The following is a 288,358-nucleotide window of genomic DNA, read 5'->3' as shown; positions in this document are numbered from 1 at the left end:
TGTCCGGTGTCCATTTCTTCCTCCACGAAGAGTTGCAAGACTGAATCGTCCGGTACCTCCTTGTCCTCTACATCCATTGATTCTGTTAATTTTCGTTGCTCTTTTTTACCACTTGGTTTTGTTAGTGGTGGAGCACTAGGAGGTACGGATATTGGAGTAGCAGCTGATTGTGTTTTTGTGGTGGGCTTTTGTGAACTCAATAAATAGCGTGCAATCGGCGTGAATGACTCTCTTGGTGGTATAGTCATATCTGTTTGTGTACCGATAGTGCACTTCGCAGAAACCTTCTGAGCATATGAAGGCTTTCCGCTATTTATTGGTTGTATGCGTTTTCTGGCCTCTGGGTAGGAGATGTTTAGCTCCGTTTTTAACTTTTGTATCTCCTTTTCGTCCTTCCACCGCTGGCATGCTCGAGAGTATGCAGGGTGCTCTCCTTGGCAGTTAATACAGTTAGGCTTAGGAGCTATACATTCCTTGCTCTCGTGATCTTTAGCACCACATCGAGCACAGGCAGGGTTACCACGACAAGCTGTTTGTGAGTGGCCGTACTTTTGACATTTAAAACACCTCAGTGGGTTTGGAACGTAAATCCTCACTGGGCAGTTTAAGTACCCTGCCTTGATGGAACTTGGAGGCCTTGGGGTGTTGTTGTTGTTGTTGTTGATATGGAGGTTTGATGGCGCATAAGCTACTTTGGCTATAATGCGCCTATTCATTTATAATAAAAAGAAATGATAAAGTTCCATAAATTCAGAATTGATTAAAAAGTCCAGTTTGCTTTAAGAAGTTGAAAAATTGGGAAATATCTGCGTCATCTCCAATGAGATTCTCTAAAGTTATTGGTCTACGAAGATTAATCAGTGATAGTAGGGTTGAAGTTCTGTCTTGTTCATAGTAAGGGCAGTCAATCAGAATGTGTTTAATACTCACATTTATATTACAAAGTGGACACTGTGGCGGGTCATTCCCTGTGAGTAAATACAGGTGGGTCAGGTAAGTATGTCCTATTCTTACCCTTGAAAGGACTACCTCTTCTCGTCTTGATGTGCGGACACTAGAGCGCCAAATTTTTGGATCATGTTTAAATTGAAATAGTTTATTATTAATTTGAGAGTGCCATATTGCTGTCCATTTTGACAGGCATGCAGCCTGAATGGTTAATGCAAAATCTGATGGCGGAACAGGGATATCAGTTAAGTCGAAGCTAGTTGGATTTTTTGCAGCTTTATCAGCCAGTTCATTGCCCAAAATGCCAGAATGAGCTGGAATCCAGCAGAAGGTGACCAGTTGATGGCGTTCTTCAATTTTCAGTAATATGCTTTTTATTTCGTCTAGAACAGGGTGTACTTTATTTAAGGAGTTACATAAAGCCAAGATTGAGCTGAGTGAATCAGTGTAAATAACATATTTTAAAGCACAGTCAGAAGAGAGATTCTGTAAAGCTAGTTTGATAGCATATAATTCAGCTGAGAAGATACTGAATTCGGATGGCAAGGATGCTGAAATAACGGTATTTGGAAACACTGCAGCTGCTCCAACGTTTGAATTAGATTTAGAGCCGTCTGTATAAATTGGAGAGAAGTCAAAGTATCTTTGAATGTGAGCTTCGTGAAGTTGTTTGATATTTGATGTTTGTAAAATGTTCTTACCCCATTGAGAGAGGTAGGTGTCACAGGTCGGTATAGGTGGTGGAACCCATGGTGGTTGAGGACAAGTTGTTGTCTGTTGCACAGAAAGGATGGGAACATTCCAAATTTGCATCAGTTCGAGAAGGCGAAGACCAGCTGGCTTTACTACGCTTGGTTTATTTCTGAAAAGGTTTTCTAATTGTGGATTGAACAGGTATGACTGGGTCGGATGCATGGCACAGCTCTGTATCTTGACAGCATAGTTCAATAACAGTGTTTTCCTACGTAAAGTTAGTGGGGGTTCATGGGCATCAATGTAGAGACTATGTGCTGGTGATGTTCTGAAAGCACCGAGTGAAAGTCTCAAGGCACTGTGTTGAATTGGATCAAGCCAACGCAATGCACTCAATCTGGCTGAATCATAGATGGGAGCTCCATAATCAAGACGGGATCTGATTAATGCACGGTACAGCCGAAGCAGAGATGTACGATCTGCGCCCCATGTTTGGGAGGATAAAGCTCTGAGTATATTTAACTTTTTTAGACAGGAAGTACGTACATTTTTAATGTGGTCTATAAAATTTAACTTATTATCAAATGTTAATCCTAGAAATCTGATGCTATTAGTGACCGGGATGGAGACATTATAAATTTGAAGTTCAGGATCCAGATGAAGTTTGCGCTGTCTACAAAAATGGATGGCAACTGTTTTCTGCTGCGAGAGTCGATATCCGTTGAGGCTGGCCCACTGTTGAATTTTATTAAGTGATATCTGGAGCTGCCGTTCAATAGACCTCATATTTTGGGAATGGCAGGAGATAGAAAGATCATCTGCATAAAGGTAGGTCTCAACTGTATTTGGAAGCTGATTGGTGATGGAATCTATTCTAAGAGCAAACAAAGTGGCACTCAGTACTGATCCCTGTGGCACTCCTTCTTCCTGTATAAACGTTTTGGAGAGGGCATCTTGGTACTGAACTTGAAACGATCTAGTACGTAGGAAGTTCTGAACAAAAATAGGAAGGTTGCCTCGCAAACCAAGAGAGTAAAGATCACTAAGTATGCCATGCCGCCAGGTAGTGTCAAAAGCCTTCTCGATATCTATTGAAACCATTACAAGATGTTCACGTTTAACAAAGGCATTTCGAATGGCGAATTCAGCTTTGACCATAAGATCTAAGCATGACCTATTTTTACGAAAGCCATATTGGCTATGGCTCATTAGATGTTGTGACTCAATGATCCATACGAGTCTTCTGTGGACAATTTTTTCAAGGATTTTGCTCAGACAGCTTGACAGAGAGATCGGTCTATAGCTATAGGGGTTAGTTGGATCTTTCCCAGGTTTTAGGAATGCCAAAACAGTAGAGTGGTGCCAAGAATTTGGAAAAACGTTTTCTAAAAATATACGATTGTAAAAAACCAGAAGCAGTCTTAAAGCTTTGACATCGAGATGTTGAAGCATGACATAATAAATCCCATCTGGCCCGGCTGCACCATTGTGGGCTGTTCTAATGGCATGCAGAAGTTCAAAGTATTGCAGAGGTTTGTTATATGGAAGAGTACATGCGGTTTGAAATTTTATGGCATGCTTTTCTCTAGTGTTTTTAATTCGTTGGAATGATGTAGGATATGCTGATGCCGCTGATATTTCAGCAAAAGTATTGCCCAAAGCATTAGCAATATCTAAGGAATTGGATAGATCTTGCCCTTTCCAGGAGAGGATTGGAGATGGTATAGTAGGAAACTTACCAGATAACTGTCTAATTTTTTTCCATATAGTTTTCGGATCAGTGTTTCTGTTAAAGGTCGATGCAAAACGGGTCCAGGATTCTTTCTTAGCTTGCTTTTGTACAAATCGTGCTTTTGCTCTTAGCTTCTTATAATTAATGAGATTGGTTGTGGTTGGACATCGCCGAAATAAATTCCAGGCTTTGATTTTTGCTTTCTTTGCTTTTGTGCACTCATCATTCCACCAATAATTATAATGCTTGCGATCAGGGGGGTTTGATAATGGTATTGTGTCCTTGGCCACTTTTAGGAGATGTGATGTGATGTAGTCTGTTACATTATCAATATTTTGGAGCTGGATTTTTTCCTCGTCAAGAGAGATTGATGATCGAAATTTTGCCCAGTTTGCGCGAACGAATTTCCATTTCCTGCGGAGCTTGTTTGATGGAGTCTGTGACATTAAAACATTGCATATGATTGGAAGGTGGTCACTGCCCATTGGATCATTTAAAACGTCCCACTCTATGGTTGGAAAGAGTATTGGAGAACAAATTGAGAGATCTATTGCTGAGGTGTGTCCAGTTGGGAGTTGTATGTGAGTGTGCGTACCAGTATTGAGTAAGGTGAGGTTTTGTGACTCTAGAAAGCTTTCAACGAGTCGACCACGTGTGTCTAGTTTAGGATCGCCCCATAAGGGGTGGTGCCCATTAAAATCCCCTAATATACAGAGAGGTATCTGTATGAATAGATCTTCAAGATCTTTTAAACAATAAGTATGGTTTGGTGGTAGGTATATTGAAACAACTGTTATTGAAATATTCAGAGTTATATGAACAGCAACAGCTTCTATTTCAGTTTGAAGTGGAATATGTTTAGTTGGGATCTTTGAGTTTATCAGGATTGCTACACCACCATGGGCAGCATTTGCTGTGTTACGATCTCTTCGATAAAGACAATAGTTTTTTATTGAAGGAGAAATTTGCGAGGTTAGGTAAGTTTCCTGAAGACAAAGGGCAACTGGAGAATATCGGCTAATTAGATCACGGATATCATCTGTGTTGCAACGAAAGCCTCTGCAGTTCCATTGTAAAATACAAGGCATTATTTGTGTTTTATTGAAGGAGCTGTATCTGACTGTTTTTTGAAGGTTACTGGCTTATGACGCTCTAATTTAGTTTTATCTTTTTTAGAGAAAACTGGTCGACCTGTGTCCATTTCTTCTTCTGCATGGATTTCTAGAGGGGGATCATCCTGTATGGATGTGCCATCTGTGTCCATGGTTGTGTCCTGAAAATTTTTTACTACATTTGCGTTTGAACTATGAGATGTGGTATCTATGACCGGAGTAGGTGATGCCGCTGGTATTGTCAGAGGAGTATTATTGGCTTGGTCAGAGAACTTGGATTGTTGCTTAGAAAGAACATTTCTAGCCCAATCAGAAATTGATTTGTTAGTGGGAACTGTTACATCAGTTTGAGTGGAGACGGTCTGATATTTTTTCACAGCATTGGCATAGGTCATATTTTTGGTTATAGTTGGAGCAACTAATTTTCTCGCTTCTGGGTAACTTACTTTGTTCTCAACCTTGTATTTTACTATTTTTTTCTCGGTTTTCCACTTTTCGCATGTCTTGGAATATGCAGGATGGTCACCTTTGCAGTTAGCGCACGTCATTTTTGTAGCTGTACAGTTACTTTGTATGTGATCTGCAGATCCACAATAGGGCAGACAGGAACTCCTCTGCATACAGTTTGTGAGTGGCCATACTTCTGACATTTGTAACACCTTAAAGGGTTTGGAATGTAAGGCCGGATTCGGCAAAGTAAATAACCTGCTTTTACAGAGGAGGGTAAGTTGGGTGTATTGAAGGTGAGAATAATGTTTCTTGTAGGTGTAAGTACATTATCTTTTTTGATCATTATTCGTCTTGCTTCAATTACGTGTTGTCCCTGCAGCTCTTGGGTTATTTCTTCCTCAGTAACGTTTAATAAGTCCCAACTGGATATCACACCTTTAGATGAATTTAAGGTTGTGTGCGGGGATATTTTAGCTGGAATTCCAGCAAAACTTGTCAGTTGTAACAGCTTCTCAGAATGTCTGTGGTTGGTGGTTTCTACTAGTAAGTCTCCTGATTGCAGTCTCTTCACCATCTTGGGAGATCCTGCAATACCCTCCAGATGTTTTTGTATGACAAACGGAGACAATTTATTAATGGGCTGACTAGTAAGAGAGTGGATAATTAAGAACGATGGGCAAGGTTGCTCCATCCGATCAGTCTTTTGTCTCTTTGGATTTTCGTTCTCAATATCCTGCTGATGGTCTGTGTTTGCCATGTTTGCTCCTTTTAGCCCTTGGCAAGTGGACTTGCTTGCCAAGATTTCCGGCCCCGCCACGGGGAGGCAGGAGCAGTGCCGCTAGGAGGCCAAGCGGTTAAAGTGTTAGTTCGTTAGTGGAAATAGAAATATATGGATAAATAAAGAAAGGTGAGTTTCCTTTCTCTGTTCTAACTTGTGGCTTTTAAGTGTAGAACGATATAGAAATAAAGCTGCTAATAGAAACGTAGGAAATTAGAAAAAACTTTAATCGCTTTTGATGAGCACTCTGTTTTCGCAGAAAAATCGCTTGACCTCGAATTCGCTTGGCACCCGGGGCCGCCTTGGGGTGTTGAATGTTAGGATGAGAACTCGGGTAGGGACAAGATTCCCATCCTTACGCATGGATATTCGCTTGACAGCTGTTACTCCTTGTTCTTTTAATTCAGAGCAGATCTCTTCTTCAGAAACGTGAAGAAGATCCCACTCTGATATCACACCTCTTGAAGAGTTCAAAGTTTTGTGAGGGGTTGTGATGATGGGTATTCCCCCTATAGATGTGGCTTTCAAAAACTTTTCAGCTTGATTTACATTTGATGCTTCTATTAGAATATCTCCAGAACGCAGCCGTTTTACGGATTTGGGTGAACCTGCCATCCCTTCTAATCCTTTCTGGATGAAGAAGGGTGACATTTTCCCAAGTGACTGCTCTCCGGTGGAATGGAGAATGAGGAAAAGAGGTGTCACAGATGTTGTTTTCTCCTCAGTTCTGGCTCTTTTAGCTGAATTACTTTCACTCTCATCTAACGATCGATTAGGTAGGGGCCTTGTTGGGGCCCCAGAAGAAGGATTTAAATTACTCATGAGAGTAAAGAAAAAATGTCTGATGCCTAAGTACCTCACCCACCACGGAGCCCTACGAGGGGGCGCCCACCCGTGAACTAGCAGGTACTGCGTACACGAATGGGACGCCGAGTTCGCTTAGAACACCATACCCACGTTACCAATAAGTCTTTATCCCGTCCCAGGACCAAAGGGAGGGAGACTTATTGGAACGCAGTTGACCCTAGCAGTATAGAACCACCCGCCGATTGATCCCAGTCGAGCCGGTCAGGGACCGCCCGTCTTGTCGAAGCAGGGGCCAAAGTGGTGTATTAAGGCTGGGCCCCTCAACCACCAGGATCCCCCTTTCCGCTTCCACGGGTCGCGGCGCACGGCTGCACACGCCGGATTCCAAAGATGTAACCCTGGAACCAAGGTATGGGCGTTAGATCCCAGTGATGCTAATCTGGAAACCCAGCAGCATCACTGGGAGGTCCCCTCACCACGTACAGGTGCCCACGTTGAGGGGAGAGTAGATAGGAGTGGGTAACATTGGTGTGTCCTATTCTTAATCTGCTCAGTATAACTTCTTCTTGTCTGTTGGTTCTTCTACTGGTTTTCCATTGTTGTAACAGCGGTTTTATCTGTAATAATTTGTTACCAGCCTGTTCCTGCCATTTTTGTTGCCACTGCTTTTCGCCACTATTTCGAATTGTAGTTTTATAGTCCAGGTATGGTATTTTTATGCTATTGTTGATTGGGCCTTCTGCTTGTTTTGCTGCTTGGTCTGCCTGTTCATTGCCATCTATTCCTACATGTCCGGGAACCCAGCAGAATCTTATGTTCTGCTTTCGCTTTGCTAGTTTTGAAAGCGTGTTATGTATTTTACATACGGTCGGATGGGTATTGGTGGTGCTATCCTTTAAGGCTTGCAATATTTCAAGCAATTTCTTCGTCAGTGGCTGTATCATCGTAATCAATCATCTGTGTTGAGAAGAGCTTTTTATTTTAAAAGAATTAATTTCTTTCTGTTTCTGCGCATTTTGAGTTACTGTAAGAGCAGAAGAAGATGGAAATGGATTTGAGATATTGCTAGCCTGATCTGACATTCTATTTTGAAAATCAATATAGATCTTGCTCAATCAACAAGTGAAATTTTCGGAGGAACAGTTATCTATGTCTGTATTGCTATTGTTTCATGTTTTTGGATAACTGCTGCACAACTACGTTTGGAGTGTTACGCAAAAGGAGTTGTTTTCTTGCTTTCTGGTCCCGTGACTTCATGTTCTATCCTTTACTGTTGAATTCTTTTACCTGATTTCCGCAACTCGAAGGCTCTGAAGTATGCTGAATGGGATCCTTTGCAGTTTGCACAGCAAGGAAATTCTGCATTACAGTCCTCCTGTGTATGGTCCTTAGACTCCAACAGGTAGAGCAAATGGCGTCTCCCTGGCATGTTTTTTCTGAATGGGCAAATTTTTAGCACTTGTAGGGTTTGGTGTATATATGGACGAATGCGATGGAATAGGTAACCTGCTCTTATTGTTATTGGTTAGATCGAGATATTGAATCTAAGAATAATGTTGGGAGTAAGCACAAGTTCTCCATATTTTTTCTCATTATTCTTTCGCATGTCTGTCTTCTTGTTCATATAATTCTGGTATTATTTCTTCTTCCGATACATGCAGAAAATCTCACTCTGCTACGACTCCCTTTGAAGGTTTTAGTGTGACATGAGGGGTTTGTTACCTTGATGGGAATTCCATTAAAAGATGAAAGTTTAAACAGACCTTCAGTATGCTTTCGATTCGGGCAAACTTCTCACAGAGTTTCGCCTGATTGAAGCCTTTTAATTGCTTCAGGTGGACAACCTGAATATTCAATTTCTTATTTCTGAATAAGAAATGGAGAAAGTTGACTAATAGGTTGATCTGTCAGGGAATGAAATGGTGCGCGATCTTGTTTACGCATTTCTCTTCTAATTCTTTTTGAATTTAAAGCGCCAGGTTCGGTGTCAAAATTCCGATATGCTGAACATGTGGGCTCCACTGCTTGAAAAGATTGCACATCCCTTTGATTCCTTTTTAGCTCCGTGAGTTGAATCTTCCGCTGCCCTCCACGGGGAGGCAGGAATAGTACCCGATGTAACCAAGCGAAGGTTGGTTAGTATTTAAAGAAGAAAATATAAAGTCACGAAAATGCGTTGCGTTTATCTAAGGAAATTAATAGTCTTAAATACCAAATTTGGCTATTGGCCTCTTCAGTGCATTATGGGTAGCGTTCGACTAATTTTTAATAAAGCTGATGGTATTTTGCTTTACTCCTTGTAGGAGTAAATTTTAGGTCAGAGTAAAACCAACTTCATTTTAGGTCAGAGTAAAACCAAGGTGATTTTACTGTGACCTAAAATGAACATGGATAGGCGTAGTCGAAATGCTGCGTTACGAATGCCTCGTAGGATTCCGTACCTGTGATGTGTCTAGAGTTATTCGATATCAAAATATAAGGACACCATGTGTTTCGAGCTCAAAAATCCACCTCTAATGTTCGCTTCTATTCGTACAAGCAATATACTGTGAATCTGTTGAATCTAAACTTTGCAGACTGGTGAACTAGCTGTTTATTTGAAAGTACTAGCTCATATTGAACGTTTTCTGTTATTTTTTACTTCAACAGCTAATGATGCTATGGGCAGCTGTTCCATTTGTTTGTATCTCCCTGGTTTTAGGAAAAGTAACTATTGAACGATGCCACATTTTTAGATATTGACTTTCTATTAGAATGCCGTTTACCAGTTCGAGGTTTCCTACTTCTCTTTGACTTTGGTGTTTAAATATATCATTGTGTGTATGTGCTGGTTCAATTCTGATGGGACTAGTTTGTGTCAATGGTTTCTGCAGTTCATAACTTAAGTTTATTTTTCTCTAAATTGTGTTGGAAACCTAATACAGTGGTATATAATTCTCTTCCTGATACATTAGCAAAGGTTTCTCCCAACACATCGGTTAATTTGGTTTTTAGTAGTATAATATGCTTGTTTCCACCAATACTTAGTATGCCTACTTAAGCCCACAGAGATTTGGGTATAACACCAGTTATCGCTGTTAGAATCTTTGTAACATCATCAATTTGTTGTAATTTGATGATCTGATTGTTAAAAGGAGATAAAGGCGATAAACATGTTCCAGTTTGCGTTGGAGAATTTCCATATCATGTGGATTTCTGTCCCTTGTATACTAATTGTTTGAAGTTTGCAAATGATTGAGTAGTGATCAATACGGAGCAGGTTATCTAAAGCTGGGAAGTGGATATAAATAAGTTAACATTAGTGTTAAGTAATATGAAATCTGTTTTGAAATGAGATATTCAATATATTTTTCGTATGCATGTACTTGTGGAGATCTCCACAGAGGATGTTGCCCATTAAAATCGCCCAATAAACGATAAGGAGTAGGAAGCTCTGTAATCAGGTAGTTTAAATCTTTCAAAATATATTCCTTGTTTCGAGAAAGATAAACAGAATCAAAAAACTATTCCTAAAACAACACGTACAACTGCAGTTTCTAATGAAGTCTACAGTAAGTTATGTTTGTTAGGGACTCTGGAATTCATAACAATGACCACACCACCAGGAGCAGTAGTCATGCTATGTCTTGTTGATGAATTATATAAGTTTTAATCGTTGGAGGTAACTAAAGGGGTAAAATTAAACAGGTGCTTACTGGACTGTACCGTTTAATTAGATCATGTGTTGTCAATATTGGTATTTAAGCCAATATTATAAGTAGCATGTATGTAAGCCTACAATTCCAGTGAAAGATGAGCTCCATTATTTGGTTTTAGAGAGAGTGTATGAGTCTCTCTCTGGATGCAGTCTGTTTATGGCGGTCTAGTTGGAAGTCCAGTGCCCTCCGTGCAGAAGGTGGTATGTCCATATAGCTTTCTGCATTGCTGTCTAAGGTTAGTTCATCCTGGTTTGTGTCATAATTGCTCAAGTTTGGACTTTGTGAGTTTTGATGTTGGTACTCAAACCATAATTTTAGCTCTTTACTGGTGGGGGTCCCCATGGTGGCGCTGCATTTTTTTAATTTTTTTTTTTAAATTATGCTTCAAAGTATAGCAATATTTCTTCTTTTTCTTACTGCACTGAGTTCTAGTGGGCGGCATTGTGCTGATAATCACCGTCCTCCTAACAGCGAGTAGAAAAATCTGGGTTCGAATCCCGTCAAGAACGCAAGTAATTTTTATGAGGTTTTTCACTCCCTGGCTGGTTTAGTCGGTCTCAGGCGATCACAGCAAGGTTTTTCTCCTGTCATCTTGAGTTTTTCATCTAGCAAAACAAGAAAACTGTCTTTCTAAAACGCTCACCAGTTCCCATTCTGTCAAGATCCCTTTTGTGAGGTGGTGTTGCATGTAGGGTAAGTTTTCCGGGTATACCGCCAAGACTGAGATCTAAAGCGGATCCTCGGGATGCTTATGACTCTTGGTTTTAATAAGTAACTCTCCAGATTTAACTCTTCTCACCGTTTGAGGTGAATCCGCTGTATATTTTAAACATTTTTGGATTAGAAACGGGGGAAAAGTACGCAGATTTATTTGATAAGGAGTGAAAAATAAAGAATAATGGGTATTCCTGCTGAGCTATGACTGTGCCTCTATGTAATCTTTTTGATAAATAAACAAAAGAAATAAATAAAGAAATATCAGTTTATTAAAAAGGGAAGATACAAAGGCAAATTCAAACTTATATACCCTGGATTGCCTAAGTCTTACACAGAGAGGCTTACATGACAGAAATAAAACACAATTACAATAAATGTACACATTGACTCAGTCATACATTAAAAAAAAAAAAAAAACCCTGACAGGCAACACTAAATAACAAATTTTGAGACAAAATAAAAGGAGAGACCTATTGCATCATATTAACATAGAAAATTTTTAAAAAAAGTAGCAATATAACTAAGGTGACACACATAAACCCATAAGGGGTTAGGAACCAGAGTATGATGAGCGTCTCAGTGGAGAGGAGGGGTCTTGCTCTGCGTTTACTCTTTTTAGTCCCGAGATAAGTTTCTTTCGGCCCCTTTCACGCGGAGGCAGGATTGATGCCAACCAGTGACCAAGCAATCAGAAAAGTAGGATAGCTGTTCGTTGCTAGCGAGTAGCAAAGAAGTTATGAAGGTTAGTAGCTAAGAAGGCACTAGTTATATCGCATTAGAGCTCGGCACTTAACGGGAATTGGGACATAAGGCGCTTAATGTGTGGCAAAAATAAACAATCGATTTTCAGTAAAGTTTTGACTTGAATTTAAAGTGCATTATAGCATCGAATCCGTGTGAGACAGGTAAATATTTTGGCTACATCCGGTGTATCTGCTAACAGTCGGGCTAACGTGAGAGGCGTACTTATGGTAGAAAACGAGCCAAAGGTCACCTGTCGGTCCCTATTGTGTATGTTTAATTATAGCAAAATCCTGAGGGGGCGCGGTAACTGGTGGCATTTGATACAAAATCAAGTTCCAGTCCTGAAGAAAAGTTGAGAATTGCATTCTGCAGAGTTACTCGATATTCATTGTATGATGGACAAGAGTACAACACGTGCTGCGAATCTTCCACACCGCCGCAATGACAGAGTTCCATAACACACAAGCGAAATTTAAACAGTTTCTGATTTAATGATCCATGTCCTGATAAAAAAATAGGAAGTAAAAAAAAGTCAAGACTAAACCAGACTGTAGCTTTTTTTATCCATAAAAGCGTCAACTTCAGGATAAAACTTACGCGTACACTGCCCAGTATTGTGCCATCCCACCTACTCTGCCACAAATTGATCAACTCTTGCCAAATTCTTTGTCGTTAAGTTTTAACATCGATTTGAGTGTTAATAGAAATTCCAAGAATCTGAGTGGGAATCTGGCGTTTCAGGCGATAACATAAGCCGATGAAAATTACAAAGAGATCAAGTGGTAACGTCCCAGCTAAAACATACAAAGCATGTGTGTTGAAACCGTTCGAGAAATGTTCAAAATGCAAAGTAACGTTGTAAGATGGATGGACATCAAATTTGATTGAAATTTTACAGTCTGCACCCTATGGAACCAAGCGCCAGCAGTATAAGGAGAAACAGAGTTATAGTAAATTCTTAAAGATCTTCTAGAAAGACCCACTCAGTTCTAGAAACTCTGACAAAAGTGTCGGTGAAATTTCTAATCTTAATTCACAGATTGGATAAATGAGAGAGAAAATTTAACCTGCCGTCAATAGTTATTCCCAAAAGTTCAATTTCCGTTACTAGAGGTATTTGTTTATTATTTATTTTAACTCTTGGTGGTCAACGAACGTCCAATTTAGAACCAAGGACCATAATTTTGTCTTGGTAGGACTAATTTTTAACTTACTTTCAACTGTTCATTGCTGAAAATCAGATAAAACTTTCTCAGCAGATATTTCCATTAAAGATCTTGAATTGCCACTAACAGGGACCATCAATTCATCCGCATATGTGATGATCTTCACGTGGTCAAACGTTCGGGTAATCCAACTTTACAAAACAGAGTTCCAGAAAAGTGGTCCCAAAATGGAGCCTTGAGGACACCCTCGAAAGACCTGATGCAAAATATGTCTGTACTTAAATCTGACGGTGATAAATCAGTTAATTAGAAGATAAAGTTTCTGGGAACATTCGGCATGACGTAAACGTTCGAGGGCACTTTCCCACCAAAGGGAATCAAAAAGCACCCTCGAAGTCAATAAAGGTAGCAAGATAATACATGAAACTGGAGTGTTCAACAGAAGAAATGACATCAGTAAGGGCGTCCTCGCAGGATCTTCCAGGAGTGAATCCGTATTGATTAGGTGAAATTAGTCCCTGTTCCAATAACAAGTTATTTAATCGCAGGGCAATTAAACGTTCTAATTGCTTACCAACGTTGACCAATAAGGCTACAGGCCAATACGACCTTGGTTTCTGAGGGGGCTTGTCTGGTTTCCTAATCAACTTGATAAGGGCAGTCTTCCACAGATCCGGAAAGTTCCAGCATCTAAACGTTTATCGAAAAGATGTAAAAGTATACTGGGCTTAATCTTGGGGAGACGCATAATAAAGGTGCTCTCCAACATGTCCGTCCCTGGGAATTTCTTAACTTTCACTTGTTTGACCACTGTGTCCAACTCGATGGCACTAAAAGGCTCAGTCTTAATTGAAGAAACATACAGAGTACTGGCAGAACGAATATTAGTGTGAAAATCAGAATCACAGCACACATTGTCCTGTAGAAAAAGATTATCTAGAATAATATTTACAGAATCCGTCCAGTTAGTGGTCTCCAAACCATTCTGTCCATGTTTCCTTATTTCTGGTAGCAATCGCCTTCGCATAACGTTTCTTGAGACCAATGCAACAATTATAAAAATGTGCGATTTTCATTTGTCTGTGCAATCGTCATTTGTCTGAGACAAATGACGATTACGCTATGTGAGTAGTGCGTGGTGGACCTGTTTCCGAAGTGACGACAATTCTGACAACCACCAGGAACAAGTACTGGAATTGACACGTTTTTCCTTGATGATTTATATGATGCATTCATCAGAATTTTTTGAATCTGTGTCACAGCTTCAGTCGCAGACATAGCGTCAAAATGAGAGTCAGTCAGTCTGGAGGAATCAGCATTTACAGAGTATTCAAATATGTCTCAATTAATAATATTAATTGAGAAGCGAACAAAATCAGGCACACAGATACTCGAAACTGATGGACGAGAAGGTATGGAGACCAAGGAAGAAATTGCCCGATGGTCCAGTTTGGCTGTACAGTCCAATCGTTGATAACTAGATTACAGAAGGAATTTGAGAAAGTAATATCAATGTTTGATTCGCCGGAGAACGTAGTAAAACTGTTGAGGTTTGTTAAAAATCTCCATGTTATTAATAATAATAAATTCTTCCAGTAATTGTCCTCGAGCATCAGAGCGTCCACTAAACCAAAACTCAGACTTGGCGTTTACATCCGATGAAATAAGGGCATTATGAGGACCCAGAAAATTCGATGTCGATTCTAGATAATTTAAGTCTTCAGATGGAGGGCAGTATATTGAGATATTAGTGAAGAGCAGATGGAGAAATTTTACCAGGACATACAGTCAAGAGGTGTGCATGGGTGACTACATATTTGGTTCGGGATGATCACACTGATCGCAAAAGAAAAACATGTTCAAAAGTACATTTTTCAGAGAATAATTTTGATTAACCTGAGGAGAGTTTCGACATATTAAGTTCCGATTTTTTTTTTGCTTTTTGTTTACTTGTAGTAAAAATGAATACTCTGTTCTGTATAAACTTGATACTCTTATTCCACATTCACGTTTCGTTCATTTCTAGGCAACCCATTGACTCCAGCATTAGAAATATTGACTGAAACGACTGCAAGACGTCTCAAAAAAAAAAAAAAAAGAGCAGATTGACTGCTCATTTCCCGAAAGTGATATTTGATTGTAATGTTCTGATAAATCAGACTGATGTTGTATATTGTTTGGTATATGAGAGAAAAGTATTATTTAATCAGAAATCTTAAAATAAATTTAGCTTACTGGTATTAATTTTCAATAGATTATACTTTAGCAATAGTACTTAACATTTTATCAGTTAGAGCTAACCTTTCTTTGCACCACGTAGCCTAAGACTAGATGAAACGAGTTGTCAAGTTACGTTTAAAGCAAGAATTTCTCCCCATTCAGAAGTATGAGAGAACTAAGTTGTTTTTCAAAAAAGCGATCATTTTTCCCTATCAGAAGAAGCGTATCCGACTGTTTTCTAAGGTGAATGAAATTTTATTTCCCCAAGTTGAGCAATAGCTCGCAGTGTATATATATTCCTAGAGAATTGAAAGAGGCATCATTTTATCGGAAAATGTAATTAGGAAACAAAGCAGCGAAAATTCCGTTTAAAAAAAGCAACTGTTTTCACAGTCTTCTCTTTGCAGTGCTGAAAAGAAAGAAGTTTTCGCTTTAAAACAATGAACAAAAGCAAACGATTTGCCATAAAATCAAAAACGACACCGTAATGTCTTCGCTTTAATTATAGTAAGCAAGAGATAATTCTAAAAAGAAATTAATTCTATATTTATCCAGTATTTTACACGCATATCTTTGAAGTACACAGTTTTTACTGCATGTGCCGATCAAGATGGCATCATTTCTATATAAATGCATTAACTGGACCTGTACTTCTAAATTGATCTTAATATCCACCGGAATAATATCTGTTCCTTCACACTTCCGCTAGTATTATGACGTGCGTCTGATGAAGAGTTTTCATATTTGAATGAAAGACTGCAGCCCTGAGGTCATTACTTATTACAAGCGCTCTACGGTAAATAACATGTCAAAAACATACGATACTTGATGCGCTAATAGCTAAAGGAAGCTTCTGTCTGTGTGTGTGTGTGTGTGTGTGTGTGTGTTTTTTTTTTTTTTTAGGGAAGGGGGAACGTACAGGGAAGAAACGCTGAATCGAGGACCACAGGCAGGAAATGCAACACCCTTCCACGTGGTGTTCCTCTTTGTTTTTTTTTTTTTTTTTAACTTTAATCCATGGCCGGTAATGGCGCAGACATTTGACCTTTACGACCAACAGTTGTAACCCTGTAGTGGTGATGCTTCTTCCGTCTTGAATGTCTCAAGTTCTTCAGGCCAGCCGCAGGGAACAACTGACGGAAAGCCCCCCCACCCCAAGTCGGGAAAATATCAAGTTTCTCCCGCTTTCTGCTCGCACTAACCATTCCGTTATCCAATCCTGTGACGCTTCCAGACGTGTGGTGAAAGTCAGTGACAGCGAGCTGCAGGAGGCGGTATCTGTCGCTTTGAGGAGCAACGGAGGCTGCAACCCAGGACTACCAAGTGACTGCTGTGAATGGAAAGGAAAGGGGGGGGGGATTGGGGTGACATCCAACCTGCTGACAGGTTTATCGCGGTTTCTTCTGATTCATATTATAAGCAATTCATTCCTTCTCTTCTTTGGCTCTCGATGTTAGCCCAAGTGAGTTAGTAGGGATTTTGGTTAGAGAGGACAGCGGTTACTTGCACGTGAATCACACACATCATGTCATGGAGGGATTCGGACAGCATTCGTGTGATGATGTACTCGACAGTCAAGGGGAAGGAAAGTTTCATTGCTTTTTACGAGAATCTCTCTCTCTCTCTCTCTCTCTCTCTCTCTCTCTCTCTCTCTCTCTCTCTCTCTCTCTCTCTCTCTCTCTCTCTCTCTCTCTCTCTCTCTCATGTAAAGGGGAAAAAGAGAAACATGCTTGGATAAATGATAAAGTTAAAAATCACCTCATCCCTGCTGCCCTCAAAAACCTGAAGTTATTTTTAAATTAGTCAATCTACTTAGAGATGTTTCAATGTCCATTATCAGCCAACCAGCCACGAAACTTTCTAAATGCGAATAAGAGCAAAGAATTTGATAGGCTAGGGAAGATTTTCCATGACTGAACGCATCGCTTAATAGAGAAATACAGAATACTCTCGAGAAAATGATTAATGATTCTCTTTGGCATAATCCTATATTATATTCATTCTTAAGCAGGAAAAGGGATTAAACACAAAATAAAGAATGAAACGATAATGAATTAAAAATCTCTAAGTGGCATGTCGAAGGAAGAACTAGAAATAAAATAATCAAGTGGTGGGTAATGCGACGGACTGTAAAAATACTTAGTAGCAGACTAATAAAGTACGAAGCCTGACGGCAATACACACTCTACTGACCCTGAAAGCGGTTGGGGGTCTTAACTCCTAGTTTGTTTTGTCTGATTCTAAATTGGACGCGGTTTTGTGGCACATGCTGTGAGTCTTAACACATCTACCCCATGTTACAACACGCATTACATTGGATCTGTGACTGCTGCCCATAAACCTTATCAGAGTGATTTTCCAGATGACGATATTGATTCGGCACCATCCAATCAATGGTCTCTTCATTGGTGTTCAGGCAGGCAGATGGCGTAATTGTCTATCGAACCTCCTCCATACGGCTTCTGAGGAATCTGCTGGAGAGAATCTCGTCAGACATAATGGCAGCACAAAGTCCTAACCAGGGGCGTAGGGTTCGAAGGTATGCGAGGTGTCATTCGAATGTATAAAGCAATCAGATAATTGGTTCCAGCTAAACGGAAGGTGGTGACGCAACAAGAAAGCAATTAAAGACGGTTGTTCATTTGACTTCAAGTGAAATTAGTACCGGTTGGGTTCCACTTCCTCGTAAAAATAAATTCCAAGACGAAGGAAAACAATGTGGGAAGCAGCCATATGCCAATCAAATGGAAACTTAAGTGACGAGAGTTACGAAGAGCAGATGTACAGATGATTAATTAGCTGCCTGTTTAGGGAAGGGTTCACGCAGAGAGGAGCAGCGAGCCTCCTTCTGAGACAAAGAAATGGCAAAAAGGTGATGGTATAGAAGTGCGGACCCATAAGTTATGCGGAAAAAATTATAACAATCAAACTACCGCAAATAAAAATCTTACAGTGATAAGAACCATCAGAAATCAAAATCATCATTTGATTGCAAACAAATATCCGAACAAAGTGCTATACATCTCGTTAAATCCTTAATGTAGTACCCCAATTATCGCTTCGTCTATGTGGCTTGAATGAGAAATTGTCACTAGTTTCTCAGTACATAAGATAATAAAGAGCGCTCTCTGCAGGGAGGAGAAATCTGGCTCCAGAAGTCCTTACAAATGCAGTTACTGCAGTCTGTGAGTGTTTGCTATTCTGGCATCGTATAAAGTGATTCAAAAGAGTGGAAATGGTATTGTTTGAAGGCTAGTAGGATAGCTATTTCCGAGCAACTCTGCCTATTTTTCACATTTGTGGGTAAGAGGGCTCATGTAAATAAATAAGCAAAATAGTAACTAGTATAAGTTCAGGACCATTAACTATTTTCTTTTTTTTTTTTTTGAATACGTACTTTCTGATCTCTTAAAATATCAGTTGCAGAAGAGCTCAAATTTCGTATGCTCTAGTGACACCTGAGGATACCAAATAAAGAACTTTGAATCTTCATATCGAGGATGACATGGGGGAGTCAATCAGATAAATGCGCAAACTGCTGGAATGAATCTGAAGTTCATATAATTCCAGGTTCATACAGAGTTATGTATTTTATAATATCACACGTATGTGCAGTTAATTTTTTTGTGATTTACGATTTTGTGCACGCGAATTCATATCGAAAAGTTAGTCAGCTTTTTATGACTATTATAAATATCTGGTGAAACAATTCTAAAATGGAATTGGGAGCATTTGATTTTAATTTGCCTGCAATTACGAGGGAGTATCAAATTTCAAAGGAGATTACCAAAATAATCTGAAACACTGATTAAAAATTTATATTCAGATTCGATGCCTGCTGTTCTCCCTGTACTACTGACCACTGTCCATTCGCTTGGTCATAATTTCTTTTAATGGCTTATTTGATCCGTTCCACATCCCTTCTATATCGATAAGAATGTATCAAAAAATGTCGATCAGTTAGGATGATTAAGTATTATGACTGTCTTTTTTTTATTTTTTTTTATGTTTAAACTTATTTCTGCATCACCAGAATGTATCCGACAATATCTGTTCGATTGGAATATGCACTAACTGATTTCCCGATTAGTTTAACTCATGAACCCCCTTGTTTCTAACAAGTCTGCCAATCAAAGTCAATTTATTTTCGTTTAGCTGAGACCTCGCCAAACTTAAAATGTTCTGGATTCAAATCCCATTGAGACAGCATTTTTATGGGACTTTTTCATACCCTAGTCGAGTTGGGCTGTCTCGGGAGATGGCACCATGAATTTTAACTCGAAGAAACAAGGGTTTTTCATCCATTAAGCAGGCAAAAAAACAGTATACGTAATTCAGACAGTACACTAACAACTCACGGCCTTAACTGCCTCGGCACTTAAAACATACACACACCTCTTAACTGTTTCACAGCACCATTTCGTTTCGGAATGTTTACTTTTGACCTATCACATTTTTTCTCGCATCAATCATGTTTCCCTTGAATTTCTCTGAGTAGTAACCTGAACCCCCCTGACTCTCACGTAGGTAAATACTTGTAAACTGAGTCCGAAGCACCGAATTCTTCTTTGAATCAGGAAAAACAAGAAAATTCCAGTATTTAACGAAAGAATGCTGGTTGTTAAATATTCGAAAGCTTATTCGAAGATCAGAAATACTAATGCCGTTTTCCGTGATTTCATCGAGTTTTCTAATCTATAAGCCTGGGTAATACTGGCCATTTATCTTCAAAGAAAATGACACAAATAGCAACATAAAATGGGCAAATCATTGGAAATGATTGACATTTTACGATGCACTAATGGATATATCACATTATTTAAGTGAAACTTTGAAATTAAAATCCAAATGCGACACCCGATATCTTATTTAATTAACACAAGCAACTTAATCAAATATTTTATTTAAATATAACCAACATTTGTTTTCTAATTCCTTAGACAATTCTGATTTTTCTTGGTCATCTCGTTGCTGTTAAATAAAAAAAAAAATAAAAAATTAGGAAAAATCTGTACATCAATTAGAAGGGGAGGGGAATAGAATGGTGTATCATTTGTATCATTTTAACATCAGTTATCGAGAGGTAAAAATGCGGAGGGGTTTTCTCCTCGAAAAGTTTTTTTTTTCTCGTGGTTCATTAAGTGCCCCATACATTTTCAGTTAAAATGCGCAGTTAAACTGTTCTAAATGAATGCATAAATTAACTTAATTGAGCAATGAATCTCTCTTACCTTTCTTAAATAAAAACTATATTCTTCAGTCGTAGTTTTCATGTGATATCAGTGGTGTGTGGGCACTTATATGATGCTTCCTTTAGCTGTGCTGAAATCGAGTTCATTTTTAGAATCACTGCTTTTCTCCTAGCATTTAGCTCCACTTGCCACTTGCTTAAAACTTGAGAAATTCATTATACGCTGCACTCTTATTTTGCCGAATTACTATAATTCACATAGTGGGTATCCCACAAAAAAGGCAAGCATCGATAACATTCAGGGAATGTCCAGCTAAGCTTTACTTTTGTTCGTACCACAAGCATCCATGCTTCCATACCAAAGTGTAGACTTTAGAGCCGCTGTCGCCAACCTTTCGGACCTCACGGACCACTAAACTCAAAATTTTGAATCCCGCGGACCACTACCATGATTTTTTCCATAAAAGTAACATTCTAAATATTAAATGGTACTTACACTTGTTTTTGCACTCCAAGTTATTTGCAAAAAAATTCGATATCATTAATGTTATTATAATTAATAATATAATGGCCTTATAATGATAAAAAAAAGCATTATAAATAAACGCAGATATATTCATTATGAAAATTGCAAAAAAAAAAACATTTTAAATTTCATTTTATTAAAAAATAATTAACAGAAACAATTGATATTAACAATTATCAAATATCGAGTGCACCTCGACATAGAGGTTTATAAAGGATTAATTATAGCAAAATAATCAGTGTGATATTTGTTGCTGCTTGTTTGAAATAAGCCGTTGGATTCTTGGCTCCAATGACGTTACTGCAACACGGTGAGCCGTTTGTATTTCTAGCCGACAGCGGTACTTGTTTTTAATTGCCCTAACTGATGAAAATGTCTTTTCACACATATGTAGTTGCGAATGGAATTAAAATTTTGGTGGCCTTTTCACTCAGCACTCCGTATTCACTTTTTACGGAAAGCCAAAAATGAGATCTTGTTAGGGACGAGTGGAATTTACCTTTGAGACTGTCGTCGGATGATAGATCGATTAGGCTTTCTTTTTCTTTCATGTTCAAATTACTATCCTCGATTTTCGCCGAAATATCCTCGTATTTCCGTGTCTGGGGTCCTCTTCCTTTGGGTAATAACGACCAAAACAGTCAGTGAGCGACTATAAGTGTAATCGAACAGGAGTTATTACCTGACATCCTCCTGTTTCATATAATCATAAAAATCTGGGAACATTTGCAGATCTTCTTCAGCCAACTGCGTTTGCCACAGCAATATCTTCCTTTGAAATGCATCCATTTTGCCTCGCAGTGTGAACACGTCCGTAAGCTGTCCTTGCAAGGACGTGTTCAGCTGGTTTAACAGAAAAAAAAATATATCTGCCAGGTATGCAAGCTTGGCTAGCCAATCATTGTCGGACAAGAGATCATGGAACCTCGAATTATTTTGCTGCTGGAAGAATAACTTGACTTCTTGGTGCAGGTCGAACAATCAGGTTAGTACTTTGCCCCTCGACAGCCATCTCACCTCAGCGTGAAGAAGAACATGAGTTATGCTGAGAGCCCATTTCTTCACAAAGTGCCTCAAATATTCGAGAATTGAGCGCTTTGTGGCGAATTTCGTTTACAATTTTAATTACATCAGAGAGTACTTCGTACAGTTCTGGAGATAATCTTTTCGCCACAAGTTGCTCACGATGTATAATACAATGAGTAAACAAGATGTCTGGGTGTCCAACGTCTTTCACTTTTGCAACAACTCCTGAATGATGTCCAGTCATGCTTGCAGCACCGTCTGTGCATATCCCAACGCATTTCTTCCATTCAATACTGTGTTTCAGGAAATAACCATTAAGTGCATTGAAAATTTCAGAGCCGGTTGTTCTACCCGACAAGTTAGCGAACAGAGGAGTTCTTCCTTTAATTCTCTTTGGCAATCAAACCTCACAAAACAAAGAACTGCCTTGTTAGTTATGTCTCTTGATTCGTCAAGTTGAATTGAATAAAACGTAGAATTTTTCAGAAGTGCAATCACTTGATTTTCAATATCTTCGGCCATGTCTTCAATTCTGCGCTTCACAGTGTTAGTGGCCATAAGAATTCCTTTCAGTTTCTGGACAGCCTGTTTCCCCAAAACCTCTTCACAGGCTTGTAAAAATCAAGGCTTAATTAATTCTTCTCCAATCGTATACGGCTTTTTACATCTCGCGATTTGAAGTGCTAGAAAATAAGATTTTACTAAGGACTTATCTTCAACAATCATTGTTGCTAATGAACTTTTTTGCTTTTGCAAATTTTCACGCGTCCCTTGGAAGTATTCAACTGGCTTTTTAGCTAAATCTGGGTAGTTTTGACTGCAAGTGCCTGCCGAGTTTCGAAGGTTTCATGGCATCATTGGATAAACTCTCAGAACATATAATACAAAGCGGCCGTGGATCCAGTTCACCTCCAGGTTCTTAAATAAATCCAAACTTCAAGTAATCCGCATCACATTTTCTTGAAACTTTGAACTTTTTCTTCTCTCCGCCTCCAGTTCTAATGTCCTTCCTGATGATGCCTTGTGGTGACTGCGGAGGCTCTGATTCATTAACCAACTCATGACAACGCGATGTATTACCTAAGAAGCGCAAAATGCTTGCTTTCTTTTTCTCACTCATTGGGGTTATTTTATTTGAATCTAAAACCAAACAGGAAATAAGATAGTTATCAAACTCAAGCTCTTTGATGCCATTAAATATCACACTGTGCACAGTTAAAATAAAAATATCACTGGTCACTTACCTAAGAACTGCGAACCGCGTCGTGCCCAGGCTAGGCCATCGATAAGAAATAGAAATAGCTTTCTATATTTTTTTACAATAAAAGCATCGCTAATACCGGATATTGCACTGGGCCTTTTATAAACATGCAACGTAATAAGGCGAAAATTGCAAAAAAAAGTAGAATCAGAATATAATGAAACATTTCAATAAACACGAAAATTGCAAATATATTCAAATTACTCTGCGGACCACCGGTGGTCCGCGCACCACTGGTTGCCGACCACTGCTCTAGAGGATAATCGAAGGAATACGCAGTTAACTGTTTCCCTGCTTCACGGTCATGAGAATTTACAAGTAATTTCACGACAATTTTATTCATTTAAAATAGTAGACCTTACAACTGCATGAAATTCGTAGACTACCTTACTAAAGGGTCGGGTAGTTACGCTCCCGGTATATCCCAAGTATCTTTATTAGAAGCTATTTTCTTTTCTTTTCTTTTCACTTTTTTCTTTCTGACTCTAAATTTTTATACCTAAAGATCTATTGGAGTAATTCGAGGGAAATTGAGGTACTATTACTTTACTTATTCTTGTCCCCTTTCTCCTTACGTCAGCATAAGCTTTCTATTGCACACGTATAAAGTGATATTCATGGTTGGCTTTCATTTTCGGCATTATTTGTTTCGAAGCTATCTGTCGAGCTAGTGTTATGTTGGCTGTTTGCTGTTAAATTTAAGTATATTTTGCCTTAATGTTCATAATTTGGACCTAGATAAACAGGCAGATAACAAACAGAAACAGATAGTCTTGCTAATTATTGATTGGATATATTTAATGGTGCTAGCTCTCGAAAAAGTGCCATTCAAGGTACCCTATTATCAATAATTAGCCTCATAATCATTATTTTGTTTTATTTTTTAGCGCATTACATGTTTATTTATGGGATATAACGAAGTAAACCAGCACAGGCTATCTTAGTCTCTATAGGTTATTCGGCTCGCTAGGTACTCTTTTTACTTTTATGCTAAATTTTTTAATACACCTGCTCTTTTGGGTCTTTAGACTCACTTTGAGCACTTATATAGTACAAATTACACTCTTACAATAGTAATTGTGTTTTTAATGCCAATTTCGAATGTGTAGAGTTTTTATCGAGCAACCCATTTCGCATTGATATTTCATATTTTAATTTTGCACGCTTAGATTTTGGTCTATCTATTCATGTCAGTTAGACTGCTAACTGAAAAATTTTAGAGTCAAGCATTTTATAGACCTTGAAGGCCGACCGGGCTAGCCGAGTGGGTAAAGTACCTGCCCGGCAACCCAAAGGTCGCGGGTTCGATTCCCGCCTCGGGCTTGGATCAAAGTACTGCAAAAACCTTGGGAGGTGCAATATGGCCACAGAAGCCGATGCGCCAATAACTACCAAATCAAAAAAAAAAAAAAAAAAAAAAATAGACCTTGATGCAGTGGTCAGTTTACAGCAGTTTCTGCGCCCACTTGCCCCTGCATGTTAATCAGATCACAGAGTCCAATAAAACCCCAAAAAGCTCCTCAAGCTGCTTCTTGGATATAATCACTATTGTAGCTCAATGAGCTGCCATTAGGTTTCCACTCTATGACACAATAAAACTCAGCAAACACCGTCATTACATTGCAGCATACTATAAACAAATTATGAACGCAATCTTTGTCATGAACAGCGTTTGTAAATATTCATAACGTGAACCACGATTCATTGTGAAAGCACCATGCCTTGCAGCACAATGAGCTGCTAGTAAAGTCCGACGAAGTGGTATAGGAGAGCACTGCCGGAAGATTAATAAAACCTATGTTGGGCAGCATCGCGAAGTTGCAAAGATGAACAGATCAGCATCTTAAACTGCATATGTAAAGCCATACCATGGACACTCCCATACAATAAGAACTTCTGTCCGGTTCTGGGCATCCCATCTTCCGTTCATAGAGTTGTAATTCTCTTTCAGGTCAAATCTTAGTCAATTCCAGTCAGGCCAAACTGAGCCAATGAACTTCCCAATTCTGTATTATAGCCCAAGGAAGTTTACGATTACATAACTACAGAGCACAAAGAATTGGACAAAAATTCGCGACAGTGTACTAACCACCATGGGAGACTTCCAGTTTCCTCAAGAACAAATCAGTCCTGGAATGCGTACAACATGGCTAAGACATGCAAACCATCCTCAGCCCGGACTTTTAATAAACAATGAATCTTACAACCTTTAATAAACAGTGAAACCATAATGCGCCAAGTCAGATATGGCCTTAGATATTATTATACTGTATAAATAACAGCAACAGCTTTATTCATTTTACTATTCCCGATGAGAATAGTCTTTTCATTTAATTGACAATACAGCGGGAGTAAGGAAGAAGGTTAGCTTACGACTGCTCTGATGAAGCTTCAAGATTGGACACGTAAACCACCCTTCCCCTGATATGATGATTTGAGGAACAACCCAGTTTTCCAAAAAATGATATTTAGGGATCAAATAAAGTAGGCATGCGTTATTACTTTACATGTTCGATCACTGGGATCATTCTTCTCCCTCTGAAGATCAACGCCAAATACTTGACCCCAAGGTTTGGGCTTATGTCCGATGTAGAGACAAATACCGTTTTCCACGGTTCAGGCTAAGTTGATAACACCTTTTCTTTTAAATTGTACAACACCATTAAATATTATTCAATATTTTAAATTGTATAGCACCACTAAATAAGGTCGAATACCTTGGGGCTTGGGTTATGTTGGGCAAACCATGGCAGATATATTCACAATGTGCAGATAAAATAATAATAATAAAATTTAAACTGTAACAGTTGCTTCACACTGGAACCAATACTGACCACCGATAGCGAGATTTTTTTCAAGATTAAGTCTTAAAGGTATAAATAAATAAATAAAAAAAAGTAATAAAATCAAACAAACAAATGCGATTAAATTCGTCTCGTGTGTTGCAGATTCTTTATCTGCGACTTAGAAGATAATGACTTATTTATTTTCGACTATGTAGGCAGGTGCTAAGTACACGACACAAGTGACGGATAGTAAGACGCCGACAGATAATGGCGAGTAATTATAATGATTATCTATTAGAAATCTTGCTTTTTTAGATAATAGGTGTCGTAAACTGAATGGTGGATCTAAAACAAGATTATCTTGAAACCCAACTCTTCATAACTGCATTCCTCACAGGACAGCATCTCTTTCCTCAGCGTGCTGCTTCTTATCATTGCTCTCAGCTGCCTTCTCGATAGCTGTCTTGTAACACAAGTTCGCTTCTCTGAAAGTACCGACGATGGAATCGATTGACTTCAGTTACAAGGCTATCATGAGAACCACACCACTAACATCTTTTGTTCTCGCCTCCGCAATGTGTACCGAAAATCACGTGAAATGGGTGTTGCGGAGATAAAAATTTATATTCTAGTTGAGTGCACTTCACCTTACATTATTCAGATTTTACGACTTAACATTGGTAACGCGACTGTTGAAAAGTTTTACAAAGATGTAAGTTAATGCTTGAGGGACACGCACGAGGAATTTTAACTCTGGAAAACTCCAGAGTATCTTAACTTATGTGTTGCAGTTTAAAGTCATTTTATCGCTTTTCCGACTAGAAATCACATTAATCACGTGTTAATTGTATACGTATATACGATTCAGTTAATTAGAACAATCTTGAAATCAATCACATCCTAATTTTCTGCCATTTAGAGCATTCCAGAGGATATACAAAGCTTTTGAAATACCTCTGAGAATCTATCAGCTGGAGAAATACTGGTTTTATATGCACCAAATCGACTGGCAAATACAGGAATAGATCTAAAAATGTATACTTGTATAAAGCGACATTTTTGACATTGATTGCAGATCGTTGCTGTATTGCCTCAATGGAATTTTACGTTCATTATAACACTTGAAAGAATAAATATTGCAAATATCATTTTTACTGTACTAATCTACAAGTAAATGTCCATCCTCCGAATACAACCTTCACATTCAAACTGATCTCGGAATTCAATTGTACATAGGCATTCTGTAAGTAAATACATTATACGTTCCAAAAACTGTTCTTGAATACTGTATATGTTAATATTGGCCTGCAGTTGCGCATCTACAAGGATAAATCGCATATCATGCGTAAATTTTGTCCAGGAATCGAGTTTATGAAATTAATGAATGAATTTTAAATACGAAATGAAGTGATTGATAGATCTGCGCAAGTGACTGACATTGAAGATGAAAATATTATAAGCATCCCGCTAACTGTTCAATCAATGATGTAATGGATGAAAGCATAACATATACTTTTTATTAATCCAGCTATACTGAATAGCAACAGTGTTTCGGGCCAGCGGATCCCTCGTTGTAATGTCCATTATTTGATTGGGGGCCCTCTAACTTCAAAAAATATTTCTACATTTATCTTTACGGGAAGCACATCCTCAGGCCCGCAGATTCCTATGCCAGCTGCAACCACCGTGATGGTCGATTCTAAAGACTTGGTGATTTTCTGTACGACAGCTTTTGTGTGATGGCGACATCCCAGCTTTCCCTGTCCACTTTCAGTCGATATCAGACAAGAGCATGGATGTCTCACGATGAAGATTCATCCTAAATGGTTTCAGTTACTGTTCAGACCTCATACTGCTTGGTCAGGTATTACAGATCCACTCAGTTCGACCTCGAAGAAATCTAGATCTCTATGTTGAGCTTTCGTTGGCTGTCCCTTCGTTTCTTCTAAACGTATCCTTTATCTTCGTGAATCTTCTTGCTACCCATTATGAATCTAAACCTATCGTTTTGTTAACCCTACTTTTTTTAATATTCCTTGTTAACTCTTGTTATAATGCCCTTGTTATTTCAGAATAATCCCTATTTGTAAACTCCTCACTATGGGCATTGCATATTAATAAGAGGGACTCGGGAATTTCAATTCACTATTTTGAGACCGAATGTGATTTCAGATACGCTTTTGAATGAAATGAAAACATTGTGACTCCATCATTAAATGTTTTCGTGCAAAATTAGTTCAGAAATGCCTCGCGCTAATTGCACTTCGCTTGCACTTTTGAAAATGATGATAAAACACGAAATAACAAATTCCAGATGGTGCCCAGGCAAGTAAGAAGGCAAGCAGTCAAGAAAGTCAAGAAATTTCTTCCAGATGTACACATATGTTCAACACATCTTTCATATGCTCTTCGTACTGACCTTTCCCTCAGCTTTTGGATGCCATCTGAGAACATCGCATGTTAAATTTGGCCACCAGGTGGACGGACTTTTTTCTTGACATTGAGTAACGTTTATTTTTTAATTTAGGTCACTGCACGCAAGGTTACCGGCACTATATTAGTTTTGGTTTTCGGTTTTTTTTAGGCAAATAATTTATAAAGACAAATTCTTGTTTCCTGATAACTGTTTGAACCAATTAATGAAAGTGGAAACCTCAATTCTTGATAGCTAACCTCCAAAAACGACATTTAATTCCATCGGTGGCATTTCAGATATTTATATTGAGTAATAAAACAGCGTTTACGTCACTACTACAATAACAATAGTCATTCAATATGGCGCTTCGTTATTCGCTACTGCATAATGTGGGATTAATTATCGTTTGATCTAATTAAAAATCGATATTTGGTGACGATTCCAAACGAGAAGTTGCGCAAAATTTATTCATATTTTCCTTAACATAAACCTGAACCGCCTCGAAAGGGGCATCGTATTTTTCAGTCAAAAACCCATTCTCCAAAACCATTTAAATCTGATATTGTAAGAAGTTTCTTTATTTATTCATTTCTACGAAATTCGAGTTGTACGACTGCCTTCCGTGCATCGTAATAAGCCGATAGAGATACTCGTAAAGCAGAAGGTCGGACTCACCTCTTTCTGTTCTGCAACAGTTATCCGTTGACGAGTTTATTCTTTTCGCCACCAATATGTAACGGTAGGGGGACAATAGAAACTGATATCACGCCTTTCGCAGCACGTGTCTATTCATCGTGCCACCTTTCATCCGTTTCTCTTCGGCCCTCTACATTAATACCACCCCCATTCCGCTATTATTCCCTCGGAAGTTTTGCAGCATTCGATTATCGGCGCTGTCTAGCCGTATGGTTCGGAAAAGGAGAGGGGCGTGTCCCGCCGCCTTGATTGGCAGGGTTGTTATGGCAACGCTGCCTTCATGGCAGGAGTCGGCGTTGAATTAGAGGCGATAGTCGCGAGGAACCAGCCAATGGCGTGGCCCAAATGGGCCATTACTGACGCTTACGAAATGGCAATGTCACAATGAATCACGGCTTGCTGCGGTGTTGTGTGTGTGTTCTGGGTACACGGTGCACGGACAACTGAATCCGATCCCTTTCCATTCCCCTACAGATTGCCCGGTTGACAGTAATGGTGTAAGCGAGACGCCAAGAGAGCCTCTCGGATTCCGAAAAGTAGACTTGCCGGCGCCGATATCCAGTGTCGGGAGGGTGATATTCGGGGCCAAGTTTTGAAAGTTACCCTCGTCTCTCTCCCTCTCTCTCTCTCTCTTCCCACGTGCTCCCTTAGGCCTTCCTCTAAAGTTTAAACCGGAGAGAAGGAAAGTGCTCACATATATTAGGTTGCCTGTGCCGAGCCCCAATGATCGTAGGCCATATGACGGAAACAACGGCCGTGAACGTGCCTCCTACAACTTGCCCCAGTGTCAACCCTGCCTCTCCGACCCACATGCTTCCGTCATTTGGTTTCACCCAGGAGCAAGTCGCGTGCGTGTGTGAGGTGCTGCAGCAATCGGGAAATATCGAGAGGTTAGGACGGTTTTTGTGGTCGCTACCCGCGTGCGAACACCTCCAAAAGAACGAAAGCGTGCTGAAGGCCAAGGCCCTAGTCGCCTTCCATCGCGGGAACTTCAAGGAACTCTATCGTATCTTGGAGAGTCACAACTTCTCCCCCGCCTCCCACCCGAAACTGCAGACCTTGTGGCTGAAGGCCCACTACATCGAAGCCGAGAGGCTCCGCGGTCGACCTCTCGGCGCCGTAGGCAAGTATCGCATTAGGCGGAAGTTTCCGCTACCCCGGACAATCTGGGATGGCGAGGAGACGAGTTACTGCTTCAAAGAGAAGTCGAGGAACATTCTGAGGGAATGGTACGCACACAATCCTTATCCGTCACCGCGAGAAAAGCGGGAGTTGGCAGAGACCACGGGACTAACGACGACCCAGGTTAGCAACTGGTTCAAGAACCGTCGACAGCGGGACAGAGCGGCGGAGGCGAAAGACAGGTAAGTTCAGAGGCCAAGGCGTATTTGTTTGCATTCTTTAGGAAAAGAATCGTTTTGCAGTGGTTGTGTATAAAAAAACGCGCTTCCATTTCTACCACAGTGGGAACGAATAGTATTTTGTGTCAAGAAGTCAGTCCAATTCGATGACAAAGTGATCGTTAAACTTAGTTGTCGTAACTCATTTTAATCTGTTTAGTGTCAAGAGGTCGTTATAGAAATCAATGTTATCATATAACCATTGCCAACGTATAGGCTTAATTCTAGTCATTCGACAATAATTCCAAGATGTTTGTTTCATGTAAGAACACTTGCAATTCGAATATCTGTGTGTACATCTACTCTGCGATTTAAGTCTTAACATGTCTGATCAGTGCTCAATTGAAAAACGTACCGAAGTATTCTCATAAGAGCATTATCACCAATTAAACAGTCTTTGTATTCGATGGCGTTTCGAAGAAGGGATGTGGAACCCACTTAAACCTCTGTTCCAGTGATGCCAAGAAAATAAACACTTTGGTAAGCCAATTTAAACCAATTACCTTCGGAACTTATATCGCTAAGTTATATTGTGTTATTAACACTTTAATTGCTACTTCAGTTAGACCTAATAGAAGCATATATAAATTCTTGAAAAATAACGTGCTACACAATCGAATGCAAACTTTAAAGATATTATGTAGTCTTCCGTGATGGTATAGCGATTTCTCTACTCGTCACTCGTTTGGAAATGTGTGAGTTCTAGTCCTGTCGATGATTGGATGAATTTCTGAAGTTCTGTTCAGTCAACGCTGCAGTTAACCGATCTCGAGCAGAGGGAGAAGGATTCGCCCAGAATTATTCCGGGTTTTTCAGCCCGCACAACATGCAAATCGGCTCGTGAATACACACTTGTTCAGACATAAGAACCTAAAACCATGCGCCCGGTATATAGAGCTACCATCAACTTTATATCTAGAAGTAAAATATTGTAATTGACATCAGTTGATAATAACTAATGTCTTACAGCCATGTTTACCATTCACTTACTGGTAAAATCAGAGTATTGTAATCATGTACGTCCCAGCACTAAACGCCTATTTATTTTCCGCTTTGTCTTTTATTTTTGAAGACCATACAAACAAATTTAATTAAAATATGCTAGGCATTACAATTCTCAGAAACTTATTTAATTCCACAGTTCATATTTTTAAGATTAAATTACTGTTAATTATACTTTTAAAACTTCAGACTCACTTTCAAGCACCCTAAACTCGAGTGACATAAAAATACCTTCCATTATAAGGGATAAAAGCTATTGTGCTTCTCTCTAATGTCTGTTTAACCAGGAAAATTTACCCCCATAAAAATTCTGAAGCCAGTGGTTCTCGAAACATACACTGCCATCATTCCAGCGCAACCGAGTATGTTTATCTAACTGATGCAACAAAGGAAATACATCCTACACATGAAGAATGTTATTTTAATACCCACATCGTATATCATTTTTTCATAATAATGAGAACAAAAGCAGGAATTTTAATGATGCTTATCTGTGGTTGAACATACAGATGAAATATCGCATGCGAATGGACGCCATTTATTGTTGTTATCGAAACTTAGACATAAGTGCACACAAGGCCAAAATGTACGCGTATCATCTAGCCAAAATCTTACAATACTAAGAAAACGTGTCTTATATTTACGATAAAACAAGTTTTGGATCAATTTATTTCATGAATGATCTAAAGAAGGGAATGTTATCATACTAAGTTTATATTTCATATAAAACACAGAAAGAGAGAGAGAGAGAGAGAGAGAGAAGCAATTAATACGACAGCTAATGAGAATAATATATGATGATGTATGTTCTAAGATATAAAATACGAAACTGCTGTTTCTAGCCCTAACACATCTAACGTTCTTCTTATTTAATAATCATATTAGATATGGTTTGTAAACAGCAGTCTGTATTTATGTTTCCACATAATACAACTGGCAATTGCAATTTCACTGAAAATGATATCGCAAAATAATAATTCCCTCTGTGTTCCACACCATTACCCTAAAAGACGTTATACAGCTGAATGATAAATTTTCTGCATGGTACAACGAGTCATTCTTAATACATCAATGAATTTCAGTTTAAAATTTGTCACTCTCATGGATTTCCATAATTTTTGATTCGAGTGGTTGTTTAATACTGTCAACCTCTTGATTTAATTTCTCACAAGACAGAAATTTTTGTTTGTGACTATTTAAAGGGTAACAGGACTGAAAGATAATTGGTGTACAAATCTCTTTTTGGAAGTTATAAAAAAAAAAAAATACCAGGTTTTAATTCAATCATTTATGAAATTTAATACGTCTGATGATATTTCAGTAAATAGTATTTAGGGTTTGTGTTCCTATAAAAAAATAATTAGCAGAAATTTTAGATATTAGACAGAGTTGTGCTTAACTGTAGCCCAGACGAAAACCAATAAAATATCACATCATGGAGTTGTGTCCAATAACTCCCCTCCTCTTGGCACTTATTACTACTGCTACAATACATACCGAAAGTTAATAAGATCGAGCATTACGTAAATATTTATATATTTATTTTGAAAATACTGAGAAAATGCATAGCACTTTAACAACATGTAATTTTGTGCAGAAAGTACCCACGCTTCATTTGCACAATAGCAAATCAATGTTGCATTAAGACTAACACAAGGATTCATTATTGTTAAAAATAATATAATGAAAGATCGAGCGAAATTAGCCTTGAGTTACTCATCACAATAAGAAATATCCAACAAAAGACATTTTGTTGTTATTGACACATGTTTAATTTTAGCAAAGACTCATTTGTTGTTGTCGTAGTAGGGTTTTAGGCATTAGCGACTAAGTTCATATAGTCTGATGTCGGTTTTCTGTTTGCTGGACGAAAAACTGCAGTTTCTGGGATAAAAAACCACGCTACCTCCTCCTGAGACTAACTAACTCAGCCATGTTGTGAAAAAGACAAAAATTCCTCCCGTCATCGGGACTCGAACTCGGGTCTTTTTCCATCCGGTGTGGGAAGGACGACGATTCTACCAACTGTGCTACACACGAGGGAACGTATTTTGAGATATTGTCTCAATAAAATATGAGCTGGTTTTCTGTGTAATGTAGTAGGTGAAATTATTCCTCAGAAAAGTAATTATTTAAGATAAAATTGGAGAAATGCAACTGAAACTAGAAACTTACATCGAGAAAAAAATGCGAGAGGAAATGATAAAGTTTGATGCATTTAAGGGAATTTGACATGTGACTTACCGCTTACGAATCAACGTGTTACAGGGGTGGTTTGTAAGTTACTTTTATAATACCAGCAGTGCATCTTTCATTTTCTAATTCCTTAAAAAATTACAAACATTACGAAGTTATTAAAACTCAAAGTTCAATTCTCATCTATTAAACACAAAACAAAAATAATAATAATAAATAAAAAAATCTTAGTAATTCACGTGTTGTGTTCTTACTGGAAGATAGGATCATGCCGCCTATTTTGTTAATCAGCTCTCCTGTCATAATGAAGTGATTTAATATCAGTCTGCAGGATGATCACAGCATTTCTGAACCATAGCATTATTACCACTTCACTTAATATCGTATAAAGTGCAAAACGTTACGGTACTACAGTTTGAAAGAACACTGTACATTGGAAACCTTTTTATAATCGAAAGAAAGTTGAATATCTGATGATTTGATACTAAAGTATGTTGCTCGTTTTAAAAAAAATAAATAAAGATAAAATATGTCGCCTTATGATCACTTTTAATGTCTTTCAATAAAATCGAGTCCATTTTTTGCCTAGCTTGTATGTCCATGTCTGTTTGGCCTGTTAAAAAAAAAAAAGAAAAGAAAAAAAAAGTGTACATAAAGCTAGAAACCATGGAAACCAAAAACTTCCCATGAAAGCATATTTGCAGAAAACTTCCAGCGTTTAAAATATGTCGTATTCTCGTGAACTGCTTCATTTTCACGTGGCACGTTTGTTATTAAAAATCATTATCTCAACGAGAGCAAGATAAAATTTATTCCCAGAGTGATTAACCAATGAAAAATGAGGTTCGCAGACAGACATCCGTTACAAGTTATAGAAATACTTCCTATTTGTTTGTTAATTAACTACTAGTCAATTCTAGCATTCTTTCATCACTAAAAATCAAGTTAAAGGCTTGTTTTGCAGGTAGTATACAATGTCGTATAATTAATATATTTTACTTATCAGTTGCTGAGATCGTATGGAAAGATACAACATGTATGTACACCTCTCATTATGGAAGTATGACATAGTAAAGATTTTTGAAATCTATACCAAAGCTCTTATCAATACCAGTGATCATACGTCACTTGAAACCTTGTTACCTTAAGCTTCTTTTTTTTTAGAAGTCACTTGATAGTCATCTTAAAGTTTATTTTCTAAGGAATTAATCTTGATATTTTAATGATTATCTTGAAAATAGTATCATTTAAATTTGAAACTTTTTTAAAAAATCCTATTCTTAAAATAAAATATTTTAAAGATATTTGCGAATATAATGAATTTACCCATCTTTAAAAATGATAATTTCTGGAAATTTTTATATAATTTTCATACATTTGATACAAACTGGTGTGACAACTGCTTCGATCAATAAAAAACATGAAATAGTGTTTCAATAAAAATATGAACCATCACAAAAAAAATTGCCAATAACGAAATTAATACAAGCAGGAATAGTCAAAAAGGCCCTAAGAATCGAGTTAAACAAACCTGAATAGCTGCTAACTACATAATATAAATTAATAACTGTAAAACAGCACTGACAAGCATTTCATAACGGGTGTGTAGATGAAAGTGCTAACTACGTTATGGAACTGACTCCACTGACCCACGTATTTCAGCCAGGCTGTTCTCGTTATTCCAGTTTGATTATCGATTACAGCCTGCTGGACATCCTGCCACAACAGCGTTTCTAGACACAAGGTGTAGGTTATTAACTGTTGATAGAAAACTTATGTTACTATGATAATCTATATTATCTATTTATTTATTTATTTATTTTAATCCTACAAACAGACAAACTGACCATGGGGTACTCGCCCAAAAGACATAATACAGGGATGCTTCGTGGAATTAGCTGCCTTTAAGTAAAATATAAAATTATCAAATAATAAATACATTATTAATTCTATAAAGAAAAGTTTCGATATAATTGTCCTGATTTCAATATTTCGGAATATGTTCTTCCCGCCAAATCCCAGAGATTAGGATATTCCTGTGGTCCTTTAGCAATATTTCACCAAGAATTTTTTTTTAAAGCACTTCACAGTGTGACTGCAACATAGCACTGTTGGTTCCCATATTGAATGACATTTCTGTTCCAACAAATTAAGAATTCGGAAGCATTTTGGAGAGAGTAACGCTTCTGATCCTCTTCCCGCTTTAAACGACCTAAAAATAAGCGAACAAAAAGATCCACTTTGACAACGCTTAATCATGTAACTTTGTATTCCAAGTTTTAAATTCAAGTGTGACAACTTATTTATTTTATTTCGAGACATGCCGGAGTCTTGGTATACACCTTGGGGTCAACGGAATTTAGATATTTGGATTTCTTCCAGATATTTCCTACATCTACCTTGAGTCAGCGCTCCAGCGTCTCCAAATTGCCTCTGTATATAGGTCTCGATGTACAACAGTGTACTGTTTAGCTTATGGCAGTTGTTTATCCTAACCTGTTTAATTGGGATATCTAAGGAAGTCTCAGCAGAAGCTACTAAAAATACAAGGATTATTTAATTATAGAAAAATAAGTTAAATGTGGGAGAGAATCACGGAAGCGATTAATGCCAATAAAAAATAAATATGTTTATAAAAGTGGGTAATGTACTACGTAAAAATTTAACGGCTTTATGCTATATGGAAAAAAATATACAAAATTCGAAGAAATACAACGCTGCACTCAGCATTAGCTGGTGAAGTGGATCAGTGGGAATAATATACAAAGAGGGATACCTACAAGGCCCTGTGCAAACCTGATTTTGTCTGCATACTATGTAGGATATTGTATCCATTTATTGTGGTTGAGATGTATAAAATCAAATGCAAGAAAAATTCAAAATTTCATTTTGTTTCCGAACAGAAACAAAACGAAATTTTTATGTTCTTTACCATGAAAAGCAATTACCGTTTGTTCTACCACCAATATTCACACAACCAAAGTTTGCAGCTACTGCACGGAATCCGTTTAAATATTTCTGATGTAGTTTATTGCCCTTGAGGCAAGAGCTTCATGAGCTTTCATCCTGGAATCTTCTATTCCATCGAAATATCCAAGAAAATCAGGCAAAGAACAGAATGCAAGGGTTCACAGAAGCTTTACACCAATGGCCTTAGCTTCTGGGTCCCAAATTCAAAAACGGTCCAACCTAATAACTTTCACCACAATAACTTCGTTTATAATAAATTCCCAGGCAGTTTACTAAGCAAACACAACTACGGTTATTTATGCACACCAATAAGGCAACTAAGAATAATGCGCCAGCATACTGGGTCTTTAAAATGCATGTAATATTTTGTTCATATATATATATATATATATATATATATATATATATATATATATATACTTGTCTTGTGAGATGAGTATCATTGGGTGAAAGTGGGTGCCATCTAGACAGAGACCGATTAACTCTGCCACTATGGGAGTAAAACTTAGGCTTTTCCAACACGGTGTGGAAGAACAACGATTATAGCCACTATGACAGACACGAGTGCTGGATACAGGCCATAATCAAGGCAGTTTCGTATATTTACAGATTATTTCCTTTCCAGAGTTATCAAATTGTGTTTAGGAACTTGAATAATTTGATACTCGCGAACGATCTGATGATATTTCAGAGACAAAAGTTGCTATTGTTTATAGAAGGGAGATGTGGTTAAGAGTTCCTGCCTTCTTTAAACTACTTTTAAAAATAGTTTGTCTCAAATGTTACTCTAAATTAGTCTGACAGGATTAAAAATAAATCCACGTTCAAACCAGCAAAGGTAAATTATTTACCTCTGCTGGTTGTATATTCAGTTGATTATTCGAATTTTTAATGTTCAAACCTCTGGTCGCAAATGCTCTACAGAAATTATTAGTTTAACAATGTTATAAAATCTTAGCTAAAATGAGATGAAATGATTCGTCTTATTTTTACAAATAACTGAAAGCTAACATGAACTACTAATCCATAGTTTAAGCGATACGAGATTATTTAAAATGATTTTATTTAAATAAATAATAACAATACAATACAGTATAATTTTTATTATTTTTAATAATAATCTTTTGTAAATAAACGAAAAATAAAATTAAATAAAATAAAACTGCCAAAAAAGTTATAAAAGTTGATTTTGGTTTATTGCTAAAATTGATATATATATATATATTTTGTTTTGTGGCACAAGGGTCGCTAAGGCCAAACTGTGTGACAAATATATATCCTAAAAGATAATGAAGGTTTTCATCATTTTCCGAAGAAGAAAACCTTAATCTTCATCTTCGGAAGAAGACGTAAAAACGTGCTTTCTAAGCTTTTAATGATACCTTCAACTGCACTTACAAATATATTTTCCGTTTCACTTTTAATAATCTCAGTGCACCATAACAGGATATGCATAGGCTTGTGTAGCCTTATATATATATATAAAAGTTTAGGTAATGTAGAAGTTTAAAAGAGCTTTTAAACTTTCCAGAACCAAATTGTATCTTAACTATATTAAAATATATTAAATTATTAATTTAGACTAATAAAAATTCAGGGAAGAAAGCCTCCGACTGTGTAAAACTCAAACTATGAATTGTTTGCATCATTACTACATTACTACATGATTTTTAAGACAAACTGAAATTTGTACGTGAGGCATCATTATTATAACATCTAATATTATGAAACCCTTCGCAAGGAGCTTCTATCCTCTTATACCTCGAATAAATAACACCTCCCCATTAGAGAAGTCTACGGTTACTTATTCTCAGTTGAGTACCTCCACCTAGACGGCACCGTCTCAAAGGTATTTGGACTCTAATCGATGGGTGCTCAAAGCTCTAAGAGCCGATCACCCATTTCTAACTTATTTACACAATATGAGAGATGCCAAAAGGTGTACACTGCTTTAATTTTATAGTTCATAATTTGAATTTCACATAGTTTGAAGTGTTCTGCCCTAAGCATATTGTGTAAATAGTCACAACATCAGCTCTTATATCTCTGATACTTAACTACCCAATAGAATTCTCTAATGGGGAAGTGTTATTTATTCGAAGTATAGATAGAGGCAACTCGTTGTGAAGGATTTCACAGTATGAAATGTTATAATAGTGATGCCTAACGTACATACTTCGCTTTGTCTAAAAATTCGAATAAGTAGGAGCGATAATATTGCACTAAATAATGTAATTATTAATTTAACAAATTATATTTAAAAATAATCATATGGTTGATTTGGTTTCAGATAATACCCGTCTCACTCACTGCATAACGTTCTTGATCATGGGTAACGTCAGACTAATAAATACAACTCATTTAAGAGCTCATTTCGATCTGTTCGCTATCAACTTAAGGGAAAACGAATAATGAAAGAAAATGTTGGCAACGATAATAGCATTTACGAAATATCTAAATAATACTAACTGAGAACTCATACTTTGTTATTCTGTGGATGAAAAGTTAGTCTTATAATGAACAGTGTGATTGACACAACAATTGAGATAATGTATTTAATATTCAATGCAATGCTTTCAATTATACCTCCTCTGCGATGCCTGAAGCGATAACCACTGTCTTATCATAATTGTCTATAGTCTTGTTTGTACTCATCGTCATCAGCAAGCGTATTCAACTAGTTTTACAATCTTGATTGATCACTAAAGGAAGAAGTTTGCCCTCGAATAATAAAACTACTATCAAACACAGACATTTCAACGAAAACGTGAAACATAGCTATAACCTGTTTGTAGGCCACAGCACAGAAGCATTATTGATTCTGGGGATTAGAACAGCTAATAAATATATAGGAATGCAGTCTACAAGTATATACAATATTTATATACTACTTCAATGAGGAGATAGCGACTGAACATTATCATAGATTGTAATTTGTGTGTGTGTGGAGACGAGGAAACGCATAAATGCGAAACCAGTTGACTGTTTACACCCAACAGCATTTATGCTGTTCAAAAGGCTTAACGACCAGATCGTATATCCCGAAAGTTCACGGTCTGCTGTCCCTATTTTTAAATCAACGGGCCAAAAGAATGGCAGCAAGTTAGTATTACTTTTCGCTGCATTACAGGTTCTTTGTATTCTTAATAAACAGGCTAGGTGACTGCAGCACGAAGTTAATAATCTGATAGCTGAATAATAATACATCTCAGGTTTGTTCTTCTGTTCAGACTTAAGCCTAGACTTTGTAAAGTTGTTTCTGACTACGTGGCGTATACAGTTCTGAACTGGTCAATGCAAATTCTATTTAAGTTTCTACTGGAGGACATGATTCGTTTTTTGTAGCCTGCCCAGATGATGTTTAATATTATTTATAATTTTATATCGGTGAATTTTCATCTCTGGTTTGTTCACTTGAAACAACAAATCCCAAATATGCAAATGAATCGTATTTTTGGCTACGTAGTACCATTGTAAACATTGCATAATAGCCTTGATGTTGTTTTCGATTCAATTTTTGCTCTTATAATTGTGACTTATAAATCTTACTATATCTTAGCAAAGATGTGTGTTCACAATTGTTTGAAGGATTTTTAATAATTTAATGCTCATTGCGCGATGGGACTGTAATTTGCAGTAACAACCAATCTGTGAATAGTGTTAGCATCTGAGTGGACGTAGTAAACCAAAGTAATAAGATCAGAAAGAAAACTAATTTTGTTACTGCGTATGAGGAAAGTCATGCTGAGAATTTTACCGGAATAAAAACAGGGAACTTTTTTCAAATATTAATTATTTTGATAATCATGAATAACTATTCACTCATTGAAATTCCGTTGGAGATTGGTGGAATTCAAAGAGGATTGTTCAAATGAGGCCAGATTAAACAGTCTAAGGAGGGAGAATAGAATTTTTTGCGGGATTTTAGTTAGTTCTCTTCAGCAGGAAAACTGACCAAGGATACAGGAGATAAACAAGAACACGTACCCTTGTCGGGCTGGTGGCTTCTTTGTAATATAATAAATAATGCAATAAATAATAGTGATTCTACTCGAAGTTATATGCTGGCTTTTCTTGAGAAATATCAGATAAAAAGACTTTGATGAACTACAACATGCCACATTGGATATGGAAGTAATAATAACGAATGGTCTTCAGTGCTGTTTGTATATAACTTTTATGGAGGTTACTTTGGTGACTGTATACCCTGTCGGGAATAATTAGAGTTGTGAGGAATGATCTGGTTAGTTGACGGGTCAGAGCACTGTCTTCTCCCTGAGTTTCAAGAAGGTAGGAGAGAAAGAAATTGGCTTGAATTGTTTAATGAACAAAACTGATGGACTTATAGGATGTGGCCTCAAAGTACGTCTTTTCCAGAAGGGAACAGCTGTACTTTGGTGAAATTATACTGTTCCAAGGCTCCATTAAAGATTGTTAGCAATGGGATATTGAGGAACGTGCAGAGGTATTTAAACATGTGGCATAAGATGTAGTCTGCAGTGGACAGCAACCCTTTAGTTTATTGCAGCTATGAGCTGTTCTGTATGGTCCTAAAGTGTCTAGTATATCAGTTGGGATGTTGTTAACCAGGAAATTACCTAGATGTGTCGCGGACGTTAGGTCCAAGAACCACGCAATGTGGCCCCGATCCGCTGTTTAAGATCTTAAAGTATTCCCGCAGATGCACTACGATAAAAAGAGTTATCGTTTTGTATGAATGTTTTGAGATGTTTAATCGCGTACGATGCTCAACCTCTTGAAAAGGTAATCTGATCCCGTACCAACTCAGATTCTTTACACATCTTATCTACATTTAATTACTATTTTCGTCCCTCCTGGACTTGTTACAATTCTGAATATACAAGTCTTGAGATATATAGAAAAACAATAAAGGACTATGGAAGAGGGGGCGAGAATTAATAAATTTTGTAAATTTATTAGTTTCCTCCATTTATTGGAAGGAATAAATTTAAAACCAAGACCCTTCGAGCAACACCGAGACCGACTGTCGAAAACATCACAATAACAATACTAAAAACAACCAGCATATCGTAAGCAATACATGAAACAAAAATAAATAAAAAAACAGAACGACCGTTTAGCCCAATCTGGTCGGAAAGTCACAAGAAAACAAATGGCAGTAGAATGGCTGCATTTCAAACATAAAGCAGTCAACATCGCAACTGGCAAATAATTTAATCTGCATGTCGATGCAACAGATTTGCATAACGATAGGGTAGCCTTTCATTGAGAAATTAAACGAAAGTGGCTCAGCCAGCTCACAGTGCAATGCCGAACTGCTAATGAAATCACGAAGTTCAATAAAGAACGAGAGTATAAAATAAACTAGATGATAGGTGGCTGTATTAGCAGTGCTTAGCATCTCAGCAAGTTGGTTATGCATTGCAGCCACCGATGCGTGTTCTTTATTTGTTATTTTTTTATTTCTCCTTATTTCCTATTTTTCATTATCGCTTCAATTAAATGTTTATAATAACTTGTGGCATTCAAATGTTGCTCCACTGGAGTCCATCAAGGTTCTCAAGTCCACCACAGAAACACCACTAATATACACCCACTCATCACCAGGCTGCGTTGCTACCTGGCAAGATGTGTCGATGGATTCGTGCTACTTTTACCACTTTCTGGTCTTCCCAACAGCGTGAAAGAGCAGGAACTGCGATTCTACAAACCAGATAAAAATTTTCTTATCTCTACTATTCAAATGTTGACGTTCTTGATCCCAACGCATCTTGTTTGTTTTACTGACAGGAGTCGAACACAGATCGGCTGCAATATCATATCCGTGACAAGGTACGGCGAGTTATGCGATCTGAAATGTCTTTGGTTATCACTGCTGTACTGGTTTATTATATGACTGATTGTAACCTTTCCTCTACCCTGCATGTCTTATCAGCCCAATTGGCCTCTAGCATCAACGAGGTGTTTCCGACCACAGAATTACCCTAGGTTGAACACTATTTGGTTATTGGATCAAACTCAATACACTCGAGACAGTCATATGTGGAAACCGCAGCGGGGATGCCGCTTCCAAGGTACTGATACCGGCGCGTCTGGTTCCGACTACCTTACCACGTTCAAATCCACTTAAAGCTTTCGTCTTACCCAATGTCACACTGAATTTCACGCATGCAGCATTCCTGCGTGTCTGCCGATCGGCTGGTACTAACTGAAACTCTTACTGAAGTAGCTGTCATGAGAATGGTATGTACCTAATAAAGTGACCACTGAGTATATATCCTATCTGTCAGGTTATGATATGGCAAGAACAGTGTGGAAGTTGAGTTTAGTTACCTAGCAATGATTCGGGCAACCAAAACAATGGATTAATCCCAGCGCATTGCAGAATGCGAAGAGGCAAGATATACGGGTCTTAGCAAATAATTTCTAAATCTGTGATACGTCTTGATTACCATATGGGTTACATGAAAAGTACATAAGAGTTTTAAAGTATTTTAAAGGTTCAACAAGTTGTGGCCAACCGGCCGCGGTAAGGTGGTCTGTCTTTAGGCAATATCCTAATGGCAGAACATCTTTGATGACATTTACTTCCATTTGCAATATCATTTCGCACTCCCCTCATTTCTTTAATCATACAAACTCTCCAAGTGAGTTCAACTGTCTCATAGACGGGCACATGATTATGTCTGTTCATAGCGTCCGGCACGATCAATATGCCCGTCTAATGAGGGTTACTTATTGGGTTTTGTGCCCGATGATACAATCAATATCAATACGTCTAATGCTATTCCTTAATTTATTTCCCAAACACTCAAAGAGAGAGAGAAATATAGCAGCTCCCACTCCTGTGCAAGATTTTTTTACCAGGTGTAATGGTAATATTCAAGTATGTGTACCAACCCCCGTAATAACAATTGCAGAGTAACATCTGAAGCGCTTTTCAAAAAAATCTAACACAGAACATGATGTTCTTGCCGATTTTTCTCGGAAGTACTTCGCATTATTATCCAACGTGCTCACACGTACCGCGAAACAAGATAAAAATATTTTTAGTGGTGGATGGAGATATAAACATGTCTGGGAATCATCTGTTGCAATGTGCCTTAACCTAAGAGACGTGAGGGTGGGGTTTGCGAAGTTCCTACAGAGAAATCGCAAAAAATATCTTATTGTGTGTGAAAATCATATTACTGAAAAGGTTCAAACAAAACGTGAAGTGCATACCATCCATTTGGCTGGCGATTTGTATCAGTATTTTCTCCGAGAATGTTTACTACTGCACTTCAACATTCCTTCGTGCTATCCGGAAGTCTCGGGACTAGTCGCGCGCGGTATATAAACTACCGATCAGGTCAGGTTACGCGACGTATGCCAAATTTTACTGTGCCAATGTCATATACAGTAAAATCTCCTTAAAATGAATACCATTTTAATGAAAATGTCTCTATAACGAATTCTAATAATGCATCCTCTAAGTCTGTTTGAGCGATTTAGTTCTGACGAGCAGAAAACATTCAAATAGAATAAATAGAAGGATTTTTAGGCTTACCCACAAGGAAGCCGAGAGGGCTAAAGCCCCAAGGACATTTTATTTTTGATTATATAATTATACCCGTACGTGCTATCGCTTGTAAAAGCTGCCGATAAAAAACACGAGTGACGTTTCAGCCCCTAACAACAAAATTAGTAGTTTTTAGAATTGATAATCAACAATAATTTAATTCAGCCTGAATCCACATATGTTTGAATGCGCTAAAGTTTAATTTTTCTGTTAATTATGCAAAAAAAAAGAAAAAAAAGGGGAAGATCTACAGCCATTATAAAGAATAGAAAAAAAAAAAGTGTGATAAAGCCAAAGATTCATATTTCCAGCATCAAACCAAACATCAATAAATTTATGCCAGACTTATCTGGCAAGTCTTTCCATTAATAACAATATAAGTCAATACTCTGTTCCTATTTGCCAAAAAATTTATTAAAGCTTCTCTTTACCTTTTTTTTTTCTCCAGTTTAAAGTTTACACTTAGCCTAAGAATTGAAAAAAATGTCAAAATTGCTTAAAATTAAAACATTAACTCAAATTTTAAATAATATCGATACTTGGTGCTATATTAATGAATTCTACCATATTCTCCAACTGAAAACAGCAATCCAAATAAATGCAAAGTTTAAACACTGCTGTTCTAAACCATATTGAACATGTACCATATATGGTCAGATTGAATTAGACTTCTCGTAGGAAACTGGTCAGCTTAGAAATTATTCAGATAAAATCTGGTTTCCGGAAACTTTTTGGCTAATGACAAATTTCAGTTAATCTAAATAGCTAGTCTTGTTATCGAGAGCAAAATCTAGCAGTCTACCTATTTCCTTACATCTTAAAAAGTTTGCTATAACTGTATTTTTATAAATATTTAGAGAACTATAGTCTGAAAGAATCTAGTTATCCAAATAACAATCAAAAATGGGACAGCGACTTTTTTTATAAAGATAGCTAGCCTTTTTGAAGAGGTGAATTATCTTTGCAAATTAATCTTTATCTGATTTTAAAAGTATAAATATTATAACCAAAGTACCTCATTTTTTAAGACACGAAAGAAAATGTTTTGTTTTTTTTTTATTACCAACAACATGATTTTCAGATTGTTTCTGCTTCTTTAACCATTTGCAGGTTTCACTAACAGTGAAAGAACGTAACCGCTTGCGTTTACTACTGCAATTCAACAGATATCCAATACCTATACAAGACATTTACTAAGTACAGTACACCAAAATCTCGAGCTGCACGAAGCTGGTTAGACAATTTCTGTCATGGTAAGGAAAGATGATAAACGAATGTTCTCCATTACCTTTCATTTTCTCTGAGCAGCAATATTGGTGTAATTATCTATTTCAAAAATAGCACGATCCTGATAATGGAATGAATCGTGTGCGTTGCTATGAAACAAGATTATTATTACTGATACCAAGTGCATGGGGGTGGTTAGTTGCGTCCAGTTACTATTATCATTGTTACTGTTGGTCGAGGAACCCTTACTATCCTACAGGTGTTTAGGATCGCGGCTTTCTAGAGTTCCATGTAAGCATTCTCTGGCCTATTGCTGCTAGGTTCTTATGCAGGTTCTCTGGCACAATGCCAGTGGTGAATGGGCTGGTCATTACTTGTTCCATATGCCACATATCTTTGACTTCCTGTCTTAGGTCTGAGTACTTCCTGATCTTCTCCTCGCATGTTTTCTTGATGTTGCTGGTGTTGGGCACCGCTATGTCGATCAGGTAGGTAGCCATTTCCTTCTTGTGGATGAGGGTGATATCTGGTCTGTTGTGCGGTATCGCCTTGTCCGTAATTATTGCACGGTCCCAGTATAGACTGCGAGTAGAGGTTTCTAGTATGGCCTGAGGCTCGTACCTTTAATACGGTAAACTTTCTTTGATCACATGGCACTTTTACGCTAGCTTCTGATGTATTATCCTGGCCACCTGGTTGTGTCTGTGAATGAACTCCGCCTTGGTGATCACCCTATAACCTGCGGTGATGTGCTGAACCGTTTCTGGGACCCGCATCGACGGCATGTGTCATCTGTTACTCCGGGTCCCTGGCGATGTATTTCATGTAGTTCCTGATGTAGATTATCTGATCTTGGATGGAGAGCATGAATCCTTCGGTCTCGGGTAAGGGCTTTCCTTTCGGAGCCAAGCGTTGGAAGCCAACTGATCTATGTATTCTTGTTGCAGTTCATTGTAGTGTCTGCCATGGAGTGTCTTCTTCGTTCATCTGTCTTTGTTTCTTCTGTTTGTATGAGTGTGGTATCTTTGTTGAGTGACGTTTGTCAATCTTTTTTATGGCTTGGTAGATTGATGCTGTGTTTTCCTGGAAGTAAACTCGCATGTCGCTTATGTTCTTTTCCGAAATAGAGAATCAAACTTTTTATGCAGCGCAACATTCCCCCTCGCTTTTTAAATATTGGTAATAAAAAATATACTGTATTTCTTTTAGGCTATAGCTACTGCCATACGGACGAATAAAAATGCTGAAGTTAGTAAAAGCGCTGCGTTTCTATATCTCATTTGCCTTATCTTTCGGAGAAATCTTTCACTTTATGGCATATGTCCATAGAGTGGAATTATATCAACACTGATTTGTGTAGATTGCTCGATTATGATTATGCGAGAAGAGTTACAATATCCTTAAGAACAGAAATCCTTTCGATAAAAAAAAAAAACTGAATATACACCCATTCTGCATCCCAAATGATACTTCGGCATCAAAATATACTTTTGGTATGATTACATCACGTTATTATTTCGCAATTTAAACGATGAATACTTGGAATATCGGACCGTGCATTTTCTAGCAGTCTGGACCGTAATCCAATGGCAATTTAGTCCAAAACAGACCACTAAGCAAGCAAAAGAAGCAGTGCTATTATTAGCTCCAAAGATTTGTTGTGAAGTTCTGCAAAAATCTTTGATTTCCAAGCAGCAGTATTTTTATTATTTTTGGAAAGCTTCCACGGATGATTTTTTATTTTTTTCTTTGCCATCAACTGATTTCCCAAGGGTACTGAAAAAAAGTTTGACATTCACCCCATTTATTTCTTAATCTAAACCACGTTATGAAATGAGTTTATTCAAAACACTTCGCATTGCTCGATTACGGTTACTAGGAGATTTTTTTCTTTTACAAATAACTGCAACTTTCTGGCTTGCATTTCTAACTTTCATGCAGTAAAACAGGTTTGAAACGAGTGAAATATCGTTCCGATTTCTCTGGCCACCAACGAAAGGAAGTGGTTTGTACTTTGATCAGGAAACAGTTTTTTTGTGGTGCTACTTCTACGTGCGACTAGTCGACGTTTTCATTGCCCGAAATAGTTGTAGATGCAAGAGAATTACGTCAGAAAAGGTGACGTAATCCTCTTCTCTATAAGGATTTATTTTATTTGTAAACATTCTGATTATATTACTGAAATAAAACGTTTCAAAACTGAACGATAAATACAACCTTGCCTCGCCCCTTGTCATTATACAAGTTTTAATACGATGCTAAAATATAAGAATAATAATGTGTACTGTAAACTTCATAATCATTCTTTAGAGCAGCGTTTCAATAGCCACTAATATGCACAAATTCATTGGAAATAACTTATTTTCATAAAAATATACTCGTATGACCTTTTATCTTCATCCCAATCTGATTACAAGGCACACCCAACTTATAAATGCCCATCTATAGCTTCCTTCATTTCAATCTTCTCGATGGTTATTTCGTGCCAAGTATTCGAAGAAGGTGGTTGAATGTTAAGCACTCTTCAAAGATTCGAGAATGTCCTCAGCAATCTTAAGTATTTAGAATTTCTTCAGGTGACTGCCACCTGAAGTTAATTAAGTAGCAGTTAATTAAAATTAACTGCTACTTATCATGGCAGGAATCCCAACTACTCTTTCCTCTTCGTCCCTTTATTTCAATATTTATGCATTACTTTCTCCTATCTGTAGAGTGAAATCTATTGAGATTTATCTATCAACGTTTTCAATGTAGTATGGTGGATTAAAACAGCGGTATATAAAGCCCAGTACAAAATATAACAAACATCTCATTTCTCACAACCTTCAAAAGTCACGACCCGTAATTTGAGAATACTTCAATTTCAGAAACCTTCATCGTTAACGAATGTGATGCCGTTGAGCTAGCATATTCTGACCATTACCACAACGATTGGTTCTAAAGAGCGCCATACTATCTTCCTCTTTCCGATGTACGCTATTTTTGAACCTGCGCGAGTTAGAGTAATTGATTATTTATGAAGTGACAAGTTGCAATGATTTGTAACAAACCGCACACAACTCTCTAATATCCCCAATATATGATCACGCGATATTTGATCTCATTCGCTTTAGAAGAAGATCGGATTGCAATACATATCCTTATTATGTAGGTAACCTTAGAACTACTCCACTCGTATAAGGCATTATATAGCGCAAAATGATAATAAATACTGAGGAAAAAGATAAGTTGAATTAATGCCAGAAATAGTTACAGATTTCTTATTAACTATGTAACATATATATATAAAATGAATAAATAACGATTTATTTCTCCTAAAACAATTAAACGGCTTTTCAAACGTTAATTATGATTCAACACGCAGTTTCTTTACAATGATGCCACTTAGAAATACGCAACAATTTTATAAATTTCAATATCAGATAAAAAATTAGGTGTCTGTTTGATCAGAAAATATAACAATAAACTTAAAATTTAATTAACATATTAATAACAGTTTCTCAAACTATTTAATGCGTTAATTAAATATATATAATAAATAAATGTAAATTTATTTTTTAAAAAGCAGGTTTAGAATCTGTTTATGACGTATACGTTCTCATTCCTGCTTTTTATGGACAGAGCATTAACTTCTTCGCTACATCAACGCGCTAAGGTTAGTGGCGCTCGACCACATTAGACTAAGTCAACGCCACACCCTGTCGAAGAGCGCGCGCGCGCACACACACACACAATGTATAAAAACAGATATCTTTCATCCATTTTGCAGATATCCAGTGAAGTGGTGTTTTATTGGTGTTACATGCTTGCTATGAGGAAACACGAAGATGCATCTTCAATACTGAAAACAATGTATGGGAATCAGATGATCACGAACCTTATGTTCCTGTTTGAACAGCCCAGCGAGCAACGTATACGCATCACTCTTACAAACGCCACACACGTTGTCATGGTAACGTTGAAACAATGAAGTCAATCCACGTGATCAGATTACATCCGCCGTTAGTATATGTTGTTCCGTTATCAATAAACCCACTCGAACCGTGTAATGTTGAATATTTTGTTAAACATTAACCGAACTGGAATAAGGCAGATATCAGTCAATATATTTGCAGTCCGTTTTCTTGCGGGTAAGGTGCAAACAGCGTCTATTGTCATGTAAATTAGTGGCTCATTCTACAGACGATGATTTGTGTGAGTAGATGGGTGCCTCACAGACAGTTTCAATCAGCGTATTTAGCCAATTAAAACGTGACTTGAACACGCGATTCAGTGTTACTCAGCAGCGGTATTAAATAACACGGAAAAATCACTAATTAAAAAAAAAAAAAAATTGCAGATGCTGACAGTAAAAGAATAAAAAAAAAATGGAAGACCCCCCTCCCTCTACATTGTGACGTCTAGGCTCCAGATGGTCTTACTGTCGTGAGCAAGGCATGTGATTTTTCACTTAACACCACTTACTTGTTTATATTCGTCCTGTTAAAAGGGAATTCCTAATCAGCTTCTACGAGAAAATTCGAAATTAATATGTTAATTTTTCTCCTTTTAAATGTTTAAGGTAGTTTAAGGTATCTTAAAGCGCTAAATTAATTTTTTCTGAGCATTAAACCGTGGTATCATCTGTCTAAACCTGCGAAAGAATTTTGGCAAGTTAGTCCAAGAATTTCTTTAGATGCCAAAATCTTAACACGTAAGCTACTACTTGATGTTTACCGAATCTTTACTTACTACTTAAGAGAAAGCAGCTTTTAATTATGGAGTTGGCTAGAGACTTCTTGGCAATCAATTGCAAATGGTTATAGTGCGCAAGTCCTGTTGGTAGCGGTAGGGTATTTTGTCAAGTGTGTGTGCGTGTGTTCAGGCCACGTTGTGAGGGCTGAAAAACCCTGAAGAGCGGGAGTAGAGTCAGGAGTGAGATTAGGACACTATTGCATAAGATATGTACAATTTAAAATTGCTGCGAGGATGATTTCTTTTGATACATTTTTTTTCTAAATGCTGCTGTGCAACATCCAGCAGTAATATGCCAACATACATTTGTTCCAGAGACCTTGGTAGCGATATTCCATTGACTTAATGTCCTGGTGAAATTTTTCCCACTGCTCGTCACTCAGGTCCCAAGGTTTCCGGGAAAAGAAGTCTAAATGTGAATGGAAGAAATTAATCTTAGCAACATACATATTTCTTTATATGTATCGAGCCGTTTCTGAACTCCATTTGGCATGCGACACACTTGTGGTTCACAAAGCCATTTGAAAACCTGGCATGCTTTTACTTTTAGCGCACTGAGGCATTTTCAAAGTTTTCATTCTGCAGAACCTCTCCGATTTGAGGCGCCACAAACATTTCCTCCTTTCAATGTCGCGGTGCTGCTCTTTGGAGATTTCTCCCTTAAGCAATTAAATCCTCCCGAATTCATCCCCACCGATCTCTTTCACAAAACTCTTCATTAAGCAAAGTTTAATGCGGAGAGGTGGGTGGGAAGGGAAACCTTCATGCAGTCTTGGACTAATTCTGGATAAAAAAAAAATTATTTTTTTGGAGCATATCCGTACAACCTGTCTAATTAAGTTGGATCTACTAAGGGTAATTTCTGCTATTTCATGGGGTGCAGATCGGTACATGCTACTACACCTATACCGTTCACTAATTAGATCTAGATTAGACTATGGGTCTCCTGCCTATGCCTCAGTCAGACAGTGTATTAAAATGGCTTGACCCAGTACATCACAACGCTCTCCGAATCTCCCTAGGAGCTTTTCGTACATCGCCAGTTCTGAGTCTCTATACGAACCACCACCACGTCGCCACGCTGTGCTATTAAATTATGCAGCTAAGACCAGAAGTTTCCCACATCATCCTATATGGCAATATTTGTTCACACTAAAATGGGATAATTTGTATAAAAATAAACCTTTGCAGAATAAAACCATGCGGCGTTAGGCTACAGAATTCAAATTTGGAGTTATGAATAACATAACTCCAAATGAAAGCATAGTTACACCCCCATGGCAAATATCCTTGGCACATCCAACAATGGGGAAAGAATGTGCCCTTCCAAATTTCAATATTAAACAGATTCATGCGGCTCAATCCTTTCAATTCTCTTGTTACACTCAAATTTACACCGATGGCTCCAAAACGGAGAGTAAAGTTGGTTGAGCTGCAGTTATACCAAATTTTACAATATCTCGTCAGCTCACTTTGGAGTGCAGCATTTACAACGTAGAACTTATGCTATCCTGATGGCTTTAGAGAATGTAAAAAAAAAGTCTTCGTATCCTGAAACCATTATATATACAGAGTCCTTAAGGGCATTATCCGCTCTTCACTGTAAACTTCCAGTCATCCTTTTTTACAAAAAATTCAAATTTATTTAGCACAGCTTCTTGCAAACAGACAAAAATTAATCTTCTGTTGGATACCTGGACGTGCTGGAATCGCAGGCAATAAGCAAGCAGATTTTTATGCCAAGAATGCGAGTCTCATGACATCAGACACTGATTACAAATATGTCATACAATGCACTGGGAAAAAAAAAAATGTCTATCCATTTGGCAGGAGAACAAAACCAATAAACTGTTGCAGATTAAAAACGATGACAAACAGTGGGCATCAAGCCTCAGAGGAAATAGAAAGGAAGAAGTTGTACTTTCTAGATTGCGGATTGGGCATACCCACCTAATTCATTGTTACCTATTCACACGGGATGATCCTCCACTAGAATGCCCATCATACTTGAAAGAAAGAAAAATACCTTTCTCTTCGCATCTCTGTTCCTCTAATCAACTTGCTTTACAGCAAATTCTTGGAGACCGACCAGATATAAATGACCTTTTTGCCTTCCTGAAAATGATAAAAAACCATCTGATCCGAACCTACCTGTTTAACATATCAAACCTGTTCCAACTAATATTTTTATAGGTGCATTATGGCCTTAGTCAACCTTGCACCAACAACAACCAAGTGTTTCTGCTTTAGTCTCGTGGCGAGAAGTTCGGCCTTATCTTTGAAGAGAGCTGCATTTCTAATGAGGTCATTCAACTCATCTTCGGTAAACAGCTATGGCTCCAATGTCTCTTCCTCGGGAGTGCCCTCAGATCGGCTGAAGCTTTCAGACCTACGCCAATCGCACCTTAATTCTATTTTCCTTCTAAAGAATTGGCAGACTGTCATCGGAAGGGTCTGGATTCATCGCTGGATTCATATCGTGGGTATGGCAAACTCATTCCAACTGTTTCCTTTTGTTTAGCCGGACAATGTACCCCAATCGAACAAGCAATACAAATAATGACCAGAATAATGCTTAAGCACCAAGACGACAGCCAGAGTATAACTAGAAAAATTTCCTAATGTCCTGATTGTAAGCCGCGACGAACTAGTCAGGGAAGAGCCGCACACATAACTGAATTTGTTTTGGATGATTTTTATCCTTTTTAGAAGCATGATAATGAATATTTTTGAGAAACTCACGTGATCTTACCTGAAGTAATATATGCTTAAATTATGAAATAATTTAAGTTATTAAATTCTTAAATTATGAATTAACAAGTAATCAAACAATTACATAAATATGGATGTATAAACAGTAATAATAAATAAATAGTAATTATATTCACATAGGTCGGTTGAATATATGTGTGTTTGTATAATCAATCCCATCAAGAACTGGACGTGCTAGAAGAAAACCGATTCCAGTCCACAAATCTGGAAACCTGGGGGGCAGGAGAGCAGTGGGTGACCATCTTCGCTCGATATCGGCTTACTATGAGAAATCCTCCATGAATTCACTGTTTTGGGAGAAGGATTACTTCTAATTTCCCCTTAGAATCATTTAATGTTCTGTATTCATTCGGATCGCACATTAAACGCTAATTTTGCAGTCTAAAAATAGAAAATACTATGCGGGAAGTTTTCATAATTGAGTTCAACCTCCCAAATCCGGCAATCCATTATCCGGCACCACCCATTTTCCGGCTGTGTTCAAAAAAATGGGCGATTCCGGCAAACCACCCAAAAATCGGCGAATTTATTAGTAGCATTGGCCATTTGCCAAAGCAAGCACATCAGAGCTGACTGTGCAGGGTGGAGATTATCTGAGAGACAAATGTTTCTGCGGCTCTCTAACGACAGAGAAGCTTGTCAGGCCTTGGGATTGCCTAATTGCTATTCGTGAACAAGATGAGCGACTCAGTGATAATAAGCGAAGGAATACTTAGTTTTTGAATTTCATGATCCGTACACAAAACATTAGACTGAGACAATAATTCACTCATTTCACTAAACAGTAAATGTTTTTAGAACGTTTAGCTTTCTTTGATATGCACTTAGACATGGCTCTATCTTTGAGCACTAGATGCAGGCAGCTAGAGTGGTGAGGTGCTAATCGATGAAAAGTTTGGTAACTAGACGTTTTAGCGAGGCTCTGATTGAGGTATATAAAGTCGTGAAGGCATCAGTAAAAGAAACGAGGGAGGTATATTCTAGCTGGCAGGAGAAACAAGGAGTTCAAATATGAAATCTTAGAGAGTATCAATGGACGGAACCTTATGAAATTCGCCTTTCGGCGGGTATTATAGATCATTACAAAAAATTACATGCCAGGATAGTAGAGAGACTAAGAATTTGGTAGAGTTAAAAGCGAAACCGGATAGTCATCTTTTAGCTAAGTTAAAGTATAAGCGATTGAGGATCTTCTTTTGCAAGTGGAGAAAAGCCCTTCTCCTTGCATCACTTGGCCATTCTAATACTGATACTTAAAATAAGTCAAGTCTATTTTCCTTTTAGTTTTTGATACTATCTTGAAGTGTATAGCAATAAAACTAATACTAGGACGCTGGTAATAATTTGAAATGATAATATTAAATATCAATTCTAGTTTTTGTTCGTACGTATAAATAACATAAATTACATTTCCTTGACTTCGCAAATGTAAAAAGCAGAAACAGGTTTAGTCATATTTAAGCAATTGCTAAGATATCAACAAATAAGCAGAATGGCTTTGTGATATCTTAAGGCAAAGGGCTAATGATGTTTCAAAGAGGCGTAATTGCCCGTGTTACATCAGCAATTTGTCATGTCTTGCAACAGCCAAACGTTGAAACCTCAAGGTTAATTGCAGCTCCTCGTCCTGATAGGAATTCCGGATTCCTGAGATAAGCTTTGGAAAGTGCTACGTCCACAGGAGTTTTTGTAAGTGCGCTCAGTGACCGTAGGGAGCTACTCCTCATGGAATTTTATGTCAGAGCTGCACCGAGAAGTTCCTCATCACACCAGACGTCAGTTTCAATGGTGTTTAACCTATCGTTTTTGGAACAATGGAAACATATCCTGTGGAACAAAGTCGCGTTTTCAGTTCAGATCAGAAATCAAGTGCGAGTGTGGAGAATGCATGTAAACCTAGAACTCTTCTGTCCGGCTCGCAATTCAGACAAGAATTCAATAGGGCAAAGCAGAAAAAATCTGCATCCCACACAAAACTTAAATATTTCGTAGATACAAAAATATATACAACGATTAATGGACCTCCAAACAAGACCGTTTTCTCACATTCTCACAGTCCAAACAAGACTGTGAGAATGAATGTATAAATTAATAAATCAAAGCCGGAAAATATTTTTAACATACTGATCGTATTTTAGATCACTTCACAATGGCAAATGCATTTCCATCTATCTCTTAAGCACATAATAGACTTTAAATTCCATATTTATTATAGACCTTGAAGATCCTGAAGAATCTCTGCTGCAAGTTCTGTATTTTTAGCTTTCCTTTCACTGACTTAACAAAAATATATATAAAAGTTATCCACCATTCCTATTACACCCCCCCCCCCTACTAAACAAAAACCACATCGTTGGGGCTATTTTCGGTGGAGTATAACTAATAGTTGAATTTTTTTGGCTTAAAACAAATTCCAAGTCAAGCAAATTGGGACAGAAGCAGTCTTATTTAGAAATGCGTGTATGGAGGTGTACCCAAAGTTTAAATTATGCAATGTTTATACAAAATGAGGCAATTCCAAAGGTTTTACCTCCTCCAGTGTATACAAGACTAGACAAATGTTGACTTAGTTCATCAATAAAACAAAAATAGCGTTTCTTGGGCACGCATACGTTTTATTATGCAACATAAATAAAGCTCTTAAAAATCAAGGATGCAGTTTACAACAGAATTCATTAAAATAGCAGGACATGCATTCATTTACTCCACAACGAGGAAACACGCAAAGATGTATAACGCACACAGTGGCCTAAAAATATCAACTTCTGCACAGACACTCACAGACAGAAGAAATGCGAATAAATGGAAATAGATGCAAAGAAAACTGTCAAGTTAGATAATGTGTTGCCTTCTTGAGCATAAAGAGTGCACAGGCTGTTCCGTCCGCGGTAATTTGAAGCGTGAATAGGGAAATCGCATGATCTATCAGCCTTTGAAAAAGGTCTTGTGTGTGTACGCTTAGCAGGAGCCATGACGTTTCTCAAATGCATTGATTTCAAAAGTTTTTAATGACTGGAAAGCAAGCGGTTCTTCCACATCTCAAAATGCGTAAATGTGGCAGAAAAACAATACTTCAAGAGCGAAGCCGTCGTACTCTAAGGAGGACTGTACGGAAAAATAAGACATCCACTGCGCAGCAAAAAAACATCTGAATTCAACCAACAATTGCCCTAATCCACCCTGTACCATGCGCGGGGAATTGAAGAAATTGCACATTGGCAGTCGCCTGTGCAGAAAAATGCGCTTTCAGCGGTTCCAAGCTGTGGAACATTAGAAGAAATTCATGTTGTCAGACGAATCACGGTACACTTTTTTTTTTTTTTGCACTAATGGTAGGCAGAGGGTGTGACGAGAACCTCACGAAGAGATGGAGCCTGCTTGCCTTGTTAAGACGCCCAAAGCATCCAGTTGGTATCATGGTATGGGGAATGTTTTTTGGCACGGACTGGGCCCGTTGATTCTGGTGGAAGGTCGAATGTCATCCAGGAAGTACCCGAATTTTGTGTTAGATCTGCTGCAACCTCCAATGGTACAGTAGATCACCCTTTTTATTCCGAAGGTGGTGATCATTTTATGGATGACAATGCAACAGGGCATAGCATGAATGGTTCGAAAGGCATGACACGGATTTTCACCATCTTCCTTGGCCCCCATATTCACCTTATCTCAATCTTATTGATCAGGTCTGGGACATGCTGGGGGCGGAGAGAGAGAGGGGGATAATCTGCAACAAAGTCTTCGTCCTTCAAATTTTTCGCAGCTACGCGATATTTTGCTGGAACCACACTAGAACACTTTATAGGATCCATGAGCACCGCACATTTGTACTTATGTACAATCGATTCCAGTACAACAGGTCCATTTACTCTCAAAAAACGTGCTAGTAATGACGCTCTCTTGTAGATTTCTTGATCTGCTAATGTGCTCTGTTCCTTATTCTGCTCTAGTTGTGCTTAATCATAATTTTTTAAATAATCCAACAGAAATTTTCCACCTGGAAAGGCGAGTGGTGGCTATAATGTTCCTTTATTATAAATCGTAGAAAATCTCTTGACCAGAAGTGTTCTACGAAATTCAGCACTCCTTATTATTAGCTGTTGTTATTTTTGGCGCAAGAACTTCTCAGGCCATATTGCGCCTCTTATTATTAGCACGAAATCTGCTACCGTTGCTGGAGTCAAGCAGGATTCGAGTTGTCCCATTATGCCTTGCCTGCGGTTTCAGTTCATATAAAGAATGCAGAAAAGCATGACTGTTTACGATATTTGTGACGGGCAAATAGACAAGCGATGTGACCTAACCAAATCAGACTGCTGAGTAACAGTGCAGTATCCGAAAGAAGGTACCACTGTACTGTGGCTGCTGTAACAGCGATGGTAGTGTGTTCATACGCATGGTGATCATCGTTCATAGATCACGATCTATCAACGATGTACGAGGAAGGAACTTTAAACAGAGATAAAGAGTACTCAATGTAAAAACACTTTCATTTACAAACTAGGCGCCTCCGTAGCCAGGTGGGAAAGAGCAGCAGTGCGCAGCACACGCTTCTTGATTAGACCGGGGTTCGAGCCCGTCACCACCAAATACGGAGGATGCGGGAAGGTCAGGGAATGACCACCGCATATCCCGGAGCAATATGGCCTTAGTTGCTAATGCTCCTAAAATCCAAATAACAACAACAACAACAAACTAGAGTTGATGACCAAGAGTACAGGAGGCTGGTGAGTAATGTAAAAGTACATTTTGCCGAGCACACCGATCAGAAAATATCAGGTGCGCTGTAGTCCAGGAGTGATATAATTATGGCTAAGTGAAGACGCTGTAACGATCTACTCCCCATGTTGTGGCTGATAAGACTGAGTATGTTCAGTTTTTTTTTGACAAATAGTCAGGAAATGTTCAATGGGCTTTTGGAAATGTAACTTACTGTTCAAAAATAATCCTAGGTGACGAATACTATTAGCTATGGGAAGAGGATGGTTATTCAAGTGGAGCTCGGCTTCAGGATGCATATTGTGTCTGGTACAGAAGTGAATGGCACCAGATTTTTGATTGATGCAATTGATTGATATTTGGATGCAATTGATTGGTATATGTATGCAATTGATTGATATTTGTAGTTGGTTCAATGTAATGCATGTTTTGAGAATGACAAGAAATTGAGAGATCATCTGCGAAAAGGTACGAATCCACATTTTTCGAAATGAGTTCAATTATACGGTTCATTCTCATTGCAAACAAAGTGGCACTAAAGACAGACCCTTGCGGAATTCCTTCTTCTTGGATAAAGTTCTTAGAGAGGGTACCCCGGTAACAAACTTGAAAGAATCTCTGCTGAAGGAAATTTTGGATAAAATATAGTAAATTACCTCTCAGGCGAAAAGAATGTAGATCTTTTAAGATGTCGAAATGCCATGTAGTGTCAAAAGCTTTCTCACCGTCAAGAACAACGTCAAAGCATTTCTAACTTTTGTCTCGGTTTTGATCATGAGACCCAATGAAGATCGGTTTTTCCGGAATCCAAATTGGTTGTTGTTAATCAAGTTTTGGGACTCGAGGAACCAAGTGAGACGGCGATGTAACATTTTCTCGAGAGTTTTGTTGACACAGCTGGTAAGGGATATCGGCCTGTAATTTTGTGGAACAGAATGATCTTTACCGGGCTTTGCAATTGGTAGTACGTAAGAATGACGCCAAGAACTTGGGATGGTATGTACGGAAAAAAATAGATTGAAAAATATGAGCAGCAAGGAGAGTGATGTTTGATCCAAATTTCGGAGCATTACATAATATATCCCATCAGGTTAGTTATAGTGAAATGTTTGATCATAGGCGATAGAAGATGACAACTGAGAAAATACGATCCTCAGTGCATTTGATATTTCTTTCGGAGTAGAAAGCTCCTGACCATTCCAGTTCAGTAGTGGGGTGGATAAAGGAGAAAATTTGCTATTAAACTTTTTATTTTTCTCTAGATTAATCTGATATCGGTATTTTTATTTACTGATGAGGCGAATTTAATCCAATTTTCTTTTCTTTTACGTAGCAAGCTTTTGCTCTTAAACATTTATAATTAGTAAGATTGGAGGTGGTTGGATGTTTGCGAAAAAGGTTCCACGCTTTGTTTTTCTCTTTTTTCGTATTGTTGTAGTCTTCATTCCACCAGTAATTTATTTTTCGTCTATTTCTTACTTGATATTGAGGAATGGCAGCGGATGCGGCTATCAGAATTTGATTCGTGATGTGTTCAGTGACACTGTCGATGGAACAGGACTGAGTGATATAGTTGTCAAATGATATGTGCGATCTGTATTTTGTCCAGTCAGCCCTTGAAACTTTCCATATAATTGGATTTTCTGTTGGGAAGGAACAGGATGTTTGAATTTTGCATATTATCGGTTAATGATGGCTGCTATAAGGATCACTCAGAGATACCCAATCTATACTTGGAAAGAGGATTGGGGAACAAATGGAAAGGTCTATTGCAGATGTTGAACCTGTAGGGAGATGGATATACGTAGGAGTGCCAGTATTTAGTAAAGTTAAATTCTGCCTATTTCAATAAGCTTCCCTCGTCTATCTGAGATAGGGGAACCCTATAGTGAATAGTGGGCATTGAAGTCTCCTAGTAAACAAAATGGAGATGGTAACTGCAAAACAAGATCTTAGATTTCTTGAATAGGCGATAGATAAATTGAAACCAGTGTCAGTTTGTGTTTGTGTTGGTTTTTAGGAGTATTAGCAACTAAGGCCATATTGCTCCGGGAATATGCGGTGGTTATTCCATGACCTTTCCGCATCCTCCGTATTTGGTGGTCACGGGCTCGAACCCCGGAAACCAGTGTCAGAGTAATACCATTTACAACACGTGTGGCAACGGCTTTTAAGGCGGTTTGTAAAGGGATGCGTCTGGAACGGCTGCTTGAATCCACGAGTATTGCTACTCCTCCGTGAGCACTGTTAGCACATTGCAAGAGGTCTGTAGTGGCGAATTAATTCATGGATATCATCATTGTTACTGCGAAGGCCTCTACAGTTCCATTGGATGATACGTTCCATTATTTGGATTTGTAAGAGGGAGATGAATAGAGGCTGCCGTAGCCTAGTGGTCAGGCGCGCGGGTGTATAAGTACACGTGCCTTGAGTGACCGGGGTTCAAGCCCGTGACCGCTGAATATGGTGCTGTTTCTTGTATTCTGTCTGTCTTTTAAATTCCTCTGACTGTTTGGTCATCCCGGAGTATAAACAGAAAATTTATTTTATTTTTTTTATGAATCTAGCTGCTTTTTATAAGTGGGTTGTTTGTGAAGATCTGGTTTAGATTTTTATTTTCTAGGAAAATTGGGGCGTGCTGAATCATTGTTATCTTCCATTTTACAGAAAAATGGAAGATATAATTCGAGATCTTCTTGGGCAATCATGTCATCGGTATCAATCCTTGTTGAGGGTGGTTAATTAACCTCAACAGGATCTGATTTTTGCAGTTTTTCTGTTACTTTACTGCGGGTTATGTTTTGGGTTGGAACTGTGAGAAGCGTATTGTTACTTTGATCTTTGGTTTAGATGTAAGCTAGGTCAATAGAACTGATCGAGCCCAGTCTCCGATCGATTTATCTGGAGAGAGCAACACTTCCGTCTGACATGCTACTGATTGGTGAGAGTGGATAGCCGAGGCATAAGAGCTTTTTGGCATGATTAGTTTAATTTAATTTCTAGCTTCTTGATATGAGACTTTATTTTCAGTCTTGTATTTTCTTCCCTAGCTTCCAGAGATCACGTTCTTTAGAGTATGCTGGATGGTTGCCTCTGCAATTAATACACTGCGGAGTTTGTGCCTTGCATTCTGACTGCGTATGAGTTGTAGAACCACAGTTTGGACATGTTGAAACGCCACGGCATGCTGTCTGGGAGTGACCAAATATCTAGCATTTGTAGCATCTTAGGGGATTTGGGATAAAGGGTCGAACAAGGCAAGTTAAGTAACCTGCTTTGACTGATGCTGGTAGATTCGGTGTATTGAAGGTTAGAATTATGTTACGTGTTGGGACTAAAGGTACAAGCTTTTCGTATCATGATTCTTTTTGCTTGAGTTACATTTTGTTCCTTTAGTTCCTGGACTATTTCTTCTTTGGAAACGTTCAACAGATCCCACTCAGTGATCACTGCCTTGGACGAATTCAGGGTGTTATGTAAAGTGACTTGATTGGAATTCCGCTTAAAGTAGTGAGTCTTAATAATAGTAATAGTTCAGTGTCTTGGGTGAGAAGTCTCTATTAGCAAGTCGCCGGATTGGAGACGTTTCACCATTTTTGGTGATGCTGCTGCTGCATTTTCCAGGCATCGTTGTATGATGTGCTTACTAACAGGTTGTGCCGACAGAGACTGGATAATCAGGAAGGCTGGTAATTCCTGTCTGCCAGTGTCTTTTTTCATTCTCTTCGAGATAGAGAAGTCATGGTCCGTTTCATGGTTTCCACATTGAGCACTCTTGGGCTCTAGACGAGGAAATTCATTGGTTTTCATTTCTGCACTTTTTAGCCCTGAGGGTTAGTTTATCTTCCAGGTTACCGGCCCCCCCACGTGGAGGCAAGAGCAGCCACCAGTGACCAAGAGATAAGAAGTTAGTGATTAGTGTGTTACAGAAGTTATTCATATATACAAAAGAAAGGTGTCTTTCCTTTCTTGTAGGAGGCGTTCTTATTTTTCAATAAAGAAGCCAGAAAATAAATAACTTTGAAAGTAAAAAAGGATTTAGAAATCTTTAACCACTTCTTTAGAGAAAATACGCTTTGTAAATCGCTAGATCACTCGCTTGGCACTCGGGGCCGCCTGTCTTGGCTGGTCAAAGGTGATGGTTTTCTACTCTTGATTCTGAATGTCTTGTTATGGTGAAAATCATGAGTACGTAGCTGTATTTATGTATTTACATATCTTTGCAAAGATTTGTTTATTTAAACGGCTCTATTTCTCTCTATTCCCTCTATTTCTTTGGGTGTAAAGAAAATGATATTGCAGCAGAAATTAGTGAGGAGCGATCTCTATTGGTCCGCTTTTCTTAATTAATACATTGCAGACCATGATTGATTAGCATTTTGGATGTTTTGGCAATGTATATCACAGTATGCAAACAAACAGTGGCATGATGTGGATCATTGCTCAAGAGGTAATATTCATTGTTATTGGTTTTTAGGCGTATTAGCAACTTAGGACATATTGTGCCATTGTCGTACAATATAGGTTAAGTATACCCTAGACATCTGATGAGCCTAAAATGTTCACGGTGCGATTAGCATATTATGATGCGGGCTGAAAAACCTGGGAAAACTCACTGGATAAACCCCATTTCATTCGCCCGCGAATGGTTAACTATAATTAAACTAGGGCTGTGGAAGAGGCCTTCAGAAATTGCCGACTGAAGAGGGCTTTACAAATTGCTTCAGTTATCGACAGGACTCGAATATAATCCTCTCCAAACGAGTGACAAAACCACTGTATGTCACGGACTGCTCTGTTCGTCTTTAGGTTGGGACTAAATGCAACACTAAAAACCACCTAAATTCCATTAGTCACATGGTATGAGGCGTGCAGAAAAGCTTATAAAGTCATGTGACCTGATTAGTACCCAAATCTTCACTGGCAATAAGAAATGGACTGGACCTCGTGGACTTCTAAAGTTTCAACTGTCAGTGCGAGTTGTGTAGGCACTACAACAGAGAGTGCCGCTACACGTCTCAAATGTTCAAAGGTTAGTGTCATTCGAGATTTTCCGCCTCTTCATATTTTCGGCTGCGCAACTGCTGCCGAAAATGTAAAGTTGCGCAGGGAAGGTGTTCGACATCTGGAGTGGATTAGCAAGCGCATTCTTCACTAAACGACGGAACAATTAACCTCGGCATTTAATGCGGGGTCATCACAAGGCATCGGTGCCCGCACCATGCGAAGAATGTTATCAGAATAAATTACGGAAGTAGGGGAACTTCACGGAAGGGCTCGTACTGCGTAATGAGCGGCACTGTTAGTGGTAAGGATACATAGGAATGGGACAATGATACAGCAAAGATCCGTGGAAGGCTTATCCTGGACATCTGTATATTCTTTGTAAGAAGATATCTTTTGCACGTTCAAATTCAGATCTTTACCGGTGATTTTACTGTCTGTATCGCTAATAATTGTTAAGACGAATATTATTCTTGAATCTTTATATAGTTGAATCCACATTTTGTTTCTTGCTTGAAGAAATCTGTTCTGCGTTGTCTTCTTTTTTGTTTGTGAGTTCAAGGGGCTACGATGGATTCCCTTGTTTTTGATATGATATATGCGGCACTGATCAATTACTCTGACATTTTGGTGCTTTGTAATGTGATTATTGGACTTCGGATTATATGCAATTACATACGTGCATATAACACAAATGTTACTGCATAATCCTTCAACTTCGGATCAACATGGCACAAGACATGATTAAAATTTCACTTTCTTTCGTAGTTATTTCCCACTTCACTCCCTCTGATATTGGTTGATCAATTTTCTCAGAGTAATTTTAATACTGTCCAGATTTAACATACGGAAACGATTGATAAGTCAGTAGCAAACGATGTCCCAATGGGTTAGTGAATGCATAGGTCTTATTTTTTGGTAAGACCCTCCTGGGCTATAGTACACCGTCTGTGGGATCAACAGAGGGGCATTCATTGCACAATGGGAATGCATCATGCCACGGATTCTCCTCACAGCATAATACAGTCCCCTATATTTAACTCCCATATAATTATGAGTTCTCTGCCTCACAGAGCACGGCAGTTGAAAAATGCATCAGGCATACTCATTCCATTTGCCATCCAGAAATTATGGAACAATCTCCATTTGAATCTCTGAAAATAATAGTTGAATTTGACGCAACTTTTTGGAGTTCATAACGAGACGAAACGCTGCTGTGAATACTAGGACAGCACTCCTAATAAAGTGCCTGCCGAGTGTATAAATATATATATACAGCAGAAGTGGCCAACCCTTGGTACGCTTCCTGATAAAAAAATAAATAAAAATTATACAACCAATGTGAAAAAAAACTTTGATCATGTGTAGTCCGTGCCTTCTTACCAGTGAACAGAAAATAAATAAATAAAATAATGTTCCCATAAGCTGTCAGTGATTTTTAATGACTGACCTTACTTAAATAAAATTAACAAGTTCTTTATTGTATTCCCACTCATGTCAAAATTAATTTTCCCTTTGACTGCGAAATGCTGCATCGCGTCATTCAACGCATGATATTCCCATTTAACCTGTTTCCTGATGATTTTTTCTTCCTAACTGCATCCAGACAGATGACAAACAGATGCTACTTTTTTATACTATTTATACGCAAATGGTAATTTGAAACCTCAACGGAAGAATATGACTTTTATCTCTCTCTCTCTGCACTGCACAGAGTGCAATATTCGGTTAAAAAAGAAGCGTTAATAGGGTCTTGCAATTCATCGATCATATGACGCTGCCCATATTTTACTTAACGTCACTGCGAGGAGTGGACTTTCTTTATTTAAATTAATGTTATTTAGATGACTTATAGATGGTAAAAATAGGCAGGTGGTCGATATTTAAGGGTACTTCCTCTCATTAAAATTTCCTTAACTTATTTATGAAATTATTTCATGTTTTCATATAACATTAAGACAGTATTTAAAAAAGAATAGTAACAGTTCCAGACAGAAATTTCCTTTTTTTTTTTATGGGCATCAGCGACTAGTATACCGTATGCTCTTCTGGTCTCCTGGGATGCAGTAATCATTTTCGAATGTGGAGCGTCATTTCGTTGAGAATAACAAACAAAAAATGAAATGCATCACCAATGCAAAAGATTCAGCGAACACCACCTTGCCACCCAGTTTTTTACTCTACTACAGACCTACGTTTTTTAAGTAATCGGTCTGCACCCACCCTCCATCCCAAACTGTTTTAAGTATGAAACTAAAAATGATAAAATAACAACACTGACTCGTCCAACACAACCGTCGCCAAGTGGTCATTAAAAAGTACACAGTTACTCAACACTAAGTTCGATACAGCATAGCAAAGTATACCGAACTCCAGGCCTGGGTACAGTCCTTTCCTCATGCACACTACTAGACTACATGCAAGCACAGCCGTTATAGAAGAGGCAAATCAGATTCTGCACTAGCCTGGGGTTCGCAACCTCTTTTGTTAATGTACCACTTAAAAAAGATTGGAATTGGACTACCAAAGTAATAAATCATAAATTATGTGTGTTGTTTTCATGTATGCACTAGCTGTCGGATCAGCTAGTGCATACAAGCTCTAGGATGCAGTCCTTTCTGGTAGACCATCTGTTCAAACCGTTTTATCCTTGAAATGTAAAGAGTCGTGGATCTCACTATAATGTCCATCATAACCTCGAAAGAGCATACTGAAACTGCATAACAGAAGAGATGGGGCGAGTCTGGAGCTTTGCTTGGAGGCCAAACATGATTTTGGACATTTCAAGTTTCCAATAAGTGGTATTACTGTTATTGTGTACGATTTATCAGCGCTAGGAACCCTTGGGCTAAATTGCGCCTACTCATGATTAATTCAATGTCTTCGGTCCAAAAATGATTAGAAAAAGTGAATTTATGTATATAACTACGTATTACCTGATCAAAGTAAGATCAACTTTTTAATTTCGTACAATGCCAATATAACCTGGAATCCAGCAGAATGTTACAGTCTGGCTGGGCTCACTTTGATTGAGCAACTGCAAATGGATGTTTGTTTTTAATACAATCTATAAAGATAGGTTTACTTCTTACCAGATGGACAGCACTGAGAAAGCCCGTGTATATCAAGTCACATGAAAGAGAAAGTTCAATAACCAGGTCCAAAGTTAAATAATGTCATATCCTACAATGATTAACATTACATGAGGAGAGGACATTCTTTTCCCATTTCTGGAAACGGTCAACGTAGAATGCAAGGATAAGTTCCAAGGTTTCCATAAATCCTAAAATATGCGGAATAGCTCGATATTCAAGGTAGTTCCAGTAGTCGGACCGAGGCAAGCAAGTTTTTATTTGGCTTGCACTAATAGAAGGTATCTTATACAGATAACTCCAATTACGGTGAAGGAAAGGGGGGGGGGAGGTAGACTAGGAATCTTTGCAGCATCGAGCAAGAGCGATATTTTCCGAAGAATATGTAATGGGATTTATGTAACGACTTTGTTCTGGATCGTTTCTGAAAGCTCTCGGGAAGATTCTGAGAGAACATTGTGCTGGATGGTATTTAGTCTCTGAAAAGTACTTTTCCTGGCAGAGTCATATACTAGAGATCGATAGTCTAGATAAGACCTTGCCATTTCTCTATAGAGGTGTAATAAAGTGTGGCACTCGGCACCGCATGACATACTGTAGATTCGAGTACATTTAATTTCTTCAGACAAATAGTTCATAAATGAGTCAGAGTCCTGTGAATTTAAGTTGTTGTTCGGTAATGTCCTAAAAGCCGAAAAATGTTAATAACTGGAACATTATTCGTCCAAAAATGAAGATCAAGGTGAAGTCTCCGTTTGTCAAAAGTGAGTAGTTGTGTATTTCCGCTCAGCCATGGTAGCATTTATTTAAGGTCCAGGAGTAGTGGTATTCATTGAGTGATGAAAGTCATCTACCTCCTAGTATTGCCTAGTTGTTGTTGTATGTTTTACGGCGCAAAGGCACCTATAGGCCATTATGCGCCAAGCAATGGTAGGGTATTGCCTAGTGTCACAGAGGCTTGGCTATTTCTCTCTGGAGTGTGCACTAAACACCTTGATCTCTGACTATTTTGATATGATTTGGTTTAGATTATAAGGGCACATCAGCTGCTAAGACCATGAAGTGCCACGCCTCTGTTTAAATCAAAATATAAGTTTGGGTATTAAATGCTATCAGGGATTTGATATTCAGATGGTATGCAAGTTAAAAAGAACTGAATTAATCAGGGCTGAAATTTTTAAAAACATGGCATATATTCATTTCCTGTAAAAAATTTTAAACTATGGAATACTTCAGTTCCAGCTACTATGTTTCGGGAATTATTTTCTTTTCACCCAGTTGTATCAAGAATTCCTCCTACCAGTTTGACTTCCAAAAATTAAAATGCTTGTACCGCTCTTCCTCGCATCCTTAGAGCATGAATGCTACAAAAGAGAATTTGCGGCTTTCGCAGTATCTGCAATCCAGGTTTTTAGAAGAAGGTGCTTGTTGTTGGAGCTAGAGTAGCATTCGTATGGAGAAAGGGTCTGGACAAAATATATAACAATCGTGTGGATCAGCTATCTTACATCAAGTCTTTCTCATTGAGCTTTACTCAGTGTGGCCTTTCTTGGGTATGTTTTATTGTAGCAGATTGTAGTTCCTTCTCTGACTGCACCAAGTGACAACATGGAGCGTTGGACGGTACCTGCGAATTGATCTTGTACTATTAGACACACGCGTCTCCTTGTGGCGCTGTGCGGTGTTCATCCTAATGATCCTCCATTCTTGTGTTCCCTACATCTTCTTGTGATGCACTGGAAGCTGGTTTTCTGCTTACACCTCAGTTGCATGTCATTGTGGTGCAATAATCATTGGATCTTCTGCAATACGTCTATTGCAGTTTATTGGCTTTCATTGCGTTAGGATGTGTTATTCGGGTGCAGTAATTAAGGTGCGTTTTGCTCTCATAGATAGATATGATAAACATTGCAACTAAATAGACGTTGGATTGATTCTTTTGGCTGGTTAGGCCCTTCGAAACGGAAATTATTTGAGACCTATTAAGCACAGAGTATGAGGTAACCGTTTCGAATAATGATGGGCGCTTACCCTGTTGAAACGACAGTGGGTGGTTTGCGAGATATGCCTTCGTGCGGATATTTGTGGACTGGATTGACGAAAAACTTGACTCTTTGGAAACTGGCGCAGTCGTTTCATTGATTAGTGAGATACGCTGGCAGGTGAAAAGTTCTGGCTCCTGTTTACACACCTATGGGCTACCTGTCGAATACATGGCTCTGATACTGCTTTGATTAGTGTACAACATGAGCAGCACTTAATTCAAACAAGTGAATAGATTTTGTATTGTGGCAATGCAGATAAAAGATGGGAAGCTATCTGAGACTGGGGAACATCTCGTACAGTGGTATGCGACCTATATGAACTGATGAGCCAACTGTAAAAATGATCTGGATGTTGAAGTAGGGGACAGAACTTAGGGTCTAGACTTGAGTTTTAATTTGTGATCCATCAACCTTGAAACACACCTGTTGTCTCTGGGTGGGTCCTGTAAAGGAGTAGACCGTCACGGCGAGCTTGCTTGCCGCTTGTGATGGCGACGGCTGAATAGCGAATCGTTGCTTTGCTTCTTGCAGATGTTGGTTGGGACTGGTCTGTTACTGAGCTGCTTATTCCTTAGTATTTAATTAAAGGATGTACATCTCCTGTTCATTCCATTGCTGCATAGACTTGTATATAGATTGAGCAGTGCTATTCTTGATTACGGCTTCAAAATTGCTTTGTGATGGATACATCAGCTACATATGTTATTCTGGTTACAATCCTCGACTTATCCTGACTGAATGCAAGGTCGACTTTCTGTGGCGAGGTGAAACAGTTAAATATTTCCTCGTGAGAAAGATTTATCTTCTAATCAAGACCAGTACACTAATGATCAGCTTTAGTGCGAAATAGCTGCTTCATTGACATATGAAGTGACATACCCAACAAATTGGTGATATTATAGCAATGCTGTTCATATTATTATCACAATTCTGGAGACGATCCCTGGCCGTCCCCCATGTGCCAGGGATGATAGCCAACTACTGCTAGTATACGTTATGATAGAAATTACCTGTGTGAAATTACTCTTTCTTCAGTATTTTGCCAAATATTGATGTTACGTGTCTGCATTGAAAATTAATCTTTGTGAATATATCATCTTGAAGAGAACACACATTCTTGCTTTTATAAATAGAATTATTGCGTACAAGTGTACGTGTGTGCTGAATACAAGCAGATGTAATTAAGTCATTTGTAAATATTTCACAGGTGGAGCCTACGAGTACCACAATGTAACCGTACTTCATTAGGACATTTTATTTTTAATAAACAGATAGCAATAACAAAGCTTTCCTGACACGGGTTTTGGACAGGACTCAGTGTAAAAGCCGTTTTTGTTGGTCACCTTATAAATGGAGAATATATCCATGATTTCATAAGTGACAACTGAATGTCACCTCAACGTCTAACAGCCATTTTGCAATCTTAACCTTGAGGACTACAGAACTGAAGCTACTTCATGGATAATATGAATCTTATGATATTAAATTATAAATGGTTCTCTTAGGTTATTTGGTAATACTTTAAAATAAAATAAATCTAAAGGAATATTATAGTTGCAAATACAATTTATAGAAAAAATATTAACGTCTCTATATAAATAAAACAATTTGCTTTGATAAAATTTCCTCCTTTTCTCTCGAACGTTATCCGCATCACAAGATTAGCATCTTTCCCAGATGGCGCAATGACCATTGGAGAGAAACTGATTCTGCGAAATTTCGAAAAAGAGCTGACAGCTCAGAAGCAGTACGAAACAGTTTCAATAATAGTGTATTTTCTGTCGTTATTTATTTATTTATTATTTTGTTTTTGGGTGTATGCGTGCGAATATGAACTTTGGTCTCTTCTTGTTTTCATTTCCGCTAAGTCTGATACGGAAATCGCAGTCTAAAATTTCTGCCAACAAAGAAGGCGGGTTTTAAGCGTACACATAAATGGGACAAAAGAAGATTCCAGGAAAAATAAAAAGCAAAAAAAAAAAACGTACTAAAGTTTGGACCACAGATATTCCATTCAGTCTCTGACTCGTAATTATTTTCTGTCCTAATCTGTCAAGTTTACACTTCCCGTTAACAAGACCCGCAGCGTTCGTAGAATGTACTTCGACCTCTGCTTGTCAGGTTTATCAGCACGACTACGTGTCTTAAAAAATTCTCTCCGTATTAACCAACGTAAACATCTGCTACTGTAAACTAATCTCCTTACCATCGAGCAAGCTTCCTTTCTCTTCTGTATTTTCCGCTACAACAGAAGGGCTATTATGTATTTTAGATGGGGGCGAGGGCAAGCCACACACGGCTCAGACATGAGGGAGATGAGGAGGGGTGGGAAGGGGGAGTATAATAACAGACTGAAGATCGTTAATCGGAGAATCGATATGCAAATCATAATGGTCTCAATCCTCCCCTCCCCCTCCAGCATGCGCAGGACTCGTTCCCAAATTATTGAACTTTACATAATTATGCGCTTTTTTGAAAGGAGGCCGTAAATGATGGGTGGGTACTTAGGGATAATGTTTATCGTATTGGGAAACAACAGATTTATCAGTTGAAAAAGTTTGAAAGCTGGAAATTGCTGAACACGGCCGAAACACCTACTTCGGGAAATTAATTCAATTTTCTCTTGAATCTATCTAGATTCAAGAGATTTAAAAACAAAACAAGCCATTTGAAATGAATGAAATAAGTTGTTTGGCCTTTGCCATAATAAAGCGAACGTAACTCAATTGAATTCACAAACATATCCAAGATTCAACAAACAAATAACCAAATATGTCATTTAAAGAGTGGCAGAACAATCTGAATTCACACCATACGATGTCTTTATTAATTTCAAGGTGGAGTTTATCAGTCGCTTTTGATCAAAACTGCCGTTCTAGAGAAAACATCGTAAATTGCGTAGTTAATAGCTCAGTTTACTGATTTCCTACTCCATTAATAAGTATCGTTATTGTTTTTTATGAGTCTTACGGGCCTCCTCCAAATTTAGACCACTTGCTCTTAAATTATTTGCTCATAATTTTTAATCTAGTTCCTTTCTTTCTTTTCCATGTCTGGTTATATTTTTTTCTAAGCCTAATATATAGTGTGGCATTCTCATTATCCTCGTGATTTAACTTACTAAATGTTGTTACTTTTTTGTTAAATTCTCTGTCCGGTATCGGCCATTAATATTCATAGGAATTCAAAGTTAATGAGAGATAACAATTCAACAAATTATCAAAACTTTGGTTAAGTCCAAGATGGGCGCTTCTGTGTTCATTAGTGGGAAGCTAGGCCTTTGACCAAAAAAAATCACAATGAAGGCCAACTGAAAGTATTCGCAATTATATTGATGTACAAAAAAATAATTCCAGAACTCAGCGTTGGACTTCCACGACAGTACCTGGCGCAATCCTTATTTCGACAGACGATAACATTTTACATTGCAGTTTCGAAGCAGAGAAGACATTTATGGCCAGAAAATGGGCGATTCTCTTTCCACAAACTAGACGAAATGGAGAATGAATTACTCACACCAAAACTACCATGTCCTAAGAGAGGAAAAGAATTCTCATTCCAAAAGTTTGGAAAGGTAACGTATGTTCTTGAAAACATGAGCAAAAAGCGCTTGGAACCTTATTCCGAAAGAGCCCGTGAGGGTTGCACGCACTGTTTTATTTACGCAGTGTGGAAAAATGTTGGGTTCGAACCTGTGAAGACGGTGTGAATTAGAAACATTTTAACACTATGACTGAGTTAGGCAGTCTTGGGCAAGGATTGGCCGATTCACAGGAAACTCTTGTCCTTCAGAAACCTAACCTATAAGTGCCTTTTACTTATAAGTCCTAAAATGCATGGCTGATTCAAATTTAATCACTCAATATCAGTGATCAGGTCATACGATCATCCCCTGTTCACGTAGCCTATGGTCAAGTGTGGGATCAATAGCACACTCATTTCAGTTTACCATAGTTCAAGCTGGCATGACTAAATATAGTTCATTGTCACATTGAACACAATTTTTGTTGCGTTATCTCAAAGCGACCTTGCATTGCAGTAAATCTAAGGCTGGCTGTGGTTCTTAGGTGACGTACGTAGACACAGGCTCGCACATTATTAGACCTAGTCTGTATGCATAGCCCATTGTTTAATTCCTTGTGAATCTCAAAATTACCCAAATGAAATTTTAGATTGGATACGCACTTCACCCATACAAAACATGAAGTGCATTCCACATTCTGGGCAATCCCCCCCCCCCAGGAGTTTACCTGCTGCTCAAATTTCAGGAAAGTTCAGTCACGTTGAGCCCAACTCAGTGTTCAAAGGAAGTTTCTGGGTATCCGGCGATGGATTCTGAAATGGTTAAACGGGAATAGAAGCAAGCTAATCATTATCCGTAAATCGGTACTGTATGTCAACATCCAAATGGCCCATTGGAAAATCAAAATTCTTGAAAAAGAACCTTACCATCTTTTCCAAACTACTAACTAATGAAATGGATTTCCCACGCAGTCAGCAATATTACTACAGTCTTTAGAATCCTCCCTAGAGAGCAGCACAGACAATATTTCTGGTTAATACTTAGCAATCTGCTCTATCTCAGAGTTTTGTTTCTAGGTAATACAACTGAATATTTCACTACCCCAAAAATTGACCTAGAAAATTAATCGATGATAAAAAATATTTACAGAAATTGCTGGAAGATTTGTATCGCAATAAAAACTTAGTGACGTTTCTCTAATCTCTTTTGTACAGTTAAATTTTAGCATTAAGTATTGTCTTATATATAATTGGTGATTTGAATACACCCTTATGTATTTGGCTAATCTATTTTCTGTCTTGTATGTACCCTTCTAACCAGTTGTCTGTCCAGCGTGTAAAATTAAGATCAATTAACAGAAATAATAATAAAACCTTTTAGTCTTGCGATGGTATATCGGCTGAAATGAAACCGTTAAAGTGATGTTAGTCAATATGGGAGAACCTTCACAAATGTTGAGTAAAAAGATCTTATCAAATGAGAATGGAACGCAATCGACAAATTAAATTCTTTCAAGATAACCACACTACTCGTTAAACCGTCGTGCTGTTCTCGAATACGCTTACTCATAAGATAAATTCTAGTTCATCATACAGCTGAAATGTTCATAAGGCATGCTCTTTCTGAATACTTTCGAAATTCCACAACCTCCGTGGTCAATCCCAATTTATATCAACCATTGACAACGGCATTTCCTCTAATTTCTCCATCTAACCTTGAAAAGCAACATCGGTCTCTTCACATTTCTGCATTTTCAAAAAACATAAATAAATAAAACTTCACCCATTCTCATAATAAATAAGCCTTCAACAGGATTCCTTTCGTCCAAGGTGCCTTTCTTATCGTCAACTTCAACAATTTCTCTTCTACTTTATTCTCAGTTATTATAAAATCATTTAGCTCCCTGTTAGAGCTTGATAAACTTCTGGCATCCCCTTACCAACAGAGTTGCTCATGTGTTAATTTTCATGCAAAATACTTATTCAGTTTGTCAGCAACACGAACAGCATCAACAACGGTCAATCCACTCGATATCGATGGTTTGACTGTTGATGATCCTGCTCAGGTTGCTAGAAGAGGCCAACTTGATTCATCTCCTTCCTTCTAGTGTTTATATAGGTAAAGAAGTCTTTGCTATTTTATTTTTGCATCCTTCGACGAAGATTTCTCGTAATCTGCCCTCGCTTGCCTGACCAGCTTTTTGACTTGATTACGGACTTAGTTTATAACTGCGATAGGTTCTATGTCGCCCGATAAATTATATGAACTCCATACACTTTTTTTACGCTGCCACGAGTCTCATCAGTTCATTTGGCATCCATTTAGGTCTAAGCCTTGAAGAGTATTTCTTAGTTTGTATGAAAATCCTAGTAGCTTCCACGATTAATTCCTTGTATATTTCCCATTTAGAATTTGCTGTTGGTCCCAGAGTATAGAATTTAGTAACGGTCCGAGTCCACTGTAATCACGTCCTGAAGCAAAAACCCCTCCCTTTATCCTTGATAGTAGTTACATCCTTATGTAAATCTCAAATCAATATACTATGACCACTGCCTTTATCTGCAGATTCTTAACGCATGAAGAATTACTGCTGATAATCAGATCATGAAAATTACTCCCTCTTTTTGCTTCTCTAACATGCTGCTGTATAAAACAGTCATCCGCTAAGAGCATAACGCCTCCCTCCTCCTATCCTGTCTGTCCTTTTTTGTATACATTGTACTCCCCACACTCAAATTCTGCAAACCTTATATTCGAGGGACACCACGTCTCTGCATTTTGTCTTGACAGCACTTTCAAATCCATCAAATTTATTTGCTATACTCCTAGTACCGGTGTACGTGCACCTGTTCTTCCCCTTAATTATCTCAAAGCAGCTCGTGTATTTACTTGTTTCATGACTCCCAGAAGCCTTGAAATTCCCAACACCTTGTTTTCAAGGCTGCTTAATCCAATAGAAACAGAGCAAGAATCACTTTCACCTCTGCCTGCGGCTGTTGTTAGTTTATTGGTCTGCGTACTTCCCCCAAGCCAGCAGGTTTCCGACTCAACTAACACTGCCTCGATAGCATCAGAAAATATTCTTGTAGTGTTTCTATTTAAGCGTATTCCATCCCTGTAAAAGCAATCTCTCCTGTTAACAAGCACGGACCACGCTGAGTAATATTCTACCCCATGAGCCTCCCACAAATCTTTCCAGGGCCGAATTGATCGACAAGGCTCTCCTCATATACTCCGTCCTATCGTGTCAGGGAAGAAGTGCAAACACCTACAAATTTAACCATACGTGGCGACATTTTTTTTTCAACGTTGCCCTTTACTTGTTAAGTCAGTCTGCAGATCTACTGTTAATGTCATTATTACGAATATGTATAATAATATCACCTTTTGTTCCCTTCAAACATGAGATCTGCTCTGCAACGTCATTAATTTTTGCCCCTTGGCAGATATACCATGGTGGTCCTATTCCACCTATTCTTTTTGCTCAAATATATTTCCCCTTTCTCTGACAACAGGGCCACCGAACTGCTGTTGGATAAGAACATTCTGCTTTTTTTGTTGCCTGATGATCAAGTGAAAGTGATGATCAAGTTTTTCCAGAAGTCTCCTTAAAATATTAATGTACACTGAGTGGACAGAAATCATGGGATATCAACCTAGTAACGGGTAGGTCCACCCTTCGTCCCGATAAGGGCAGTCACACTGCGAAGCAGTGAGTCCGCTAGTTCACGAAAGCGTTCCACAGGTATTTACATCCATGCTTGCTGCACCGCTGTTCATAATTCCATCGCATTTCTTGGGTGGAGGATCCAAAGCTCGAACGGACCTTTCCACATCATCCCAAAGATACTCCACACAGATCATATCCAGTGAACGGGGAGGCCATTCAATGGTGGTAAAAATCTGCGGAATGCTCTTTGAACCATGTTCTAGTCACGACAGCTCTGTGGGGAGGCGCATTGTCCTGCTAGAAGAGTCCATTGCCCTGTGGATGCACGATGACCATAAGGAATGCAGATGGTCTGCAAGGATGGACACGTAACCTAGACCGTTCAGAGATGTGTCTAGACGTACCACAGGTGTCCCAACTTGTGCCAATTGAACACGGCCCCAGACTATTACCGACCGTCCACCTGCCTGAACAGTTCCTTGTTGATATGATGGGTGCATAGCTTCGTGCGATTTCCGCCAGATACGACCCTCCCGTCTGCTCTAAATAACTGGAAACGGGACTCATCGGAGACCCGTCTCCAATTATCTAAGGGCCAGTGTCGATGTTCTTTCGATGACCCTTGTGGTCATCGAAAGAACTTGAGGGGTAGAATCCTGTGTTATTTTGTTGTTATTTGGCTTTTAGGAGCATTAGCAATTAAGGCCATATTGCTCCGGGGATTTGCGGTGGTCATTCCCTGACCTTTCCGCATCCTCCATATTTGGTGGTCACGGGCTCGAACCCCGGTTTAATCGAAAAGCGTGTGCTACACACTGCTGCTCCTGTCCACCCGGCTATGGAGGCGCCTCCCTGTGTTATGATGTTAGCAATGGGACTCTGGTGGGTCGGCTGCTCCCATAATCTATTGCGGTTAATGATCTCCTAATGCTGTTGATGATGTTTCTGGCACCTCCCTCGTTGAAGTCGGCGGTGATTTGTGCCACTGTCGCTCTCCGGTTGGCTGAAACAATGCGAGACAGACGTCGACTGCCACATTCATCCATCACCTTTCTCCGCCCACAGCGCTGTCCACGATGAGATGTTATTCCGGAAATGGCGTATTCCCGATTCACTCTTGATAATGTTGAACGAGGATAGTGCATTTTTTTGTACCACCTCCGAGATAGAGTGACCATGCGTCGGGCACCCACTGTCATCCCTCTTTCAAAGTCGGTTAACTCATGACGTTTATCCATACTGACATAGAATTACTCTAGTTGAATGCAATGAACCTATATACCTGCCAAGCGGTGGGTTCGTACACGAGCGAGAGGGGTAACAGCGTCGCGTTGCGCAGGAACCAGGTATTCCATGAATTCTGTCCTTTCAGTGTAGAGTCTTTCATTAACTGTCTGTTTTGGCGGGAGAGCATTTTGTATCCTTACTTTTGTTTCTGTTATTTTCAATAATCATTTATAGCTTTAAAAAAACATATATATATATATATATATATTTTTTTTTTTTTTTTTTTTTAAATCAGAGTTAGTTTTCCTATGAAGGCAACATTGTCATCCTTGACTGTTCGCCACTTTCATTTAGGGATAAATAAAATAAAACCGAACTAAGGCGGAGGTTTCTTATTGAATTTCTTTTAAGACTTCATTAGAGTAGGATCTCCACTCCAATTTATGCCTATGCTGCCCTCACCTGAGACAGACTAACTCAGCCACGTTGTGAAAACGACACATAAAAATTTCTCCTGTCATCGACAGGATTCGAACTCAGGTCTTTTCCACCCAGTGTGGGGAGGACAGCGATCCCACCAACTGTGATCCTACCAACAGGACCTGCTAGCCTGATGCTCATTGAATAATTTCAACTTCAGATACAATCGACAGAACCAGTTCTGTCATTATTCCCTTAGAGGTATTCAGAAGGGCATGCGAAATAACGTTCATCAGAATCCACCAAAAGTAGTAAGTTCACTAACTGTTCCAAATGCTTTTAACTAAGAGGTCGCCTGTACAGGGACCTCTGTCATTCTTGGAGTATCGGTAGCAAATTCATCGTATTTTGCACAAGGAAATGGGAGAGTTTACTTAGAGTTCGATTTGTTAGTGGCTGCACGATGAGAGAGGCTGAAATATCATACGTGTAGGAACTTGTTTGTAACCTCTGATTGAGAAGGGTCATAGTCTGTTCGTGATGTCTCTAGTTGAGAGTTCGTCGGTTCTAAAGGTGAAAATATATTAAAGCACGCTTTTTATATCTAGGTTGACTTTACCGTCCAGGTTACCGACATCACCAAGAGGAGCAAGAGAAGTGCCATCAAGATATTGAAGTTTCAGTAGAGTTAGAACACGAAATGAGAAGAGAAAGGTGGCTTCCTTTTCTGGACTTTTATTGCTAATTGTAACAGCAGTTTACTTTTACACGCTTAGTACAACTAACTAGATTTAACTGAAAGGAAATGCTTCTTTCAATCCGCTTATTTATTAACGTGAAATCCCAGAGACGAGGAACCGCTTGATGCTTGGGTCATAAAGATCATAGGAAGCGACATGACATATGAACTGGGGCTTTGTGGCCAATGCAGTCTGCACCTCAAATAACCAATCTTGACCGTAATGCACTATTTGATTTGATTCGCGCTTTTTTACTCTCAAAGTTACAGCATTAAATTTATATTGTGTAGAATTCGTATATTTCTTCAGTATTTTATTGATTTTTTTTTTTTTCTTACAATAAAATTGAGGAGGTGATGAACATGGTTTATCTTGTTTAGGTAAAAAAAAGCAAGGGGCAGTGTCTGTTATTTGCCCTTTTTGTATGCAACGCGCTATTTATTAAAGTTCGTGGTAACTTAATGACTAACCTAGCACAATGGCTCCATTTATCTGTTCCCCCTCCCTTTTAATACAGACGCCGTAATGAGTTTTCGTTTTGCCAATCGACTTGGTAGCATTGAGGTATCGCGTGATCACCGAAGTCACATCTCTACAGAATATCGTGCAAACGAAAGGCATATTCCTTGTCTTGGTTTTTGACAAATGAGGAAATTAAAAATTAACTTAGAATCATTCACACCTTGAGTCTGCACAAGGCAGATATGACCGGGTGGAAGATTGGGGGATGCCTTGCCAACAATTGAGGATGATAAGAAAGGACAAGTCACGCAAGGGAGCTTGTCCTCACCTGGTGTAGATCCTATAACCCATGGAAGACTGTGGAACCGCTATACTTCAAAGTAATCAGTATGCACTTGTATTAACGTTGTACTATCAAAGTGTGGAAGGATATTAGTTAGTTACTTGATATATTCCAGCAATATTACGTATAAATAGGTACACCAATTTGTCCATCTATGGTTCTCATTCTGTTTTAACAGTAATCTATATTTCGCTTTAAAAGAAGGGTCTGCAAAACCATACAGGCACGTAGTTTTGACAAATGTGTAATGAATACAAATATCCCTTTGCTTTTTGGAGTATGATCAGATACGAAGACTTAGCCAGAGAGTAGAGTGAACGTAAAATAGTGTCGTTTGCAAAAGATGTTTACCAAACGTGTGCATCTGAACATTTGGAGGATATCTGAATTTAAATAAATATGCAGATGGCTCGATTTAGAGGCTGCATCTGGCCCACAGATGTGTTTTAGAGCATCTGCTGAAAATTTCGCACATGCAGATTAAATTATCGATACTTCATTCATATATATATTAAAGTAACTCAATATTTCTCTACCTTTTCTGTTAAGTCTTTCATTTTTAGCCGATTGTCTGAATTACTACTATGCAATGCTTTTTTTTTTTAAGCAAACCCGCCGATGCTGCCTCTTTTAGATCTGAGTGTTATTAGAAGTGTTCGTTAATGAAAGCTTGTGATAATGTGATACTTATGAACCAATAAGAATTATTTTCCCAGCGCATAAATTATTTCTGAGCGTCTTTCAGTAAATACTGATTTTTGTCTCTTTCTGAATTTTTTTTCACCTCCTTCACTTTAACTACTCTGCACTGACACATGTATCGAACTGCTTTCATTATGGGATTATAGAAAACAAAGCTCTTGCTCATAAGTTTAGTGCTTTCTGATAATCCCTTATGAAAAGACAGTTGTTGAAATAAATTAACTTCAGAACATCACCAAACCATATCGACATGAGCAGAAAATTGTTATTACTCCAAAGTGAACATCACAGGATGCTGTGTTCCCTGGGAAAAACAGTAGCCCATAAAGAAATCTGGCAGTAGTTTTGAATATGTTTAAAGAAAAGAAGAGATTAAGTTAAAAATGACAGAGCAGCCAATAATGTCGCACGAATAATTTTGTTATTAAAAATTAATAAAAAATATTAACTTGAAGTAATTGCAATTTTACGCAATAAATTTATAAAATAATTTATATTAATAAAGGAAAGGTGTATTTTATATCTTTCCTCCTCGAAACAAAAATCTTATTTCTTGAACTATTAGTAATAGAATTTTTGTTAATTTATTTATTTTATTTTTCTTTATAATAATAAATGTATTTGTATGTTCGGTTATTTTTTGAGGAAAACCAGAATTAATTATTTTTACTTCTCCTACTGATATTTCTAACTTTCTAATGCCAGCTGCGCACATTAAGATATTTTTATTTGGATACTACTTTTTAATCTTAAAAAAAAATTAAATGTTTTTAAACATTATTAAAAAAGCAAAATATTATTAGTTTTTTTTTAATATATAAGAATTACGATACATAATTTCTATTGAGTTGTCCGATACATGTTTTATGGTCAAGACGAAATACTTCCATTACCGAAGTCGTGTTCTGATTGTTGAATGTTTTAAACCGAATAAGTGATGTAAGTGTTGATGGACAAGTGTTCCGAGATTTCAAAGTACTTCCTACTGACGCACTTACTTTTCAAATGATTAAAGTCTTAGGTGAATGTACTTCACGTCGGTTGGTAGAGTTTCAAGGACTTTGTCTAACTTGTCGATGATTTAATCAATAGCGTCAAACACAGTTTATTGAACTTTTTGGTGAATTTCTATTACTCCTGTTACAAAACCTACAGGATATTTACTTTCATAGAAAATTCCATAAAAACTTTAAAGGCTTGCCTTAATGAAATTCCTTATGGATGTTTTCTTTATCACACAAGAATGTAATCGCGAGTAATGTAAACATATGTACATTTTCTGCAGCGTGTGCACTAATCTTTGACCAGAAGCAATTGGCGAATTGTACAAGAGCACGGCTTGTCACTAACCCAGTACTGCAGTTTATTAGTGGAAAATGTGGTAAAATATTCCTAAAAATACGCGCATAATTACGAATTAAATTTTCAATCAAATTTAATTTGTAGATTGAAAACGTTTCAACATGTTTCCAATGCTAAAATAGTTCAATAATAAGGGAAGGTAGATTCTTCGAAGAAAGCCGAAACTTCATGGTCTAAAGTTGAATATTTGCCTTTACTTTCTGACATAAACAACCTTAATAAATTATATAAATAAATAACGCTCTCCTGCCAGAATTTCCATCAACAATTGGAACTTTGGAGAGTGCTTGAAAGCCACTACATTTTATTTCTAAATTTAATCGTTTTCTTGATGCCATTTCCTTTTAATTTAAGGCACAGTCTTCCAAAGACAGTACTCTTCGTTTTTGTTAATAGCTTAAAACGAGAACTTTGTCCAGCTGAATAATGCGGCCAATATTCTAGCTCAGGAGTTTAAGCAATTACAGCAAGATGAATTTCTTCGCATCTAATCTTAGATTTCACTTTTTTCCCCTCTCTCTTCGCTGTGCTTCGGTATAAAGTTTCTCTTTCTGTGTCCTTGAGTGAACTTTACGTGCTCTGTGCTCAGTAGGCAACTTGTCCCAAAACTGAATCAACTATTATAATTAAATCACATATCTCTTCATAGTAAACTTTACTCGAATGTCTACGTCAAAAATTCTGAATATTTTTAATTTATTAATAAATTTTTCTATAGAAAATTGTTGGAAATATAACCGTAGAAATTTTAGGAACTTCTTTAATAAAAACGTGTTGTTAATTTGCTACGTTTTTGGATATTATTAAGCCTACCTTCATTTCTCTTACACATATTGTAATAAAAAAAATTGGTGGAAAGCTTGATGTTTCCACAGTTTACTGCAGGATTTTCTAATACGGTGGAATTTTTATGTTAGCTTTGACAACAACGAAATTGTCTACCTGAAAAGAGCTAAATAACGAAAAGAGTAGAGTTTTGAACTCGCATACAATAAATAAAATCTGATATTTTTTTAAAGGCATCGCACTGGTCTTAAATTATGATATTCAACAACACTGCTGTAAGGAAGGGGAAGCCACGCTAACTACATGTGTTTATAATTCCTTCGTGTCCACTTGGCAGAAAGCTATTTATATCAACTACTGCAATCCTTATCGTGAGAGGCAGGATTTACTACCAACAGAGCCGGAAGTGACTAATCCTTTGAATCTAATCCCTATTGATGGTGAATTTGTATTCAGGAAGACGGTTTATATTTTTACTTGGTGTGTCAGGTTAGGTCACGAACTAATTAATTGCATGACGCCCAAAATACAAGCGAAAACAACAAAAAACAGAAACACAGCACACACCGTGTAACATGTTAAATAAAATTTATTGTCTAATACATCGTTTACAAAGCGGAGGGGGAGTGGGGTCGTCCATGCACGCACATATATAATACTTACCTACAACAGTGGGATGTATGACCGAGGAGAACGCATACTTTAGACATTACAGACACTAAGCTAGTCAAGAACTTAGTGGTTTTTTTTTCAAATATGAGGTCTCGTTAACTGGATGAAACACTTGTGAATTAAACTCTTTGGTACCGAAAAAAGTAATTCTTTGGATTGCTGATTAACATTCCATTTTGAATACTCATGCAGTTAGGACTGCTAAAAATGTTGCTTTCGATAACTTATTCTCGTAACTCTGAAAGAGAGAGACAGAGAGTCGGCATGCTTCCTCTCCGGCTTACACGAGCAAAACTAAATTGAATTGCTCCATCTTGTACCGTATAACGTCTTTTCAATGAAACAGAATACTTAATTGATGTTGAAGTATTGAAATCAATCGTGTTCAGCTGGCAACTTTCCCACTTAGGACTTAGTATTGCCAATTCATCTGCGCTCTAAACAAGGAGTAAGATAAGGCGGCTTACAGAACAGAGATCGGTGACTCTGCGCATTCCACGATGTAAGAGAATAACGCTGGAGTGTTTTGAGCTGAGATTAAAAGAGACAAAGGTGACGAAATTCCGAGACTGACTAAAAATTCTAATTTGATTTCATTAATGTTACTACTGCCAATCTTATCAGTAGACTAATTTAAGAAGGTTTTTTTTTTAACTTCCTTTCAGAGGAACACTGTTCCTTGCTAGTTAAAGCATGGTTTTGTCATATAATTTTATAAGATGACTTCGTAATCTTGCATCACCGTTTTAATAAATTCTGTTATTATCATCATTCATTCATCCTTCTAATAAACATGATCAATTATATTGACAATAGTCTTATGAAAGCTAAGTGGATATGATGTAATTCTCTTTTGTTTAAAGAGAGCGAGCGAGAGAGAGAGAGCGCAATTATTTATTTATACTTATTATTATATGTTTTAATAAAATAAAATCGTAAAGGAGGCATAGAGAGATCTATCACTATTATTTTATATCCTGTTTGCGAAATATGTTTTTTTTTTATGCTAGAATTAGTTGTTAATTCAGTTTAACAGTCCTTTTCATATACTTTACTAATCTGAAATATTTTCAATCTAACGTGACTCTTACCAGTGATGTGGTTCATATCCCATTCGTAGAATACTATTATTTACTTTTTTCCAATAACATTGCATGCCTAAGATTTCCATCCGCACTCGCTGAGCGTGACTGTTGTTGTTTGTTGGATTTATTGGTGCAAGGGCTACTAAGGCCATAATGCACCTATTACAATCTTATTTGGTACATGATTGTTATATTAAATAAAAGGATTCAGATCAGGTGATATTTGTTTATCATTTTGAGGAAGGTAAAAACATCATTAATATCTTGTCGGTGTTCAAAAATCTGCTGTAAGGTAAGTTTATTAGAGGAATATAGATGTGAAGAGAAAACTGTTTGTCGTTCTCTCAGATATAATGGGCATTCAATGATCAAGTGGTTTACTGTGAGTTCAGTTTGACAGTTGCTGCATAGTGGAGGGTCATCCTGAGTTAGTAAATAACTATGGGTATGTCCTATTCGCATTCTGGCAAGTATTACTTCTTCCTTTCTATTGCCTCTTAGGCTTGATAGCCACTTCTTGTGATCGTTTTTAATCTGAAAAAGCTTATTGCTTTTTTCTCCCTGCCAAATGGATAGCCATTTTTTTCTGACATTGGTATGTATGATGCGTTTTAAATCTGTGTAAAGGTATCTGCATGTCTGATTTTATGTGACTGGCGTTCTTGGCTGCAAGATCCGCTTGTTCGTTTCCTATAATTCCAGAGTGCCCAGGTATCCAACAGAAAATTAATTTTTGCCTGTTTGCAAGAAGCTGCACTAACTTGGTTTGAATTTGTTGTAGAAACGGATGACTGGAAGGAAATTTACACTGAAGAGCAGATACAACGCTTAAGGAATCGGTGTAGATGATAGTTTGAGGATATAATGACTGTTTTACATTGTCTAGAGCCATCAGGATGGCATACAGTTCTGCAGTGTAAATACTGTACTCCAAAGGGAGCTGCTGGGATATTTGGTAGAACTGCAGCTGCGTCAACTTTACTATCTCTCTTGGAACCATCAGTGTAAATTTGGGTAAAACTAGAGAACTGAAAAGAATGAGTTGCATGGATCTGCTGAATACTGAAATTTGGAAGTGCATTCTTTCCCCATTGTTGGAAATGTTAGTCAACATTGGCCAAGGGTATTTGCTTTGGTGGCGTAGCCGTGTTAATATCTAGAATTATGTTATTCATATTTAGTTCCCAGCACGTAGTTATACTTCGTAATCTAATGCCACATGATTTATTTTGCAAAGGTTTATTTTGGTATAAATTATGCCATTTTGAGGTGAATAAATACTGCTTTATAGGATGATGTGGGAAATTCCTGATTTTAGCTGCATAATTTAATAATAGAGCATGCCGACTAAGAAATAGAGGTGGTTTGTGTACTTCCGTATAGAGACTGTGAACTGGCGATGTACGAAAAGCTCCTAATGCAATTCGGAGTGCATTGCGATGTACTGGGTCGAGCCATTTTAGTACATTTTCTCTAGCTGAGGCATATGCAGGAGACACATAGTCTAGTTTGGATCTTATGAGCGACCGGTATAAGTGCAGGAGCATGTACCCCCATGACATAGCGGAAATTTCCCTGAGGAGATTCAGCTTCTTTAGACAGGTTGTACGAATGTGCTTAATATGCTCTAAGAAACTAAGTTTTTTATCGAGAATTAGTCCAAGAATGCTAATACTCTGTTGAAAAGTAATTGGATGAGAGTCAAGAAGTAAATCGGGATCTGGATGTAAATTCCGTTTACGGCAAAAATGAATTGCTGTTTTTTGTTTTGAAAGTCAATATCCATTATTTTGGCCCACTGAACAAGCTTGTTAATTGTGCCTTGAAGTTGCCTTTCAATGAAACGCATGTTTTATGAGTGGCTTGAGATTGCCAGATCGTCGGCATACAGATAAGTTTCAACTGTGTCGGGAATACATTTGGTGATCGAATTAATCCTGAGAGAGAAGATGTTGTTGTTGTTGTTGTGGGGGTTTTCTGGCGCATAAGCTGCTTTGGCTATAATGCGCCTATTCCTTTATTGTAATAAAATATTAGAAATTCCTGTCACGTCAGAAAAGGAGAAATCAGAAATGAGTAAAAAGTCCAATTTTCTTCAGAAAATTAAAAAATTCAGGAATATTTGCATTGTCACCAATGACATTCTCTAGGGTTATTGGTTTCCGAAGGTTAACCAAAGATAGTAGGGTTGTATTTCTGTCTTGATTATAGTGTGGGCATTCAATGAGAATGTGTTTCACAGTCAAATTTAGAGAACAATGTGGACACTGTGGTGGATCATCTCCTGTGAGTAAATGAAGGTGAGTCAAATGTGTATGGCCTATTCTTGATCTTGAAAGAAGTACTTCTTCTCGTCTTGATGAACGGACACTGGAACGCCAAATTCTAGGATCCTGTTTAAATTGAAAAAGTTTGTTATTTGTTTGAGAGTGCCAGAGTGCTGTCCATTCTGTTAGGCATGCACAACGAATGATTTGTGGATAGTCTGATGCTGGAACAGGTATATTGGTTAAATTTAAGGTAGATGGATTTTTGGCAGCTTTATCAGCCAGTTCATTACCAGAGATTCCAGAATGTGCCGGAATCCAGCAGAAGGTGATCAGTTGGTGGCGCTCTTCAATCTGCAGTAATAATCTTCTAATTTCATTTAGAAAAGGGTGATCTTTATCTGCGGAGTTAGATAATGCCATAATTGAGCTGAGGGAGTCAGTGTAAATAACAAATTTTAATGAGCAGTCAGAACAGAGATTTTCTAAGGCTAGTTTAATTGCATATAATTCTGCTGAGAATATGCTGAATTCAGGTGGAAGGGATGCTGAAATAGTGGTATTTAGGAACACTGCTGCTGCTCCAACGTTTGAGTTAGATTTAGAGCCATCTGTATAAATTGGAGAAAAGTCAAAATATCTGTGAGTGTGAATTGCATGAAGTTGTTTCACATTTGATGCTTGAAGAACATTTTTTCCCCACTGGCTAAGGTAAGTGTCACAGGTGGGTAGAGGAGTACACGTCCATGGTGGTTGAGCGCATGTTACTACTTCTTGTACAGAATGTATGGGGACATTCCAAACCTGCATCAGTTCAAGAAGGCGAAGACCAGCTGGTTTTACTATGCTAGGCTTAATTCTGTAGAGGTTTTCTAATGGTGGATTGAATAGGTATCGCTGAATTGGATGCGAGGCACAACTTTGTATTTTAACGGCATACTTCAGTAGCAGTGTTTTCCTACGTAGAGTTAAAGGGGGCTCATGTGCATCGATGTAGAGGCTATGTGCTGGTGATGTTCTGAAAGCCCCAAGTGCAGTCCTCAAGGCGCTGTGTTGAACTGGATCAAGCCAGCGCAAAGCACTTGCTCTGGCAGAATCATAGACAGGTGCACCATAATCGAGACGGGATCGGATTAATGCCCTGTATAACCGAAGTAAGGAGGTGCGATCTGCACCCCAGGTTAGGGCGGATAACGTTCTCAGTATATTTAACTTTTTTAAACAGGATGTACGTACATTTTTAATATGGTCTAAGAAATTTAATTTGTTGTCAAGGATTAATCCTAGAAATCTGATGTTAGTAGTGACTGGGATGGAGACATTGGAAATTTGAAGTTCAGGATCCAGATGGAGCTTGCGTTGTCGACAAAAATGGATAGCAACTGTTTTCTGTTGTGAGAGTCGATAGCCGTTAAGGTTGGCCCATTGTTGTATTTTATTCAGTGATATCTGAAGCTGCCTTTCAATTGATCTCATGCTTTGGGAATGACAGGAAATGGAAAGGTCATCCGCGTAAAGATATGATTCAACTGTGTTTGGAAGCTGTTTAGTGATGGAGTCGATTCTAAGAGCAAAGAGAGTGGCACTCAGTACAGATCCCTGAGGGACACCTTCTTCCTGAATGAAAGTTGTAGAGAGGTCGTTTTGGTATTTTACTTGAAACGATCTAGTGTATAAAAAGTTCTGAACAAATATGGGAAGATTGCCCCGTAGACCGAGAGAATAAAGATCACTAAGTATGCCATGTCGCCAGGTGGTGTCAAAAGCCTTCTGTATATCTATAGAAACCATTACCAGATGCTCATGTTTAACGAAAGCATTGCGAATGGCAAATTCAGCCTTGATCATGAGATCTAAACATGATCTGTTTTGTCGAAAGCCATGCTGACTATTGCTCATGAGATGTTGTGACTCTATTATCCATACAAGTCTACTGTGGACAATTTTTTCAAGGATTTTGCTGAGGCAGCTGGACAGAGATATTGGTCTATAGTTATGGGGATTGGTTGGATCTTTTCCAGGCTTCAGGAAAGCCAAAACAATAGAGTGGTGCCAAGAAGCTGGATACACATTTTCTAAAAAAATACGGTTGTAAAAGACCAGGAGAAGGCGCAAAGCTTTGTCATCAAGATGTTGCAGCATGATATAATAGATGCCATCTGGTCCTGCGGCACCATTACGAGCTGTTTTAATGGCATGCAATAGTTCAGAATATTGTAGAGGTTTGTTATATGGTAGAAAGAGGGGAGTTTGGAAGTTAACAGAATACTGTTCTCGACTGTTTTTAATTCGTTGGAAAGATGTAGTATAAGCTGATGTTGCTGAGATCTCAGCAAAAGTATTGCCCAGAGCATTAGCTATATCCGAGGGACTAGATAATTCTCGCCCATTCCAGGAGAGGACTGGAGAAGGTATGGTTGGAAACTTACCAGAAAGCTGTCTAATTTTTTTCCAAATTAATTTGCTGTCAGTGTTTCTGTTAATTGTTGATGCAAAACGGGTCCAGGATTCTTTTTTGGCTTGCCTCTGTATGTAACGTGCTTTTGCCCTTTCTTTCTTATAATTTATCAGATTGGCTGTGGTTGGATATTGCCGAAACAAATTCCACGCTTTATTTTTTGCCTTTTTTGCTTTGGTGCATTCCTCATTCCACCAATAATTATAGTGTTTACGGCCCGGTGGATTTGATAATGGTATTGTATCTTTAGCCACGTTTAGGAGATGCGACGTGATGTAATCTGTCACATCATCAATACGCTGGAGACGGATTTTTTTCTCATCGAAACAGATTGATGACTGAAATTTTGCCCAGTTTGCTCTTGTAAATTTCCATTTCCTGCAAGGTTTAGTTAAAGGAGCTTGTGCTATCAATACCTTGCATACGATTGGGAAGTGATCACTGCCCATAGGATCGTTTATAACATACCACTCTATGGTCGGGACCAGTACTGGAGAACAAATGGAAAGATCTATTGCCGAAGTATCTCCAGTTGGGAGCTGAATGTGAGTGTGCGTGCCAGTATTCAGTAAGGCAAGATTTAGTGCTTCTAATAGGCTTTCAATGAGTCGACCTCGTCTATCTAATTTAGTAGAGCCCCATAGTGGGTGGTGACCATTAAAGTCTCCTAAAATACAGAAAGGTGGAGGTATCTGTATGATGAGGTCTTCAAGTTCTTTTAAACAGTATGTATGGTTTGGCTGCAAGTAAATTGACACAAGTGTTAATGAAATATGGAGCGTTATACGAACAGCAACAGCTTCTATTTCAGTTTGCAGTGGGATATGCTTTGTTGGGATCTTTGAATTTATCAGAATTGCAACACCACCATGGGCAGCAGTTGCTGTATTACGGTCTCTTCGATAAAGACAATAGTTCTTTATCGAAGGAGAAATTTGTGAAGTTAAGTAAGTTTCTTGGAGACAAAGAGCAACTGGCGAATACCGATTTATCAGGTCATGAATATCGTCTGTATTGCAACGAAAGCCTCTGCAGTTCCATTGCAAAATACAAGGCATTATTTGTGTTTAACTGATGGAGCTGTATCTGACTGTTTTTTGAAGGTGACTGGCTTATGACGTTCTAATTTTGATTTATCTTTTTTGGAGAAAACTGGCCGACCAGTGTCCATTTCTTCTTCTTCAGCGTGAATTTCTAAAATTGGTTCTTCCTGTATAGATGTGCTATCTGTATCCATGGTTGTGTTCTGGGTATTTTTCATTGCATTTGAGTTTGTAATATCGGACGTAGTAGTACTCATTGGAGGAGGAGATGCTGCTGGTATTGTCAGAGGAGTATTATTTGCCTGGTCTGAGACTTTGGGCTGTTGTTTGCGTACACTTGGTTGTTTCTCAGAGAGGACAGTTCTAGCCCAATCAGAAATTGATTTATTAGTGGAAACGGTGACATCTGTTTGAGTGGAGACTGTTTCATATTTTTTTACTGCATTGGCATAGGTTAAATTTTTGTTTATAGTAGGTGTAACTTGTTTTCTTGCTTCTTGGTAGCTGACTTTATTCTCAACCTTGTATTTTACGATTTTTTTCTCTGTTTTCCATTTTTCGCAAGTTTTGGAATATGCAGGGTGGTCACCTTTGCAGTTAGCGCACGTCATTTTTGTAGCCGAACAGTCACTTTGATTGTGTTCAGAGGACCCACAATTGGGGCAGACTGGAACTCCTCTGCACACAGTTTGCGAATGGCCATACTTTTGGCATTTGTAACATCGTAAAGGATTGGGAATATATGGGCGAATGCGGCATAGCAAATAACCTGCTTTTACAGAGGTGGGTAAGTCAGGGGTATTAAACGTGAGGATAATGTTTCTGGTAGGTGTAAGTTGATTGTCTTTTTTAGTCATTATGCGCTTTGCTTCAATGACATTTTGTCCCTGCAGCTCTTGGGTTATTTCTTCCTCGCTGACATTTAGAAGATCCCAACTGGATATCACACCCTTCGATGAATTTAGGGTTGCATGAGGAGATATTTTTACTGGGATACCAGCAAAATTACTTAGTTGCAAAAGTTTCTCCGAATGTCTGTGGTTATTGGTTTCCACTAATAGGTCTCCTGATTGCAGTCTCTTAACAGTCTTTGGACATCCTGCAATACTTTCCAGATGTTTCTGAATCACAAAGGGAGACAGTTTACTCATAGGTTGACTAGATAGCGAGTGGAAAATTAGAAAAGATGGGCAGGGTTGCTCCATCCTATCAGTTTTCAGTCTTTTGGTGTTGTTACCTATATCGTGATTTGTGTCATGGTCATTGTAATTTTCTGCCCTGGAGCTCGAAGGCTCTAATGGTGGATAAGTATTTTTATCCATGTTGGCTCCTTTTGGCCCTGGGGGTTTTTCTTTACCTCCCAGGTTACCGGCCCCGCCACGGGGAGGCAGGAGCAGTGCCACGAGGTGACCAAGCGGCTGTTAGTTGAGTTAGTACTAAAGGAAAAAGAAACAGAAAGGTGTCTTTCCTTTCTGGGCCTTTGCCTACTACTTGTAGAACGAAAGAGCTACTGAAATATAAAATGAAATGAAGAAAACGCTATTCAGAAATAAACAGAATATGTATTGGCAAAAGCTCTTTAGATAGTTCACTTGTATAAACGCACTGAAATCGCTTGGCCACGGAACGCTTGGCACCCGGGGCCAAGAGAGAGAGAAGAGCGTGGCTGGATAAAAGTTCTGGATAAATTTTGGAAGATGACCACGAAGACCGGATTCATAGAGATCGTGAAGAATTCCATATCGCCAGGTTGTATCGAAAGCTTTTTCAATATCAAGACATATCATCACTAAGTGTTGATCTAGTTCTTCGAAATCCATATTGATTTTGATTTAGAATGCATTCAGTCTTTAGGAACCATGTCAATCTGGCATTAATTATTTTTTCTAATTCTTTTCCTATACAACTAGTTAAAGTTATCGGTCAGTAATTTGCTAGATCTGAATGGTCCTTTCTTGGTTTTGGGAAAGCTAATACAATAGAATGACGCCAACTGGTAAGGTAATCGTCTTCGTCAAAGATTCTATTATACAGTTTTAGCAGAGCATAAAGGGATCCTTCACTCAAATGATATATCATGGCATAGTACACTCCATGAGGGCCAGCAGCACTATTTTTAGATCTTGCAAGTGCACTACGTAACTCTGCCATGAAGTACTGAAATTGAGATTATATTTTTCTGCCTGTAATTTATGTGCCTGGAAACTTGGCTCAAATGCGGTTACAGCTGAGATAGTTTCAAAGGTTTCACCTAATGTATTAGAAATATTAAGAGGACTGCAGATTTCTTTGCCTTTTAGAAGTATTATCGGAGTGGTTATAGGTGGATATTTTCCATTAATTCTTCGAACTTTAGTCCAAACGGTTCTGATATTTGTGGTTCTGTTTATAGAGGAGGCATATTTGGACCATGTCTCTTTTTTGCTTATTCGTTGTATGTGACGAGATTTAGCTCTAGCTTTCTTGAACTGTATGAGATTAGCTGTGGTTGGGTCATGGATGATCTGGGTATACTGGTTTCTGCAGCTGCTATCATTTGCTGAGTTATGTAAAGTTACGGCAGAGTCAATATTGAGTCTCAATGTCTGAATATCTAGATGTGCCAGTTCTTGATATTTCTTCCAGTTAGCTTTGTCGAATTTCCAAACAGTTTTTATTTCATTTTGAGGAGGAGAGTTAGTCGACAGTATGCATATTACTGGAAAGTGGTTACTATTTTGCAGGTTATCAGTGACCGTCCAATCAGTAAGCTGAATGAGGTTTGGCGAGCATATTGAAAGATCAATTGCAGAAGTTGACTTTGAGGAAAAAGATGCACGTACGTGTGAGTCCCATTGTTTAATAATGTTAAGTTGTACCTTTCAATAAATTTTTCAATTAACTGACCTCTCTTATCAAGGTGCAAGGAATCCCATAAGGGGTGATGCCCATTCTAGTCACCCAACATACAGAAAGGTGGTGGCAGCTGGGTAACTAAATCATTCAGATCTGCTAAAGTGTATGAATAATTTGGTGAAAGGTATATGGAAACAACTGTTACCGCTATCTCAACCATAACTCTAGCAGCGATTACTTCTAAAGCTGTTTGCAGTGCGACAGGTCTGAAAGGAGTTCTGGAGTTTACTAGCAATGTTACACCTCCATGTGCTGTATTAGAGTCGTTCCTATCCTTTCTAAGCATTATATGATGTTTTATGCTCATAGATATTTTAGGGGTCAGGTTTGTTTCCTGTAGACAAAGAACAGCAGGCTTATATTCGGTAATTAAGTCATAAACATCGTCTAAGTTAGCTCGGAGTCCGCGACAATTCCATTGAATGATTCTATGCATTATTGAGGATTATCGGGTGTGTCTGCTTGCTTACGGGATGCGGTCTGTTTGCGCCTGTCTAGTCTTTTTTCCCTTTTTGGGAAATTGGTCTAGTGACGTCCATGTCCTCCTCTTCTGCATGAAGTTCAAGAGGTGGTTCATCTCGGTGTGAATTTCTATCCATCTATGTCCATGGTATCAGTACTGGATTTTTGATTATTTCTTTCAGAGCTTGTTTGATTAACTGGCTGTTGTACAAAATTTTTATTTGGCGGTATTGTCAATGGTGTGTTTACCGAATGAGTTGACTGCTGTTGGGTAGGCTGTTCTTTTAGTGTAGAGAGGACTGACCTTGCCCAATCAGAAATTGAGATGCTTGGCGGAACTGAACAATCTGTTTGTATTGTTATGGATCGTTGTTTTTTTACAACTGAAGAATAAGATGGCAATTTATTCGAAATTGAAAAATGTCTTTTTGCTTCTTGGTGTGGCACCTTATGTTCCATTTTGTACATTTGTATATTCTTTTCATTCTGCCACTGGATGCACTCCTTTGAAAAATGCTGAATGATTTCCCTTACAGTTTGAGCAGCTTTGTATTTCAGTGGGGCAGTCTGTGTGAACATGCTCTTTTGAACCACAGGAGGCACAGGTGGTTACACCCCTGCAGACTGCTTGTGAGTGTCCAAATTTTTGGCATTTAAAACACCGGACTGGGTTTGGAATATAAGGTCGAATTTTGCACCTTAAATATCCAGCTTTAACAGTTGTTGGTAAAATTGGTGTTTTAAATGCAAGAATGACCGTTCGGGTAGAAGTAAGGACCCCATCTTTCTTAATGAATATCCTTTTGGCATTTATTACATTTTGATCGCCTAATTCCTGAACGATCTCCTCCTCAGATACATTAAGGAGATCCCACTCGGCTATTACCCCTTTAGAGGAGTTTAGGGTGGCATGCGGGGTAACCCGCAGAAGAGAACCTACAACTCTTAGAAGTGTTCATTTGAAAGGGTGGAATCAGACGCTATGTTAAACACAACACATCGTTAAATACAACAACACATAGGCTGCTAGGGCCATATTGTGTCTTTCTAATAGTGAATATAACTATATTTTATGATATATTCCTATACGATTTAGGAAAATAAATAGTTCTTTTTCATTAGAATCATCACCCAGAATCTGTAATAAATTTATTGATGGCTGTGTATTAGCTATTGATTTAAAGGTGTTTAAGCGGATATTTTGAAAGTAGGGAGAGTCCACTAACAAATGACGAATGGTCAGTTGTACTTGACAGAATGTACATTGTGGAGCGCTGTCATTAGTTAATAGATATAGGTGAGTGAGGTGAGTATGCCCAATCCTTAGCCTTCCTAAAATTATTTCATCTCGCCTGTTTTTTCTGAAGCTGGATTGCCATAGCTTTGGTTCCGGTTTTATTTGGTAGAGTTTATTTCCTGGATAACCTTTCCAGATTAATGACCAACTGTTATTACATGCTTTACGGATAATGTGTTTGTAATCTGTATATGGAACTTGAAAATTCTGCGAAATGGTGTAACCTTTGTGGGAATTCCACCAAAAGTCGATATTTTTAATAGTTTTTCCGAGTGCTTATTCTCATTCATCTCCACTAGAAGGTCTCCAGATTTTAATCTTCGAACCATTTTTGGTGGGTCCGCCGCATTTTCAAGACATTTCTGTATTAAGAATGGGGAGAGCTTACTCAAAGGATTATCAGTTAAAGAATGCAGTATCAGAAAAAGAGGCGCAGGGGTTTCTGTTCCTTCTTTTTTCTGCCGTTTTGCATTACCTGCATTTAAGTCTTCTCTGTTTGAGAGATCTGGATCATGAGATCCGTAAGTGGCATGTCTATTTATGTCCATCTTTGCTCCTTTCTGCCCCGGGAGAGTGTTTTTCTTCTCCAAGGTTACCAGCCCCGCCACGTGGAGGCAGGAGCGGTGCCACCAGTGACCAAGCGGTTTAGAGAGTTAGTTAGGTTAGTACGTATTATATAAATATATACACAAGGAAAGAAAGGTGTATTTCCTTTCTGGATTCTACTTCAAAGCTTTTAAGTAAAGAATCACTTATGAAAAACAAGAAGAATAGAGATACTGGAAAATAAATATAACTAATCCGCTGAGAAAGAACGCTATGTATCGGACAAAATATCGCTTGGGCACTATTTCTTGGCACTCGGGGCCGAGCGTGACTGTAGAAATTCATCTTGGTTCCTGGCTTTTAAGTATGGTAAATTTGTTTCCCTTAGTGGTTTAAACAAGGTACGAGGGCCGTTCAATTAAGAATGATCATAATTTTTTTCTTCTTCATAACATACCATTTGATAAAATGCAATGATTCCATTGTTTCTACCATTCTTCAAAATCATGGTGGAAGCCATTTTTGACATGCATTTGAAAATCGCCTACGATGTCTTTACAACTTCTTCTGACGATTGGAAACGTTTTCTTTGGAGTTACTTATTTAACTTTGGAAATTGAAAAAAAAAAAAAAAAAAATCTTAGGATGCAAGGTCAGGGCTGTAGGGAAGATGAGGAACACATTTGACGTTAATGCTGGCTAAGTACTCGATGACAATATGAGCAATGTAAGGTCTTGCATTGTGGTGATGTACCATCCATCCACCCACCCACCCACGGCCATGCAGTTATGGGCGTTTGTGAAGAATGTGATCCCGCCAAGTTCTGTAGCAAGGTCCCGTAACAGTCGTATGACTCGATACAACATTTATTGCTGACAAACCATTCCTTGAATATTCAAAAAGAGGTGACCATATTTTTCCGCATAAGCCACAAATTTTGCTTTTATCGGTGTTCGCTTTGGGTCGAAATGATGAAGCCATGTATCAACCGCCTTTATCACCTTATGCAGAACATTACCATCTTCAGTAACCATCCGTTGAAGCTCCTTACAAGCCTCCACGCGAACTTGCTGTTGTTAAGATATGAGTCGTCTAGAACTCAGCATGCACAAGCATGAATCATATGCAAACGGTCATGGAGAATACCGTGCATACTTCCTACTGATATTCTCAACATCTCTGCCAGTTGCCTTACTGTTATACGACGATCTTCTCTCACGATTAAGGAAGCAGCGTTTACGGTTTCTGTGATGACAGCAGCGGTTGGAGCTCCAGGTCTGTAGTGGAGGATACTCATATACACTCTGAATTTTTTTTTTTTTTTTTTTTTTTTTAGGTGAATAGCGTATACTTTCTGGTTTTTGAAAGAGACCTGAAAAAACGAATATTATTAAAATATTTAGCATTATAACATTCAGAGTATAACTTCTGCTAATTTTACGACTACAGCACTGTCCAAAACCCTAATTTTTGTGATTGAATCACGCGTATCTTTAAACAATCTAAACCACCTGCGAGTTGTACTATATGGAAGCGTATATTCACCATGAATGTCTTTTAACATTTCATACGCTTCAGTTGAGGTTTTCTTGAGACGGAAACTTCATGAAAAATTGATCATTCTTTATCGAACAGCCCTCGTATATTATACAAAAGCCCCGCAGAAGAGAACCTACAACTCTAAGAAGTGTTCATTTGAAAGGGTGGAATCAGACGCTATGTTTTATTAGAACATTGCATTCCCTTTGAGCTCGTCCTTACGAATATGAGAAAGAAGTTCCCCAGCATATAGAAGCAACAACGCCCATAACAAAATATAAATAAATTAATTAAATAAAATAATTAACTGCTAGAGCGGTTTCTCAAAGTCCCAACACTTTGGGCGATTTAAAATTATAACCCCAAATGCAGCGTTCGCCTTCCTCACAATAATGACTGATTTAACACCTTGTTATTTCTAATGCTTGGTATTTGATTATCTAAGTGTTTGGCTTTGATTGGAATGCTTCATTTGTTCCTCATATTTTGGAATTTCAAAGAAGACTAACAGCACTTTGGGAATTCTTAGATGTTTTACTATCTTTAATAATGCCTGCCTAGAAAGAAAATTATTTTCATTCCAAGTATTTCAAGTTCTAGGACCGAAACCAAATATCAATCAACGATAACAATAATTAGTCATGCCAGAGCTAGAGAAAGAAACATTGAAAAGACTTTTATGTTACAATTAGCGCAGGAGTGCAGAACTAAATCAAGAAAAAACAAACTCTCGCGTGCATTATTCTGTATAGGGTCATTACCCAATTTATCGTCCTTTGCAACTAGAGAAGGGAGTTTATTTCACCCATCTGCTCGGCTCAGACTGACACTGAACCGAAGGAAAGCGAAAAAGTACTCCTACATTTCTTTGCCCCGTTTTTGCAAAGCATGATTAATTAAACCAGTGTGGCCAGATATGCAGGAACCACCGGCCACCTGTCGCTTCCTCAACATATCTCGGCTGTGAGACTCCAGTTAAGTACTGGCGTTAAGAAACAGAGGACGAAGACCTCCAGACAAAAGGATCAAATTTGCATACTTGTAGTTTAGAACTTAAAGTAAATGCAGTCTAATCGGTTACTACAGTCTTGTTATCGAGTCCTTAACTTTGTTTTCCACTCCTCTGTTTTTATCAATTTTAAATAAGAAAAGTTTGGGAAAACATCATTTGATGATTTCTGAGCCCCCTTTAACCTGAATTTAAGAAACAAATAATAAATTCATTAAAAATTAGTGTGCAAAATATTAAATCGTTATAAATGCGCATAAGAAGCTTGAACCACAAGAGAAATTTCAAAATGTTAAATAGCGATATTACAATTAAAGAGAAAACCCGGGCTTGCACTACGAGAAAGGTATGTTTTTGACGTTGTGTTGGTAACTTGCAAGGCCAATAGATAAGTCGCAGACCAGTAAAATTTTGCTTCAAAAATAAATTATCTGCTATTTATATTTTGGTGGGCCATAAGTCAGTTTAATATCTGTCCGAAATCCAAAACATTATGGCGTAGTATATGGCCTATCATTTGGTACTATACGCAAATTCGTGGCCCAGCGTCTGGGTATTAATCAGATTATCTCTTTAAATTTAAAAGGTGTATCCTCTCAAATTTAAACCAACAGTACGTGGGTCAATCATTGTTGAAGAAGAAAAAAAAATTCCGGATCTCTTCTTCGTCTACAGAATTTTCTATAAATACACTTCTGATAAATTAATGGACAGGTGATTGGCAGAGGATCAATAAAAACTACTGGTGTTTAGTAAGGCGAATATTTCAATAAAGAAGGATAAAAGCGCTTTTTTATTGCAATATTCGTGAAATTTACTAACGCAACTGTAATATTATTCATGAACTAGACAAAATGTGCAGTTCTAAATCAAATGAAGAATGGAACTCGTAAAAATATTTCCTATAAATTTAGGATTTATGTATTCCATTGCTAAAAAAATAATCCAAACTTTCCCTTGTGACGAATTTTAGTTTACCCTAATCTACTGAACCCAGAAATACGACTCGTGATATTCTTAAACGTTTTAATAGTAAGTAATTATTTAAAAAGAATTTAGTTTTATGCAGATTGCGTGCGATGACCTGCTTCACGATCTTCATAACTTATAAAAAATAAATGGAAGTTAAAAGCATGCTAAAATTTTGTTCTTCGAAAACCCAGTTTAAATACATCTAATGAACATTTCAAAGCACTAAGTTTCTCACAGAATAAAAACAGCCATAAAACTTCTATGAAAGCATCGAATGCGAGTTGGACATGGAATCTATGAGAGACTTGGTATTTTATGTTACTGCTGTTCTTAACTATACTGTGTGTACTGCGTACCAGTTTAGAGAATTGCTTCATGTTCTGCGCTCGATTTTTTCTTATTATGGCCATTGAGCCCGTTTTGGACTACTTTATATTAAAAAGGAACGGCTATAAAACTATAGCCGATAGATATTTATTTTGCAAAGTGTCCTTACAAGAAATAAACTCAAACTCATTTTTCTAAATATAAATATATATTCTATATCCTCTGTTGGTAATTTGCAAGGACAATGTATTCAATGTACACAACCGTTATGGGTATTTCTAACTCGTTGATGATAGCGACCTCTGCAGTTTGATGGTGTCACTAACTGCTTTATTTAATGTATTACAGAATTACAAAAATTAGAGTCGAATTCTATCTAAATTTCTTTAAAATAGTCTGGTTCATGAATTTTAATGCCTTCCTAAATACGCATAGAGACCCCTTTGGAGTAATGGAAAGCTCGTTTGCATAAGGAACATTGCCCGTGAAACATCATCTGTAATGTATTAGAAATAAGCTTGTTCTGTGTACAACGCAATGTAGTTCATGGTAGGTTTTATCGCGCATAATAACTACATTATGATAACAGAAAATTGCAGCAGAAGCGGTTGATATTTGCATCTGTTTCGTGAGATTACAGAAAAGAAAGAAATTACGCAGGTCTGGGATTTTAGACAGAAATGCCGAAACTATTAGCTTTAACAACGAACTGATAATCACAGGATTTGTTTACTCTTTTCAGTAACACGAAATACACACTTAAATGATAAAGATATAATAGTCATAATGAAATAATCAAAATAAACCATTACAAATTCTGTCAATTGAGAATAAAACGTTAGTGTTAGTCACGGTTAAGTTCTGTTCGTTTTTCTTCAAATTTCTTCTCTATTTGTTTCATATCTTCTCTAGAAAACAGATTGTTCTCCATAATATATGCAACTTAATATATTAGCGTTTATTTCGTGTTAATTTTATTTTCAGTGCCTGTGTAATAAATACAGAAACTGTAACCTCATAATGCATAAAAATTCATCGTCAAATAATTTCAGAATACTCTACGAGGGGGGGTATCAAAAGTTCCTACCCTTATCTATAAATAGTAGCCTAGAAAGGTGATACTTCGCAGGAACGTTAATCCTCTTCTATATACTCACCATGTATAGTAATACATTTCTCCCATCTATGGATCAGTTGTTTAATGCCATGATCATAGAAGTCCGCACTTTTCGACTGAAACCACGATTCCACTTCATTGATGAATCAAACTTCCTGAGACGAATCAAAGGGGCGTCCACGCAATAGTTTCTTCATTGTATTCCCAGCATTCGTAATTTGTCACCAAGCGATCAAAAAAACTCTCAACATCCGCATTACATAAATCCGACAGTTGGCGAGAACATTGCATTCGACATTACTTCTGCAAAGGCGTCAGCAATCTTTGAGCCCATCGTGCGGAGACCTTAGACATGTGCAGATGGTCATGTAAAATGCTGTGGGCAGACCCATAACTAATTCCCACTGCATCTGCAAATGAAATGAATTTTCACACGTCTGTCACTTAGCATCAGCTGCTCAACCTTTGCAAAGGCCTCATTGTCTGTGGACGGCCTTCCTTCTCTTGGCTCGCCAAAGACTTGTACGACCGCACTGGAACTCCCCTTTCCACTTTTTTAGTGTCATAGGATGAACAATTCTTTCCATATTCAGCTTTCATTTATTCGTCAATTTCCTGAGCTTTCTTGCCTTGCAAATGCAGGAACTTGATCACTGCTCGATACTCCACTTTGCAACAATAGCGTCCTTCCTCAGATTCCAGGATTCACTGCTGGTTATGATAACCTATGGGAATGAAATTTCACATATTAGACAACTTATATTAAAAACGGCATCTTCCAACTGATGTTTTATCTAGGTCAGGGTACGAACTTTTTGATACCCCCTTTTACTTCTCTACTCTATAACACATTAATTTAAAAATATACGGGCAGTAACAGCTCCCAAGCACGAACAAGACAGTGCACTTACTATGTCTGTTATAGAGCGTCTAAGGGAGCTTATTTGCATGTTGTGCGGGTTGAAAAACCCGAAATAATTCACAGGAAGAAAAGCCTACTCCCTTCGCCTGAGATCTGCTAACTATAAAGCCTCGAATGACGGGAGAGTGGGGTTTTTCGCTACTCCTTCTTCAGCTGCCCCAGATCTCTTGAAACGAGTGGTAGACTGCGATGCGCCTTGCCTACTATGCTACCATAGATAATGCATTTATACTACATGGTTGTGAAAAAAAAAAAAAAAAAGAGTGAACAAGGAATACCCCTCGTCCACGCACTTCAAGACAGATATCATCTATAAAATCTCTACGACTTGGTTTAATGGGTACTTGAGGATTGTTATGGATACTCTTCCAGAGTGACTCATGAGATGACCTTTGCAAACACGCCATTATCATTTCAGTTAATAGAAGAAGTTTATATATTCACCTTGTACCTGTTGGCTGTTTTGGTCTGTTTGGAAGGTGTGTTGTACCAACTTTTCCCATTTTTTTGTATTCAGTACGCGAGTGGTATTCTTTTGTGTTATATGTTGGGCATCATGGCGAAATATTCAATGAAAGAAGTGACAAAAAACATCGTTCATTGGAGAATACAACTTTAAAGCTGACACACACACGCTCATCAACCGCTAGATACGGTTGGTGAGCGTGTGTAACAACTAGAAGACTCTAGGTTGTAACTCCCTAAGTGTTAACTTATGAAATCGTAGCCAACATCTACACGGGTAGATGTTGTCTACGATTTTCTTTGTCAATTTCTTTGGTGATATCAATGTTCCTTAACTACAGCCAGCACCGACCCTAGGGTGAATAGCGTCCAAAGTGAGCAATTCCACTGTGCCCCCATTCCACTAAAACGTATGCTAACTCAGAGAAATAAAGATTTACTGTATTTGGCAATAAAAACACAACTTGTATTAAATATTATTTGAAAATAACTGTATTTAAATGTTTTAAAATTGTCAAAATTCAATACACACATTTTACCAACTAAACAAAATATATTTTTGGAACCATTGTCCCTGCGAAATGCGTCACGGTCTATGTCAGCTCGAGATTACTAGCTACCTCATTTTTAATTGGCAGCAACATCGCCAATGATTAGATCCTCTCGTCTATCATCGTGGACCGAAGGTATTTTTTAATTTGTTTCTATTTTAAGAAACTTCTTTCGGCAGTGGAAAGGTCAATTAAAATACGTAGCGCCACCCATATATTAGGAAAGGTATCACTCATTTATATCGTGTATGAATCGTAGTATATCCACCTCAATAGGCAGAACAAAAACGGTGATTTTTCTACTCGCCAGAGGTCCATTCCGTTTATATTTGAACGGTAGCCAACGGTGAGGATGAAGATCATTCTGATATGAACATAACAGACTTGAAAATTCATTCAATAAGCGAGTCTTCTGTAGTGTTCCGTGTCTCTATAACATTCTTTACACTGCTATGATTTTTAAACCTTTTCAGACTGCTCTTTCAGGGCAAAGGGAAAGCTACCCAGTTTAAACCAGAAAAACTCACGTTTTGACATTTTCCCTCATTATCAAACATTTTTCGTCTATGCTTTCGTGCAGGTTCTTTTAAAAAATGGAAGCGTAAGAGAGATTCTCCAATCTTTCTCAATATTAACAGGACCTTCCAACCCGTTATTTCTGGACCAAGACACATGCACCTTAAGAAGCGACGTTACTCACGTTATTTAACTGAAATAAACTCGTGTACCATTCAGTAATAGAATTAGAAACCTAAAGTTCCTTAATTGAAATCTCATTAGTTGAAGCAAAATACTTTTACTATGAGCTCACGCAAGTTTCCTAAATTCTAACTGGAATTAGAACTTTTAAATTTTCAAAATTAAGAAAGGTATAACGTTCTCGTTTCTTCTCTGTTCTGTTTTATTTGATCCAAATTTAAACTGATTAGTAATTGCAATGGTCTTAATTCTCTGCACAAAAAAAAACCTTGCCTTTCCTATGGGTCACCTTGGTACTTTACTCCTAAACAAATTGCATTGCCAAAAGATTTCGTTGCTGTCTAATGAAAGACCCAGTAAATTAATGCAATACCAAGGAAGATCCAGATGAAGGCAAGGTTCATTTTGCTGGGAGCATCCCAATAATTCACCTATCTTTTCCCCAACATCGAGAAGAATGGGGCATGGATAGCTGTCCTTCAAAAACCACAGGTCATTGTGTTCTGAATATTTACTAGATGATTTGAGTCATTGTAATATCTAATAATTACTTCGGTGGAGTTAAAACCATGGCATTTCCATATGTGAACATGCAGAATGGATCAGAAAATATCCAACAAAGCTCTTCGAAAGACAGAAAAGAAATCTTACACCTCCATCGGCTCGATGACAGAGATATTTTTCAAAACATTGATCATTTCATCATGAGTTACAACATGGTGGAACTTGATGTTGGGCGAGTAGCGCCAGCTGCTAAATTCCATTTCGAGCATTGTGATGTAGTAAACGGGACAGACTTACCAAAAGCGTGTATCCAAAAAAGAATTTGAGATGTCTGTAAGACGTAAAGCCTTTCTCATACTATAACATATACACTAAGGTCATGGTGACTTCGCACTACTAGTAGGTCAGTGAGTGACGTAATCGTCTGTTCGAAGGAAGGTTGTTAAATGCAGTTACTTATATATTCGTTTATCTATCCTTGAAAATTCTATTTTCATCAGCGAGACAACTCCTTCCATTGTATTCTGTCAATTTGACAGACATGAGAAATCCATCATTGTATTTAGCAACTGCGAAATTCTGTTCGAATTCAAAGGGTTAAAAGTCTAAATAGAGATTTGTAAAAAAACTCTTAAGCATCACAAGAAAGTCTATCTTTGTTTCATTAAAATGAGCGAGTTAAAAGACTTAATTAAACTGATTAAAAACCAAATGAAAGAATCAATTCAAAGGAAAAAATCACTAGATGAGAAAAATGCGTCAGTGAAGGGGAAATGCTTTACCCCATTACCACAAGGAACAGCAGAAACAAAACCCCCTTAATTCTCATGTAAATATTATTCCAGGAACGAAGGAGGGGATAAAAAAAAAGTCTTTCAGTTGTTTGAGCTGTAGTTTGATTTCCAAATGTTTATCAACAACTGGATGCGAACAAAGGTGGCTCGAGATAATTTTGGACATGTTAGCTGACACTTGCAATTCTACAAAAACCAGATGTTTACACAGGAGTCACGTGGTTTTCTTCGACATTAATGACACTTTAGAACGATTGCTGAACACAAACAGGGCTGTTTGGTTATCGCTGGTTATGTTTTGAAAGAGATGGTGTTGCACCTCAGGTCAGTTGCCAACAAGGAGCGAATAGAGATTGCTGTCGACAGTTACGATTAAACCCTTCATCCAACTGCTTTACGATGACCTGAAAAATGTTATTTAAGAAGTTAGTTGCGAATACTCGTCCGAATATCCCTGTCCCTCCATGTAAGCATTTAGGGTTCCTTCTATCGATGTTTTCCCCTAGAAATCCTCACGATTTTATTAATTTTTATCTGTTTTCAGAGGATCGTGTTCCATCGTCACTCATTCCAATCAACGGTGTAATAATTCACGTTTACGAATGTTTATATTATTCGAACATCGTACGTAGGTACCAGAGTTCAAGGATTGAACAAAAATTTTAATTTACTACGTGTTCTGTTTTAGTACATTAGAAAGGTCGCAAGCGACACTTGCAACTGGCGATTAGTATGATGCCGATTCTTTGAAAGCAGGAATACATCCGCAAGAATAATAAGTGTCCATTATAAAAATAAATGGGGGGGGGGGGGTGGAGAGTTTATACTGCGATTCTGAGAGAGAGAGAGAGAGAGAAAAAGATGAAACATTTATTTGATTACTTTTGTAATTCGCATTAGATGAATTACAATTACTGATTTGGTAATTGTAACTCATCATATAATTTATTAAAAGGACACATTCTGCGAGAAACTTAGTCTAACCAATATTATAACACAACTTTTCTTATATATGTCAAAGTGCATTATTTTAAAGTTCGCAGATATCTGCGTAATTGCTATGTGGCCTCTTTAAAGCTTTATCAGTTTTTATGAGGTCCCCTCTCCACGATTAGTTGGCGTTCTCCCAAATGGATTTCGTTCTCTCAGATCCCAGATTAGAGACTGTCAGTTGGGAATAAACAAGATTTTGTTTTAAAAATAAGCAAATGCATGGACATACGTACAGGGTGTTTCCCAAGTAAGCCTACTTTAAGGATCGATTCGGGACCTGAAAACAGTGGGGGGGGGGGGCATATATAAAAACATACGATGCAGAACTATAGAGTTTCAATTTTAGAAAATATCCATGGATTTTTCTACACTAAAAATAATAAAAAATAAGCAAAAATGTCCATGGATGAATAAACATTTTAGTCTTTTAGTTTTGAAAACATGCAGAGATGCGCAAATTTAAGTGATTGACTTAAAACGTTCTAAGGCTTTTTAGTCATTTAAGATTAAGGTAGATTATCTCCATCTTAACAAAGCTTAACAATCCATGGAAGAAAATTCATATAAATCTGAAATATAGGGTAGGGCATATTCCAGTTTAGAGGGAAGAGATGCAGTTTATCATCGAAACAAACATTTCGTTTGAAATGTCATAAATCGTGTCACATAAATATGATATAAATATCAGGTAACACGGATGTGAAACCGACTTTAAGATTTCAGATTTTAGAGAGGATTTCTTGGTAAATTGACGTATAGCTCACTCTGTATATGAAGAATATTTTGATAGCTTCTCGTTCAATGATACTTGGTGAAAAGTCCAAAAATGATCGATAGCATCTCCGCGGTAAACTGCTTAGCGATGAATTGCGTATCCTGGCTGGGGGCCATGTTTTTCTAACTCCTTATTGTAAGAGCTACTCATTTTTTGTATGCCTTTACAGAGCTATTGTTCTAGGCTTAGGAGAAAATGGATGACTGATGAACTTCTTAACTAAAAGAAAATTACATGGGCTTATGTTATCGGGAAACACGGCTACGACGAGTGTAAATTTGCAATAATTTAATAAAGTTACTTAGGAGTTAGGCAGGTTAAAGATCAAATATGAAGACTTTGGGGACAATGGATATGGGCTCGTCTGTCTCAGGTGTGGATAGCAAGGTTTTCCCCACAGAAACTCGTTTTCCTAGGGCGAATCGACCAGAGAACCCACGAAATTCATGGCCATATTAAACACACGAGTAGATCAGATAGTTCTCAGGTGGCAAAATATGATGGGATTTGTGAGACCGACAGAGACCAGATTATTTTACGTAGTCCAGACTACCATGAAGGGTTCCGAATATTTCTGTGCATCTACGTTATATGGGATGAGAAGGTCGAAATTGACAGAAGGAGATTTTGGGAAAGGCAGACCTGAGAAAGATTTAAAGGTCAAACAGATTTAATTTATAGTTATTCTGAAAGAGAACATCTGTAACTTCAAGTTGTCAGATAAAGAGATAGATATATAGAATGAGAGATAGAGCCACATCATTAACACGAATCGATCAACGAAATGAAGCGCATTAAATGTTTTTGAGGTGCCAAACACACTGGCCGCTTACTGTTCTCACATCTTTCTCTAATAACTCGTAGGTTGTCAAAGTTCATGTAGGTTTATCCATATAAAAACAGTGGTACCTAATAGGACTTAAGGACCAATAACAGATTTTATATAATTTCAATAAATTAACAAATTATATAGACATTTATTGCTGGGCAGAGAGAAAGAATATTTTTGTGCTAAGGTAAACGCGGTAGACTAGCATGCGATAGTCTTCTCCTTACAACAAGGTTCATTATCAGAATGCGTGACGTGAATCTCAATCTTCATTGAAATGTTTGGTATGAAAAAACTGAAACATTCCTCGGAAATGCTATTGTCCACGATTTTTGCGAACTGTTGGTTAATTTTTCGTCATCTAGGTGTTCAGCTGCTTAATGGTGATGGGGGTTGTGGGGAAATAAATTGGCCTTGAACTGAATTACTCCCTTGTTCATTGATATAGTCTGAACATTATACCATTTGTATCCTCCCAGTTATTTCAATGTTCAGATAAGTTAAATATTCGACTAACTTCTTTCGTGCATTCATCCACCATCGAATCTTCTCCACCAACCGAATTCCTCTCTCTGTCACTCTTTTCGACAGTGTGTGTGTGTGTGTGTGTGCGCACATATATATTACAAAGATCCTCCACCGAGAATGAAAGCAGCGGTTAGGGTCAGAGGAATTTCAACATAAATGTACGATGAAAGACAAATGATTATGATAGAGGGGTAATGTCGGTTCATTTCTTGCGGTATAAACTATGTACGAAGAAGTATGAATTGTGCCACTGGAAATGTAAATAGCTTTATCCACCTCCTCCGATCATTATCTCAAGCAAAGCATGTGGGAGCCATAGTGCAACTGGAAATGGAAAACTCATGATAGACGCGACTTAGGTCATCGATTTACACTTTGTGAAGTCGAGGAGAGAAAGAGAGAGCAAAGAATGATCCTAAACACATTTTGTATTCAGCTGACAGGTTGTTTCTGAAAGGTCAGTTTTTTGTTTTTTTTCTTAACTAAGCCCCAGGACCTTGTCTTCTCGTGCCGCTAAAATAATAATTTATATAACCCCCACTCCTTTGCGCCACGTATATTACAAATTTCAATCCAACCGTCTGAATTTGGAAATTTTACAAAATTCCTTGAACTTTCCACCATTGTATTCAACTATTGTTCCAATCAGTTTCTTTTCAGAATATTCCCTGTTATCCAATCGCCTTTCTCAAGATATTCTTTATATATACCACCTCATTACAGCCTATTCGAAATAATAACAAAGCTTAAACAGATTTAGCAACCAGAAATGTATTCTAGCATTCTCATCTTTCTTCTTTATCATTTATTATCACAGTTCATTCCATGAAAATAATTTGCCTTAATAATGCAATTTTAAGTACATTAAGAATTTAATATTTTATTAAAGCATTTCAGTTTTATATTGCTAAATCACACCATGTTCGTTAATCTAAATTTTGTTAATCCGAGTTCTAATCCTAATTAATTTTAGAAATAAATAAATAAATATATAAAAATAAAAGCTCTGCAGTAACTTCTCTTTTAATTGTTTAACCTGCTGCAAAGCTGAAACAGAAGCAGAGTATGTATTCCTGTGTTCGTTCTGTACATACTTTTTCATTGATTACATTATTTTCGTATTTTTTCTTTCATTTGTCCGAAAGTTTTTTCTATTTTTTTTTTTTTTTTGTTTTGCTAATTTTAATTAAAATGTATTTTGTAAGTTTAAGATTATCATTTCGCACAATACAATTTTTCATAATTCCGAGTTGTCTTGTCGGAATATTCTGGTTGGATTTGCCACCCTGCACAATCTATAAATGCAGATCGCGCGTGTGGGACAACAAATTCTCGCTTTCAACATTTCGTTGATTGATACATAATTAGTTAACTTTTTTTTAAAGCAACTGACTCCACTCTGGTCAGTTCTGCATTCTACCGCCACAAATAGCCAATCTTTAGCTTGATGAAGACGGATGGAGAAGTTAAAGAAATAAGAGGCTGACTAAACGTTGAATGGGGAATTAATGGTGAAACAATGTTGATGTTACTTGTACACAGTTCAGGAAATATCATGCATTTTAGTTGAATACTTTAAAAGATATTGGCTTCAAACCCGCCTTGTTGCCATCTACTTACAGAACATGGGGAGGAACTGATTTCACCTTTCATTGCAGTGGTCTCGCTGAAGGAAGCACTCCATAGGAGTGGAAAATATGGAAATTAACTAAGTTACCGGAATCATTCAATGATGCCGTTCATCCAAAATTAAGTTTTCACTTGGAAAAACAAGCATAGAAGCGTTTAATCTCTCAGGGTGCCATATCCTGCTCTTTTGATGTTGTATAGGGAAAGAGCATCAGGCCAGAGAGCAAGGGACAAGCTGGATCCTTTAGGAAGTCCGGCAATCACTGTGGGCAATGCATTGCGTATTGAGGATCCTACTTCTGTAACGGGAGTCTTGTACGAAGGCATGCAAATTGCAATCGATGGATTGGATGAGCAGGAGTATCTGAGTTGGGAGAAATCTCCTTGAGATAGAACCTATTGGAGTGGCAGTAAGATTTGATTTTCATGGATAGACCTTTAGGGAATTCTCCAGAAGCACACACCCAAAAAATTTGGTTCGGAAGTGGCTTCCATAAACATTTCTGTTAAGTATACGCTTCTCGACATTGATTTGTGGAAACGAATGGTACCTACTTCTTTTGACATTGAAGTGGTCGTGACATGATATGGAAGGTGAAGCTTCCAGAAGGCCCGTCTGAAGCCTACATCTCTCCACCGTACAGAATAAGGGGGGTAGATTCAAGACTATCACCAGACAGATGACGTAGCGTAGCTGCATTTTTGCTTTAGAGCATATCCAGGCTGATTTCACAAGATGGAATTAGACATTAAGAGTTTCTTTTTATGCTCCAACAGTTATTAATTCATTGATATAATATGAAACCAAATAAATTACATTTTTAAAATATAAAAAAACTGTATGCGACGTCACTTTTTTTTATTCCACTTTCTTCCGTTGTGTGTCACGTTTCGAGATTTGAAAATATAGTAATCCTGATGCTCGTTTCGTTTACGTCGAATTATCAAGACTGCTGTAGTCTTCGAAACTATCGTTGGGCTATTCTGAAGTTTTCTTGCCTCCTGTAAAGTACATAAACCAAGTTTCTGATCAGTTTACTGAATATGTAATGAATTACGCTGTTTATTATATTAATCACTGGAAATAGAAATATGCGTGTACTTAAATGTTTATTTAAATCCAGGTTGAAATGAGCAAAGCGTGTTATAGAAAGTTTAATGAATATTATGCTGAGGAATTTGCAGTGAAGTAAGATGAATTCCTTTAATATATATATTCTTGGATAGTTATTTAGTAATTAAACTATATAATTAACAATACTTATTATACGTACTAATATTCATTTCGTCGTGTTATCTTAATTCGATCCAAATACTTAAATCTTTAAGCGAGCTATATAATTAAAGTTTATTAGTTGTATTCTAACCCGAAAGTAAATATAAATATACCGTAACAGTATGATTAACCTTTATTATTAAAAAAAAAAACAATAAAAGGAACATGAACGTCATTTTTTTTTATATGAATCACTGAAAATACACGTTTATATATTACACAAAAATTAAGTTTTGTGTCCTAAATTATCAACGTTTACCGCTTGCACACATTTTGACATCTCGCATAATTCAGAGTTATGCTGCAACTGGACTATCAAGTTACTCATTGGTGGGTGTCGTCGGTAAGTATCGGTAAAGCTTTGTACTACTACTACTATGAGATTGAATTGCTAGTTATGTTTCCTTTAGGAATACAGGATGATATATTATTGAGGGGAAAATTGGTGTTTTCTGTCTGAAGTTCCTTTTCTTCCTGGTTTGATTTTTTTTTTTTTTTTTTTTTTTTTTTTTTGTGGAACAGTCAGTCCAACGAAATCCTCTTAATAGTAATAGAAAGTTGTACTTAAGGGGAATAAATATATGAATGTGTTAATAAATATACAAATCGCCATGTTTCTAATTGAATCGATATACATTTCATATTGTTGTTGTTAGAATGAGGTTTAATGGACTACTATGGCCAAATTATATTTGACGTTTTACGCGGTCAAAGATTGGCAAAGCGCATTTCCTCTTTCCTTTTCGAGGTTTTGATAGAAAAGTTTTTTAAACACTGAAAATGGGAATTGGACAGAAAAAGGAAATCATGGCATGAGGAAATGAATGTGTCATTGCTTTTGAAGGATTATTTTGAAGTCTTTTTAATGGTATTTGAATAGTTTTGTAGTGATGGTCTTTAAAAAGCTAAAAACATGAGCGATATCATTTCTACCACACAGAATTTCTTTGACAGGTGGAGGCACCTTTGTTCACTGGCGAGATGCGAAGGTGATGGGGTATTGTGCGCTAAAGAAAGCTTGAGGTGTATTGTGCGCTAGAGAGAACGGTTTAGACAGGGTCGCAGTTCCTACATTTGAAAGGAGGGGGTTGTTTCCTGCATTGAGCAGGTTGGAACGCATATCATGGGTGAGATATTCATACTAGAATTATTTTTCGGTGGCTAGTTTGTGGTGCTGGATGACTGTTATTCTGTTGTTGGTCTAATTTGATATTTGTCTGTGACAACTTTTCCAGAATTCTTTAGACTATACACGTATCAGGGCACTTTCATTGGATGTTTATAGTCATTTTACGAAATAGGCTTCCCTAATGGCTGCTGTAGTTGCTGTTCTACCATTTATTTTTCTATAATCTACTCTGTTCTTATACCTAACAGATGTTTTGGTGAAAGGACTGCGTCGTCCATAGTTAGAATAGGTGTTCAATTCTTGTGGTTGGTTAGGATTCTGGCAGTTCGGTAGTTGTTTTCACCACCAGCATGGAAGGTACAAAACTGCTAAAGAAGGGTTGTTTAGCATATCAGATTTTGTAGACAATTTGTAAGATTTGTTTAGCGCATGTGATGCAAAGAGTAGCAAACTAGTAAGTTGGTTCCTTTCCCCCACGTTGACCTATTGATATTCAACGGCAGGAACCAATAACGTGACCTTTGAAGTGTTTACTATGCAAAAAAAAGTTTTGAAATGATGAAAAACATTTTCAAAAGTTCGTATGAACATGATGCACCACCTTCAATACGCACCATGAAACAACTGCTTGCTGAAGAAGTCAATCCATCGGTTACACCATCTGGGGGCAGGGTATGATACCTTCTGAAGATAGGTATCGACATTGTGATCCAAATTAGTTGCGCCCGGTCATAACTAATTTTTGATACCTCCTCAGATCTGTGCACATCACATCCACATCTTTGCTCTCATTGGAAGAATCTCTGCATTTTATTACCTTAACTTCATTGTTCTTATCTTTAATTTAAATTCATCTCTGGTCAGTTCCTTAAATGACATCTTTTAACATCACATTTAAGTTTCCAGCCCGATTCATAAATGATATTTGCAATGTGTAAACTCTAGAGGAGGAAGCGTTCAAGTTTCTCTTCAGTTGACTCCTAAAAACATTTCTGTCAGCAAAGTAAACATTACCGACGAAGTCGGAATTCGTGTTATCCGGATAACATTTAACAATCACTCATCCTGATAACGCGCGTGCAACTATCCTGTGTCAAAGTACTGGGTCGTTCCATTCTCGAACAGAAAACCAAAAAAAATTAAATAAAGAAAGAAAATAAAAAGGAGAAAATTATTTTTTCTCGTGGGAACCGGAATGCTCAACGAATTCCAAAGTTACATGTCACGATTTGTGCGTCAACGTTTCTCTCCGCACGTGCATGCAGTTGTTGGCATGGTGATACGAGAGTCCTTCGGGTAGCTGGGTCTAAGAAAAGACACATGCTTTGCCAAAAAGTTCAAGGATAGCGCGCCTAAGGACGAACGAAAAGGTTGGTCGACGGGTGCCCGCGCTATTTGTTTAAAAGAGAAGCGCAGGAAAGGGTAGGGGGGAGTGTGTGTGTGTGCGTGAGAGAGAGAGAGAGAGAGAGAGAAACAGAAAAACAACGTAAATGCGTCTGTTGCCTTTTATTTAATGGATTTATTACGCAACATACATTGGAATATTCACAAGCTGATAGCAGTTCAATAAGCATTTATTTTAATAGTCTCTATGCACTATAAAGCAACAACATTTAATTAAAAGAAAAAGTTTGTATTCTGTACAAGCTCTTTACATATATAGCTTTATTCATCTCTTAGCTCTACCGATAGGTGGGATTTTATGCTAAAAGTCTTGTGGATAAAACTCAAGACTTGAAGGGCTCTGCAAGGCTCTTGGGTGGAAATTTCTTAGCTTGGCTCGCACTCGTTGGTAGAAGGAATCTTGTTTGGGAAACGGAATACATTTAAACAAAGGTGGTGCAAGAGTTTTTGTCAGTATCATTGAGGATACCTTAAAGGTTCAGGGAAACTACTAGTTTGTGGGGGACAAGGGTTAATACAGATACGATAATATTGTAATACGATAATAATATAGATCTGATAATATTGTCAAAGTAATGTTTGCACAATCTCAAGAGTCCTTGTGTTACCACAACAGAACATACTGAAAAGGTACTCTGAGGACAGAAACGTTTCTAAATGAGCAAGTAGGTAATTCCAGCGAATCGAGCTTAAATAATTTTAGGGGTGGGGGGGTAGTTCACTATACAAGAACACTAAGTCTTAATTGTTTATACAGTAATGTCAGAGGTGTCGTCAATAAAATGAGTGAATTCAAACTGTAACGCTGACATAATAGGGCTTACAGAAACGTGGTGCCACCTGGAGATAGGGGTTGATGAGTTTCAGTACGGTATGTACAACGTATTTGGGAAGGACAGGGCAGAGAGGAGGGGTGATGGGAGTCATGCTTCTTATCAAAAGAAGCCTGAGCAAGATGAAAGCTTTACCGGATTCAAACGTTTTACATGCCAGTATAGAATCTCTATGGTGTGAGATAGTTGGAAGCAAAAGTGTAATGAGAGTAGGAGTAACCTACAGGCCAGTGATTGTGAAGATTATGATGAGAGCCTTTACAAGTAAATGGAATGGTCAAGTAAGCGTGAATGTCTTATTATGGGTGATTTTAATTTGCCTCTAATTGATTGGAGAAAATGGGAGGGAAACTCCACATGGGGACACAGTCAACGCATGAGCTGGATTTAGGAATGATTTCGGCATTGTTTATTTAGATTTCGGCAAAGCATAGTAGGATGGCTTCAGGGCAGGAGACAGAGGGTTGTGATAAATGGTTTAACTCAGATTGGGTTAATGTAAGAAGTGGGTTTCCCCAGGGATCAGCATTGGGACCACTGTTGTTTTTGATTTTCATAAATGACATCGATGAAGGGATAGAGCGCGTGATATCTAAATCTGCAGATTATGTAAAGATTGGTAGAGTAGTTAGATCAGACTTCAGGGATGGTCAGAAAAGTGGTAGCTTTGATTTAATCCAGCAAAGTGCAAGGTCTTAACACCTGGGGAACAGAAACCCCAAAATAACTTATACACTTCGTGGAGTTGAACTAAAGTCAGGGGCTCACATCTGGTGAGTATGGGCTTGGCACACCCAGGGTCCTCAGCTGGATATCATCATTCTTCTCTTTCTTGGTGATTCCCCCCCCCCTCTCTCTCTCTCTCTCTCTCTCTCTCTCTCTCTCTCTCTCTCACACACACTCACACACACACATACACCCACAAACAGGGTAACTCAAATTTTTTTTCTGAGTTACCCTGTTAGGCTGGTGCAGCATAAGCCTCAGGCTTCCTTGCACCATATGGCTAATAATAATAATAATAATAAATAAGTCAGAAGTGGAGAAAACGGACTTGGGAGTTACGATACTGTCAAACATGAAGTTCTCCGAGCATCGTAGATAGCTTGCAAGGATGGCCCATTGTGTCCTAACCATGATTTATCGAACATTTGCTAGTAGAGATAAGGACATCATAATCCCACTATATAAGGTTATTGTTAGACCACGCTTGGAATATATAAAATAAATAAAATTATAATAAATAAAAGACGTCGAGCTGCTTGAAAGGGTCCGAAGACGGTAACTCGCCTTGTGAGGTCGGCAAAACGGCGTCCATATTAGGAAAAACTTCTAATATGTGGGTTTCACAGCTTGGAAAATAAGCACCTTAGAGGTTGGTTGGTTATTGGAAGTTTAATGGCGTATCAGCATCTAAGGCTATCGTGCGCCAACACCTTAGAGGAGACCTGATTGAAGTGTTTAAGGCTCTGAGAGTCAAAAGTAAAACGAATGAGGATGAAATTTTCACGGTTATAAATGATTCCAGAACTAGGGGCATATTTTCAAGTTGCGCGGGGGAAGAGTTGTTTAGACTGGATTGCAGGAAGTTTTATTTTAGTCAGCGAGTTATAAATTACTGGAATAAGTTACCTACTTGGGTGGTGGAGGCTGACAGTTTGGGGAAATTCAAAAGTCAGTTGGATAGTTACCTATGGGAGGAGGGAAACGCATAGGTTGTTTATTTCCTTTTCTTTAATTTCATTATTATATTATATATATATTTTTTTCTTTTTTGGCTGGTGCAGCATAAGCCTTAGGTTTCCTTGCACCATATGGCCATTAATAATACTAATTATATCGGATCCCACTTTATGAAAAAGTACTGTTGATAGACACTGTGCTCTCCTCTTTAATCCTTTTTTCTTGCTCTAATTTGTTTACTCCATGAGCCTTAGAACAATTCGAGGGCGACTGGGAAACTGTTTCTGCTCTTTACTTCACCTAAATTAACATCTGCTTATTTTATAATCACTCACTTTTACCCTTCCCTCTCTGTATATATACAGGATATTATTTGTATATAATCTTTCTGGCTGCTATAAATAAATGCTGTGTTACAAGTTATTCTTCTAGTAAGCTACAGCTACTAAATCGTTGATAATGTATTATCTTTTTACAATATGGCCTTTTGGTTTAACTTTAGGTTCTGTTATAACCGGTAGATAACAATAAGAAACAAACAGCATCTGCTAATAATTATTTGGTTATATTAAATGGTGCTAGTCCATGATAACCACCATTAAGTGTATCCTGTTACTAATAATTGGGGTTAATTATATTTGGCTTAGTGTGTGCGTGTGTATTTGGAATTTTAGAGAAAACAAAAGGGCTTTACCATCCCCTCCCACCACGGTTTAATGGATCAGTCTATCATTTTGCTTCTAAAAGAGCTTTACTGGTTTCGACTTTTTTTTCCCCTCTGAGAGTCTGTCCACATTTTCAACGTGACGGTTAGTTCTCAGTTATTCCCATCTGTTATTATTTGACCGAGTCAAAAATTACCTTGACTTACCGATAAATCTAATTTAAAAATTTATATTTTTCTTATAAACAAAAGTGAATTTTAAGTTCTGTTTGTGCGCTTGAAACGCGAGGGTTCTAGCAAAACAGGACAGTAACATAAATCTGAAACCCACTCATTGAGCTTGATCCCTAAAACTGGTCTTTCAGCTTTCGTATATCAAATTGATATACAAAGGCTGAAGGACAGCTGAAATGCATTAAGCAAAATTTTAACCGATGAATAGTCATACACGTCCAACAGAATTTTAAAAGCCGCTAAGTTACACCCTTCCAGCCCATTTCAATGGGCAACTGGATTTCCGCTTTGTCATTGATGAGTGAAGACAATAAATCCAGCCAAAGATTTTTATAACCTTACTCAAAACCACAGAAAACTAACTCCACTACTTTTAACTGCCCTGCTATATAATAGAGTTAAAAATAATAATAATAACAACAAAGGTGTTTTAAGCGAGACTATACGTTTCCTTGATTGGCTAAAACTGTCACATACAGAAATAAAAATTTCGGGAGTTGAAAATGTAATTCACAACGAATTTTTACCGAACTATAATAATTATGGAGAGATTTAATTTTTGTCTTTTCTGCCAATTGGTTTGTTGTATTACAAATGTATTTGTTTAGGTATTGGCTATCATCATCACATCCTTAAATTTCTGTATATTCTTTTGAAACTAACTATTGTAGACCTGAATGCGATTAGACATTCTCAAGATTATGATATTCTTGACTAACCCGTAAAAAACGAATGAAAATTATTGATAAATAACTGCGCTATAAGATTTTGAAACTGGGGAGTAAAACACTCCCCAAACCCCTGAAGTCTAAGTGTTCACAGATGGACAGGTTTCTATGGCCATAATACACCAGGTGTTTGTGAATACTTTGTGCTGAAATGCTTCAGTTTGGAATCTGTTAAAGCACTTCGGTTTCTTATTAAAAAGAAAATTTTATCTGGGTATGTAGAGCAGTAATCCTCTTGGAGGGTAAGCAGCTGCTCCTGTGTTCAAATAATTAACTGAAAGAATCGGAGTGATCCATGCGAAAGTATAGTAGAACATGGATTTGAATTAACCGTGGTTAGAATCCCCGTGACCTGTCCTGTCGGAGTATAAAAGAACTTTATGTATATTCAAAACCTTGGAGTTGAAAACCCTGGGAAATCAAAATTCTTCGTAGCGAACATCCCCGCGCGCGGTGATTCTTACGCGTACTGAAGTAAAAGGCCCTCGTTGCCACGGCAACTGTTTACTGCGGTAGTGGCGGGTGGATTTAATCAACATTCTGCACCTCTTTCAAATTTAAATTATTTAAATGTTAACGCCGTTTCAGGCATCTCCATTCTTCAGCCCAGCTGGTTCGCGGGGCTGAAAAATGGATAGACACTCGCTCTCCTTCGACGAACAAGGGTAGATAATTAGCCATTCTAGATTGTCATTTTTGTGAAATCGCATCAATATGCAAACAGCGTGATTCTTAAGTTACGAGGCTACCTTAAGAAAAAGCTGAGCTGTCTGTTTAAAGATAGCTGAGCGATTACAAGTGTTCACGATTGCGACTTTCTGTAGTTCATGGAAGTGTTCTCTGCAAGGCTTATTGAGGCTAAGTTCTTAAGGAGAATCTTCAGCACCATGCCAGGGGTTGACATGATGATGCGGATAGTCATTACGTGTTCCATATAGTACATTTATTTCACTTCTGTCTTAGCTCTATTTGCTAATCTTTTCCTCGTAGGTTTTCTGGAGTTGCTGGTGTTGGGCACAGATATATCGATCAGAATTTTTTTCTGTTCTGTAGCGCGATCTCGGTATAATTTGTGAGTAGGGGTCTCTAGTACAGCCTGGGGTTCGTACTTTTAATACGGTGCACTTTCTTTGATCAACTGTTATTTCTTCGCTAGCTTCTAATATATTATTCTGGCAATCTGGTCACGTCTATGAGTGTACTCCTTCTGGGTGATCACCCTGCATCCCGCAGTGATGAGCTTTAGGATTGTTTCTGGGGTCGGGTAGTATCGTCGACATGTGTCATCTGTCAGTTATCTATGCAGTCTTTATGGAGGTCATTTGTAGTGCCTGAAGTGGAGTGCCTTCTTCGCCTCATCTGTCTGTGTTTCTTGTGTGTTATTATTATTATAAATATCTTTTTCTCTTTGTATGGGTTTTTACCGCCCCGTGATGGGTACTGGTATCAAGTACATTGGGTGGTTGGTTGTGTCCGGTTAATATTATTATTACTGCCCTACAGGTGTTCAGGATAGCGGCTCTCTGGAATTCCATGTGTTCTTTGGGAGGTTGCTTGGTTCTTATGGATGCTCTTTGGCTTGGTTTGGTTTGGTTTGGTTTGGTTTTTTTATGGCGCATTGGCAGCTGTGGCCATAATGCGCCAAGAATACGTAATATTTAAAACGTTTAAATTCTCGGTGACCTAATTAGTAAGGCCACCATGTCCAGATATATAATAATGTAACAAAAGCATAAATTAAATACAATTAAAAACTTTTATTGATTTAAAATAGCTAAAAACAGCAGACACATTGTCATTGTCAGATAAAATCTGACTGAGTGTATACGGCTCAGTCAGATGGTTAAAAGCGGTAAAACGGATATTGCTAAAATCTGGACAGTCAATTAAAAGGTGTCTGATAGTTAAAGTTGTACCACAGGACACACACATAGGAGGGTCATCAGCCCTCAGCAAAAACGAATGAGTCAAATGACTATGTCCTATGCGGGTCCGGGCAAGAACAACTTCCTCCTTACGATTCCTGCGCAGACTAGACTGCCACGGTTCAATTACAGGCTTTATACGATATAGTTTATTCCCAGTCTGTCTATTCCACAAATCCTGCCATTGGGAATGTATCTTTTGCTGTATTGTTTGCCTGTAGTCTGTATAGGGGACTGACAGGCAACGGTTATTATTGGGAATTGCTGATTTGGCTGCGGCGTCAGCCAAATCATTTCCCTTAATCCCAATGTGGCTAGGAATCCAGCAGAAGCGGATGTCATATTCACGTTCACGGAGGAAGTGAATCTTCTGCTGAATGCTAGACAGAACTGGATGAGAATTATATTTCACGGTTATTAAAGCCTGTAACACGCTGAGAGAGTCAGAATATAAAATGAACCGTTGGTGTTGGCATTCACTAATGTGATCCAAGGCTAACTCTATTGCGTGCAGCTCTGCAGTAAATATGCTGCAATCAGAGGGAATCTGCTCCGATGTAGTGCTGTCTCTAAAGACAGCAGCAGATCCCACATATGATTCCGACTTCGAGCCGTCTGTATAAACTGGCGCGAAGTCAGAATATTCAGCTCGGTGTGCTGAATAAAGCTGCAGGTAGACAGACGATGGAGTGTCCGACTTTCCCCAATTTCTAAGGGACAAGTCACATGCCGGAACATGAGCATGCCAGGGTGGAAGGGGTTGCTTCGGTGTTTGAGCAACCTTGTCTACCTTGATATTAAGTTCTTTGAGTAGCTCTTGGAGACGAATACCAAAAGGACGATTGGCAGTCTTGCGAGTGTTGTACAAATTTTCCCATCGTGGCTCAAAAACGGATAGCCACGTAGGATGGTCTGGCAGGGATTTCAGTTTTAGAGAGTAGTTTAGAGACAATTGCTTACGTCGAAGCGATAACGGCGGTTCGTTTGCTTCGACGTATAAGCTCTGGACAGGAGATGTTCGAAATGCTCCAGTAGCTATACGGAGGGCCTGATGATGGACAGGGTCCAGCCAACGAAGTACACTGTCTCTGGCCGAATTGTATACCAGGGACCCGTAATCAAGTCTGGATCGTACAAGTGCACGGTAGATGCGTAGTAGGGTGCATCGATCCGCACCCCAAGATGTAGAGGAAAGAGAGCGCAGAATATTCAGCCCTCTTGTGCACTTTGTGCGGAGTTGACGGATGTGATCCAGAAAGGTTAACTTTTTATCAAATACGAGTCCCAAAAATTTTGTGTCCGCCGCTACTGGAATAGCATTTTGTCCGAGCCTTAATTCAGGTTCAGGATGAAGATTACGCTTGCGACAAAAGTGCATGCAAACGGTCTTCTCCGGCGAGAACCTGAAGCCATTAGCAAGTGCCCAGGAATTAAGGCGATCAATGGCTTTTTGCATTTGTCTTTCAATAACCCTCATGTTGCATGACTGACAAAAAATGCTAAAGTCATCAACATAGAGGGCACTGTTTACGGTTGGAGGAAGTTGTTCTGTGATGGAATTTACTTTGATGGCGAAAAGCGTGACACTTAAAACTGATCCCTGTGGTACTCCCTCCTCTTGGCTAAAGGAACGAGAGAGTGAGGATCCCACACGAACTTGGAAAGATCGATTGTCTAAAAAGTTTTTAATAAAAATGGGGAGTCGTCCCCGAAGACCAAGGCTATGCAGATCTTTTAAGATGCCAAATCTCCAAGTTGTGTCATACGCTTTCTCCATGTCAAAGAACACCGACACCAAGTGTTCGCGTTTTAGGAAAGCATCCCGGATGGATGTTTCCAGTCTAATAAGATGGTCCAAAGTGGACCGGTTCCTTCGGAAGCCGCACTGGATATTGGAGAGAAGGTCATTTGATTCTAAGTACCATATTAACCGAGAATTGACCATTCTCTCCAGGATTTTGCACAGACAGCTAGTCAGAGCAATAGGACGATAATTGGTAGTGACTTTTGGATCCTTTCCTGGCTTAGCAAAGGCAAGAACGATTGCCTTGCGCCAGGAATCCGGAAACTGCCCTTCAATAAAGATTCTGTTATACAGAAGGAGCAGACAATCCATAGATTTTGGTGAAAGATGTTGAATCATGTCATAATGGATGCCATCTGGTCCAACAGCACTTGCTTTGGAAAGAGCGAGGGCTCTTTTCAGTTCCTGAATAGTAAAATCCCCATTGTAGGGATAGAGGCCCTTGGACTTAAAATTAAGTGCTTCTCTTTCCAGTTTATGTTTCAGGACCAGGAACTCTGGGGAGTACGAAGATGTTGCGGAGATGTTAGAGAATGTTTCCCCAAGAGCATTGGCTATTGCAGTTGGATCTGCAATAGCGCATCCATTATAATCTAGGATTGAAGAAGGGTGGGATGAATATTTTCCCTTCATTTTCCGGATTTTATCCCAGACTACCTTAGAATTGGTAGCCTGGTTAATAGATGATGTAAAACGGATCCATGATTCCTTTTGACTCTGACGGCGAATGTAGCGTGATTTGGCTCGTGCACGCTTAAAGGCTATTAGATTAACAGTGGTAGGATATCGGCGGAATATCCCCCACGCTTTGTTTTGAGCCTTTTTGGCTGCTGTGCACTGTGAATTCCACCAAGGTTTGGGAAATGGTGGAAACCGGGCAGATGTTTTTGGAACAGCATTCGCAGCTGCTTGGACAATTATTTCTGTGATGTACGTTACTGCATCATTGATAGGCTCCTGACTGACTGTACTGAGGTCAAAATTTGCCTGATGTTGGAAGGCATTCCAGTCAGCCTGATCAAACTTCCACCGTGGTAACCTGAAGGGAAGACATGGTCTCCCACTGTGTAACAAGGTTATCACGGGGAAGTGATCGCTTCCATATGGATTCTCCTCCACCTCCCAAGTGAGTGAAGGGAGTAGAGAAGGGGAGCAGATTGAGAGATCAATGGCAGAAAAGGTACGGGTAGGCATGTGGAAGAAGGTGTTTGTTCCAGTATTTAGAAGGGAAAGGTCATTGTCATTGTCATTGAGCATACGCTCTATGACTCGTCCCCTTCCGTTGATGTTAGCACTACCCCACAGGGTGTTATGTCCATTCATATCCCCGAGAAGTAAGAAAGGGGGAGGCAACTGCGTTAGAAGATCATCAAGGTCTGCCTGGGAGATGTCAGTCCCAGGTGGCAAATAAATAGAGCAGACCGTTAATAAAAATCCCACTGTAAGGCGAATTGCAACAGCCTCTATGCTGGATGTAATTTGCAAGGGCTGAACTGGGGTCTGATTACTCACAAGGATAGCCACTCCTCCATGAGCAGGACCATCCGCAATTCTATCCTTACGAAAGATTGTGATGTTATTGTTGTTGTTGTATTGGGGTTTTTTGGCACAAGGGCCTCTTGGGCCATATTGTGCCTATTCAGGATTTGTTTGTCACTTTGATCACAGTCTATCATACAGATTTATGTGCTTCAAATAATTAAACAGTTCCTCGAAATTTGCTTCATTGCCAAGAATATCAAATAACGTTAATGGTTCCTTTAAGTTTTACAGGGAGCTAAAGCTTGATTTTCTGACTGTTGAAAGTTGGGGACATTCTATGAGGATGTGTTTTATTGTGAGCTGCGACTGACAGAAGAAACACTGAGGAGGATTCTCTCCCATAAGCAAAAACAGGTGAGTTGGGTGCGAATGGCCGATGCGGAGCCTTGCTAGAATCACTTCTTGTCGCCTGCTTCTCCTGCAACTAGATGTCCACAGTTGTGGCTCTTTTTTTATCTGCAGTAATTTATTATTGGTTTGAGTTTTCCAAAGGAGAGATCATTGTTTCCTGCATGTTGTTTTAATGACAGATTTGTGATCGGTGTAGGGAACTTTTATTTGTCTGGAAGATCCAGCGCCGGGATGCTTTGCAGCAGCATCCGCATGTTCATTGCCTGAGATGCCAACATGACCAGGGATCCAGCAGAAGGTAACCTTCTGATTGACTGTTTGATAGTGAAATAACTTAGATCGGATCTCTTTAAGAATGGGGTGAGAGGGACAAAAAGTAGATTGAATGGCAGTGATAGCGCTTAAGGAGTCTGAATATATCAAGGATTCCTTGATATGGTACTTGTTTATATTATCTAGAGCCAGTTTTATTGCGAATAATTCTGCAGTATAAATACTGCATTCAGTGGGAAGAGAAACAGCTACTGAGAAGTTGGAGGAGACTGCTGCAGCACCTACGGCTGTATCCGTTTTGGAGCCATCAGTATAGATATGTACTTTTGCTGAGTTTTCCAAGGAATGCGATTTATGGAGCTGTTGAAAATTTGTATTAGCCAGGGATGTCTTCCCCCATCTTAAAAAGAAATTGTCACAGAGAGGTACGAATTCAGTCCAGGGAGGTTCGGGAGTACCAAGGTCTTGGAAGACATTATGAAAATTAATGTTCCAACTGATCATGAGCTCTTGCAGTCGAAGCCCTGCTGGGCGATTCTCATTAGGTTTATTTTGATATAGCATGGTGTATTTAGGGTCGAACAAGTGCTGCCAGCTAGGATGTGATGGAATACTCTTAATCTTTAGTGCATAGTTACATAATAAGGATTTTCTCCTTAGGTGCAGTGGAGGTTCATTTGCCTCAATATACAGGCTGTGGATCGGAGATGTTCTAAAGGCTCCCACAGCTATCCTAAGGGCACTATGCTGTATGGTGTTCAGTCGTAATAGGGAACTGTTCCTAGCGGAGTCATAGACAGGTGATCCATAATCTAAGCGTGATCTTATTAAAGCTCTATAGAGATGGAGAAGAGAGCTTCTGTCAGCACCCCAGGACATGGCGGAAACGGCTCTTAGGATGTTCAGTTTTTTAAGACACGTGGTTCGAAGGTAAGATATATGGGAAGCAAAATTAAGTTTATTATCTAAATGTAGCCCCAACAGACGAAAATTGTTAGTGACAGGTATCAGGCTGTTTTTTAAAAATATTTCTGGATCCGGGTGGAGTTTTCGTTTTTTACAAAAGTGAATTGCAGTGGATTTTTTTTCGGCTAAAGAATAACCATTCCGCAGTGCCCATGATTCTATTTTAGCTATGGAAATTTGAAGTTGTCTTTCAATGATGTTCATAGTTTGGGATTGACAGGAGATAATGAGGTCATCGGCAAACATATAGGATTCTACTGTATTTGGTACTTCCCGTGTCATGTTTGTAATTCTTACTGCAAATAATGTTGGACTTAGAATAGAACCCTGCGGTACACCCTCCTCTTGTTCAAATGATTTGGATAAATTGTTCATATACCTTACCTGAAACGTTCTGTTGCATAGAAAATTTTGTATGAATTGAGGTAACTGACCTCTCAAGCCGAAAGAATGGAGATCTTTTAGTACACCATATCGCCAGGTGGTATCGAAGGCTTTCTCAATATCGAGATTGATCATGACTAGATGTTCTCTCCTTATAAAGGCATTTCGGATGTTTGCCTCAGCTTTTATCATCACATCTAGCGTGGACCGGTTCTTTCGAAATCCATACTGGCTGCTGTTTAGTAAGTTGTTTGCTTCCAGGAACCACGTTAGCCGCCTGTGAACCATTTTTTCAAGGACTTTTCCTAGACAACTAGTCAGTGATATTGGCCTGTAGTTATGCGGAAAGGTACGATCCTTTCCTGGCTTCGGGAAGGCTAGAACAATTGAGTGACGCCAGGAGAGTGGGTAGGTATTTTCTAAGAAAATACGGTTGTAATATTTTAACAATGTTGTTTTTGCTCTGTTGTCAAGTTGCTTTAACATTATATAATAGACCCCATCTGGACCAGCAGCACTATTTGGTGTTTTATTGAGTGCCCCTACTAATTCTGCGAATGTGAATGGATGGTTGTATGGATGTGAAACTGCCGTAGAAAAATTAATCTTACGCTTTTCTGCAGATTCTTTAATTCTTTGAAAGGTTGGGTTAAAGGTGGGTATTGCTGATATGCTGGCAAATGATTCAGCTAAGGCATTTGCTATATCTGCTGGTGATGACAACTCCTTCCCTTCCCAATTTAGTATTGTAGCTGGGGACTGGACATATTTGCCATTGAGCGTTTGAATTTTCCTCCAAATGATTCTACTATCTGTGTCCTTATTTATACTTGAGGAGAAGCTGATCCAGGCTTCTTTCTTTGCATTTCTTCTTATTTTGCGGAACTTGGCTCTTAGTCTTTTGAAGTTAATTAGGTTACTAGTTGTGGGGAATTTACGAAATAAATTCCAAGATCTGTTTTTTTCCCGTTTCGCATGCGTACAATCTTGGTTCCACCAGTAGTTACTGTGTTTCCGTTTCCCTGGTAAAGATTTTGGTATTGCAATGGTGGCAGCTAGTAATATTTGAGTAGTAATGTGTTCCGTGACATTTTCTATGGTCTGAGATTGTATAATTTTATCATCTAATTGAACATGAGAGGCATATTCACTCCAGTGTGCCCTACGGAATATCCAAATGGAGCGACGTGGGGAAGGGGAGTTTGCTCGTGTTTGGAGTTTGCAGAGGATTGGCAGGTGATCACTGTTCATTGGATTGTTAAGAACAGACCACTCCATAATAGTATATAAGGAGGGAGAACAGATCGAGAGGTCTATTGAACTCATGGATCCAGTCGAAAAATAAATGTAGGTTGGCTCGCCAGTATTTAAAATGGTGAGTTGATAAGCATCAAGAAAGGATTCTATTAGCTTACCTCTCTTGTCAATTGTTGGAGATCCCCACAGCGAATGATGTGCATTGAAATCTCCGAGCAAGCAGAACGGAGATGGTAGCTGGTCTATTAGATTTTCTAGGTCGTCTGAAGTGAATAAGAAATTAGGAGGGATATATATTGACGCTATTGTAAGAGTGATGCCAATTTCAATACGCACTGCCACAGCTTCAAAAGGGGTCTGAAGAGCAATATGTTTCGATGGAACGTTGTTTCTAACAAGAATTGCCACTCCTCCACAGGCTGGCGAGTCTATTCTCCTATCTCGTCTGAAGATGGTGTAATTTTTAATGGTGGGACACACTCGTGCATTTAAGTAGGTTTCCTGTAGGGCTATGCCTGCTAGATCATACCGGTCGATGAGATCATATAAATCGTCTTTTGTATTGCGAAAGCCTCTACAATTCCATTGGAGGAATCTTTCCATTAAGTGGTTTTATTGTTTATTTTTGTTTCTGACTGCTTTTTAGTTGAAACTTGCTTAGATCGATCCAATTTCCCTTTCTCTTTTTTTGGAAAGTAGGGACGTGTGACATCCATCTCATCAGTCGCATGCAGTTCTAATATACCATCATCTGATTCATTGCGTTGGTCAACATCCATGCCCGTAGCTACTGGTGGGTTCAGAACTTTAGTTTCTGCCACTTTTGGTTTTGCTGTTTGAGGCACGTCGGTTGGAATGGTAATTGGGGTGTTACTGGCTTGTTCAGCTTTTTGCTGTGAAGGACACTGTTTGGAAGCAGAGAGCAAGGAACGTGCCCAATCGGCGATGGATATATTTGGAGGAACTGTAACATCTGTTTGAATACCTACTGACTGACATTGTTTAGCAGCAGTGGCATATGTACGCTTTGGTTCTGTTATGAGTATTTGTCTTCTTGCCTCTGAGTATGTGACTTTATTCTCGACTTTATATTTTTGGATTTTTTTCCCTTGTTTCCATAGTTCGCATATTTTGGAAAAAGCTGGGTGATTACCTTTACAGTTTGGGCAATGAGGAGTAGCAGTGCATTCAGATTGATTATGTTCCTTTGATCCACAATTTGGACATATTGCCTCACCTCTACATGCAGTTTGGGAGTGTCCATATTTTTGGCACTTATAGCACCTGATTGGATTCGGGATGTAAGGACGCACACGGCAATGAAGATAGCCAGCTTTGACAGATGTTGGTAGGATAGGAGAACTAAAAGTGAGTATTATACTCCTTGTAGGAACAAGAATACCATCTTTCCGAGTCAGGATTCTCCTTGCTTGGATTACTTTTTGTTCTTGAAGCTCTTGGACTATTTCCTCTTCTGATACATTTACTAAGTCCCATTCTGCAATTACACCCTTCGAGGAGTTTAGGGTGGCATGGGGAGTGACTTTTATTGGTTGTCCACCAAAGGTAGTCTGCTTTAATAACTTTGCAGAGTGTTGCGCTTTACTGGTCTCTACAAGAATATCCCCGGACTGAAGTCGCCTTACCATTTTCGGTGAACCTGCAACAGACTCAATACATTTTTGGATAAGGAATGGCGATAACTTACTCAGAGGCTGCTCTGAGAGAGAGTGTAGAATGAGGAATGATGGTATCTCCTCTTGAGGGGTTGTTCTCAGCCTCTTGGGTTGAGAGAAGTCATTATCATTGTCATTTATATTGTCTCGTCTTGAGCTCAATGGCTCTATAGGTGGATATATATTTTTATCCATCTTTGCTCCTTTCAGCCCTGGGAGAGTGAATTTCTCCTCCCAGGTTACCGGCCCCGCCACGGGGAGGCAGGAGCAGTGCCGCTAGAGTGACCAAGCGGTATAAAAGTTAGTACGTTAATTTAAAGAAAAAAAGAAAGGTGTTTTTCCTTTCTTAAACTAGCTTACGATTTGTAAGACTAAGTTGCCTAATAATAGGAAAGTAAGAAAACTTTTATAACTGAAACAGAACTATATCTTTGAGAAAACGCTCTAATAATCACTCAGGAAATTCCTTGATCACTATAACGCTTGGCACCCGGGGCCTTGTGATGTTATACATGGTGGGATCATCATTTGCTTTTAGATAAGTCTCCTGCAAGCAAAAGCAAACTGGCTCGTGCTTTTGCAGGAGGGCCTTGATGTCATCAGTATTTCGCCGGAATCCACGACAATTCCATTGTAGGAATTTAGCCATTATTTTGGCTTGGTGGGTCCATCAGGCGGCTTCCGAAGTGCTGAGGGCTTATTTTTATCAGTCTTGGCTTTATCTTTTTTGGGGAAGAATGGACGCTGTCCCGTGTCCATTTCTTCCTCCGCAAAGAGTTCCAAGACTGATTCATCCGGTACCTCCTTGTGCTCGACATCCATTGTTTCTGTTATTACTGTTGGCTCTTTACCACTTGGTTTTGGTAGTGGTGGAGCATTAGGAGGTACGGATATAGGAGTGGCAGCTGATTGCGTTTTTTTGGTGGGCTTTTGTGAACTCAATAAATAGCGGGCAATCGGTGTGAATGACTCTCTTGGTGGTACAGTCATCTCAGTCTGCGTACCGATAGTACACTTCGCAGAAACCTTCTGGGCATATGAAGGTTTCCCGCTATTTATTGGTTGAATGCGTTTTCTAGCCTCTGGGTAGGAGATATTCAGCTCCGTTTTCAATTTCTGGATCTCTTTTTCATCCTTCCACCGCTGGCATGCTCTGGAGTAGGCAGGATGATCTTGTTGGCAATTTACACAGATCGGTTTAGAAGCTGAACATTCCTTGCTCTCGTGGTCTTTCGCACCACATCGAGCACAGGCAGGGTTACCACGACAAGCCGTTTGTGAGTGTCCGTATTTTTGGCATTTAAAACACCTCAGTGGGTTTGGAATGTAGATCCTCACTGGGCAGTTTAAATACCCTGCCTTGATGGAACTAGGAGGCCGTGGGGTGTTAAACGTTAGGATGAGAACTCGGGTAGGGACGAGATTCCCTTCCTTCCGCATTGATATTCTCTTGACAGCTGTCACTCCTTGATCTTTTAATTCAGAGCAGATCTCTTCTTCAGAAACGTGAAGAAGATCCCACTCTGAAATGACACCGCGTGAAGAGTTCAAAGTTTTGTGGGGTGTTACATTGATTGGTATTCCCCCTATGGATGTCGCGTTTAATATTCTTTCTGCTTGCTTTGTATTTAAAGCTTCGAGTAAAAGATCGCCAGAACGCAGCCGTTTTACTGATTTTGGTGATCCTGCCAACCCTTCTAATCCTTTCTGGATGAAGAAGGGTGACATCTTCCCAATTGACTGCTCTCCTGTAGAATGGAGTATGAGGAAAAGCGGTGTAATAGATGGTGGTTTATCCTCAGTTCTGGCTCTTTTGGCAGAATTGGTGTCATTCTCATCTGATCGATTAGGTAGGGGCCTTGTTGGGGCCCCAGAAGAAGGATTTAAATTACTCATGAGAGTAAAGAAAAAATGTCTGATGCCTAAGTACCTCACCCACCACGGAGCCCTACGAGGGGGCGCCCACTCGTGAACTAGCAGGTACTGCGTACACGAATGGGACGCCGAGTTCGCTTAGAACACCATACCCACGTTACCAATAAGTCTTTATCCCGTCCCAGGACCAAAGGGAGGGAGACTTATTGGAACGCAGTTGACCCTAGCAGTATAGAACCACCCGCCGATTGATCCCAGTCGAGCCGGTCCGGGACCACCCGTCTCGTCGAAGCAGGGGCCAAAGTGGTGTATTGAAGCTGGGCCCCTCAACCACCAGGATCCCCCTTTCCGCTTCCACGGGTCGCGGCGCACGGCTGCACACGCCGGATTCCAACGATGTAACCCTGGAACCAAGGTATGGGCGTTAGATCCCAGTGATGCTAATCTGGAAACCCAGCAGCATCACTGGGAGGTCCCCTCACCACGTACAGGTGCCCACGTCGAGGGGCTCTTTGGCACCATGCCGGTCATTAACACTGATTATTATTGCCTGTACTTCACCCCTATAACACAATCAATGATGTAGATCAAAGGTCAAACCATATTAAATATATATATTAATATTCATATTTATATCACACTAATAGATATTTCAATAAAATGCCGCCATTCGAATGCCCGCTTTTATAATTAAATGTCAACCTCTGTATGATAATTAATCATAAGAAAAGATAAAACACTAATCTAATATTAACTATATTCACAAAACGCTACAGCAAAGCACAATTCTGTAATCTGTATTTCTTTAACGACAGATGTAATAAAAGCTAACAGCTTTCGTTGAGCCCGAAGACTCCGATTCAAGTAATTCGTGGGTGGGAATCTCTTCCCCCCAGTCCCTTTAATATTCTGGTTGAATCCTACCCCAAAATGACTGAGCTATTTACAAACTGATGTCGTAATTTGCAAATAGCTGTTTTTGGTTATATTTGAACTAACTTATGATTTTGAGACCCCCTGCTGAATGCTCACAATTTGCGTTTAATCATCTTTTATGATTAATTAAAAGATTAATCTTCCAATTGATATTTAATTAGTTAATTATCCAGATTTTAGGGGGGTTTACATAATTTTCAGAATGATGGGATTAAGGGGAGATACGAAAGACAACGTCTCTATGCTGTCAGTGATTTCTGATTTTTCTCTAAACTGAAGTGTAGGCAATTTGCTTGATAATATATGCTAAACTAGTTAGACTTAACAAAAGATTGCATAATATGAACTGCTGTTGTACGTACAACAAAAGAACACGTACAGATGAATATTTCACTGGTTTACGACAGTGACACGAAAACAACTTTCTAACCGAATGCTACACAAGTCTATGATTCGATGTGGGAACTTCCTATTGCATTTTAATGCCCTCGCTCTATCTCAAAGCCGAATAGTCACTATAAGAAACCGAATGTTCCTTATAGTGACTCCACAAGTAACGTCATAAGAGAGACGCATTCGTAGCTATAAATCACATCCTTCTTCAGTCTCATTTTCCTAAGAAACTCCAGTATAACAGTCGGGCACTCAATCTCCCCAGCAGCGTCTGAGGGCGGTCGGATATTTATATTGGTGGAATCGTTCAGGTGTGTTTGTTGCGAACCATGTCACGCTCAAAGGAACCTCTAGATTTTGTGTAACCAGGCGAGCTTCAAGTAACTCGAGACATTCCTGGTATTCCTACCCACTCAATGTTTCCATGTCTGTTTAAAGAAAGCATTCTATATATATATAAGCACTGTGGGATATTAACTATATCTCGCATTTCACTTCATCACAGAAAGTAAATTTATTTTCCTGTTCTTTAGCATACAAAACCTCCTAATCGTTTTCATTGTTCCACGTTCTATCTTTTATTATTATTTTCGTTGTCTTTATTTTATAATATTTTGCATATTTTTTCTACATGACTCTAATTTCTATCTGATGATTGCACAATATTCTCACGTATCATCAATTAAAAAATTCTTGATTACAGAACAGCTTGTATTCTATGTGAAAATAAACGATGAAAGAAATGGCAAAAGCTGAATGTTAATTATATTAATTGTAGTAAAAATTCCGCAATTTACTCCCTTAATTAAGATTGTTTAAAGAAAAAATTGACTATTTCAGTTTACAGCGATGGCTTAAATCGGAGGAGTGAATCTTCAACTTTTTCAATATCGAAAACCGTTTTCTAGAACACCACGTAGTATCCCATAATTTTGATAAGAAATAATCATCTAGATAGTGCGCATGCGCGAACTAGTTCACTGGAATGACTCCGATTTCGCTCTGAAAAGCAGGGAAGGGTGAAGAAGACTACAGTTATTAGTAAAATCAATTTAACTGTCTAGCACAAAAGCAACAAGTGATTTACAGACTGGAAAATCAATCCATCATCCGTGCAACCAATAACACTTCTTTTTAAAGCCGTATTTGAAGTTTTTGTTTCTCTCATTTGTCTCTTTGACTAACGTTTGTTGTTTTATGAACATAGTTAAACAATGCAATTACTGCAATGTTAATCTTGTTATTAAACATGCGACTCCAAAAATAATCGCTCATGAGGCCCACTGGTTAAAAAACAGTTTGTTTAGGAAAACGTCTTAAGCAGTGAGATTTGATGGTAATGCCAACAGGAGTAGGTTTTTTCGTTTCTGTATATTCAACAACACAATGTGACCTAAAATCAAGAAACTCAGCTTTTATTTTCATTCGATTCCGGCGTTGGTAGACTGTGCCCAGGGTCAATGGTGTATTTCTGCTATGGGCTGGATTTTCTATTTTGCCTATTTCACTGATCTCCTTTAAACTAAGAGATTTTCTGCTAGTGTGGAAGGGCAGCGATCGTGTCCTATGCTAGTGCGAGGACATATTGTGGGGGGAGGAAAGAATAAACTGTTTTTGTTTGATTTAATTTTGAATTTTGAACCCCACTGAAGTCTCAAGCCCACCCCACAAACGCAAATCTGACTGCAGTTCGCAGAAAATTCTAGAATTCTATGTAAGTCGGGTGTTAGCAGAACATTAAAGACACATTTATTTACAAAACTTTAATGAACATTATATACACCATTTACATAAATAAACAAATAATTACATACATGCACACCAATTTCCATATATACGAACCATACTAGTAAAATACTCTCACTCTCTATTTACATATTATTAATATTAGTTTGTATCTTATTTAATATGAATCCTCGATGATTACTCAATCATTCTCTTACATTACCAAGTTGTATCACATCAGTAAACTCATTTCAGCTCTTATTACTCCTTTGGAATATTTGTTTCTGGCCTTTAACACATGAAATATATTACAACTGTATTACTAAAATGTAATACAAATGTATTACCTCTTCCCTCAATAGTATTCACTATATATCACCCATTCTACTTTAATTACTCTCTAGTTATAATCTTAGTCATCCCCTTTACCAGCCTTACGTTATTTCATTATCATTAACATTCATAACAAATTGTCTCAACCTTAGTAACTAACTTGCCTAATACAACATGAATGTTCTTTTTTTAAAATGAACATAACTGAAATCCTTACAGAGCTAGGTTATGAGTCCTGGAGTTCAGCATTCGAGAAAAAAAACAGGAATAGACTTCCGTTCCGAAATGGCCACTACTTCCAAATTACTTGCGTTCAGGCTTTCCTTCAGGGAGACACGCTTTCTCCCATTTGTTGGGCACTCTGCTTTCCTTAGTAGCGGACGGGCTCTCTTCCATATCTTGGGCACTCTGCTTTCCGATGCTGGACCAGGCTTTCTTTCTCTTCTTAGCTCACTTATCTGCACAACTTTCAATGCACATGTTCCCACTCTTCCATACCTCCAAAAAACCATCATCACTTTCAGTTCCTCGCGTCCTCTACGCCTCACTATCCATTTCTCTCAGTTTTTTCTTTTTTTCCTCTTGCTACCATGAGATGTGAACTCTGACCACCAAAAAATCTACTCTCACTTCAACCCACAAACTCACGACCCTTTCGACCACAGAGAAGTCAGATACAGAATGGACACTTGCTCCATTACTCTCCCTGAACTTTTCTTTTTCCCCAAGTTTGGAACGCCTCCCCCCAAGGACTCCAACCAATCCCCCAAACTGTTTAATTTTTCTCATTCCTTCCTAATAGCTCTCTCCCTACCGCACAAACCAACACTTCTCTAGAGAACGCTTATTTTTTTTTTTCACAAGGCAGTATGCTCTTTTCATGTTTGCCGGGTCACCTCCAAAACATTCAATTTCGCGTTCGCACTTTCTCTGCTAAATATGGCCAACTTACCCAAATATCAGTCACCATGATGCCGTTTTCTTTTGACTCCAACACTGAACGTCCACTCATTTCCTGTTTACTTCCTAAGGGTGGCTTAGATCAAAAGAAACTCTTCATAATCGGACCGTGAGGTCCTATTGTTTTTGCCCTCGGCAACCCTTTCACACCTGTTCTCAAATGGCACCCTCTACCTAGTTCTGTCTCTGTTTGCTCTCGTATATTACTTGAAATTTTGTCTCCATTTAGCCACTATTTTAATTCCCATGCCTAAAACTGTCCATTACTTAATCGAGTGTTTCTTCAAACTTTAACCTTATTCACATTAAAACTAAATATCCAATCTTAATACTTCCCATCTTTAACTTAATACTCGTTTTCCATCGCCCTTCCTGGATTTATTTTAGCAAAACAAATTTAAATTTTATATGTAAGATCTACATCTCACAATATCATGCGATAATTAGAAACAAAATCGCTTGAAAATCCATTCAAAAATGTCTAAATAGCAGTCAGTCAAATCAACGTGTTTATTCACTGTTTCACAGAAAAGAACCACAACTAAAATGTGTTGTCGGTAGATGTATCACGTCAAACCCTACATAGATGAATAGCAGTTTAAATTATTCATAAGTCGGAAAACAAGTCCCTTATTTGTGACTACGTAACATTAAAATGACATTCAAGATCTCGGCAAAAGCTATTATTTTCCAGTCATTTTTACCAAAGGGATACAGATGATGGCTGTTGAATAAAGTAGAGCTAGTGCGTGTTAGGAATACAATCTCTTTCCTCACATGTATGTAGACTTTCGACACAGACAACGTTGGAACTTATTAAAAGCGCAGATCGTAGTAACGCGGCCAACATTTGAAGACGAGGCTTAGCTCTATTCTCTGAACACGGTTTCAAGTTTCAATTTAATTCAAGATTCGACCAGAGAAGCTGCCCGCGTCAGATTGCTTACAGACCGAGTTAAGATTACAAGTAGCCGATTCCGTATTACCGAATTTACCAAGTTCGCTAATAGATAAACAGAGCGAAGAGGCGGAGGCGGCGGTCGAGTTTCGTATTTACACTACCGCGTCTACTCGAAAACAGATGATCGTCTGTTATTTTCATTCGAGCCACGAAAAACGTACAACGGCTCTAAACAAATGGAATGAATTCAAGAAGTTAATTGAAATTTCTCACGAACGTAAGTTAATTTACAAAGTACTGTAGTATTTAGTTAAGTTTTTTTCTGTTGCATCTCTTGTTCCTGTAAAAGTGTTGTCATCGCTTTTACTTATACGTTTTTTTTTTTTCGCTTTCCTTCCCACAGAGATGGTTCCGACAAAACAAGAAATGGCAGCGACACCAACGACGGAGATATCCCCACTCCTGAAAAATGCGACCGGAAATCGTCGGATGCCGAGCAGAAGGTTTTCCCTTCTCCGCTGAAACAGACACCACCCCACGATCCCGACTCCCAGCCAGCCAATGGAGGCACTGGAAGCCTCCTGTTCACGACTGATCTAAAAACAGCAACGGCGGCCGTCAACAGATCCGCCATCTCTCCGATACCGTCGGCCACGATAGTTCCCGTCGTCTCGCGAGTCGCCGAGGTTTCCCCCGTGTCAGCGGTGACGGTGTCGCCCACTTTCCGAATGAACCACATGATAGAGATGCCGGCGGCAGCCGCAGCGTTGGTTTCCCCTCATCTAACGGACATGGGACTAAGCTTAGTGACGGACTACCACAACTTATGACGTCACAGGAAAACCCTTCCCCATCGGAGAAATCTATGGTCCCCGTCCTTTGGTGGCAGTGAGCCGGACTTTTGTACTTAAATGTAATTTATGAGTTTCGTATTTCTTGTAAATTAAGAGCTGGAGATGTTATTGCAGCACTTCCCCCCCCCCTCTTCTGTCTTGCCTCGAGTTTTTGTCCGTTAATTTGTGTGTTCTCTCCATGAACCCTAAAATCTGTTGCCACAGCTGAAATTTATTAGCAAATGCCTACCGCTGTGCGTCGCACTCAAACTATGCCTAGAGAGTCAGTTATCAGATTGTTATAAATCCAATAATTGTGTACAAATCGTGTTGTTTGTACTGTATGTATTGCTGTAACTCTATAGATCAGATAATGATGTCTGTGGGTAATATTTAAGATAATCTATCCGGTATCCATATGATGTTTTATACCTGGATTTACTAGGGTCATTTGTAAAGGAGGTGTTAAAGGAACTAAAGGGGACACTGTGCTTCAAAACGAGACTAACTTTATCGTTCTAGTCAGATGCTTGTTTCGCTTACTACAATCGTTCAATATTTGTTTTCGCCGCTAACAGATCCCTTGACGAATGCAAGTTTATATAAAGTAGCATTCCTCAACGTCTCTTGCAGATCTCTTTGTCTTCGTAAACAACACGCGCGCGCGCACACACAAGATTCAAGACGCGACGTCCCATCACTTCCCGAAATAGCATCAGAAAGGCTTCCCAAGTCGGAGTGTTCAGCATGTTCAGGGTTATTACTCTGCAACCCAGGATACAAGCACAGCGACACCAGTGAGGTGTCACAAAAATTACTGCGCATACTAAATAGAATACTTTTAATATTATTTTTAAAAATATCGTTTTTAGGATAAAAAAATAAAATATGGAAAGATAAAATAATGTTTATATTTTTTGTATAGAAGATACGTTATCATACATAGGCAGAATGCACTGTTAAAAAAGCTACCAAAGAAGTGTGATGGATAAAAAGTACCAAAGATATTGATTGAAACGTTTAGAAAAAAATAAATAAATAAAAAAAAAAAAAAACTCCGTCACCAAATATTTTACGTAGTGGAGCCTGAAAATTAAATTTCAGTTTTCCAACTTATTTAGTTTATAAGTCGCACAATTTAGAATTTGCAGATTAGAGAGAATCAATGTGCAACTTATTCCTATACATTGAAAAGTTGGGCTACTTTAATATATTTAACTACATTAATACTCAAACCAAATTAATATTTATGGAGTAAAAGATTAGGTCAGCGGAAATTACTACTGTGATATTATACTTTGGGATAAATTTACAATAAACATGCAAGGAAGTAGGATTGGTTTCAAAAAATCTACCACAAAAAATTAAAATCTACTTTCTGTTGTACCTTAACTAGTTGCCTTATGGAAGGTTCTTGCACAATTCTCTATTCAATTCTTCCCGATAGCTTCATATTTTAAGACGATATATTCGTGGATGTCGCCATTACAGCATCCTTTCTTTTTTACTACTGCCCCCCCCCCACACCTCAATTATGTTGTCGAAATGGGAACCATGCTAGTCATTGTATAGATTCGCCACCACTGGGCAATTCCTAATAATCATAATTATCACTATTGAATGTCAATCACAACTTCAAAATGAAATATGTTACACAAGTACAGTGTCTTAGGGTAGTATCGACCTAATTTTAAAGAATATTTTAAAAAAAGAGCTTACCTTTAAGGCTGATGTGAAAAGTATTTCTTTTTAAAGTAGAAATGAGCTTTGTGTACAACTTCATGCATTTATTTAATGAGTTGAATTATTCTTTTGAAAATTAAAAAGAAAAGTGACAAAGCATGTTATCCTTGTCATGTCAAAATTACCAAATTAATATATACAGCGGAATGCCTGTAAGTGTCAGAAACTTATTATGAAAATATCAGCGAAATGGCTTTCATAGAATTTGGATGAAAATAATTTATGCATACGTCACAGAGTTAACCAAATAGTGATATTGTTTATAATAAAAATAAATAAGCTTTAAACAGTTTCTTACTGAGCAGTATAAATCATATGAATCACTATTAGAGCTCTCGCAATATATAAAACAGTATTAATACGATGACAATTGCCTTGTTGTACATATAGATACAATAAGAATTCAGATATTTGAAGTTTAACCTAAATAAATGTGATTGTAATGTTATATTCTAGTAAAAAAGCATTTTGTCATCTACACCTGTTTATGTTAAGCTAATTATTTTCCTGCTTGCCACTGTATTTATTTCACTTCTCTTATTATTATCCATGCCGTAATTCATACTGTAAGCATGATAAAATGTATTTTCGAGAATCAGAGGGTATATGTAGTCTTGTACGTTATAGTTACTCGATTTTTATTTTTAATTGTACTCATTAATCGAAATCTTTCAAGGTGGATCTTAATGATTTTTTTTTTTTTTTTCATTCTCTCTTTAAATACGCGGAATTTGAATCCTTTGAACATAAATCAGCTCCACAGTTTTTGATTATATCTGTTTTAATTCAAACCCGCATGTTCCCACTCATATATACGTCAACAATTTCAAATTGTGAATATTAATCCATATCTTCACATCCATATCAGATAAAGGCTATTATTACAAAGACTTTCATGTAATTTTATTTTAAAGAGTATTTGGTGTTCTATATACTTTTAAGGGTTTATTCAATATTTGAAATAAAAATGTAAATAAAATTATACAGAACATCCTTGTTTTACAAGTATTTGATATAAATTTATTTTTAATATATAGTAAAATAAATTTAGTACACTATTTAAGTTACAAAAGCGAGAATTACAATAAAGTAATTCGAAAGTCATTGTAATGTTTGACAAATTATCCGATGAGTAGTCTATAATTTGAAGACATGCAATTCAAAGTGAACGCGCGTATACATTCAACTGTTGAACAGGTTTGGCTATAATCGAACAAACTATAAGGTTATGTCTTTAAGTTAAATTTAATACAAAGGATTGTTGTCTTCATAACTAAAGTTCTTTTTTTTTTTTTTTTTTTTTATCTACTGTGTCCTTAAATAAAATGATCAGATGCAAATTAATGTACTGACAATAATAATGGAAGTGGTAAACTAGTCTATCCATCAGTGGTATTATAATACAATAAGCAGACTCTGTATATGATGTTTTTCTATTATTAATATCAGCTGAAGATTTGGGGTATGATTGTGGCTTTATGCACCATATGTGATATCCTTCTATTTGTCTATCACTGCACTTTAAGTGCTGGCAATAAAAATACATTGAAAATAAAATGGAATTCATTAATTAATCACTGAAAATATTAATATACACAACTATTAGTCTTTATTTTTGTTTGGGCTTTAATAATTTAATTCATTTCTGACTTTTCTTTTATACTCCTATTTATCTTCCATATAAATAAATAATCGCTTTCGAGAGCTCTATCGACTTGGGATTAAAGGCTAATGTTTTCTCTAAGGCCTATTGAAACGAATTAATAACCAACTATTGTTATTAAAATATCTTTAGAAACAATTTACACTGATGTGATAAACATGAAGTAATTCGGTATTTTACGATAAATGAAAGATTACTTGTGCAGAGAGCTGTGTTGTAATTAAAAGCGTTTATGACGCAAGGACAACTGAAGGCCATAATACGTCAATCAAAGTTTAGGAATAACATTTTCAATCAATGTTAAACATGGATTTTAACGGTTGTGGTACGAGATATTTTTATAGTACTACGTTTTCTCTTAAGAAAGGGAACATTGCGCTTACTTCAGATCTGTCGTTAAATAATAGTTTCAGGATAGGAGCAGATTGGGCCATCTGGTTTAATAGGAATGTTCTTTGCCAAGGTTGTAAAGAGGACAATTGGAAATGATATTCTGGACTGTGAGCCGAGTATAACAGAGTAGAAAGTTGGATCTCAGCCAGTGAGAAGATGAAAGTGAATAAGGTGTACATGACTGTCTGTATTCTTGCAAGCATGACTTCTTCCTTTCGATATGAACGGAAACTGGATTGCAAGGACGGATTGACTGGTTTAGTATGAGGTAGGTGTGTTGCAATCTTAATTTCTCCAAATGTTCTGCCATCGATTCATATTAGATTCATTATAAGTTTTTGTGGTCAATAGAAAGAACTATGGGGGGTAGGAAATTACTCGGGCGATGGTTTTATTTTATGGAAACTCGGGTTTTTCGTCTAGCCAACTGGCTGAAGAATATACTCAAAATTGCAATATACTGGCACCTCATGACCACAATGAATCTATTTGACTAATTGAACTGAGGTGTCAATCAAAACATTATTAAAATGTCATATACACTCAAGACATGAACGGGTGAGGATTATACGTCGAAGTTAAAGACTATAAAAAACTTAAAGGCTAATAGATAACATGCATCTGAGCCAGCCAATATTTATTTCAGATGTTGTAGTGGGATTTACTGGCGCAACGGCTGCTATGGCCAAATTGCGCCTGCTATTTGGAGTGTTCATCAATACATTACAGATGTGTCTAGAAGGGGTTATATACATTGATCATTTTTAGATAAATAAATAGTTCTGATTAATTGGCATCATCTCCAAGTTCTTTATTTCAGAAACTTCGACAATGTCTAGCAATAAACGTATCATAGCCAATTATTAAGCGTTTAGTAATTCGCTTGTAGCACAGTGGATATAATCACCATCCTCCTCCACCACCAGGGGAAAATGGACCTGAATTCAACTTTTACGATACATGCATTTTACAGACAATATACTATCGCCTCACAGTCTTAGTTGCTTTGGGGAGTAACATAGACAAGTATTTAACAAACAGGACTGAAGCGAGGAAATTAATTGATGCAAAAATTAAACGAAACAGATAACGACATCGCCATAAATATATTCATTTGGAGAATAAAATATTAAATTATAGAAAAAAAAATGAGCTTGTAGGGCATACACACAGAATGTACTTGGTGCTGCTTACTGAAATAGCGGGCACTGGCCAATCTGAGGTAAATTCGAGCATTTACAACCAGTGCTGTACGAGGTATAGAGTTTATATACTTCATATGGGATGAGGAAAGGCGACGAATATTTGTGATATTTTCTGCAGGGCTAATGCATTACTAAGAAAGATTGAAGGGATTATGTAACCAGAAGATATTTCAGAATTTTATACCAATCATGTTGATTGGTGACAAACTTAATAAGCAATTTAGAAGCATTTGGGCTACAAGTAGTAAATTATGTTCCATTTGGATTAGGGTTGGTATTCAGGGATGGAATTCGAATTCTCGAGACACGTATGACCAGATTTAGACCAGAGATTTCTTATGCAGAAATGTAGGGAGCTGCACATTCCCAAATCTCTTGCTATGGCTGCTGAGGGTTCGGTGATGTGTTTTTGAGAGCCACCAAAGAGTCAGAACTTAGTGAACAGTGTTCTGATTACTGCAGATGTCTAGATCTCGCCTCCATAAAGACCTCAAAAGTAGGCCACACCCTGAGAGTTTGTATTTAATCCATTCCACTCACGATAATAAGCAATAGCTCTCATTCCGAATCATTAGTGGAATATCCACTAATGATTTTCACAATCGGGTATGAATGTATACAAGAATATACTCACCATTGGACGTAAAAACAAATACTATGGTCATAACGAGGGGCATATTGCGTGCAGTTGTTAAAAGTATACTACTAGCCAAGAATAATGGGATATCCAAATTAATAAACCATGTATTTATTCGAAAGGATTAATAGCGTGTTAGCTAATCTTTGACCGTAGCGATGACTGCTACAATCTGGTGAACTTGCCATCAGGCAGCAACATCAGTGCGATCATTTCTGCTAATCCCCGAGTGGCTTAGGATCCAGCATGAGAGTACAGAGACTCGCGTAATATTTGGGAAATGTTGAATCTCCTTCGAAGTAGTCTCCTCAACATTGTATACTTTATACTTGGCGAATTACTGAAAAGTCTTCGAAAGATGTTTCTAACATTTCTTGGGTTTCCATTTCGGTTTTTCCTAAGTTGAAACAATGCAGTTCCTGCTCAGTAAAATCACTTATTTTAGAATGTTACATAACACCTCTTCAACGCACGCTAATTTAGCCGACTGCAGATAACTGCTGATTCGTGAGTTGCTACGTCTAGATGTGTCAACGAACGTGTTGCAACAGGTCGCTAATAGGTTGGTTGGTTTTTAGAAGTTTTATGGCGCATCAACATCTAGGGCTATAGTGTGCCAAGTATAAGGTAAGAAAATATAAAAATATAGAAAATATGTAAAAATATAAAATAACATATCCAATTAATATATTAAAAACCAATATATGGCATAAAACATTTATAATATATTAAGCATTAAATCAATCTAAATAAATCTATATAAATTAATCAGTTGTAGAAACCTGAATACATCTGTCATCGTCCGATAAAATCTGCCCGAGTGTATAAGACTCAGACAGATGGCTAAAACATAAACGGCGTTCATTACTAAAATATGTACATTCTACTAAAATAAGGCACTATTTACTGAAGGAGGAAGATGTGTTGTAATGGAGTTAAATTTGACTGCAAACCACGTTACACTGAGGACAGAGTCATGGGAAACTCCTTCCTCTTGGCAAAAAACGCGAGACATGCTGGATTTAACACGAACCTGGAAGAGACGTTTTGATAAAAAATTTCTGACAAAAGTAGGGAGGTGACCTGTGAGACCAAAAGAAAATAGGTCTTTTAAAACACTCCAGGTTGTGTCATAAGCTTTTCCATGTCAAAGAAAACTGATACCAAGTGCTCACGCTTTATAAAGGCATCGCAAATCGCTGTTTCCAATCGGATTAAATGGTCCAGAGTGGACCGATCCTTCGGAAGTTGCACTGAATCTTGTTCAAATGGTCATTTGACTCAAGGTAATATACAAGGCGCGCATTCACCATTTTTTCCAAAACCTTACATAAGCAACTGGTCAGAGCAATAGGATGATAGTTGTTAGGGATTTTAGGGTCCTTTCCTGGCTTGGGGAATGCGAGAACGATTGCCCTACGCCAAGAATCGGGAAACTGATCCTCGAAATAAATTCGGTTGTAGATATGTAACAATAGCTCTAGAGAACGAGATGGAAGGTGTTTTATCATCTCATACTAAATTTCATGTGGCCCTGCGGCACTCGCTTTCGAGGTAGCAAGTGCAATGATTAATTCCACTTGACTAAAAGGCAGGTTATAAGAATCAGCTTTGCTTGAAGAGAAGTTGAGTTTTTGCTTCTTGACTTTCTTCTTTGAAACTAGGAACTCTGCTGAGTATGAGGTTTCAGCAGATATACTGGAGAATACTTCTCCTAGAACGTTGGCAATAGCAGTTGGGTCTGCTAATGTACAACCATTATGTTGTAACACAGATGAGGGAACTGATGTGTATTTACCCTTCATCTTCCGAATTTTATCCCAGACGACTTTGGCACTAGTCATCTGGTTAATAGAGAATGCAAACTTGACCCAGCATTCCTTTTGACTCTGTCGGCGTATAAATCGTGCTTTGGAACGAGCACGTTTAAATGCTATAAGATTTTTGGCGGTGGGGTAACGTCGAAATTTTCCCCATGCCCGGTTTTGTAACTTTCTTGCTTCTTTACACTTTTGGTTCCACCATGGCTTTGGAAAAAGTGGAAATCGAGAGGATGTTTTTGGAACTACAATTTCTGCTGCATGGATAATACACTCTGTGATATACTTCACTGCCTGATCAATTGATTCCTGTAAAATTTGGAGAGGATAAAATTCCGTAAGCCGTGAAAATCTACTCCAGTCTGATTGATCATACTTCCACCGTGGAATTCTAAATGGATGACAAGGTTGTCCGTCCACTATGGTAGATATTACGGGGAAGTGATCACTTCCATAAGGATTCTGTTCTACTTCCCAGGAAAGCATAGGTAGTAGAGAAGGTGAGCAGATGGAGAGAAAGTATGGCTAGGCATATGGAAATAGGTGTTGCTTCCCATATTTAGTAACAAAAGGCTGTTATTTTCGAGAAACGTTCAACAATACGACCTCGTTTATTAGTTTCTGCACTACCCCACAGGGTACTACGTCCATTAAAGTCTCCAAGAAGTAGAAAAGGGGAGGGCAATTGCGTAATAAGATTGTCGAGATCTGCCTGGGAAATGCGAGTCCCAGGAGGCAAATAAATAGAACATGTTGTGAGAAAAGACCCTATTGCTAAGCGAATGGCTACTGCTTTTAAGTTAGTGTTCAATTGAACTTGTGAGAAAGGGGTATGGTTGCCCACAAGGATTGCGACTCATCCATGTGCCAGGCCATCCCCGTTTCTGTCTTTACGAATAGCATAAAATTTCGCATGATAGGGTCATCATTTACCTTTAGGTATGTTTCTTGCAGGCAAAAGCAAACAGGTTTGTATTTGCGCATTAGCATTTTGACATCCTCCATATTTCGTTGAAATCCACGACAATTCCATTGCAATAATTTAGCCATTATTACTTGGAATTAGTGGAACCGCTGGTTGGCTTCCGAAGTGATGCGGGTTTTGATTGGCCCGCTTTGGGTTTTATTCTGCCTTTGGGAAATTGAGGAGCCCAATATCCATTTATTCCTCAGGATGAAGATCCAGAATAGATTTTTCCGCACTTTCCTCTCCTTCATTTACCGCCTGTACCTCGCTAATAACAGGTGGGGTTTTAGTTGGAGATTTTTCTTTAGGTGCTACTCCCTTGGTTGGTATTGGAATGGGAGTAGCGACTGCTTTATCTTGCTGTGCTTGTGTCAACAAGTATCGGTATGGTGTAAAAGAATCACGTGGCCAGACTGAAATATCAGTTTGCGTTGAAATTGAAACCTTCCTCAAAACTGCTTGTGCATAAGATTTTCCACTGTTTACTGATGTTAACAGAGGAAAATCTTATGCAGGTTTGGAATGTACAGCCTTACAGGACAGTTCAGATAACCAGCCTTGGTGGATGTAGGCGGTTTAGGAGTGTTAAATGTAAGGATAAGAACTCTAGTTGGAACTAGTTTTCCTTCCTTACGCAGAAATATCCTCCTAACGACTGTTACTCCTTGATCTCTCAGCTCGGTGCATATCTCCTCTTCAGATGTTTCAAGGAGATCCCACTCAACAATTACACCACTAGGCGATGTATTCAATGTCCTGTGTGGTGATATCTTAATTGGAATGCCCCCAAGAGATGTTGCTTGGAGAAGCAATTCCGAATGTCGCACTGAGGTTTGTTTGTTTGTTATTTGGTTTTTAGGAGCATTAGCAACTAAGGCCATATTGCTCCGGGAATATGCGGTGGTCATTCCCTGACCTTTCCGCATCCTCCGTATTTGGTGGTGACGGGATTGAACCCCAGTCTAATCAAGAAGCGTGTGTTACGCACTGCTGCTCCTTCCCACCTGGCTACACAGGCACCTCGCACTGAGGAAGTTTCTACTAAAAGGTCACCCGAACTAAGTGGTTTTACCGACTTCGGGGATCCTGCGAGCCCTTCAAGACCCTTCTGAATGAGTTAGTTAGTTAGTTAGTTAGTTAGTTGAGTTTTATTGGCGCATCAGCAACTTAGGCTATAATGCGCCAAAACTTTGTCAAAAAAAAAATTAGTAAAACATTCAGTGACCTAATGAATTAGGTCACTAAGTCAGGGTATAAAACAATTATAAACTGTAAAAGACAAATATTTGTAAACAAGTAACAATAATAAATCTTAAAATAATAAGATTTTTTTTTTTTTTTTTTAAATATGAGTAAAAAGGTTTACTGTTTTTAGGAAACTAAAAATATGTTCAACGGATAAAATGGTGTCGCACTGCTCGCATATAGGAGGGTCATCAGCCCTCAGCAAAAAGGAGTGTGTCAAATGACAGTGTCCTATGCGGAGCCGAGCAAGAACAACTTCCTCTTTGCGATCCCTGCGTAAGCTGGACCGCCAAGGATGAATCACAGGCTTAATTCGACAGAGTTTGTTTGTAGTAATCAGTCGATGCCACGAATATTGCCACTGAGATTGTAAATTATTACGGATCACTTGCCTGTAGTCTGTATAGGGGACTAACAGGTCAAGATTATCCGTCAGGGCTGCCGATTTGGCTGCAGTGTCAGCCAAATCATTTCCTCTAATCCCGATGTGACTGGGGATCCAGCAGAAGAGGATATCGAATCCACTTACATAGAGGCTGTATATTATCTGCTGGATTCGGGACAGGGTTGGATGATTAGTGTGTGACATCGCTGATAAAGCCTGTAGTGCACTCATTGAGTCGGCATATATAATACACCGTTGGTAACGGTGTCCTTCTGAATGAAGAAGGGCGACATTTTACCTATTTCCTTTTCACCGGTAGAATGAATGATAAGGAATCGAGGTACAGGAGATGGTGCAGCTTCTGTTCAGTGTTTCTTTTTTGATGTTACGTTATCGTCATCAATTTCAGGTAGGGACCTCGTATAGGCCCCAGACGGGTTTGAAAGATATAAATTACTCATAGGAATAAAGAGAAAATTTCCGATGTCCTAAGTACCTCACCCACCACGGAGCCCAACGAGGGGACGCTCACTCCTGAACTAGTAGGTACTGCGTATACGAATGGGACGCCAGGTTCGCTTAGGAGCACCATACCCACGTTACCAATAAGTCTTGATCCCGTCCCAGGACCAAAGGGAGGGAGACTTATTGGAACGCAGTTGACCCTAGCAGTAAAAAACCACCCGCCGATTGATCCCAGTCGGGCCGGTCCGGGACCACCCGTCTTGTCGAAGCAGGGGAACTCGGAAAGGGTCCCCCTTTCCGAGTTTCCATGGGTCGCGGCGCACGGCTGCACACGCCGGATTCCAATGACCATTCCAACCATTCCAACACCCATGCCCTGGAACCAAGGCATGGGTGTTGGAATCCCAGTGATGCTAATCTGGGAGACCAGATTACTGGGAGGTCCCTGTAAGCATCACTGGGAGGTCCCCTCCCTACGTACAGGTGCCCACGTTGAGGGGGGTCCCCAATAGGTATAACGCCGCAATTTTAAGATACAAAGTCAGTCCAGCAAGTTTTAATTCGCACCTCGGTTTTGTACAACCCATGCGTAAGATTTCACAGATGATTCTGATTGTGAGCCATCTGAGTAGATTGGCAAGAGTCAGGATATTTGGCCCAACACGCTGCGAAGAATTCCTGGTAAAAAAAAATTGGAGTAGCAGCTGTTCTCATTGCTTGGAGATATCGAAATGGTTGGAAGCCGAGTTAGCCAGGGTAGAAAATTCAGCCAAAATGATTGGGGAACGCTATTTACCATAATATCTATGTCACCTAACCATATGATTTGAAACCGAAAAAGGTTAGAAGTCAAACCAGTTTTCTATCGATTTCCCATCGTGGCTGAAAATCTGATGTCATTGTGAGTAGTCAGTTGGGAATTACTGCTTAAAAGCATTATACAAAGATACTTGTTTACAGCAAAGAGGTAAGGCTCGCTGGTTTGCTTCATCCTAGAGGCTTTGGACGGGTGATGCACTAATGGAAATGCAGCTGGCCATCAGGTGAATATGATCGAATGCTAAAGTGCGCTATTTCTCGCAGAAGCATACACCTGAGAACTATAATCTATCTTGGAGTGGACAAAAGCACGGTGGAGGCGAAGTTGAGGATAGGGTAGAAATGAAGTTGAGGATAGGGTACGGATAATATGAAGTCCTTTTTTTTGCCAACTTTGTCCTAAAACAAATTTCAGGAATATGGAGATGATATTTTGTCCTGTCGAAGCTCGGACACTGGAATGCATTTTCAGTTCGTCACGATTGACAATATCATTTACATATTTGATTATTTAAAGTAAGATATTTTTCGATGAACGTTCCGTTTCGTAAAACTTTCCACTTTTAGCCCTGATTAATTGTGGGTGAGGATGAAGGCACTTTCCAACACCAAACTACAAAGTATCAGCTTCCAATGGCATATCCTCAAGGTGGTCACAGTGTACTATCCAGCGCAGCACCTCAAAGCGTTCCTTTATGCAGATGGCATATCTGCATCTTCAAATGCAATGAGCATGTTGTCACTATTACGCAAGAAACGGTATGATCGCCAACTTGATGTATCTACACGACTTAACGTTTTTGCCAACGTTGGCAAGTCAGCCCATTCTCGCTCTCTCCAAAAGACGCGAAATTCATTACGATTTTAATTCAGAAAGCCATTATCAAGAGTCATATCGTGTAAAAACATCATCCTATCTAAAAGAGAAGTTTCAAACCCATTATATTCAGCTAGAACAGAAAATACACAAAAAAAAAGTCATACGGATTTTTCAGTAATAAAATAATTCTTTTTATATTATTATCTTTGACAGAAGTGCTTCTGTAATGAAGATAAGGACCATTAGCTAGTGTCCAGAGATGACCAATGGCTTTTTGCAGTTGCTTTTGAATGATCCTCGCTCATACTGCATATTTAGCAAATGTATTAGTCATCAGCGTAGAGAAATCGTTTACTGTTGATGGAAACTGTTATAGATCAAATTAATTTAATTGTAAAAAGGGTAGAACTTTGAACGAATCATTGTTGAACTTGCAAATCAGTCCAGAGAGAAAAAGGGTGATTCTATATGGCATTGAAAGGAGAGATTAGATAGAAATTTCAGGAAGAATAGCAATTTACCTTAAATCCATAGTTATGGAGATCTTTTAAAATGCAAGATACGCAGGCTGTGTGATAGGCTTCTGAATATTCAAGAAATTATAACAGAATCACGAATGTATGTCTCTAGTCTAATTAAATGATATAAAGCTGACCTCTTAAGTAAAACACTGACTTCTTTGTGACCAAAACTGATCCTTTTAGAGGTTGTTTGGCATTTAAATATCACATGCAACGAGTGCATTCTTTCTGGATCTTGCTTAAACTTCTTACCAGAGAGAGAGCTTTTAATTGCATTTTTCGGATTCTTTCATGAAATACTAGAGCGGGCGAAAGAACTGAACTTTGGGGAACACCAACATTAGTGGGGAAATTAGATAACAATTGTACTGTCGCATACAGCGAGAAAACTAGATATCCAAATGGGGGAAAAAAAAAAAAAAAAACAATCGGCAGTCCATAAGATGGGAGCTTGAGTAGAAAATCTGCGTGCTTTATCTGCAAACTTTATTAGATTTATCCAAAGAATGACAAGCCAATGTATCACCAGCGGATCCATATTGGCCACTGCTCAGATGGAAGGTTTCGAGATGGTATAAGAGTTGCCGATTGATGGTCTTCTCCATTACTTTGGAAATAGCACAGACGAGTGCAATGGAACGATAACTGGAAGAGTGATTTGTCACCCGTTTTCGGAACTAGCTGCATATGACCAAGTTCCCAAACAGAAAGGAAAACACCAGTGGATAAAGAGACAGGACAAACAGGAGTACAGGTTTTGACAGAAAGTGGAGAAATATGACCAGAATCTGGAGATTTCTTAGCATCAAGATTTTTCAGAATTCTTCTAACATCCTTCTAGAAGAAGACCAAGGGAAACAAAAAAATGGGGGCAGAGTGCAATGATAGCAGGTGGTTTACGAAGACTGTCGATAAAGAAGTTAGCAGAAAAGTAGGATGCTGGTAAGACAATATTTGTTTTTAGATGATGATGAAATAGAACCATCAGCCCGTAACAGATGGTGATAATAGAGATGGACATATATTTCGATAATAGAGATGGACATATATTTCGATAATAGCTTTGGGAATATATCAGAACGCTCAACTACCATTTGGACAAGAAGCGATTTTACTACTCTTACCCTGTTCTAAATCGAGATTAATTAATAACTGTTTTATAATTGTTGCAACAGAGATTTAACAACAGTAGAACAGAGTAACAGATGCTTAAGTAACAACAGTGATGATATATATGGTTTGATCTTACAATATAGCTTCCTCCCAGCCATTTGCTTGCAAGAGACTTGTTTCTGTAGGTAAGGAAACAAGGTTTTTCTGCATCACTCAAAATATTCGACTTTCTCAGCACGCGGAGAAGTAAGGATTCTAGGAAAGCCTCGAATCCTGTCCAGAGAGATTATTCTTCAAATTTCTAAATAATTGTTTGCTCGTTTTATGCTAGGAATGGCTATAATATTATATCTGATCTTTCATCAATACTACCTAGCCCACTGAAAACCTTAGAAGACTCGGATAATATTGATTCCATTCTGTTTATTACGTGTATGTAATGGGCACTACCCACCATCGGGATTTTTCCGTATGGATAGACGAAAGCAGATTATCAAATGTGTGTGTGTGTGTGTGTGTGTGTGTGTGTGTGTGTGTGTGGTATGGGTGTTTAATGGCGCACAAGCTGCTGTGGCTATATTGCGCCTATTCATAGGTATGTTGAAAAGATAACATAAATAATTAATGTGAAGACTGTTCAATCTCATTTCATGCCAGAAACTAATCAGAGTCGCTTATACATTCCTATTTGTTTCAAATAACAGAAAAGTTCATTAATATTGGCATTTTCACCAATGATATCATTTAATGTTATCCGTTCACGGAAATTAGCCAGAGAATGAAATATTGAAGTTCGATGTTGTCGATAATGTGGACAATCAATCAAAATATGTTTGACTGTTAGCTGCTCAGAGCACTGTGAACAAAGAGGAGGATCATCGCCTGTGAGTAGATGGAGGTGAGTCAGATGAGTATGTCCTATTCTAATCCGCGCGAGTACCACTTCTTCTCGCAGAACTGTCTGAATGCATGAGTGCCAAAATTTTGGGTCCTGTTTTAACAGGAACAGTTTGTTATTTGTTTGTTTATGCCATAGCTCTGTCCATTGTGCATGATATGCTGTTTGAATTATAATATTATAATCAGAAACTGGAATAAAGGCAGAGGTTAAGTCTACTGTTGATGGATTTTTAGCCGAAATATCAGCCAACTCGTTCCCTTTGATGCCTGAATGTGCTGGAATCCAGCAAACGTTCACTCGTTGCTGGCGATCTTCGATTTTCAACAGCAAATACTTGATTTGATTTAGTATAGGGTGATCCTTATAAGAGAAATTCTGCATTGCTCTAATTGAGCTCAGAGAGTCGGTGTAAATTAAATATTTTGCAGATGGGTGAAGACTCAAATTTTCTAGAGCTAATTGAATTGCATATAATTCCGCTGAAAAGCTGCTGTACTCAGGTGGAAGAGAGGCTGATATGATAGCAGAGGGAAACACTGCTGCTGCTCCAACAGTTGAATGAGATTTGGAACCATCAGTATATATCGGTAAGAAGTCAAAACAGTTTTGAATATGGCTAGCATGGAGTTGTTGCACATTTAGAGTTGGTAGATGATTCTTTCCCCATTGGAGAAAATAATTATCACAGGCTGGTTGAGGAAATGGGGTTCATGGTGGGCAAGAATAATTCTTTCTGTGCTGCCTACTCTGGAGAGGAACATTCCAATTTTGTGCTATTTCAAGGAGCCGTAGGCCTGCTGGGCGTATTTTATTTGGTTTATTTCTATAGAGATTGTGAAATGATGGATTAAAGAGATATGGTTGGATGGGGTGCGGAGAACAGTTTCGTATTCTGACTGCATATTTAAGTAGTAACATTTTTCTGCGGAGGTAAAGAGGGGGCTCATGGGCTTCAATATATAGACTATAGGTTGGTGATGTCCTATAAGCACCAAGAGCAATCCTCAGTGCATTGTGTTGTACAGGATCCAGCCAGCGTAATACACTCTTTCGAGCAGAATCATAAACTGGGGCACCGCAATCTAACCGAGATCTAATCAGTGCTCTATATAAGAGCAGCAAAGTTGTACGATCTGCTCCCCAAGACTGGGCAGATAGAGCTCTAAGCATGTTCAGCTTTTTCAGACAGGTAGTACGTATTACTCTAATGTGCTCAAGGAAATTTAACTTGCTGTCTAATATTAATCCCAAGAATCTAATATTGTTGGTAATCGGGATGCTGGAATTTGATATCCGGAGTTCAGGGTCTGTATGTAATTTGCGTTGGTTACAAAAGTGGATAGCAACTGTTTTCTGATGGGAAAGCCGATACCAATTGAACTCAGCCCATTTTTGAATTTTATTGAGGGATATTTGCAATTGGCGTTCAATAGATCTCATGTTCTGAGAGTGGCAAGAAATGGAGAGATCGTCAGCATAAAGATAGGCTTCTACAGTATTTGGAAGTTCTTTGGAAATGGAATCAATTCTAATGGCAAATAGGGTTGCGCTCAAAACCGACACCTGTGGTACTCCTTCTTCCTGCAAGAATGTAGAAGAAAGGGAGTTTTGGTATCGAACCTGGAAAGAGCGGATCTGGAGGAAGTTCCTAATGAATATAGGCAGGTTGCCTCGTAGACCAAGATTATGTAGGTCACTGAGAATGCCATATCGCCAGGTAGTATCGAATGCCTTTTCTATATCAATGGAGACCATGACAAGGTGTTCATTTTTCACAAAGGCATTGCGAATTTCAGATTCGGCCTTGATCATCAGATCTAGAGAGGACCTATTTTTGCGAAAGCCATGTTGACAATTACTCAATAGTTGTTCAGTTTCAATGATCCAGCTGAGTCGACTGTGGATCATTTTTTCAAGAATTTTACCAAGGCAACTTGACAGAGAGATTGGCCTGTAACTATTAGGACTGGAAGGATCTTTTCCAGGTTTCAAAAAGGGCAAAACTGTAGCATGGTGCCAAGATGTTGGATAAATATTTTCCAGGAAGATCCGGTTAAAGAAAACTAGCAGCATTTGTAAGTTTTGCTCATCCAGATGCTGCAGCATGACATAATATATGCCATCTGGCCCAGCTGCACTGTTTCTCGTTGTTTTTATGGATTGTAAAAGTTCACAATATTCAAGGGGCTGATTATACGGAAGTGATAGCGAGGTTGTAAAGTTAATGGGCCTTTGTTCGGTGGAGGTCTTAATTTTTTGGAATTTCGGAGTGTAATTTGATACAGCAGAGACTTCGGCAAAGGTTTTACCCAAGGCATTCGCTATATCTAGAGGACCAGAGAGTTCTTGTCCATTGTATGAAAGAATTGGGGAAGGGATGATTGGAAACTTCCCAGAAAGCTGTCTAATTTTCTTCCATATTAATCTGGAGTCGGTATTTCTGTTGATAGTACATGCAAACCGAGTCCAAGAATCTTTCTTGGCTTGCCTGTGAATGAACCGCGCTTTTGCCCTTAGCTTCTTGTAGCTAATTAAATTAGCTGTTGTCGGAAATCGGTTGGTTGGTTGGTTGAGTTTTATTGGCGCATCAGCAACTATGGCTGTAATGCGCCAAAACCTTGTCATAAAAAGTAAAAAAGTTTCAGTGACCTACTGAATTAGGTCACTACGTCAGGTTATAAAAACAAGTATAAACTGTAACAGACAAATATCAGTAAATAAGTAACAATGGAAAATCTTAAAATAATAAGATTTTTAAATATGATTAAAAAGGTTTACTGATTTTAGGAAATTAAAAATAGCAGACACATGGTCATTGTCGGATAAAATCTGACTGAGTGTATACGGCTCAGTCAGATGGTTAAAAGCGGTAAAACGAGCATTTCTAAAACTGGTACAGTCAACTAAAATGTGTCTGATTGTTAAGATTGTGCCACAGGACACACACATAGGAGGGTCATCAGCCCTCAGCAAAAACGAATGAGTTAAATGACTGTGTCCTATGCGGGTCCGGGCAAGAACAACTTCCTCCTTACGGTTCCCGCGCAGACTAGACTGCCACGGTTCAATTACAGGTTTTATAAGATATAATTTATTCGCAGTCTGTCTATTCCACGAATCCTGCCATTGGGAATGTATCTTTTGGTGTATTATTTGCCTGTAGTCTGTATAGGGGACTAACAGGCAGTGGTTATTATTGGGAATTGCTGATTTGGCTGCGGTGTCAGCCAAATCATTTCCCCTAATCCCAACGTGGCTGGGAATCCAGCAGAAGCAGATATCATATTCACGTTCTCGGAGGAAGTGAATCTTCTGCTGAATGCTAGACAGAACTGGATGATCATTATATCTCACAGATATTAAAGCCTGTAACGCACTGAGAGAGTCGGAATATAAAATGAACCGATGGTATTGGCATTCACTAATGTGATCCAAGGCTAACTTTATAGCGTGCAGCTCTGCAGTAAATATGCTGCATTCAGAGGGAATCTGCTCCGATGTAGTGCTGTCTCTAAAGACAGCAGCAGATCCCACATATGATTCCGCCTTCGAGCCGTCTGTGTAGACTGGCGCGAAGTCAGAATGTTCAGCTCGGTGTGCTGAAAAAAGCTGCAGGTAGACAGACGATGGAGTGTCCGACTTTCCCCAATTTCTAAGGGACAAGTCACATGCCGGGACATGAGCATGCCAGGGTGGAAGGGGTTGCTTTGGTGTTTGGGCAACCCTGTCTACCTTTATATTAAGTTCTTTGAGTAGCTCTTGGACACGAATACCAAAAGGACGATTGGCAGTCTTACGGGTGTTGTACAAATTTTCCCATCGTGGCTCAAAAACGGTTAGCCACGTAGGGTGGTCTGGCAGGGATTTCAGTTTTAGAGCGTAGTTTAGAGACAACTGCTTACATCGAAGCGATAACGGTGGTTCGTTTGCTTCGACGTATAAGCTCTGGACAGGAGATGTGCGATATGCTCCAATAGCGGTACGGAGAGCCAGATGATGGACAGGATCGAGCCAACGAAGTACACTGTCTCTGGCCGAATTGTATACCAGGGACCCGTAATCCAGTCTGGATCGTACAAGTGCACGATAGATGCGTAGTAGGGTGCATCGATCCGCACCCCAAGATGTTGAAGAAAGAGAGCGCAGAATATTTAGCCCTCTTGTGCACTTTGTGCGGAGTTGACGGATGTGATCCAGAAAGGTCAGCTTTTTATCGAATACGAGTCCCAAGAATTTTGTGTCCGCTGCTATTGGAATTACATTTTGTCCAAGCTTTAATTCAGGTTCAGGATGAAGATTACGCTTACGACAAAAGTGTACGCAAACGGTCTTCTCCGGCGAGAACCTGAAGCCATTAGCAAGAGCCCAGGAGTTGAGGCGATCAATAGCTTTCTGCAGTTGTCTTTCAATAACCCTCATGTTGCATGACTGACAAAATATGCTAAAGTCATCAACATAGAGGGCACAGTTTACAGTTGGAGGAAGTTGTTCTGTGATGGAGTTCACTTTGATGGCAAAAAGCGTGACACTTAATACTGATCCTTGTGGTACTCCCTCCTCTTGGCTGAAGGAAAGAGAGAGTGAGGATCCCACACGAACTTGGAAAGATCGACTGGCTAAAAAGTTTTTGATAAAAATGGGGAGTTGCCCCCTAAGGCCAAGGCTATGCAGATCTTTTAAGATGCCAAATCTCCAAGTTGTGTCATACGCTTTCTCCATGTCAAAGAACACCGACACCAAGTGTTCGCGTTTTAGGAAAGCATCCCGGATGGATGCTTCCAATCTAATAAGATGATCCAAAGTGGACCGGTTCCTTCGGAAGCCGCACTGTATGTTGGAGAGAAGGTCATTTGATTCTAAGTACCATATTAAACGAGAATTAACCATTCTCTCCAGGATTTTGCACATACAGCTAGTCAGAGCAATAGGACTATAGTTGGTGGTGACTTTTGGATCCTTTCCTGGCTTAGGGAAGGCAAGAACGATTGTCTTTCGCCAGGAATCCGGAAACTGCCCTTCAGTAAAGATTCTGTTATACAGAAGGAGCAGACAATCCATAGATTTTGGTGAAAGATGTTTAACCATGTCATAATAGATGCCATCTGGTCCAACAGCACTTGCTTTGGAAAGAGCGAGGGCTCTTTTCAGTTCCTGAATAGTAAAATCCCCGTTGTAGGGGTAGAGGCCCTTGGACTTAAAATTAAGTGCTTCTCTTTCCAGTTTATGTTTCAGGACCAGGAACTCTGGGGAGTACGAGGATGTTGCGGAGATGTTAGAGAATGTTTCCCCAAGAGCATTGGCTATTGCAGTTGGATCTGCAACAGCGCATCCATTATAATCTAAGATTGAAGAAGGGTGGGATGTATATTTTCCCTTCATTTTCCGGATTTTATCCCAGACTACCTTAGAATTGGTAGACTGGTTAATAGATGATGTAAAACGGATCCACGATTCCTTTTGACTCTGACGACGGATGTAGCGTGCTTTGGCTCGTGCACGTTTAAAGGCTATAAGGTTGTTCGTGGTAGGATATCGGCGAAATATCCCCCACGCTTTGTTTTGAGCCTTTTTTGCTGTTGTGCATTGTGAATTCCACCAAGGTTTGGGAAATGGTGGAAACCGGGCTGATGTTTTTGGGACAGCATTAGCAGCTGCGTGGACAATGATTTCTGTGATGTACGTTACTGCGTCATTGATAGGCTCCTGACTGACTGTACTGAGTTCAAAATTTGCCTGATGTTGGAAGGCATTCCAGTCAGCCTGATCAAACTTCCACCGTGGTAACCTAAAAGGAAGACACGGTCTCCCACTGTGTAACAAGGTTATCACAGGGAAGTGATCACTTCCGTATGAATTCTCCTCCACTTCCCAGGTGAGTGAAGGGAGTAGAGAAGGGGAGCAGATAGAGAGATCAATGGCAGAAAAGGTACGGGTAGGCATATGGAAGAAGGTGTTTGTTCCAGTATTTAGAAGGGAAAGGTCATTGTCATTGAGCATACGCTCTATGACCCGTCCCCTTCCGTTGATGTTAGCACTACCCCACAGGGTGTTATGTCCGTTAAAATCCCCGAGAAGTAAGAAAGGGGGAGGCAACTGCGTTACAAGATCATCAAGGTCTTCCTGGGAGATATCAGTCCCAGGTGGCAAATAAATAGAGCACACCGTTATTAAAAATCCCACTGTAAGGCGAATTGCAACAGCCTCTATGCTGGTTGTAATTAGCAAGGGCTGAACTGGGGTCTGATTACCCACAAGGATAGCCACTCCTCCATGAGCAGGACCATCCGCAATTCTATCCTTACGAAAGATTGTGATGTTATGCAGGGTGGGATCATCATTTGCCTTTAGATATGTCTCCTGCGAGCAAAAGCAAACTGGCTCGTGCTTTTGCAGGAGGGCCTTGATGTCATCAGTATTTCGCCGGAATCCACGACAATTCCATTGTAGGAATTTAGCCATTATTTTGGCTTGGTGGGTCCATCAGGCGGCTTCCGAGGTGCTGAGGGCTTACTTTTATCAGTCTTGGCTTTGTCTTTTTTGGGGAAGAAAGGACGATGTCCCGTGTTCATTTCTTCCTCCGCAAAGAGTTCCAAGACTGATTCATCCTGTACCTCCTTGTTCTCTACATCCATTGTTTCTGGTATTACGGGTGACTCTTCAGAACGTTTTTGCTCTTTTTTACCACTTGGTGTTGGTAGTGGTGGAGCACTAGGAGGTACGGATATAGGAGTGGCAACTGATTGTGTTTTTTTGGTGGGTTTTGTGAATTTAATAAATAGCGTGCAATCGGAGTGAATGACTCTTTCGGTGGTATAGTCATCTCAGTTTGAGTACCGATAGTGCACTTGGCAGAAACCTTCTGAGCATAGGAAGGTTTCCCGCTATTTATTGGTTCGATACGTTTTCTGGCCTCTGGGTAGGAGATATTCAGCTCTGTTTTCAGTTTTTGGATTTCTTTTTCATCCTTCCACCGCTGGCATGCTCGAGAATAGGCGGGGTGCTCTCCTTGGCAATTAATACAAATCGGTTTTGAAGCTGAACATTCCTTGCTCTCGTGGTCTTTAACACCACATCGAGCACAGGCAGGGTTACCACGACAAGATGTTTGTGAGTGGCCGTATTTTTGGCATCTAAAACACCTCAGTGGGTTTGGGATGTAAATCCTCACTGGGCAGTTTAGATAGCCTGCCTTGATGGAACTTGGAGGCCTTGGGGTATTGAACGTGAGGATAAGAACTCGGGTAGGGACGAGATTCCCATCCTTTCTTATCGATATTCTTTTCACAGCTGTCACTCCTTGGTCTTTCAATTCAGAGCAGATCTCTTCTTCAGAAACATGAAGAAGGTCCCACTCTGATATAACACCACGTGAAGAATTCAGAGTTTTGTGGGGGGTTACGGTGATAGGTATTCCCCCTATGGATGTAGAGTTCAAGAATTTTTCAGCTTGTTTTGTGCTGGAAGCTTCAACTAAAAGATCGCCAGAACGCAGTCGTTTAACGGATTTTGGTGAACCTGCCAACCCTTCTAATCCTTTCTGGATAAAGAAGGGTGACATCTTTCCAATTGACTGTTCTCCGATGGAATGGAGAATGAGGAAGAGCGGTGTCACTGATGGGGTTGGTGTATCCTCAGTTCTGGCTCTTTTTGCAGAGGTGTTTTCTTTTTCATCTTCTCGATTAGGTAGGGGTCTTGTTGGGGCCCCAGAAGAAAGGGGATTTAAATTACTCATATGAGTAAAGAGAAAGTGTCTGATGCCTAAGTACCTCACCCACCACGGAGCCCTACGAGGGGGCGCCCACTCGTGAACTAGCAGGTACTGCGTACACGAATGGGACGCCGAGTTCGCTTAGAACACCATACCCACGTTACCAATAAATCTTTATCCCGACCCAGGACCATAGGGAGGGAGACTTATTGGAACGCAGTTGACCCTAGCAGTATAAAACCACCCGCCGATTGATCCCAGTCGAGCCGGTCCGGGACCGCCCGTCTTGTCGAAGCAGGGGCCAAAGTGGTGTATTAAGGCTGGTCCCCTCAACCACCAGGATTCCCCTTTCCGCTTCCACGGGTCGCGGCGCACGGCTGCACACGCCGGATTCCAAAGATGTAACCCTGGAACCAAGGTATGGGCGTTAGATCCCAGTGATGCTAGTCTGGAAGTTCAGCAGCATCACTGGGAGGTCCCCTCACCACGTACAGGTGCCCACGTCGAGGGGTCGGAAATCGACGGAATATGTTGAATGCTTTATTTTTTTTCCTTCTTTGCTTTCGTGCACTCTTCGTTCCACCAGTAGTTGAAGTGCCGTCGGGTTGGGGGGTTTGATAATGGAATTGAGTATTTTGCTGCAACTAAAAGACTGGATGTGATATAATCGGTTACTTTATCTATAGGTTGTAGCTGAATAGTTTCTTTGTCCAGAATGATTGCTGATTGAAATTTGGCCCATTTGGCTTTAGAAAATTTCCATTTTCTCCAGGGTTGGTCTAATGGTAGTTGTGTAGTGAGCAGGTTACAGACAATTGGAAAATGGACACTTCCCATTGGATCATCCATAGCGGACCACTGAATGACTGGAAACAGTATCGGAGAACAAATCGAGAGGTCAATTGCAGAGGTCTGTCCAGTAGGTAACTGTATATGGGTGTGTGTACCAGTATTAAGAATGGTAAGGTTTTGTTTATCTAGTAGAGTTTCAATCAGTCGGCCCTGTCTATCTAATTTAGAGGATCCCCATAAAGGGTGGTGGCCATTAAAATCCCCTAGCAAGCAGACTGGTGAGGGTAGCTGTACTAAACGTTCTTCAATATCTTTGAAAGAGTAGGTATTGTTGTTGTTGTTGTTATGGGGGTTTAATGGCGCATAAGCTACTATGGCTATAATGCGCCTATTCATTTTTTATATAGGGAAATCGGAAAAAAAAATTTTTTTTTTTTATAAAAATCACAAAAGATTAAAAAGCCCAATCTGCTTCAGAAAGTTGAAAAATTCGAAAATATTTGCATTGTCACCTATGAGATTCACTAACGTTATTGGTTTATTAAGATTTACCAGTGAAAGCAGGGTTGATGTTCTGCCTTGTCTATAGTAGGGGCAGTCAATAAGTATGTGTTTAACAGTCAGATTTATAGTACAATGTGGACACTGTGGTGGATCGTCTCCTCTAAGTAAATAAAGATGGGTTAGATGAGTATGCCCTATTCTTGCCCTTGAGAGGACTACTTCTTCTCGTCTTGATGTACGGATACTGGAGCTCCAAATTTTTGGATCATGTTTAAATTGAAAGAGTTTATTATTTGTTTGAGAGTGCCAGATTGTTGTCCATTCTGACAAGCAGGCAGCTTGAATAGTTAAGGCAAAATCTGACGGCGGAACAGGGATGTTAGTTAAGTCTAAGCTAGATGGATTTTTTGCAGCTTTATCAGCCAGTTCATTGCCCAGAATACCAGAATGTGCTGGAATCCAACAGAAGATGACCTGTTGATGCCGTTCTTCAATTTTTAATAATATACTTTGAAGTTCTTCTATAAAAGGGTGAACTTTATCTGAGAAATTACATAAAGCCATGATTGAACTAAGCGAATCGGTGTAGATAACAGATTTTAAAGATCCATCAGCACAGAGATTTTGTAAGGCCAGTTTAATAGCATATAATTCAGCTGAGAAGATACTGAATTCAGGTGGAAGTGATACTGAAATAACAGTATTCGGAAACACCGCAGCTGCTCCAACGTTTGAATTAGATTTAGATCCATCTGTATAAATTGGGGTAAAATCACTATATCTTTGAGTGTGAGCTGCATGAAGGTGTATGATATTAGATGCTTGTAAAACTCCCTTTCCCCATTGGCAGAGATAAGTGTCACAAGTCACCAGAGGAAGAGAAGCCCATGGTGGTTGACAGCAGGTTGCTACCTGTTGTACGGAATGAACGGAAAGATTCCAAACTTCCATCAGTTCAAGGAGACGAAGACCAGCTGGCTTTACTATGCTAGGTTTATTTCTGAAGAGGTTTTCTAGTGGTGGATTGAACAAGTATGACTGAATCGGATGCGAGGCACAGCTTTGTATCTTAACGGCATACTTTAGTAACAGTGTTTTTCTACGTAACGATAATGGGGGCTCATGAGCATCAATATAGAGGCTATGTTTGGGCGACGTTCTAAAAGCACCAAGTGCAATCCTCAAAGCACTGTGTTGAATGGGATCAAGCCAGCGTAATGCGCTCATTCGGGCAGAATCATAGATGGGAGCTCCATAATCAAGGCGGGATCTGATTAATGACCTGTATAGCCGAAGCAGAGAAGTACGATCTGCACCCCATGTTTGGGCGGATAAAGCTTTGAGAATGTTTAACTTTTTTAGACAGGAAGTACGTACATTTTTAATATGGTCTATAAAATTTAACTTGTTGTCAAGGATTGATCCTAGAAATCTGATATTATTAGTGACCGGGATGGAGACATTAGAAATTTGAAGTTCGGGATCTGGATGAAGTTTGCGCTGCCTACAAAAATGAATTGCAACTGTTTTCTGCTGCGAGAGCCGATAGCCATTGATGCTAGCCCACTGTTGTATTTTATTTAGTGATATCTGAAGCTGCCGTTCAATAGATCTCATATTTTGGGAATGGCAGGAGATGGAGAGGTCATCTGCATAAAGATAAGTCTCGATTGAATTTGGAAGCTGTCTTGTAATAGAATCTATTCTAAGAGAAAACAGAGTGGCACTCAGTACTGATCCTTGTGGAACACCCTCTTCCTGCATGAACGTTGTAGAGAGAGCATGTTGGTACTGAACTTGAAACGATCTGGTACATAGGAAGTTTTGAATAAATATAGGAAGGTTGCCCCGCAGACCAAGGGCGTGTAGATCACCAAGTATGCCATGCCGCCAGGTGGTGTCAAAAGCCTTCTCTATGTCTATTGAAACCATTACAAGATGTTCCCGTTTAACGAAGGCATTTCGAATGGCGAATTCAGCCTTGACCATAAGATCTAAGCACGACCTATTTTTACGAAAGCCATATTGACTATGGCTCATTAGATGTTCTGACTCAATGATCCAGACGAGTCTTCTGTGGACAATCTTTTCTAAGATTTTGCTGAGGCAGCTTGAGAGAGATATCGGTCTATAGCTATGGGGGTTGGTTGGATCTTTCCCAGGCTTTAGAAGTGCCAAAACAGTAGATTTGGTTTGGTTTGGTTTGGGGTTTATTGGCGCATCAGCAACTGAGGCCAAAACAGTAGAGTGATGCCAGGAAGCTGGAAAAACATTTTCTGAAAATATACGATTGTAAAAAACCAGCAGCAAGCGCAAAGCTTTGTCATCAAGATGTTGTAGCATCACATAATAAATCCCATCTGGCCCTGCAGCACCATTGTGGGCTGTTCTAATAGCATGCAAAAGTTCAGAGTATTTCAGAGGTTTGTTATATGAAAGGAGGCGGGCAGTGTGAAAGTTTATAGAATGCTTTTCTTTGGTGTTTTTAATTCGTTTGAATGATGTAGAAAAGGCTGATGCTGCTGAGATTTCAGCAAACGTACTGCCCAAAGCATTAGCAATATCTAAGGGACTGGATAGATCTTGTCCTTTCCAGGAGAGAATTGGAGAAGGTATAGTAGGAAACTTACCAGATAACTGTCTAATTTTTTTCCATATAGTTTTCTGATCAGTGTTTCTGTTAATGGTCGATGCAAAACGGGTCCAGGATTCTTTCTTGGCTTGCCTTTGTACAAATCGTGCTTTTGCTCTTAGTTTCTTATAGTTAATGAGATTGGTTGTGGTTGGACATCGCCGAAATAAATTCCAGGCTTTAATTTTTGCTTTCTTTGCTTTTGTACATTCCTCATTCCACCAGTAATTATAATGCTTGCGACCAGGGGGATTTGATAATGGTATTGTCTCCTTGGCCACTTTTAGAAAATGTGACGTGATGTAGTCTGTCACATTATCAATATTCTGGAGCTGGATTTTTTCCTCATCAAGAGAGATTGATGTTCGAAATTTTGCCCAGTCTGCCCGAACAAATTTCCATTTCCTGCGGGGTTTGTTTGAGGGAGTCTTTGATATTAAAAAATTGCATATGATTGGAAAGTGATCACTGCCCATAGGATCATTTGAAACATGCCACTCTATGCTTGGGACCAGGACTGGAGAACAAATTGAGAGATCTATTGCTGAGGTGTGTCCAGTTGGGAGTTGTATATGAGTGTGTGCACCAGTATTGAGTATGGTAAGATTTTGCGACTCTAGAAAGCTTTCAATTAGTCGACCCTGTCTATCTAGTTTAGGATCGCCCCATAAGGGGTGGTGCCCGTTAAAATCTCCTAATATACAGAGGGGTGAAGGTATCTGTATGAAGAGATCTTCAAGGTCTTTTAAGGAGTAAGTATGGTTTGGTGGTAGGTAAATTGAGACAATTGTCATTGAAATACAGTGAGTTATATGAACAGCGACAGCTTCTATTTCAGTTTGAAGTGGAATATGTTTAGTTGGGATATTGGAATTTATTAGGATTGCTACACCACCATGGGCAGCATTTGTTCTATTACGATCTCTTCGATAAAGGCAATAATTCTTTATCGAAGGAGAAATTTGTAAGGTTAGGTAAGTTTCCTGAAGACAAAGAGCAATTGGAGAATACCGGTTAATTAAAGCATGGATGTCATCTGTGTTGCAACGAAAGCCTCTGCAGTTCCATTGTAAAACACAGGCCATTATTTATGTTTAGTTGATGGAGCTGTATCTGACTGCTTTTTGGAGGTGACTGGCTTATTTCGTTCCAATTTTGATTTGTCTTTTTTGAAAACTGGTCGACCAGTATCCATTTCTTCTTCAGCGTAGATTTCTAAAATTGGTTCTTCATGTATAGTTGTCCCATCTGTATCCATGATTATGTCCTGGGTATTTTTCTTTGATTTTGGGTTTGTAATATCAGATGTATTAGCACATATCTGAGGAGGAGATGCGGCTGGTATTGTCAGTGGAGTGTTATTTGCCTGGTCTGAGAGTTTGGGTTGTTGTTTATGCACACTTGGTTGTTGCTCAGAGAGGACAGTTCTAGCCCAATCAGAAATTGACTTGGTAATGGGAACTGTGACATCTGTTTGAGTGGAGACTGTTTGGAATTTTTTTACTACATTAGCATAGGTACTATTTTTGTTTATAATAGGTGAAACTAGTTTTCTTGCTTCTTGGTAGCTGACTTTGTGTTCGATCTTGTATCGTACTATTTTTTTTTCAGTTTTCCATTTTTCACAAATTTTGGAATATGCCGGATGGTCACCTTTGCAGTTCGCGCACGTCATTTTTGCAGCAGAACACTCACTCTGGTTGTGATCTAAGGACCCGCAATTTGGACAGACAGAAACTCCCCTGCATACAGTTTGCGAATGGCCAAATTTTTGGCACTTAAAGCACCGGACTGGGTTCGGGATGTAAGGTCTTACCTGACACCTAAGGTAACCAGCTTTTATAGTGGTAGGTAGGTTCGGTGTTTTAAATGTGAGTATCACTGTCCGAGTAGGGACAGCCTCTCCATCTTTTTTGATGACGATTCTTTTTGCGTGTGTCACATTTTGATCTTGTAGTTCCTGGACAAGTTCATCCTCCGATACGTTTAAAAGATCCCACTCTGATATTACCCCTTTTGAGGAGTTTAAGGTGGCATGTGGGGTAACCTTCGTGGGAATTCCACCAAAGGTAGATACTTTTAACAGTCTCTCAGCGTGTCTACGTTCGGTCATTTCTATTAATAAGTCTCCGGATCTCAGTCGCCTAACCATTTTTGGAGGGCCAGCCACATTTTCGAGACATTTTTGTATCAAAAATGGGGAAAGCTTACTCAATGGTTGGTCTGTGGAGGAGTGTAGAATTAAAAAGAGAGGTACGGTATTATCCGTTCCTTCTTTTTTTTGTCGTTTAGCATGGGATGTTGTGTCATCATGATCTCGATCATGTCTATCTAGGTCTGGATCAAAAGATCCATAAGTGGACTGTTTAATTTTGTCCATCTTTGCTCCTTTTTGCCCTGGGAGGGTGGCTTTCTTCTCCCAGGTTTCCAGCCCCGCCACGTGGAGGCAGGAGCGGTGCCACCAGTGACCAAGCGATAAAGGAAGGTTAGTAGTTAGTGCGTTAATAAATAATCCTATGTACAAGAAGAAAGGTGTCTTTCCTTTCTGTTAGGTACGCTAAATTCTTTACTTTAGAACAGCAAAATTAAATAACTGTGAGAAACGAAGGATACTACTATAATTATCAGCCGCTCTTTGAGAAAATCGCTTTAATATCACTTAGAAATCGCTATAGTCACTCGCTTGGCACTCGGGGCCAGTAGGTATTGTTTGGTGGGAGATAGACTGAGACTAGCGTAAATGCAATCTCAGCAATCAGACGCACAGCAACGGCTTCAATTTTGGTTTGAAGAATGATTTGACTAGCAGGGATCTTTGAGTTAATCAAAATAGCTACACCACCACGAGCAGAGTCAGATGTATTCCGATCTCTTCGGTAGACTGAGTAGTTTTTTATAGAAACAGATTTTAGCAGTTAAATAGGTTTCCTGCAGACAGAAACCCACTGGAGAGTAGCGTCTAATTAAGTACTGAATGTCATCAATGTTGCATCTAAAGCCTCTACAATTCCACTGTAAAATATAAGGCATTATTTGAGTTTAGAAGAAGCTGTACCTGACGTGGCTGTCTTGTGGCGTTCTGGCTTTGGTTTATTTCTTTTTGGAAAGGTGGGGCGACCTGTGTCCATATCTTCTTCTTCTTCTTCTTCTGCAAATATTTCAAGAATCGGATCTTCCTGTTTAGATGGGTACTCTTGATCCATTGATGTTTCCTGAATACTCTGTTTTGAAGTTGAAATGGGATTATTTGGTGTGGTAGCAATCATTGGCGAATGAGGAGATTTTGCTGGAATCGTAAGAGGCGTATTACTTGCTTGATCTGAGTGCTTCTGGATATTGGACTGTTGCTGAGAAAGAACAGCTCGGGTCCAGTCGGAGATTGATATGTTGGATGGAACAGTAACATCAGTTTGCGTGGCTATTGTTTGATATTTTTTTGCAACACTGGCATAGCTACGGTTAGATATACTGGGTGCAATTAATTTTCTTGCTTCCTGGTAAGTAACTTTGTTTTCGACTTTATATTTTACAATTTTTTTCTCCATTTTCCACTTCTCACATGTTTTAGAGTAAGCAGGATGGTTACCCTTGCAATTAAGACAAGTCATTTCTTTTGCCGAACAGTCATTTTGACTGTGATCAGAAGATCCACAGTTAGGACAAGCTGGGTTCCCTCTGCATGCCGTCTGAGAGTGGCCATACTTTTGGCATTTATAACATCTCAGCGGATTAGGAATATAAGGACGAATGCGACAGAGTAGATATCCTGCTTTTACTGTTGAGGGTAGATTTGGACTGTTAAAGGTGAGAATGATACTTCTGGTGGGTGTGAGTATATTGTCCCTTTTAGTCATGATTCTTTTGACAGCAATTACATTTTGTTCATTTAGCTCTTCTTTAATTTCTTCTTCTGTCACATTCAAAAGGTCCCAACTAGATATAACACCCTTAGATGTATTTAGGGTTGCATGGGCAGTTACCTTTACTGGAATTTTTGCAAAGTTTGTCACTTTCAGGAGTTTTTCAGAATGCCTGCAGTTGACAGTTTCTACTAGTAAGTCCCCCGATTGCAATCTCTTAACCATCTTGGGAGACCCTGCAATACTTTCCAAGTGTTTTTGGATAAGAAAGGGGGATAGCTTACTAAGAGGCTGTTCTGATAATGAATGCATTATTAAAAATGCAGGAAACTCGGTCGCAGAGGAAATGGTTTTTAACCTCTTTGCATGTGAAGAGTCATGTTCCTGTTCTGTGTCTAGCCGACTGCTTGTCGGTTGTAAAGAAGGAAACATATTTTGTTCCATTTTGGCTCCTTTTAGCCCCTGGCAGATGAACTTTTCTGCCAAGGTTACCGGCCCCGCCACGGGGAGGCAGGAGCAGTGCCTGGAGTGACCAAGCGAAATTAGGAGTTAGTCTATTAAATATGAAAAATAAAGAAAGGTTACTTTCCTTCCTTGCTCTCTACCAGTACTTTTAATAAAAGAGCTACTAAATAAAAGGATTTCTCAACGAGAGGAACGTAAAAGAGAACGCAGAATTCACCAATGAAAAAGTCGCAGTGAAAGCACAAAGAGAAATCGCTCAGTCAATCGCTTGGCACCCGGGGCCTGATTATCAAATCTTTACTGGATCAAACCTTCGTCCTACTTAATACTAGATCATGTACACTTCCCAACACAGCAACACCTCAATTATCGACCTTTTCATATGCTTCGCCACTCTTCCAGTTCGTAAAGTGGACAGTGCTAAATGACTCGCTGAGCTCAATAGCAGATGGAAAGCTCAATAAAAGTCGCTTGGACCCCGGCAGTGAAGCTTAGTTAATCAATGCAATCAATAAACGAGAAAGCTGGCATAGAAATATGCCACTACTCATTATGCAGAATGTATGTATGTATTTCGGAAATTTTCCGATCGGCAAGAGTTGGTGTATTGATCAAACAGAGTACATATGTCGATAACTGACCCAATTTTCTCGACGTTTCTAGCTTTGCCATTGAGAACTTTTTTGTGCGTAGAGCATTGAGCGCTTTAAGAGTATACATTTCAGTAGACAAATCTGTATGAAAGTCTGGTTTAAGTTAATACAAGATAGATTATGATTCCTTGATTCAGAAAAACATCAAATATGATTAATTAAAGCGTCTTATTAAAAACGTGCAACCACAAGGCAAGAGAAGTTTCAAAGCTATTAAGGTAAGACAACAGCATCAGATAACCAACGGCCCTGCAATTTTTATGACATATGGATTCGATTGCTGAACATATATAACAGTGAGCATGCACGACACCTCAGGGGGAACTCCTAAATGTACCCATTTCCTAACCAAACCATCATTCCAATACTTTTCCTCCTTCGACAACTGTCATCTTGTCGAACAAAACGTGGAGAATAACTGCCACAGCCTAGGCTCGAGTCGAATTTCAGAGTATCGTTCCTCACTGAAAATGCTCATTCCACACGTAACACTAAACAACGAGTTTGATGAAAGCTGTGCTATTTCAGGGATTTGACCATTCAGTTCAACTAGCCTTGGAAACTAATCGTGCACTATCAGATGGTATGACTTCCAGAATGACACGGATAGTTACGCAGCACGAAAGTGACGGATGACCAGTGATCGTTTATGCTTAACACACATTTGATATCTCAGTGTATGTACATTAAAGGTTACTGGAATTTTAGCTTTCCTGGTAAGTGACCAATACACAAATGATGTAACTTAATATTACGTACGGCGCGTGGACAGTCAATACCAGCATGCAGAACCAGTTTGTCAGTAGACACCTGAGAAAGTCAGTCGCCATTTCAAACTAATTGAAGTGCTTCACCTTTGCTGACAAGTTGAATAATTTATAGTACAATTCGGTGGTTAGAAAGATTTATTAATCGTCTGTCTTGAGGCATCAGCTAATAAACAAGTCAATTAGAATAGGTAACTAACTCAACTTTTCACATATCATTGCTTGATCATGTTTTCTGGAACTGTGGCACAACAAAAGGGTAGGTGAGTGTCCTCCGAAAATCGACAACAAGACTTCCACGGAGTATCAGCAGGAATCAGATTATGTTAATCAGCGTACAGTGAGACAGTCTGCATATGTAAATTAAACGAGTCGTCAGCCAGGATTCTACTTTAATATCTGTCCCTTCTGATCCAGTCTTCTTCGTGAGGTCATCCGCAAGACTTGTTTTCTTTTTATCTTCATACTGCAGTAACCGGTTCACTTAATAAGAGAATCAATGGTTATTTGATAACCACCTGCCAGTTATTAAATAACAGTGAACAGAAGAGGATTTCGGAGTTTTTTTTTTTTTTTTTTGAGATGCGTAGCGTATAATGGGATAAGTCAGCCTTCTGCTTTCTGGAAAAATAAAAAACAAATAAACAAAAACTGGTTGGAAATGAATTAACAGATATTTCTGTGGAATTTAATAAAAAAAAAACAAAAGCAAAGAATAACTTAAGTGGATAACATTCTCATTTTCTATTCATGCTCTTATGACTCTAATAAAGCTGGTTGAAACCATCCAAACACTAAATTGATTGAATATCTAGACACTGGTAAACATAATGACCAGGAATGCACGAAGAAATAAAAAAATAAAAAAACAGAAAAAAAAAAAAAACACAAATTCAGGAACAGTTTGCAATCGGAGCCCTTCCTCAGTTCAGCAGGTGTTACAGAAATCTCAAAGAGCAAAACAATAAGACAAAATCTCATTATTCATATTTTGAAATTTGAATCGAGTCTCTACGCTATGCCAATTATTCGCTGTACACATTGCAGTAGTTCAACTGGACGACAGATATGTTCCGGAGGTCAAGTGTCGGAATAACGATACGCAGACTCTCTCCATTTCTCCCTCGCTACAGGTATGAAAGAAATACACAGAGAGAGAGAGAGAGAGAGAGAGAGAGAGAGAGAGAGAGAGAGGGTGTTCATTCACAGCGTGCCTTTACATTTCCCACGTGCGACGTTGCCCAGCGTTCTATATGCCGGCAAAACCAAGCCTTCTGTTTCCAGACAAGTTGCGATGGAAACCGCACGTTATGGACACAGTTTGTCAGGTGCAATCTTCGACTTCCGTGCCTGTTGCGGACCGTAACGGTGAGATTTATTGATGCTAAAGTGTGAAGAGGCGAAATCCGATCCTCCACTCCTCCCCGTTTCTGTTCCCGGAGAAGGTTAATTAATATGGCCAACAGCAAATAAATTAAGTTAATTGGCATCCCATCCACTGTTGTTGGCCACCGAGATAACTGCTTTTATTAGGATGGAAATTAAGTTGAGCCCCGCGGATGAGGGAAGGGGGAACTTAGGACGAAGGTGATTCGGAAGTATTGATGATACCCTTTAGGGGAGGAAAAAGAGGTGGGTGTAAAGAGGGGGAGGATAATAAGAGCCACTTTAATCGCATTTGAGCTTGAAATATTAATGGCTTCAAGATATACGTAGTTTCTGCGAGTACTGTAATCTATTAGAGCTAGTTCAGCCAGTGGCAAGCGATTCAGGAAAGGATCTGTTTGTGACCTTCGCAAGGACGCTTTTTATGTGTGTGTCAATTCACTTTTTTCCCTGTGGTTTAGGACTAGGCGACTGCGCCGACACCCAGTGTAATCAGATCACATGACATGACCAGAAGATCAAATGAAATACTGTATCTCATTCCTCGAAGCAAGGGTCTAGAATTTCGTCCAGTCCTTTGCGAAGGAGCCTTCCGAATATGTGATTCATCATTTAAATTAACGTAATGAGGCTTATAGCCAAATACTTTTTTTTTTTATAGCCCACAGATTTTTTTAAGGTTAATTTTGAATTCATGCAATCCGCCTCAACGCATGAATGCAGTTTGAAACGAGATACCCTGAAATGCCTTCAAGTGAAAGAACTGTCACTGCAGAGAATTTGCTATTTCATAATGCACACCAACCGATTGCACTGATCTGTTGTTTACAAAGAAAGCGAATGTCAGTTCCACAGAGAGTCACCGTATTATAATCTTATAAATCTACAAAATATTTGCTCCAACCATCTGAATGTTGGGGAGCAACCAGTTAACGCAAGGTCAGATTTACTCAGTAGGGAAAAGACAGAGGCAAAATCCTCTCTACGATATTAGAAAGGATTTTTTTGTTGCTGTTTACTGCTTTAAGTAGTTTGTATATATCGGAGTCCAAGGCCTAATATAAATGGCGATTGTTTACGTTATCTAGGACTAGTTTTATTGCGCACAATTCTGCGGTATAGACAGGGAATTCAGCAGAAAGAGGCACAGCCACTGAGAAGATTGAATGAGCTGCTGCAGCACCTACACCTGCGTTTGTTTTGGAGCCATCTGTATAAATATGCATGTAGCTGCTGAAAGGTGCTCTTTGCTATGGAGCCTTTTAACCATCTAAGAAATTATCTGTCACAAAGAGGTGCGAATTGAGTTCAAGGAAGTTCAGGAATAGCACCGTCTTGGAAGATATGCTGGAAGTTAATGCCCAACTGCATGAGCTCTTCCAATAAAAGTCCCTAGGGGCGGTTTTCGTTAGGTTATTGTGGTAAAGCATGGCATATTGAGGGCCAAACAGATACTCCCAGCTGGGGTGAGATGGAATATTTTTAATTTTTGCCGCTTAGTTGCACATTGAGGATTTTTTTCTGAATTGCAGAGGGTGGGGAGGTTCATTTGTCTCAGTCCAAGCTGTTCTAAAAATGTTCTAAAGTTCTAATGTTCCGGAAATGTTCTAAAGGCTCCTATAGTTATCTTAAAGACACTATGCTGGATGGCATTTAGACTAAACAGAGAACTTTATTTGTGAAATCAGACTGGTGATCCATAATACAAGCGGGATCGCATTTAGGTTCTATGGAGATGTAAGAAGGAGCTTCGATGAGCACCCCAGGATACTGTGAAGACTGCTCTTACGTGTTCTTTTTTTTTTTTTTTTACCTTCCCGTACAATGGTGAGCGATATGAGTAGCAAATTTAAGTTTATTTTCGAAATATAAACCCAATAAACGAAAGTTGCTAGTAAAAGGAATTGTCCTTTTTTAAATATCTTTCTGGATCTGGATGTAGTTTGATTTTTTTACGAAAATGAATTGCGGTAGCTTTCTCCTCTGCTAGGCAAAATCATTCCTTAGAGCCCATGTTTCTGTTTTGACTGTGGAACGATGAAGACGCCTTTCAAATGGTATTCATAGTTTGTGACTAATAAGAGATAATGAGGTCGTCGGCAAATATGTACAATTCAATCATATTTGGAATGTCCTGTCATGGTCGTAATTCTTATTGTAAATAATGTTGCATCGTTGTTACGGGCCCAATTGTCAGCTGACGCCATAATGTGCCAAGTCAAAATTAAAAAAAAAAAAAAAAACTACTAAATATTAGTAATGGCCATACGGTGCAAGGAAATCGAAGGCTTATTCTGCATCGGCCAAAAAACAAAAAGTAATAATAATAAAATAAAATAAAAGAAATAAATTTAAAAAAATAAAAGAAAAGGAAACAGACAAACTGCATTTCTCTCCTCCCGTAAGGAACTATCCAGCAGGCCTTTGAATTTCCCCAAACTGTCAGCCTTTTACCACCCATGTAGGTAACTTATTCCAGTAATTTATATACCGCTGGCTAAAATTAGACTTTCTGCAATCCAATCTAAACATTTCCCCCGTTAACTTTAAATTATGGTCTCTTGTTCTAGAATCATTTATAACCGTGAAAATGTCGTCCGTATTCAGTTTACTTTTGCATCTCAGAACCTTAAACACCTCAATAAAGTCTCCTCTAAGATGCTTAGTTTCCAAGCTCTGCAACCCATATATTCGAAATCTTTCCTCATATGGACGCCGTTTTGCCGATCTCACCAGGAGAGTTACCAGTCTCTGGACCCTTTCAACAAACCCAATGTCTTTTTTTTTTTTTTTTTTTTTTTTTTTTAGGTGCGGTTTCAATACTTGAATACAGTATGCAAAGTGTGATCTAACAATAGCCTTATATACTGGTGTGAAAAGTTAAAGACCAGTCGGATTTTCACCTGTTGCTTCTCATAGGAGTGGCCTGGATATGAGAAAAGCATAACAAAGGAACCTCGTGAGGTACAGAAATGATGAAAACAACACCGACACAACAACGGAAACAAAACAAGACTTTATTCAAAAATGGCAACGTAGTACTGGCTGCCATGATACAGATGCATCACTGCCAAAGATGGCACAAAGGGAAGAGGTGGTCCTCAATAGGAGATATGGCCACTCCTAACGTCGATGCAGGCTTTGCACCGCCTGTCCATACTTAGAACAATGTTGTTGATAAGTTCTCTTGCGGTAACATCGTCCATTCCTCTGTCAGCGCCATTTTCAGCTGGTGAACATTTTCTGGTGGATGTGGATATGGACGTGCCGCTAGGCGTCTCCCCAGAGCGTCCCATATGTGTTCGGTGGGATTTAGATCCAATCCATACGAACAATGTCCTCACTTTCCAAAAGCATATCAACAGCTGCAGTGCGATGGGGTTGGCGTTATCATCCATAAACACGAACTCTGTGCCAATGGCACCTCGGAACACATGCACATGGAGAAGGATTATCTCAGTGCAGTAGCGTGCACCGGTTACAGTACCGCCTTCCAGTAACCGGAATTGTGTAGGTCTATCCAAGATAACGCCTTCCTAGACGAGAACTGCTCGACCGCCATATCGATCCCTTTCAGTGATGTTTGCCAGGTGATACCGGGTGCCAACCTCTCGCCAGATTAGCTGACGTCGAGAATCTACTCTCATCAGTAAAGAGTACCTTAAATAAAGATTTTGTGGTTGTAACCTTTAGAAATAGTGTTGGTCCGTCCATAAGTTTTCCACACCAGTGTATAATGGGATTATGACGTCCTTATCTCTACTCGCAATTGTTCCATAAATCTTCGATAGGACACCATGGGCCTTACTTGCAACCTGCCTACAATTCTCGGAGATCTTCATGTCTGACCGTATCGCAAACCTCCAACTCTTCCACTACTGACTTCAGTTCAGCTCCGCCAAGTGTATAAGTTATTTTGAGGTTACCGATCCCCAGATGTAAGACCTTGGATTTTGCTGAATTAAAGCATAGCTGCCACTTTTCGGACCATCCCTGAAGTATATCTAGGTCACTCTGTTGTTATTTGGTTTAAAGACACAAGGGCAACTGAGGCCAAATTGTGTCTATTCATCGTTTAATTGCATGACCCTATCTTTATAGTTAGGTCACTCTGAAGAAGCTATACAGGGTGTCTCAAAAATACACGGCATAACTTCAGGAATGAGTTCCTCATATGTAGACAATAAAAATATTTGATATCAACATAGTTCCGGAAATGCTTGATTTCCGAGTTTTGAAGGTCTGTATATGACACTTAACTGTTCACATCACTTTATAGTAATTGTTCAAAATGTCCACCTTCTGCCTGAATACAGGCCTCACATCGACGTCTCATGGGCTCGCGAAAAGGATGCCAAATTCCTGGCATGTTTCGTATTGTCTCACAACCTGCCACAATTCGATTGCGGACGGTTTCCACATTAGCTATCGGAGTCGAATACACCAATGACTTTAAATGGCCCCACAAGAAGAAATCTAGTGGGTTTAAATCAGTAGAGCGTGGAGGCCAGACAGTTGGTTCACCTCTACCCATCCACCGACCAGGAAACCTTCGATCAAGTAATTGCGGGCTAGGTGGCTGAAATGTGCGGGAGCGCCATCGTGCATTAAATGTGCTCGTTGACGAGTGATCAGTGGTGTGTCGTCTAAGAAATCAAGCATGTTGTTTTCCAGAAAGTTTCTGTATGCCTGCCCTGTGAGCTTGTTTGGAAGTACATGGGGCCCAAATACCTTCTTACCAAAATACCCGCCCAGATGTTGAGGCTGAACTGCTGTTGGTGATGTGATGGAAGAATTGCATGTGGGTTTTCCTCATCCCACACATGCTGATTGTGAAAATTTTGGATTCCGTCTCGTGTGAACTGTGCTTCATCTGTGAATATCACTGAGGCAGGAAAGTGAGGAGTTGTACTAGACTGCTTCAAGAACCATTGGCAGAACATTACTCGCGCAGGGTAATCTGCTGGTGACAAGGCCTGTACCCTTTCCAGATGGTAAGGATACAGTTGGTGTTCTTGAAACTCTCTCCAAATAGTGGAACGTTGGACAGCCAGTTCCATTGCTATTCTGCGTGTGCTGATTCCAAGAGTGGCATGCACAACATCCAAAATCTCCTCCTCTACTTCAGGAGTCGTAGATCTTGGTCGTCCGCTGTCGGCAGCACGAGGTGCAAGGGTCCCATGTCAACAAAGGCGGCGATGGATACGTTCAAACGTTTTCCTGTCTGGAGATCTTCGTTCTGGCAACCTTTTGCGGTACAATCGACGAGCCTTCACAGCATTGCGGTCCGCCAAACCGTACATATCCGCTTGCTCCTGATTCGAGTACATGGTTGTTGTTCAGTTTAACGACACATAGGCTGCTGGGGCCATATTGTGCCTTTTTTACGGTGAATATGAAACAATAACTATATTTTATGATACATTCCTATCCGGTTTAGGAAAGTAAATAGTTCCTTTTTATTAGGATCATCTCCCAGAATCTGCATTAAATTTATTGATGACTGCGTATTAGAAATTGATTTAAAGGTGTCTAAGCGGATGGTTTGAAAGTGAGGACAGTCCACTAGCAAATGGCGAATGGTCAGTTGAACTTGGCATGATGTGCACTAGGGAGCGCTGTCATTATTTAATAGATACAGGTATGCCCAATCCTAAGCCTTCCTAAAATTGTTTCTTGTCGTCTATTTTTCCGGAAACTGGAGAGCCACAGCTTTGGTTCTGGTTTTATTTGGTATAGTTTGTTTCCTGGATAACCTCTCCAGATCAGTGACCAGCTATTGTAACATGCTTTACGGATGATATGTGTGAAATCGGAATACGGAACTTGACAATTCTGTAAAATATTGGTGTCTGGTTGTTTGACTGCAAGATCTGCTCTTTCATTTCCTGCTATACCAGAATGTCCTGGTATCCAGCAGAATGTCACTGTTTGGTTTGACTCGTTGCACACAAGTAATTTGGAATGGATTTGTTTGATAACAGGGTGAGAGGAGGTGGTATTGCTATTTATGGCATAGGCAGCACTGAGCAAGTCAGTGTATATTAAGGCAGACGAAATGAAAAGTTGAGTAATATGATCTAGGGCCAAGTTAATAGCATAAAGCTCTGCAGTGAAGATACTGCATTCTACAGGTAATGAGATAGAAGTAGTGAATGATGGGAAGATTGCCGCAGCGACTACTTGGGTCTCAGTTTTTGATCCATCTGTAGAGATCTTACAGGCCTGTGAATTAGAAGCAGAATGAGTTTCATGTAACTGTGCGATAGTGAAGGGACACAAGGTGTTCTTTCCCCACTGTTGGAAATAGTCATCATAAATTGCAGGGATATTTGTCCACGGTGGATCAGGCGGTGTCAGGACATGACACCGCCTGATCAGTTTGTGTAGCAGGTTTGTTTTCATTTGGTTTACTGTTGAAAAATGAGTCCCATTCGGTATTGTACAGACATCTCCAATTCGGGTGGTAGGGAAGACTGCGGATTTTTGCGGCATACATCAAAAGCAATATTTTCCTCCGAAGATGTAAGGGAGGTTCGTGGGCTTCAATGTAAAGGCTCTGAACTGGAGAGGTTCTGAAAGCCCCTAGAGAAACTCTCAGAGCACTGTGCTGGATCGTGTTCAATCGCTGTAAAATAGCTTTCCTAGCAGAGTCATACACTGGGGAGCCATAGTCTAAACGGGACCTGATGAGAGCTCGATAAAGATAGATCAGGGTATGTCGATCAGCGCTCCATGACATAGATGACACACACCGAAGGATATTCAATTTCTTCAAGCAGATGGTCCGAACGTAGATCACATTTGCTTGAAAGTTTAGTTTCCTATCTAGCACCAGGCCAAGAAAACGGACAGGGAAAGTCTTGTCTGACAAATTTGATTGGTTATTATGATGTGGTCACAAAGGAACTAGATGCAAAAAATAATTTTGATATCATATACTTGGATTTCAGGAAAGCTTTTGACACTGTTGCGCATGGAAGACTACTGTACAAATTGGAGAAGAATGGTATTAAGGGTAAGTTGCTACAATGGATAAAAGGATGGTTAAGTGGGAGAAGACAGAGGGTGGTAATCAATGGGTGCTGCTCTTCGTGGACTAATGTTATTAGTGGAGTCCCACAGGGTTCGGTGTTGGGTCCACTGTTGTTTTGTATATTTATCAATGATATTGATGAAGGTATATCAGGCTTAATGTCGAAGTTTGCAGATGACACGAAGGTTGGCAGGGTTGTTAATGACAGTAATGGCAGTGTGCTACTGCAATAGGATCTAGATAATTTGGGCAGATGGGCTAAGAAGTGGCAACTGAAGTTTAACCTTGACAAATGCAAAGTACTGCATATGGGTAGAAGTAACCCCAGAGAAACGTACCAACTGTGTGGTACTACACTTAAGGTGGTAGAAAATGAAAAAGACCTGGGAGTAATTGTGCAGTCAGATATGAAGTTTTCTGAGCAATGTAGACAGGCTGCTAGGGCAGGTCATGGGGTTTTGTCAATGATATATAGGAATTTTGCTAGCAGGGAAATGGAGGTGATTGTCCCTCTGTATAAGGCAATGGTCAGGCCACGCCTTGAGTACTGCGTACAGGTCTGGAGGCCTCATTTTAGGAAGGATGTAGATTTGCTTGAGCGTGTACAGAGAAGAGCAACACGATTGGTGAGGGGAATGAAGGGATCCTCTTACCAAGAGAGGCTTAAGTTCTGCAAATTGCAGTGGCTGGAGACTAGGCACCTGCGCAGTGATCTGATTGAGGTCTATAAGGCCTTGAATGGGTTGAGCACGCTGAATTCTGATGGGATCCTCCCACATGTTCAGAATACGAACCTACGGGGACATAAGTTCAAATTAAGAAAGGATAGATGTAGAATAGATGTGCGGAAATTTGCCTTTAGCCAGCGGGTGGTTAATTGCTGGAACAAACTTCCATCTGTCGTTGTGGAAGTTGATAGGTTAAATAAATTTAAGGAGGAACTGGACAGGCATTTGGAGGGTATGGTGTGATTTTTTTTTTTTTTTTTGGCTGATGCTGCATAAGCTCCTACACTTGCTTTCTTGCATCAAGTGCCACTACTACTACTACTACTATTGATCTTTAGCTCAGGATCAGGATGAAGCGATCGTAGTTTGCAGAAGTGAATAGTGGTGGATTTCTGTTCAGCAAGATGATATCCATTGCATAAGGTCTAGGCTTCTATTCTGAATAGAGCAATTTGCAAGTCTTTCGATAGTATTGATACTTTGTGATTGGCAGGATATAGTGAGATCATCTGCATACATATAAATTTGAATGGTTTTTGGAAGATTTTCCAATATTTTGTTGACCCGAATCGCAAATAGGGTAGCACTCAGTAGTGAACCCTGTGGGACACCCTCTCCTTGAATGTGAGATGCTGCCAGCATGTTTTGATATCGGACTTGAAAGGTGCGTAATTTTAAAAAGTTCTGGATGATTTGAGGAAGATAGCCTCTCAGCCCCAACTGATGCGTATCTTTAAATGCCATGACGCCAGGTAGTATCGAATGCTTTGTGAATATCTAGGTTGACCATCACTAAGTGCTGTTTCATGATGAAGGCATTTCGTATGTTGCATTCAAGTTTTACAAGAAAATCTAGGGTAAATATGTTTTTAGGGAAGCCATATTGGTGATCAGAAAGAAGATTCTGAGAATCTAGAAACCAGGTGAGCCTCTTATGCACCATCCTTTTAAATATTTTGCCTAAACAGCTTGTTAATGATATCGGTCTATAGTTCTGGACCAGAGTCGGATCTTTGCCTGGTTTTGGAATAGCACAGATATAGCAATGCCGCCAGGACAGAGGATAAGTATTTTCTGAAAAGATACGGTTATAGAACAGTAATAATATGCCAAGATCAGCTTCACATAGATGCTGCAGCATATTGTAGCGAATACCGTCTGGTCCTGCTGCACCATTTGACGATTTGCTTAAGCATTCCTTCAGCTCGACTAAAGTAAATGGCTGGTTATAAGGAAGTGAGAGTCTAGTTTAAGAATTCAATTTTTGACGTTCTTCATTAGTTTTAATGCGTTAATAGGATGTCACATAAGAGGATGAGGCGGAAATGTTATAAAAAGACTCTGATAGTGCATTTGAAATATCAGTAGGGGAAGATAGTTCCTGCCCATTCCATTGTATTATTGGTGATTGCAACGGTAGAAATTTCCCATTGAGTGCTTGTATTTTTTACCAAAAAATTCGAGTGTCAGTATTTTTGTTAATGGTTGAGGCGAAGTTAATCCAGGATTCATGTTTTCCTTTTTTTTCTAATTTGTCCGGCTTTAGCTCTGAGTTTTTTTGTAAACAATTAGGTTGGCGGTAGTTGAGAATTTACGAAAGTGGTTCCAAGCTCGGTTTTTAACACGCTTTGCTTTGGAGCATTCTTCATTCCACCACTGATTTTGGTGTACACTCTTGCGCTGGTTAGATTTTGGAATGAAAATTTCTGCTGCAGATAATACGTGGCTGGTAATGTGGTCAGTTACGTCATCAAGATTCTGTTGCTGTACATATTGCTTTTCAAGTATAACACAACTGGAATAGGTTTTCCAGTCTGCTTTTTGGAAGTTCCAAGAAGTACGGCCTTTAGGGTATGACACGACCTGTGTTTGAATTGAACTGATGATAGGGAAATGGTCACTGTGGAATGGATCATTTAGTACTAACCATTCCATGCTTGGGAAAAGAGATGCTGAACAGATGGATTGGTCTATGACAGGCGTAGAACCATCAGGTAGTTGAACATGAGTTGAAGAGCCAGAATTTAAAAGAGTCAGGTTATGGTTATCCAGGAATGTTTCGATTAATTTGCCTCTACTATTCATGGTGGAGGATCCCCACAATGGATGGTGACCATTGAAATCACCAAGTAAACAGATGGGAGGTGGAAGTTGTGTAATAAGACTATCCAGTTCGGTCTGGGAGCAAGAATAATTCGGTGATATATAGATGGATGCAAGTGATAACGATATTCCCATTGCTATCCGGACTGCTACAACTTCTAAGGAGGTTTGTAGTTGGAGATGTCTTGAGGGAATTGTAGATTTCACAAGTATAGCTGTCCCACCAAGAGCAGGAGAGTCAGAAACCCTGGCTCGCCTAAACATAGTATAATTTTTGAATTTGACAGAAGCGTGTGGTGATAAAAATGTTTCCTGTAAGCACACACCTACTGCATTATTGTTGTTGTGGGGGTTTTCTGGCGCATAAGCTGCTTTGGCTATAATGCGCCTATTCCTTTATTGTAAAGATATATGAGAATTTCTTGTCACGTCAGAAGAGGCAAAAATCAGAAATGACTAAAAACTCCAATTTTCTTCAGAAAGTTAAAAAATTCAGGAATATTTGCATTGTCACCAATGACATTCTGCATTAGTTTGAGTTAGTAAATCACTGAGGTCGTCTATATTACTGAGTAATCCTCTACAGTTACATTGTAGGAATTTATTCATTGGTTGGATTTGTTTGAGGAAGATTGATCTGACTGTTTTTTCTGAGAAGGTTTCTCTCTGCTTGATTTTGGTTTTTCATTTCTGGGAAAGATTGGGCGTCCTGTATCCATAATATCACTAGCATGTAACTCTAGTACTGTGTCGTCATCCTCTGATTGAACATCAGTTTCCATGTTTCTGTTTCGTGGCTTCACCTTTTTCTGTTTTTCAACGGTAGTTGATTTTGTTGTTTCGGGCAAGGTTGAGATAGCATCAGTTGGGATGCTGATCGGCGTATTGCTGGTTTCGTTGACTGTAGGTTTCTTATTACATGATAACACAGTTTTGGCCCAGGTGGAAAAGGATTTTCTCGGTTCTATGGACACATCTGTTTGAATTGCAGCTGAGCGGCTGGTTCTGATGACAGATGCGTATGATCGGCTAGGCATGGTTTGTAGCACTTGCTTTCTTGCTTCAGGGTAAGTGACTTTATGTTCAACTTTATATCCAGTTTTCTGTTTTGAGAAGACGGGTTATAAATCCAAGGAAGAATTTCCAGAGGCACATATACTTAACAGAAACAGACGTTAGGCGACTAAACGAAGTCTATTGTCAATTACGTAAGGAATATTTCGAAGCTATTGCGGAAGCCAAAAGATCCTCATGGCAGAAACTCAGGTAATTCTGACCCATGAGGATTAATATACAAATTGATTGGCTCTCCACGGTTGAAGCTATTATAGAGAGACTTTTCCCTAATGATCACCCAGAGCAAGACAACCGAACAAGCTCAGATTAGGTTCGTTAAAGGATCTTACAAGGGATCAAATGACACGGAACTATTTAGTATAGATGAACTTGCACTTGCAATTTCTAAAATCAATCTGTCAAAATGTCCTGGAATGGACTTAGTTGAAAATGTGGCAATCAAAAGATTTCACCAACATTTTCCACATATATTGTTGACTGTATTCAACAAATGTATATTAGAGGGGACCTACAAATTTTTGGAAGATTGCATTAGTAAAGATGCTCAGAAAGCCTGGAAAATTGGCAACGGATCCCAAGGCATATCGCCCAATATCCCTTCTAGGAAAGGTTTATGAGAGATTATTAGCGCCTAGGATGCAGAAGGTGGGGCTGCAAGTAATATGAGTTAAAAATCGCAATTCGGCTTTAAGAAAGGCTCCTCCATTGAAGATGCCATCAGAAATTTGGTGAATCTATGTAAAACTACAGACAAAAAATACATGATGGTTGTTTTTATATCGACTTTGAGGGCGCTTTCGATACACTCTGGTGGGAGAGCGCCCTCAGGTCACTTCGAGAGGCAGAATGTGATGGTTTACTATATCAGGTTATTAGATCTTATTTTTCAAATAGGCAGATAAGTCATCTCACAACACTTGGCATTTTCAAAATTCATTTCCAGAGGATGCCCTCAAGGCTCGGTCCTTGGGCCTCTCCTCTGGAATTCTGTTTTATACCAATGGTTACTAAAAGAAAGTCAAATTTGCAATAAAATAGCATTTGCCGACGATTTAGCACTGTGCATACCAGGCAGGTCAAGACTTTTGCTAGAAACACATGGGAAATAAATCCTGGATGATTTGCTGGAATGGTCTAGAATAAACAAATTAAAAATTTCTGAGACAAAAACTAAAATGATGATCTTCAACAATAAATTGTATTATAACAGACCTCCTAAACTTCATATAAACAATGCCCAAATTCCTTATGTTTCTCAAAATAAATATCTTGGTCTCTTAATTGATGATAAATTTTCTTTTATCCCCCACGTAAAGAACTTAGCTGAAAAGATTAACAAGTTTACTGCCAATGTGATTAGGCTCTCAAGAGCTGAATGGGGTATAAAGCACAAAACTTTGGCATTATATTATAAGGCTATATTTTGGCCAATTGTAGTATATGCGGCTGCCATATGGTTTCCTAGGGTGCCAAGCGATCTATATATTGTGTGTGCAAAGCAAATAGTTTTCATTAGGTTTTAAACACAATTTTCTTTATTTGTATTGAGAAACTTTTGCACTACAAAAAGTAGGCAGAGTTCCAGGAATGAAATTCACCTTTCTGTTTCTTGTTAATCTTACTAACCAAACTAACTCAGCTGCTTGGTTACCATTGTGGCACTGCTTGTGCCTCTCCGTGGGGGGCCGGTAACCTGGAAAGAAAAGCTATCTTTCCGGGGCTAAAAGCAGCAAAATGATCTCTCCTACAGGACAGAGGGATCCTAATATGGCTACTCATGAGATAGAAGACTAACTAATGCAGTGTTAAACGTCAAAAAACTGACAGTGTACAAAGAAGGCATCCAATGCACCTTGTATTGCATTCGACTCAAGAACAGTCTCTTGGTAGTCTCTCGCTTTTTAAAATTCAGAAATACCGAGAAAATCTAATAGGATCTCAGAAAACAACTAAGCGTCTGAGATCGGGCGACTTGCTCGTTGAGGTCTCAGATGAACGGCAATCACAGCGGCTCCAAAAACTGACATCCTTTGGAGGATTACCGATTACTGTCTCCCCTCGTGCTACTCTAAACACCTCCAGGGGTGTGATAGCTGAGTGGGATCTCATAAATCTCTCAAAAGAATAGTTGAAAAATGAATTGCAAGACCAGGGAATTGTGCATGTAAAGCGCATATACACAAAACGAGACAATGCTCTAGTTCCAACTCGGAATATAATACTAACGTTTGATAGTCCCAAACCTCCAGCATCCATCAAAGCAGGTTATCTGAATTGTCAAATAAAATTGTACATTCCTAACCCTACACGCTGTTTTAAATGCCAAAAATGTGGCCATTCCCAAAACGTGTGTAGAGGTTCAGCTACTTGTGCCAATTGCGGTTCACGCGAGCACAATCACACTGACTGCAAAGCAGAGCAGCACAAATGCTCAAATTGTAATGGTCCCCATACTACCTACTCCAGAGATTGTCCCCTTTGGAAAAAGGAAAAAAACGTTCAACGGGTCAAAGCCAGTTGAACATCTCGTACCAAGAAGCTAAAAAATCTGTACAGGCTCAATTTAACATTCGACCCAGCTTCGCTGAAGTAGTACAAAAGCCAACTGCGGTAACCAGTACTGTGCAAAGAACAATAACGACTGGTACTCAAACTGAGGTAACGTTTCCTCCCGACAGATAAATGTCAGATTGGGCTCGGTCAATTTTGGAAGCCGTGCCCAGTTCTGGTAAACCATATAAATCAAACAAGGCTGTTAACACACCAATCACTGTTCCACATTGTACAATAACCCAATGTACTCAAAAAGTGGTGATACTACTAAAACTGATTCGATAGAAATGGAAGGAAACACTGACCGCGAAGACTCCGTTCTCGATCTCTTCCCACAAGAAGAGATGGAAACAGGTAGACCATACTTCCCGAAAAGAAAACCTGGGCACCATAATGCCCAGTTTTCTTCAATGGAATTGTAGAGGGTATCGCACCAACCTTAATGACATTCGGGCTCTCCTTCTCCAGTATAACCCAGTTACCTTCTGCCTCCAAGAAACTAACTTAACAGCTTCTGTTGCTACCTCACTTAAACATCATGTTATCTACAGAAAAGATCGGGTTTCTCATGTAAGCAATTCGGCTCATGGAGGGGTTGCACTTGTAGTCAGCTCCAATATTCCTTCCCGACCATTAATGTTACAAACAAATCTAGAAGCAGTAGCTGCTCGAATATCCTTTTGTTTTTCTTTTACCATTGTCTCCTTATATATTTCCCCTAACCAAGACATTTCTTACACTGATCTTGAAACTGTTGTATCTCAGCTCCCTCCTCTGTTTGCATCATGTGAGATTTTAACGCACATAATCCTCTATGGGGTGATAGAATATACGATAAACGAGGAAAAATATTAGAAAAGCTTTTAGATAAATTTAATCTGACACTACTGAATACTGGTTTACCCACTTATTTTCATCTACCTTCTGGGTTAAGCTCAGCAATTGAACTCTCCATATGCTCACCAGTCCTTTTTCGGCTGTTTGACTGGTCTGTTCATGACAGTTTACTGGGTAGTGACCATTATCCAATAGTCTGCCGTGTAGAATCAAATTCACCACCTTGTCATAATGAAACTGCCAAATGGAACTTTGCCAAAGCTGATTGGGTAAAATATAAGCAACTAGCCATCCTGGAAAAAAACAGCTGTTTCAAATGTGCCAATAAATAATGCGGTTGATTATGTAACAAATCAAATATTGCTGGCCACCGAAGCAGTAATACCAAGAGTGTCCACAAATCATAGAATAAGATCAAAACCCTGGTGGAACAATGAATGCAATCAAACTAAACGAGAGGAATATAAAGCCTGGAATAAATTTCGCAAAATCCCTACTGCTGCTAATCTAGTACACTTTAAGAAAGCCAGAGCCAATGCTAGACGCATTCAGCATGCAAGTAAAAGAGTCATGGAAACGCTTTGCTTCAACTATTACACGGTCCACTAAAACATAAACCATCTGGAAAAATATTATAAAAATGTATAATAAATATCCTCCTTTGCTGTTGTATGTTGTTGTTGTATTTGAGGTTTTTTTGGCACAAGGGCCTCTTGGGCCATATTGTGCCTGTTCATGGTTTGGGTATCACTGATTTCACATTATGATTAGAGACTATTATATAAATTGATGCGTTTTAAATACTTAAACAGATCCTCGAAATTTGCTTCGTTGCCAAGAATATGTGATAACGTTAAGGGTTCCTGCAAATTGGAGAGGGAGCTGAAGCTGGAATTTCGGACAGATGAAAGGTGTGGACATTCAATGAGAATATGTTTTATTGTTAGTTGCGACTGGCAGAAAAAACACTTAGGAGGAGTCTCTCCCAAAAGCAAATGCAGATGAGTTGGGTGTGAATGACCGATGCGAAGCCTTGCCAGAATTACTTCTTGTCGCCTGTTTCTTCTAAAACTAGATGTCCACAGTTGGGGCACTTTTTTTTATCTGGAACAGTTTATTATTGGTTTGAGATTGCCAGAGATCAGACCATTGTTTCCAACATGTTTTTTTAATAATGGATTTATAGTCTGTGTATGGAGCTTTCAGTTGATGTTGTTGTTGTTCTGGGCGTTTAATGGCGCATAAGCTACTATGGCTATAATGCGCCTATTCAATTTTTATATAGGGAAATCAAAAAAAAAAATTTTTTATAAAATCAGAAAAGATTAAAAAGTCCAATCTGCTTCAGAAAGTTGAAAAATTCGAAAATATTTGCCTTGTCACCAATGAGATTCTCTCAAGTTATTGGTTTATTAAGATTTACCAGTGATAGCAGGGTTGATGCTCTGTCTTGTCTATAGTAGGGGCAGTCAATGAGTATGTGTTTAACAGTCAGATTTATATAGCAATGTGGACACTGTGGTGGATCGTCTCCTCTAAGTAAATAAAGATGGGTTAGATAAGTATGACCTATTCTTGCCCTTGATAGGACTACTTCTTCTCGTCTTGATGTACGGATACTGGAGCACCAATTTTTTGGATCGTGTTTAAATTGAAAGAATTTATTATTTGTTTGAGAGTGCCAGATTGTTGTCCATTCTGACAAGCATGCAGCTTGAATAGCTACTGCAAAGTCTGATGGCGGAACAGGGATATTAGTTAAGTCAAAGCTAGTTGGATTTTTTGCGGCTTTGTCAGCCAGTTCATTGCCCAAAATACCAGAATGTGCTGGAATCCAACAGAAGATGACCTGTTGATGGCGTTCTTCAATTTTTAGTAATATGTTTCGTATTTCTTCTATAACAGGGTGAACTTTATCTGAGAAATTACATAAAGCCATGATTGAACTAAGCGAATCGGTGTAAATAACTGATTTTAAAGATCGATCAGCACAGAGATTTTGTAAGGCCAGTTTAATTGCATATATTTCAGCTGAAAAGATACTGAATTCAGATGGAAGGGATACTGAAATAACTGTATTCGGGAGCACTGCAGCTGCTCCAACGTTTGAATTTGATTTAGAGCCATCTGTATAAATTGGGGAAAAATCACTATATCTTTGAGTGTGAACTGCATGAAGTTGTATGATATTAGATGCTTGTAAAATGTCTTTTCCCCATTGGCAGAGATAAGTGTCACAAGTCACCAGAGGAAGAGAAGCCCATGGTGGTTGGCAGCAGGTTGCTTCCTGTTGTACGGAATGAGCGGAAAGATTCCAAATTTCCATCAGTTCAAGGAGACGAAGACCAGCTGGCTTTACTATGCTAGGTTTATTTCTGAAGAGGTTTTCTAGTGGTGGATTGAACAAGTATGTTGTTGTTGTTGTTGGAGTGGGTTTATTGGCGCAAGGGCTGCTATGACCATATTGCGCCTATACCGTTACTTTGGAGTGTTTGTCAATATAGGAAAGGAGACTATTCTAGAAGTGATTGTATGCGTTAATCATTTTTAGAAAGGTGAACAGTTCTGATAAAGTGGCATCATTTCCAAGTATGTGGCTTAGTTGCAGAGGTTTTTGTGAGCTAATTAAAGATCTGAAGCATGCGATTCTAGCTGAATGATAATGTGCACATTCAATGATAATATGTTTTAGAGTAAGTATAGAACTACAATGCGGGCAAAGTGGAGGATCTTCTCCTAGCAGTAGAAATAGGTGTGTAAGATGTGTATGGCCAATTCGTGCTCTTGCCAGCACGACCTCTTCCTGCCTGTTTGATCGGGAACTGGATCTCCACAGCTGTGGATTGTGTTTTATTTCAAGAAGTTTGTTACCGGTTTGATTATGCCACATTTCAGACCACATCTCAGTACATATCCGCCGTATGATTGGTTTGTAATCAGAAAAAGGAACAGGGGTGGAATCGAAGCAAGTGGGTGTTTTGCTGCTTCGTCTGCACGCTCATTTCCTGGAATTCCAACGTGGCTCGGTATCCAGCAAAACGTAACAGTCCGATTATTTTTGTTGAGTTGGCATAACTGTGACCTGATTTGTGAGAGGAATGGATGCAAATGTTGTGATTTATTCTGCAGAGCATTCACCGCACTTAAAGAGTCTGTATATATTATTACTTGGGTGTTTGGAACATCGTTAAGGAGTTTTAAAGCCATTTTGATGGCGTATAGTTCGGCCGTAAAAACACTGCATTCAAGTGGTAATTGGACAGAGACAGTGCATGCAGGACTCATTACTGCAGCTCCCACGGATATATCAGTTTTGGAGCCGTCCGTGTATATCTGAAGACTGTGAGCATTGGTCAATGCGTGATTCGCATGTAGTTGTCTAAGATTGTGGTTCGATAAGGAGTGTTTTCCCCACTGAAGAAAATAGTCGTCGCAATGAGGTATATACATTGCCCATGGTGCCTGTACTGCGTCCGTAGCTTGAAAGATATTTCCAAGATAGATTTTCCAATTTTGAGTTACCTCTTGTAGCCGAATACCAGCAGGTTTGTTTTCGTTGGGTTTATTTCTATATAAGTTTTCCCACTGCGGTTCAAAAAGATATGTCCAGATGGGATGAGACGGGCGACTACGTAATTTGACTGCATAACTAAGAAGCAATACTTTTCTCCTAAGATGTAGTGGAGGTTCATTGGCATCTATATACATACTTTGCACTGGGGATGTCTTAAAGGCCCCTAAGGCAATCCTGAGAGCACTATGCTGGACCGGATTGAGCCAAGCCAATGCTGTCTTTCGTGCAGAATCATAAACTGGGGCTCCATAATCTAGACGAGATCTTATTAAGGTTCGATACAGATGTAGAAGAGTGAAGCGATCGGCTCCCCATGTCATGGAAGATATAACTTTGAGGATATTAATCTTTTTCATGCACTGAGTTCTTGTTTGTCGTATATGTGCCTGAAAGGTAAGTTTGGTGTCAAGTGTAAGGCCCAAGAACCGGATACTTTTGCTAAGTGGTATTTTTTGGGTCCCTAATATTAGCTCGGGATCTGGATGGAGCTGACGCTTTTTGCAAAAATGGATAGCAGTTGTTTTTGTTGCAGAGAGACGATAGCCATTGCGGGATGCCCATGATTCTATTTTATTTATCGAGAGCTGCAATTGTCGCTCAATGGACCGCATGCTTTGTGAATGATAGGATATAGTAAGGTCATCTGCATATAAATAGGTGTCAACATTAGCCGGAATATTTTCTGTTGCATTATTTAGCCTAACCGCAAAGAGCGTTGCACTTAGAACTGATCCTTGTGGGACCCCTTCTTCTTGGACAAATGTACGGGAGAGTGAATTGCAGTAACGCACTTGAAAGGTCCTGTTTTCTAGAAAACTCTGTATGATAAGGGGTAGTTGACCCCGGAGCCCTGTGGCATACAGATTTTGAAGTATGCCATACCGCCAGGTGGTATCAAAGGCTTTTTCGATATCCAAGCAAATCATGACTAGATGTTCTTTACGGATAAAAGCATTGCGTATGTTGGATTCTGCCTTGACCATAAGGTCTAGAGTTGACCGATTTTTCCGAAATCCGTACTGATTCTTATTCATCACCGAATGAGATTCTAGATACCATACTAAACGGGCGTGGATCATTTTTTCTAGTGTCTTACCAAGGCAACTGCTGAGAGATATTGGCCGATAGTTTCGTGGATCTGATTGATCCTTTCCAGGTTTAGCAAACGCTAGAACTATTGAGTGACGCCAAGAAAGAGGAAAGTAGCCATCTGAGAATATCCGGTTGAAGTATATTAGCAATGAATTCAAAGCTTGTTTGTTTAAATGTTTAAGCATTATATAGTATATCCCATCAGGCCCTGGTGCACTATCACCCGACCTATTTAGACAGCTCTCTAGTTCAAATGATGTAAAAGGTCGGTTATATGGAGGAGATGCCCTTGTATTGAAGTTCAGGTTATGCTTTTCTGCTTTAGCTTTTAGCTGTTTAAAAGTAGACTCATATGCTGATGCTGCGGAGATTTGGAAAAAGCAATCTGCCAGGGCATTTGCAATTTCTGTTGGAGTGGAGAAGTCTTTACCTTTCCAGCTTATAATCGGCATTGATTCGGGGAACAGTTTACCATTCAGTTTTTTGATTTTATTCCAGATTTTTCTAATCTCTGTATTTTTGAGTCTTTTTTCGCTTTTTTCTGCACATAACGTGCCTTTGCTTTAAGTTTCTTAAAATTAATCAAGTTTTCAGTTGTTGGATACTTGCGAAATCGATTCCATGCTTTATTCTTTTCTCTTTTAGCATCACGGCATGTATCATTCCACCAGATATTGGCATGTCTGCGAGGACTGGCTGTGGTTTTTGGTATAGCACAGGTTGCAGCTGTTATTAACTGTGCAGTAATGTGGTCGGTAACTTTATCTATGGACTGGCTTTTGATGACTTCATTATCAAAGGAAATTGAATCTGTGAACTTGTTCCAGTCTGCTTTTGAAAATTTCCATTTTATGCGGCTGGCTATATGTGTGGTTCTGTTTGTTTGCAATTTGCAAATAATTGGGTAATGGTCACTGTTTAGTGGGTTACTTGAAACTATCCACTGAATGATTGGGAATAGTTTTGGGGAACATATTGATAAGTCTATGGCAGTAGATACTCCGGTGGGAAAATGAATATAAGTGTCAGCACCAGTGTTTAATAATGTGAGATTCTGGCTCTCAAGAACTGTTTCAATAAGTTTTCCTCGTTTGTCTATCTGGGGAGATCCCCACATAGTGTGGTGCCCATTGAAATCTCCTAGTAGAATGAAAGGAGATGGAAGCTGCTTTATAAGGTCCTCCAGTTCTTTCACAGTGAATTCTTTGTTTGGGGAAAGGTATACAGAGACAATGGTTAAAGTAAAATTTAAAACAATACGTATGGCTACAGCTTCTAATGTGGTCTGCAGGGAGATCTGTTTTGTAGGAACTTTGTTGTCAACTAGTATGGCTACACCTCCTCTGGTTGAGTTAGTATTGCTTCTGTCTTGTTGATAGATACTATAATTTTTAATCACTGGAGTCACCTGCGGAGTTAGATTGGTTTCTTGCAAGCAGAGGCTGATTGGACTGTGCTGTTTGATTAGGTCATAAATATCAAATATATTGCTTCGTAGACCTCTACAGTTCCACTGTATAATATTCTGCATTATTTAGTTTTTGGGATTGAGTATGGTTCTGTCTGTTTTTTATATCCAACCTGCTTGTGTCGTTCTGGTTTCATCTTTTCTTTTTTTGGGAAGCTAGGACGCCCAAGGTCCATATCATCTTCTGCATGTAAATCTAATATTGTCTCATCATGCGGGGTACCAGCATCTGTGTCCATATTTCCTGAGTATGGTTGTTGTGCAATATTTGGGGATGATGCTTTCAATTTCACAGTTTCTGGTAGAGTATCAGTTGCAGTTGGTGGGACTGTTAGCGGAGTATTGTTAGTACAAGTCACTTTACATTGTTCTGTAGGTGGCTGCTGTGGGACCGACAGCACTGATCGGGCCCAATCAGCAATTGAGATGGATGGAGGTACTGTGACTGCCGTTTGTGTTGCAGCTGACTGGTATTTTTTGGCTGCCGCAGCATAGGTAATTTTTGGCATACTGAGCATAACTTTTTTCCTAGCTTCCTGGTAGGTGACCTTTTGCTCAACTTTGTATTTCTGGATCTCTTTTCCTACCCTCCAGAGTTCACATGATTTTGAGTATGCTGGATGCTGGCCTTTACAATTTGGGCATTGTGGCGTTTCTGCATTGCAGTCCGTTTGTGCATGAGCTTTAGAACCACAGTTTGGGCAGATGGCGTCTCCTCGACATACTGTTTGCGAGTGTCCAAATTTTTGACACTTGAAGCATCTGATTGGGTTCGGAATGTAGGGACGTATTCGGCAATTAAGGTATCCGGCTTTGACACATGATGGTAAGGTTGGTGTACTAAATGTGAGGATAATATTCCTAGTGGGAACAAGTTCACCATCTTTTTTAATTATTATCCGCTTTGCTTGAACTACCTTTTGTTCTTTTAGTTCTTCTACTATCTCGTCTTCAGTGACATTCATCAGGTCCCACTCTGCTATTACTCCTTTGGAGCTATTTAAAGTGGCATGAGGGGTGACCTGTACTGGTATTCCGCCGAAAGTGGATAATTTCAGTAGAGACTGAGAATGCTGGTGCTTAGTTGTTTCGACTAGAAGATCTCCAGATCGGAGTCTTTTCACCATTTTCGGTGAACCAGCCACACTTTCCAAACATTTCTGGATTAGAAATGGTGAAAGTGAACTCACAGGTTTGGCAGAAAGAGAATGTAATATGAGGAACGCTGGATATTCCTGCTGATTCTCATTTTTGCGTAGTCTCTTAGATTGTGATTCGTCACGTTCGGGTTCATTTGAGTCATGACATGAGCGTCTAGGCTCAAGTACTGGAAAGTTGTCATAATCCATGGTTGCTCCTTTTAGCCCCAGAGGATAACCTTTCTTCCAGGTTACCGGCCCCGCCACGTGGAGGCAGGAGCGGTGCCACCAGTGACCAAGCGATTAGAGATTAGTGGTTAGTGTGTTATGTGTTATTTCTATATACAAGAAGAAGAAAGGTACCTTTCCTTTCTTTTGAAAAGCTTACTTCTTTATTTAGAAGAGCTGAAAATAAATAACTTAGCAAATGAAACACTTGAAATTTCTCTGAAATCTATTAACTCTAGAGAAGTCGCTTTGTGAACAAGTATGACTGAATCGGATGCGAGGCACAGCTTTGTATCTTAACGGCATACTTTAGTGACAGTGTTTTTCTACGTAACGATAATGGGGGCTCATGAGCATCAATATAGAGGCTATGTTTGGGCGATGTTCTAAAAGCACCAAGTGCAATCCTCAAAGCACTGTGTTGAATGGGATCAAGCCAGCGTAATGCGCTCATTCTGGCAGAATCATAGATGGGAGCTCCATAATCAAGGCGGGATCTGATTAATGACCTGTATAGCCGAAGCAGAGAAGTACGATCTGCACCCCATGTTTGGGCGGATAAAGCTTTGAGAATGTTTAACTTTTTTAGACAGGAAGTACGTACGTTTTTAATATGGTCTATAAAATTTAACTTGTTGTCAAGGATTAATCCTAGAAATCTGATATTATTAGTGACCGGGATGGAGACATTAGAAATTTGAAGTTCGGGATCTGGATGAAGTTTGCGCTGCCTACAAAAATGAATTGCAACTGTTTTCTGCTGCGAGAGCCGATAGCTATTGATGCTAGCCCACTGTTGTATTTTATTTAGTGATATCTGAAGCTGCCGTTCAATAGACCTCATATTTTGGGAATGGCAGGAGATGGAGAGGTCATCTGCATAAAGGTAAGTCTCGATTGAATTTGGAAGCTGTCTTGTAATAGAATCTATTCTAAGAGCAAACAGAGTGGCACTCAGTACTGATCCTTGTGGAACACCTTCTTCCTGCATGAACGTTGTAGAGAGAGCATGTTGGTACTGAACTTGAAACGATCTAGTACATAGGAAGTTTTGAATAAATATAGGAAGGTTGCCCCTCAGACCAAGGGCGTATAGATCACCAAGTATGCCATGCCGCCAGGTGGTGTCAAAAGCCTTCTCTATGTCTATTGAAACCATTACCAGATGTTCACGTTTAACGAAGGCATTTCGAATGGCGAATTCAGCCTTGACCATAAGATCTAAGCACGACCTATTTTTACGAAAGCCATATTGACTATGGCTCATTAGATGTTCTGACTCAATGATCCAGACGAGTCTTCTGTGGACAATCTTTTCTAGGATTTTGCTGAGGCAGCTTGAGAGAGATATCGGTCTATAGCTATGGGGGTTGGTTGGATCTTTCCCAGGCTTTAGAAGTGCCAAAACAGTAGAGTGATGCCAGGAAGCTGGAAAAACATTTTCTGAAAATATACGATTGTAAAAAACCAGCAGCAAGCGCAAAGCTTTGTCATCAAGATGTTGTAGCATCACATAATAAATCCCATCTGGCCCTGCAGCACCATTGTGAGCTGTTCTAATAGCATACAAAAGTTCAGAGTATTGCAGAGGTTTGTTATATGAAAGAAGGCGGGCAGTGTGAAAGTTTATAGAATGCTTTTCTTTGGTGTTTTTAATTCGTTTGAATGATGTAGAAAAGGCTGATGCTGCTGAGATTTCAGCAAACGTACTGCCCAAAGCATTGGCAATATCTAAGGGACTGGATAGATTTTGTCCTTTCCAGGAGAGAATTGGAGAAGGTATAGTAGGAAACTTACCAGATAACTGTCTAATTTTTTTCCATATAGTTTTCTGATCAGTGTTTCTGTTAAAGGTCGATGCAAAATGGGTCCAGGATTCTTTCTTGGCTTGCCTTTGTACAAATCGTGCTTTTGCTCTTAGTTTCTTATAGTTAATGAGATTGGTTGTGGTTGGACATCGCCGAAATAAATTCCAGGCTTTAATTTTTGCTTTCTTTGCTTTTCTACAGTCCTCATTCCACCAGTAATTGTAATGCTTGCGACCAGGGGGATTTGATAATGGTATTGTCTCCTTGGCCACTTTTAGAATATGTGACGTGATGTAGTCTGTCACATTATCAATATTCTGGAGCTGGATTTTTTCCTCATCAAGAGAGATTGATATCCGAAATTTTGCCCAGTCTGCCCGAACAAATTTCCATTTCCTGCGGGGTTTGTTTGAAGGAGTCTTTGATATTAAAAAATTGCATATGATTGGAAAGTGATCACTGCCCATAGGATCATTTGAAACATGCCACTCTATGCTTGGGACCAGGACTGGAGAACAAATTGAGAGATCTATTGCTGAGGTGTGTCCAGTTGGGAGTTGTATGTGAGTGTGTGCACCAGTATTGAGTATGGTAAGATTTTGTGACTCTAGAAAGCTTTCAATTAGTCGACCCTGTCTATCTAGTTTAGGATCGCCCCATAAGGGGTGGTGCCCGTTAAAATCTCCTAATATACAGAGGGGTGGAGGTATCTGTATGAAGAGATCTTCAAGGTCTTTTAAGGAGTAAGTATGGTTTGGTGGTAGGTAAATTGAGACAATTGTCATTGAAATACAGTGAGTTATATGAACAGCGACAGCTTCTATTTCAGTTTGAAGTGGAATATGTTTAGTTGGGATATTTGAATTTATTACGATTGCTACACCACCATGGGCAGCATTTGTTCTATTACGATCTCTTCGATAAAGGCAATAATTCTTTATCGAAGGAGAAATTTGTAAGGTTAGGTAAGTTTCCTGAAGACAAAGAGCAATTGGAGAATACCGGTTAATTAAAGCATGGATGTCATCTGTGTTGCAACGAAAGCCTCTGCAGTTCCATTGTAAAACACAGGCCATTATTTATGTTTAGTTGATGGAGCTTTTTGACTGCTTTTTGGAGGTGACTGGCTTATTTCGTTCCAATTTTGATTTGTCTTTTTTGAAAACTGGTCGACCAGTATCCATTTCTTCTTCAGCGTAGATTTCTAAAATTCGTTCTTCATGTATAGTTGTCCCATCTGTATCCATGATTATGTCCTGGGTATTTTTCTTTGATTTTGGGTTTGTAATATCGGATGTATTAGCACATATCTGAGGAGGAGATGCAGCTGGTATTGTCAGTGGAGTGTTATTTGCCTGGTCTGAGAGTTTGGGTTGTTGTTTATGCACACTTGGTTGTTGCTCAGAGAGGACAGTTCTAGCCCAATCAGAAATTGACTTGGTAATGGGAACTGTGACATCTGTTTGAGTGGAGACTGTTTGGAATTTTTTTACTACATTAGCATAGGTACTATTTTTGTTTATAATAGGTGAAACTAGTTTTCTTGCTTCTTGGTAGCTGACTTTGTTTTCGATCTTGTATCGTACTATTTTTTTTTCAGTTTTCCATTTTTCACAAATTTTGGAATATGCCGGGTGGTCACCTTTGCAGTTCGCGCACGTCATTTTTGCAGCAGAACACTCACTCTGGTTGTGATCTAAGGACCCGCAATTTGGGCAGACAGAAACTCCCCTGCATACAGTTTGCGAATGGCCAAATTTTTGGCACTTAAAGCACCGGACTGGGTTCGGGATGTAAGGTCTTACCTGACACCTAAGGTAACCTGCTTTTATAGTGGTAGGCAGGTTCGGTGTTTTAAATGTGAGTATCACTGTCCGAGTAGGGACAGCCTCTCCATCTTTTCTGATGACGATTCTTTTTGCGTGTGTCACATTTTGATCTTGTAGTTCCTGGACAAGTTCATCCTCCGATACGTTTAAAAGATCCCACTCTGATATTACCCCTTTAGAGGAGTTTAAGGTGGCATGTGGGGTAACCTTCGTGGGAATTCCACCAAAGGTAGATACTTTTAACAGTCTCTCAGCGTGTCTACGTTCGGTCATTTCAATTAATAAGTCTCCGGATCTCAGTCGCCTAACCATTTTTGGAGGGCCAGCCACATTTTCAAGACATTTTTGTATCAAAAATGGGGAAAGCTTACTCAATGGTTGGTCTGTGGAGGAGTGTAGAATTAAAAAGAGAGGTACGGTATTATCCGTTCCTTCTTTTTTTTGTCGTTTAGCATGGGATGTTGTGTCATCATGATCTCGATCATGTCTATCTAGGTCTGGATCAAAAGATCCATAAGTGGACTGTTTAATTTTGTCCATGTTTGCTCCTTTTTGCCCTGGGAGGGTGGCTTTCTTCTCCCAGATTTCCAGCCCCGCCACGTGGAGGCAGGAGCGGTGCCACCAGTGACCAAGCGATAAAGGAAGGTTAGTAGTTGGTGCGTTAATAAATAATCCTATGTACAAGAAGAAAGGTGTCTTTCCTTTCTGTTAGGTACGCTAAATTCTTTACTTTAGAACAGCAAAATTAAATAACTGTGAGAAACGAAGGATACTACTATAATTATCAGCCGCTCTTTGAGAAAATCGCTTTAATATCACTTAGAAATCGCTATAGTCACTCGCTTGGCACTCGGGGCCATTTCAGTTGACTGTAAGATCCAGAGTCGGGATGTTTAGCAGCCTCATCTGCACAATCATTACCTTGGATGCCGACATGACCAGGAATCCAGCAGAAGGTAACCTTGTAGTTGGCTGTTTGATGGTAAGATAATTTAGACCGGATCTCTTTAAGAACGGGATGAGAGGGAGGAAAGGTAGATTGAAAGGCATTGATTGCACTTAAAGAGTCTGTATATATCAAAGATTGTTTGATATGATATTTGTTTATGTTATCTAGAGCCAGTTTTATTGCAAATAATTCTGCAGTATAGATACTGCATTCAGTGGGAAGAGAGGCAGCTGTTAAGAAAGTGGCAGAAACTGCTGCTGCACCAACAGCCGTATCTGTTTTGGAGCCGTCAGTATAGATATGAACTTTCTCTGAGTTTTCCAAAGAATGCAGTTTATGTAGCTGTTGAATGTTGATATTTGCCAGGGAGGATTTTCCCCATCTTGAAAAGAAATTGTCACAGAGAGGTATGAATTCAGTCCAGGGAGGTTCAGGAGTGGCAAGGTCTTGGAATATATTCTTAAAGTTAATTTTCCAACTGATCATGAGTTCTTGCAGTCGAATCCGTGCGGGGCGGTTTTCATTAGGTTTATTGCGATATAGCACGGTGTGTTGAGGATCAAACAGATACTGCCAGCTGGGGTGAGCTGGATTACTTCCAATCTTTGCTGCATAATTTAACAATAACATTTTTCTCCTGAGATGCAGAGGGGATTCGTTTGCCTCAATATACAGGCTGTGAACCGGAGATGTTCTGAAGGTATTGGTATTGGTATTTAAGGGCACAAGGGCAGCTAAGGCCAAAATGTGCCAGGTCCTATATTATTATCCTAAATTAATATGATGTGTTCCATTTTTGCATCAGAGGAATTCATATATATGTATTTGCTTCAGAAAGGTATAGAGTATAGCTAGGTTAGCACTATTGCCAATCATGTGGTTAAGGGATAGTGGTTCTTGCAGTTGTGAATGAGCGTGGAAAGTACTTCTGAAATGGGAATAGTGAGGACAATCTAAAAGTATATGCCTGACTGAAAGCGGTAGTTTACAATGTGTGCATCGAGGTGGGTCATCCCCCATGAGTAGAAACATATGAGTTAGGTGCGTATGTCCAATTCTTAGCCTTGCTAGTATAACTTCTTCCTGTCTATTTTGTCTGAAGCTGGAAATCCATAAGGCTGGTTGATCTTTGATTCGGAGCAACTTGTTATTACTTTGTGCCTTCCATATTTCTGTCCACTGAAACATACAGACTTTTTTAATATGCTTCAAATAGTCTCTATATGGTACTTGGTAATTTGCTGGTGTTGTACTGCTTGGTGTTTTGGCTGCCTGATCTGCTCTCTCATTGCCTAAGATACCAGAATGCCCTGGGATCCAGCAGAATTTCACTGAATGATTTCTACTTCGTAGATGGTTTAAACAGCAAAAGATTTGTTTTTTGATTGGTTGTGATGTTGAAAATTGATTGCCCAAAGCAGACACCGCACTCAATGAATCAGTGTATATTATACTGCTAGCATTGTGGAGAGGGCTAATATTCTGTAAGGCTAGTTTGATTGCATATAACTCAGCAGTATAACTGCTGCATTCAACTGGTAGTGATATGGAGACTGTAAAGGACGGAAAGACAGCTGCGGCACCAACGGCAGAACCTGTTTTTGAGCCATCTGTATATATTTGGTAGCTTTGTATATTATTTAGGGTATGTTCTTTATGTAGTTGTTTGATATTTTCATCAGCCAGAGAGTTTTTTCCCCACTGCTGAAAGTGGGTATCACAGTGAGCGCGATTTACAGACCAGGGTGGGTCAGCAATATCGCTCTCTTGAAGTACGTTATCAAAATCAATATTCCAGGTGTGAATCAAATCTTTTAATCTAATACCAGTTGGTCTATTTTCAGTTGGTTTACTGTTATAGAAAGCTGTCCACTCAGGATTGGAAAGCAACGGTTTAACGGGATGGTCTGGAAGGCTTTGAATTTTAGCTCCATAATTTAGAAGCAACATTTTCCTTCGAAGGTGAAGTGGAGGTTCGTGTGCCTCTACATACAGACTCTGAACAGGGGATGTTCTAAATGCGCCAAGGGCAGTGCGAAGGGCACTGTGTTGGATGGTATTAAGTCTGATTAATGCACTTTTTCTAGCTGAATCATATACAATAGCACCGTAGTCTAAACGAGATCTGATAATAGCACGATACAAATGTAACAGAGTGTATCTATCTGCTCCCCATGTCATAGCAGAAATGGACCTAAGTATATTAAGTTTCTTTAGACAAACAGTTCGGAGGTATGTGATATGTGGAATGAAGTTCAGTTTGTTGTCCAATATTAAGCCTAAGAAACGAAGATTACTGGTGAGAGGGATCAAATGATTTTTTAATCTGAGTTCCGGTTCCGGGTGTAGCTTACGTTTTTTGCAAAAGTGAACTGCAATAGTTTTTTGATCTGATAATCGATATCCATTCTGCATTGTCCATGCCTCCAACTTATTTATGGAGAGTTGCAGCTGTCTTTCAATGGTATGAATATTTTGTGAACGGCAAGATATAGTTAGATCATCAGCATACATATATAGTTCTACAGTATTTGGGATATTGTGTGTTATGGTGTTCAGTCTAAGTGAGAAGAGGGTAGAACTCAGTACTGATCCCTGCGGGACACCTTCCTCCTGAGTGTAGGACCGAGAAAGTACAGATTTATAGCGGACCTGAAAGGTTCTGTGCTGAAGAAAATTTCTAATGAATTCTGGTAAGTGCCCTCGCAATCCTATGGAATGAAGTTCTCTCAATATGCCATACCTCCAGGTAGTGTCGAAAGCCTTTTCTATATCGAGACTTACCATTACAAGATGTTCATTTTTGACGTAAGCATTGCGGATGTTAGTCTCGGCTTTCACCATTAGATCTAAAGTGGATCTGTTTTGTCGGAAACCAAACTGATTGCTGTTCATCAGTTCTTTGGTTTCAAGAACCCAGGTAAGCCGTCTGTGTATCATTCTTTCTAGGATTTTACTTAGGCAGCTGGTTAGAGAAATAGGTCGGTAATTTTCTGGAAGTGAGTGATCTTTTCCTGGTTTAGGAAAGGCTAAAATGATGGAATGATGCCAGGAAGATGGATATGTACCTTCAAGAAAAATCCGATTATAGAAAATTAATAGTAAATTCAATGCCGTACTGTTTATATGCTTCAGCATTGCATAATATATACCATCAGGTCCAGCTACACTGTTGGGTGATCTATTTAATGCTGTTTGCAGTTCAAATAGGTTAAACGGTTGATTATAGGCAATATATTGGGTAGTATGGAATTTTATTTTGTACCTTTCCGCCGAGGTTTTGATTTTCAGAAAGGAGTTGTCATATGCTGACGTGGCAGATGTTTTGTAGAAATTCTCTGCAAGGGCATTAGCTATTTCTTCTTCAGAAGAAATTTCCTGTCCATTTTTGATTAAGATGGGAGAAGGAGGAGGTAGATATTTCCCATTTAATTGCCGAATCTTTTTCCAGATTAGACGACTGTTAGTATCCTTTGTGATAGTGGAGGCAAACTGTATCCATGATTCCTTCTTGGCTTTTTTTCTAATTTGTCTAGCTTTTGACTTTAGCCTTTTATATTGAATTAGGTTGTTGGTAGTTGGGAACTTCCGGAACAGGTTCCAAGCTTTATTTTTTTCCTTTTTGGCATTGGTACAAGCTTCATTCCACCAGTGTTTAAGGTTTTTGTGTTTACATGTGGAGGCTTGAGGTATTGCTTCAGAGGCAATGGTCAGTATTTGCCTGGTAATATGCTCTGTGACATCATCAATGGGTTGTAGTCTGATCAACTGGCTATCAAAAGAAAGACGGTTTGAAAACTTTTCCCAATCTGCTCTGGAGAATTTCCATTTTGAGCGGTTATCAGGGTATGATGTTTGAAGCGTTTGGATTTTGCATATGATTGGAAAGTGGTCACTATTATGTGGGTCGTTTAATACTGTCCATTCTATACTGGGATATAACATGGGGGAACAGAGAGTTAAATCAATTGCTGACATAGATCCAGAGGGAAGGTGAGTGTAAGTATTTTCACCAGTGTTCAGTAATGTTAGATTCAGTTGGTCCAATATCGTCTCGATCAAGTGTCCTCTATTGTCCATGTGGTCTGATCCCCACAATGGATGATGAGCATTGAAATCACCAAGGATACAAAAAGGTGGTGGTATTTGTCTTATAAGGTCTTCCAGTTCTTTAAACGTGCACATCTTGTTAGGTGGAAGGTACAGGGATACAAGAGTTAGAATTTGCCCAACTGATACACGTACAGCAATAGCTTCTAAGTGGGTTTGAAGCGGAATATTTCTAGAAGGTATTTTACAGTCAACTAGAATGGCGACGCCTCCACGTGCAGATAGTGAGGAGTTTCTATCTTTTCTGTAAAATGTAAAATTTCTGATTGATGGAGTTACTTGTGGAGTTAGATTAGTCTCTTGTATACAAACGGCTATTGGACCATATCGGGAGATTAAATTATAGATGTCATCGGTATTGCTGCGTAAACCTCTACAATTCCATTGAACAATGTTCTGCATTATCGGGGTTTGAGGAGGGAAGGCGAGTCTGTCTGTTTCTTGTGAGTAGTTTGCTTTTGACGGTCATATTTCATTTTATCTTTTCTAGGAAAATTGGGACGTCCGGTATCTGTACTCTCTTCTACATCATCAGTTTGACCTGATGAAAATCCAGTCTCCATATCATCTTCTGCATGAAGATCAAGGACTGTTTCATCGTGCGTAGCTATATTTTCAGAGTCCATTCTATTTGAGTTTATCTTTTGTAATTCTGTGGCTTGTTGCCTTCGGGATTTATTAGACATTTTATCACATGATTTTATTTTAGGCGGAACTGTGATAGGGGTATTACTTACTTCATCAACTAGAACGGGTTTGGTGGTAGGTTCAGATGTTGATAGCACAGATCGTGCCCATTCTGCAATGGATGTATTGGGCGGAAATGATACCTCAGTTTGGGTTGAAACAGCTTGGCATTTTAGTGTAACGGAAGCGTACGTGGTTTTTGCGATATTTGACTTTATTTGCTTTCTTGCTTCTTGATATGTGACCTTATTCTCGATCTTGTACTTTTGTATTCTTTTTTCAATTTTCCAGAGTTCGCATGATTTTGAGTATGCTGGATGGTCATTCTTGCAATTTGGACATTCCGGGGCCTTTGCAGTACACTCTGTTTGTGAATGGTTTTTTGATCCGCAGTTAGGACAAGTAGTTTCGCCTCTGCATGTTGTCTGGGAGTGACCAAACTTTTGGCACTTGAAACATCTTAGAGGGTTTGGAATGTATGGGCGTATACGGCAGTTTAGGTAGCCTGCTTTAACTGAGGTCGGCAAATTCGGTGTACTGAAGGTCAGTATAATATTACGTGTGGGAACAAGTTGGTCATCCTTCTTTATCATAATTCTTCTTGCTTGAGTTACTTTCTGTTCCAGTAATTCCATGACTATCTCCTCTTCGGTTACGTTCAACAAGTCCCACTCACTTATTACTCCTTTTGAGGAGTTCAAGGTGTTATGTGGTGAGACTTTGATTGGTATTCCGCTTATAGATGACATTTTTAGTAAAAATTCTGAATGCCTTGCTTGAGTGGTCTCAATTAAAAGATCTCCTGATTGGAGCCTTTTCACCATTTTCGGTGTACCTGCTGCATTCTCGAGACATCTCTGGATGACAAAGGGAGAGAGTCTGCTTAGCGGCTGAGTCGATAAGGAATGTATAATCAGAAAAGCTGGTGGTTCTGATTTGTTACTATCCTTTTTCATTCTTTTTGGAAGATTGGAATCGTCTTCCATTCTGCGGGTCTCAACATGTTGAGAGCCTGTTGGCTCTAGTGGTGGACATGTATCACAGTCCATTGTTGCTCCTTTTAGCCCTGGGAGTGAGAGCTTTTCCTCCCAGATTTCCGGCCCCGCCACGTGGAGGCAGGAGCGGTGCCACCTAGTGGCCAAGCGGTTGGAGAGGTTAGTTTGTTAGTGCAAAAAATTAATAAATATACTAAGAAAAGAAAGGTAATTTTCCTTTCTGGGTTCTTACTTAGGATCTGTTAAGTACAGAACCACTTACAAAGAAATGAGGATGCGAAAAGCACTAGAAAGTAAATATAACCAAATCACTGAGAAAGAGCACTATATCTCACTTGGGAAAATCGCTTGGACACTATCGCTTGGCACTCGGGGCCATGTTCTGAAGGCTCCAACAGCTATTCTAAGGGCACTATGCTGCATGGCGTTCAGACGTAATAGAGAACTTTTCCTGGCGGAGTCGTAGATTGGTGCTCCATAATCTAAGCGCGATCTTATTAAAGCTCTATAGAGGTGTAGGAGAGAGCTTCTGTCAGCACCCCAGGACATAGCAGAGACAGCTCTTAGGATATTAAGTTTTTTAAGACAAGTATTCCGGAGGTATGCCATATGGGAAGCAAAGAAAGTTAAGTTTGTTATCTAAATGTAAACCCAACAGACGGAAATTGGTAGTGACAGGAATGAGGCTGTTATTTAAAAATATTTCTGGATCCGGATGTAGTTTCCGTATTTTACAGAAATGAATAGCAGCAGACTTCTTTTCTGCTAGGGAATAACCATTCAGCAATGCCCATGATTCTATTCTAGCTATAGCAATTTGAAGTTGCCTTTCAATGGTGTTCATAGTCTGGGATTGAGTAGAGATAATGAGGTCATCGGCGAACATGTACGATTGTACTGTATTTGGTACATCCCTTGTCATGTTGGTGATTCTTATTGCAAATAAAGTTGGACTCAGAATGGAACCCTGTGGTACACCTTCCTCTTGTTCAAATGTTTTAGATAAATTATTCATGTATCTGACCTGAAAAGTTCTCTGGCATAGGAAGCTTTGTATAAATTGGGGTAGATGACCTCTCAAGCCGAAAGAATGAAGATCTTGTAGAACACCATATCGCCAGGTGGTATCGAAGGCTTTCTGAATATCTAGATTAATCATGACCAGATGCTGTCCCCTTATGAAGGCATTCCGTATATTTGACTCTGCTTTTATCATTACGTCTAAGGTGGAACGGTTTTTTCGGAACCCGTACTGATTACTATTTAGCAAGTTGTTTGTTTCCAGGAACCAGATTAAACGCCGGTGAACCATTTTTTCCAGGACTTTGCCTAAACAATTGGTCAGTGAAATTGGCCTATAATTATGTGGAAAGGTACGATCCTTTCCGGGCTTTGGGAAGGCTAGAACTATTGAGTGACACCAGGAGATAGGGTAAGCATTTTCTAAGAATATTCGGTTGTAATAGTTTAACAGTGATCTTTTTGCTCTGTCGTTCAGTTGTTTTAGCATTATATAGTAGATCCCATCTGGGCCAGCAGCGCTATTTGATGTTTTATTGAGCGCTCCAAAAAGCTCTGTTAATGTGAATGGCTGGTTATATGGATGTGAAACTCTGGTAGAGAAATTAATCTTATGCTGTTCTGCAGTTTTTTTAATTTGCTGAAAGGCTGGTTTGTAGGAGGCTATTGCTGATATACTGGCGAATGATTCCGCTAAGGCATTTGCTATTTCTCCCGCGGATGACAACTCTTTCCCTTCCCAGTTTAGTATTGTAGCTGGGGACTGAATGTATTTGCCATTAAGCATTTGTATTTTCCTCCAGATAATTCTGCTGTCTGTATCCTTGTTTATGCTCGAGGAAAAGCTGATCCAGGCATCTTTCTTTGCTTTTCGTCTTATTTGGCGGAACTTAGCTTTCAGTCTTTTGAAGTTAATTAGATTGGTAGTTGTGGGAAATTTACGAAATAAATTCCAAGCTTTATTTTTGTACTGTTTGGCGTGTGTGCAATCTTGATTCCACCAGTAATTACTATGTTTCCGTTTCCCTGAGAAAGATTTTGGTATTGCAGAGGTAGCAGCTCGTAGTATTTGATTAGTTACATGTTCTGTGACATTGTCTATGGGTTGAGATTGGATTATTTTGTTGTGTGTGTGTGTGTGTGGTATGGGTGTTTAATGGCGCACAAGCTGCTGTGGCTATATTGCGCCTAATCATAAGAATGTTCAAAAAATTCAAATAAATAAATATTTAATGTGAAGATAGTTCAATCTCATTTCATGTCAGAAATTAATCATAGTCGTTCATACATTCCTATTTGTTTCAAATAACAGAAAAGTTCATTAATATTTGCATTTTCACCAATAATATCATTTAATGTTATCCGCTCTGGGAGATTTGCCAGAGAATGAAATGTTGACGTTCGATGTTGTTGATAATGTGGACAATCTATCAAAATATGTTTCACGGTTAGATGTTCAGAGCACTGTGAACACTGAGGGGGATCATCGCCTGTGAGTAGATGGAGGTGTGTTAGATGGGTATGCCCTATTCTAATCCGTGCGAGTACCACTTCTTCTCGCCGTAATGTCTGAATGCATGAGTGCCAAAATTTTGGGTTCTGTTTGAACTGGAAAAGTTTGTTACTTGTTTGTTTATGCCATAGCTCTGTCCATTGTGCATGGTATGCTGTATTAATTATAATATTATAATCATAAACTGGAATAAAGACAGAGGTTAAGTCTAATGTTGACGGATTTTTAGCAGAAATATCAGCCAGCTCGTTCCCTTTGATGCCTGAATGTGCTGGAATCCAGCAAAAGGTCACTCGTTGCTGACGATCTTTAATTTTTAACAGCAAATTCTTGATTTGATTTAATACAGGGTGATCCTTATGAGAGAGATTCTGCATTGCTCTAATTGAGCTGAGAGAGTCGGTGTAAACTAAATATTTTGCAGAGGGATGAAGAGTCAAATTATCAAGAGCTAATTGTATTGCATATAATTCCGCTGAAAAGCTGCTGTACTCAGGTGGAAGAGAGGCTGATATGATAGCAGAGGGAAACACTGCTGCTGCTCCAACAGTTGAATGAGATTTGGAACCGTCAGTATATATCGGTAAAAAGTCAAAATAGTTTTGAATATGGCTAGCATGTAGTTGTTGCACATTCAGAGTCGGTAAGCAATTCTTTCCCCATTGGAGAAAATAATTATCGTAGGTTGGTTGAGGAAATGGAATCCATGGTGGGTGAGAATAATTCTTTCTGTGCTGCCTACTCTGGAGAGGAACATTCCAATTTTGTGCTATTTCAAGGAGCCGTAGGCCTGCTGGTCGTATTTTATTTGGTTTATTTCTATAGAGATGAAATGGTGGATTAAAGAGATATGGTTGGATGGGGTGCAGAGAACTGTTTTGTATTTTGGCTGCATATTTAAGTAGTAACATTTTTCTGCGGAGGTACAGAGGGGGCTCATGGGCTTCAATATATAGACTATAGGTTGGTGAAGTCCTATAAGCACCAAGGGCAATCCTCAGTGCATTGTGTTGTACAGGATCGAGCCAGCGTAATACACTCTTTCGGGCAGAATCATAAACTGGGGCACCGTAATCCAACCGAGATCTAATCAGTGCTCTGTATAAGAGCAGCAAAGTTGTACGATCTGCTCCCCAAGACTGGGCAGAAAGAGCTCTTAGCATGTTCAGCTTTTTCAGACATGTAGTACGTATTACTTTAATGTGCTCAAAGAAATTTAACTTGCTGTCTAATATTAATCCCAAGAATCTAATATTGTTGGCAATCGGGATGGTGGAATTTGATATCCGAAGTTCAGGGTCTATATGTAATTTACGTTGATTACAAAAGTGGATAGCAACTGTTTTCTGATGGGAAAGCCGATATCCATTGAAATCAGCCCATTTTTGAATTTTACTGAGGGACATTTGCAATTGCCGTTCAATAGATCTCATGCACTGGGAATGGCAAGAAATGGATAGATCGTCAGCATAAAGATAGGCTTCTACAGTATTTGGAAGTTCTTTGGAAATGGAATCAATTCTAAGGGCAAATAGGGTTGCACTCAAAACCGACCCCTGTGGTACTCCTTCTTCCTGCAAGAATGTAGAAGAAAGGGAGTTTTCGTATCGAACCTGGAAAGAACGGCTCTGGAGGAAATTCCTAATAAATATAGGCAGGTTGCCTCGTAGACCAAGATTATATAGGTCACTGAGAATGCCATACCGCCAGGTAGTATCGAATGCCTTTTCTATATCAATGGAGACCATGACAAGGTGTTCGTTTTTCACAAAGGCATTGCGAATTTCAGATTCCGCCTTGATCATCAGATCTAGAGAGGACCTATTTTTGCGAAAGCCATGTTGACAATTACTCAGTAGTTGTTCAGTTTCAATGATCCAGCTGAGTCGACTGTGGATCATTTTTTCAAGAATTTTACCAAGGCAACTTGACAGAGAGATTGGCCTGTAATTATTAGGATTGGAAGGATCTTTTCCAGGTTTCAAAAAGGGCAAAACTGTAGCATGGTGCCAAGAGGTTGGATAAATATTTTCCAGGAAGATCCGGTTAAAGAAGACTAGCAGCATTTGTAAGTTTTGCTCATCGAGATGTTGCAGCATGACATAATATATGCCATCTGGCCCAGCTGCACTGTTTCGTGTTGTACTGATAGCTTGTAGAAGTTCACAATATTCAAGAGGCTGATTATATGGAAGTGATAGTGAGGTTCTAAAGTTGATGGGCCTCTGTTCGGTGGAGGTCTTAATTTTTTGGAATTTCGGAGTGTAATTTGAGGCAGCAGAGACTTCGGCAAAGGTTTTACCCAAGGCATTCGCTATATCTAGACGACCAGAGAGTTCTTGCCCATTGTATGAAAGAATTGGGGAAGGGTTGATTGGAAACTTCCCAGAAAGTTGTCTAATTTTCTTCCATATTAATCTGGAGTCGGTATTTCTGTTGATAGTACATGCAAACCGAGTCCAAGAATCTTTCTTGGCTTGCCTGTGAATGAACCGCGCTTTTGCCCTTAACTTCTTGTAACTAATTAAATTAACTGTCGTTGGAAATCGACGGAATAAATTGAATGCTTTATTTTTTTCCTTCTTTGCTTTCGTGCACTCTTCGTTCCACCAGTAGTTGAAGTGCCGTCGGGTTTGGGGGTTTGATAATGGAATTGAGTATTTTGCTGCAACTAAAAGATGGGATGTTATATAATCAGTTACTTCGTCTATAGGTTGTAGCTGAATAGTTTCTTTGTCCAGAATTATTGCTGATTGAAATTTCGCCCATTTGGCTTTAGAAAATTTCCATTTTCTGCAGGGTTGGTCTATTGGTGATTGTGTAGTTAGCAGGTTACAGACAATTGGAAAATGGTCACTTCCCATTGGATCATCCATAACGGACCACTGAATGACTGGAAACAGTATCGGAGAACAAATCGAGAGGTCAATTGCGGAAGTCTGTCCAGTAGGTAACTGTATATGGGTGTGTGTACCAGTATTAAGAATGGTAAGGTTTTGTTTGTCTAGTAGAGTTTCAATCAGTCGGCCCTGTCTATCTAATTTAGAGGATCCCCATAAAGGGTGGTGGCCATTTAAATCCCCTAGCAAGCAGATTGGGGAGGGTAGCTGTACTAAAAGTTCTTCGATACCTTTATAAGAGTGGGTATTGTTTGGTGGCAGATAGACCGAGACTAGCGTAAATGCAATCTCAGCAATCAGACGCACAGCAACGGCTTCAATTTGGGTTTGAAGTATGATTTGGCTAGAAGGGATCTTTGAGTTAATCAAAATAGCTACACCACCACGAGCAGAGTCAGATGTATTGCGATCTCTTCGATAAACTGAGTAGTTTTTTATAGAAACAGAAATTTTAGCAGTTAAATAGGTTTCCTGGAGACAGAAACCCACTGGAGAGTAGCGTCTAATTAAGTACTGAATGTCATCAATGTTGCCTCTAAAGCCTCTACAATTCCACTGTAAAATATAAGGCATTATTTGGGTTTAGAAGAAGCTGTTCCTGACGTGGCTGTCTTGTGGCGTTCTGGCTTTGGTTTATTTCTTTTTGGAAAGGTGGGTCGACCTGTGTCCATATCTTCTTCTTCTTCTTCTGCAAATATTTCAAGAATCGGATCTTCCTGTTTAGATGAGTACTCTTGATCCATCGATGTTTCCTGAATACTCTGTTTTGAAGTTGAACTGGGAATATTTGGAGTAGTAGCAATCACTGGTGAATGAGGAGATTTTGCTGGGATCGTAAGAGGCGTATTACTTGCTTGGTCTGAGTGCTTCTGGATATTGGACTGCTGCTGAGAAAGAACAGCTCGAGCCCAGTCAGAGATTGATATGTTGGATGGAACAGTAACATCAGTTTGCGTGGCTATTGTTTGATATTTTTTTGCAATACTGGCATAGCTACGGTTAGATATACTGGGTGCAATTAATTTTCTTGCTTCCTGATAAGTAACGTTGTTTTCGACTTTATATTTTACAATTTTTTTCTCCATTTTCCACCTCTCACATGTTTTAGAGTAAGCAGGATGGTTACCCTTGCAATTAGGACAAGTCATTTCTTTTGCTGAACAGTCATTTTGATTGTGATCAGAAGAGCCACAGTTGGGACAGGCTGGGTTCCCTCTGCATGCCGTCTGAGAATGGCCATACTTCTGGCATTTATAGCATCTCAACGGATTAGGAATGTAAGGACGAATACGACAATTTAGATATCCTGCTTTTACTGATGAGGGTAGATTTGGACTGCTAAAGGTAAGAATGATATTTCTGGTGGGTGTGAGTATATTGTCCCTTTTAGTCATAATTCTTTTGACAGCAATTACATTTTGCTCATTTAGCTCTTCTTTAATTTCTTCTTCTGTCACATTCAAAAGGTCCCAACTAGATATAACACCCTTAGATGTATTTAGGGTTGCATGAGGAGTTACCTTTACTGGAATTTTAGCAAAGTTTGTCATTTTCAAGAGTTTTTCAGAATGCCTGCAGTTGACAGTTTCAATTAGTAAGTCCCCCGATTGCAATCTCTTAACCGTCTTGGGAGACCCTGCAATACTTTCCAAGTGTTTTTGGATTAGAAAGGGGGATAGCTTACTAAGAGGCTGTTCTGATAATGAATGCATTATTAAAAATGCAGGAAACTCGGTCGCAGAGGAAATGGTTTTTAACCTCTTTGCTTGTGAGGAGTCATGTTCCTGTTCTGTGTCTAGCCGACTGCTTGTCGGTTGTAAAGAAGGAAACATATTTTGTTCCATTTTGGCTCCTTTTAGCCCCTGGCAGATGAACTTTTCTGCCAAGGTTACCGGCCCCGCCACGGGGAGGCAGGAGCAGTGCCTGGAGTGACCAAGCGAAATTAGTAGGAGTTAGTCTATTAAATATGAAAAATAAAGAAAGGTTACTTTCCTTCCTTGCTCTCTACCAGTACTTTTGATAAAAGAGCTACAAAATAAAAGTATTTCTCAACGAGAGGAACGTAAAAGAGAACGCAGAATTCACCTATGGAAAAGTCGCAGTGAAATCACAAAGAGAAATCGCTCAGTCAATCGCTTGGCACCCGGGGCCTTATTTTGTTGTCTAACTGCACATGAGAGGCATATTCATACCAGTGTGCCCTACGAAATTTCCAAGAGGAGCGACGTAGTGAAGGAGAGTTTACCCGTGTTTGCAGCTTGCAGAGAATCGGAAGGTGGTCACTGTTTAGCGGATTTTCAAGAACCGACCACTCCATAATACTATATATGGAAGGAGAACAGATTGATAGGTCTATTGCACTCATGGATCCTGTCGAAAAATGAATATAGGTAGGTTCATCAGTGTTCAGAAGGGTAAGTTGATAAGAGTCCAGAAGGGATTCTATTGACTTGCCTCTCTTGTCAATTGTTAGAGATCCCCACATCGGATGATGAGCATTAAAATCTCCAAGTAAGCAGAAAGGAGACGGTAGCTGTTCTATTAGATTTTCTAGGTCATCTGAAGAAAATGAGAAATTAGGAGGAATATATATAGATGTTATTGTAAGGGTGATGCCAATTTCAATGCGCACCGCCACTACTTCAAAAGAAGACAGAAGAGCAATATGTTTCGATGGTACGTTGTTTCTTATAAGAACCGCCACTCCTCCACGGGCTGGAGAGTCGACACTTCTATCTCTTCTAAAGATAGAGTAATCTTTTATAGTAGGACACACTTGTGAATTTAAATAAGTTTCCTGAAGGGATATGGCTGCTGGATCATAACGGTGGAGGATATCACATATATCATCTTTTATACTGCGAAACCCTCTACAATTCCATTGAAGAATTCTTTCCATTAAGCGGTTTTGTTGGTTGTTTTTGTTTCTGACTGTTTTTTAGTTGTGACTTGTTTACATCGATCCGATTTTCCTTTGTCTTTCTTTGGAAAGTAGGGGCGTGTTACGTCCATCTCATCAGTCGCATGAAGTTCTAATATGGCCTCTTCGGAGTCATTGTGCTGGTCAATATCCATTCTGGTTGAATTTGGTGGTTTCAGTACCATGGTTTCTGTCACTTTTTGTTTTGCTGTTGGGTTTACATTAACTGGAATGGTAATTGGGGTATTACAGGCTTGTTCAGTTTTTTTGTTGCGAAGGACACTGTTTGGGAGCAGTGAGAATGGAGCGTGCCCAATTAGCGATGGACATATTTGGGGGAACGGCAACATCTGTTTGTGTACCTATTGACTGAAATTGTTTAGCAGCCATTGCATATGTACATGTTCGATCTGTTTTTAGTACTTGCCTTCTGGCCTCTGAATATGTCACTTTATTTTCAACTTTATATTTCTGGATTGTTTTTCCTTGCTTCCAAAGTTCGCAACTTTTGGAAAAAGCTGGGTGATCACCCTTACAGTTTGGGCAAACAGAAGTCGTAGCAGTGCATTCAGTTTGATTGTGCTCCTTCGATCCACAAATTGGACATACTGACTCACCTCGACATGCAGATTGGGAGTGTCCGTATTTTTGGCACTTGTAGCACCTGATTGGGTTTGGGATGTAAGGCCGGACACGGCAATGGAGATAGCCTGCTTTGACAGATGATGGTAGGATGGGAGAGCTGAAAGTGAGAATTATGCTCCTAGTGGGAACAAGCACACCATCTTTCCGAGTCATAATTCTCCTTGCTTGTATGACTTTTTGTTTACCTAGCTCTTGAACTATCTCCTCCTCTGATACAGTTAGCAAGTCCCATTCTGCGATTACTCCCTTCGAGGAGTTTAAGGTGGCATGGGGAGTAACTTTTATTGGTTGTCCGCCAAAAGTAGTCATCTTTAGTAATTTTGCGGAATGCTGTGGTTTCATAGTCTCTACAAGAAGGTCTCCAGACTGGAGCCGCTTTACTGTTTTTGGTGAGCCTGCAGCAGACTCGATGCATTTTTGGATAAGGAATGGGGCAGTTTACTCAGAGGCAGCTCTGATAGAGAGTGTAGTATGAGGAAAGCTGGTATTTCCTCTTGTGGGGTTGTTTTCAACCTCTTTGGTTGAGAATAGTCATTTTCGGTGTCTTTTTCTAGTCTTGAGCTCGATGGCTCTAAAGGTGGAAAAGAACTGTTTTCCATCTTTGCTCCTTTCAGCCCTGGGAGAGTGGATTTCTTCTCCCAGGTTACCGGCCCCGCCACGGGGAGGCAGGAGCAGTGCCGCTAGAGTGACCAAGCGGTATAAGGGTTAATGCGTATTACAATTCGTAATATTACAATTCGTAATACTAAGTTAACAAATAATTAATGGGAACGTAAGAAAACTTTTACAAATGAATATAACTGTAGCTTTGACAAAAACGCTCTAGAAATCACTCAGGGAATCGCTTGATCACTATAACGCTTGGCACCCGGGGCCTCCTCCTTTGCATCTATCAATACTGAATATAAACGGCAATGATGTTTCACTACCTCAAGACATAGCTAACACTCTCGGAGAATCCTTTGCTGAAACCTCTGCCGTATCCTAGTACTCGCCAAACTTTCAAAAATTAAAGTCCCTTGCTGAAAAGCAGACCACCATCAAATGTACAACTGTCCCTTTACCATAACTGAACTACGGCTTGCTCTTAACAGCTCGAAACAGTGCTGCTGGACCTGACGGAATTCACTATGTCATGTTGAAAGAGCTGAGCGAAAAGTCGCTTCATGTCTTACTCCAGCTATATAACCGGGTTTTCACAGAAAATACTTTCCCTGATAACTGGCGACACTCGTATGTCATAGCATTGTTAAAACCTGGCAAGGATCCAATCAACCCGCGTCACTATCGACCTATTGCCCTCACCAGCTGTATGGGAAAAATAATGGAAAAAATGGTAAACTCTCGTCTCACCTGGGTGCTGAGCAAATACAACCTCATCAATTCATCGCAGTGTGGATTTCGTACAGGTAGATCAACTTTAGACCTATTGATACAAATGGAAAACCAGATTCGCAATGCCTTCTTAAGGAAGGAACATTTGACTACAGTTTATTTAGACGTTGAGAAAGCTTTTGACACAGCTTGGCGATACGGAATTCTCCGTGATCTACATGCATTAGGCTTCAGGGGTAATATGCCAAGATTTATACAGAACTTTTTGAAGCAGCGATCCTTCCAGGTCCGTATTCAATCCACTCTTTCCAGAAAATTCATCCAAGAAGAAGGTGTTCCACAGGGCTCAGTTTTAAGTGCCACTCTATTCATTATAAAAATCAACTCAATTACCAAGGTCATTCCGGCCACTGTATTTACTACTTTATATGCAGATGATGTTAGTATATCTTGTCACTCACAGAACATGATTGAGAGACAACTGCAAGGAGCCCTTAATAAGATTACAACGTGGGCCACAGATAACGGGTTTCGCATATCACCTGAAAAAACTGTTGCAGTTCATTTCTGTAGAAGACGTAATCTCCATCTTGACCAACTTCTAAAGCTGGGGAACCATGATATACCTGTTGTGCCCACCATTCGTTTCCTTGGGTTAACTTTAGATAAAAAATTTACCTTTCTTGACCATATTAAACAACTTAGAACCACCTGTTCCCAAGAAATTAAACATTTTGAGAGTGTTATCAGCTACAACATGGCGTGCTCACCGTCAAACGTTCCTTCATTTATATCATGCTATTCTAAGATCAAGGTTAGACTATGCGTCACCAGTTTACAACTCTGCTAGACCTAGCATTTTGAGGGCTTTGGAACCTATTCACCATAATGGCCTTTGCATTGCTCTTGGAGCCTACCGCACATCTCCTGTGCAGAGCCTGTACGCTGAAGTTCACCCTCCCTCACTCTCTCTACGAAGACAAATTTTACTGCTAAATTATGCTATCAAAATAAAAAGCCAACCCCTGCATCCATCGTGGAAACATCTATTTACACCAGATTGGGAGAACTTGTATGCCGTTTATCCATCAATAAATCGACCCGCTGGCATACGTCTTTGCTCACTACTTGATAATTGGCAGCTTGACCTTTCTAAAATAGCCGCCACTAGTTTCACTACTCCTCCATGGGTTTTTTGCCCTGCCACCTGTGATCCGTCCCTTCAAGAATGGGCGAAAAGTACTCTTTCTTCACAGAATGTAAACCAACTTTATAAATCTCCACTTGAGAAATATGAATCTTATTCCAAGACGAGAAATATGAATATGAATCTTATACGGATATACAAACACGGTTCCAAAACTGATCACCACGTTGGTGCTGCTGTTGTTCTTCCATCATCTATAATCTCTAATCAGAACCTTTAGAATGCAGTATCTTTACTGCTGAACTTCATGCCATTCAAATGGCGCTAGAAACTATAAAGTTGCAGCAGTTTATCCATAGTATTATTTTTACCGACTCTCTGAGTGCCCTTCTCGCTTTACAGCAACTAAGAAAGCATCATAACTACCTGCTTGGTAATATTCAAAACTTGCTGGCTCATGTAGCTAAGAACACGAAAGTAATAAAATTTTGTTGTGTCGCTAGCCATGTTGGCATACCTGGCAATGAGAGTGCTGACCACGCAGCCAAATCTACTGTGCAACCAATTGATGACTCTTTCTAAATTCCTTTCACCGATTATAAAAGTCTTATAACAAAGCGAAGTATGAATTAACGGTAAGCCATCTGGCAAAACCAAGAAGGCAACAAACTCCTTCGGATTAAACCGAAACTCCAGTCTTGGTCATCTAGTTTCCTCTCGAACCGAAAGGAAGAAGTCACACTTGCAAGATTACGAATAGGACATACACACCTTACTCACCTTTATCTTCTCTCTTCCTCAGACCCGCCTTCTTGTCCGAACTGCCATGCTCAAATCACAGTCCAACACGTCATTGTTGACTGCCCTCACTATAATGGAGTACGGCAAACCACCTTCATATAAAACTATGCAGCCCAAATCACACCTACTTTGCAACAAATATTAGACGACAGATCTGACATTGATGCAGTTTTCACTTTCCTAAAAAGGATAAAATGCTATGACAGAATATAACGCTTAAATCTCACATAATGCACATATCTCACTTTTAATAAAGCCTGTTACCTCCTACTATTGTTTGGCGCATAATGGCCTACAGCTGCCGTTGAGCCGTAAAACATACAACAACAACAACATCACAGTGAAGGCCAAACTTTTATCATTGCAGAGAAAGATGATATTGGCAACACACAGATGCTGCAGAACAACATCAACCAATGCTTTACAAGTGATCTCAGGTTGTATTCCGATTGACCTTTATGTGGCATACCGAGGCATGATTTCTAACTTAAAGGTTTGGCAACTCAAATCCTCGACATTTTGTAAGTAATCCGGCCATGGACATTCGGCAGGAGAAAATTAATCTTTGGACAAAATTCACTGAGAAGTGGAAATACAGATGGCAATCCAGTGAAACAGGACTCACTACCAGGGAGTTCATTGAAGACGCAACGTTTGCTGTAAATAAGAAAGTTATGGGATGGTTTTATCCTTCAATGACAACGTCATATTTAATAACTGGACAAGGTTCACTGCAGGATAAATTGTGTAAATTTGGACTTGAACCTGACCCTTTGTGTTTTTGTGGGGCAATAGAAGATTGGATGCATGTTCTGCTTCATTGCCCGGCTTATAACGACTCCAGACAAGAACTATTTAACAGCACTCAACCTATTAGGACTGACAACCTCGATATTTTGATTCAAGATGCCAAGAACTTTGCGGCATTCCAGTCTTTTTCTGACAAGGTATTTAAAAGAAGGCGCACCTTGTTTACTAATTCTAAAATTGGACAGTAGTATTGACTGATGTATTCATGAAATTATATTTCTACCTTACAACTGTTAACTTAGAAAATAAATGTTGTGTTCTTAAATTAGTAATAATATAGAATGCATAAAATAGTATTAACTATACATACAATTTTTTTTCTTTTTATTATTTCTTGTTCAGAGACAGTTTGTAAGTCCCATTCGCTGATGACGCCTTTAGAGGTGTTCAGGGTGTTATGTGGCGTAACTGACACTGGAATGCTGTTAAAAGTTGTCAATTTTAACAATTTTTCTGAATGGCTTGGAAGCTTCAATCAGAAGATCTCCAGATTGGAGAAGCTTCACCATTTTTGGAGATCCAACAATCGATTCTAAACATTTCTATATTAGAAACGGCGATAACTTGCCGACAGGTTGTGTGGATAATGAGTGCATTATTAGAAATGCTGGCATATCTGCACTCTGTTTTTCAGTCCGCTGTCTCTTCGGACGATTCAAGTCATGCTCTGAATCAGAGTTGACAGATCTGCAGCCCGTGGGCTCTAGCGGTGGATAGGCATCACAATCCATCGCAGCTCCTTTTTGCTCTGGAAGAGGGAATTCCTTCTCCCAGGTTACCGACCCCGCCACGTGGAGGCAAGAGCGGTGCCAACCAGTGACCAAGCGATCAGCAGAAGAGGAGAGCAGTAACGCTGCTCAACGAGGGAAGCATTAACGTTGCTAGCGGTGGAGAGATTATTTAAGCACTAGTACTCGCCCTAGGAAAATCGCTAGAAAATCGCACTAGAAAGATAGCTTGGCACTCGGGGCCTCGAGTACATGGTCGGAATGTAAAACCACCAGATTCTGTGAGTACTTTGTGATGAAGGAAATCACCTGCGGGAGATAAGACATTCCGGTTAATAACTCGGGAACCAAGCATTTCCGGAACTGCCCATTAAGGCGACTTGTTCCTATGATTAAAAACTCGCTGGCTTAATGTCCTGTTCTAATTTTTCTCTTTTTTTGCAATTAAATTTGTCGTATGGTTCTAGCATCATCTAATACCGGAACATTTCCATTCATTCATTTTAAATGTAGCTTTTCAGAGTTTTATAAATCTCAATTACATCTTCTCTAAAGCAGCGAGTTTCAAACTTACCAATCACGCTGCCTTTCTTTGAACCTTTTCAAGGAGCTCAATATCTTTTTTTTTTTTTTTTTTTTTTTTTTTTTTTTTTTTTCAGTTTGGCCTCTCCACTTCTACACAGATTTCTAAATGAGGTAACTTGTTTATACAATGAAATTATGTTAATAACTCCACGAGAAAGTATTCGATAAACAATTGACAGAATTCTAAGCCCTTCTTGTCGCCTGTCTGCAGTATTCAGAGAATTTCCTGTCTTCGGCTATCATAATCTCGGAATCCCATTCCTTCTTTGCTGTTTCAACTCAAACTCACTCAACGTATTAGAGTTATTTTGGGATTGTTAATTGGAAATAGTGAAACGTTGCATTTTGCACTATTAAGACATATTTGCCATTTATTTTACCATCTCTCAAGACCTTTCTAAGTCGCTGTGAAGCAGCACTGCTCCAAGATGGTTATTAACTACTCTCCCAATCTTGACATCATCTGCAAATTTAAATATCATACCCTGTATCCCTTCACCAATTTCCTATTAGATAATTAACGACCTTGAGTTACCTCAAGTTCGTTAATCCCCAACCTATCCTGATGAGTATCCACTAATTACAATCCATTGCCTCCTGTCGTGTCGTGTGGCCCTCATATCCTCAAAGGATCTTACTTGCCATTTTGATATATTCCATCTTGTACAGCAATTGATCATGCCGAAGTGAATCAAATGCTTTATTAAAATCCGTATTAACAATATAATTTTCTATATTTAATCCATGAGCGATACTGTTATAATAGCTTTTAGTTGTTATTATTAGGGATAAGCTATTTGTGATACGCACCACTTTTGTCATATTTGTTCTGAAATTGAATTTTAACTAAATTTTCAAATTGGACCAAGCATTACTGTTTCGATTTTACGATTTATAAATTAATTTTTCCTAATAATTTACTCTTTAATCAAATTTAAAGTTATTCCCCAATCCCATCCTCGATTTGGTCTTAAAACGTAATCAGTGAATTTCTAAAACGAAGGTAAACCGACCGATTTTATGTGAAGTGAAAAAATATATTAAAAACAACTGTTGTTATATAAAGAAGACACGACCCAAATTTCCCTCTACAGCGAGCTGTTTTCCACAACTAGACAAGTCTTACTTATGTTTTCGAGAACCCTAAGAACGAGAGGTATTAGAACCTATAATACGCAGCACCGTGCATGGGTTGACCAGATTAAAGAGGATGCTTGTTGACATTAGACTTGAATTTCTGCAGACCATAGAAGTATCTATAGCATGCAGCAGAAACACAATGTGTGTGAGAGAGAGAGAGAGAGAGAGAGAGAGAGAGAGAGAGAGAGAGAGAGAGAGAGAGAGAGAGAGAGAGAGAGAGAGAGAGAGAGAGAGAGAGAGAGACCTAACTATCCTCTTTTGAATGGAATCAAACGCATGAGAGACGTTTTTGGAGGCATCGTCTCAGATGGATGTGGAAACAATATTCCATGGTAGTGTGGATTTGAGATTTGTACACAGTGAACAGCTGTTTGGAAGAAAAATAACGCCGAGAGCGAAGAAAAATATTGCCCAGAAAACCCAGTTTTCTGACACATAGGAAGCAATATTTGTACTTGCTTATACCAAGAGAGATTAGGAGTCAAGGTAATCCCTAATAGAGATGTGACCTTGCCTAGAAATCGTACTATCATCGAAGATAAGCAGAGGATCAGAAGAACAGTTTATGTGAGATGCAAGACAGGATTGACTTTTAGAAGGATTGAAATCAACTAAGTTACCTTTGCTCCACTGGGGAATTACCTGAAGTCAGCATTTAAGGAATTGGTAGTGGATATTCAAGAAGTTGAAGTTGTTTGTGCAGGGCAAGATTTCTCAAACTGGAAGGTGGAACGCAATGTGCTATCATCAGCAAAACTATGGATAAGATTTCTGGTAAATGGAAGGTCATTAATATACAAAAGGAAAAGAGTGGGAGAAAGAACTGAGCCTTGGGGAACCATGGTTCTAACTTCTCCAGCATTAGTGAAGAAGTTAGAAGACAGAGCTATTTGCCACCACCCGTAGTGAGGGCCCAGAGAGAAAACTGGATACCCAATTACAAAAAACAGTTGGCAAACCATAAGATGAAAAGTTTATTTAGTAGACCTTTATACCAAACACAATCAAAAGCCATTGATATGTCAAGGGCAACTGCTTCAGTTCCATCATTTTTTTTTTCCATCGAATTTGTCCATAGAGGGGTCACAGAATATCTCCAGTGGCTCGACACTGACGGAATACATAATGGTGATGATCAGATGGAAGGTTTCTAGATCGTTTAAAAGTTACTCACGTACATACGCTGTGTTGTTATTTTATTGTTTTTCCTTAAAATGAAATCGGCTTATGTTCGTTTCAGAAGTAATCGATTAAGTTTTACTAAGGGGAGTTTAAAAATTTATTCAAACACAAGAAAATTGCCGTCTTCGTGATTCCCTAAGAAACTATTAATAATTCTCAAAAAACTCTTAACAGACAGTTGCGCAATTCTCAGCGAATTACGAAGACGGCAATTTTCTTGATTAAAGAGCTCTTTTGGCTGATGTCAGAAAGTCGGAAGTGTAATGAAACTGCAAGTAGCAATAGCCATCACCTGTCCGGAGTGCAAAAGCAGTTACAGTACCATTGGTATAATAATAAACAAAGAATGTCGTGACTACGCATCTACTTGCTGTCAGACGTAGGCAAAAAGTTTCTTTGAAAAGATCTCCCATCTTTTGCTTTGGAAAGAGACAATTGCAGCTGTTCAGTAAATTAGCGAGGATGACAATAGCATATAAACAAACAGAGTACAGAACCGTCCTGGCTTACCACTGTGAATACAAAGGGAAACACTTCTGGACTATATAGATAAAATCGAGTGGAGGGGTGGGAGAGTGCGCATTTATGCATTTTGTGACTCGTACATCGATTGTGAAAGATGTTTGTTGGAACAGTCACTGAGCAGGTACTTTGTGTGTGTAAAACTGTATGGTAAGCAGGTGTCAAGCTATCTACATCATTGAATGCTTGACAAACTGGCAAAAAGACTTGCAGCCCGAATACCATTGACGCTCGAGAGCAATCTATCACAGAGGAAGGCTCTCATCTATCACTTTGTGGTGTACACCTGTGATAGTGTCATATCAAGTTCGCCTTTGAACAGCCACCCTCACATAGGCAGTCTGGCGTTCTACAAACGCAGCTTTTGCTGCGTGTGTGTGTGAAAGCAGAGAGCTAGCCTACGCCTCCATCACGCAGTGCTGTCAAGAGTAAAGAAATCGCGAAGAGGAAGAGAATAAAACCCCGTAAATTATACTCCACTGTTATGTTCCTGTTGCTATGGATATCGTATGACCCAGGTGAAGAGTGCAAAGAGGGAGAAATGAAACAAGATATTGCAAATTCCACTCATCTTCGGCAACCTCCTGGAGCAGGGTGTGCCCTGAGGAAAGACATCCTCATGTAGCATTTCTTAACAATTCTGGGCAAGAATATATCAGTTTTCTTCGTCTCTTCTTTCATATCCACCCTTTCACTGTTTTAATATTTGATTTATTGATTTGGCGGTACCGTAGGCGGTGGACAACCCTAATAATCAGCCACTGCATAAGAAACGTTTAATTTTTATATTATACAGCCCATTTCAGAGCTAAAAGTTGATTTTTCAGAATTAAAACAGCTATGGCATTATATAAGCTTGGGATAAGGATGAACAATTGTTATTAAGCAATACTCAAAAAGAGGACCAACAGATCCCTTAAAGGAAGATGAGAAATCGAGGGAGTTACAGGCATTTGAAAAAAAAAAAAATTGGCTTAATCACTTCTTGCAAAGAAATTCTGAACAAATCACAATAAGACAAATGTAGTTGAAGTTGTGACTAAGTCTTGATTAAATCTGGTCCTCTTAACTCGAGACATGCAATACTCTCATTTATATTAGATAAACATTAAGTTCCTGGCGTGTCTTGAAGAGTCAGAAAGTGACCGTACAGAAGTTATGTCTATGATCAAATAACCAAAGATTTGAGCTACTTCCTTCTTTTCTGAACTACCTATTCAGGTTTACTTCAAGGGTCTTGCGAAAACTCATGCTGCTTAAGGGGACTTGCATGATATGTAGTTGCTCTCCAACTAAGATATTGCATTTTCCTGCGATAAATGATTCGGGTAAAACTGCAGGCTCCTCTTCTCTTGGTGGTGATTGACTATTGTGCTACTTGAAGTCCCTTCCACAATGGTAAAAAAAGACCTGAGTTAGAGTCCCGTCGATGATGCGAAGAATTTTTATGGGCAGTTTCACAGCGTGGCCTAGTTAGTCGGTCTCGGGCAGCATGATTGTTTTTTTCCCTCAAATTCGATTTTTGATCCAGCAAACACAAAATCGGCCACAGAACACACGCAGTTCACAAACAGTATACAAGGAGCGACATGGTCGTAATCGCTGTTGCTTCTAAAACCATACTACAATAACAGGTGATAGTTAAAATCATCTAGTGTCAGGTAAAAATTTATTTGCGACACTTCGGAGAATTTTATTTATTAATTTTTTTCGGAACATTCGCATCCTCAATTCATTTTATCCATCAAGTCCTGAACTTTTACTGATTGGCTTCCATTTCTCTGTAGCATTGTAAACGTTCCTGAGCCATTTACCGAATGAAGTTCTTATAGTGGTGCTCGGGTGAAGAGGTGAAGTTCTTAGAGACGTGCACAGGTCTTATTTGTCTGTAGATAAATAAGATCTATACGCCTTTTGTGATAAATAAAGACAGCAGGTGATGATTATTTCAAGAGTACATTCAGAAGCTAGTTTCAGACAGAGAGAGTCCAAATCGCGCAGGACCACATCCTGGGATTCATTCGGCAGTTGGAGGTGGGGTGTGCGTGAAGGAGGGGAGGAGTACTCTTGTTAGAGACATACCAAAAAACGTGATGCGAAAGAATCCCGATAAACACCTATTGCGGAGCAGTAGCTCATGGTAACTGTTACTTATAAATGCAGTTTGCACAGTTTATTTAATACGCCAAGCGTAAAAGTAGCCAACAGAGCACCTCTGAAGGATTTATTATTATTATTATTTTTTTAAATGCAAGTCGCTTTCCCAGCACCACCCCTGCGGAGAAAGGCAAGGTTCTATTGTGGAATTCGGGAGGCCTTCCCTGTTCGCTCACACGTCCCTCGTCAGCAAGATTTATGAGGGTGCAAAATGCAATCAGACTGGTCCTTCTGTGGAAGTCTCGAGACACAAAACAGAATGTTCGTCTCCGCTTAAGAAAGTCCCGTTAATTACCAAACGTCATCGTGAAGGTTAGGGGGGAGATCGCGTACAACTGTCGGCGACGTTAACAAACCTACCTGCCCTGTGGTAAGAGCAGGAGAGGAAGAGGGGGGCAAGGAGGAGTCAAAAGGTACAGAAGTAATTGTTCGCTTGTCTTGTAAGGTTTTCAGGAACACCTTTCTATTACGATTCCTCTGCTACTTGTCAGATGGAGGTAATTACTCCGTACTTGTGTTTCTCTACTTGGGAAGTCTTTGCTTGGGTTCCCATTTTGTTTCTCTCTCTGCTAATTGCTTTTTTTCTTCCTTCTCTTCTTTTTATTTTCTGTTCTGTAGAACGTCTCGAGTACAAGGCGTGAGAAAAAAAATTCTTCTATTTGAAGCTGAAAGCATGCTTTTGGAGATATGGAAGAAATTTATGCAATAAATTTCTCAAAAATGGCCAGCGTCCAGTATGCACCTTTTTGAAGCTACTTGAAGAACGCTTCTGGAAAAATATGGCCTGAAGAAATTTATGCAATAAAATAATATTTCGCATTAATATGAAATAAAAACAATTAGATCAAACTAATTTGAAATGTAATGTCCAATGATTTTATTATCCTGCTGGCATCTTTCAAGATATTTTCTGGCTGTTTCTGTATGCCATTAATTCGTATGCAGATAATACAGACAGTTGGTTTTAGGGAACATCTTAGGTCACATTACACCAATGCATGATGCCCGTACAACTGTGTGTGTTGATGGACCGCTCGCTATGGTGAAAGCGAGCAGTCCATCAACCCAGAATAAGATTCCGCTACCGCACAGTTGGGCTCTGCCCAGTTAGAAAAAATATTAAGGATTCTTTCACAGCCTAAGACTTACAAAGACAACCAAAAAGACTTTAGCTTTAAAAGAATTGAAAATTTGAACAGTGATATTTTCCCTTTCGTCCTCATTCTTTTCTGATTGCTATTATAATATGTCACCTTTTTAATTTGAAAAGGACTGGACTTAAAGGTATATTTTTGTACGTTGATCTAACTGGGTTTATCGCCAGCTAAGATTTAAAGTATCCTTGGATATGGATTTTTTTTTCCTTTATAAATAATACTAAATTTATAACTATAGTACAAGTACTCTTGGCTTTTTGCAGCATATTCTCAAAACATCTTTTAATAAAACCATATTTTAAAATATATTTTATTACCAAATTAAAGATACGAGTAATATAAAGGTCAAATTTGAAGTTCCAGTATGTTCAGTACTTAGCTTATGTAATCAGTAAATTTAATTATTTCTATCAAAATAATCAAGGAATAATAAATGGTAAAAGGGGAACCATCCGCCTATTGGATTTGATCTTGTACATAAGAAGCAATAAAACATATCTGATTGTATACTTCTGGTTCAGCTATTATCATTATAATAACCTCTTGAATTACAAACGAGTCATTTGCGCAAACACCAATTACTTAATTTCATATTTAAAAATTAATTCGATTCGTGGTTGAAACTTTACGAAAGATATGATTTATCTTTGTAGATTTAGATTCAAAACTCAATGCAATTCCCTAGAGCAACAAATTTGTAGATTTAGATTCAAAACTCAAACTCAATGTCAATTCCCTGGCGCAACAAATAAACAGATATTTATTTATTTAGTGGGTTATGAAACCTAATAGTTCAAGAGGTGGAAGGAAAGAGAAACAGGAATAGGGCACAGAGTAAAAAGATATCGGGAGTGAAGGTAAATCAAATGGAATCTTGTTTTTAAAGATTACTGTTGATTTGTTTCAATTGAGTTAGTGTCATCTCGGTAGGTGAGTCATGGAGAGTGTGTAGTGTCTATTATATACAATTTATTTGCTTTAATTTAAAAAGCTGGACTACACTAAACAGTTAATTAATTGAACTATCTAATTAGAATAGTTTTTAAATTAACGGAACAATGTATGCATTTATCAGTTAACTATTGTAATCGCCAACTTCTCAGGAAGTCCATATCTGGCAGTTATGCGAAGAAAGTTGTTAAGGTAATGGCTTACATGAAAGCAGACCCCTCTATTCCTCTCAAAACCTGGAAGCAGACCATAGGAAATATATCTAAAGAGAAGATTAAAAAAAAAAGGTATAAAATCAAGTAACTGGGGTATTCTGGATTGATCATTCCCCTTCCAACAGTTGGAACTGGAATAATGATCCAGGGGGTTACTGAGGGAGCAACGTACTTTGTTGAACAGAAGGTACGTTGCACCCTCACTTTGCTTTAATATTGATATAAAGATGATGCCAAGGTCTGTAATAATTGACCACTCAGCTACCTGCTGGAATTTGAGGTCACAAGTAGTTTACATAGGCAACGAAAAATTTCCTTTAATTGTATCGCTGAAGTTTTATCAATAATATGATTTTTATTCGAAATGATCTCTAATTTTATTTTCATTATTTCATATTAGCTATTTAGGTTAATAACTCGAGTGTAAATATGGAAGTGAATCAACCGCAATACAAATTGTAATCACAAATAATCAACAAACGTAAACCTTCACAACAATTCCAGTGGTGAAGATCGCTGGTCCAGATTCGAATCCATTGAACTTGGACTACAAACCGGGCAGCCCAATTTTTAAGAAAAATATGCTCGTGTCTCGTGGTCTGTTGTTGGCTCAAATATTAGTTTTTAAATACAAACAAGCGTTCTTTTTATCGTTGTTGGATATTTGTATATTTGAAAGATCCGAATGATTTAAGCGCGAAGGATAGAGAAGATAAAGAATACGCCGTTGTCTTGTCTTCTATCTTGTGAACTCCTCTGCCCTTATTGGTCATCCCAGTATATAAACAGAAATTTAAATTTTATTTAATACACTGTTGCTCGGCTACGTGAATGTATCACTAAATCTAGATTTAGTGATGCATTCTTTTTAGCACCATTAAAATCGTGAAAAAAAGAAACAACCATAATTATTGGTACCACATCAGAATGCATTTCGAAAAAAATACGCAAATGGTGAAATCCTTCAAAATTCTTTCAAATGTTATTTCAAATAACAGACAACTGAATAGCATCATTAGGGACGGCGCATATGTAAGTAGTTGTTGCACTTGGCAATTTGCTCATTAGGATGGACCAAGTACTCGACAGAAGTGCAGTGTACCTTGTCATAAAGTGACAAGGGAACACCCTACTGGGATGTGCTTAACTTCTTTTAAGGCCGGAGAAATTACACACAATATTGGGGGTTGGATCAATACACGTGAAGTAAGCCAATAACGGACCGCTGGCTGCATCATGAAGACTTCGTGACTGCAGATTACCGCCCCGAGACACGAAGTGTAATGAAAGGTGAGTGTTCTCACGACTTCCTACGAGACTAAGTCTCCCTAGCACCATTAATTATTCCCGCATGCCTTAATAGGCGTGCCTGTGATGGAGTTGATAGATCTCCCTGCTTGGCGCTTGGAAATTTCCAACTGCTTGTGAAGAAATCCGATGACAACCGCTGTTCGTAACTTTTCTCATCTTAATTTTCCCGCTTCCCACAGTCTTCTTTATCTCCCCATCTTCGTCCTGATAAAGGTGGCAATTAGGCTATGGGCCTCGCGAAAGTGTAAAAAAACAAACTAGGATCGTCGTATTCAGATGCAAAGGGTAATGCGACCATTAAATGAAAGATATCTTTATGATGGTAAGTGTTTGAGTTGTAATCCGAAATGATTCCCGTGTTCATTTTACTGGCAGAGAGGCGAAAGAAATTACAGTACAGAAAAATACTGCAGCCTCTTCGTTCAGAGCACATTTTTTTAGTACTGATAAAGTAAACACAGAAAAAAAAAGTTATATCCAACCGATTTTCTTAGATTCAATTTCACTGATGCAGAGTGATTCCTTGCCATTTGCTTCTATAGCTTTCTTTAATATCGTATTCGATTTAATCAGTCTAGGGCAAGAGTTAAACTCCTCCCAAACCCTCCCCCCCGGAAATTCTGATTTACCTTTTTTTACTCCATTCAGCAAATTAAATTCAGGTAACGCATCGTATATAATTGTTACTCTGAAGAAGACGGGAGGGTGGAGGTATTCAAGAGTTTTTTTTTTTTTTTTTTTGGCTTGTAGGGTTTGAGGCGCATCAGCGGCTTGGACCATATTGCGCTCTGTATACTGTCTGTATATTGCACGTGTTCGATTTGCTGGACAAAACCCAGAGTTTCTGGGAGGGGGAAAAACCATGAAACCCTCGCCTGACACTGACTAATTCAGCCACATTGTGATAAATGCATATAAAAGTTCCTCGCGTCATCGATAGCGCTCGAACTCGGGTCTTTTCCATCCGGTGTGGGCAGGACGATGATTCTACCAATTGTGCTACCCATGAGGGCATTCAAGTGAGGTAGACGGAATCCCTAAACTCCTGATCCGATGTACAGGAAAACAATATTTTAGCCAATTTTAATTATTGGTATGCGAGGTATGACAAGTGACACACTCATAGTATTGGTAATTGCATAATAAAAGATTAGCTTTTTGTACTTATTCAAGAAACAAAGTAATAAGATTAAGAAGTACCAAAAACAGGACAAGAATATCTGAACTGTTATCACGATAATTCTTAAAGCGATAGTATTTTTGAATCACAGATAAAAAAATATCCCATTTGAACGTGAATAAACAATAGATAAAAATTGCTTAAACTGCTAATAAACAATCCTAAATCTTTGTTTTATTTTTTAACATTTTTGATTTATTTTTGTTTAGTTTCTAGTTACGATATTAAGTTTTTCTTTACCAGGCAAGACACCTTCGACAGATCAAATGCTGAAGAACGAAGAAAGGCGATTTCATCCATCAGCTTACACATTTTTCACGCAGGTTTTCGGTTTATACTTCGACGAATCTTTTTCAAGCTATTTAAAACAATTTGGTTTTTTTTCGCCAAATTTATTAGGGCTATGAGGCGCCACTGTATTATATCTGTGAATTGCGCTTATTCTGTAGCCCGTTTACTTGTTTTATTAAAAGGAAAAATGCGCGAGCCCTTGTTAAAAAATAAATTAAAATTTCAACAAACTAATAAAACTGTTTCAACCCTTAGTTGAAATTCTTCTAGAGCGAGTCCCTTGTTGTCAAATTAGCAGCACACCCCTGGATGCAACCCGTTGCCCAATAATACCATTGTATTGTCATTAACGGGATTCGAAACCCCCTTTTTTTTCTCCCACACACATTGTGGATGGATGACCATGACTAGTGCGTTGTATGTAGGGCAATGTTAAATGCAACATTTATGCAAATTACCTGAAAATTATACATAAAGTGTTTCAGAAATACAGTATGTGGAAAAAATTGTGGAACGCATTCTAGCTCAATGATGGCGAACCAATGGCACACGGTAACTCAATTTACACCATAAAATGTTATTTTGTGTTGGAACACAATTTTGTTTGTTGGGTTGTCAGCCACATGTACCAAAGCAATCCGTAATGCAATTCCGAGCAAAATTATGCAGCATCAAAACTCCATTAGAAACTTTCAAGTACTGTTAATATTAATTTTAGACATTCTTTTTATGGCACACGAATATTTTTTCGGCAAATCTGAAATTTGGAGAAATAAATCAAATTAAAAATCTAAACGTTAAAAATAAATCTATGGCTGTTCAAACAACTGTAGCCTTAAAATATAACGCGTGTATGTTTTTATTTTTCTTATTTGTACCCTTGTATATGTCAAGAAATTTTTTCCCACTCATTTTGTGCAAAACGTTGTCAAATATCTGAAATTTCAGAGGTTGAAATGAGTGAATCTAGAATATTATGTATGTACATCTTGTCGGGAATTCAAACATCAAGGTCAAGACTAGAGCAGGTGGTTAGCTTGACAGAGTTGTTGATGAATGAAGAATCAAATCTGTTTATTCTGGAGATTTTTTTTTTTAAGAGAGAGTGGCTCTGGTAGTCTTGGGTGGAGCTCATAATGAGGAAAGTTCCAGATGTTAGTGAAATCACTTTGACCAGACAGACGTTTGATTGGAAAGATATGTCGAATAAAAAAAAATCCTCAGTAGCACTTCAACAAGCATTCTGCAGATTCCAAACTCGTATGGAAACGTTCGGGTTTGATTTTCAAATGAGTGGAGGAAATTACAAAAGTTTTTTCCAGCCAGAGCTAAGTTGACTGATCTTAGGCAAAGGTAGCAGAGAGTTTCCTGCGAGAAACATTCCTGGAATTTTTGAACTCGTAGAACATGCAAATCGACCTGAAACCACACACGCGGTTATAAAATACAACGAAACTATTTTGATTGCTGATATAGATATGTAGAAGTTCTTTGAAAAATAACTCTTTTATTCTTTCGGAATAATTTGAACGCAAAAAAAGTACCATGAGCGTTACGGTGTAAGCGAGGATTGAAATTGTAAAGTGGCATGCAAGGATTTTGGAGATAAACCTCCCATAAAGCAAGTTGTTAAGGAGTATGAAGTGGGACCAGAACTTGTTAGACCTTGTATCTCAAAGACATCTGCCAATTTGGAACTTAAGAGGATACCGGAAGAAGTCCAAAAAATCTCAAAAGAAGTTTGGAACTTTAAATAATTAAAAATAAATAAAAGCTTAAAATAGAATCAAAAAGGGAACTAAAATACAAGTGTTTCATCCCACGTTGCCACAAAGTTTCAGCAATGGCGACCCAGACAGAAGATTAAAATTTGCAAATGGTTTCTGACCAGGAGTGTTACAAACCCAGATATCATTGACAACGATTTGTGTACTGATGAAGCCACAAATCGATTTCTGTGTTTATTATTCTCTTAATAACCCCTATTTATTATTTAACAAGAATTTAAACGCTGCTAATTTGACAATCTAGGCTGGAATTTGAACAAGAGTTGTTTTCGGCCTTATTTTATTTGAGGGAATCCTGGTAACAGTGAGAATAGGTCCCTGCTGCAGCTACGGCAGTCCACAGTTGGAGAATTTCAGAACGTTTCTGAGGAACTAAGTATAAAATACTACATTTTCGTAAAAAAAATTGTTTTTTTTTAATTTATGTGTGACCTTTCTATTGTGGTAGCATTAATTAACATATAAAATGTGTTATTATTTACTATCAAACATGTTTGGGTGCTATGGACCATCCTGTACATGAAATGATACAATTCCAAAGCTTTGATGGATCAATGGCATAATTAACGCCCTGTACTAAAACTCAAATGGACCTACAAAGGACAAATTTTCTATTCATCATGGTTGAAGTACATAAACTTAAATTTAATAAACAATCTCAACTTTCATTTTGCAAATATTTCCCCTTTTCTTCAGTTTGCATCCACATCGGATCTAGTCTGTACACAATCGAGTGAATTCACTTCGGGTTTATGATAACAGAAATCGAAGCTGACAATTTAAATTAAAGTAGAATTTATACATAAAAACATATTTCTCTCTGTAAGGGAAATTCTGCGTTGATTCCTCTGGTGGATTTCATTCCGACTTCCACTTTTCATGCGTGTTGCTAATGGAATTTGAAATGTCAGGAACCCCTTCTGGTGGCCAAACATGCAGCTCATTCCATCCCTCTCCCCACGCACTATGAATACACCTATTTTGAGTTGAAAAATTACTGGAAGCCTCGGCATCGTTTCTTTTAAAAGGTTTAAAAATGAATTCCGCAAAAGAATGGCTTTTTCCTGCGTTCATGATTGATGCTTGTCTGCGTGGCGAAACCGTGTGGTTTCTTCCCCTGTCTCGTGGTAGGTATGTAAAACACCTGAACACGGCTTAGTCTACGAGCGTGGCTAGGAGACAAGTTTTCCCACGAAAAGGCCGAATCGCTTCGATAAAACCTGAGCATCAGCTCGACGTGCATAAGTTCTGATCCTCGTGCACTGATTCATGCGTTGTTATTCGAACCAGCTGTTGTACACTCCCCTCCCCTCCCCTCTCTCTTTTTCTCTCCCAGTTTAACGCCGAGGATGGGTAAAGAAATAACGACGGGTCTTATTTGCAAAACTCTCTCCGCCCGCTGCTCACCTGTTAGGTCACGCACTAAGCTGTTTCAACAAGATGAAATTCTTTCGGCAAAAAAATGATATTAACCGTACGCGAAGAATCTAACCTTACCAGCATCATTTGATTCTCATCTGCGAGTACCATCGCCGATACTGGGACATTTGCAGCGTTAAAGTGTTTCCCAGAAAAAAAGTACTCCGAAGTGGACATTATTCCTATTTTATTTTATTGATAAACATTGCTTTATATTCTCGTTCCCAAACGCTGTATACATCTTAACTGAAATGTGTAGATCAAATAAAATCTCTAGGGAAAAAATTCTCCAACACTCTTTTACCAGAGCCATTTGGATTTTATTCGAAATACAATGCAAATGTTGAACCTTTCCTCCTCCTCCGCGGTATCTACTTCTTGTTTCTTTGTCGTTGCTAAAAATTAAAAGTGAACTGTAAAAGGTACGGAAACGTGTGGCAGTCGATTTGCGATTTATTCGTAATTTTTCATTAATTAATCGAAGCACGTCTGCAAGTTCCTGTTGTTCATTTGTATATACATCCGTATTTTAGCCGCCTTTGTGAAATTCGTACGAAACATGAGATGAGCTGTTACAGTTTAACAATGGTCCTCGTGACATGCTGTTCTTTTTTCCCTTCAAGCATAAACTTGGCAGGTGGAACAACAATGAAGTAGCTATTCAATAGAAAGGCGCGATCTGAAACTCGTGCTGAAATCTTTTGGTTTTTGACCACGTTATTTGTATCTTTTGGTTTCGAAATATTTGATTTTTGGGTTTTCAACCACATTATCTCTATTGTGAAAATCAACTATATTTTTTTACCCATAAAACGCAGTATATTTGGGCAATAATAGATAATCTCCTCCGATTTTCCTCCTCCTTCAATTATACGTTAAGGGATGCAGTTTGGTTCATTAGCGGCCCAGAATGGAGCACAATGAGAGGCTATCACATTTACCAGGCAATCAATAACTGGGAAAAAATATTTCCAAAGTCTTTTAACGGCTTGCTGATGATCATTTGCCTTGACGAGCTACGTAATGAGCGCACCTCGTTCCTTACCTGAGCGGTACGAAACCGTATGACTAATGGTCGGATAGTGCGAGCCGAGATTACACCCACACTAGTGACGAGGTGGATAATTGACGAGGAACAGAAAGTTGAACATTACAAAAACAGCGTTGAAGTACAAGAGTGCCGGTGTTAAAAATCAGAAAAGTCGTGTTATAACACCTCCTCTGCTTAATCCGATATCTCTCTTCAACCGAATGGTTTCATTGCAGATTCCATGAATGGAGAATTTCTGTTGTGTCTCATCTATTATGCCAGTTGAAGCTCACCGAGAATTTAAATAGAATTCGGGTTTGACGCTGCCCACACTCGATATCGATTTATAGGTTGGCGCCGTTTTCGGACTACACGATACCATTTCAGCGGGCAATAAGTCTGCATGAAGCTTCCTCCAGAACAGTGTCGTCGCGCGTGACACGAAACAGACCAGGCGGAGCTCCTATTTAGCGCCATTAATATTTCATTTGCTGTTCGGTAAAGAGCGGTTGGTCGCAGAAGAGAGAATCGATAAAATATTTACTCACTTGTCCGGCAAATGGTTCTCTGGGGAGCAGATTAGCCACGCATTTGGCTCGCGCCACAAAAGAACCCATTCATCAACTGGACGACGAAGAAACGTATCTCGTATTATGATCGGTTCTGAAGAGGGGAAAAAAAAAGTCGAGGGAGGAAAATCTATTTGGGCTTTCATGTCGGGTCATTATTAAAAGTGTTCGGGCAGGAAAAATGGCTGCCAACCATGAAAGATGCTTGTACATGGATCCAGGGGAGGAACAAGAATATATACGAGGCCTGGGGCAGGAAAGGTTGTCTCCTCTGTGCGAAGTATTTGTTTAATGTAATTTAGTTAATAAGTGGACAGTTTTAATTAATATTAATTAAATTAAATTTTATATTAATTTGAATGACGTGCTAAAAGAGAGTATCAATGGGTGGTTATCTTTTTTCAAAAGATAATCATCTTTTTCCAGAATAGCAACGATTAATCAGGTGACCCTCTTAACAATTTCGCTCATGCCATGAACCTCGTTTTTCATATGAAATAAGACCAAATTCTTATTACTGTTAAATGAGGTTCTAGATGAGGACGTTGCCAACGGTTTATGAAATGTTTATTAGCGCGATCTCTCTCTTTAAGTTGGCTTCCACTATCCCAGTGATAGTTGAAATGCTGTGGGTGCTGGAGCGAGCTGCTTCGCATCCTTCCATCCACGCAGTGGGCTGTAATTACAATTGTAAACCCCTAGCATCATTTTACAGTTGGATATTTTTGAATAAATCCTTGTGACCAATCATTTATGGAAAATAAACTGCCAGTTTTATCTCAAATCGTACTACGAATTTTGCATTTTAAACAATGCCGTTTCAAATGTCAATTATTTATACAATTTTTTGTACTACAAACACCATTACTGCAAGGCCATATACAGATTTACTTCATTTGTCCTGATCTACTCCATCTTAGGACGTTTATCTGCTCCATCTTAGGCTATGCAAGAATGTAACAACCGTGACCTTCAGAGGTCTGTAATGAGAATGATGGAGTACATCGACAATGAAATGCAAAAACCCGAATGGAAACCGAACATAGAGTATTAAAATAAGTGAATTGGCATTCTCGCATTATGATGAGAATCGATAATGGACAGAGTTATCTTTAATGTGGATTTGATGTGGCCTGGAAATGCATCGCCCTCTGTTTCAACAAATCACTTAAAGTCAATAGAGAGTCTAATGAAAACGAAGGGAATATCATAATATATACATAAACAATCATTTATTGCCAAATAAATGATACATAAAAATGTACAATTCCAGGATTTACAGACGATGGAAACTGCAAAATTAATTTAGAAATATATTATTTCTATAATGTGCCATTATTCAGTTCATATCATTAAATAACTATATCATATTATTAAAGAAGAAGGCTGCTGCCTTCGTAATTTTGGAAAAGGCCACAAAGATGGACGAGCACGTCGTCTGAGTTTGATTCTCCAATGTACAAGTGAAAATACATTAAACTGTTTTTCCTATGAGATGCTACGAAGTTTATTCATTTCAGTAGGGAAAGGGACTGATATTCTTGCCAAATGGCCAGTTGTAAATTCCTGGTCTGTGGTCGCGCCGGAGTGTCAACATTGGTTGCTTCCACCCAAATCTATCTAGACAGGTCCTTACTTCAAGGGCAGAACATCAGTCACAGATCTGGAAGGAGGTCTATTCCTATTTACTAAATGAGGCATCCAAACTACTGGGAGGGAAAAAGCCATATTTTCCAGCTGGTACCGATGATCTCCCCTTGGATTCGAACTTTTTCCAATGAATGTGACGATGCCATGGCGGTTGGCCTTCGGTTCGTTTTGGGAAGGCCTCGTCCATCTCTTCTAATAATTTGTCCAATTCTTCTCTAAATTTATTCAAACTACCCACTTCCACAACATCAAATGGAAGTTTGTTTCAGCAACAAGTTTCTCTCTGGATGAAAGCATTTCTTACATCTGCCCTGCAACTATCCTTTTCCAATTTGTATCCTCTTATGGATATGGTAAGTTTGCCTGTACGAGGGGTGAAATCACCTCAGCCCGAAGTCATCTAACTCGTCCACCGTTTAAAAACCCGTATAGAGGTTGTTCGGTCACCGACAGGAATATTATCAATGAGAGACTTGAATACAGGCATTTCCAAACGGGAGAATGAACCGGAGAACCCGTGGTATGGTCGCAAATAACGCCCACTAGGGGAAATGGCAAGTTACTTAACTTCTTATTTCGATAACAGTTTTTACTTTTAATTATTTAAAATACTGAAGCCATTGCGAACTGCAGGGATGCTTTTTACAGAATTATTTAATTTATCCACAATGCTCCATGCAAAAATTAATGATCTTCACTGCAAATAGAGAAAAATTATATACATGAATAATTAAAAAGTGTGTACTTTTAATGAGTATTCTTTTCCTCTCCAGCATATTAAATGTCTGAAAACTCATTGAAACCATTGGTATATTGTGATAATACATACACTCACATCTAAAAGTTTGGAATCAGTGTATGACAACATTCTCGTTAATTTTGTTTCGAAATAAGCTATTAACAATGTAAGGTTTAATAAAAAAAATAATAATAAGAACACGTTTCAAAGTATTCTGAGAACTGAAAAATTTACAGCAAAAAATATTGAAGTGATTAATACTAACAACTATAATGATTTTAATCAAAATATCCTCCATGAGATTTTATCACTGCTAACACATGTAGAATTCTGGCGATTAGTTTTATGATGGCGTCTTGACTAACATTATTTCAAGCGATCTGAAGGTTTCCCTCAAATTTTGTGAAGATGGGCAGACGTCACGAACTTGACGGTCCAGACGTATGCCATAAAAGCTCTATTGGGTTTAAGTCAAGCGACTGGGGTGGCCACACCATAATTTGCAATACTCCATCCTGTTGGTTAGTTGCCAGAACGTCCCTGACAGCTTAGAACTATCAGGGACTTGTGATCTGAATTTTTTTCTTCACAAAGTCCAGAGGACATTCCATTATGTTCAAGGACGGTTTTATAGCCTTATTTTTTAAAATTCCTTCAATTCTGATGATGTAACCACTCCAGAAGAAATTAAGCAAAACCCAGATCATGAAGGAACTATCACGTACTTGTCTGTAGGCATTAAACAGTGTGACACCAGTTTTGATTCAGTTAACAGTCTCACAAACTATGCTTGGATCCAAAAATTTATTTGGATTCATCCGTCCACAGTACGTTTTTCCACTTTGACAAATGGTTTAACATTGATAAATGCAAGTACTGCATATGGGTAGGAGTAACCCCAGAGGAACGTACCAACTGTGTGGTACTACACTTAAGTTGGTAGAAAATGAAAAAGATCTGGGAGTAAGATATGAAGTTTTCTGAGCAATGCAGACAGGCTGCCAGAGCAGGTCATAAGGTATTGTCAATGATATGCAAGAATTTTGCTAGCAGGGAAAAGGAGGTGATTGTCCCTCTGTATAAGGCAATAGTCAGGCCACGCCTTGAGTACTGCCTACAGGTCTGGAAGCCTCATTTTAGGAAGGATGTAGATTTGCTTGAGCGTGTACAGAGAAGGGAAACAAGATTGGTGAGGGGAATGAAGGGATCCTCTTACCAAGAGAGGCTTAAGTTCTGCAAATTGCAGTGGCTGGAGACTAGGCACCTGCGCGGTGATCTGATTGAGGTATATAAGGCCTTGAATGGGTTGAGCACGCTGAATTCTGATGGGATCCTTCCACTTGTTCAGATTACGAACCTAAGGAGGCATAAATTCAAATTAAGAAAGGACAGATGTAGAATAGATGTGCGGAAATTTGCTTTTAGCCAGCGGGTGGTTAATTGCTGGAGCAAACTTCCATCTGTCATTGTGGAAGTTGATAGGTTAAATAAATTTAAGGAGGAACTGGACAGGCATTTGGAGGGAATGGTGTGTTTCTTTTGGCTGATGCTGCATAAGCTCATACACTTGCTTTCTTGCATCACATGCCACTACTACTACTTTTCAATTGTTCAATGCTCTTAGCCGAAGCCAACCGTTTCTTTCGATTTTCTGTTTTTAACAACAGTTTTCGGACAGCTACAAGACAAATGAAGTCCTGATTGTTTAAGACAAAGTTTACAGTGGCTGCAGAACAAGTAAGTAGACACGGAAGTTTCTCTGTTCTTATAAATTCAGCTTGGATTTCACGTACAGTAAGTCGTCGATTGCGTTAGAAAATCAGTGTTATGGTCTTATCTTGTGCGTTAAGCACGATGGGCCTGATCTTGATTTGTCCTTTAAAAGTGCTCCAATCCCTGAATCGTGGAATGGTAGTTTGTATTTCTTTAAATGAAACACCTAGTTTTTTGCATATACTTTTCGTGAAATAAAAACTTTCCTTATACAGAGTTATAACATATTTTTTCAACGCTCAGTTCCTTATTTTTAGCCATGTTTATCACGAAACAACTTACACCAAACACTCTTTCTCAATGACGGATGTTCGATTTTAAGTTAAAAGCTCTCAATTCCTCATTTTATATTATTGCAAAACACTAAAATCAACCACAACGTTCTACTACATTCACGAATTTTATACCACATTTAAGAATCTACCACTTTCTGGAATATTCTAGGTATTTCTTAAATAATATTTAACTTCTTTTTTTTTTTTATACGTAAAAGAAAATATTTTAATAAGAGTTGGTAAGCAAGTTGATCCTATTTTAATGTATACTTTGAAAATTAAGAAAAATGAAACATGATCCCAAACTTTTAGGCGAGAGTGTAACTCTGTAAAATTGCTAGAAATGAGCGCAATGTTTTTGCAGCATGCTATGTTGTGTCTGGCCATTAAACCAAAAAGCTGAGATTACCAAGACGGTTGCTTCCCAGTGCCTGTCCATGCCACGAGCAAAGAATGAAGAGGCAAGATAAAAACAATAATAAATAAAATAAAATAAAATCCTGCACTCACAGGAAGAAGTGCAAACCCAGTGGGTATCAGCAATTTCGCACTTACTGGAGGTAATGCAATACAAGTAGGTGCTTGCAATTCGGTACCACGGGATGCCCAATCCGCTTCTCCAAACGGACAGTAGACTTCATCTACGAAGATTCAGTAAGGTAAGTCAAAAACGGTAAGTCTAAATCTGTTAAATCAATTAGGGTAGGTCTATGTTGTAATAACAGTAATGGATACGGTTGTTGCTGTTGATTTTGAGGGCATCAGTATCTTAGGCCATTTTGCGTCGTATATAGTATCTGTAAGTTCCAACTAAAGTTTTTCAATCTTTGTAAATATAGATCTGCTACAGATCTGAAAAGAGTCTTCATTCCCTTTAGAAAAATTAATAAAATAAGATTTTGGGTCGCTGTAGTTGAAGCAATGATAAATTATGTGATCCCAGTTCCATTGGACCCGAAAAAACAGATTTGATCTAACAAGACAGAGTTGAAATAATGTTTAATTAATTAGTTTACCTTGATATTCGTGATTTTGACTGGAGCTGTTGTTGTTTAATTTATAAAACAACAAGGGCATCAATTGCCAAGATGTACCTTTCCAAGTTTTTAATGTAAATCGAACGTTTTTTTGATTTGTTTATCAAATCAAATTTGCCGAATAAAATTAAAGTTCATCTAGACTCGCAGAATTGCCTAAGATCTGTTGAATGGCAGATGGATTCTGGTTATTGCATAAACTCTGAAAACAAAGGAATCTAGAATTTCTAAATAGAGGATATATTAAAAATGTTTTACTGAAAGCTGAACTTGGTATTGAACACAAAATGAGGGATTTTTATTTGCTTATAGGTGAAAATGTGTAAGGTTAAATCGTAGTCTGGCAAGCATTACTTCTCTGCAACTTCCTCTGATGCTGGAGTGCAATATTTGTGGATTAGGTTTTATTTCCTGTAGCTTATTGTTGACTTGATTTTTCCATATCTGGGCCCATTCATTTTCACTTTTTCTAATAATTATTGGACTAAAGTATGTGGAACTATCATTGTTCTGTATGGCAGTTCTGATGTTAACTTAGCTGCATTGTCTGCTTTTTCGTTGCCTTCTATTCCGAAGTATTCTGGGATCCAGCAAAGAGTTATTTCAGATTGTTTCTTTTGACAGAGGTTGAGTAGAAAGCCCATTTCTTGTAGGAGAGGATGACGAGAATGTTGTTTACCCTGTATGGCTGAGATAGCACTGAGCGAATTCGAATATATTATGACAGAGAGTGACGACTGTGGACATATTTCACTTAAGGCAAGATGGATAGCATATAGTTCTGCAGAAAGTATGCTGCACTCAACTGGAAGGGATTTTGAGATTACATGCGAAGGGAACACAGCTGCTCCCCTTCATGTGATTGGGACTTATACCCATCCGTATTGACTGAGTTTCCCAGTGTGTTCCGAAGTACAGTTTTTTGGCATGTAACTGCCGGATATTAAGTGGTGGAATGGTATTTTTTGACCACTGAGCGAAGTATATATATCAATGTCTATATCATGTCTATCCCATGGAGGCAAAAGCATATTTCTACTTTCCACAATTTCAATGAGGTGGATTTTCCACTTCTGTATTACTTCTTGAAGACGTATCCCAGCAGGCCTAGGTTCATTAGACTTGAATTCGTAGAGTGTTGGCCAGAGAGGATCGTTGAGGTATACCCAACAGGGGTGAGTTGGAAAGCTTCTTATTTTGACGGCGTATTGGCAGAGTAGGCGTTGTCTTCTAAGATAAAGCGGAGGGTCATGTGCTTCTACGTACAAGCTCTGTACTGGCGAGGTTGATTGGAGCCCTCTTATACTGCTTGCTCATGGTTGTCATGGGCAACAAAACTAAACCGATCAACCACAATAACTCAGATATCTAAGTTGTTGAATCATTGGGATTTAACTACCATTAATTTTAACAAGTGAAGGTCTTTCGTAGTCAAATTTCACCCTGAAAGTCACCATCTCGGTCATTGAAGGATATATATACAGATTGTTACTAACTGTCCCAGCAAAAAGGCCAGAAAAGCCCAAGTCGGGAGGAGTGTTTTATCGAAATCACGAAATAAACCAATATAAATAAAAACATCTAGGACTATATTCAAAATGAGAATTCCCAAGACAGAACCCCCTGGGATATGAATACCCTCTGGAACCCTTTCTGGTTAGAGTACTGTTTTCAGATTACTTTAACACATCTGTCTTAAAAGTAGCTTCTAAGTGTGGAGTTTAACGACAAATAGGCTGCTAGGGCCATATTGTGTCTTTCTAATGGTGAATATGAAATATTAACTTCATTGTAATACTTGTTGTATTTTATGATATATTCCTATATGATTTAGGAAAGTAAATAGCTCTTTTTTATTAGGATCATCTCCCAGAATCTGCAATAAATTTATTGATGACTGTGTATAGCTTCTAATTAAGTGGCACAATTGTCGGGATAAATTAGTCGTCGTTGTTATTATAGGGTTTTAAGACGCATCAGCTATTTAGACAATATTGCGCAAGTTTAAAACACAACGCTTTTATCCAACACCTATTTCACGATTTAGCTGTGATTAATATAATAGGCATTAACAATGATTCATGTATTTATTAAACTGATAACAAAAAGAGCAGAAAGCAATGACTTACATGAGCGAATCGAGAACATTGTAACAACTCTTTATACCAACCTCTTGAAGATACCAAACCCTTTATTATAAATGAATGAAAAAATATAAATATTTTTCAATTTAGCTAACAAATCTCTTACAGAAAGGATTTTTCTAGACCCATGGAAAACGGTCCTCATTAAAATTATACAAAAACCAGGATACCTAATTTAAAATCCGTAATCTTAGAGGTCCATTTCGTTGGTAGATAATTTAGGAAAATTATTTGAAAAACTACTTGCTGTAAGAATTGTTAACCTCTTTGAAAACTGATATTCGCCTCGATAGTTTGGGTTTAAAGTTAAGGGAATATCTTGCTAGGTTGCACTTGTAGATATTATCTATCAGTATCGAGATCACTCAAGCTAAATATGAATTAGACCATTTTTATTGACTTCGAAGGTGCTTCGATTCCCTTTGGTAGGAACTCGCCCTTGACAGACTCAAGGTCAGATGCTCGCACCCGCCTTTAACGATTATCAGGTGCTTCTATCAACTGATAATCGAGAAAGATTGGACTTCATCGAAATTCGGTCCACTTGACTCACGAGTGAGTCCCGGATATCAGTTCCATCAGAGTCTCAGGAACTGTGGCTGCTTGGAAGATTTTGACAAGCCTCAAGAGCAAAATGAGGATGATTACTGGAATTCTTTTTTCTTTTTCACTTTTTAAGTCTTCATTATAGTTATGTAGAGAGCCCTCCCCCACCTCCAAAAATACGTTTTCTAGAGTACATAGCAATTCACACATCTATATACTTAAGCTCGCGTATCTTAAGGGATAAATATCTGAACTCCCGATGATCCTAGAGGAATTACTTCTGTAATCAGAAATGCCTTACAGCGTCCAGTAATCACTTTAAGTGACTCAACTTTAAAATAAATTTTTAAAAAAGGGGCCACCCACGAATATGATGGATCTAGAATGTCATAGTAAGCTTATTTAAGCATAAATCATGCTTAATAATATGACTTTTGACAACTTGAAACTGCGCATCAACCTAGCTGTTGTCATCAATAAAAAGTACACTTGACTACCTGTTGGTCACCGTTGACCTTCAGGAGTCATGCTGATTCTCTACAGATAAAAGTACCAAAAAGCGACTGAACATTCTCATTTATTTGCACAATTTTCTGCCAGGATTTAAAATATGTAAATGCGCACGTTTAAAACAGTCAGGATAACTTCCAAACTAATATTTAAAACAAAATAGCATTTAATTTAAACAAGAAAAATTTCCTTGAAGTATTTTATAATCGAAAAAAAGACATCCTGATAAACCATTAAGCTATCTGTAAAACACTCAAGTTTAAAATACTTCCTGAAAAATACTTCATTTGGAGATTATTAAGCAGCTTTGAGGCCGAATGTTTACATTTAGCTTAAAATACAAAATTTGGTGATCTCCATAACTAGATTAACAGCGGATAGAAGTAAGCACTAGGTTGATATCCCTGAGACAGAATCTGACCTCATCAAGTCTCAATGCCGGAATTTAACAGACTTCAGTGGTTGTCCCTGAAAACCGAATTCCAGTAGTCACTAGGGGAAACTGTTACTCGGGGAACACTGACCAGGTAACGCTTTTATCTTCCCTAAAGTTGACTAATTTAGAGGAAAATAAATCAAGGGCTCAGTTAAAGCTTAAAAGCTTCTCCTCCCTCCCTTCCCCGCTTCCAAAAACATGTCGGAGTGGTTTGCGAGATCTCACCTTGCCTCGCTGCTGTATTAGCATAGCAGACAAACCTTGTTAACCAGAGACCGAACAGCAGGTACACACCCGTCGGGTAATTCGGTCCACATTCAGGAAACCTAGAGGCGGTTCGCTGCAGCTGGACTTCGCAGTTGCTCACGTTCAGCACGTTAGTCTGTTTGTCGCTGCGGGGAGTTGTCTCTTGGGGTGTGAAAGACATTCAAACAAACGACATGGGATCTGTACACTCAAGACAGCGGGTCTTCTTGTGCCTCCCGTTCGCCGAGGCCCCCAACCAGGTAAGAGGTCAAAATAGTAACACGTGGAATGCACCCTATTCCTCCACCTCCTCTTTCTCAACACCTCCCCCCTTAACTCTGACAGAATTCGGTTCGAATTGAAGTTAATACATTTCTTTTCTGTTCGTTGTGGAGTGCCACAGGCTTGACGCAAAATCTCCCACTATATAAATATTTCACCGAACAGACTGAAACATGCTACAGAGCGCGTCCTAATTCTTTTTAAATTTGGCAGGCGGCGTTAGACAAAGTGCTGATTTCACAAGAAACGGATTTTGGAATTTTATTCTAGACTGAAATTACTACGATCTAAATTAGTAATCAGAATTCAAAGACTACTTCCGAGAAGTCAATTTTTAACGCCTCCCCCAAATTGCAGACCCCTGTATAGGCTCGTTGAAGAGTGGCATTCGTAAGTTACAGTTTGGTTACTCAAAAATACACAATGTAACCACCAGGGTTAGTTTTTAAATATTTAATCGGCTTTACTTAGAAAACAAAAAATTCTCTTTTATCCAACTTTAACAGATGTTGCACGAAATTAATTATTCAAATTGTGGATATTAATTAATCGAAAGCAATCTCCATATTTGAGTTTAACGTGCGCAATGCTGTACGAGTTAATATTTAAGAAAGACAACAATATGGCTGCCATAAAAAATATTTTATCCATTTCGAATATACGGGGTGCTTTAATGAAAAAGGCAGCATGTACTAGGAGGGCAATACATAAGATTATACATATTTTGTTATATACATATGTATCTGAAATATGCATTTTACATTAGCAAACCTCAACACTTTACTGTACGAGTTTCTCATAAGATTTTCTAATTGGATACCTATTGAACTTATTGCAGAAATTCGAAATCTTCTTAATCGAGACTGTAGTCGAACTGATCAAGCAGGGCAAGTGGGATATTACCCTGCCAGTCCTTCACGTATTTTTATAACCTACACAACGTAAAAATCTACCACTAAACGCACGCTTGTACATACACAAATACACGACAACCATATAACATTTGATACCATGACAAGTGTCGCACAAAAACTTTCCAAAGAAGAATACATTATACGAAGTGAATGGTTAGAAAACTCACAGAATGATAGTACGCAATCAGCATTGTATATAGACTTCTTTATCTCCACCTCACCTTTCTCCAGAAAAAAAAAAAAATTCCGATAAGCATCACTACAGAAAAACGCAATGAAAAAAAAGCAACATTTGCAGGACTTCCTCAAGGTGTTCTTTTCTTCAGAGCTATTAAATGATCTTCCCCTCAGTAACTTTTACCGAGTCATTACAGTCCACAGATAATCCTGCCTGCAATGACTTAACCCCATAACGAGGCCGCTATTCTATCTAATTCTGTCATCCCATTACCCTCTCTTCCTGCTACCTAAACATAAATCTTACTGTCAAGAACACACATTCCACAGCCTACATGAAATCCAATATCCGCAGTATCCAAGTTTCCTTTAACGCGTTCCTTAAAGTAATTTCTTGTCGCCACAAAAAGTACTCAGTTAATATATCCATGGCTGCGACAAATATGAATAAAAATAACCGAATCAAAGATGGACTGTTCTTGATTGTGAAATCATTTAGTTGTTCTTTTGAAGACGCAATTTACAGAGTTTATAAAATCTGTAATTTTGACGGAAATATGTTGTAATCATCGTAGTGTGGTCATGCCGCCAAGCCTGCCACCGTGGTAGGGGTAAAAGGTAGCAGAACCAGTGTTGAGGGGGCAGAGGCGAAACTATAAATTCTGTCCCCCCAAGATTGTCGAATAATTCCACCTTGTGATCGTTAGCAACCATACCAAACCAGCCTAATCCCCAAGCTACCCCCCCAGCTACTGCAGAACTAGAGGGTATGGTAATTTTGCCGTTGATGGGGAGCCAGTTGGTGAATTTCGCGGGGGTACCCAGGATTTGTAGTTTCGCCACTGGAAATGTTTAAAACGTTTTGAAAAATGTATAGCACTTTTCCTGGTAAACCCACGATTTTCAAGCGAATCATTTTGGCAAATATTCACATTAAGATTAACTACTTACTACTCCTTAATGATGTAATTTTATAGAATGAGTTATATAGCTAAAATAAAAACAAATTCTATTGGTACAATAAGATTAACAACCCTATTTTAACAAATAATGAGGAAAATACATGGAATGAAAAAAAAAAAAATCTATATAAGTAAAGTTTCAAAGATAGAATAATACAAAACCCGAGTTTAATATCATTAAGAGCAAAACGTACCTGTTGTTCCTTGATCGTAAATGTAGCAATGAATCCAGATGTTCTTTGGGCAACTCCTGTTCACAATATTCATCATCGAAAATGTAAACTCATAGGCATACATACCAATAAAAACGACGCAGTGTTATACACGCCATTTCAGAAATTCCACAGAATTGTGCATCGGGGAGAGTGTTACATAAATAACATGCGTCTTCACGCTTCCATCTGTGTGAAGTACCACACCTTCCTGTTCCAATTTAGCACGATCAGAACAAATGTCTTCGCTAATTCGTGACTCTGGCTTGAAACTGTCGAAACAAAACTGACCACCTCTTTAGGCACCACTGTTCTTTAAAGCGACTCCTTCGTTCCACTAATTTGGGGACAAACAATTTACGACACCAAAGGAAAACACAAAACGATAACTGATACGAGCAGGAGTTACTCCACGTGCTGTTCTCTTCGTTTGTATTGAATTTGATCTCGCTGACAGATTTGTCGAAATAGTACCTACATCCCTTCAAGACAGCACTGTTACAGTTTTGCAGACCATCCCTCCCCCTCAATATTATTTAGCATTACATTCTCGTTTTGTATAATACATTGTGGACTGCAATTTTTATCCTTTTCCTAATATTTTCGAAAAACCATCATATGGTGGTTAGATTTTAGAATTGAAGTTAAATTTTACATTTAATTACCAGGTAAGCCAAATTATGGCGAACAATCACAGGTTACTGACCACTGGCTTATCTTAGAGTTCAGCAAATTGTCGATCGTAATGCATGTTTTGATACCTACATATAAAAATATTCCAACCAGTTTAAAATTGAACGCCAAAGCTTTTCGATGTATTATAAAAAGTGTTTATATATCAATATTAAATTATTATTTTTTTTTCACAAAAAAGGAGATAGAAATACACTTGTAATAAAATTACAGTAGTTCGATTCCAACACTACATGAGGCACTTTAAAATTGAAGTATTTTGTGATGAGAGAGTACACAAAATAAGAATTAAAAGAGAAGAGAGATACGTTGAAATTAACATCGCTTCTAATGAACAGTTAAAATTCGATTTATATTTCCAACTTCCTGTTTTAATTACAATACTTTTTGTGAATATCTATTGAATTCAAGTAACATTAATAATATCCAACAATGTTCATGTGACTACTTCTCGTGACGCCATCAACTGGCGCCATCTAGTGTAACGTAACAGTATGAACATTAGTTTGTATTATGTGAATTAACTACGAAGGTAAACAACATACTGTATTTTAATGTCTCTTTTCCACGGGAGAAAATTATACTTAATTTGAAGAGCACACTGAAAAATCATTTCAAAATTTATCATCCTCAGCACCCAAATGAACTTTTATGGAGATGTTTTTGAATTCATTTATGGAATAATTTCCGTCTTTTGGCTGGGACAGGGGTTCTTACTGCTATAATTTCACATTTAAAAGCGCGAATTACTGTGCATCCATATCGTACATGATCTATGGTTTAGGCGCATCACCGACTTAGGCCATATTGCGTTGTATATAATATATCTGAATTGCGTGAGTTCTCGGGCCGATTTTCTGTTTGCTGGATGAAAAATTCAAGTTTTCGGAAGGAAAAACCATGCTGCCTGAGTCGAATAACTCAGCCACGTACTCAAAAAGGCCAATTAAAAGGTCCTCGAGTCACTGACCAGATTCGAACTGGGTCTTTTCCGCCCAGTATGGGGGAGGACGGTGATTATGCCAACTGTGCCACCCACGAGGGCAACTGCCCCAGAAATCACGACAGTTCCACTGCAAGAATTCAATTAACACTGGCTTGATATATCTACTATAAAATGATAAGGACTGTTTTCCTTGTCCTGAATTTATTCTTTGGAAAGAAGCCACGGTAGCCGATGTTTATTCATTTTTCGGGAACAGTTCCAAGACTGAGTATTCTGGAAATTATTTGTACTGGACATACATTTTTTTATGTTAGTGATGAAGCTTTGGTTTTGTGTGGTGTTTCTTTGCCATTTATTTTATTTTGGTGGAGGTGGAACAATGACAGGAACTGATATTGGATTGGATGCCGACTGAGTTTTTTTGTGCTGATGTTTGAAAGCTCAATAAACAGCGTGCCATGAGAGTGAATGACTTTTTGATGGAACAGTGTTTTCAGTTTGTGTTCCGTGTTTTCAGTTTGTGTGAATTCTCATATTCACATAATCATTAAACACGTGAAGGCTTATTATTCTTTATTGGCTTAAATATTTTCTTGTTTCTTCATATGATATCTTCTGTTCTGCCTTAGGTCTTTCTTTATTTTTATTTCCACTGATGGCACGCTCGAGATTATGCAAAGAATTCTCTTTGATAATGACATGAAGTTTTGGAGCTGAAAATCACCCGATTTCGTGGTTTTTTGCACCACATCGAGTGCATGTTAAATGCCGAAATGTGATGTTCATATTTGTGGCATTTAAAGCCTTCGAGGCTGAAGTTTTGCTAGATGTAAATAAATAATCTTTTATGATTTCTTGGAACTAATTCTTTGTGATACTCTTCTTTTCATGGTAACCTGTCGAAAGAATTTGTCTTGCTTTTTTTTTTGGTAGAGAAATAGGTAAATAAAAAACATAATAAAAAGTAAATCAGACAGCTCATATGACTGGTACCAAAATTGATTATATAAAAAAACAAACTCTTGGAGAGCATTCAGTTGCACTCATTAAGAAGTGTTTTTGACTTTCTTTTCTCTCTCTCTCTCTCTCTCTCTCTCTCTCTCTCTCTCTCTCTCTCTCTCTGAAAAGATCAATTAAAACGTTCCAAGAGAGAGAGGAGACTCTGTACTTTCGAATTCATTAATTTTCAGACCCGGAAGGGTGTTGTTATTTGTAGCGTGCTCTTTCGTCAAAATACATTTGAGTTTAACATTTGTTGTTCAACTCCTTGACATGGCAGAGATTAATTAGTTCGAAAATAGATGGCAGAGAGAAACGGAGAGATAGAGAGGATTAAGGGGAGAAACAAATGCCAAATTTACAAGGATTTACTCATTGAAGTGAAGTGGTTCTAAAGTAGCTGCGTCATATACAAATATTGGATATTTCTTGCCCATCGAAGATAGCAAGAACCAGTATAATACTTTTGAAGCATTTTCTCGTTGTACCCGACCATTTCACTACCTTTGATTACTGGTTTTTTATCCCGGAAACACCGATTTTTCCTTTGATTAGCTTTGATTACTAACAATCGTTACGTACCTAGTTTTTTAAAACGATGTAAAATTATATTTCTTTGATATTTCAATAAGATTGATCGGGGTTTCCTTATCTGTTTATTCTCATGATCTTCGCGGCAGAATATAACATTCGTTAAGTTTGACACATTGTCACTTGGGTGCCCAGTTTCGAGTGTTAGATGTACTGTACTGTACATGTTCTTCTAGTTATAAATGGATCCATTATATTCTCGACTTTTAACAGCCATTCACCTTCGTTCTATTTTCGCGACTTACAAAGTGAGCCATCATTTAACATCCCAACTTTTGTTCCGCTGTCATTGCACACGTGAGAAGATAATATGTCACCGTGTTATTTTAGGCCCCAAAAATACCATTCGTCGTGCATGGACTGGAATCGAAATCAGTATACGCCCAAATTTTCGACGTAACCTCCTTCCGTCTGTCATTTCGCCACAGATATCGAAGTCGGCTTGCACTTCTACTTTTTTGTTTGAACCGTTGCGAAGTAGCGCGATGACACTTCCGTTTCCAGAGAAACGTGAGATTAGAATTAATTGCGAAAATCGGGGCGAAAATTGAAAGTGTTCTATCCACGCACAAACACCGTGGCGCGTGCTTGAACGATTAAGTGACTGGATCGGCAAAATGACCACAATTTATTCGAAATGGCCCAACTGGAAAATGAAATTGCGCTTTGTCTGGCAATCAGAATGAAAAGTTCACACATTTCCAAACCAGCGTGACCAATGTTTTAGCAATTAAAGTAGGTGACTTGACTTGTAAATGAATTCTGTACAACTGAAATGGGACAACTGAAAACGTGCGATGCATGGCGTGAATGTACTTACAGGCATAATAACTCAATGAATTTCTACCGCAACTAAGGGAAGGCCTGAAGATGCATCTATTTTGCCGAAATTAGAAAATGCTTTGAGCTCCTTATATATTTCAATTTTAATTCCAACAGCTATTGGAAACTGCTGTTTTGGTCGAAGTCTGTCACTACATTTGCCAATACATAATTGTTGAACCACACAGCTTGTGGATATGTGTTGTGTCTTATGTAAGACGACTCCCTTAAACGTTAGTTGATCTCCGTCATGGTTCTCTGTGATGATACACAAAACTCTGTACAATGGCCAGAAATAAGTGTATTGCTGTGTTTTCGTAGTGTGTGTATTATTGTGTTGTTTAGTTGTTTCGGGTTGCTTTGCTACCAGTAAACAGAGATCACCAGGAAGGCTGCTTCCCAGTACCTGTCCATGCCACGAGGAGGCGGGCTACTTACTAAACTAAACGTAATATTTTCGATACCCATAGGAAGAAGCGCAAGTTCTATGGGTGCAGCAGTCTCCTATAATCACGTTGTTGTTTGTTGGATTTATTGGTGCAAGGGCTACTAAGGTCATAATGCACCTATTACAATCTTATTTGGTACATGACTGTTATATTAAATAAAAGGATTCAGATCAGATGATATTTGCTTATCATTCTGAGGAAGGTAAAAACATCATTAATATCTTGTCGGTCTCCAAGAATCTGCTGTAAGGTAAGTTTATTAAAGGCATATAGATGTGAAGAGAAAGCTGTTTGTCGTTCTCTCAGATATAATGGGCAGTCAATGATCAAGTGGTTTACTGTGAGTTGAGTTTGACAGTTGCTGCATAGTGGAGGGTCATCCCGAGTGAGTAAATAACTATGAGTTAGGTGGGTATGTCCTATTCGCATTCTGGCAAGTACTACTTCTTCCTTTCCATTACCTCTTAGGCTTGATAGCCACTGCTTGTGATCGTTTTTAATCTGAAAGAACTTATTGCTTTTTTGTCCCTGCCAAATCGATAGCCATATTTTTCTAACAGTGCTATGTATGTGTTTGAAATCTGTGTAAGGTATCTGTATGTCTGATGTTATGTGACTGGCGTTCTTGGCAGCAAAATCCGCTTGTTCGTTTTCCATGATTCCAGAATGCCCAGGTATTCAACAGAAAACTGTCTGAATCCACTGTAGTCACCTTTACAAAATGTAAAATCCCTTCATGATAGTTACATCTTTAAATAAATCCCACTTCAATAAACTGTGATCAACATAGAGGGCACTGTTTACAGTTGGAGAAGTTGTTCAGTGATGGAATTTACTTTGATGGCAAAAAGCGTGACACTTAAAACTGATCCTTGTGGTACTCCCTCCTCTTGGGTGAAGGAACGAGAGAGTGAGGATCCCACACGAACTTGGAAAGATCGATTGGCTAAAAAGTTTTTAATAAAAATGGGGAGTTGCCCTCTAAGACCAAGGCTATGCAAATCTTTTAATATGCCAAGTCTCCAAGTTGTGTCATACGCTTTCTCCATGTCAAAGAATACAGACACTAAATGTTCACGTTTTAGGAAAGCATCCCGGATGGATGTTTCTAGGAAGATTAAGAAAGATGGGCTGGGTTGCTCTATCCGATCAGTCTTGTCTTTTCGGATTGTCATTTTCCATGTCTACATGGTCTGTATTTGTCATATTTGCTCCTTTTAGCCCTTGGAAAGAGGACTAATCTGCCAAAGTTTCCGGCCCCGCCACGGGGAGACAGGAACAGTGCTGCTAGGAGAACAAGCGGTTGAAGTGTTAGTGGAAATAGAAATATATGGATAAATAAAGAAAGGTGAGTTCCTTTCTGTATTCTAACTTGTGGCTTTTAAGTATAGAACAGTTTTAGAAATAGGACTGCTAAGGGAAACGTACGAACTAAGAAATAAGTTTAGTCGCTTTTGATGAGCACTCTTGTCACTTTTGATGAGATCTTTGATTTTTAGTCACTTTTGATGAGATCGCAGAAAAATCGCTTGACCTCGAATTCACTTGGCAATTGTGGGCCCAGCAACCTGAGCAGGATCATCAACAGTTAAACTATCGATGTTGAGCAGACCAATGTTATTCATCTCTTTCCTTCTAGTGTTTACGTAAGTAAATAAAGCTGCTGCTTTTCGCTGCATCCTTTTCGAAAGACTTCTCATAATCAGTTTAGCTTGCCTATCTTCCTTTATGACTTGATTGCAACTAATTTATATATACCACTGGCTTCTATATGACATGCTAATTTATAGTAATTCCATTGATTTTTCTTCTCTGTCACGAGTATCGTTAGTTTTTCTCTCATCCATTTAAATTAAAAACTGTCTGAATCCACTGTAGTCACCTTTACAAAATGTAAAAGCCCTTCATGATAGTTACATCTTTAAAGAAATCCCACTTCAATAAACTGTGATCAATGCCTTAGTGGTACTTTTATCTACAGATTTTTAATGCAAATTAATTTGCACGTAAAAAAAAAAAAACTAGTTATGCTATTTATTGAAAAGTCATGAGGTGGGAAAAAATCGCATTATAATCTTTATAATATAGTGTACTATCCCGATTGTTGTTCTGCAACAATTTTACAGTAAATATGTTTTAATATATTATTCGGTTAGCGACCATGGCGCCATCTGATGTATAGAGTAAGAACTGTAATTTAAAAGACCTTTCTACTATAACAGTATATATTTCTACTGTTATAGTAGAAAGATCTTTTAAATTACAGTTCTAACAAACATTTGTAAAAGAAGTAAAGAGATATAAAAACATGGGTAATTTACTAAATCTTTCCGATTAATAATAATTAAATTAAATATCATTTACGAGCTATTTGATAAAGATTCAAGATTAATGTAGCAATAGATTACAGTAATGAACGAAAATTGGTATAAATTACCAAATTTATTTATGCACATTAAATTAAATTAATTTATTTTTAATTTAATTATAAAATTAATTGACTTCAAAAATTATTACGAACACAGAAATATAAAATGTGTTTCTGTCATTAGAACAAAATATTCTTTTAAAAAAATAATCTACAGTACTTTGTATACATTCATGTATCGATATATACCCATAACTTCAACTTTTTTAGACAAGCTACTACACAATTATTTGTTTCAAATTCCATTTTAGAAAAAAACAAAAGCAGAAACACGTCTCGATAAATTTGCATTTGGCAATTAATAAAATTTAAAAAATTATGTAATAAATTTAACAATAAACTTAAATTATGCTATTCAAGATTTTATATAATTTATTATAATAACAGTTTTGTATGAAGATTTCATATATCCCTTTTGGATAGGCTCGATTTGTAAGCCAGGACTGGATCCTTCGAGTCCTAACGCATATTAAATTGCCATTTTATACATTATTTTCTTGTGCACGTCGTTAACTACCAAGTTAGATTACACTTTATTTGGGGGTATTCCAAGTTCTTAGGTGATATCAACTTGCACTGACGGAGAACTTCTTGGAATTGAAATCTAAATAAAAAAAAACAAACTTGAAATCAAAAACGTGATTCTAATAAATCACAGACATCGTATTACATATTTTTAAATTTAAATTAAATTTTAATTTATATGGGGATGAATAATGAACAGTACATAACTGTTATGTACTGAACAGTTATGAAAAGCTACGGAAAACTGCCACAATAAGTCACTTGAGTGTTCTTCTCAATGTCTCACCTTACTTATCTCTCTTTCTCTGTATTATTACCTTCCATCAATATACAATACGGAATAAAATGACAGAAAAGAGAACGTACTGGAATATAAAACAAAATAATTACTTAAAATGTAACATTTGGCTTATTTTATTTATTATTTATTGTTTTTTCCGGGAAGAATCCTCAAAAAGATAAAGAGGATAATAATCGAACGCACACTTGAGAATTTTATATTATACAGTAATAGCGGTAGTAAGATGAAATAAACTTTAAACACCTTAACTAACCTAATCAAGAATTTTACAAGCGTAGAAGAGGTCATTCGTCATAATGACAAATGTCCCACTTCTGTTATGCAAATAAAATTTGACTCCGTTATAACCAACTTTTCTCAATTCTAAAGGAATAAAGGAGTCTGATAATCACTGATATCAATGCTATAAAGATTTGCTCACCTACGCACATGTACTCTTGCATTCCGCAGAAGTCTGGAATCTGTTTTCATTTCCTCCGCACCCTCCATAGATGAATTCCTCGCATTTGCGTTTCCTCGAGTTGAAATAAAATAACGAAATTGAATCCGAGCAGATTCCAGGGTCATAATCCAACAGGCAAATTGGCTTTATCTGTTTGACTGGAAAGGTAAATTACAATGAGAATGAGACTGCAATTCAGATATATTTATTTCAGTTTGCTTTTGTCAATAAGAACCGCGGTAACTAAGGTTTGGTTTGGTTGTTTTGTTGTTTATTGGCGCATTGACAACGGAGATCATAATGCGCCCGCGGTAACTAAGACCAGTTAATATATCATCTCTAAATGGATGTCTTGCACTTGGAAAGTTTAGCATGACCGCTGCTAAACATCCTGAATTCTGTTCTTTCTAAATTTACTTTCCCTCCTGAATGGAACATCTATCTAGTGAGATTAATTCCAAAAGTTCAAACACCAATGCAGGAAAAGGATTTTATCGTCATGCCTTCTGAAATTACTCGAGAGAATTATTTTTCCTGTTTTCACCAAGCGGAATTTTTTCTTCCAGATTAGCATTCTAGATTAACCGTCCCAAATTCATTCATCATCATCATCATTATCAGCCATTTTCAATCCACTGCAGGATGAAGGCCTCTCTAGCAACTTTCCAGTTCCTTCTGTTTTGAGCACTGGCCATCCATTTACTACCCACAAACTCATTAAATCCATTTACTACCCACAAACTCATGAAATCCATTTACTACCCACAAACTCATGAAATCCATTTACTACTCACAAACTCCCAAATTCATTACTCATTACCAAATACACTCAGTGATCACTAAATTATGACCACCTACCTAATATCGTGTTGGACTGCCATTCGCACGGATAACAGCCGCTATTCGCCTAGGCATTGACTCCACTAGATTCCTGAAGATATCCGTAGGGATCTGCAGCAATGTTAACTACAAGACTTTCCACAGCGTCGGAATAGATGATGATTGCGTATCCATACGCCTCACTTCCCATTGCAAAACATTCCACAGGTGTTCGATTGAATCGAGATTCAGGCCAAACAAGATGAGTGATATCTTTATACATGCGATATGTACGTTCTTAAGCGAATTTTCAATTATCCATCGAAAAAATTAAGCGGAATTTTCTTGAAAAATATCAAATAGGCAATTTTGAATATATCAGTTACTGAATTAGAATGTAAAACAGTAACATTGAACAAAGTAGATATTAATATTGATATCTGTATCTATAAATGGCAAAACAGGAACACAAACTTCTAAAATCAGCAATCGCACACAAGCGTTTCCAGATATCACAACAACAAAAGGAAATAAAAATATCACGGGATCCTAACCTGCACCAATCTTTGCTATCATATCACAAGAAGCCACGGTTCCTCTGTCGCCTAACCCTCCAAAAAGTATATCAGCTAATTATGTCAAGTCGTACATGACGATTTTTCTGTCGTCCACCTGCCAAACTCTCTCTGTGCCCTCCTCCACACACCACAAGCCACTATTTAATTTTCAGTGGAACCTTCCGTACAGGATGAAATGTTCCAAATCGGAATGCAGATATCCAGTGGAGACTGTGGCACAACATCCTTCCCGCCTTAGTCAAGCTACAGAGGTTCGAACTGCATGCATCAAACTACTGCCTCTTCTGCTCCTTTCCAGGTACGTTGAAGCACACGTACGTGGCCTGTACTCTGAACAACAAACTGATCGAGTACGCATTGGTTGCTGTATGGTTTGCCTTCAACCATGCCCACAATCAAGAGGACTACTGATACCTGCTTCACTCTGAGCAGACAACACACACCACGTGAAACTTCTTATTCATTGCCACGAAGGCCATCATTTACAACTCTTATTTGAAATACACAAGAAGCAGGGACGAGGTGCCTCCTCTTGACACATCAGCACAACATCTGAAGGAGCCCACGGAAAATGTCACAGAACACAATTCGGCTCGAACTCCACCAGCCCAGATCCGAATTTCTCGATCATTTAACAGCGAATGGAACAGTGCCGGTCACCTCTTCACCATCACTGAAGAGTCCATCACTTTCAACGTGTGACCTTAAGAAGAGATTGATCAAATTCCAAGAAACTGTCTTAAATTCGCGAAGTGGAAATTCTCTCCAAAGTCTTTATTTTATCTTAATTATACACAGAATATAAATAATAAATAATAAATAAATTTTCTGTTTATACTCCGGGACGACCAAACGGTCAGAGGAGTTCGCATGATAGATTGAATACAAGAAACAGCACCGTATTCAGTAGTCACGGGCTTGAACCCCGGTCACTCAAGGCACGTGTACTTAGGCACCCGCGCGCCTGACCACTAGGCTACGGCGGCAAATAGATTAGTATATTTAGAAAATGTATTTACTGTTTATGTTTAAAATAATGTATATATCTATACATGTTTAAACTTCGTGGATCATTGGTTTATTTAACATAGATTCATCACAATTACGCCTATAAGTATGGAAGAAAGAAAAATTGTAGAATAAAAAATGGACGAACATGTTAGTTGTTCGTTTTATTAGTCCTAATCGACCAGAGATCATGAAGATCCTTCGGTTCTAAATATGCAGGTGATTAAGATCATTTAAACCTGAGTTCTTACCTTCTCATTGCAATATCTGGTATAATTTGTTTGTTATTTTATTATGTGCTCGTTAATTCTACTAAATCATACATTAAGAATTGATTTTAGTTTTATTCGTTCGCGGTGTTTTGTAATTTATGTGCGTACTTTTAGGAATGTTTTGTGGTAAAGAAAGAAAAAATATTTATATTTGAACAGAAACTTTCATTTTATTTATTTGAATAACAAACATTTCGAACTAACAGAAGTTAGTTCGAAAAGTTTGTTATTCAAAACAAAAATTATTTTTTTGTTTTTTCATAGAGAAGTAGTTTTTATAGGTGCAAATTTTGGACCGAATCTTTCTACTCCTTGGTGACGCAGCTACTCTTAAAGTGAGTTCCATTTATCAGCAATCCAGAGGTTGCTTGTAAGTGAATCATTATTCCAGTTTTTATTGTCAATCTACCAGTCGTGTTAAAATTAACATTCAGCGGAGGATACTTTTTGCAGCCATCCATCGACATCTTCTTGAGACAAGCTCCGTTTCGCTTATTGCCACTGGTTTTGAAAGATCCAGGGTCATCAGTACACCTGCTTGTAGAGGAACAGGTGGAAGAAGCAGTCGAGGAGGAGGAGGATCCTGGAACTAGTACGAGACGTAACAGCAATATTAGGTGTTGTGTATGGAAAAGTCTTGAATATATCCAGCGCAGTGAGGCAAGCCCTCTGACAAGACGACTTAGATGCGCGAGTCGTGTTTTGTCAATGCTTCTGCAGCAGTGTACCGAACCTTATTTTCTCCACTGTCTACTTGTCAACTATGTTATGAGTCATAATTGACAAGATATGCAACGATGAATTTTCACAATGATCAACGAGCAGGAAAAAATCCCATCGTCTTCATCCAGGTTCAGCAAAAAGACTGAGACGGTACCTAGGAGCAGTTGATAAGAGTGAGACAGTGTCTGGAAGCAGCTGTTGGAAGAGGACGACTGTCACGTGTTTTAGGACAACAGTCAGGAATATAAATATCTACCGAAAATTTATGTAAAATATGTTTACACACACACACACACACACACACACACACACACACACACACACACACACACACACACACACACACACACACACACACACACACACACACACCTTACTTTGGCATTTTTTGAATCTGGTCATTAGTTCTAGAAGCCAAGCTCCAATCATCTCAGCTTTCTGAATATCCAGCTTCTTCGGTTTCCCATCAACAACGTACATGTACATCGTTCCAAGAAGACAAAGAATAACAAAAACTCTCATGATGATGATCAACAGAAGAAATGAATCTAATATTAATCACCTAAACTGTTTTGATTCCTTTATATGTGTGCTTCTCCATTTCCACGTGGACTCACGTTTGTTATACGAAAAAACTGTTGACCAATGAGTTCAAATCGTAATGTAATAAATAACAAAATCTGTACCGTGTTTAGATGGGAAAATATAAATAAAAATATCCTGTTAGTAAATGCACGAAAATACACTGGTTTAAAAATCTTCTGTTCTAGTAAGAAAGAAGTGGTTGTAATAGATGTATTAATTTCATTCTACTAGTTTTATGTTTGCTATTGTATTTGGAAATGACAGAGGATCACTTCTTATTTATCAGTGTAGGAACATGGGAATTGTATCTGACCATTTTTGCTACTTTGTGTGTATTTCATTTATTTTTTCCTGCACGGCCAAATATCCAGAAAAAATAGTACGCTGTCATATCAAAATACGCAGGACACTTCCAATATATTTTTCCTCCCAGAATGTTTTTTTTCTTTTTTCATCGGACACGCAAGATTGAGTCATCCTACTTGGATATTGTGGATGTTGGAGTTCCACGGGCATTAAACGTTGGATGCTCTATGCCAAAATAAGCGTATTATTCCATTTATGCTACGGAACAACCACATAGGCCAGAAGAGTTTACAACTCATTTTGACAAGAAAATTATTATTATTTAGCGGTCGCATAGACTTGATTTGATTTTTATTTTATTGGCGCATAAACGACTACGGTTATACTGCGCCAAGAAAAGATTAAAAAAAAATATATATATATATATATATTTATTAACGCAATCTATTAAAATATGCTTTATTGATAAAATGGTGTCGCAAGACTCGCACATAGGAGAGTCATCTGCCCTCAGCAGAAACGAATGTGTCAGATGACTGTGTCCTATGCGGAGTCGAGCAAGAACAACTTCCTCGCTCCGATTTCTCCGCAGACTAAACTGCCATGTTTCTATTACAGGCTTTATTTGGTATAATTTATTTGTTCTCTCTCTATGCCATAGTTCTTGCCATTGGGAATATAAATATCTTGTTGCGTATTATTTGCCTTTAGTCTGTATATGGGACTCACAGGCAAAGATTATTAGTGGTAGCTGCTGATTTGGCTGCAGTGTCAGCCAAATCATTTCCCTTTATCCCAATGTGGCTAGGAATCCAGCAGAAGCGGATATCAAACTTTTATTCGTGAATAGAATGTATCTTCTGCTGAACCCGACAGAAAACTGGATGAGCGTTGTGTCTCAGAGATAATAAAGCCTGTAATACACTGAAAGAGTCAGAATATATTATTGAACTTTGGCATGACAAGTTCGAATGTGATCCGAGGCTAGCTCTATAGCATACAGCTCTGCAGTGTATATGCTGGATTCAGGAAGGATCCGTTGAGATATTATAGTGTCCGGAAACGCAACAGCATATCCTACGCACGATTCAGACTTCGAGCCGTCTGTGTAAACTGGCAGGAAGTCGGAGTGCCCAGCTCGGTGTGCAGAATAGAGCTGCTGGTAGACAGATGATGGAGTCTCAGACTTTACCCATTTCTTAAGGGAAAAGTCGCACGATGGGGTATGAGCATGCCAGGATGGAAGAGTTTCTTTTGGTGTTTGTGCAACCTTGTCTACCATGATGTTAAACTCTCTGAGTAGCTCTTGGACACGAATACCAAAAGGTCGGTTGGCAGTCTGACGAATATTGTACAGGTTTTCCCAACGTGGCTCGAAAACGGATGTCCACGTAGGATGGTCTGGCAGGGATTTCAACTTTAAAGCATAGTTTAAAGACAACTGCTTACATCGAAGGAATAACGGTGGTTCATTTGCTTCGACCTATAAGCTCTGGACAGGAGATGTTCGAAATGCTCCAGTAGCGATACGGATAGCCTGATGGTGGACAGGGTCCAGCCATCAAAGGACACTGTCTCTGGCTGAGGAGAATACCTAGGACCCGTAATCTAATTTGGATCTTACAAGTGCACGATAAATACGTAGTAAGGTGCACCTTTCTACTCCCCAACGCGTAGAGCAGAGAGAGCGAAGAATATTTAGTCCCCTCGTGCACTTTGTACGAAGTCGACGAATATGTTTTAGAAAGGTCAACTTTTTATCAAACGCAAGTCCCAAGAATTTTGTGTCTGACACTACTAGAACAGCATTTTCTCCGAGCCTTAATTCAGGTTCAGGATGAAGATTACGCTTACGACAAAAGTGTACGCAAACGGTCTTCTCCGGCGAGAATCTGAAGCGATTAGCAAGCGCCCAGGAATTAAGGTAGTTGATGGCTTGTTGCAGTTGTCTTTCAATAACCCTCATGTTGCATGACTGACAAAATATGCTAAAGTCATCAACATATAGGGCACTGTTTACAGTTGGAGGAAGCTGTTCTGTGATGGAATTTACTTTGATGGCGAAAAGCGTGACACTTAATACTGATCCTTGTGGTACTCCCTCCTCTTGGCTAAAGGAGCGAGAGAGTGAGGATCCCACACGAACTTGGTGAGATCGATTGGCTAAAAAAAATTTAATGAAAATGGGGAGGTGCCGTCTAAGTCCAAGGCTTGTCTCATAGACTTGAACCAAAGTCAACTTGAAGGCTCTTATTACTGCACTTCCGCTTTGGCCACTGTGCTCGTTCGGACCAATCTTGTTCAGCAAATATGTGTTACCTGTATAATTCCCTGTTACTTTTGTTTGTAGGTGCGTTCGTATACACTGCCCTACCATTAATATCCGGACATCCCTCTATGGATGTGAAAACAGGTCCTATGCATGCAAAAGGTCATAGAACATGCAATAAATATGCACACTTGGCTTCGAACAAACAATTTCAAAAGTGCGCATGTAAGGTGATATTTTCAACAGAATTACCTCAACAGTTCAACAGAATTGGTCACCTCAACAAATGCTAGACGCCGATTAACATGGTGTAAGGAGTGCGAATCCTGGACTGTAGAGCAGTGAAAAACACTCCTATGGGCAGACGAGTCGCAGTTTGCACTCTACCAGTCTAATGGCCGTTCCTGTGTGTGGCGAATGCCAGGGAAACAGTTCGTTCCTTATTGTATTCTCCCAACAATGAAGTTTGGTGGAGGAAGTGTCATGGTATGGGGCTCCTTTCATGGTTTGGCTTGGACCCATTAGTCGTTATCGACAAATCCATGAGTGCTGTGCAATATCAGGACAACCTGGACAATTATGCACTTCCAACATTATGGCAATACTTCGGGGAAGGCCCGTACCTGTATCAGCAAAAAAACGCGCCATGCCAACCCAGAGTACTGATCTGAATCCTATCGAGTATCTTTGGGATGTATTGGATCGTCGGGTACCCGCACGTCGAGATGGCCAAAAGAACAAGGCCGAAATGGCGGCTGCGTTAAAATCCGAGTGGAAGAACATATCACCTAACATTTATAAAAAAGCTGGTTGAGAGTATGCCGCAAAGATACCATCATAAAAGCAAAAGGTTTCAGCACAAAATATTAAATGACACAATAAAAACCCCTTTCTTTGTCTAAGGCAGTGTCCGGATATTAATGGTGGGCAGTGTACATCATAAACGCTATTCTCTTCGCCATGTCCTCCCGTCCTCACGCAATAACTCGACTTCCAGCAGAAGGAATTTCATTAAATCTATATTTTAGCATTTTAGAAAGATTTTTCGAGCCATCTCAAATTTCATTAAAATTGAATAAATAGAAATGTAACAATTAGACATGTGCAATGAAATCTGCATACAATTATTAATGATTCTTCAAGTTGATTATAGATAATTTTCTAATCACTGTGAGGAATCATTTATGATGAGCTGTGATTAGGGCTCTAACCTTTTAGGTTATTGTTGTTGTTGTTGTGGGGGTTTTCTGGCGCATAAGCAGCTTTGGCTATAATGCGCCTATTCCTTTATTGTAATAATATATAAGAATTTCTTCTTATGTCAGAAGAGGCAAAAATCAGAAATGACTATAAATTCCAATTTTCTTCAGAAAGTTAAAAAATTCAGGGATATTTGCATTGTCGCCAATGACATTCTCTAGAGTTATTGGTTTGCGAAGGTTAACCAAAGATAGCAGGGTTGTATTTCTGTCTTGATTATAGTGTGGGCATTCGATGAGAATGTGTTTCACAGTCAGATTTAGAAAACAATGTGGACACTGTGGTGGATCATCTCCTGTGAGTAAATGAAGGTGAGTCAAATGTGTATGGCCTATTCTTGATCTTGAAAGGAGTACCTCTTCTCGTCTTGATGAACGGACACTGGAACGCCAAATTCTAGGATCCTGTTTAAATTGAAAAAGTTTGTTATGTGTTTGAGAGTGCCAGAGTGCTGTCCATTCTGTTAGGCATGCGTCACGAATGATTTGTGGGTAGTCTGATGCTGGAACAGGGATAGTGGTTAAATCTAAGGTAGATGGATGTTTTGCCGCTTTATCGGCCAGTTCATTACCAGAAATTCCAGAATGGGATGGAATCCAGCAGAAGGTGATCATTTGGTGGCGCTCTTCAATCTGCAGTAATAATCTTCTAATTTCATTTAGAAGAGGGTGAACTTTATCTGTGGAGTTAGATAATGCCATAATTGAGCTGAGGGAATCAGTGTAAATAACAAATTTTAGTGAGCAGTCAGAACAGAGGTTTTGTAAGGCTAGTTTAATTGCATATAATTCTGCTGAGAATATACTGAATTCAGGTGGAAGGGCTGCTGAAATAGTGGTATTTAGGAACACTGCTGCTGCTCCAACATTTGAGTTAGATTTAGAGCCATCTGTATAAATTGGAGAAAAGTCAAAATATTTGTGAGTGTGAATTGCATGAAGTTGTTTCACATTTGATGCTTGAAGAACATTTTTTCCCCATTGGCAAAGGTAAGTGTCACAGGTGGGTAGAGGAGTAGGAGTCCATGGTGGTTGAGTGCATGTTACTACTTCTTGTACAGAATGAATGGGAACTTTCCAATCTTGCATCAGTTCAAGAAGGCGAAGACCAGCTGGTTTTACTATACTAGGCTTACTTCTGTAGAGGTTTTCTAGTGGTGGATTAAATAAATATGACTGAATTGGATGCGAGGCACAGCTTTGTATTTTGACAGCATACTTCAGTAGCAGTGTTTTCCTACGTAGTGTTAACGGGGGCTCATGAGCGTCAATGTAGAGGCTATGTGCTGGTGATGTTCTGAAAGCCCCAAGTGCAGTCCTCAAGGCGCTGTGCTGAACTGGATCAAGCCAGCGCAAAACACTTGCTCGGGCAGAATCATAGACAGGAGCACCATAATCAAGACGGGATCGGATTAATGCCCTGTATAGCCGAAGTAAGGAGGTGCGATCTGCACCCCATGTTAGGGCGGATAAAGTTCTGAGTATATTTAACTTTTTTAAACAGGAAGTACGTACATTTTTAATATGGTCTAAGAAATTTAATTTGTTGTCAAGGATTAATCCTAGAAATCTGATGTTACTATTGACTGGGATGGAGAAGTTGGAAATTTGGAGTTCAGGATCCAGATGGAGTTTGCGTTGTCGACAAAAATGGATGGCGACTGTTTTCTGTTGTGAGAGTCGATAGCCGTTTAGGTTGGCCCATTGTTGTATTTTATTCAGTGATATCTGAAGCTGCCTTTCAATTGATCTCATGCTTTGGGAATGGCAGGAAATGGAGAGGTCATCAGCATAAAGATATGACTCAACTGTGTTTGGAAGCTGTTTAGTGATGGAATCTATTCTAAGAGCAAAAAGAGTGGCACTCAGCACAGATCCCTGAGGAACACCTTCTTCCTGAATGAAAGTTGTAGAGAGCTCATTTTGGTATTTTACTTGAAACGATCTAGTGTATAGGAAGTTCTGTACAAATATGGGAAGGTTTCCGCGTAGACCGAGAGAATAAAGATCACTAAGTATGCCATGTCGCCAGGTGGTGTCAAAGGCTTTCTGTATATCTATAGTAACCATAACCAGATGCTCATGTTTAACGAACGCATTGCGAATGGCAAATTCAGCCTTGATCATGAGATCTAAGCATGATCTGTTTTGTCGAAAGCCATGCTGACTATTGCTCATGAGATGTTGTGACTCTATGATCCAGACGAGTCTATTGTGGACAATTTTTTCAAGGATTTTGCTGAGGCAGCTTGACAGAGATATAGGTCTGTAGTTATGGGGATTGGTTGGATCTTTTCCAGGCTTCAGGAACGCCAAAACAATAGAGTGGTGCCAAGAAGCTGGATAAGTTTTTTCTAAAAAAATACGGTTGTAAAAGACCAGGAGGAGGCGCAAAGCTTTGTCATCAAGATGTTGCAGCATGATATAATAGATCCCATCTGGTCCGGCGGCACCATTACGAGCTGTTTTAATGGCATCCAATAATTCAGGGTATTGTAGAGGTTTGTTATATGGCAGAATGAGGGCAGTTTGGAAGTTAATAGAATACCGTTCTCGACTGTTTTTAATTCGTTGGAAAGATGTAGTATAAGCTGATGTTGCCGAGATCTCAGCAAAAGTATTGCCCAAAGCGTTAGCTATATCCGAGGGACTAGTTAGATCTCGCCCATTCCATGAGAGGACTGGAGAGGGTATGGTTGGAAACTTGCCAGAAAGCTGTCTAATTTTTTTCCAGATTAATTTGCTGTCAGTATTTCTGTTAATTGTTGACGCAAAACGAGCCCAGGATTCTTTTTTGGCTTGCCTCTGTATGAAACGTGCTTTTGCCCTTACTTTCTTAAAATTTATCAGATTGGCTGTGATTGGATAACGCCGAAACAAATTCCACGCTTTATTTTTTGCTTTTTTTGCTTTGGTGCATTCCTCATTCCACCAATAATTATAGTGCTTTCGACCCGGTGGGTTTGATAATGGTATTGTATCTTTAGCCACATTTAAGAGATGCGCCGTGATGTAGTCTGTCACATCATCAATATGATGGAAACGGATTTTTTTCTCATCGAAAGAGATTGAGGACTGAAATTTTGCCCAGTTTGCTCTTGTAAATTTCCATTTCCTGCAGGGTTTAGTTAAAGGAGTCTGTGCTATCAATACCTTGCATACGATTGGGAAGTGATCACTGCCCATAGGGTCGTTTATAACATACCACTCTATGGTCGGGACCAGTACTGGAGAACAAATGGAAAGGTCTATTGCTGAAGTATTTCCAGTTGGGAGCTGAATGTGAGTGTGCGTGCCAGTATTCAGTATGGTGAGGTTTAGTGCATCTAAAAGTCTTTCAATGAGTCGACCACGTGTATCCAATTTAGAAGCACCCCATAGGGGGTTGTGCCCATTAAAGTCCCCTAATATACAGACAGGTGGAGGTATCTGTATGAGGAGGTCTTCAAGTTCTTTTAAAGAATAAGTATGGTTTGGCTGTAAATAGATTGAGACTAGTGTTATTGCAATATGGAGAGTTATACGAACTGCAACAGCTTCTATTTCAGTTCGAAGTGGGATATGCTTTGTTGGGATCTTTGAATTTATCAGGATTGCTACACCACCGTGGGCAGTATTTGCTGTATTGCGATCTCTTCGATAAAGGCAGTAGTTCTTTATCGATGGAGAAATTTGCGAGGTTAAGTAAGTTTCTTGGAGACAGAGAGCAACTGGAGAATACTGGTTAATTAGATTATGGATATCATCTGCGTTGTAACGAAAACCTCTACAATTCCATTGTACAATGATGGCCATTATTTGTGTTTAATTGTTTGAGATGAATCTGACTGCTTTTTTGAAGGTGATTGGTTTATGACGTTCCAATTTTTGTTTATCTTTTTTTAGGAAAACTGGCCGACCAGTGTCCATTTCTTCTTCTTCTTCTTCGGCATGAATTTCTAATATTGGATCTTCCGGTAGAGTAGGAGATTTTGCTGGTATTGTAAGAGGAGTGTTACTTGCCTGGTCTGAATGCTTGGGGTTACTGGACTGTTGCTGAGAGAGGACAGCTCGAGCCCAGTCAGAGATTGATATGTTTGAGGGGACGGTAACTTCAGTTTGGGTGGATACTGTTTGTTGTTTTTGTGCGACATTTGCATAGGTACGTTTGGGCATGGTAGGAGCAATTATTTTCCTTGCTTCTTGAAAGCTTACCTTGTTCTCAACCTTATATTTAACAATTTGTTTCTCAGTTTTCCATCTCTCACAAGTTCTAGAATATGCAGGATGGTTACCTTTACAGTTGGGACATGTCTTTTCTGTCGCCAAACATTCAGACTGAGTATGATCGGAAGATCCACAGTTTGGACAAACTGGGTTTCCTCTACATGGTGTCTGAGAGTGACCATACTTTTGGCACTTGTAGCATCTCAAGGGATTGGGTATATACGGGCGAACACGGCAAAGTAGATAGCCAGCTTTTACTGTTGATGGTAGGTTTGGGGAATTAAATGTAAGAATGATATTCCTGGTAGGCATAAGGTTATTGTCTTTTTTAGTCATGATTCTTCTTGAGGCAATAACATTTTGATCCTGAAGTTCTTGAGTTAATTCATCCTCTGTCACGTTCAACAAATCCCAACTAGAAATCACACCTTTGGATGTATTTAAGGTAGCATGTGGGGTTACTTTAATTGGTATCCCAGCAAAATTTGAGAGTTGTAAGAGTTTCTCTGAATGTCTATTTTTTGTTGTTTCTACAAGAAGGTCTCCAGATTGCAGCCTTCTCACAGTCTTCGGAGATCCTGCAATACTCTCCAGGTGTTTCTGGATGAGGAAAGGAGATAATTTGCTGAGAGGTTGTTCCGAAAGTGAATGTAAAATTAAAAAGGAAGGAAACTCTTTGGTTGTTGAATTTGTTTTCAACCTCTTGGGATGTGAGATGTCATAATCAATTTCAGTATGTGGCCGAGAGCTTGTCGGCTCTAAAGATGGATAGTCATTTTGCTCCATCTTTGCTCCTTTTCGCCCCTGGCAGATGAGCTTTTCTGCCAAGGTTTCCGGCCCCGCCACGGGGAGGCAGGAGCAGTGCCTGGTGTGACCAAGCGAGTAGTAGTAGGGGGTTAGTAATAAGACTATGAAAAAAGAAAGGTGGCTTGCCTTTCTTGCTCTGTACAGGTACTTTTGTAGCAAGAGCAGTTATAAAATAAATAGATTACTTAACGAGAGGAACGTAAAAGAACTATATATCACTTTTTGGAAATCGCACTATAAGGCACAGATAAATCGCTCAGTCACAATCGCTTGGCACCTGGGGCCCTTTTAGGTTATAATTTCTGTAAAATCTGTATTAAAAAGATATATAAAACACAACAAGAAATTATTTTATTATTTATTTATTCTTTTCGTTGTAATAATTTCGTTGTAATTTATTCTTTTCGTTGTAAATGAAGGTTGTAATCTTCATTTACTTTCCAGAAGAATTCGTTCCATTCTGAGATTAGCTGTTCATTTTTTTTCAGCACATTGGCAGCTTACGCCATAATGCTCTCCATTCTAAGGATCAACATCAAGCATCTGCAAGAAACAGAAATAATTAATTATTATAATATAATTTTAACAGTCAAGTTCTAATAAAAAAATTACTGGTTAATAACATTTTATCAAAACTTGTTTATAATTAATGGTTCCTGAACCACCCAGGTTACCGGCCCCGCCATGGGGAGGCAGGAGCAGTGCCACGAGGTGACCAAGCGGCAGAGGCCGCCGTAGCCTAGTGGTCAGGGGCGCGGGTGTATAAGTACACGTGCCTTGAGTGACCGGGGTTCAAGCCCGTGACTGCTGAATACGGTGCTGTTTCTTGTATTCTGTCTATTTTGTGAACTCCTCTGACCGTTTGGTCGTATCGCAGTATAAACAAATAATTAATTTATTTATTATTAGTTGTGTTAGTAATACAGAAAAAGAAACAGAAAGGTGTCTTTCCTTTCTGGGCCTTTGCCTACTTCTTGTAGAACGAAAGAGCTACTGCAATATGAAATGAGGAAAACGGTATTCAGAAATAAATACAATATGTAATGGCAAAAGCTCTTTAGATATTTCGCTTTGATACACGCACTGAGATCGCTTGGCCACAGAACGCTTCGCACCCGGGGCCAGTTCAAGAAGGCGAAGACCAGCTGGTTTTACTATACTAGGCTTATTTCTGTAGAGGTTTACTAATGGTGGATTGAATAGGTATGACTGAATTGGATGAGAGGCACAACTTTGTATTTTGACAGCATACTTCAGTAACAGTGTTTTCCTACGTAGAGTTAACGGGGAAGCGGTCATGAGCGTCAATATAGAGGCTATGTGCTGGTGACGTTCTGAAACCCCCAAGTGCAATCCTCAAGGCACTGTGCTGAACTGGATAAAGCCAGCGTAAAGCACTTGCTCTGGCAGAATCACAGACAGGAGCACCATAATCGAGAACGGAATCTGATTAATTCTCTGTGTAATTGAAGCAAGGAGGCGCAATCTTCACCCCGTGTTGTTAGGGCAAATAAAGTTCTGAGTACATTTAACTTTTTTAAACAGGAAGTACGTACATTTTTAACATGGTCTAAGAAATTTAATTTGTTGTCAAGGATTAATCCTAGAAATCTGATGTTAGTAGTGACTGGGATGGAGACGTTGGAAATTTGAAGTTCAGGATCCAGATGGACTTTGCGTTGTCTACAAAAATGGATAGCAACTGTTTTCTGTTGTGAGAGTCGATAGCCGTTAAGACTGGCCCATTGTTGTATTTTATTCAGTGATATCTGAAGCTGCCTTTCAATAGATCTCATGGATTGAGAATGGCAGGAGATGGAAAGGTCATCCGCATAAAGGTAAGTCTGAACTGTGTTTGGAAGCTGTTTAGTGATGGAATCGATTCTAAGAGCAAAAAGAGTGGCACTCAGTACTGATCCCTGAGTGGCACTCAGTACTGAACACCTTCTTCTTGATGAAAATTGTAGAGAGGTAATTTTGGTATCTTATTTGAAACGATCTAGTGTGTAGAAAGTTCTGAACAAATATGGAAAGGTTGCCCCGTAGACCGAGTGAATAAAGATCACTAAGTATACCATGCCGCCATATGGTGTCAAAAGCTTTCTGACACATAACAAAGAGAAAAAAAAAAAAGGATTTGTGATTTACTTTGAAAGAGTTTACTTTGAAATGGTCTCTTTTAATTGAACTACACCAGGAGGGATTACAACTGGTTTCACAGGAGGCAACTGTATATCAATCGCTTTGGGAAAGATCGCCTGGTCATTAAATCTGTCGGCACCCGAGGCCCGGTGATCTGTGAGGAATTTTGTTTACACGCGTACGGTAGAAGCAACTACCTACTCCAAAGTGACAAAGATATTTCATTTGCTTGTACAAAGGCTTTGAATGAGGGATCAGAAAAGGCTGCATTGGTGGATATCGCTATATCATGCTACAACATCTGGCAGATGCATAAACCTAGAAACCAAGGTCTGGTTTAGAATAGACAAACCAAAAGAATCAACTTAACTATACCAATAGTCATCTTTTTTATGAAGTGAAGGAGCATTTTTCTTAAAAACTTCTCTGAATGCAGTTCTGCATAACGTAATATTTCACGTTTTGTAGGGATACTGATATTTTTCAATCATGCCAGCTCTATACCGCGCTTGTTTTGTAGAACAAGAAATAAAAAAGATCATAAAATATTGATAATATCAACTGAAATTAATTTTAATATTTACCTCGGCATTGGCTTTCGCATTCTTCTTTCTCTTCAAAGTTGTTATTGTTTCCTCCACAACCTCCATAAGTAAATATTTCGCATTGTCCAGTCTTGGGATTGTAAAAGTACCGAAGGAAGCGGGCCCTGCATAAGCCAGTTTCCGGTTCCAAATGGCAGTCATTAGTATTCGACCTGTGTACTATGGGCAAAGTAAACAATATTGTTAGTTTACTTTCATGAATTAAACTGATTATTCGTGAACATCATTATTAAGTTGAAAAACATTTTGAATTAACTGATATTTATAATATTACCGAATTCTTGAAAAATTTATTGAAGAAAATTCATGAATAGTTTAAAACTGCTGTTAATGGGAAACGTGGAACGAGTGAAGTGTTCTGGACTTCGACGTTTACTAAGTTAAAGGTTCTTGGAAGCTCAAGAATAGATGATATCCTTTCATATTTCAGAAATAAACGGATTATGAATCAAAGTATGTTTTAATGGGCATCTTTTATATTACCAAACTGTTCATCCTATATCTATGTACTATGTATCGTATATATTACCAAACCTCTGTATATATACATATCTATCTTTGCATATATATACATATAAGCTTAAGTTTATTGTAATTTTCACTGAGCTTTTCTATAACCATCCATAATAAACGCTCTTACGTTTGCAGTTCTTTTCACAGTCCATCTTGAAGACGAAATTATTGCCGTTTCCACCGCATCCACCGTAAATAAATGATTCGCACCTTCCGGTTGTGGAATTGTAGTAGTAGCGATGTTTGCTCTCACGGCAGGGTCCTGTCTCTGGTTTCAGTTTGCAGTCACGAGAATAGTTTCTTACACCTAGAATTAAAGAAATGCATAAGCTGAATAAAATGCTGTTACACAGACGAGTGACAATTCAAGTTTTCATTAAAGGGAGAGTTTGGTGTGGATTGTGAAAAATAATGGACGAGTCAATGCTACGTGAGCGTTTCGTGTCTGTAAACTGCTTGCATTCTATGGCTAGTTGACTTGTTTTGATGGCACAATGGTTCAGACATAACGAACTTATTGGAAAACTAAAAGATTATAAGGAATAAAAGCATTAGAAAACAAATAAGTTGTTACCCTTACCTGAACATCTCAGTTCACATAAGCCCTTGGAGATAAAGTTGTTATCATTCCCGCCGCATCCTCCGTAGGTGAAGTTCATGCACTGTCCACTCGTAGCATTGTAATAAAAGCGACTGAAATGGCCTTTGCAGGAACCGGGTACGGGTGGCAGGAAACATGAATTTGTATCAGCCATCTGAACTGAAGGTACTATAATTATAAGCACGTTATTATAGTATAAGGTAAGAGCAATATGTTCATCAATTATTAATCCTTTGTATTACTTTGTATTTCATTAAGCCCCGAACAAAATTCCACACACTCCAGGTGTAACAATTATTTGGATAAATGAATTAAAACAATATGAATTAGTTCATTTTATGGACCATAATATGATGCGAATTCTAATATACAGCAATGTTTTCAAAGAAACGTTCAAAAATTATGTTTTAAGGGTATCTTTTTTTCGAATTCTTTTTCTTATTCTTCTACAGATCTTGGTGTGGCATAAGCAGCGCATAAAAAGGACTCACTAACAGAAAATTTTTACTTTTTTGGAGACATCGTAACTTGGAAACCAAAGTGCTTATCGGCGTAAATCGAGAATGGATCGAAAGATATACTCCAAAATTTACTTAAAAGTACATTAGGTATCTTGAATCCTGAAAACTATTTTGTACTCTCCACGTGCAATAGTTTAAACCTTCAAACTACGATATTCAGGATAATTTTGGGCCACTTTAATCTATGGGAAACTTAGTGCACATTATGGTCCAAAATATAAGATAGCTAATATCGTTAACTTCACTTTTATTTGAGAATAATAATTTATTTCAATTTCATATTCAATGTAATTAAACATGATTGTGTTAGTATCAATAAACTTACCGCTGCATCTGTTCTCGCAGTCTTCTAAAGTTTTGAAGTTATTTTTGTTTCCCCTGCAGCCCGAGTAGCTGAATTGCTCACAGACTCCTGTTTTTTTGTTGAAATAATATCGAGGCAGGGAATTGTAACACGTGCCTCGTACAGGTTCTTGAGAACACACATCTATAGAAAGAAGACAATAATACTTAGATAGACAAAGTGTTAGGTTAAAAAAATGGTATATTAAGGTTACCGAACAACCTCATACCATGTGTATTGTGTCGATAAATTACATGTTCTTTAGTCAGTTTTCCTGTTTTGCCTGAATTGAAACCTGAGTTTCAGGGAATAAAACCAACTAACTCAGCCACGGACTAAAAAAAAAACTTATAGGGGCTTCACGTGTCATTGACAGGATTCGAATCCGTGCCCTGTCCATCCAGTCTTGGGGAGAGGACGGTGATTATAACCACCTTACTACTCGTGAGGACAATGTTTAAGGTTGGGTGCATGTTAAATCAGAAAAATAAAAACTAGGGGTATGAAACGTAACATATTGTGTCTGTAATTGGATTGAATTATTTGGTCTGTTTGGCTGTTTAACTGGACGATAAAATAAATTTGTAGCAGATAATACAAAGTTATACTAGGGAGAGTCCTCCGTAGCCGAGTGGTCAAGTCCAGGAGTGCAGTAGCACACGCTCTTTGAGTAAACCGGAGTTCAAGCCCCTGACTGTTAAATACGTTCGATCTACCAACTCGCACTGGACCAGCGTGCTTAGACTGATTCTATTAGATGTGGAAGAACAATGACAATAACCAATGTTCGAAAAATAAGTTGAGATTAATAACACGGTAACAGTCATCAATATAAAATTAAATACATTTGATTTCCCCTTTTTTTAATTAAAATTTATATTAACGATTTAACAAACTTAAGTCCTCGGATTAAGCCTAATTTTCGGGTAACTTGAACATACCTTCGCAGCTATCTTCACACTCTCTTAGAGTTCTGAAGTTATTTTCGTTTCCTCCGCAGCCCCCGTAGACGAATTGTTCACAGGTTCTCGTTTGTTTATTGAAGAAATAGCGAATCATGTAAGCATCACACACGCCGGTTTCCGCTTTTTGAGAACAGACATCGCTGTCAGCTGTAGAAGCAAGATGACAATAATTAGAAAAATTCAAGCTAGGTTAAAAAACATGGTAACATAAATGGCTTTGTTATTAAACAGGCAATGAAGAAGTATTAAAGTAGTAATTTAAAAATTAAATATAATTTATTATTTAAATATATAACAGAGATTTAAAATTCATCTCCTTCTAGCAGAAAGAACTTCTCAACTTCGTCCAGCAGCGGATCAAACTGCGCAAGAACTGTTTATGGCAAGGCAATGTTTAAATTTCATCTTGTACTTAGTTCGTGCCATTTGTGCTCGTATACTCTTGACTTTATAAAGTTATTCCCCTTGGTTCCCCTTGCAACCTCCGCGGACGAATTTCTTGCAAACGTTTTTGGAAACGAGCCATAGCACGGGCAGCTAGCAACGATATCGCTAAGCATCTCGGAAGCAGATGTCGTCAATATCATCAAAATTACGGAAAATTTAAAGAAAAAGTTAAAGTGGGTTGAACAAACCAGTAAAATCTGATGAATAACATCACGTTTCAGTAGTGGAACTTACCTATTCTTAATCCACAATTGTCTTCTTGAATACATATTGAGCAAAACGAAATAATATAAAAGATAGTCGCTGCATACGAGAAAGAGACTGAAATAAATCCCCTTAGACGTTATTATCTTTTATAACTCCCTATCAGTCTTAATCAACCACTAATAATAATGAGGCCATTTTATTTATTCTAATTACAATATGATCTATATCAGGACAGGATTGTAAATATCTATAAAGATATTTACAATCTTTGTAATCCATCTTCACAGTAAAGCTGTTTCTCCATTTGTCACTCATTTTTGAAGGGGGAAGGGTGCATGGTTAACATTTGAGATGGATAGTTTGATGGATTTACTGGCAACTAAGACCAATTTTGCCTGATATCGTAGTTCATATCGTATCAAGGTTTAATTCTTAACTTAACTCTGAGTGACTGCACTGAAGGTTATCGCTTATCCTCAACTTTACAGCTTTCGTGGCCAAGTTAATGTTTCACTACCCATAAGTAAAGAGGGGGGGATTCGAATACCTTGGATAGTAACTTACTGCAGCTTTACAAATGGGACTGAGTCTGCTGTTAGATTAGGCCAAAGCAACTAAGGCTTTGAGGTGTCAGTATATTCCAGTATGCCTATCTGCGTGTATTCTTTGGCAGATTTGCTATTTGGTGGGCGAAAAACCCGAGTTTCCGAAAGAAAAACCATGTCTGAGACCGACTAACTAATTGATTAACTTAGCCATGTTGCGAAATATCCATAAAACATGGGAGAACGGTGATAACAACTGTGCTACAAACTAGGGCTGAAACAGTGGTGTAGACACTGTAGAGGTTTAAACCCACAATCAGTTAGTCTATCCTGAAATGAACATAGTTTACAGTGATACGCTGATAACTCATGGGCTGAGTCGCTTCAATATTAATTGAAAAAAAAAAAAGTATGCTTCTTTAAAGAGAATAATAAAAAGTCACTGCTTGAAGTGATTTTATCCTCTGTATCATGCCTTAGTTATTGATTTATTGAAACAGTTATTGATATATATGCATTTATTGAAAATTAGAAATATTCCGAGATGTTTAAAAATTCTCAGGCACGTGGAAAAATGCCAAACGGAGTGACAGCATTTATCTGTTGTTGTTCACGAAGTACATTGAAGCAGGAATTATCACACTATGACATTTTCTGCGAATACAATACCTTTTTATATTTGAGCAAGAGTGCATTCACATCAACTAATAAAATTATTTTTTCTGTGACAGACTTATAAAAAAAACGATAAATAAAAGTTTTACTTCTTACCATAAGCTACAGAGAACAAAAAGCCACAAAGTATCACAAGAGACTTCATTATTGCATAGACGATTCGTTGCCAGATGAAGCAAAAAAATTAACTGCGATTATCTCCTTTTTATATATTTATGGATTATCGTGAGACTAACCATATGTTTATTCCTCGCTGCGACATACGTGGGACAGGAAATATGTTTTGATGGTGATTAAGTTGTCTCTAACGGCTGAACAAAATCCACTTATGACAGCAGTAAACAGCAATTTGAAACTAGTGTCATTTTATCTTTGGTATAATGATGCAACAAATTACGAGTAGTTACGTTTTCTGAATAATAATTCTCCAAAAAGGCAGAGATTCCAGATCGTTATACTTGCGTGGCAAATTAATTTACTGTGGACTACTTCTGAGTTTTTTTTTTTTTTTTTTAACTGAATATAGCTCTAAATAGATTCTCTGGGATTTGTAATTTGCTTAATTATGTAAGATTTCGGAGGCGATTTTAATTTAATTCAAATTAGACAGTAATCAGAAACGTATTAAGTTTTATCAGTCTTTGCCTTCTTAATATATTCAATTTAATTTTCATATTGTGTTGTTAATTCGAGGGCCTTAATTAATAGCATTTCTCTGAAGTCTGATTGTTATTATAATTCTTGTACAAATCACTAACTGCATGTAGTTTTTCTCCATTGATTTTTCATAGTGCGAACTGGTAACCGGAAATAACATTTATAGTAGGGGAATCCTTTAAAATGAAACGGTGATGATGTGAAAAGTGAAATAAAAAAAGTCCTTGGTTTTGTTGGTGTTCTGTGCGGTATGATCAGAATAATGTCATTTGATATGAATTTTTTTTTTATGGCGCATGAGCAATGCGGCAAGTCCAAAAAGAGAATACACTGAAAATTAGTAATAATTAGAAACTGGTTACCTCGTTAAAATGAATAAGAAACCAAAAAGCAGTAATTATTAATAAATGCAAGTAAAGGAACAAGAGTACATAACTACCAAAACACATTTACATACTTATGCATCTTTTAATATAATTTTGTAAAAATTGAAAAATTTTCAATTTTTACATTTTTTTTTTTAAAAAGTTAAAAACAGCAGACACATTGTCATTGTCGGATAAAATCTGGCTGAGTGTATAAGGCTCAGCCAGATGACTAAAACCGGTAAAATAAAAATCACGTTCGTGTCTAAAACGTGGACACTCGGTTAAAATGTGACGTATACTTAAATAGGTGTTACAGTTCTCACACATAGGACAGTTATCTGCTTTCAGCAGAAATGCATGTGTAAGATGACTGTGTCCTATGCGGAGGCAAGCTAAAACAACTTCCTCTCTGCGATTCCTGCCCAGACTAGACTGCCAATGTCGGATTACAGGCTTTATCTGATAGAGCTTATTTGTGACTTGCTCATACCATGATTGTTCCCATTGGGACAGTAATTTAGCGTGTATTAGCTGCCTGTAGTCTGTATACAGGACTAGCAGGCAATAAGTGTTGTTGGATTCTTGTGACCTGGCTTGTTGGTTGGTTGGTTGGTTTGGGGTTTATTGGCGCATTAGCAACTAAGGCTATAATGCGCCAAATCCAGGTCATGTATAAAAAATTAAAATATTCAGTGACCTAATTAGTTAGGCCACCATGTCAAGATATAACATAGATATTAAAGGTATAAAAGTAAAAAAAATATATCAGCAAAGGAATAACAATTCAATTTTAAATACGGGTAAAAAGGCTTACAGATTTTAAAAAGCTAAAAACAGCAGACACATTGTCATTGTCAGATAAAATCTGACTGAGTGTATAAGGCTCAGCCAGATGATTAAATTCGGTAAAATAAAAGTCACGTTCATGTCTAAAACGTGGACACTCGGTTAAAATGTGGACACTCTTGTGCACTTTGTCCGCAGTTGCCGAATATAAGGTAAAAAAGTCAACTTCTTGTCGAAAATGACCCCCAAGAATTTTGTCTCCCCTGCTACTGGAATGATGATGTCTTGTCCGAGTTTAAGTTCTGGTTCAGGGTGTAGGTTCCGTTTGCGACAAAAGTGTACGCAGACAGTCTTCTGTGGCGAGAACCTAAAACCATTAGTCACTGCTCAAGAGTTGATGTGGTCTATGGCATGCTGCAATTGTCATTCAATGACCCTCATATTGCATGACTGCAAAAAGATACTAAAGTCATCTACAAAGAGGGCACTGTTTACGGTTGGAAGAAGTTGTTCAGTTATAGAGTTAACTTTGATAGCAAAAAGCGTAACGCTTAAAACTGATGCTGTGGAACTCCCTCTTCTTGGCAGAATGGCCGGGAGAGGGTGGATCCTACACGAACTTGGAAAGACCGGTGTGTAAGGAAGTTTTTAATAAAGAGGGCAATGTGTCCTCTAAGACCAAAGTTATATATTATCTTTTAAAATTCCATATCGCCAAGCCGTGTCGTACGCTTTTTCCATATCAAAGAAAACCGACACCTGGTGCTCACGTTTCAGGAAAGCATCACGTATAGATGTTTCCGAGCGGATTAAATGGTCAAGTGTTGACCTGTTCCTTCGGAAGCCACACAGTATCCTGGAAAGGATTGTTTAAAGAACTATTTACTTGCTGATCCACAAACAAACCAAACAAACAACAATTTTCTAATTTTATCACAAGCCAATTCCCATTCGTGTATGATCACTGAAAGCTGAGAGAGATTAATGATACTTGCAAGTTTACCTTATTCAAAAGAAAGTTTTCCCAATACTGAATTCCTCCTGTTGCACTAGATGCATTAAAGTATAAATGTGCCAAAATAATTAAGTAATCTCTCTAGAAAATCGCAATTCAAAAACATAGAAGGCGCACAGTCAGAAATCGTATGGCAACCAGGGCGATTGACGTAGTGACGTCATCATCTAATTCGTATCCAAGGGTTCCTGGGTTGTTATTGTTGTTGTTTTGGTTTTTAGGAGCATTAGCAACTAAGGCCATATTGCTCCGGGATATGCAGTGGTCATTCCCTGATCTTTCCGCATCCTCCGTATTTGGTGGTGACGGGCTCGAATCCCGGTCTAATCAAGAAGCGTGTGCTACGCACTGCTGCTCCTTCCCACCTGGCTACGGAGGCGCGGTTCCTAGGTGATGAGTAACTAGCTGAAAACTGGCACTCATGTGTTGGGTGAGGACAGACTCAGAGGAATTCCAGGAATGAGGTCAAGTTCTAAATTACTGAAAAAAAAATATTACAGTGAGCACACCCAGTATTCTTTTTCAATAATTTACCAATCCTTAGAAATGTTATAGTGGCGTTTTAAGGAATAATTTATTTACAGCAGTGTAGAGATATGTAATTTTAGGATTTGTTTTCGCTTTTCTTTTGGTGGAGTCGAATATGATATTGATGTACATCCTACTAATTCATATTTCAGTTTCAAGTGGCACAGGCCAAAAAAAGAAAGTACACAGTTTATCCATTATGACTCGATTAAAATTAAAATAATTCAAAAACAGACATTATTTATCAATCACTTTTTCTAGAACCATGATCAGGCACTCTGAGTAACCACGAATAGAAATGTGTTTGCTTTTTTTTTTTTAATTTACGTAATATATTTAGGAGAGAGCTGTTTACTTGGAATCGGAAAAGGGTTGGCATACTTATTCTGGGATTATCTAAATATTCATTTCCTCCCTTCCACTTATCGCAGGAGTTTGAACCAAATCTCCCAACGAAGATAACCTACGTGCTTTCATAATTTTCAACACCGATAGACGCTTGAGTTTAAAGCAATTGAACAAACACGCGAGAAATTAAGATAAGACGAATACTTCTTCATTCAGGAAGAATCCAAAACTTATGGCCGTTTGTAGATCTATTTAAGCGATGAATTAGGCGGTGCGTACACGTATTTCGAAGACGTTTATTGTGTACAGTTACACTAAAGTTAGAATCTCATAATCGACACACATACTGTCAAAAATTATTATCTGTATGTATAACCGAGGTGAAAAAATATAACCGATGCTTATCTATTACATATAACCAAGATAAAAAAATAAAATAAACGATTACATCTGTCCCCTAAACGGCAACTTCCCACATTCGAGATTCTTTATCTTGAGTGGATACCAACGAAATATTCCACCTGTTGCTGCAAACTGCGGTTTATAAACTCGCCACTTCCATACCCGCTTTCTTTCTTCCAGAAGACAAGAAATCATACTGCAATGTATTTCTTTAGTGCTCTCTGCGCATTTGTGTTAGCCGTAGCTGTCCAGGGTAAGTTAATTTTTACCATCTTATTTAAAAAAAACTGAAGAATACATACTGGCCTACCATTACTATCCAGACACTTGCCTTTAGACAAAAAAAAAAGAGCTTTTATTGTGTCATTTAATGTTTTGTGCTGAAACCTTTTGCTTTTGACGGCCTTAAATCTTCGCGGCATTCTCTCAACCAGCTTTTTATAAATGTCAGGTGATATGTTCCTCCACTCGGCCTTTAACGCAGCCACCAGTTCGGCCTTGTTCTTTGGGCGATCTCGACATGTGCACGTATCCGACGATCCAATACATCCCAAAGATGCTCGATAGGGTTCAGATCAATATTCTGGGCTGGGCAATCCAACTTTTCCACACCCATATCCTCAAACCACCCTGTTACGACTAGAGTAGTATGGCATGGCGCCTTTTCTTGCTGATACAAGTATGGGCCTTCCTCGAAGTATTTCCATACTGTTGGAAGTGCATAATTGTTCAGGCTATCCTGGAATAGCACAACATTCATGGTTTTGTCGATAACGACTAATGGACTCAAGCCAAACCATGAAAGAAGCACCATAACATTACACTGCTTCCACCAAACGTCACTGTTAGGAAGATACAATCAGGAAGGAACTGTTCCACTGGAATTTGCCACATCCAGGAACGGCCATCAGACTGGTAGAGTGCGAACCTCGATTAGTCTGTCCACAGGACTGCTTTCCATTGCTCTACAGTCCAGGATTCGCTCTCCTTACACCATGTTAATCGGCGTCTAGCATTTGTAGAGGTGATCAATTCTGTTTAACTGTTGAGGTAATTCTGTTGAACGTGTCATCTTGCATGCCCACTTTTGCAATTTTCTGTTCGAAGCCCAGTGTGCATATTTATTGCAGGTTCTGTGACGTGTTGCATGCATAGGGCCTATTTCCCCATCCATAGAGGGGTGTTCTGGATATATAAATGGTAGGGCAGTATATATATATATATATGACAAAAAGAGATTTCGAATACTAAACATCTCACTAGATTTTCTATTATAACGAAGCGGGGGGGGGTTAAAGTAAAATTCCGTTACTTTCTAATTAGGGATGCAGCATTTTTTTTTTTAACACTGCATTTTCGCTGTCATTTTCCAATAAATAAAATCTAGTTAAAATATTAATAATTTCATTTGGGATTGCTAAGATCGCTTCTTATAATAATAATTATAAGTACGAACCTCAGGCTGTACAAGAGACCTCTAACCACAAGTTGTAGATCGGGCACAACAGACCAGACATAACTCTCAGAAAAAACAATGAAAAGATTTCCTACCGTATCTACCTACCATGGTGCCCAACAAGATGAACCTTCAGAAAATCTACAGGAAAAGATTAGGAGTGCACTGACCTTAGACAGGAAGCAAAAGACATGTAGCATATGGAACAAGTAACGACCACCCCGACCACCGTGTCCACCACAGGCATTGTGGTGAAGAGCTTAACAGCAACAAACCTCCCAGAGAAAACCTACAAGGAATACCAGAAAACAACGATCCTAAACATCTGTAGGATAGTCAGAGAATTCTTTGACCAGCAATAACAGCCGGACTTAACCACCACACGCATCTGGTACGAGTACCCATCGCCGAATGGAAAAAAAATGCATAAGAGAAGAAAAAGATAATAATAATAAGAAGAATACGCATTCGGAAATGGTTCTCTTGTGAGGAAACCTTCTTTAATTTTGTATTATTTTAGAATTGCTATTTTTATTTCCCACCTCCACCACAAATTAGTAGTTTAGAGAGGTATGGAAATCAAAATGTCAACTTTTAGATGGAGCAAACAATCAGCGAGTTTGCTTGCGGACATAGTTTAAAATTAAATTTGCATGAACCACGAGAATGATATTAGTAATATTAATTTGTAAAGAATCAAAACTTAATTGAGACTGCATCTTAATATAATAATTTCTTTTCGCAGGTGATGAGATTTGTCATCTGAAACCTGAGGAGGGGATGTGTTTAGCTTACATGCCTCGTTTCTTCTTCGACCCAGAGACAGGAAAATGCCAGAGGTTCATCTACGGTGGATGTCAGGGCAATGAAAACAACTTCAAGTCCGAAGAAGAATGCTTAGCAAGGTGTGGTGGTAAGTTTGGTTTGAATAAATTCTTAAAAATAGTTTTTCGGGTAACTAAATGATTCTCTCTGCATTGTACGTTGTTCAATTAATCAAGTAACATTTAATTATCTGTTGTTCAAATGGTAATGCTTAAATTATTAGCTTAATTATAAACACATAAAGTCATATTGATTTTACATAATATACGTTATTGTACCTACTCATTTATGCTTGGGACGAAGAGAGAGCAGTTGGTTTGGAGTACCATAATACATTCTAAACACAATCTTAAGAAAGAAATTCTTATGTTAAATGTTTATGTCCAATGAGGGGCTATTACTCCAAAAGAGATCACAGTAAATAAAAGTTTGAGGGAAATCTGATTTAAGGTTGGTTGGTTTAAATGGAAGTTTATTGGCACAAGGGCAACTAAGGCCAAATTGTGCCTGTCACAGTAATTGTGTAAATTATTCTTTTTTTTTTTATTTTATTTTATTTATTTATTTTTTTTTTTCAGTCATTTGTCAGATAAGTTCATATAAATGAATTTGTTTTAAAAAACTAAATAAATCGGATAGATTTGCGTCATCACTGAGAATATGGTTCATCTCTAATGAATTGTTTTGGGTTAAAACCGATTTAAAATTTGTTAATCGGGCAGCGTGATTGTAAGGACACTCGAGGAGAATGTGCTTTACTGTAAGTAGGGTGGAACAATGACGACAATGAGGAGGTTCATCCCTTGTCAACAAATGGAGGTGAGTCAGATGGGAATGCCCAATGCGTGTCAGTAGGAGTGGGGTCACTTTGAACGAAACTGACCAGGGGGGGCGGTCTGTCAAACCTCCCTTCCCCCACCCCGCCAACCCTCCCCTCTCCGAGCTCGCGGTCTGCCTCCCCCCTCCCTCCCCTACCCCGAAACACTTTGAACAGAATTGCACAGCGGGTGGTCTGGCGACTTCCCCCTCCCTCCCCCACCCCAAAACACTTTGAACAGAATTGCACAACGGGTGGTCTGGCGACTTCCCCCCTCCCCCACCCCAAAACACTTTGAACAGAATTTGTCAGCGGGTGGTCCGTCGACCCAACCCCGCCACTAGGTGGCACTGTCATCGAAACACTTTGAACAGAATTTCAAAGCGTGTGGTCTTTCGACCCACCCCCGAAACACTTTGAACCGATTTTGGTTGCGACGGTCGCCGCTAGGTGGCACTGCCATAGACCAAGGGCAGTATTCCACCCTCTCCACCCCCCGCACACAGATGTTGAATCTTTGATTGTGATGACATCACCAATCACGTGAATCCTTCCCATGATAATGTTATTTTTAGGCAATAAATTAATTAGTGCTATTTTGAATTGTTTTTACTTTAAAGTATTCATGAACAAATCAATGGTATTTTTAAAGTATTCATGAACAAATCAATGGTATTTTTAAAGTATTCATGACCAATATTTTTAACCAATGGTATTTTTTAAAGTATTCATGAACAAATCAATGGCATTATTTGAACATAATTAAAGTATTCATGAAGAAATCAATGGTATTATTTGAACGTCGATGGTATTTTTTAAAGTATTCATGAACAAATCAATGGTATTTTGTGATTTGAAAGTGATTTTCAATATAATTTTTAATGAAGACAGATTTTAACGGATGACCTTTTTTGTTTGGAATACTGAACTACAGTTGCTTTCGAATAGATTTGAATAAATTTGTACATGAACATCCTTGTGAATATTGTTGTTTGCCGTATAACGAACAGTCAAACTCATTCATGGCAAGATTTCACTGGTTCTCTTTATTTCGAACACAGTTATAATTTGATTAGTGTTATTACTTGAATGCAATTAATGTGTTTTTTCATAATTATAAAGTTCGAAATTAATTTAAAATGGTTGAAGTTTAAGGGGAAATTTAAAAAGTTAAAATAAATTAAGGGGAAATTTAAAAAGTTAAAATAAATTTACCACAGGTTGTGTGAAAATTACAAGGTAAACATCGTAACTCCCAAGCTGTATAACATTCTTACTATTCTGGTTAAAATTCTAAAATCTTCATTGCAGACACGGGTTAAACGAGCTTTTATCGGAATTCTAAAGAGACCGCACAGGTCTTTACTAATAATAAAATCTCAATTCAGATTGCATACTGTTATGAGAACAATCCATTTTTTTGTTTTCCCGTATGAAGTTTTCAATCATAGTTCCAGAAAGTGTTCAGCATTTACAGTATGGAAAAAATTTTGAGCTCCACAAAAATAGACCGGTGATGCTAAGTTTAAGTACTTAGCAATTAAATTTAACTTATTTACATAGTTTTCCGCTCATCTAGTTTTATTAGAGTTCACATTTTGTCTTTCCAGTGAGCGAAATTTTTACCCACACATAGCTGAACGAGAATGGTTTGAATTTGAAATTGTACGTTACCCAGAGCCACAATCCTTGACACGTTGTCTTCCTTTTGCTGCGAATATTTTATCAATTCAGGACGTTTCTTCTCCACTTTAATAACAACAACACAAGAATCTGAATGGAGGGTTGAAAATTCACAAAACCAACACGAGCAATCCATTTGAAGATACAGAAATTGTAATGATATCAACCCCACGGCTAAAAGGCAACTGAAATGCTATAATTATCACGTGGGAGTTTAACCAATCATAAACCAGCTTTGCACGATAACAAGCAAAAAATTAAGTGATATCCACAATATTTTTTCAAAAATGTTTCCAACATTTGTGCGAAACGTAATCTGTATACTGATATGTCCATAAGCCTGGAAAACGCAAAATAGGTAGAACTCTGAGAAAAAACCCCCAAAACAGCAGTGCCATAAACCTCCGTTTACGTCATAATCCTTTGGTTTAATTCCAGGAACACAATTCCCAATTAAACAACGTAGTTTTACATAATTGTAACATGTCTCTGTAGCCAATAGAAAATAATTGCATGTCTATATGAACGAAATAATATTTATTGTGATCCAGCGATTGTGTTTTTACCAAAACACTAAGACGTTAGTATGAACTTATTTTCTCTCTCTCTCAATAATAGTACTAAGACACAGATAAAATTCGCAAAAGAATAAAAACTTATTTCTCTATCAATAATAATGTTAAGGAACCACAAAGACACAGATAAAAGTTACAAAAGAATATTCTATTTTATTCTTAAAAAAACTAAAGAAAGATACAAAATACTTACAACTAAAGATTCCCTAATCTAAATAAATCAAGCTACTGTAACCACCATCTGTTGTTAAAACATCGTTACTCCGATCGTGCCAGATGATGGGCATGGTGGAAGCACCGGACGTGGAAAAACCGCTCTCGTCAACGGCATAGGGATTCCGAGGACCACCAACATTTACTTCTTCTTCTTCATACTCCCTGACAATAATTATGTCCGGTGAATGAACCTCACGATCAACGTATGCCGATCCTATTGACACTTCCGATGCCGACCGTGAGGAGTTGGATGCGGATATATCACCATCGTATGAAAGATGCAAACTTGCAGAGGTTGAAAATTTCATGGACACTTCCCATGAACAGAGGCTATCATCCAGCGATAGAGATGAAAATTGGTGTAATCGATACAGGACTGCCCCGTACTAATGGGAGTTGAGCTCCGTGTTTTTGGAAAATATGTCGAGGCATTCCAGTCAAAGACCTCATAACGGTTAGCAACGTCCGAAAGGTCTTCGCAGGAATCCAAGGGTGTTGAACTCCGTATTTTCGGAAAATATGTCGAGGCGTTCCAGTCAAAGGTCTCACAACAGTCGGCAACTTCCAAAAGGTCTACGTCGTTGCAGGAAACCCACGGGTCACAACACTCTGAACTTTTATCATAACAGACAACTGACCCTGAACACATGCACAAACTGTACCTACACAACATTGTAAGGATGGAAAAAACGTGAGAGTAGCATGAAGAAATAAACAAAAAACTAGCCCTTTTAAACTCAAGCAGGTTCAAATGTTAACCCAATACAACCAATCAGATTGGTAGGGAAAGCTGAAAAATACTGTTGCTAAAAACAACTTATTAGTTAACGTGCTACTTTTTACATAATTTGTTAACACACATTTTGTTGGATCTGTGAACTGCAAAGATTTAGAACATATTTTTCTGATATAATTTAAAACTTCATAAATGAACGTTCTGTTATGGTAATAGAAATGAGAAAATACAGATATATACACCTAAAAATTAACAGATTTTCTAATTTTCACAACCTATTTGTAGGTGTCAAATGTATATTTTAGCCGTTAGGGGATAGCACAGCTTGGAACTCCACAAAGTTTACGAAAGATAGCCTTTGTTTGTCCATAAGATCTTCACTGAAAATGGGGAAGTTTGAGAAAATCACATGTCACCTTTAGATATTTTGCATGTCCAACCGGAAAAAATTTGTCCCGTTATATTATTTTCAATTGCTAGAATTTGTACGAAATCGAACTTTTTGTGGCAGTTTCTCTTTCGAGATAGAGAAATTGTCCTTAAACGATTTCGCCCACCTTTCAATCCAACCCTCAGGTTTTTTATGCATTCCAACTCAAAAAAATCACGCAAAACGACTGTAAAACGGTTCGCAACCGACTAGTCGGAATTATTGAAATCATGAAAAATAAATATCATAAAGCTACATTGACTGGTAGTTTAAAATCAACACTTGTTGACAAGCTGATGGAGGGGAAAAAATAACGTTCAATCTCAGCAACTGCGAATAGATCCAAAACAGTTAAAAGCTGAGATTTTTAATAAATTTTCAGTTATCCATCAACACTTTGTAATCTTTTCAAAACAAACGTGAAAAAATCAACTTAAAATTCTTAATTTTAAGCATTTTCCGTGTACTATAAGATAAATTTGAACTTGAACAGCTCATTCAAATCATAAAAAACATCCCCAAATAGCGTAAAACCCCAACAAATACAGCCAAACCTCGGAAAATCTAAGAAAAATTATGTAAAAAATCTTAACATGTTTTTCAACATTTATTTGCGATTGAGACCCACACAAGAGGATTACGGTGTCACAGCAGATTAAAGCCTCATGATTCAAAAATATATAACTCAAGGGGATTAATAATGATTATAACGTTCTTGGGTTTTTTTCTCAGAATTCCAATAAGCTTACACATTAACATGAAAAAACAACGGAAACTGTGTACATGTAATTAATGGACCCTTTAAAATTAGAGAAAATGATCAGAAAGAGAGAAAATAATCGGCTTTTCCCCATGTACCCAAAGGATGTGTTTGTGAGATTTTTACACATCATTAGTGATGTGTAAGCAAATTAAAATTTGCTTACACATCATGTGTAAGCAAAAATGTTGTGATGTGTAAGCAAATTAAAATTTGCTTACACATCACAACATTTTTGTGCTGTCAAAACATGAAATTCATTCATCACAGTAAAAATCAGGGTGGAAACACACAAAACACTGTCAAGAGACAGAAATATAAGAAAATTATGTAAAAATATCTTAAAAATACAGCTTCAACATTTATTCAACCCTCAGACCCCAGCCACAACTTCACAGGTTCTTAGAAACCCCCCTCAAAACGATTATGGTGTTAAGACACGCCTAAGGTTAAAAAAATATTAACCGTTATCATTGAAATAATCACATTTTAGATCTTTTGTGTACTGTAAAATTAACAATGACAACAGAAACTATACTTTTATGAATCTATCGGCATAACAACTGATGAATTTTCATATGCACACACTCATACAAAAGATGAGCAAAGGTAATTTGAGACAAAAATCTTGATTTAACACAAAAACAACATAATAGATGATGGGCAAAACACCATACATGTGTTCATACAATTCTAAACTACCATATTTAAAGTGCATGTTACAATAAGAAAAACAAGCAGTGTGTTACAATAGGAAAACTCACCACAATGTTCCAGAAACATAAGTAATTTTGAATCTCAAAGCCAACAAGAGTTCTGAAACCATGGTAATAGCAGTAATAATCACCGCTGTTACAATCATATCCTTATTGATGTACCGTGTTTATTATATAATTCGTCATTTACCAATGTAACGCCTTACTTTATATTTGAAAAAGGAAAAATTCGAAGCAAACACATGAAAATTTAAGATAATTTTAACTGGAAGCGTATACATTTCAAGCGTCACACTTTAAATTTCATTATTTCGACCGAAAATAGCCGATGCCTGCAGAAATAGTACCCACCGAAGGCAATTAGGCTAAGACTGCATGCTATTTTCACATTCACATTGAACCAAAATAAACCTGAAAAATAAAATAACCGCTGCAGATCACCGACTATTTTACACACGATAAGACCGAACAACACCAACCTAAGTCAAAGATTTCACTAAATCAAATAATTTAGTGAAATCTGATTTCACTAAATTATTTGATTTAGTGAAATCTTTGACTTAGGTTGGTGTTGTTCGGTCTTATCGTGTGTAAAATAGTCGGTGATCTGCAGCGGTTATTTTATTTTTCAGGTTTATTTTGGTTCAATGTGAATGTGAAAATAGCATGCAGTCTTAGCCTAATTGCCTTCGGTGGGTACTATTTCTGCAGGCATCGGCTATTTTCGGTCGAAATAATGAAATTTAAAGTGTGACGCTTGAAATGTATACGCTTCCAGTTAAAATTATCTTAAATTTTCATGTGTTTGCTTCGAATTTTTCCTTTTTCAAATATAAAGTAAGGCGTTACATTGGTAAATGACGAATTATATAATAAACACGGTACATCAATAAGGATATGATTGTAACAGCGGTGATTATTACTGCTATTACCATGGTTTCAGAACTCTTGTTGGCTTTGAGATTCAAAATTACTTATGTTTCTGGAACATTGTGGTGAGTTTTCCTATTGTAACACACTGCTTGTTTTTCTTATTGTAACATGCACTTTAAATATGGTAGTTTAGAATTGTATGAACACATGTATGGTGTTTTGCCCATCATCTATTATGTTGTTTTTGTGTTAAATCAAGATTTTTGTCTCAAATTACCTTTGCTCATCTTTTGTATGAGTGTGTGCATATGAAAATTCATCAGTTGTTATGCCGATAGATTCATAAAAGTATAGTTTCTGTTGTCATTGTTAATTTTACAGTACACAAAAGATCTAAAATGTGATTATTTCAATGATAACGGTTAATATTTTTTTAACCTTAGGCGTGTCTTAACACCATAATCGTTTTGAGGGGGGTTTCTAAGAACCTGTGAAGTTGTGGCTGGGGTCTGAGGGTTGAATAAATGTTGAAGCTGTATTTTTAAGATATTTTTACATAATTTTCTTATATTTCTGTCTCTTGACAGTGTTTTGTGTGTTTCCACCCTGATTTTTACTGTGATGAATGAATTTCATGTTTTGACAGCACAAAAATGTTGTGATGTGTAAGCAAATTTTAATTTGCTTACACATCACAACATTTTTGCTTACACATGATGTGTAAGCAAATTTTAATTTGCTTACACATCACTAATGATGTGTAAAAATCTCACAAACACATCCTTTGGGTACATGGGGAAAAGCCGATTATTTTCTCTCTTTCTGATCATTTTCTCTAATTTTAAAGGGTCCATTAATTACATGTACACAGTTTCCGTTGTTTTTTCATGTTAATGTGTAAGCTTATTGGAATTCTGAGAAAAAAACCCAAGAACGTTATAATCATTATTAATCCCCTTGAGTTATATATTTTTGAATCATGAGGCTTTAATCTGCTGTGACACCGTAATCCTCTTGTGTGGGTCTCAATCGCAAATAAATGTTGAAAAACATGTTAAGATTTTTTACATAATTTTTCTTAGATTTTCCGAGGTTTGGCTGTATTTGTTGGGGTTTTACGCTATTTGGGGATGTTTTTTATGATTTGAATGAGCTGTTCAAGTTCAAATTTATCTTATAGTACACGGAAAATGCTTAAAATTAAGAATTTTAAGTTGATTTTTTCACGTTTGTTTTGAAAAGATTACAAAGTGTTGATGGATAACTGAAAATTTATTAAAAATCTCAGCTTTTAACTGTTTTGGATCTATTCGCAGTTGCTGAGATTGAACGTTATTTTTTCCCCTCCATCAGCTTGTCAACAAGTGTTGATTTTAAACTACCAGTCAATGTAGCTTTATGATATTTATTTTTCATGATTTCAATAATTCCGACTAGTCGGTTGCGAACCGTTTTACAGTCGTTTTGCGTGATTTTTTTGAGTTGGAATGCATAAAAAACCTGAGGGTTGGATTGAAAGGTGGGCGAAATCGTTTAAGGACAATTTCTCTATCTCGAAAGAGAAACTGCCACAAAAAGTTCGATTTCGTACAAATTCTAGCAATTGAAAATAATATAACGGGACAAATTTTTTCCGGTTGGACATGCAAAATATCTAAAGGTGACATGTGATTTTCTCAAACTTCCCCATTTTCAGTGAAGATCTTATGGACAAACAAAGGCTATCTTTCGTAAACTTTGTGGAGTTCCAAGCTGTGCTATCCCCTAACGGCTAAAATATACATTTGACACCTACAAATAGGTTGTGAAAATTAGAAAATCTGTTAATTTTTAGGTGTATATATCTGTATTTTCTCATTTCTATTACCATAACAGAACGTTCATTTATGAAGTTTTAAATTATATCAGAAAAATATGTTCTAAATCTTTGCAGTTCACAGATCCAACAAAATGTGTGTTAACAAATTATGTAAAAAGTAGCACGTTAACTAATAAGTTGTTTTTAGCAACAGTATTTTTCAGCTTTCCCTACCAATCTGATTGGTTGTATTGGGTTAACATTTGAACCTGCTTGAGTTTAAAAGGGCTAGTTTTTTGTTTATTTCTTCATGCTACTCTCACGTTTTTTCCATCCTTACAATGTTGTGTAGGTACAGTTTGTGCATGTGTTCAGGGTCAGTTGTCTGTTATGATAAAAGTTCAGAGTGTTGTGACCCGTGGGTTTCCTGCAACGACGTAGACCTTTTGGAAGTTGCCGACTGTTGTGAGACCTTTGACTGGAACGCCTCGACATATTTTCCGAAAATACGGAGTTCAACACCCTTGGATTCCTGCGAAGACCTTTCGGACGTTGCTAACCGTTATGAGGTCTTTGACTGGAATGCCTCGACATATTTTCCAAAAACACGGAGCTCAACTCCCATTAGTACGGGGCAGTCCTGTATCGATTACACCAATTTTCATCTCTATCGCTGGATGATAGCCTCTGTTCATGGGAAGTGTCCATGAAATTTTCAACCTCTGCAAGTTTGCATCTTTCATACGATGGTGATATATCCGCATCCAACTCCTCACGGTCGGCATCGGAAGTGTCAATAGGATCGGCATACGTTGATCGTGAGGTTCATTCACCGGACATAATTATTGTCAGGGAGTATGAAGAAGAAGAAGTAAATGTTGGTGGTCCTCGGAATCCCTATGCCGTTGACGAGAGCGGTTTTTCCACGTCCGGTGCTTCCACCATGCCCATCATCTGGCACGATCGGAGTAACGATGTTTTAACAACAGATGGTGGTTACAGTAGCTTGATTTATTTAGATTAGGGAATCTTTAGTTGTAAGTATTTTGTATCTTTCTTTAGTTTTTTTAAGAATAAAATAGAATATTCTTTTGTAACTTTTATCTGTGTCTTTGTGGTTCCTTAACATTATTATTGATAGAGAAATAAGTTTTTATTCTTTTGCGAATTTTATCTGTGTCTTAGTACTATTATTGAGAGAGAGAGAAAATAAGTTCATACTAACGTCTTAGTGTTTTGGTAAAAACACAATCGCTGGATCACAATAAATATTATTTCGTTCATATAGACATGCAATTATTTTCTATTGGCTACAGAGACATGTTACAATTATGTAAAACTACGTTGTTTAATTGGGAATTGTGTTCCTGGAATTAAACCAAAGGATTATGACGTAAACGGAGGTTTATGGCACTGCTGTTTTGGGGGTTTTTTCTCAGAGTTCTACCTATTTTGCGTTTTCCAGGCTTATGGACATATCAGTATACAGATTACGTTTCGCACAAATGTTGGAAACATTTTTGAAAAAATATTGTGGATATCACTTAATTTTTTGCTTGTTATCGTGCAAAGCTGGTTTATGATTGGTTAAACTCCCACGTGATAATTATAGCATTTCAGTTGCCTTTTAGCCGTGGGGTTGATATCATTACAATTTCTGTATCTTCAAATGGATTGCTCGTGTTGGTTTTGTGAATTTTCAACCCTCCATTCAGATTCTTGTGTTGTTGTTATTAAAGTGGAGAAGAAACGTCCTGAATTGATAAAATATTCGCAGCAAAAGGAAGACAACGTGTCAAGGATTGTGGCTCTGGGTAACGTACAATTTCAAATTCAAACCATTCTCGTTCAGCTATGTGTGGGTAAAAATTTCGCTCACTGGAAAGACAAAATGTGAACTCTAATAAAACTAGATGAGCGGAAAACTATGTAAATAAGTTAAATTTAATTGCTAAGTACTTAAACTTAGCATCACCGGTCTATTTTTGTGGAGCTCAAAATTTTTTCCATACTGTAAATGCTGAACACTTTCTGGAACTATGATTGAAAACTTCATACGGGAAAACAAAAAAATGGATTGTTCTCATAACAGTATGCAATCTGAATTGAGATTTTATTATTAGTAAAGACCTGTGCGGTCTCTTTAGAATTCCGATAAAAGCTCGTTTAACCCGTGTCTGCAATGAAGATTTTAGAATTTTAACCAGAATAGTAAGAATGTTATACAGCTTGGGAGTTACGATGTTTACCTTGTAATTTTCACACAACCTGTGGTAAATTTATTTTAACTTTTTAAATTTCCCCTTAATTTATTTTAACTTTTTAAATTTCCCCTTAAACTTCAACCATTTTAAATTAATTTCGAACTTTATAATTATGAAAAAACACATTAATTGCATTCAAGTAATAACACTAATCAAATTATAACTGTGTTCGAAATAAAGAGAACCAGTGAAATCTTGCCATGAATGAGTTTGACTGTTCGTTATACGGCAAACAACAATATTCACAAGGATGTTCATGTACAAATTTATTCAAATCTATTCGAAAGCAACTGTAGTTCAGTATTCCAAACAAAAAAGGTCATCCGTTAAAATCTGTCTTCATTAAAAATTATATTGAAAATCACTTTCAAATCACAAAATACCATTGATTTGTTCATGAATACTTTAAAAAATACCATCGACGTTCAAATAATACCATTGATTTCTTCATGAATACTTTAATTATGTTCAAATAATGCCATTGATTTGTTCATGAATACTTTAAAAAATACCATTGGTTAAAAATATTGGTCATGAATACTTTAAAAATACCATTGATTTGTTCATGAATACTTTAAAAATACCATTGATTTGTTCATGAATACTTTAAAGTAAAAACAATTCAAAATAGCACTAATTAATTTATTGCCTAAAAATAACATTATCATGGGAAGGATTCACGTGATTGGTGATGTCATCACAATCAAAGATTCAACATGTGGGGGTGGGGAGGGTGGAATACAGCCCTTGGTCAGCTAGCTTAAAAGTGTTTCTATGGCAGTGCCACCTAGCGGCGACCGTCGCAACCAAAATCGGTTCAAAATGTTTCGGGGGTGGGGCGACGGACCACCCGCTGACAAAATCTGTTCAAAGTGTTTTGGGGTGGGGGAGGGAGGGGGAAGTCGCCAGACCACCCGCTGTGCAATTCTGTTCAAAGTGTTTCGGGGGTAGGGGAGGGAGGGGGGAGGCAGACCGCAAGCTCTGAGAGGGGAGGGTTGGCGGGGTGGGGGAAGGGAGGCTTGACAGACCGCCCCCCCTGGTCAGTTTGGTTCAAAGTGCCTCCCCTCCTACTGGCGTCGATGGATTGGCCGTAGTGGACCCGTTGCCTGGCCCCCACGCTCACTTGCTTTATCGAGCCTTCAGATCTTTCTGTGTGGGGGGGGGCTCTCTAATCTATCGTGTATGAATCGCCTGTGGAGACGGAAATGGACGAATCTCGTGGCGAGATTCGTCTGCGCTGCTGCTACTGTCAAAGAAACTCCAGGTGTGTTCGACCGTGTCCGCCAATCCATGCTGCGTCGGTGTCACGCATGCATCGCGTCTCATGGTGGAACCTTCGAGCATCTGTTGTAACACCATGAAATGAATCCATCTCGTACTCCATTGTTAATATTATGTCAAATAAATGTTTGCCACTAATTACTGTCTTGTGTCATTCCTGCTTCTTGTGCCTCTGCTACTACCTTCCCATGACGTTTCGGATTATGGGTTCCTATGCGATTCACATTCCTTTAGATGTTACCTACCTCCCCTAAACGTTTGTACCAATATTTTTGAGACACCCTGTATACAGTATGCATATGCAAGCCTATTATCTTAACCATGTCAGTCCGTCCGTCCGCGTGTAACAGAGAGACTACCAATCAATGGATTTTCATCAAATTTTATATTTAGACAATTTAAAAATATTTGTCCAGCCATTCCAAATTTTATTAAAATCGGACAAGTAGAAATTCATATACAGTACGAAATGTAGTTTTAATGCAGTTCTGTTAGCTTTAGACAGTTCGCGCACGCTTTGCGTGTACTGTTAGGCAAGACTCATTAGCATTAGTAAAGGCACATGATGTAAGAAAGCAAGCTTATATAGCATCAGCCAAAAAAAAGAAGAAAAAACCTTTTCATTTCACTCATCCGCTCGCTCCAAATTTTTGTCTAGTTTTGTCTTGAATCTACTTAAGGTACCAACTTCTACAATGACAGATGTAAGTTTGTTCCAGCAATCAATCACCCGCTGGCTAAAGGCAAACTTCCGCACATCTATCCTACAACTGTTTTTCCTTAATTTGAATTTATGCCCTCTTAGACGATTATTCTGAGCAAGAGGATTCCCATCAGTATTCAGCATGCTCAAACCATTCTAGGCTTTATACACCTCAACCAGTTCACCTCGCAGGTGCCTAGGCTTCTGACACTGTAATTTGCAAAACTGAAGCCTTTCTTCGTAAGAGAAACCCTTTGTTCCATTCAC

The 288,358-nt window shown here is 38.6% G+C and overlaps 3 protein-coding genes across 3 annotated transcripts; 2 read left to right on the top strand and 1 right to left on the bottom strand.

Annotated features, from left to right (window-relative positions):
- Positions 1-29,373: 29,373 nt before the first annotated feature.
- LOC150074880 (homeobox protein six1-like) lies at positions 29,374-134,204 on the top strand. The gene is made up of 2 exons (XM_090389430.1): positions 29,374-30,331; positions 132,938-134,204. The coding sequence occupies exons 1-2, from the start codon at positions 29,691-29,693 to the stop codon at positions 133,362-133,364; spliced, it is 1,068 nt and encodes a 355-aa protein (XP_090245556.1). The 5' UTR covers positions 29,374-29,690; the 3' UTR covers positions 133,365-134,204.
- Positions 134,205-141,990: 7,786 nt separating this feature from the next.
- LOC150074879 (actinia tenebrosa protease inhibitors-like) lies at positions 141,991-269,018 on the bottom strand. Its single transcript, XM_090389432.1, has 8 exons — positions 268,951-269,018; positions 266,957-267,127; positions 265,998-266,159; positions 265,131-265,319; positions 264,678-264,857; positions 264,017-264,196; positions 248,446-248,616; positions 141,991-142,208 (listed from the first exon to the last, which is right to left on the bottom strand). The coding sequence occupies exons 1-8, from the start codon at positions 268,997-268,999 to the stop codon at positions 141,991-141,993; spliced, it is 1,320 nt and encodes a 439-aa protein (XP_090245558.1). The 5' UTR covers positions 269,000-269,018.
- Positions 269,019-273,142: 4,124 nt separating this feature from the next.
- On the top strand, positions 273,143-275,327 carry LOC150074878 (PI-actitoxin-Axm2b-like; the record flags this gene model as incomplete). The annotated part of the gene is made up of 2 exons (XM_090389429.1): positions 273,143-273,211; positions 275,160-275,327. Coding segments are annotated over exons 1-2 (220 nt in total), but the record flags the coding sequence as incomplete, so codon positions are not given.
- Between the last annotated feature and the right edge of the window lie 13,031 nt (positions 275,328-288,358).

This window comes from Mastigoproctus giganteus, unplaced genomic scaffold (assembly GCF_048544385.1).
Source record: "Mastigoproctus giganteus isolate SK-2022 unplaced genomic scaffold, ASM4854438v1 scaffold_17, whole genome shotgun sequence".
In the NCBI taxonomy this organism is placed as follows: Eukaryota; Metazoa; Arthropoda; class Arachnida; order Uropygi; family Thelyphonidae; genus Mastigoproctus; species Mastigoproctus giganteus.
Note: the sequence above shows the minus strand (reverse complement) of the source record. Positions and strands in the feature narration are given on the sequence as shown.

Bases quoted from the DNA above. Each gene is read 5' to 3' on its own strand.
- LOC150074880 (XM_090389430.1), top strand. From the start codon at position 29,691: ATGATCGTAGGCCATATGACGGAAACAACGGCCGTGAACGTGCCTCCT. The intron at 30,332-132,937 runs GTAAGTTCAGAG...TCCTTCCCACAG, and splicing joins GCGGCGGAGGCGAAAGACAG to AGATGGTTCCGACAAAACAA.
- LOC150074879 (XM_090389432.1), bottom strand. From the start codon at position 268,999: ATGAAGTCTCTTGTGATACTTTGTGGCTTTTTGTTCTCTGTAGCTTAT. The intron at 265,320-265,997 runs GTAAGTTTATTG...TTATAATTATAG, and splicing joins CTGCGAGAACAGATGCAGCG to TACCTTCAGTTCAGATGGCT. The intron at 248,617-264,016 runs GTAAATATTAAA...TTACCTTTCCAG, and splicing joins ATGCGAAAGCCAATGCCGAG to TCAAACAGATAAAGCCAATT.